Below are 288,358 nucleotides of genomic sequence, written 5' to 3'. Positions count from 1 at the left end.
TCAATATCCGACGCGGTCATGCTAAAATTCACCGAGATCAGGCGATCGTTGAGCTATTTAACAAAACACTCGCTGAGCGATTATTCGGATATCAGTACGCGAGGGAATTTATCAGTGACGAGCGATCTCAGGAGTGGGTATCGAGATTACCTCGGGTAATTAACGCGATAAATAATGAAATAACTCGAACAATAAAAATGAAACCGGCCGTCGCTATTGCAAAAGCAACTATGCCAACGCGGCGAGATTTCTCAATACAGCCTGTATTAGGTAGTATCATAGTTAGATATTTATATAAACAAGGCGAAGCTGAAGGGGGCCGAAAAAGAGCAACAGATCCAATCTGGAGCGTAACTTCACATAAAATATCCGCTGTGACAAGGTCATCTGGAAGGCCCGCTATGTACACGTTAGATCCATTTGCTCCTCAACGCGGATTCACCAAAGAAGAATTAAAAATAATTTCCGCCGATACTCAATTTCCACCAAAATCACTTAAGTAAAATTCGTCCCAACTGAGACAATTTTCTAACTCTAGATACAGCTAAATAAACTAAATTTGACCACATAATTCTATCATCGACAATCCAAACTTGACTTTCTATAGTTAATCCTTGAGATGAATGTATCGTTGTTGCATAACCCAATTTCCACGGAGATTTTTCCACGTTCAGCATATCATTAACGAAATCAATATTAACATTAACGATATCAGTCAACACCAAATTCTTTTTTTCTCCACAAACAATTACGTCAATATTTTGTTTTCGAGTATCTGCTGGCCTATAACATAACGGTACTGGCAATGTTGGAAATTTCTCACGATGCAACTTAAATAATTTTACCTGAAGATCGTCACGAATTATTTTTCTGCTAGCGACGATTAAATGATCGGGACGCCATAAATTAAGAAAATCACTCATTGGTGTCTCGTTAATTATTTTCTCATGACCATACATTGAATTTCATCAGGTTATAATCGAATTAATTTCTTAAATTCTGTCAATAATTTATCCTTGGATCTATAATCGGCGTCAATTTCTTCATAATAATCAACAAAATTCTTAAGCCAGTTATGCGGTGATTCACCTTCGATCGGATTTGGTTGACCATGGTCTCCACACATTATCACGGCGGTATTTTTCTGCGATAACCACGTTAGAAATAATTTCAACGTGGACAAATTTATTGTGCAAACTTCGTCGATAACTATGATTTTATTTATATATTTATCGCCCATCCACACAGGATCCCATGTACCACCGCTGCATTTGAAATAACTGTGATAAGTACAAGATTTAACTCCGCGTTGTTTCGTTTCTCGTGCTAATGTATGCGTTGGCGTCAACACAATTGTATCTGAATTCGAAAACAATTTTATCACTCTTGAAGTTTTACCACTGCCGCCGGGTCCGTTCAAATACACAAATTTATGCCTTGAAATTGGATCGCTCACGGAAACTTCCGTAGATATTTCTTCGATATCTCCGTGGTGAAATTCATCACGATCCTCGACATCTGCGTCTTCACAATAATCAAGAATATCTTCATCTTTCTTTCTCCAGTTGCCCCATGGACCATCTTCGGTAAGATATTTTTCCACCAAAGACAGATATTTACCATCGATGTAGAACGAATCTGTCGCTACTCGTACTGCAATATCAGAGAATTTATTTATCATCGAAAGTAAATTAATACTTACATAAGCGAGCATTTATGATCTTAAATGTGTATATTGAGGAGATTCTCCATCAAGATAATTAACTACGGTACCTAACTTTGTTCCATCGACGAAAATATTTTCTCTGCCACAAAATACACCTCTCGATGTTGTATCATTGAGAATAAAATCTAATTCCGCATCGTTCATGAATAACCTAGCATGACGTTGTTTATGATCAACGGAGCCACCTTGAGTAAATTTACCTATTATTTTTCTTCCTATATCTTTGGCGTTATCACAATCCGTTGGCAACCACACATTAGTTTGTTTTTTATACGAAATAATTGCCTCGCTGACTGTTAATCGCGTCAACATCGCCGAGTGCAGCATATATTGCAACAGCGCTATGTGGACCCAACGTCGTTGTGAGAAATGTCTGCCGAACCAAATATAGCAGATTTTATGTAAATTATCTGCAAATTTAAACGATGTAACGCGTGCGAATCCCGTCAAAGGAAAATTCGGTAATGGTCCATTTATCGCAACTCGCGTCATTTCACTGCAGGGGTGCCCGTATTTAGTGAAATATTCAGCAGCGTCGCCATATCCTAGAAAACTTCCTGGATAACACGCGGACATATCAATGGATATCATATTTGTAAAATCGTATTTAGTATTCCATAATTCTCCGTGACCATATTCAACGCAACTCATTTGGGTATCTTTGAGAAATTCGCATCGTACTTGCTTCCATGAATTTTTTTCTCTAGCGGCGTGAGCAGCAACCGACGGAATAGTGAAACAATTTGTTAATAATTGTTCTGGATTTGCTGAATATTTATACGCTAATTCGCTCATTGAGTCATGTAGAGATTTATTTCTGTAAATATCACCGCGCGGTAATACAAATTGATCGTATTTATCTTCGCTCGAGAATAACCAAACCGAAATTGGATCTGATTTACTTAATTCACTAATAAATTTAAATATGTCTTCCGTAAAGAATTTAACCGTGCGTTCTCGCGGAAATATCGTTACCGCGCTTGACCATGCATGAGAATTATGATCAACAATCATTATCGACGGTCCACGAGATTTATACGGAGAATCATATAAAATTTCACCCGATAGTGTTTTGACCGCGATGGGAAATTTTAACTTTCGTGATAACGCAGCTACGTCATTTATTGACGCACCATCAACAACCGTTCCTGCCCATGTATTTATCTTTGCTAATCTTAATTCAGTCAATCCCGATCCGCGTTTTGAATTTTTCATATGTTCTATCACGCGCTCGGCAACGCAATTTATTACTGAAGATTTCTTAATCGGGGGTAATTTTTTTACATCTGGATTATTATTTAGCAGATAAATTCCATAAACAACAGCGCTGACCGGATAAGCCTTAACATAATACGGTTTATCAATACCTAATAATAAGCCAGGCCGGCTATTTGCATCAAGAATAACATTGTTTTTTTGCCTCCGATTACAGGATCTCGCTTATCACGAATAATCCATACGCCATTTGGCGTTTGCACGATAAACTTTATTCCAAAGATAAACTTCTCCGAGGGGTGATTTTTTCTAATATAATCGATTATTTTCTTGGCTCGTTCATCGGTCATCGTATTATCGATCGAATTTGTTTTCCAAGTTGACCATGCATGAACCGCTCCGTCCTTGAAAAATTCGTCTTTGGCTTGATTAGCCTCGTAAATCTCATATTCAGCCTCATCAAGATCAAATAATTTCATTATATTTTAAACAAATATCTAAATAATAATGAATCAATGTAAATGGCTTCCGGTTGGCTCAACAAATTACTGCGATAAATCATGCAAAAAAGAATATTGTGGTGCTCACATGCAGGCGATTCGGTATGGCAGTTTAGGACCACAGCGTTGTATGAAATGTCAAGTTGGCACGCGAGGAAAAACTCGATTATGCCTGCGATGCGGTGGAAAGCGCTATCGAGAACTAAAGAGACATTATGATAAAAAGTCCGTCAATGACGTGATAACTTGCGAAGAGGATTATCGTAATAGATTTCAAACAAATTATGATTTAAACAATGAGAATATTGTATATGAATCAAATATTCAGGACTCATCCAATCATTAGTGGCTACGAAGCATCTCGAGATGGTATTGTCAGAAATTGCAAGACAAAAAAATCCGTCGGCGTCATCAGCAAATTTGGTTATTTTAAATTTACCGCCAACGAAGAGAAAAAAAATTATTTTAATCATCGATTCATTTATGAATGTTTTCACGGACTTATCAAAGATAAGCTTGTTGTTGATCATATTGACGGAGATATTTTGAATAATAAATTATCAAATCTTAGGGCGGTCACTCAAAGCGAAAATTGCAAATTCGGTTCAGGTGGTGGATACAGAATATCTAAGGCTGTTAAATCAACAAATTTAGAAACTAAGGAGGAGATGGTATTTCAATCAATGCACGCTGCTGGTAAATATTTTGGAATTAATTCAGCATCGGTTCGATGTGTTGCGGAAAAAAATAACTAATTCGGCGCATTCATATAAACTTGGCGTGTGGATCGAATTTTCTTACATTCCAGTAATACTTGACGATTAAATTTTATTCACAAAATAAATTTACTTACAAAAAAATGATTTTTTTTATTCTACTTAAAGATACAATATTTATAATATGAACGAAGAAAATATTAATAATATAATCGACGCTATCGAAGATTTGAAAAATAAAAACATAAATTTACATATAGATCTAGACATAGATAAAATTGTCTCTGAATATGAAATATTAGTTCAAAATAAACTCGATCACAGATAAGTCCTGCCGTCCGAATATAAATTTATGAAGAAAATTCAATCAGCGATGTATCAGTCGTTGGCATCCGTCAATGAGGCACAAATTAAGGATTTTGTTCCGCTATCTACGGCCTCGAAAGAATCAGATCAGAGTTGTCTGAAGAATACGAATCAAGGAAAGTTATTAACACCCGCGCTAGGCAACTAAAAAAATTAGTAAATGAAAATTAATTTATTTTACTGAAATTATTTATTTTTATTTTTTTGACAAATTTATTGATTTTGACTACCAACTAACCCCTCAAAAACAAGGAAAAAACAACAATTTTTTTTAAAAAATACAACAAAATTGCACAAATTTCTTGTTTTTGAGGGGTTAGTTGGTAGTCAAAATCAATAAATTTTTCATTTTACTAAATTAATTTATTTTATTTTGCAAATTATTTATTTACTGAAATTTTATTTATTTACTGAAATTTTTTTTTTTCTGAAATTGCACAATTTTCTTGATTTTTACTACCAACTGACCCGTCAAATTGTTGAAATTGCACAATTTTCTTGATTTTGACTACCAACTAACCCCTCAAATTGTTGAAATTGAACAATTTTCTTGATTTTGACTACCAACTAACCCGTCAATATACTGAAATTTCTTAAATTTACTTTATTTTACAAATTATTTATTTACTGAAAATATTTTATTTACTTTTATTTATTTAGTGAAATTTTATTTTTTTTACTGAAATTCAACAAATTTATTGATTTTAACTACCAACTGACCCGTCAAATTACTGAAATTGCACAAATTTATTGATTTTGACTACCAACTGACCCGTCAAATTACTGAAATTGTACAAATTTATTTTATTTCACAGATTATTTATTTACTGAAAATATTTTATTTATTTTTATTTATTTACTGAAATTTTATTATTTTTACTGAAATTGCATAAATTTATTGATTTTGAGTACCAACTGACCCGTCAAATTAAGAAAAATTACACAATTTTACTTTATTTTGACTACCAACTGACCCGTCAAATTATTAAAATTGTACAAATTTCTTGATTAATAATCTTCGATTCTAACTACCAACTAACCCTGAGAATTAAAAAAATAAATAAATTTGATTTTTTTGCCGTATTTTATCTATTTTTTGTGTCATTTTTTTCAAGGGACAAAGATGAAGATTTCACTAGTAGATTAATACTTAACGTTTCTCCGCGGATGTCAAGTAAACGTCCCTGTTGATCTGTTAGCTTGAAATTAATTCTCGATAATAATCGATTATGACATCGCAAGCAAAACAAATTGACCGGTTCTTTTATAATCAAGTATCCCGGAGAGACGTCCGGTGAAAACGAATATAAAACGAATCCTTGCTGCGCTCGTTCTGATACATCTGCGTCTACGTTATAACTACCGTCGATGATATCTGCGTGAAGATTAACCGCGACAACATTATTTATATTTACGATGCCCGGCGAAATATGCCTTCCCTGTCCATCTGGGTCATTGTCGTGTTTAAGTATCGACGCTGGTGGTAATTTGTTTCTCCATGCGTCGTGTAATTGCGGCAATAATTCATCAACTGCGTCGGTGACGGATTTTCTCATCTCAGGTACTTTATAGCCGGGGAATTTATAATTTGGCAGCGTTTCTTCGGTTATTTTGTATTTGTTCATGAATGCCATACTAAAATCGATCGCTCGTATTTTTTTTCGTTTTTCCTCCTCAAAATTTCGTCTTTGTGTTTCCTCGTCTAATTTTTGTCTCTCTATCGCGGGGTATAATACTTCTTCATCATACTTTCCTACTTTTCCTCCTTCTAACCATTTTTTATATCTTTCTTCTCTCTATTCTTTCTCTCTCTCTCTTTTTCTGCATCTACTTGTGTTTGTATAATTCTAACTACAACCTGAATTAGTCGCTGATTAATATATTCCATGTCAGATGCAAGCTGATTTAATATTTCTACGCGCGAAATAATTTTATCACATGATCCTAATATGTTAAAAATACACTCCCGAAAATATTGTCGTAGTAATTGTAGTTGCTTTTTATATTCTTGATTAATATCTTCAAATATTTTGGTGACATCCGGTATAGGTAATGAAAACAAGTCTCCGACCCATCTAAGAAAACCACCACCATTTAATTGTGATATATCCCATTCTCCACTACCATAAAAGTCAAATGAATATTCATCATCATCCATCGATATAATAGCCTCGAATGTGTGAGTTCTGAGGTTATTTAATTCTTCTCTGTATGTTGGAATAATTCCATGATAATTTCCTTTATCAGTGACGTAATCAGATTTTTTACGTTCTAGCGGAACTGGCGGTAATGGCGGCATATTTTCAGGCTAACCTAACACGGATCTAATCGAAGATTTATATACATCGACGATGTACGGTGATTTTAACTCAATCGTCGAAGTTAGCGTTGGCTCGTGTAAAGATATTTTTATGCCAGGTTCCTTATCGCCGGTTATATTCGCTATCTTGTAGATAAATTCTGTATTTATTTGTTCGATCTCGTAACTACCAGTTGGTAATCCAACGGTGATCCAGTCGGGAGTACCGTCAGGTTTAATTTTATTGGCGAAAACGAGCATATTATTTGATAATAATTCACCGAATGATTCTGATCTGATATTAGGCCAACTATAATAAACACGCAACTGTAATAGTGCAATTTCATTAACGGGAATTGGTATTGGAAAATTGATGTTAAATTCAGGTTTAGTCGAGTTTGCTGATATCATTGTTGTTGTTGGTGGTGTTGTATTTGTCACAATCTGAGATAACTCCGACATTATTAATATCGACAATCTTTAACATTAACGAAAATTCATAATCAGATATAATTCCGTCATTGAGACTTTCAGAGAGCAACGATGATAATTTCGAGTACGCGTTCGTTGCTATATTTAATTTATTCACGTACGAGGTTAACTTTGTGTTCGCGCACGAAGATATTTTTTTCGCGATGATACTAGCGACGCCGGCTATCGTCGTTGATACAGAAACAGCGATAGTTACAACGACCGGTGCCATCATTGTTACCGCGGACAATATTATTCCAACGCTAGCGATGACCGCTCTTGTCGTATACACAGCTACGTCTATGGCAACTAATCTGCGTTGATATTTTTTTACCTTTGCCGCGTATGCATCCACGGATAATTTCAGCGAATCTTGCCACGAACGAGCCTGATTGTATCTGTAGTCGCTCATTATTAATTTTGTGTCCATCTAAATGATGAAGGTATTTAGGCGATAAATTCTGCGCACCACCAGTAATCGGTTGACGCTGTTACGACCCTCTCTGGTGGTTCTAATTCGAGTACTTCTTCGGAGTCTTTCTCTAGCGGAATATTTAAAAATCTGAGATATCTATCGCTGGCATGTCGCCATTTGTACTTTTTAGATGTTATTCTGAATCTCACTTTGGATAGCACGTATATTTGATACAGGCCTGTAATTGGCGCTGTGTATGTAAACGTGTTATTTTCTGGCGTCCATGTTGCTGATCCCGACATTGTTCTGAATGTTAAATTCATAAATTGATTCGGCGTTGCTACTGGCGGAAATTTAATAAAACTCGTCTTAGTTATAATTCCAGGGATTAGCGCGCTGACTCCACCGAATAAATCAACGGTGGTTTTAATTTCAGTTATTTTCGTGTTAATTTTCGGCGATTTTTACGTTAAAATCACGAATTTCTCCGTCGTACAACGACAGATCAACCTTGTTACGCACCAAATAATTAATATTTGCTATCAATTTATTCAGCGTCGCAACGTCCTCGCTGACTTTCTTGATTGCATTAAATTCGTTTACGTGCGCGTCATACTCGGCTCGCTTGATTATATCAGTTATTTTAACATTGCTAGTTCTTAATTTACCATGTTGATCTTGAAAAATAACAACATCGTCGGGATCTATTCCTGCTATTGATAGGAGATTATTAAGATCGTCTTTGGTTGCGTATTTGGATAAATCAATATCAGTTACGCCCTTTTTAAATACAGATCTTCCATAAATGTCAACCATATTTATTAGACGTATATTCAAGTAATGTTTTGCGATATGGATCGATTGTATGTGAAATTGCTTCAAGGACGTTAATTGATTCTGGCCCACATATTGGTGGATCCGTCAGCGTCTGCGTAGGTAGCGTCGAGTAATAAACTGGAACATTTAACTTTGATGTGTATTTAAGAAATTCCTTCGGCGGTGCTAGTCCGTATGAGTCAAAATAAATAGCTTCACGCGGATTTATCGCGTAAGCGACCCAATGTGTTCCGGGACCAATACTTGAATCGAGATTTATTATTCCGGTCTCGTTGATATTTGGTTTATCAGGAAGTTGATCTCGCATAAACACGCCTCTGAAGAATTTTATTTTTTTACGCGCTGCTTCGTTAGATAAATCTAAATTTGACATCTTAGTTATGCTATTTTTAAGCCGCGTCCGTATTTCGGTCGTCCCAGGTAAACGCCGCTTCCGTATCTCGGACGTATCTGACTTGATATTGCCCGTGCGATTGCGGGCATGTGAGTTAGCATTTCTAAAGTTTTTGGATTCAGATTGCCGCCTTTTTTTTACCATATCGCCCTCCGGTTATTTTTTCTAGTAATTTACTAGCTCCGAATCCGGCCGCCTGTTAGTGCGCCTTTTAATAATAACGGAACAGCGGCGGCCAATAAAGGAAAAATTGCACCAACTTTGATCATATCTTTGATGGCGCCAGGGCTAAGATTAACGTGAACGCCTGAATTTGCCGATTTAGCCGCGATGAAACGTCCGTGTTGCGTCTTAGTTAATGACAATTTATTTGGCCCACCCTGAATTTGAGCGTTTTTTAACGTTAATTTTACCCCGCATTTTTTCGTCATCGACGATTGGAGTTTTTTTTACCTGACCCGGAGTCAGAGTCACACTAACATGATCGTATGGCATTCTATATTAATTCGTTTGATCTAAATTTAGATCACATTTTCTCCACTGGTGCGTCAATGACTCTCATTCGGCCGCTAACTCCTTCTAAAATCATAGTTCTGTCGCTAAGTATCACCGCAATTACTTTATGATTGATTACACCTGTGTCAATTCTAGCTTTGAAATATACATCGACAACGGACTGCTTTATCAAATCAAGATGTTCCAATGAAAAATAATAGATAGGGTAAAATTTATTAAAATCTAACTGCGATATTTGCAATCCCGTATCAATATTTTGATCTCGCCCCATATAACTCAGCAAGCGATGATATGCACGAGCCGTTGAATAATTTACAAAATCAACCGATATCTCCTCGGATGGTTCCTGCTGTCCGTTTATTCTCAATGATATGTTTGTCGCATGAATATGATCAAATATCATATGACTACGCTGCTGATGATATCTGTCAGCTCTTTGAAAAGCAATGAATATATGTCTTGGTGCAGAGACGCCTTGCTGGGGTGCAATACGCCAGGTAAAATCACCAACGAGACTAGTATTTATATTGTCAGTGGTTGTTGTTAGCCATGACATAATTGATTTACCACCCTGCTCCATGAATGATAGTAATTTCTGATCTTCGAACATAAATGGAGTTATCGCTGGTATCCACAACGTACATTTATTTAACACTACTTTACCAGCGTTAACGGCGTCAGCGGCTTCATTGATGGTACCATCGGGATTGGTAGCGCCCTCTCGCCAGATAGCGTCATTGCTGTTATCTTTCCTAGTGAAGACGATTGTATGTTTCGCTCCGAAAATTACTTTTCTACAATGTCTGCAAAATCCAAATATATGCGATAACGGAATTGCTCAAGAAAATCTCCTGCTACCACCCACCAACATAGCTTTTCGCGCGGCGAATCCTGGATTATAATTGCCGTTGATGGTTGTAACCACCGCCTCAACATCGGCTTTAGCGTCACCAGCATTATTTCTCGGTCGTCTGTGAACAAGATGAACGCTTTCAGGTGCGTTAGAATTATCCTTGGCAAGCATCATACTAGGGCCAGCCGATCTAGTAAAATCGTCTGAATATCTAGCTAGGCCAATAATTGTCGTGGCTAAATCAACATCGTTATTAATTGTCTCAATTTCTTTTCCATCTATCATATATTTGACGCTGCTGAATAACGCCATAATGCCGTTATTGACAAATCCGACCTTAAAATCAGGGGGGTAGCCGGTATTGTCCGTCTTCATTATAACAACAGTAAATTCAATAAACGCCTCAGATGGAAGAAAATATCTTGTTGTATCATGAACTTGAATTTCAACGCGACCAGATGCATTTGGTACTCCTGTATCATACGAATAAAATTGATAATCACGCACTGACATGTCCCTACTTACAGGTTCGTCCATATCGAATGCCTCGTTAGATGCCAAACATTTATTATAAATATTATCTTCTAAAACGAAGACCGCTGCCTAATATAAAACTCGAATTTGCTATTTCTTGACGCGCTATTTCCTTACCGACTTCCTGATTTACTAATTCCGTTAATTTCTTATTTGCCGCGCCGTTTATTATTTTACTAATATCGCCAGGCACAACTTCGGTGCTAGGTAATTTAACCGGCGCAGGTGGCGGTTTTTTCTTTCCTCGACCTACTAAATCTAATATTCTACTCTTGACAGCCTCGTAACCTTTACTAACTAAATCACCGACCTTAGAGAGAGCTGTTTCACCAATTTTTCCTATGGCTTTCATCGCAAGTTGTTTAGCGACGGGTCCAATTTTAGGGGCGATTCTCGTGACGAGACTTGTAACGATATCGCCTAATCCGTTGCCGTGAACGTACTTGTATACGGGCAATCGAGAATTCACTACGCGAACTTGCGCCGGTCTGCGTTGATGCTTGTGAACGATCATTATTTATTTACTATAATCTAATCGCTATGATCGTCGATGAATTCGTCGATGAGATTTCTATATACGTGTACATCTATGACGCCGCCACGAAATAATCGTTGACAAATATCTGAAGCTTCGTTGATTATTTCACGCGAGTTATTTCCGGCTCGTTTCCCTCCGATAAGTACTTCTAGTCGAGATACGTCGTTGACAACGCTATCAGGACAGATTGTATTATAACCTCGGCCGGTTTTAGGTTGGGAAAGGATTTTCCTTCTCATTTCGAGTATATTTTTTCTAAATTTTTTATATCCTATATTTTCAAGATCAACATTTTGATCCTTAGAAGCAAAATATAACGCAGGAATCCAGTCATCATCGCCAATACTTTGTCCTTTCTTCAAAAATTCATTTCTATGTTCATATCCGAGTATAGCAACATTTTCTAATTCTTTCGGATCTTTAATTCTTTCGAGAGCATTAGTATTAAAAAATTTAGCAGCCTGAACATTATGTATCGTCGAGTTATCCACTGGTAAATCAAATAAATCTTCTTCTTCTTCTTCTTCTTCTTCTTCTTCTTCTTCTTCTTCTCGCTGTTGCCGAGCTTCTTCTTCCTGCTGTTGCCGAGCTTCCCTCTCTCGTTGCTCCCGTTCTTCCCCTTCTCGTCGAGTTATTTTTTTTTCTAAAATCTACATAACCTGGATCCTTAGGAATGGCTCTTTGTTTCTTGGAAGCAAAATATACCGCTTGAGGCTAAGTTTTTTGGTCCACTTTGCCTAAAAATCCGGGTTTCATATATTCACTTCTTTTATCGTAACCAAATCTGGCGATGTTAATTAATTTATCTTCGTCCTTGAAAGTCTCGATAGCCTCTCTGGTAAAATAATCAGATGGGAAGGGTGGTGGTAACTGTGTAGACTGAGGCGGTGGTAACGATATTGTTTTTGATTGTGATGCATAATTATTTACCGCTTCAATGAAATTAATATAATCAGGATCATCACCTTTAACCGAGCTGATATTTCTGTATATACAATATATCCATCTTGCCCACTGTTCACGAGATACACCTTCGGCGTGTTCAGGTTTCATAACTTTTCTTCTTCGATTGACATCATAATTTTCCGCGGTAAATTTAACTTTTTCACCTAGCTTCATCGACTTTATATTTTCAACAACTTCGTCGGCGAATTTATCGGCTCGAGGAATTCCACCAGGAGCTCCTTCTTCTTGTTCTTCTTCCGCTTGCAGAGCTACTTCCCCAGTTGCTGGTTTAGGCACGGGTCGAGTTTGCTCCTCAATTTGTTTTAACACAGGAAGAATTCCCCGCTTTCTCACCTCAGGATCCTTAATATCTCCAAGCAAAACTTGTTCAGTCTTCTCAGTAACGGGCCTGAATAATTCCGTGGACAATTCGCCAAATCCGCGTTTTGCATCTTCGTATGCTCTTATTTTTCTCTTGAGAGATTCTCTCACAGGAAGATACGATTTTATTGCAGCTAATTTTTCTCGTGCTAATCTAGCAGAATGTGACTCTCCGACACTCATTATTATTTACATGTAAGTGATTTTAATTTATGACAATTTACACTGCTTTGTTTCAAAAACAATATGCCTATGCGCTGATGTTTTCCATATGCATGCAAGTCTATTAATGACCCTCTTAGCAGCCCTTAAAAGTGAAAATAAATGTCTCTATGGATTATTTTTTGTAGGGGCCATCGAATGGTGAAGAAGCAAAAAGTTTGTAGACCTTCCCTGCTGCTAACTTAGAAAAATTATGTCAGATCGTGAAACGATCGAAAACGAAAGTTACACTCGTTGATTTCAAGGATTTTATCAAGGTCATGGAAATGAAAGTGAAATTAGTATGTTAGTCCACAAAGACAAGGAAGGAGAATTATTATTTTTGGTGCTATTATCAGTAAAAATTATATTTTTTTTTTGAAATATGACGATTTGCACGATTTTGACTATATTTTTACTTTCAGAATTAACAAGTTTGATAGATTTTCAATAAACATTAAATTTCTTATAATATTTTACTGAAATCTGATTGAAAGCTTTGGTCTAGTCAGTCAGTAAAAGAAATATCCACCTTGACTATCAGGAGAACTATTTTTTTGGTACTGTTTTCTTGATAACACGCTTAGAATCCCTGAAAATCGTAGATGAAAAATTGAAAATTTTCACGATTTCACAAATAAATTAATATTTGCCGTCTCATTTCTCAAATCCAACAAGTGGCTGGATTGGTCAATTAGTTTGAAATTTATTCTTGATAACAGTGGATTATGACATCGTAGATAGACTGGATTGATCGGTTCTTGTACAATCAGAAACCCAGGTGGATCTTTCAGTGTGAATGAATAAAGAATAAATCCTTGCTGCGCTTGATTTGACATTGTTGTGTCCATGCTGTAACTTCCATCGATTACATCACACACAAGATTGACTGCGACCACTGGGGTTATATTTACGATTTCCGGGGATACGTGTCCTTGTGGACCAGTGTTGTGCCGGAGAACAGTTGCTGGTCGTAGAGTTTCTTTGTACTGTGGAAGTATATCGGGAAAGAGCTCATCGATTACATCATTGACTGATTTTTTTAACTCGGTTGCGTTATACCTGGGAAATTTATAATTCGATAGCGTAACTTCTGTTAATGAGTATGCAGTTAAAAATCGGTGTTTGTTGCCATCTAAATCATCAGGGAAATCAATTGTTGCCTGAATTACTCGCTGGTTAATATATTTCATGTCGGATACAAGCTGATTTAATATTTCAATGTGTTTAATGATTTAACTACGTGAAATTGTTATATCAAAAAGATGTTCTTGGAAACTTTGCCGTAGTCGCTCTAGTTGTTTTTTTGTTTTGTTCTTGTTTAATTTCATCGAAGTTTCCAATAATTTTTCTTAGGTCAATTGTCCTGGATTTAGTTCTTCGATGTATTCGTTCATAAATAAAACTCCAAACTGCATAGTTGATACCATCCCTACTCCAAAAACTAAATTCAATACCCAACATTGCACTTGCTATGTCAAGTAAATGTTGTTTGTAACGTGGGGTAACATCGTGGTATGATTTATTGTCCGTGGTATAATCAGACATTTTGGGTTCAGGTGGTATTGGTAGTGTCGGTGGTGGGATTTCAGGCCATCCTAACACTGTTCTGATCGAACTCAGATATATATCCTGGCGTAGTCGGGAGAGAGTTTATCTCGATTGCAAAAGACAGCATTGGTTCATGAGCTGTTATTGCTTTTTTGGATTCTTTTCCTGTGATAGTTGTTATTCGACGTTGTAATTCCTCATTGATTTATTCGATTTGATAGCATCCGGTTGGTATTCCAAAAAAGTTCCAATCGGGTGTACCATTGGGTCGTTTGTTATTTGCAAACACAAACGAATTATTTGGTGGTAATCCACCAAATGATTTTGATCTGATATTTGGCCAACTGTGATATACTTGCAACTGTGCTAGCGCGATCTCGCTTACCGGAATCGCAGTTGGAAAATTAATACTGAATTCAGGTTTGGTTGAGCTCACTGTTATCAGCATGATTCTTGCCGAGGTTGTGTTTGTGGCTATCTGCTGAAGTAGCTCTGCCATTATTTATTATCTTCGTTTTCAAACAGTTGTACGATTTCCATAATTACACTTAAGTCATCGTTGTATTGAAAAATAATTGGACACGATAGTGTTTCATCGATGACGGATTTTCTTAGCTCGGCTACGTTGCATCCTGGAAGTTTATAATCAGGCAGTGACACTTCTGTTATCTCTAATTCATCTTGAAACTTTTGTTTGTCATTGTCAGCACAATCGATTATTGCTCAAATTGCTCGCGAGTTAATATATTCCATGTCGTATGCAAGTTGATTTAATATTTCAATTTTCCTGACGACGCTGTAGTGATCGGAGGAACTCTTTCATAGCCACGCTAGCTGTGTTTTATGTTCTTGATTAATTTCATCGAAGATGTCCATAATTTGACGTACATTAAAAGATACAAAATTAATTATTCTTCCTTGTTTTCGTTCGGAAACAAAACCCCACTCTATATAGCTCTTGCTGCAGTTGAAGTTAAAATAACTACCCAACGTTGCTTTTTTTTATATCGAATAAAGATTGTATTTCAGGTTGACATCATGGTATGACTTTGTGCTTGTGATCTCAGGTTTGATAAATCTTACTGCTTTCGGAGCGGTCATTATTTATTTTCTTTTTTTTTCAAATTGTGGACTTCATCGTATGTCTTTGTCATTAACGCGAATTCGGAATCTGATATGGTTGTGTCGTCGAGGCTTGATGATAACAATGACGATAATTTTGAATATGCGCCTGTGGCTGTTTTTAATTTTACAAATGCGTCGTTGAGTTTTGTGCTTGTGCACGTGGTTATCTTTTTCGCGATAATATTAAAAACACCAGCGATTGCAGCCGATGTTGAAACGCATATTGTTACTGCTATTGCAGTTGTTACTGGTGTCAGCGCTGATAATACTACCCTGGTGGACGCAACTACCGCGGATACTGAATAAACTATAGCATCCAGCACGATTATACACAAATTTTAGTTTTTTACTTTTGTTGTATACTCGTGAATGATGGTTTTTAACTCTGACTGCCATTCGCGCACTTGATCGTATCTATATTGTTGTGCATCTAATGTTGTTGACGCTGTCGTTGACTTCGTCAGGGACATTTATTATTTTACGCAGTAACCAATTGAGGTGTTTCAGCTACAAATTCCAGACACCACCAGTAAGATATTACGCTTAATTTTTTATCAGCTGCTTCCAGTATAAATGTTTCTTCGGTTCCGCTATTTAATATGATAGTCACAACCCCGGAAAACTTGTACGTGGAATGTCGCCAGGGATATGTTGTAAATATCTCAAAATTTTGCAGCACTGAACACAGTCTATACACACCAGTAACTGTTGCGGTATGTTTGATAGTATTGTTCTGTGCTGACCATGTTGCAAATCCAGATGATACTGTGTATACTGTGTTGTTAATATGCCCAGGAGTAACTCTGGGTGTGATTTTAATCAGACTAATTTTATTAACAATCTCAGTAATTCCACTTATGACATCTTCGAGTGTTTTCTTGATCGTGTTAATCTTAGTTTTGATATCGGAAAGTTTTGCGTCAACGGTCAATGGGGTACCAAAGAATTCTTATGCGGTTTCATTAATTTTTCTAAAGTTTCTACGGAGATTTGTAAACACTTTATGTGAAAATTATACTCGGCCCACAATGTGGATAATTTACAGTCAATGGTGCTGTATTTAACGTCATACTCGGCCCGCAATGTGGATAATTTACCGTCAACGGTACTGTACTTAGAGTCTACATATTTTTTCATCGCGGCATCTTCGTCGGATGTTGGATCTCTTAACACTGTTATCTTGTTTCCTTTCATGCTGTTCACCTGTCATTATGTCACTGGTATTTTTTAAGCGATCAACCTTTTCATCTCGTCTCTGAGACTTGCAACTGATATACCTGAGTCTTTGATTCTTCCGCTATCAGTATACACAGGGATGTTATCCATGACCGCACCGAGTATTCGTCGAACTATGTCATTCCATTTGATATTGCTGGTTTTTAGCTTGCCATGCCGGTCTTGAAAAATAACAACCTCATTTGGGTCTATCCAGGACAACGATAAAAGATTATCAATTTCATCTTTGGTCGCATAGTTTGATAAATCTACATCATCGTTTTTTTTTACTTTTACTCGTGCTGAGAGATCTTCTGTAAATATCATCCATTATTCTTTAGGGATTGTTTAAAATGTTAAATTTATCTGCGGTATACTCGTGCACGACTTTGTGAAGTGGTTTGGTTGATTTTGATAACGCGTCAAGTACATTAATTACTTCAAGGCCACATATCGGAGGATCAGTTATTGTTTGTGTTGGTAGCGTCGAGTACCAAACTGGAAAGGGAGTACTTAATACGTATTTTAGAAATTCAACTGGCGGTGCTAACCCGTATGAATCAAAATAAACAATTCGACGTGGATCAATCGCCTAAGCAACCCAATGAGTTCCTGGACCATCGCTGTTATCAAGATTAATAATTCCAGTTTCGCTGATATTCGGTTGGCTCGGTAACTGATGTCGCATAAAAACACCTCTAAATTTTTTTATATTTAATTGTTTAGCAGCATCAAGTAAATCAAACTTTGACATCGGTGCGAGACGCGCTGCGTCTGTCGTTAAAAACGTGTTGGGTACCATGATGGTGGAATTCCTGGAAGTCTTAGACCTGCTCCGTATTGTTCCACTGGTAATCTTAGACAACCCGGCTGAGGCATATTTGACTTTTTGGATGCCTTGTTGGGTTTTTTGTGTGTCCGTGATGATCTTTTTTTTTAAGCTTTCCTTGTGTAAAATTCCCTTCCCAGTTGCTTTCTTTAATGCCATTCCAGCAGCGGTTCCAACAGCACCTAACGCGGCTGTTTTTGCGACAGCTGGTGCAGCAGCAGCAATTAATGCTGGTATTGCTGCGAGAAGTGGAAATATACCACCGGTTTTAATCATGTCTTTGATGGCACTTGGAGCGAAATCATGTTGAACTCCGGTGTTTGCTTGCTGAGCTTTATTGAAATGTTTTAGTTGAGTTTTAGTCACCGGTAACTTGTTTGGACCACCATTAGCAATTTGATCTCGCTTTAATGTTATTTTTACTATGCATGCGCTCGCGTTTTTTTATTGTAATTTTTTTCACCTGACTGGGAGTCAGAGTGACGTTAACGTGACTATATGAAATTTTTATAATAACACGGTTGGTCTAATTGTCTACATGTTTTCCACTGGGGCGTCAATGACTCATTCGCCCACCAACACCTTCAAGTAACATTGATTTGTTGCTGAGTATAACAGCAGTTGCTCTGTAATTAACACCACCTGAGTTTACGCAAGCTCGAAAATGTATATCAACAACAGATTGCTTAACTAAATCAAGATGTTCCAGCGAAAAGTAATAAACCGGATACAACGATGTAAAATCTAACTGCGATATTTGCAAACCAGTATCAATATTTTGATTACGTCCCATAAATGTCATCAAACGATGATATGCACGTGCCACCTAATTTTCTTCAAAGTTAAATAATATATCCTCGGATGGTTCTTGATGTCCGTTTATTCTTAAAGATACTTCAGAGACACCAGGTTTGTCAAATACCACTGGATTTCTTTCTTGATTGTTTAATCGTGTAGCATCTTGGAAAGCAACAAAGATATGTCTTGGTGCAGAAACACGTTGCTGTGATGATATATGCCACGTAAATACACCATCTACAGGATTTTGATTGCTATCGGTAGTTGTTGTTAGCCATGATAATACAGTTTTATCACCTTGATCCATAAAAGAAAGTAGCCGCTGTTCTTCAGTGAATGATGGAGTCATTACCGGCATCCACAATGAGAGTTTAAATAATATTACTTTACCATCAGCACCACCTTCTCGCCAGATAGCATCATTATCTTCTTTTCGATGAAGAACAATTGTATGTTTGGCTCCAAAAATGACCTTTCTGACATTTCTGCAAAATCCAAAGATGTGGGACAGTGGAATTGCACATGAAAATCTTCTACGATCACCTTTTAACATTAATTGACGTGTTCTAAATCCTAAGTTGTAATCTGGATTGCTATGAACCACCGGCCATACATCAGCGTCAGCGTTGTTGGCAAAGTTGTTTGGTCGTCTTACAATATCAGGCCTCCCATCGGGATGTTCAGAATTATCCTTGGCGAACATCATAGTCGGACCATCTATTATAATCATCTGAACATCTTGCCAGGCCTATAATTGTTGTTGCAACGTCAACATTATCTTCGATTGTCTCAATTTCTTTTCCATCAATCATATATATATATATATATATATATATATATATATATATATATATATATATATATATATATATATATATATAGCACATATATATAGCACTTTTGAATAACGCCATGATGCCATTATTAAGAAAGCCAATTCTGACATTAGCTCCGTATGGTGTATTAGCGAAACATTTGTTACAAGTTCACCTGTGACTTTAATAAATGCTTCAGCGGGCAAGAAATACCTACTTGTATCCTGAACTCGTAATTCAATTCATCCACGTTGATTTGGCGATACTGCTTCATAAGGATAATACTGATAATCAAGCACAGATTCATCCGTGAGTACTGGTGCATCCATGTCAAACGCTGGGTCAGATGTACGTTTAAACATTTTATTATAATTTGTTATCTTCTAAAACGAAGACCGCTTCCTGATATCAGACTTGTATTTATTTGTTCAACCCCTTGATTCATCAGCACTGCTAGTTTTTGATTTGCAGCTTGATTTACTACTTTACTGACATTTGCAGGCATCACTTCAGTGCTTGGTAATTTTACTGGTTGTGGCTGGACTGCTTTTGGTCTGCATATTAATCGTGCTAGTCTGTCCTTGATTGCCAGGAACGCTTTACTGGCAACATTACCAATAGCACCAGGAGCTTTATCACGAACAACATCAATAGCTTTCATTGATAATTGTTTTGCGATCGGTATTGCTTTGGGGGCTATCCTTCTGAATAAACCCTGAACAACATCACCGAATCCATCTCCGTAAGTTGCTTTATAGGTTGATAATCGCGAATTTATCACCCTAACCACTACAGGTGTACGATAAGCATTATGTATAATCATCTTATTTGTTATTCATGTATCTAATCGCGATAACAGCGGCTTCATTGGTTATTTCAGGAGAATTATTTCCAGCTCGTTTTACTCCTCTGAGAACTTCTAGCCATTGCACGTCATCGAGAATATTATGAGGACAAGTAACAAGACCAGTTCCCAAACCACTACCAGTAGCACCAAGCGCATTGTAAAATTCTTCCTCCTCAACACGAGGTGGAGCAAATGAAGTTTTTTTCGATGATAAAATATCTCCCGGTAACAGATATTTTTTTTATATCTTCAACTTTTTTTTACAAATTGGTCGTATTTTTCCCTGTATTTATTAGTGATTCTTTGTACATTTTCATATTCTCGAAATACAAAAGGAATCCATTTTTCTTCTGAAACATCAGCAGTGTTTGGATCTAATAATTTATCACGAACTTTATATCCGTAAGCGGCAATCTTTTCAGGATTCTTATGAAGTTGTATAATACCCTCTCTGGTAAATTGTGTTGGTGGTTTTGATTCTGGTGTAACAAGTTTCTTTACATCACTGACCTCCTTGCTAACTTTATCAATACTATCAAATATTTGCTGTATTTATTTTTGACGGGAGGAGGTTGAGCTGCAGCTATATCAGTTGGAAGTTCTCGTAAAATCTTCTTTTTTTTTTTTTAGTTCTCACTGCTATTTTTTCAGTTCCTTTTGCTATTTTTTCAGTCTGTTCAGCGGTTTGTTTTAATACTGGAAGAATACCCTTCTTCCTCTCCTCCTCATCCTTAATATCTCCCCATATATCTTTTTCAGTAACCGTTGTAATGGTTTAAATAACTGGTCTGTACCCGTAGCAAATTCAACTTGTGCTTCTTGACGTTCTTGAAGATTTTGTCTTACAGAATACGAACAGGAAGAAATTTTTTGACTGCTACTAGTTGCTCTCGAGCTAATCTAGTGGTATATGCTTCTCCGATGTTTGTCATCATTGATATAATAATGATTTAATTTATAGCAGCAGAGAGGGTGCTGCCTCCAACTTGACACCGACACGATCGCGTATTTTCCTGAGAATTTTTCGCGATCGGCGATAGACAGTATGTCAAATTTGAGTCTATTAAGTTCGGTGAACAGGGTTGTCTCACGCCGGATACTGAGAAAGCTTATTTTGCGAAATGGACAGTGAACCAATTAAAGGTTGTCCGCCCTCTCTGCTGCTTATGTCCAAAAGCTTAGAAATAGATAATATTGTAATAGGTCCCAGATGAAATCAAAGCACAAAGTATTGTGATAAAACTTCATGTAGCAACACAGTTTTGATTCAAAAAGATGCTTTATCACTGACTGTGCACAGCTTCTAACTTAAGGACAACTGTACCAAAGCGACACTGTTACAAAGAGCAACTAAAATACGTTCCAGTCAATAAACAAACCGCACCGGTGGCGTAGTGGTTAGAGCGTCCGCCTCGCATGCGGGAGGTCGTGGGTTCAATCCCCGGCCGAGTCACACCAGAGACTTGCAAAAATGGTACTAACAGCTGCCTCGCTTGGTGCTCATCATTAAGAGGTTAGTGTTAGGACTGGTCGGCCTGGTCTCAGGATAATGTGACTGGGTGGGACATCATGCTACATGTCTGCGGCGTGATGACCCAGTGCTAGACATCACTTTCAACTGCCACACTGCAGACATCTTAGCGATATGACTGAAAAATTGTTAAAGCTACGTTAAAAACCCAAGTCACACACACACCAGTCAATAAACAAACAATATGATTACACTGCCAGCAGGAGGGGGGGGTGTATGTGTTAAGAAAGGTGGGGACTAAATTATGAGTACTGACTTAATGTTAAATCCGATGTAAATATTAATCACCTAGATTTTCTGATAGTTACAGATAGACTTGGTACCTCTTTATGCAATTAAATGTGACCTCTGCTTTATGTTGGTGAAATAAATTATGTAAGATGGGTATGTTTTGATTCCTTTTTGTTTCCACCAATGGTATGCAAGGTGTTCAGACATCTAATGCAAAATGTTTCTTTTTCTTTCATTTGTTCAGTGATGCAATAAGGACAGTGGGCAATTTCAGAAGCATTACATCATCAAAGGTAAAAGGAAATGCTGCGTTACCAGATTACATTCGATTTTTTGGGTAAGTTGATCAAAATGACGAATGTTGATTTGGATGTTAAGATTTTTGTTTCTTGAACACACTGGATACTGCACACTTTCACTGCAATCATTCAGGTTCAGTTGTATGGATAACACTCAAATTTCATGTATTTGAAAGCAGTTAAAGCAAGTTATAGTCTGAATTTAGATTATGCAAGTTAGAGTCATCATTTGTCTCAATAGCAATATAATGAGCATTGTTGACAGCACTTTGACTTAGTTTACTTTTTTAACATCAATTTTTATAGTTTAAGCTGCTGAAAAAAATTAGTTCAGTGTTTCGGTGTTCAATGTTGCTTCATTACAAGGTATACATAAATGAGATACTTTTTGTCTCTATTATATAATCAAAAAATTAAACTAACATGAACAATCTACTACATTTTGCAGCATTTTATAGAGAAAATTGTGGTAGTTCTAATAAATGGATGATCTATTTTGAACATATACATTATTGTTATTGCAGAGGCTTCATTGTCTATCAATATTATTATAAATTAGTGCTACTTGCCTTTTAATAATAACTGTATATATTGGACACAATAAAATAATTACTTTTTCTGTACTAGAACTTATGGTGAAACATTTTGACGCCTAGGTCATATGTTCCAAGACTTAAAAAATGAAATAAATTTGTGTTTAATTTGTACCCCTATGTTGCATTAAAATTGATAAACAAAATGCTTATTTGATAATAAAATGAAAGAAATTAACATTGTAATGTTATCACTTATTCCTCTCTTTTTTTCATCATGAGCATTAAAGAAAATGTATCCACAAACTCCATATATGCAGCATAGACATCTATACTGTAGCATGTTTCACTTACATCATATTACACAATGTTTACTGACATGAACATAGAGGAACAAATCATGTTTGGTTGTATTCAGATGGTTTGAATGTCTTATCTGATTAAAAACAGGATCCAACAAAATCACATACAAGAGTGAAAAAGTGAAATGATTGCGTAAAGGTATGTGCCATTCACACATGACGCAGTGTTATGTGCAAAATAACCAAGATTGTATTATATCCAGTTCAATTATATGACAGTATCTTGCAAATAAAAATCATTATTTGTCATTTTGCCAGCAGGATGTTGAAGACAAAAGTTATTTTTTTATTGAAAAGCAAGTTGAACTTGGAAGCCGACTTTGGATACTTTTAAGCCGATTATTTTTTTAAAGGATATCAATAAAGAGGTTATTTTTTTCAAAGCAAGACGACTTTGGATTCTTTTAAGTGTGCTGATTTATATATATATATATATATATATATATATATATATATATATATATATATATATATATATACACACACACACACACACACTAAGTCGGCCCACACAGGGAAACTACTTTGCTTCCATTTGACCTGTAGTCACAGGAATTTTGGAAATAAATTGAAATAATGAAACAATTTTTAAAGTGACATAATATAGTACTTCATTCATGGACATCGATGATCCAGGGTCACCTAGATGATTTGGAGAAAATAAAATCATTTGATGAATTCATGAAGCCCAGAAGAGCAGATGATTTTGCAGACAATATGATCATTAACATGGATGAAATTCCAGTGTGCTTTGATCTCATTCCTGGATGGACTGTCAATAAGATGGTGGTTGAAAGTGTGAGAATTAGTATGACTGGTGCAGATCTTAAATAAAATGACTTTAGTCCATGCAGTTTCCGCTTAAGGAGATGTGTTGTATCCAACAATATATTTTCACTGTATGACAAAGCTAAAAAGATATTCATGCACTGAAAGAATGGATCATATGTGTGCAGGAGAAGGGTTGGGTTGTTGAGATGATGCTGCAATGGATTAAACAAAAGTACAGTTTTATATTTTTTAAAATAAAAATTTAAGTTGGAGTTTATTTTCCGACATGTAATTTTCAAATGATTTAAAACGTGCCCACAACTTAAGACTGGAAAAGAAACTATGTGTTCCAGAACATACAATGCACAAAAATGTACATTCAGAATTAATTTATGGTGTCTCAACATATACGGTAAATATGGTAGATATAAATATTTATGAATAACAAACTGTTGATTGAGTTGCATAGCTAAATGTAAGTGAAACTGTCATAATACTTCCATGCTCTTACATACAAATATTAATACTATTGTCACTATGAATTGTTTGCTAGTTACTTAAAGAGTAATATATTTATTTCTTGATCTTTATATTATTATTTGGCAGCATAAAATTGAATTTTCAACACGTTTGGATGCAGTTCACTAAGCTCTATAACTGTTACAAATTTAACCAAAATGTTTCCAAAAGTGAAGAAAACAAGTTGCTGCAATTATACTGCAATAACAAAATGTTTTTCCTTTTCTTGAAGAGATCCACACTAAAATCTATTAACATAACAATTCCTAATAGTAACATTTCATCTGAAATGTTAATTGCCATAACCTTTTAATTTATTATGATATTTTTAAAAGGAAAACTGTTCTGGAATGATTTGAAAAAAAATCTTCTAAATTGATTCATTCCCTCATAGAAATTCAGATAAAAAGAAAGTCATTTTCTGTTTGAATAAATAAAATAATTCTTACTTCGTTCACATTATTATCACTTGTCCATTCCTCCTTTCTGGGAAATACATATCAAATCTCTGTTATGGCTTTAACCGAGACAAGTAAATCCCAGTCAAGGGGTTACATTGGGGAGTCCAAACCCCAACGTAGATTATTTTTCTCACCCAATATTTTCCTTTAAAGTAATAGGAACTCTTCACTAGTGTAATATAGTTCATGTGCAAATGTTTACGTGTGGCTCATTAATACAAATATGTTAATGAGGGCTGTGGTGTGACCATTGCATCCAAAGTACACAGGTTATACGCATGAGCAAAGAAAAATAACAACATTAAACGTCACATAGTAATCAGGTATTATTACATTTAATATATGGATGTTATATGAAATTGACAATAAATAATTAATATTTATTACAAGAAACTTTCATTTTCATCAGTTTCAATTTTGAAAAGTTATATTGTAAATAATGAAACGATACTGGCTACTCAGCTCTACTGTAGTTATACTAAGTACAAGCTGTAACGAAGAGTAACATCTTGCTTTAGATTATTCATGGGTAATTAGAGATCTGTGTCACTATTGTATTTAACTCTCCTTTTCTTTGTAGGAGGTGAAACTGTTTGTGACATACTTATGTTGTCCTTAGTATTAACTGTAAAATTACCCCTACGTATAAAAGACCCTCCAAATACGGACCCTAGCTGATAAACATGGGCTAAAACTTTCAAGTTCACGGATTCTTTGAAAATGTATTCTTCTGTCTTGGAAATATTGCAAGTGATACAGTGAAAGTTGCTTATGGATTAATGATTTCTTCTGGCTGCTAAGTGCATTATTTGTCATTAAATATTGTAGGTTTATCTTTCAGATCCAGTGATGAATGTCATTCTCATGATTGAGAGGAACAAGGTTATGCTCCACTGAAATCCATGTACCTGCTACAGATTGCAGATTTACACAGAGAATGCGACATCTGCTATGTCTGTCAGAGCACAAGCAGAATTCGTCAGTCTTCAACAGCACAAATTTTCAAGAATGACCAGTTATTAGTAAACATGTTATTTGCATTGCTAATTCAATATACAGTAATACTGAAAGGGATGTACATTTCTGACCACACCTTCTGCTGTTTCCATGATTTCACTCTTATCAAAGCAGTACTGGTTTACTCATGTTATAATGTTGCTCTGTTGCAAGAGCAATTAATAGAGCTCCATTTTTCATTATTGTTTACCTTTCTTGTTTAGCAAAGGCATCTGCTCCAATTGTATTTTACATGATTGTGTTATTGAGTAATGGTTAAGATGTTGCTTATTATTTCAGCTTGGTAAAAAAAAGTAAGGAAAATGTTAAAAGCATATTAAGATTGCTTCTGATTGCTGATTAAACTTAAATGATGGCAGCCAGATTAATTGCTATTCCATTAAAACATACATGGGACGCAGGAAGGCACTTTCAAAGTGGGATACTCACCCATTGATGCAGTATTGAATTTTCTTATCATTTTAATATGAAATTTGTGAAATCAATGTACATATTTTTTTTTAAACTGCCTTTCCTGGGTGCTATGTATGTTTAAATGGAACAGCCCTAAAAGCAAAGCTTACAAATATGGAACATATAGTGAATAAGCTAAATTTCAAAGAGTCTTGGGGGTGGGGGGGTGGGAAGCTCCACTATTTAAATAATTAGATTATCATTTGTGCATGCTTTATATCTTGTACTTGTGTCAGTAATTGGCTTAAAGCACTAAATATGTATATATGTTCATAAATATATGAAACATGAACATACATCAAACCATGGGCAATAATTGTTATCCAAAGAGTATTCACATAAAATATTTTGATGGCTGTCTGGGTAGAAAGTAGTTGCCTATGCGCACGAAATGGTGGGTAGTGGATGTGTTCCACTTGTCAAGTAACAAAGTGAACAATATGTACATGCATGGTTGAATGTTGCCTTTGCAACAGTAAACCACTTTTGGGTACCATAAATTTCATTTATTGATTTTCTAGAAAAATGAGATCCAAATGACCAATGTTTCGTGGTGAAAATGTAGTCTGATGAATTTCCCAGAAAAAAGTTTCTTTTGATAACAAAAATCCATTGTGTATAAAACATGTACACTGTTGTTTCATAATTTACTTACCTAGTTAAACATGTTTGAAATGTATATATTTTCTATATTCAGTCCAAACACTGTCATTGAAATTTTCTAATCGTGACTGCAAGCCATTTGCAATTGCAAATTGTACAGTTCTTTAATATAAGCGTACAGTATACGTGTTAAGTATTTCGCCTGAACTTTTTAAATAATGGTACAATGTACCTCTGTCAACAAAAAACGTGGATGCAGATGAAAATTATTGAGGTACATTCCTTGTAAGTGTAAATTTACTTTTCAGTAAGTATACAGTATTTGGCTTTTAATTGCTTTATAGACTTTAAATCTCTACACAGTAATGTAGTGAAAGTTACACTGAGTGTTTGCAAATGAATAATTGAGGAATTAAGGTTAAAAAATTTATACCCAATATATGCAGAAGCTGTATTCCAATTTTGCCATTAGAAATATTTAGAATTGGCTTTTTGTCACAGCCACCATTATATGGCTTCCCTGGACACTATGAAAGGCTTTTTCCCGGCCTACAAATGCCTATCATGTCTGTCCTTTAGGTCTACAACAGTGATTTAAATGAATGGCAAGTTGTACTGCATTCTTCATAATTTGCTATTATTTCATTCAGTATATGCTTTAATAATGTTTTCAGGTAGATAAGATGCTGTACATAAAAGATATGCTGCTTTTCAAAAACTTTTTACCAGTCTCCCACCTCCATTGACCTCCATTTTGTCCCAAATGTTATTCAAGAATTTACACACCTGGACAGCCTCTGACGAGTGTATGAGTTATATTTTGATTTGTAAACACCATTAATTTCATTGTAACCATAATTAAAATTGATATGCTAAGAAGTTACATTTTTGGTGCTTGAGTTTTTGCATTTAAGTAAAGACTTGTTTCACATGTTAAGATGCCTTGTAATAAGTATTAAGGAAAGAAAAGAAAAAATGGCAATGTCTTTTTCATTGCATGATTTGAAATTCATTTTTTATTCAGATGTTGTGGTCTTTAATGTTTCTGTGTGAAAAAAACAAAATTAATAAAACGTTTAACATCATGCAATATTTCTTTTATTACTTGCATGTACATAAGACCATATTTAATAGGCCACACAATGTCATAATTCTAAGCATCCACAATATGTTTCTTCAAATAGAGAAATAATTGAATCAGAAGAAATTATTTTATTTGACTTATCTGTTTCCGTCCTAGATTGTATATCTACTGTCTTCTTATAATTACTTTCTCACAATTATCAAATGTATTTTTATCATCAAAATTAAAATCAGTATTAGTCCCTTTATATAGAGTGCACAGGCCAAGACATAAAATTAATAATGGGAAATGATAAATGATCCTTTCATTAAATTATTTTCCATTTCAGGAGATGTGTCTATGTGTGTGTGTGTATATATATATATCTTACAAGACTACTATTTTCTCAGACTGCTCTGGTGGTCTGGTTGCCCAGTGTCAGGGTAACATGACTGAGAGGGATATCATGCCACATGTCTGCATCGTGATGCCCCAGTGCTTGACACCACTATAAACAGGCCCTGGTGGCTGATTGCTGTAAGACATCACCATACTAGCTCTGGGTTTATACACTCTCATTAATATTGCTAACACGTAAGGCCCATAAAGCTACAGAAACCCGAATAACTCACAGAAACCCAGGTAACTCTGTCATTATATTCCATCTCTATTCAATTCCTACATTTGTATCTTAGGAATTATGGTAAATAATGGGTTCTGAATTATTGGAGTGAGATCCTCAGCTGATCTCTCTACCTTCTTGCATATCATTCTACCATTGTTTCTATTCCCCACCCCACCCCAACCGGCACTTCATAGAGTCTTTTGACAAAATAATTTCTTGCATTATGTTTGATTGGTAGTTGGCATGCATGACTATAAAAAAATTTCCCATGCTAAATTCACAGACAATAACAGAATTTGTTTCTTTCCCTCTCCAGTTCAGTATAGGTACAAATGTAGAAATGGCTAAAAGAACAGCACACTCCTTTCCCAACCCCACCCCTGAGTTGCAACTACGAAACCTTAACTGTCTACTTCTCCCAAGTGCGGGTCCTGTATTGAGGAAAATACGTTGTCTATTTCAACAGCTTCATACAATGTATATATGCTGTCTTACTTTCATGGCGAGAACAGGAGAATGACTGAAACATGAAGGCAATCAATATGCTAACAGACTTAAGATTGAGAAAATATTATTTGTTGACTTAGTGAATGACAATTACATTAATATCAGTCAAGTAGAACAAGCAATTGTGGTTATTTGTTAAGTGAAAGAGGCTTGAAGATTTATTCAACAAACTAAATGTTTCATAGAACTAATGCCATGTTTGTAACACTCAAGTTTGGTTTTACTTATATATATATATATATATATATATATATATATATATATATATATATATATATATATATATATATATATATATATATATAATGAATATTAAGTTCAGCTCCATGTGTGTTTTAATTGATGTAACACATCTAACAGAACAAAGTTGCCATAAACGTCCACATGATTCAGGGAAGACATATTCTTAAATATTTCTTACAGCATCTGCGTAAAACATTAATATTTAACTGAAACACATGCTGCCAAAGTTCAGTCCCATCAGTGTTTGCATTGACTTAAAGAGGAAGGCTTACATCTTTTCTTCAAAATACTTAATACACTTCATGGCGAGCTACCATTCTTCTAATAATGACATTAGTTGTTAAGCGGAGAAGAGGTTTTGAAAGGATACATAAATCATCTTCCAATAATAAAAATCTCTTTTAATCTAAATAGAAATTTAACATAAACAAGATGCCAATTAGTTCCTTTAAGATTTTGTTAAATAAACACCAAAAATTACATTGTACACAAAATAAGATAACAGTGTAACATGTAAAGGACACGTACAATGCAAAGCAGAAAGGTAAATAGTATGCACAAGTACTACTACTACTAATAATAATATAATAATAATTGAAATCCAAGTATTATTATAGTATGGATAAATGTACCAATGGAAAATACCACATACTGTGACAAAAATGCTTAAGAAAAGGAATACAGGTGAAAAATAGCTCAAGTTGATTCACTGCAGAAAAGGTGAGTTTTCTGAGCTTTCTTGAATCATGTTGCAGTTACATTATGATTAAGCTGAAGAGGCAGACTATTCCAGAAATTTGGGGCCTGGTAATCAAAAGGATGCTTTCCAATGTATTTTAATCTAACATTGGGAATAATGATGATATGAATACAGGAGATGAGTTCAAGTGTATGGAAAGTGTGTATACATGATGAACTCAGTAATGTACTTAGGGTTTAACATATAGAAAATGTTGTAACATAGAAGTCATTTTTTATTTAATCCTCGATATAACCAGAAGCCTGTGAAGGATGCCACGCATAGAAGATAAGTACTCACTGATAGGTTTTCATTGACAAAATAAGGAGCATTTAGCACCTTTTTGATATTTTTTTTAAAACTATGTACTAGTGTAAAAGCAGAGAGACTGGAATCGAAATAATCAAGTAGAGAATTTATAATGTAAAGATGCATCTTGAGGAGACGAATCCTGTGATAACATCGCTGATGAAAATCAATTGAGGCATTTGTGAGAAAATTGTGTTCTTGTGACTTAGGGTTAGGGTTACGGTTTTCCGGTAGTAACATATGAACAGATATACCATTTTTGATACCGTATTCACTGAAATACTTGTCTCATGGAGTCTGATAGATATGTATTTGGTTCATGAAAATTGGTCGAGTGGTTTATGAAAAAATTGAATTCTTGTGATTTCCCATATGTTTATATAGATTATGGTTAGGGTTACGGTTTTACTGGTATAATGTACGAATGGACCTGGCGATTTTAATGCGCTCTTTGTTGCATTACGTGTGTCATAGAGCCCGATAGATAGGTATTTCTTTCATGAAAATCGGTCAAGTGCTTTGGGAGAAAATTGGATTCTTGTGATTTCCCTTATGATCATCATAGGTTAGGGTTAGTGATGCAGTTTTATGGTGACACGTAAGAATGGACCAGGATATTTTTATGGTCTTTTCACTGTAATACGTGTCTCAGGGAGCGCGATATATAGGTATTTGGTTCATGAAAACCAAAATTAAATTTTTGTCATGTTCTGTTAGGATTTAGGGTTACCCATGAAGTAACTATTTTCTCAAGATCTTGGGAATTTTTCAAGCGGTTTGCTTTGCTTGTTCTGCCTTGGGTAAACCTATGTAAAGATGGTGCGTGTGTCTTTCTGCGACCTGCAGCACCCATTATAATGCAAAATGTGTTTGGTATTGTAGTGAGTAGACGGATCAACGGAGTTTTATGATACCTGTATCCAAAGACGGATCTTAAGGAGATAAATCTATTAATACTTTGATGATATAGAGAGCTTGATTTTTTGGCTAAGTTATAGCCTTTCCAATAAAATTTTGACTGCGTCGTTTTTAGATGAATTTAATCTTTTTCAGTGAATATTTTGGTAACCCTTTGAATTGCTTGCTGACATTGGCCCTACCAGATGAACCCGGTAAATACGCATGCTGAGACACCTAGCCTATGAAGGTAGCTTGAGGGCTTATGGAGTTACTTGGATTCGAGTGACAAAACAGACCCTGTACGACATAAATTGGAATCAAGCCCGTCTTCCAAACTAGTACCGTAAGACAGTCTGCTGGAAGTAAAATGGCCAAGTTGCCACATCAGTATTTTCTGATTATCTCGATACCGCCCTGGAAGTTTAACATGCGGTTTGCTTTGCTAGATCGGCCTTTGTGAGACAAATATAAAGATGGTTTGTCCGCCTGTCTTCGACCTACAATGCCCCCATAATGTAAAATGAGTGTTTGGTACTAAGGTAGCGGACGGATCATCAGAATTCTATAACTATGTCCAAAGATGCGTCTTCATGAAAGTAATCCAACAATACCTCATTGGTGAGAACCGTTTGATGCATTCGTTAGAAAATCGGATTCTTGTGACTTAGGGTTAAGGTTTAGTGTTAGGGTTATGTGCTTCTGGTAATAACTCAAGGACAATACGATTTGAATGCACTTTTTACAGCAATACGTGTCTCATGGAGTCCGAAAGATCGGAACTTGGTGCATGAAAATTGTCTTTAGTAGTTTGGGAGAAATTCGGATTCTTGTGATTTCCCATAGATGTAGCATAGGTTAGGGTTAGGGTTACAGTTTTCTGTTAATAGCCTACGAACGGATGGGGCGATCTGGATGCAGTTTTCACTACGATACATATCTCATGGAGCCTGATATATAGTTAGTTGCTTACGAAAATCAGTCCAGAGGTTGTGTAGGAAAATGGATTTTGTCATTTTGAGTTCGGGTTAGGGTTATCTGTGAAGTAACATCAATATTTTGGTAAGTCATGGGATTTTGTTATGTGGTTTGCTTTGCTAGATCAGCCTTGGTGAGGCCTAATTAAAAATGGTTCTTCTGTATGTCTGTACAGAGCCCCCTATAATTTGAAATGAGTGGCGCTGTTTTGGGCGGACGGATCAACGGAGTTCTACGATACACTTGTCCATTTTGTCATAAGAGGTTTCCTATGCTGGATAAAGGTAAATCTGTTATAATAGTTAATCATATGGAACTAACTTTTATCCCTGGTATCGATGACATGTCAAGTACTAGTCTTGCTTGGTGGTGTTCACACCAGTTACATGTATGCAATGTTTTTGTTTTATAAAATTTCAATTAATCTGCAGTTGATAATTCCTATTGAAAAATATGTAACATACAGATAATGACCATTAAATGTTATCTTCTGCTAACATCTTCAACACTCCCAGGACTAAGGAATACGATGTTGTCAAGAAATTGTTTGTATCGGTTACTTTAATATATGTATACATTATTGATCGGATGTTTATTGTATCGATATTAGTTATGAACAAATACAATTATTTCATTGAATAAATGTAAATAATTACTTATTGGAGGATTTGTAAATGATTAGTGTACAGGGGCTTAGACCTTGAGATTACCTGTTTGTTGAATTGAAAACTGTTGTCACAATGCGGCTAAGAAAAGTGACTGGCATTTATATGACGTGGAGGGGGTGTTGCAGTCGCTAATGAAGGATACAAGTACAGGATGGATGACAGTCATTTTCTGAACGTACGTGCTTGCGGTGTTTGTTTACGCACCTCATCACTTGTAAGGCGTGAACTGGTATTTACCTAGGTGCAACACAATTAGTGAAGAGTTGGTGTCAACTATGTTTTTCTGGGTCATACGGATAAAGAAAAATCCAAAACCAATGTGCACATACACTAGAACTAACAGGACATAGCATACAGTACACAGACGCTCAAAATGTAGATAACAGAAGAGCAGAGAGAGACAGTGTGAGAGACACAGAGCGAGCGAGAGACAGGGTGTGTGTGAGAGACAGCACGAGAGAGAGCGAGAGACAGCGAAAGAAAGCATGAGATGGAGCAAGAGATTGAGTGAAAAACAGCGAGCGAGAGACAGTTTGAGACAGGTGCAGAGAACGAGCGAGCGAGACGCAGAGCACGAGACAGAAAGTGAGAAAACGAGAGCGTGAGAGAGCAAGCGAGACAGAAAAGAGATATCAAACAAGAAAAGCAGAGAAAGCATAAGACAAAGTTATACAGGGAGAAGACGGATAGAAAGAGTAAGTGGGACAGAGCAAGAGGGAGAGAGGGATTGAACAAGAGACAGAGCAAGAGATAGAGAGCAAAACAGATAGAGAGAGAGAGAGAGAGCACGAGACATACAAATGGAGACAGAGTGAGAAAGAGACATATAGAATCTATGTTGGGGTTTGGACCGAGACAAGGAAATCCCAGTTAAGGGGTTACATTATTTGTCTCCCCACGAGGCTTGCCGAGGTGGATTTACTTGTCTCGGTCCATAACCCAACGTAGATTCTTTTTCTCACCCAATAATTTCCTTTAAAATAAAAAAGAGCTTCTCACTTTTGCAATATACATGAGGTGCATTAATGCAAACATGTTTATGAGGACTGTGGCGTGACTGTGTCATCTTAAGTACACAGTAGTTATGCAAGAGCCAAAACAAAACAAAAAAAAACAACAACATAAAACGTTGCATAGTATTGAAGTATTATTACATTTAATATATGGATGTTATATGAAATTAACAATAGCTAATATTTATTACAAGAGAATGTTTCATTTTCATCAGATCTGATTTAGAAAATTACGTTGTAGTAATAGAGGCTATGTGTCGATGGATAAATGATTCCTTCTGGCTGGTAAGTGCAATATTTGTCATTAAATATTGTAAGTATATTTTTGATTCAACTGGGGCACAATGGATATGCATAACAAAATTAGAATAAAGCATGTATGGCAACACATTTCTGGCTGTTACTAAGTTTTCTGTAGTTGTTAAGAGAGTTGGGAGGCTCTGAAGTGTATAGGTCTATAGTCTGTGCACAGATCAGTGTTTTCTGTCATATAGTTCATTTCACACAGCAATGAGAATTTTGTCCCATCTGTAGCACAGTAAATTTTCAGGTCTGTGTCATTAATTGTTGCAAACAGTATATTGTTTCACACGAAGTATCTAAAACTAGTTAGGTAGCTTTAGCTACATTTAATGACGCTGACCTGAAAATGTACTGAGCAATGCCTGCATATAGGATAAAATTTACTATGCTGTGTGGAACGAACTAGCATAATATCAAAAAGCTCAACATTGTATGCATGTGTATCTCTGTCTCTCTCTCAAAGTTTTTGTATGGTGTGTTCTCAAAGATGGATTGACATAAGTTACTATGTTTTTTGTTATATATTGTTGTTGTTTGATTTTAGAACAACTACATCAGGCACAGCAGCAGACAACAAGGGTTTCTTTTTTTAAAAGTAGTTCTGAGCGCATGGACACCTTGATTGAGACGACTGGTCTGAGATGACTAGACTGAGATAAGAAAAGTAAGGTTAGCAAAACAGCTAGATTTTTCTGTCACATGGGTGAGAAAAACAAATAATAGCTATTTGAAACTTTTATTATGTATTCTCAGCCACAAGAACAGCATAAAAGAATTTAGGAAACATTAGTAATTTTCACAGTGGTAACATCAATAGAGCGGTTCAAATACAAATATTGAAAATAAAGTTTTACAAATGTTCATCTCATGAACACGTTTGATGAGTTTCACTATAAAACAATACAATAGACGACAAATGATAATATGAAAAAGAAACATTAGTGGGTCAATATTTAAAGCGCAAATAGCTCTGGTCAATTTCATGTGGACATCATATAACAGCAAAATCAAGACCCATTTATTGATGTGATTGAAATGTAAATAAAAGTTTGGGGTTAACAAAAGAATTACTGACTAAATACCATGATGAAAGGAGGGGAAAAAAAAATTAATACTGTTTAGACTACCTGCAGTTTAAGGAGCCAAGCAGTGAGAACCATTAACTATGTCATCATGTCCAGTAGGAATTGACTTGCAGTCAATCTAGAATTAGTATTGGTAGAAAATAATAAATAAAAGAAAAACAAACTGTCCAATATACGGAAATATTCTTAACTGGAACAGCTATCAAATTTATTACATCAAAGAAATGAAAAGATTTCTGACTCCCTACTAAGTTTTTTTACTTATTAATACCACAGTTGTTGTGTCAGTTAACAATCATGAAAATAAATGAAGAAAAGACATTAAGTGTATGTGTGTATGTGTTTTAGATTTTTAACTCCTGATTAACAATTAATTTTTCAGTCATATTGCTATAATATCTGCAGTGTGAATTTGTAGTGTGATGTCAAGCACTGGGGCATCATGCCGCAGATATGTAGCATCATGCCCTACCCAGGCACATTATTCTGTCACCAGGCCAACCAGTCCTAACACTAACCTCTTAATTGTTGTTGTTGTTGTTTTGGGGCTTAACGCCATTTTTCAGCACACGATAGGCTATACATGGCGGCCAGTATTAATAGTGGAGGAAGAACCCGGGAAAACCCCGGAAAGAACCACCGACCCACGAGAAGCTACTGGCAAGCTTTCTCACATACCCACATTGGCTGAATCCTAGACTCGAACCGCCGCAGACAGAGGTGAGATGGCAGTGATCCGTAACGGAGAGCGCTTTAGACCACTCGGCCACTTGGGGCCCCTCTAACCTCTTAATACTAAGCGCCAAGTGAGGCAGCTGCTAGTACCATTTTTATAAGTCTCTGATATGACTTGGTCAAATGTCATTCATTCTTACCAGTATGTACAATACCAGTGCATTGTCTATTTACTGAAATGTATCAATTAGGGCTGAAAGCAGCCACACGTTTTGTAGATACAAACAATGGAAGCAGACAGTGCTGTTTTACACAAGAACAAATTTCACTGACTGGAGGATAGAGTTTACCCCAAGGAATCTGTTATTCTGAACCAATCAATTGATTCCTTGAAACCATTTTATGTGCGACTATGATGGCTTTTCCACAGAATGCATCTGGATGGATTGTTTTCTTATAAAGCCTGTGCAAGATGAAGAAAAGTTGAATAAAATGTTACAATTAAAAAAAACTTAAAACTAAACTGACTATAACATGGAATATGATAAATTAAGAAATGGAACTTCAAAGATTCTTGGCTGCAGAAGTTTCTGTGGCAAGATGCCCACAAAGATCGAACAATTGCAGCTTGTAATGCATGTAAGAGATGGCCCTGATACGAACGAAAACCAGCAGATTGTTTGCAGGACAGGTTATCACAAGGAAAGATGCACTGTTAACAAACCAAAAAGTGCAAAGCACAATACATGTCAATTAAAAAGTTTTAGTGAAAAGGTAAGATCTGATAAAGAAGATGTTGTGGGTGATTTAGATAGAGTGATCAATAAATACATTGTGAGTCAAATTGAGCTTTACAAGAATCTGTTTAACACAGCATATACTATGGCAAGGCTGAGAAAATCTTTTGCAGACAATAAAGTTTTTGTGAGGTACAAGTAAAAAACCTGTAAATCTGATGACCTACTGAAAAAGGTTGAGGATATAATATATAGAGCTAAATTCTTATCTGTCCCTTGAGATGCTACTATTGATTCTCCAGCAGTTAGAGACTGGGAATACATTCTTGTTAAAGTTGTAGATCCTAATAATAAAAGTACAAAACTAAGAGAAACTGAAATATCCGGTGTGTTTTAGCTGTCACAGATCTCAACTGCATGCATTTATATGGTGCAGCTTAATAAAAGTAAGCTTTTTAACAGTCCTGTCTTCCACTATTTGTTTTCACTATGAAAACAAAGACAAGAGGGTCATTTATATAGACAAGTCAACTTTTTAATTTACTTGACCACTGTCAACTTGACAAAAGTTCTGCACCCCTGTTCTCTCTCTGTGCCAATATTATTTCTGTATTGTATTTAGAAATACAATATAATACTATGTACTAGTGTTGAACTACTAGTTTGTGGGATGGATCCCATAACTATGTCTACCTTTGTATGGAAAATAATAATAAAGAAAACAAATATTAAGAAAACTATCAAATGGGCATACAAGGAAATGTGATGCTATTATCATTAAACAGTGATAATATTATCATTAAACAGTGACAAGAGTATTCTACTCTTCAATATGCAGAGTGTTAAAAACGTGAAAACTTCTATACTATACAGATAAGGAAGATATTATCACAATCACAAATAAATCTTACCTAAATCCAGAAATTTTCGGTTAACATAATAACTTTAGCAAGGGATCCTAATATGTGTACAAATACAATTTCAAATATAGGATGATAAGAAGGTATTTAATGTACACTGTATACAAAGTTTAAAAATGTTGCATTAACTAAAATTCCAAAAACAAAATTTGACGCATTTCCTTTAACTTCCAATTATTATTTCATATATAATAAACAGGTACTTCACTGCTGTCCACTTTTATTTTAAGTAATGTAAATATGAAAAGTCCCCCTCTACACGGAACAATTTGGAAAAGTGGATACATTGATAGCAGCATCCTCAAACAGTTGAAGCTGCTTATTTCTGAATCCATGAAATGGCACTCCATCAAGTGAGTGATAATTTTATGTTCAATGCAAATGGCTTTATGAGATTTTCCCAAATTGGTTGTAAACACAGTTCTTGCAATGGTAACTTCTGATAAATCACATTTTCTTTCACTACTGTATTGTTAACTGGTGGATGTAATGAGGTTTCCTGCAGTAAAGAATTGGACATGGGAGATACAACTTCTGTGTTGTCATCTTTGTTCAGTTTCCTCATAGAAGCTGTATCTTTGAAATAAATTCTGCAGTTTGCTACTCAGTTCCTGAGCATTGCATTTGCACAGCATTCATAAGTATTTGCGGTGATCTTCAATAGTGTATGGACACGGGTGGCATTTTGAAATATTCATCCCATAAATGCAAATACAGTTTGGATCACTATAGACAGAGAAATAATGTGAATTGTGTCTGTAACCAGCACATGTCTTATAACTTAATTTTAAAAATGTACAATGTGATGTAGTTATGTTCAGGGGAAAAAAAGTAGAAGTTTTCCTCATTCAAAAGTGGTGATGACTGCCATAACCCAAGGACACAAAAGAGCTGATATAGTACTCAAAGAAAAAACAATACCTGAGAACCTATACTGGAAAATGCAACCAATACAACATGATATCACATATTTCCAAGTTAAAAACACCAAATATATAATACATAAATTTTAATGCATTTAAGTTGCCAAGAAGAAAATTAACTGGGTTAAATTCTAAACAGTTATTTCAGAGTCTGGCATAAATGCTTAAGAAACATGCACATAATCTCCTCCATTTCCCTTATATGAGGAACATATCTGCACAGGTAATGGTTCTAAAGGAAGTCTTCCGCAGTGAATTTCACAGGACACTCAGAACAGCTGAATACCTACAATGAAAGAACAGTTTCAACAGTTATAATGTTACTGCAAAAGGAAAAGGACATAAATGTTAACCAAGCTGCATTGTTTTAAATAATAGTTTATTATTTACTATATTCCTAGAATAGTGATTGAAAAATTGATCACACCTAAAGATAAGAGTTTACCTTTACTGGTCAATTGTAAAAACAGTAGTCACAAAACAATATCGGATACAGAAATAAAGATCAAACTTTATATTTTCTACGTACCTTTGCAGGGGCAATTCTCTGGAATAATCTTTCATCTTTGGCTACTGGTTCATAAAGGCAGCATGAATGTGTTGATCCTAAAAAAATATTATATGATGGCAAGAAATGAAGGCAACCGGTAACGAAAAAAAATGTCAACATTAATATGGTCAGATGTAAAAGTTGCCTACAGCATCGTTTAGTGCATCCAAAATAAATTTATATTAACTACCTTTCTAATTACCACATTATCCTTAATTTAATTTTCATAACAGACATTACTTTCACAGTAGTTGCAACAATAAACTATAATACCCCAATTATCAAGTCTTTTATTCCATTATTGCTTCAAAAAGTATCTTTCTCATTGATACAATCATACCTTGACACTGAACAATTACCTTGTATATGTTATGAATAGCTGTTAAAGGAATATCAACACCAATATTCATTATTATCTCATACTGATCGAATCAGCATAAAAAAATATACAGCAGTGCACACATTTAAAAGGATATCTTTCTTTAAAAAAAAAAAAAAAAAACGAACAGAATGAAATTTCTCAAAGTATCAGCAAACCTGACACAAAAGAAAAAGACACCTGTTAAAAAAGAGACCATATAAACATGTCTCTGGTGGAATTATAAATGTCGAAATAAACATGTCTTTCAAGAAAAAACAACAACTGAAAACTAAGAAAATGCCAACAATATGACAAGGATGCACCCATGGGCTGTAATGGGTGAAATCTGGAGAATATTCATGTTGATCTATAAAAGAAATTAATTTTTAACAAATAGGCATACAAATGTACTTTCCATTATTATAAACATTTTGCAAATATATATGCAGTTTATGAACAAACTATAATATACAATGATATTACTGGCACCTTCAGTTTTCTCCTAGCAGAAATGAATAAGCCATTATCAATGTATGTTGGTATCTATATTCAGTATATAATCCATAAGCGTTAACAGTTCTCAAATGACTTAGTAATCATGTTGTAACAAAGTAGCTTCACAGCCATCGGTAAATTACTATCAGCCAACATTAGCATAATTTCTCATTATTTTCCTACTCAAGTAAAATCACAGGGACTTTCGCTGGCCATGGCTTTGGACCAATTTTTTTTTTGTTTTCTTTAAAATACAAAAACTGAGTTAATGTTAATATTGACAATATTAAAAACTTTTCCTAGGTACAAAGGCAATGGTGTAATGGTGGTGGAATTGAGGTTTTAATACCAATGTTGACACTTAAATGGTCGTATATGGTTGAGTCTTAATGATGGGGAAGTAAAATGGATACATCCTGGAAGCAGACCTGCCAACCCTAACAAGGTGTCAGTATCATAGTTGATTTTTTCCATAAGTTAGGTCAGTTTTCAGTAAGATGTAATAAAAAATAATTTTCTGCTATTGTCAATCTGGAAAATATGCATTTTAAAAGTACAGTAGTGTGATTCAAGGCTGGTGTACCAATGGAAAACATTGTGTTCAATAAAGTTAAAACTAAATCACAGAAAATTAATAAAATCATAAGTTTAACTATACCATAAAATATGGATCATGGAAGCTAGGTCATAGATAGAACTATTAGTGAACCAAAAACATATATCTGTTAGTTTCAAGGTGCATTTCTAATGACAATTATTGTAATATCTCACCAATGGCACTGTACATAAATGCAGATCAGTAGTTATTTTTGATAATTGTCCTAGAGGTAAAGCTTATTCTCATTCTTTAATGGAATGAAAAGAAAACTGTTCCTGCAAAAGTGATAAAATATAAAAAATTAAAATGTTTAAATAAGTAATTATTTTCATTGCAACAAAACCTTAAATATCATGTATGTTCCAGACAACAGTACATAAAGAAGTGGAAAACAAAATATATTCTGAACATTCAATTGTTCTCCATGAATTACTCATATGATAACCAAAATGGCCTTAAAAACGTAACAGTGAATACAAAACTGGGTATATAATAGGGGGGTTGGGTTATCATTCACCAATGGTCAGGTTTTCACAACTTAAACATAAAGAAATTCATGGTAAGTAACCAAAAACATGGTTAGGTTACCAGAAATAATTGTTTTTTTTATTTATGACTAATGCAGTAGTTGGTTTTGAAAGTTCCTCTTCCAGCTTCACATGCCACTGCTGAAATACATTTCTTCAATAGTGGTTAGCAACCAACAAAAATAACTTGTTGTCACTGTTACTATGCACAAGGTTATTTTAATGTTATGTTGTGAAATAAAGATGCATAAAAATGTAATTTCCATTATTATTACCATTTTGCAAATATGTAGTTTATGTAAAAAGTGTAAGATAGATTCATATTGCTGGCAATGTCAGTTTTCTACATACAGAAATGAATAGGCCATTCTCAGTCTATGTTCAGTACATAATCACTAACAGTTAACAATTCTCAGATGACTTAGTAATCATAATGTAGCAAAGTAGCTGTACAGATATCAGTAAATTACTATCAGCCAACAATAGCATCACTGATGATTATTCGATCAAGTAAAAATATCACACGGAAAAAGGGAAAAGACAAGAAAAATAAAAATATTAAACAGTAACAACTTTAACAAAGTATGTAAACTTAAGCTGCATTTACCCAGGTTCCAATAGGCTGCAATAATACACACACACACACACACACTGGAAAAAATTGAATCAAATACATAATCAGTGTGCACATTTGTTTTTGTATGAGTGAACAGATTCAGTTTTATCATCTACAAATATACATGCAGAATAGGTTAATATATGTTTCAACTAAGCTGCAGGATTAATCATAATCTCTATAATTGGAAAATATAGCAGGCATGGCCTTACATAATAGATTACATGTACAGTACCAAACCTTAATTTCTAAGATGGCCAAATATTGTAATTTTTAGGTTTCATGTAAATTTTGGGCAAAATATAAATCAATTATTAAAGCAGTAAACAACATTGTTTGAATATTTAATGTACAAATGAAGTAAAAATAAGAAACATTTAGGTTATAAATTATAAAATTAATTTAAAAGTACTCACAAAATTTTGAAACCCACTGGCTTTCATAAATACCCACAGGAACCCCAATATGATTTTTATACCTTTGTTAGAAATTGAAAATTACCATTGCATGAGTGTTGTATATATTCTTTTTAGTGGTTTTAAACTTTTGCAGGCCAGGCAAATGTTTTTTTAATTTAAAAAAAATATTGTTAGTAGTAACAATATAACAAATTTCATTTCTGATGCATGTACATTCTTAAAATGAATTGAAATAAAAAAGAAACTAATTTGGTTCATAATGAACACATTTTGTTATGACTGAATAATAAATAGTAATTTTAGAAATAATACCCATATAGAAGGTAGTGAACATACTGAGCTTTTGTACTGTGAATAAAGATCTGCCATACTTAATGATTTTATTATATGCTGATGAAAGGATAATTTAATGGTAAATTAACATGCACATTCTGACAAGCATAATTTTACTGTAAATTAACATGCACATTCTGAGATTACATTAACATTATAAAGTGGCATGATTTATATCATCATTTGTATCGTAACTGATAGATAGCAATTCAAGTCATCTCAGAAAGATGTTTATTTGTTTTATTGGATTTTTAATGAAGCTTTACCAGTTTATCAGTTACGTAACTATAAGGTTTCCTTGTCATAGTCTATAGCAGGAGTGCACAACCATTTTTGGCCAAGGGCCAGATTGCATTTTCTAAGACCACTTGAGGGCCACAAAGACATTTCTTTAATATTATTGCTGTTCACAGGCCAGATTTCTGTTTTGTTTTAATTTGTCCTGAGGGCTGGACAGAACAAGTTTATGGGCCAGATTCGCCCATCTGGCCAGGGGTTGTGCACCCATGGTCTACAGTGATGTCTAACACATGCCAAAGACATATTATATTAGTGCACAACTATTAGGCATTAGATAGCTATAGCAAAGAATGTTACTGCACAGATAAAGCTAGAGTATAATAATTTTGATCTATGAACAATAGATGTGTCAATGACTTTCACAATTTCTGGGTGGGTGTAGATATGACATGATCATATAAATAATGTTTCATACGAATAATTCCATGAAATCTTTGTGAAAACCCAGACACCATTCAAAAGTTGGAGCCTGGACAAGCCTGTGGTAGGCGTAACCTAACCTAGGACTCAGCCATGAAGTGGAACATGGATATCATAATTATAAAACATTATCAATATATATGTAAACAAATTTAAACAAATAAATCTGTACTTTAGTCAGTTTGGACTTTTTAAATAACAAGTAGGGGCACAACATTATGATTTAACATGGACATATTGCCGTAATGGAGATGCCATTCAAAGAAAAATTTAAAATGAACTAATTACCAAAGAACTTTAAAGAATATAGACTGATATGACTATGTGACCTTATTCATGTTAAAATCAAGTTTTAAGTAAAAACTATAATTTATGTTAATCACCTTATCCTTGTAATCCATCAAATTAAGTTTCTCTCTGGATGGAAACTGCTTTACTACATCTGCATAAGACATACAGGTATCGACAGGGTGGCACAGGTCCGAGGATAAAAAAACTTAAGCGCTATTTATCTGCACCATGTCCACACAAACAACAAATGAATCCAATACTGTTTTCAATACATATGCACCATTTTTGTTTACATGGAGTCCATCAAGTGCCAAATGCATACTTCGATCAAACAATGGGTTATAGTCAATAAAATGGCACTTATCACATTCTCTGCTTAAGCTCATAATGCCATCATTTAGTGCAGCACATCCTCTTTGTAAGTCTGGTAAAACAGTCGAGTTTCAATGCAAAGATTTAAAGTTAATGGTGGTTCGAGGCAGAATTCCAAACATCGACCAACAGTGTGGGATTCGTTTCCAGCAGCTGATGAATAAAGTCTCTGTAAGAACTGAAAGAAATGCACCAAAAGAGTTAACTAAAATGTGACTAATAAATCTGTGAAAATTTCAGAAAATCACCATGGTAACTGCTGGTATTTGGAAATATAAACAAAATGACCCAAACGTAGAAACATCTGCTACCAGGGTTAATTTGTTCAACTCTCAAGCTCTAAGCAAAAATAACTTTATCCCATTTTGACATCATATGGCAAGATTTAGGAACAATGCACACTATTACGTTTTGTTGTAGCAATGTAAAAATTGTATGCAATGGTACAAAGTTTCTCATAAAGCCATGTATATATTACCTAATTAATGTTACCCTCCTCCTGATGTTAAGCCTGTTTATTTGTGGTATTTGGTGGGTTGTTACTTAATAAACGTAGCTTGTTGGAAGCCGAGAATACCAAAATCGGTTAAAAGGATGACAAGAATCTTGAATGAAATGAAGCTACTGAAACACTTTCTTCAATATTTTTATGTTTTTATTCATTTTGTTAAAGAAACATACTTCAACTTAATCCAATTACGGCATTCCAAGCATAAATCACATTCCAGGCAAATGAAATGTAGGCCAACATAACTTGAAAACAGGTCCACATGCTTGTGGGAGAATTTGAATTTATTAGAAAAAGAGCATCAGAGTCTAAACAATCTCGCTAAAACATTATGACTTTAATTTGTAGAAAAGTGTTGATATTTCTGAAATCTGACTTCTCATTATGATGCTAGGTGACACCAAAACATGCTACACAAGCACCGTTAATTTGGCAGTAAGTTGTTGTAGGGTTTAACGCCATTTTTGAACACACGATAGGCTATACATGGCGGCCAGTATTAATGGTGGAGGAAGAACCCAGGAAAACCCCTGAAAGAACCACCGACTCACGAGAAGCTACTGGCAAGCTTTCTCACATATCCACATTAGCCAAATCCGAGACTCGAACCCACGCAGACAGAGGTGAGATGGCAGTGATCCATAACGAACAGTGCTTTAGACCACTCAGCCACTCGGGGCCCCTTTATTTGGCAGTAAGACCTCGACCCCAAAACATAACAATTAGGGTCAATGTCTTAGACTGTAGGACGACTAGTCAATATGGATGCTAAACATGCAAAAATATTCTTGAAAATTATGATGGTCTTATTCTAATTAGAGAGATTATTTGGAATTCATCACTAGCCAGTTCTACTCTGTAAAATAAATATAATAAATTAAATATACAAATTTATAATAGTTCTGCTGCAAATATTGGGCACAAATAATAACAAATGTTTCTAAAGTAAAATTGACAAGTAAAAATACCTAGTAAATATGTTCACATATTTTCCAACATCATTGGAACCTATGTATAGAATCAACAGGTCAGGTTTTTGGGCTCAGACAACATCTACCACTTTGGATTTAAAACTGGTGATATCTACAACCAATTTTGCACCAGGAATACACAACAGGAATAAGTTGGGAAGATTCAGAATACCAGAGTTGCTTCAAATTTGAATCACATGCAATGAAAATGATCCTCAACACTCTGGCAAGTATGCAGCAGCTATGTAAAATATACAATGAATATAAAATGAATATCAACTATTTAAAAGAAGTTGTTGTTGTTGTGGGGTTTAATGCCATATTTCAGCACACGTTAGGCTATGCATGGTGGCCAGTATTAATGGTGGAGGAAGAACCCGAGAAAATCCCGGGAAGAACCACTGACCCATAAGAAGCTACTGGCAAGCTTTCTCACATACCCATGTTAGCTGAATCCTAGACTCGAAGCCATGCAGAGGTGAGATGGCAGTGATCCATAATGGAGAGCACTTTAGACAACTCTGCCCCTTTAAAAGTAACTGTCTTTCTAAAAAGAAAATAGCAATGACATAAACATGAAATTATACGACCTTTTCACCCTATATCAAGTGTAATCAAAATGAAGTTAATCATAAACACTTCAGAAAACAAACTACTATCTTGGGGTACAAACGTGTCAACACTTATCAAATGAATATAACTAATAAAATACTTTCTAAAGTTTGATAATACAAACCCGTTTGTTCGTACCCCCCTACCGATTTAAATAATGAAAACCTTTAATTTGATAAAAAGTGCAAGGTACTTAGTCAATTCAGTCATTGATTTATAGTTTCTAACCTGACTTTCAGTAGAGTGGCCCTAACACCGTCATCTTACATGCGTTTCATGCTTAACGGAAGTTTTCAGTGCAATAGACGGACATGCTTGGATCCATTTCCAGTTTCTGGACAAGTCCATTTTTAGCAAAGGGGTGTATCACAACTACAAATGTACATACATAAGTCGTCTGCTTCCAATATTTATAATGTAGAATTAAGAAAAGGAAAATGACAACTACGCTTTTCGTGTGGATTTAACAAGCGGTTTAATTTCGATGTTCATGTATGCAGAGGATATAATTCCAAACTCTCAATGTTATGTAATTTACGCAATTATTCATCATTTGCCGAACAGGATGAACTACGTCATTATGTCGTCTGATGGAAATAAACTAGCCTATAGTGTATGCAACATGGCGCCATGTTAGTATAGAAAGTCCGTTAAGCATGAAACGGTGCAGGGGATGCCAGCATTAGTGCCATTCTGGTCACAGTCAGGTTAGAAATTATAAATCAATGATTCAACTTAGTTCTGTGCACTTTTTATCACATTAAACGTTCTTGTTTTTGAAATCGTTAGGGGGGTACAAACAAACGGGGATGTAGAGTCAGACTATAGTATATTTTTCACGCTAGCAATTCTAATAATACCTTAACTAGTAGTATGTGAATAAGCAAGCTAAACTTCTTACGAAGTAATCAAACCCTAAGACATATAACTGAACAAAAAACTTAGCAACGTAAGTATAATATCAAATAAATTCAGCCAATATTCACAAAAAGAGAAAATAAAGTCAAATTGATAAAAGAATGAAACGAAAATTCAAATTGGTCTAGCAGTTGGTATCGTGACTATGGTCTATACAAACTAGTTTGTTAAAATTTGAGCACTAAGATAAACTTTCAAATAAATCAAAGTATCAGCAGTTATAATTACCTGTATGTCTGATAATTTTTAAATATATATAAATGAAGAAAATTGTAACTAAGATACAGCAATTAATAATTGTTATTGCTCAAATCTGAAAGGTGTCCACACAAATTTTGGTTCAAGCGGAAGCAGGAAGTAGAATTGATGGTCTATGGGATTGTTTCCGAGAGAATGTATTGTACAACCAATCAAAGCCATTGTTTTTAACGGGTACATTTGCATATCTGAATATATGAATATTTAATGACTGGCAGGATTTCTCCGTTATCAGCCCTCTGAAGCCTAAGAAACTCATGCAGTACAGGGCAGAACTTGAAAAAAAAAAAAAAAATACACGCACATTTATTATTGTGGATAAAATAACTTTATGCTGATTGGAAAACATTGTTCTTGCTTATAAAATACGAAAAGAAACACCTTTGCTTTGCTGTCCAACTGTCGTCTGCAAAAGTCTCAGCTGTAAATACGCCCGTTGATTATGTTTCAGCGTGCTGACATCATACATCATAGATAACAGCACCCCCCTGTGTTTGTTTGGATTTACGCTAGCTGATTTACATTTTAACCTTAAATTGTAATGCTGTTTCGAGTCAGACCATTTACTTTCCATACATTTCATTTAATACCACATCATTTGGAATATGATCTGATCATTCCATTCTGTTCTTCAGACCATTTCAACTAATGCCAGATCATTTGGAATCTGAATACATCATTTTATTTTTTGGGTTAAATCATTTAGTTCTAGACTAAATAATTTCTTTTAATACTACGTCATTTGGAAGTAGATTTTATCAATCTGTTTTGTTCTTTAAATCATTTAATTTAATACCACATCATTTGGAATCTGAATTCATCATTTCATTTGTTGAGTTAAATCATTTCATTTCATATTACGTAATTTCATTTAAAGGTCACCGGCCATACTCCAACATTTTCCTATTTATATTCGATCTGTGTTACATGATTAAAAATAGTTATACTCGCACAAAAAGAACAAAAAATTATCAAGTCTAAAGAAGAAATAATAATTTAATTACTCAAAATAGAAGTATACAACGCTATTACTTCCCCTTAGTTACGATTTCCCACCTATAGAGGATGCAACCGGAAATGACGTACATTTATCCCTACAAGACGAAGTACATGCTTCTTGTTGTCAAAAAATAAAACACTATAAACTATGGATAGGGAATATTTAGATGAAACTAGTGAAAACTAATTTACTGTTCAGCCTTATATCGGTATGCGTGCACGAAGCACTAGATTTTGTCGCTTTCAAAACTGTTCCATTGTTTCAATTTATTTTCAAAATTCCCATTAATACAGGTAAAAAGAATCAATGCTGGCTTCCCTGCGTTGGCAGAGTTTATAAAAAAAAAAAAGATGAAAGAAATCGGCACACTTAAAGAATCCAAAGGAACCAAACTTGACTTCCTTTTGTCGACCGACTTCAGAAGAAAAAGTCGGCGCACTAAAAGGATACCAAAGTCAAGATTCCAGGGTTGGTTTGTATTGTAATAAAATAACCCATGTATCTGATATCCTGTCGGTAAGTTTAAACAATGAGCTTATTGCTCCCTGCTAGTTATGGTTATCACCCGGGCTTCTATTTTTTTGCCATATGTAATCATAATTTATGTTTGCAGGACAAATAGTATACACAGTAATAACTTCCTTTAATAATACTTTTGTAACCCATGCTAGCTAAAAGATTATCATTTGCACTCACATTAAATGTATTTTAAAATAATGATTTTTTTTATTTGCGAGATACCGACTTATAGTTAACCTGGATACAATACAATCTGGGTCAGTTTGCAATAAGTAACTTGTAATGCATAAATGGCAGGTGCTTTCAAGCAATTGGGTAATACTTTTGTCTCATTTGCAATTTTGTCATTTGACATAAGCGATACACACTACACTAAGGATGCATACGCAAGCCAGCATCCGCTACATGTACGAAGTTCCTGGATATATATTTTAAAAATAATTTTCGCATGACGAAAAAAGAAGGAATATATGATAACAGTGCAAGGTTCATTTCTTTCATTTTATTTTCAAACAAGTGTATGTTTATCAATTTATTCTGTAAAGTGAGTGTTTGTGTGTGAGTGGGGGGGCGCAAATTAAACACAAACTTATTTTCTTTCTAATTTGTACAGAATAATGGAGCAAATATCATTCGATGATATTGACCAGTAATGACAAGCTTTCAATGGACACGTGCAAACACTAAGACAACTTGAAAAATACAAACAATAAAATTAACTGGTAAGAGCTTCATATTGCAGCAACTAAATACTGACAAAATGCTCAACATTATTCTCTCTCTCTCATGTGTAATCTAGCATGTATTGTATGCAGCTGTGTTACAACGTGAAGCCATAAATTAAGTATATTTGTTATAATATCTCATGTACACTACCCTTAGCAAAATGTATACGTATTATGTAGAATATTATGCTACGTATTTTTATTTTATAAATGATTATTAATAATTTGACCGAAGACTTAAACTGAGAATGTCGTTGTGCAGATGCATATATATTTTAGCATAAAATGTATGTAAATATTTTTATTAGAACAAGCAAGATAGGTCAGTTTGTGTTTTCTCTCATAAATATGTGCGTTACAAAGTATGTTTATTTTCTTTCCAAGAATATCAAAATAGTTTAAATTAATTTTTTTCCACTAAAACGTATCTTACATAGCATTTACTCTTTTGTTGAAGAAAAAGAACGTACAAACTATTGTCCAAATTGTATTTCGAGTTGGGCCGAATTGTCTTTGGGCCAAATTCACTATAATAATGCATAAATGATACAACTTTCCTATCCCTCCCCTATTCGATCCCACAGATTAAATACACTTTTTTTCTGGTAAACTATAGCTTTTCGGAAAAAGAAAGAACACTTTTTCCCATCATCACTCTTTTGGTTACATCCGAATGCAACATAGTGCACCATATTTGCTGTACAAAAGCACGATCGTACGCTGTATCACATAGTCATTTACGTGGGGAAATTAAGCACTTGAATGGCTAGGTTGAATAGAAGGGTTAAATGTACGTCGTATCCGGTTTTGGCACGTGGAAACTACTGATTGTTTACAGAGATTGCCGAATAATTTTTTCATTTTATAAAGCAGAGATTTAAGTCTAATTAAACATATTTATGGTGTGCATACCAAACCAATGCGTATTGTTTATAATTATAATAATATCACACATTTGTACAATATAGGTGGCAGGTGACATTTAATAATATGTCATTTGGATTCAGTATTCATTATTCTCTTTTGTTGTTTAAATCATTTTAATACCAGATCATTTGGAATTTAAATTAATGATTTCATGTGTTAAATCATTTTATTTTAGACTACATCATTTTATTTAATAGCATTTGGAAGCAGAATTCATGATTCTGTTTTGTTCTTTAAATCATTTTATTTAACACCAGATCATTTCATTTAACGCCACATCATTTGGAATCTGAATTCATTATTTCATTTTTGGGGTTCAATCATTTAATTTCATGCTACATCATTTCATATCACACATCATTTGGAATCTGAATTCGTCATTCCGTTTGATGGGCTAAATTATTTCATTTCACACTAAATCATTTCATTTAATACCACGTCATTTGAAATCTAAATTCATCATTCGGTTTTGTTCGTTAAATCATTTCATGTGAAGCCACATCATTTGGAATCTGGATTTATCATTTCATTTGCTAGGTTAAATCATTTGATTTCATACTATAGTCTGATAATACAAACCCGTTTGTTTGTACCCCCTACCGATATAAATAATGGAAATCTTTAATGTGATAAAAAGTGCAAGGAACTTAGTCAATTCATTCACTGATTTATAGTTTCTAACCCGACTCTGAAAGTCCGTTAAGCATGAAATGATACAGGGGATGCCATCATTAGTGCCATTCTGGTCACAGTCAAGTTAGAAATTATAAATAAACGATTCAATTGACTTAGTTCTGTGCACTTTTTATCACATTAAACGTTCTCGTTATTGAAATCGGTAGGAGGGTACAAACAAACGGGGATATAGAGTCAGACTATAGATCATTTGATTAATGTAATTTTGGCGGCGACATAGCCCATTTTGATTTTGTTTAGGTGCTAAAACATAAATATCAGCGTCAGGTCTTACAGGTAGGACTATCGGCGACGGCTGCCAATATTGAACAACCCTACTGTATAGCACCTCAACAAAATCAAAATGTGCTATGTCTTACATGTAGGACTACCCTACTGTACAGATAGGTAGCACTAGGGACTTTTAATAAATACCCCATAACAAACTTAACTTAAAATAAATTTTTTGATCAAAATTCTTCTAAAAAATGAACAAACAACACACCTTGGTGGAAACACACATAAAACACTTCTTTTTTTTTTTTTTTTTTTACAAGTGTGTGTGTTTGTGTGAGTGTCGGTCCTTCCAACAACCAGTCTGCGATATGTGGTAAATAATAGCCTGGTTCCATGAATAATATATTAACCTATACGAATGTTGAAGTGCATACGAATCAGGGAACCAGACTAACATTTTATTTTACTTTGCATTTGGATGCATTGATCCTTTTCGTAGAACACCTGTAACAAGATGGGGGTAGTAAGTACCACGCGTGTTCAAAGCATTATCAGACCTATTAAGGGGCACAGCTATTCTCATTCAAATTCAAAATTGTGTTGTGTTTTTCACAGTGATTTGTTAGTCGGCAACAGACGTGTAGCCTATGTTCTTTGTGCAAATGTTCTAATGTGCCATCCATTTATCATCCATCCATTAGCTAGTTCAACGCAGTTTTCAAAATGTTAAAAAGCGTTTATTAGTCAAACATTTTTGGAAAGTTCATGTCTTGAGAAGTAAAAATCTGAAATCCTTTTTAAAATACAGGATTCTTTAAATTTTTAACGAATTTTTAAAGTTCGATCATGAAAACGTGTTGCCAAAATGTAGACTCGCTGGTGCACTGGATAAAAATTCCATTTGAATTCCATTTGTATGCATGACAATTTTAAAGGAAAGCAGTGAAGTTGTACACAAATTGTACACAAAGTCCAAAACACATTTAAATATCTAAATGTAGTGATAACAGGCCAAATTTAAAATGTCATGTCAGGTTAATAAATATGGTATTTTTAAGAAGGCCAAAGCATCAGAAATAACAAATTAGCAAAGAAAGTGTACTCCTTTTCATGGGTTTTGCTCAAAGCAAGTACTTTTCGCACAGAACCCTGAGATTGAATATATGTTCTGTTGTGCTTCTTCCAATCCGGAACCCGGCCTGTTCTTCAGCGATTATTTCTTCTGCTTGTGGTTTCAGTCTGTTCAAGATGATCTTCAGCATTACCTTACTAGCATGGCTGATCAAACTGATAGTTCTGTAATTTTGGCACAGCTGGAGATTGCCTTTTTTGGGAAGTGTTATAATCAGTGACTGGGTCCATTGTGTTGGCCATTCACCTGTCTGCCAGATCTTGTTGCAGATTTTTGTTAGTAGCTCTTTCACTGATTCTCCCCCATTCTTGATAAGGTCAGCTGGGATGTTGTCTACTCCAGCTGCCTTCCCATTCTTCAGTGCTCTTATTGCTGACTCCACCTCTTCTTTGAGAATGGGGAAGTCATCATCATTTGAGGAGTTTGGAACTTAAAGCACCTCTGGGTCTCCTGTGGACTGATGGTTGTAGAGTTCTTTGCAATACTCAGTCCATCTTTCTGCAATGTCACTCGATTCTGTGAGGCATTTTCCATTTTTGTCTTGAATGGTACTGACTCTTTGTTGTTTCTGTCTGGTGAGGTCTTTCACAATTTGGAATGTCTTTTTTGCTGTTATTCTTTATCAGACTGTTCTCCATTTCTGTGCACTTTTTGTCCAATCCAATTTTCTTCTGCTTTGCTCAAGTTTTTTCTGATATTCTTGTTTATTTCTTGGTACTTCAATGCCCCTGTTGTATGTCTGGTGTTTTTTAGTTCTCTTTGGGCATCACACAACTTCAGAATCTCTTCTGTAACCTAGGGTTTTTTCTTCGGGCGATGGAGACCAATGATGTCCTTGGCAGCTGCTGTCATGACTATGTTGAAGGTGTCTGTCATCTCATTGACATCACCATCCATCACAAGGAGTGGAGCAAATTTTCCTCCAATTGTGGCTTGGAATGACTTGCAGATGTTAGGGTCCTTCAGTTGTTCAAGGTTGAATTTGAGCCTGATGTTCTTTGGCTTGTTAATTTTCTTCAGCCTCACTCGGAAGTTCATAATCACGAGGTCATGATCACTCCCAACATCAGCACCTGGGAATGTCCTTGTTTTTGCTCTGTTGATGCCAGATCGGTAACGGTTTTGAACCAGTATGTAGTCGATCTGGTTGTGATGGATTCCATTTGGTGAGTGCCATGTCCAGCATCGTGAAGCTTTATGTTGTCCCAGGGTGTTGGCTAGTACCAAGTTGTTGTAGCTTGCGAACTCGAGCAGCCATCTCCCTCTTTCATTGGTAAGCTCATTGCAAGAAGGTCCACAATGTACTTCCCAGTCTTTTAGAGCATCTTTGCCAACTTTGGCATTCCAGTCTCCTTGGACGATGAGGATATCTTTCTTACTGACCATGTTTAGAATACCCTGTAGTTTGTTGTAAAACTCCTCTATTTCTTCATCAGTGGCGTAACATCACCAACCTCCGCTTTGCAGACGACATTGATGGGCTGGCAGGCAGTGAAGACGAGCTAGCCACCTTAGTGAAGAACCTAGATGAAACATCTTCCAGGTTTGACATGGAGATAAGCGCTGAGAAGACAAAACTGATGACAAATAGTGGCAAACAAATCTCAGCCAAGATTAAAGTCAGAGGACATGAACTGGAAACAGTGAGCCAGTTCAAATATCTTGGTTCCATAATCACTGAAGAGGGATCAAGAGCAGAAATTTTGTCAAGAGCAGCACAAACAATGGCAGCTATGCCAAAGCTGAGACCCATCTGGAGAGACAAGAATATCTGTCTGAAAACTAAAAATCAGACTATTGTGAGCTCTAGTCATCTCAGTCTTTTTGTACTCATGTGAGGCATGGACCCTGACAGCAGAATTACAACGAAGAATCCAGTCACTAGAAATGAGATGCTACAGAACCATCCTTGGCATCTCTTACATGGACCACATCACAAATGAAGAAGTGCGTAACACCATCAGGCGCGAAGTAGACCAATGTGAGGACCTCCTCACCACCGTCAGAAAGAGAAAGCTGAAATGGTATGGCCATGTCACTAGAGCCAACAGTCTATCCACAACAGTCCTGCAGGGCAGCGTCCAGGGTGGCAGAAGGAGAGGTAGACAGAGAAAAAAGTGGACTGACAACATCACAGAATGGACCAGGAAAAGTTTTGCGGAGACACAGGCATTGGCACATGATCGAGACAAGTGGAGGGAACTGGTCAGATGTTCAGCAGCACAGTGCCTCAATGACCACACTAGGTCATGAGACTGATGATGAAGTGCAAACAACTAATTTTATTGCCTGCAAAAAAAAAAGATTTCTCCAGAAAGTGAGCATTTTTTTTGTACAGTGTATATATTGAAAACAAATCCAGTAATGAAAAGTTTTTGGGGGTTAATCAGTGAAGCAGTCACTAAAGAATATAGTCCTACATGTGAGACCCGACGCTGATATTATGTTGTGGGTGTCAAGGTCTTACAGCCTAATTAACGGTGCTGTGTAGTGTGTTTTGATGTCGACTAACATAGTTACAAAAGTCAAATTTTCAGGAATATTTCAAACAACTGACAACAAAAATAACCGCTTTTCTACAAAGGAAAGTAATAATGTTTTAGTCAGACTTGACTTACTCTGATGTCTTTTCTCTAATAAATTCAAATTCTCACAAAAGAAATGGACCTATTTTCAAGTTTCGTTGGCCTACATTTCAATTGGCTGGAAAGCGATGAAAGCGAGGAATGCCGAAATTGGGTTAAGTTGAAATATTATTCTTTAACGAAATGAATAAAAATATATTATGCCTATTGGAACTGTAAGCAACGGTTCGTTTCATTCAAGAAACTTATCCCCAACATGTACCTACTTGAAATTCGGCATATTTCGACTACTGTCGCATTGCAACAAATTCAAATGTATGTCAACTGAACGTGCAAATAAATCTAAAAATATTGTTTATATGACTGAAAGTTTATATAAAATATTTTTTTTCTTCTAATATGTCCTGTGAAAAGTTAAATACAGTACTGTATATACTTTTTATTTTTAATAGTTTTTTTATTTTGCATTTTCTTTATTGCATAGTTGGATTGTGGTGACATTTTTTGTCATAACAGCCTGAGCTGTGAGTAACCATAAAAACTTAAAAAGTTTCTTGTAGATTATTACATGTTGGGTCGGGGGTCTTATTCTTCAAACAGAAAACAATCACATCTCATCTTTGAAGATACAAGTATAAATTTGTATTAATCTTTTTTACTATTACATTAATTTCATATCCAAAGGTATCAAGCAGGTTTTATACTATTTTGTAGCAGTAATAATAAAAACAAACTGTTGGTTACAGGTAGCAGTAGCAACAATATTTATATTCATTGAGTATATAGTTGCTACCAAAGGAGTCTGATGTTTTGTCAGTAAAGAACCTTACAATAAATCACCTTAATGTACTATAAATATATGTATATTTATTATACTGCTAAGGTGATTTCGTGTTTTGTCACAGATTTTGATGTACTTTATTGAATAATGTCAGACTGCTACCTCTAGCAGGTGCTCAAGGGAGAAAACTGACACATTTCCAGTTAAAGATGAGATGGAGGGTATGTTGTAATACAACCCTATTCCCAAGAAACAAAGATAAGTACTACAGTATTTTTGGCACATTCTATATGTCGATACATAAAAAACCTCTCCTGCATGAAACCCTCCATGATCCACACGTTTTGTGGATTTTTCATAAGAATATTCTCTGAGCCATATCAAATTCTAACCATTTATGTATAATTTAAAAGAAAAGCCAGATGGTTTCCTTTGCGCAGATTTTCACGTAAAATGTTCCTGCTGTTCATGAAATTATGCAATCAAAGTTAAGAGAATGGGAGCCCTGTAAAGAGGGGTACCCTTTCTGTACAAAAATAGCAAGATGGTGGCACTCGGCTAGACTGAAGAGCCCTCTAGTTATGTTGCTATTGCTACTAAATGTATTAGATGGTTGCCTAGGTATATAAGCACGTTTGTGGCAAGATCAATCAGAAACTGGACTGCTTCAGTGGCCTAGTGGTTAGAGCGTCCGCCTCGGAAAAGGGAGGTCATGGGTTCGATCCCCAGCCAAGTCATACCAAAGCCTTACAAAAATGGTACTAATAGCTGCCTTGCTTGGTGCTCAGCATTAAGAGGTTAGTGTTAGGACTGGTCAGCCTGGTGTCAGGAAAATGTGACTGGGTGAGGCATCATGCTACATGTCTGTGGCATTATGCCACAGTGCTAGACATCACTATAAACTGCCACACTGCAGACATCTTAGTGATATGACTGAAAAATTGCTAAAGCTACGTTAAATATCCAAATCATGCACACACACACACACACACACACATATACAAATTCTTTGAGTAGTAAACATTTTGCTTCTTTATAGTAATAGATATTTGGTATATTACTTACAGAAAAGTCTTGGACTCTCCAAAGCAAAGCAGAGGAAGATTAGCAAAACTAAAATCTCCAACAAAAGACAGACAAAACTTGCCAAACAGGAAAAACTTAGGGAGAAGAGGAAAAAGAAGCTCAGGCTCCTAAAACGACTGAAAGGGAAGGACAAATTAAATGATGCTGCAAGGGAGAGAACTCTTGGAAATACTCCTAAAATTCAAAGGGTTGAAGAGGAAATGCCACCTGATGAAGAAGACTATGAATATTATAGGACCCCTGGTCGAGATTACAGTTTTGCTTCGTCTGTAGAAACAAGGTTAAGATATACTGTAAACTACAATATGTTTGGAGAATTAATCTTAGCTTACTAAGCCATAAGGAGATGAGAGGTTGATGCATGGATCTGCATCCATCATGCCTGGTTCATCCCTTATTTCCAGCTTACTCAAAAATGCTGAATCAATGTTCTCCAAATTGATAGACAATCACAGCATCACACTTGTACCAATGATAATTACTGTCGAAATTAATGGGTTAAAGCTTACAATGAATTACAGATTGAATGAAAAAATATATTCTGGAGAGTATTGTAGTAGATGAAGCTACTAAATTTAAATATCTGAACAATTTTGGATTTACTCCAGGTTTAAAAAAAAATTAATAATAGTGGAAGAGAAAGAAGGCTAGCATCCATTGTGATAGGAATTTTTTTTCTGAATGTCACTAGACGTGCTCCAGCCAGAAATTTTCTTACAAAGCGATGATTAAGGGCATTTCTTTCCATAAAGAAATTTTTTCTGTGAGAAGGGACCTTTATTGTAAGTCACAAGATTTTAATGATCTTTAAGATACTGAAATAGAAATTTTCATTGTTATTTTCTTCTTCAATTACAATCTGTGTAGTGGAATTAATAAGAAAAAACCTTTTTCTCTGGATTACTATATGCTCAGTAATGACAAAATGTTAGAAATATTTATGAGATGGATTCATATGTTAATAAAAAAAAAAGTGCTAATGTTCTAGGTGATACCGTAATGTCAGTAAAGACTTAATGTCATATCACTGAATCACCAATATATCATATGACAGATTTTCACCATTTATTAACAAAGATGCTTAAGTTATGAATACTCAGGTGAGAAGTAAAACTGAAGATACACTTAAACACTTATAAGGGCTGTGCCAGTACATGGGACCCAGGAAAGGCACTTTTAAAATGGGGTACTCAACCATAGAAGCAATTTAGAATTTTCTAATCATTTTAATATGAATTCTCTGAAATCAAAGTACCAGGCAAATCTTTTTTTTAAAAACTGCCTTCCCTGGGTACCATGTATGTTTAAATGGAACACCCATAACCATTTCTACTTGTAATCAGCAGAATTTTTAATTGGGAAGTACAATAGTACATTTATGCTTGTGATCAACAGATTTTTTAATTAGGAGGTAGTAGTACACAGATATACCTAATAAAAACTGTTAGTAATTAAACTAGTGGGAATGCCTTTGCTCTTATAGTGAAGCTCGGGCAAGAACAGAGATCTGCCACTTGGGTTTGATCTGATTAGAATGTGGTTGGTAATGAATTAAGCAAATGATTCGTGTGTGGAAACAATTACAACAGCAATTTTGACTGGCAAGGCAAATGAAAAATGACGATGCTTATTTGGCATTTGTAGAAGTCAGATGTGTGCGCTGAAAGGGGTAGGGTGGGGCATCCCTTTGTTATTGTCAGGCTGCATCATTCACCACAAAACTAATTAAATATGCATTACTCTAAAGTTGTACAGTATCATTGCTGAGACCAAGTTTTGTAGAGTGAAGGATGTAAATGTAATGCAGTCAAAGCTTCACAATCTTTTCAGCAGTATAATTTCAAAATGTATATTGTGTTTTAAATAAAATTAGACATAATTAAAAAGAACATAAAGCCAAGTTTAGTCAGGCATTCAAGCGGCCCTACTTTCTTTACTTTTTTTTATTGGATTCTGTTATCTTTAGAATGAATACTAAACGTAATAGAGTAAATTTGTGCCTCTCTATTTTTGTTTGAGTAATTTATGCAGTTTTAATGTAGCATCAGGTGCTCTCATATAATGAATTTGCTTAAGCAGTCTGGGTTATCTATTTGTTCTGGTTTAAGAGTTGTAGAGGGAACATATCAGCATTGTCTGAACAATGGCTTCAAACTAAGGTTGGTTGTTGCTGTGTGGAACTTTTTTGTTCCCAGTAAATATGATGTCTGGACTGATGAAAAGATGAGTATAGTTGGTATGTCATTTATATGGTTCTGCTTTACTGCTTTGTCTAATTTTTACCTTTTCTCACTACTTAAAATAAGAGCCATAATGTATTCCCATTTTTGAAAGCTTGTTTTTTTTTTATTAAGTTTTTTAATTTTGTTTATACAGTCCCACCCACTTATATCGAGCTCACTTTTGTCGACCAGCTGCCTATTTTGACAAAAATTCAAAGTCCTGGTCCCTTATTACTACCAAACTTTTCATGCTTATGTTCACATCAAGATGAAAAATAAACGTTCATGTCGACAGCAGCCCTTGGTCCCAGCTTGAACAAATCCTTTGTTTTTTCATCATTTATGTCAACAAGCTACCAGTAGTTGCAACCCATACTTTGTTCAACAAATAGTTGAACTTGCTGCCATGCTTTAATTTTCCTGCCTAATCATTTATGTTGACCAGCTGCCAGTTGCCCATACTTTTTCAACAATTAGTTGATCTTGCCACCAGGCTTTAATGTCGCTGTTGGATAAAAAAAACAGGCTTTTGTTTGGTCCTTGATAAATTAAATTAAATATTATTGTAATTTTATGCATTGATTGTCAGAGATCTCGATAGGATTTTAAAACTAGGAGTCAAGGACTCCCATTTTGGTAAAAATAGGAGTCCCACCATCAAAAGTTGCAGTCCCTTCTTTCCTACAGAATCAACACAGACGTGAGTGCATCTGTTTTTAGATGGAGAGGTTTTCGTAATGTAATCACTCACTATAATATAGCTTCATTACAACAGTCCATTGACAGGATCGCAAGCTCATGGTTTATTTATTTGTATACGTACTTGTAGGAATTTTAGGCAAATAAATAGTATCTGATTTGCGGTCTTTTCCTGTATTTTCACAAAAACGTGTGAAGTCACAAAACAGCTTAGACTTTAAAGCGCATCTCGCGATTTCCACAACATAGCTTTGTCCCATATGTTTCTGACCCATATAATTTGCATTTTAAAGTTAAATCTTTAATAAAATAATACCTAGGCTTTGGTTTCAATGATTTGTATTTTATCTGAATATATTTGCCCCATGATTTAAGAAAACAGATGATCTAATAAACTGGTACATCCCAGACTTAGTGAAGTCCACCATTATTTCCCGTCCGGCTTATTGGTTCACTTATAGTTTCACACTAATTTTATGATGAAATAGTGTACAGTCAAACCCACTTATCTCGACCTCGGTTATCTCGACAACCCGCTTATGTCGAGCGTTTTGGTCTGGTCCCGAAAAAATTCTTCTTTGTTATGCTATTTTTTACCCGCTTATCTCGACCTCTGTTAAGTCGATAACCCGGTTATGTCGGGCATAAGTTTCGGTCCGAAGTAACATGTGGACCCGCTTAATTCGACGAAATGCAACTTTTTAACATCAATCTCACAGAAATTGTACAAGAAATAGTCAGCAAAAGCGATCGATTTTCAGGCACAATTTTGGTCCGTTACGGCAGTAGTCACTCGCATTGATGCCTGCGGGGTAAGTAGTCTACTCAACATTAACTTGCTTTAATAAATACTCTTTGTAACCCATGCTAGCGAAAGGAGTGTCATTTGCACTCACAGTCAATGTACATGTACATGTACATGTATTTTCAAAAACATTTATTGATCTTTATCTGCGAGATACTGTCATATATTAACCTGGATATAATACAATCTTGGTTATTTTGCACCTAACACCGCGTTATGCGTGAATGGCGGGTGCCTGAAAGCAATCGGTGGATGTTTCTCTCTCACTCTCTCGTTTGTGATTTTCTTTGATCCATTTTTCAATCTGATAACATATTCAAACCTCTGAGTACAACCAAACATGATTTGTTTTTCAATATTCACATCAATTATAAAAATGCGTCGTGTGTTATCTGACATAAGTGATGCACACTACAGTAATGGATGCATACGCTACATGTGATATAAGGAGTTCATAGATATATTTTTTCTTTAATAAATTACTTATGATGATAAAAAAGGAATAAATGATAACAACACCAGGTTAGTTCATTTCATTTTATTATCAATTAAGCGTTTTGTTTATTTTATTGTAACATGCAGTGGGAGGGGATTCCAGTAAACACCAGCAAGAGACAGGAGTAATGCTCAAGGACATTTTTAAAATTACCGGTTTTTATGAACCCGGATATCTCGGGACCTGGTTATGTCGACGATTTTTTTACACCCCCGACGTAATCGAGATAACCGGGTTTGACTGTATAAGAGGCAGTTAATATATATCCAGATCACCTATTCTGATCTTAAAACACAAGTTTGTATGTCTTATCATTAGAGGATAGCATGCAGGAAATTGATAGTTGCTACCTTACTCGGAAAAGGGTTAATGGTCAGTCAGCTATCAAAACATAATGCTTGTGAATGGGCAAGAGTTTGTTTGTCAACGTAATTGATATAAAAGCTAGGCCTAGCTACTGATGCCTTGACGAATACAATTTGCTACAACACTAGAACTAATCAGGCTAAAGCGAGGGGCATTAAAAAAAAAATGGTATGGTCAGTCAATGTACCGCTTAAATAATCACATGGCGAAGTCGTTTTCGCTTTCCTAACAGAAGAAGGCGAAGTTTACGTTTTCTGACGACTTGTCACCCACTTATGAATGGCATTTTGTCTAAGTCTCAACATGTCTTGATTCTGAGGTCACATGCACTACTTATTCCGGTACATTCAGAAATGAACACAATAACGAAAGCTAATGTTGTTTATTTAATGTACTTTTATAAATGACCACACGTGCATCTCTGGGTCTTTCTGCCTCTGAATTCAATCACTGTAAATATCAATGCATTTTCCCAGCCAGCCGCCAGCCTTTGAACTTGCCGCCCAGCTATTGCATCATGTTCTTTTTTATGTACTCTTATAAAATGGCAACATGTATGTATCAAGGGGTCTTTCAGTCACTGAATTCTGTCATTGTAAATATCAGCACAGCTAATTGATCAACACATTTTCCCACAAAGCAGGTGGCTGTAGCACGACTGGCAAGTCTTTGAATTTTGCCGCACACCTATTACATGCATATGGAGGACTCCTGCCTCAGTGATTTTCTGCATCCCAGATCAATAATTGGCATCCAGATACGCGTAATTAAGTGTTTCTGAGATCTCTGATTATGCTATAGATAATAATCTCAGTTAACATGTATTTATATTTTGAGAGAATTCATAACTTGTTATCTCTGGGATGTATTTTAAATGTATACCACTTGAGCTGACATTGTTACAATATTGTATTGTAAGAATCATTTTCTTTTAGTGCCTCATTAGCTTGTGTCAATGTATACAATATTATGCCTTCATTAATCATATCAGCCGCATATCTCTTGTTCGCTTTTATGTGCTTTTCACGATGACTTCTGTAACTAAATACATGTACTGTTTAAACCAACTTGTTGACAGGTTTTCATTTCTCTGTGAATAGCCCCATCCCCATGGTAGCCTCAATAAGATGCTAACAGACTGACCAAAATCTAGGCCAATTTAAGTACATGTACTTGAAACATGTAAATAATAACTAGGTTGCCATCTGCTAATGCCAACATTGAATATTGTAGTGAATGTTTTTAATATCAGGATGTGACCGATGCAATATTTTATTGTGCATTTTATTACACAAAGGTAACCAAAATGTAATTTGTCAATATACAAGTGTATTTCACACTGGTTTTGTCTTCATGTACTCAAAATTTCCATTGTTTCTTTTCTCAAAGTGTAAATGCTACTCACTGACGATAGGTCACCCCTCATTGATGAATTTAACTTGTATCTTTTTTCAGACACCCCCCCCATATTATCTCGATATCTGCCTATGTCGACAATATTTCCTCAGGCCCGAGGATGTCAGCATAAATGGGTAGGACTGTAGTAAAACTTACATTTTATATTAAACTGTTAACATTGGTCATTGTTAATCATGAAATGTAAGTACATTATGTTCTGAAAGATGCAGTAGTTCTTTGACACTAATACTTTTGAACAGGAGAAACAGAGATGGCAGGTGTGACTGTGAATGATTTCAAAATTAAACTCAATAATTTCACATTTCAGTCTAATAGATGAGCAAGACACACCCAAGAGCAAGTCCAAAAAGAGGAAAAATGATTTTCAAGAGGAGAACGAATATGAGAGGTTACCTAGGAAACTGTTGGCAAGGGTACCTAAGCAGATGAAAATGTTACTTCCTATAAAGACGCGTACAGGCATCATTCCTCAGATGATTGAGCATGAGGAAGAAGAAGGTAAACAAAGAATGAAACCATTCTTCTTACTGAATTGACAACTATGTTGCTTCTTAAATGTGTGGATGAGGAAGAGTCCTATTTCTTCTACAGAAGATCATTGTTAGGTCTTTAAAACTCGGGTTTGTTGCAGCCATGAAATCAATGAAAATTGTTACCCAGTAAAAATGATGAATTCTTAGTTGCGTTCTTTAATGGGTGGAATGATTGGTTTAGTTTAGTTTAGGTGTTTTATGTCACAGCAGCATTAGTGGGTTATTTAGTGCTGAGGCAATTGCAGTAAAATGCCTCGCTGAAGGATGCCATGGTAACCAGCCTGGGCTGATCCAGTGGTAGGATTTGAACCAGCACCCTTTATCGGTTGCAAGTTCAGCGTTCAGCATGCTGAACACAGCGATGCCATGACTCTTGCCTCTAGTAATTGTCTTTTGCAACATATGGAAGACCACATAAACCTCATGCTTTTGCCCATTGTTTTGGACACAGTTTTTTTCTCTGCACAATTTGTTTATATTCCCTAATTTTTAGTACTGTCATGGTCATTAATTTCATTTTTGACCCTAATATTTGGTCACAATAAGTTCAGTAAGAGTTGAAAACAATCCCAATGTGTGGTGCCTATAAAGGGCTGTAACTAGTTGCCATTATCAGATTGGATGGAAATGAAGACTGATATACCAATGTCACTACAGAGGTGACTGTATTCTGTATATGAAGAGGGCACACAGAAATCACTAGCAATAGATATTACTATCTCATTCTCTTACTTTTTCTTTTACAGAGGTAGAGAAGACAGAGGATATCCCAAATGGAGATGCCACAGAGTCACATGATGAAGGAAATGACCAATTACAGTCTGAGCCTGTTCCCCTGCCTGCCTTGAGTAGTTTACAGCTGTTTGCATTAAGGAGCAAAAAACTCCAAGAGAGGAAGATAAAAATAGCCAATTTTTCCAATTCTGTAATTCAGAATCCAGAAGAAAATGTAAGTTCATTTCTAGATATATTCATCCTGCAAAACCTTTTATCATTCAGAAAAACACAATATGTGATAGTATAGATATGCTTAACCCTTAAAGTGCTATATTGTTTTGCAGCACAAAATCCCTCAGTGCTGAATTGTTTGAGAGAAAAAAGGAAGAAAACTGCACAGTTTTTAAACTGCATGCATTTCAATAAATATACACAATAGATACACAAACCCTATATGAAAAATGATGGTTGATGTATAAACTTTAAGATTAGCATCAAGGTACATGCGCAAGTTCAACATATTTGCATGTACAGGTGCAAATACAGGTAAAATTATAAGTTTTGACTGTATTTCATCTGTATTTTTGCTTGTTTTTTAATGAAAAAGCTCCAGTATATCTAAGAAATGTTATATTCTTTTGTAGTTCAACCATGTACATGTACATGTTATGTCTGTCACAATGTTATATCTAAATTGTGAAAATCACAGGTAAAGAAAAGGTAACAGTTTTGTAAACATGCAATCCATGAATGTCAGAGGTAAATTTAGACCCCAGAGTCAGTAGTAAATGTTCATGAAAATTTTTAACTTGTTTATTCTGATATGTTTCATGTCGACTTGTGCACTTAAAGAGTCACCCATTGTGTTTATTACCTGTTCAGGTATTATTCTAGCTCATCTGAACTACTACATTCACTCTGTTGGTAATTTACACGCGTGTGGAATAACCTGAAACAATCAGGTACACAAAGTGCCACTTGGCATGTCTCACATCTGAAAGATGTTTGCTTTCTTTTGAATCCCTCACGGTCCTTTCTTCTCTTATTACAAGCAACACAATCACATGCAGGGTGTGCTCGTTTAGCTCCAGGTGTAGCTTGAGTAAATTCAGGGAAATGCCTCCCAATGAGGCGTTCAGGATGCTCACCAGCAAATTTTTGTCCTCTCCTAGTAGGTTCTGACACATCTCCTGCTTCCAGAACCAATGACTTCACTATTGAGACTTGGAAATCATGGTGACTTAGTTTCTTCTGCACAGGTGAGAATTTCAGGTACAACTGATAGGCATTTACAATACATACATTCAGTAGATGAAAAAATAGTTTTCTCCACCATTTCTTGGATTTCCTTACTACATGATTGTACTGGTTGAATTGGTCACTTCTACTCCTCCCATGTTTTTCACATAATCCACAATACATGTGGGTTTCATCACAGGTGTGTTTGTAGCAAAATTTGTTTTATTGATCACTGCTACCTTAGCTTCATGAAAACTTGAGATCGTTTGTCATGATATTTCACCAGTAGCAAATTGTCCTTTCTGCAAAAAATACACTCACCCTGGTTTGGTTTTTTTTTTTAACCTTCATTGCCTCTGCAAGACCTACCCTATTTGTTCGCAAGGTTCCACATGCAGAGGTATTTAGCAACTCAAGTTCGTTAAAACGTTCAGGTGATGAATAATAGTTAGCCATATATACTCTGTGTCCTTTATTCAAAAGACTAGACTTGCAAAGCAAACCAATCACAATTTTTGTTGTTTTACTCAGCTCATCAGTGTTTAGTTCTAGTCCTTCACAATAATTGTCAAGGTCTCCACCAGTTTTACCAGCATAAATGTGGTAGCCAATACAATATCCACTGCTTGCCTCGCACACCTGGAACAGCTTTTTGCCAAACTCGTTAGGTTTGGCAGGGTTATAAACTCGAAATTTCAGACGACCTTTCCAAGGGCAGGTAGCTTCATCAAAACTGAGGTTCATATCTGGTGGATAAACCTCAGCAAATGCTTCAGTTTTTTCAGTCATTGGGCGGATCTTGTGTAAAGTGTCACCTTGATTGTTCTCGTCTGCCAGGTGTAAATTGCTTAAAATAGCTAGAAATCTATCCCTACTCATTTTTTTGCTGAAGTATGGGGATGATATCACATCATCAGTAGCCCAGTGTGAATCGAGATCAGATTTATGTACCAAACCCATTGCTATAATCAATGAGAAAAAGAGTTTTAGCTGCTCAGGTGTGACAGGCTGCCATTTTTTCATGCGACTGTTCTCCTTCAAGTCTGCCCCATGAACTCTCTGATCTGCATAACAATTTGTTTGATCTACTGTCAAATGCAATAACTCATCATCAAAAAAAAGTCTTAAGTAGTCGATAGATTCACTATTTGCCATTTCAGCATTTAATTTTGAAGTACCAGTGAATGGGGGTTTGACAGGCATGCCATCTTTTCTCGTCCAGCCAGCATGTACATCCGACTCCAGTTCCACGTCGATTCCTGGCTCAAAATCACTCATGGGTATTTCCATCAACTCTTCGCCAGCTCCAATAATTTCATCCTCCTCAAATCCTTCAAAATCATTGTTGCTATCACTATCAGAATTCAGTATTTGTTGATAGGAATCACCATTGATTCATATTCAGCATCAGCCATTTTAATTTTTTTCAGGTACCACGTGCTCAAAAGCGAGTATTTGTAAAACTTCTTTGCTCAATGTTTAGTAAAGTACAACAGAATGCTAGTTCTGGGACTTTATAAACCAATCAAATATAGTTTTACAAGCAGTCATGGCAAATTGAAGTAATAGGACACGTACTTTGTTGCCTACCTGGAAAACAACTTAAGTCACGACAAGCACTACGAGACCTCGAACATCAGCGCGATTATTGTCGCAACTAGCACTTTAAGGGTTAAGTGGTTGAGAAATGTGATTGTGGAACACTTTATGTGTCTTAAGTTGTCTAAACCATACTACAGTAAGACCTGATCATATAACACTTTAAAATAGGCCAGAGGAAGAGCTTTTCTTATTACATTATTGCATTCAGTCTTTTCATCAACAAAAATTATGATGAAAATTCCTCCATTTTATCTAGCTACGTAACATTATGTTCTGAAAATGAACCACATAATGTTATGTATATCATTATTTTATGTTTAATGTTTGTGCATGAGTGTGTGTTATTTGGGTATTTGATGTAGCTTTAAAAAAAATTTAGTTGTATCACTATGATCTCTGCAGTGTGGCAGTTTACAGTAATGTCTAGAACTGGGGCATCATGCTGCAGACATGTAGAATGATGTCCCATCCAGTAATATTATCATGACACCAGGCCGACCAGTTCTAACACAAGCCTCTTAATGCTGATTGCCTAGCGAGGCAGCTGTTAGTACCATTTTTATAAGTCTTTGGTTCAAACCTGTGACCTGCATCCAAGGTGGATGCTCCAACCACTAGGCCACCTGAGCAGTCTGTCCATGTCTGTGGGTTGATCTTTAAGATAATATTTGTAAAGATGTTTACTTAACCTTTTGACCTTAGAAGGTTCTAGAAAGAGAACTTATTTATGAATGTGGTGGGAAAATGACCTACATCCTAGTCATCTTATTTGTGTCTTGGTATTTATATCAGCTGTGATCAACAAAATTACCATTGGTCTAGTGGATAGAGCGTCTGCCTTGGATGCGGGAGGTAATGGGTTTGATCCCCGGCCGAGCCATACCAAAGACTTACAAAAATGGTACTAACAGCTGCCTTGCTTGGCCTCAGCATTAAGAGGTTAATAATAATAATAATAATGAGGACTTTGTATAGCGCCTAATCTTTAGAAGCTCTAAGCCCTTTACAACATTAGACAACACCTATAATATAAAAAGCATATAATAATATTATTACAAAAACAAACACCATGAAATTAAAAAAACATTAGAAAATAAAAAACATGCTGAGAATATTTCGGTTAGGAAACATTATTAGGTCTTTAAGTTTGTTCTTGCAGTTGAAATAAGTGAGTTTTGAGAGCCCTCTTGAATGTGATCATTGTGTCTTTGTGTCTAAGTTCAGTGGGCAATTCATTCCACGATGCTGGACCCTGGTATGCAAAAGAAGGCTGTCCATATGACTTTGTTTTCATGGTGGGAATAATGAGTATATGATTGTCAGAAGAGGAGCGTAAGTATCTTGCTGGTGTGTACACATGGGTGAGGTCGGATAGGTATGTTGGACTAGAGTCCGACAGTGAAACGTAGCACAGAGAACAAATTTTGTGTTTGATTCTGGATTGAATGGATAGCCAGTATAGGGTACAGAGCAGTGGGGAGGTGTGCTCTGATCGTGGTACTCTAAGTATGATCCGAGCAGCTGTGTTTTGAACTTTTTGAAGTTTCTGGAGTAGATATTGAGATGAACCAGACAGAATTGAGTTACAATAGTCCAGTCTTGAAAGTACTAATGAACACACAAGTGTTTTAGTGGCATCAACTGAAAGATATTTGCGAATTGAGCTGATACGTCTCAGCTGAAGCTAAGCAGCCTTGCATACGTTCATGACATGTTGGTGCAGTGTGAGAGTACTGTCCAGAGTAACACCTAGGTTTCGTACTGATTGTGTGAATTTAATGTTGGCGTTGCTGATATTTATTGTTTGAGGTAAAGGATGTGAATCAGAAAGTCTTTTTGTTGTGATCAGAATGGCCTCAGTTTTATCATCATTCATCTGTAGCTTGTTACATGTCATCCATGATTTCACATCAGAAATGCACCTCTCTACACCTTGGATGGTAGCATCAACTTCAGTTGGGTGGCTAGATTTGTATATTTGGGTCTCATCACTGTACAATTTGTGAGACACTGGATGATGATCAATGACACTTGAGAGCGGCTGAGTGTACAGAATGAAGAGAACAGGTCCAAGAACAGACCTCTGTGGAACACCACAACATAGATCAACTGGGCTGGAGTGTATTACATTTGCAGATACAATTTGTGTCCTGTTGACCAAGTAGGACTTGAACCACAGTAAGGCTGTATCATGAATGCCAAATACATGCTGGAGACGGTGAAGTAATCATGGTCTGTTGTGTCAAATGCTGCAGACAAATCAAGGAGGGTGAGGACTGTAATCTTTCTGCTATCCAACACAGAGAGAATGTCATTAACTGCATTTAGAAGAGTAGTTTCAGTACTGTGGCAAGGGTGATATGCAGATTGTACATTGCTAAAAAGACTGTTTGAATTTAGATGAGATAAAAGCTGGGATAGAACAACCTTGTCTAAGATTTTTGATATGAATGGGAGATTAGAAACTGGGCTGTAGTTCTTTAAATCATTATTGTCTAGTGTTGGTTTCTTCAGCAGAGGCTTTACAATGGCAGTTTTGAAAAATGATGGGAATTCCCCGGATGAGAGAAAGGTATTAATAACATCAGTTAGTGAAGGTAATACTGGATCTAAGCACTCAAGCAGCAGTGATGTTGGAATTGGATCAAGTTCACATGACTTTGATGAACTCTTCATCGTGATTTTACGTACGAAATCTATAGAGACAGGTTCAAATGCTGCTAATGGTTGCTGCTTAAATTCTGTATCCCAATTGTATGGTGATGACGAGTCAATTGAAATTGTGGTGTCAAGCTTATCTCTAATGGTTTGTACTTTGTCATGGAAGAAATTTTCAAACATGTCTGGAAGGTCGACTGGAGAGAAGGTAGTTGGAAGTGGTGTTGATTTGTTCCTTGACATTAGCTTGTTAGTAATCTTGAAGAGCTCTTTGCAGCTGAAACTTTCCATGATCTTAGTAGTGTAGTGGGCTGATTTCGCTGCATGGACTATATTTGTGACATTCTTCTTAGCGACTTCATAGATTTGCTTATGAATAGTGAGTCTGGTGGAAGGCCAGAGCCTCTCAGCTTTACGGCGGTCTCTTTTAGCAGTGCGAAGCTGGTCCCTAACACTGTAATACCATGGAGAACACTTTTGAATTGATACTCTGCATTGGTAGCTGGGACATGTTTGTCAAGTAATGAATGCAGACAGCTATCGAGTTGTTCTGCTGTATGAGGTAAGCAAGTTGTTAGGTTAGCTTGGATGTCGTGCATTAGTTTGGTTCTATTTATCATACGGAGGTTTCTCTTAGTAGCAGATAATGGTGGAGGGTTAGGGACTGATATGTCAAGATGGCATATAATGCAGAGGTGATCTGATGCAAGGTCATGGGATACCAGGGAGGACCGTAGAATGTTTTCATCAGGTCTATGAAGAATCCAGTCTAAAATGTGACCATGTTTATGGGTGGGTTGGTGAACTGACTGTTTGAGGTTAGTGTTAGGACTGGTTGGCCTGGTGTCAGGATAATGTGACTGGTTGGGACATCATATTACATGTCTGCGGCATGATGCCTCAGTGCTTGACATCACTATAAACTGTCACACTGCAGACACCGTAGCAATATGACTGAAAATTGTTAAAGCTACGTTGCATATCCAAAACACACACACACAAACACATGAACAAAATTATTTATTCCTATTTTAATATCAGTCTTTGTGGAATCGCTTTCAGTTGCTTGAGAGGAATTATTTATTCAAAATATTCATTGGAATCACACAGTGCTCATTGTCAAAAATAACTATTTGGGGATTATTGTGATTTCATTCAAGGACATTTTAGGATCATTGTGATACATCAAGACTGTTGGTACATCAAACTATTCATGTCTGTTGGTACATAAGCTCATTCAAGTTTGGAATTCATTCAGAATACACTGTAGTTTTGGACTTGTAATAGAACTTTAGGATTATTTGGAATTTAATTCACAATACTATAAGTTCATCTTAACGTTTCATTTCAGAAGTTTGAGAATTAAATTATTTGTTGAATTTTACCAAACTTGCTGGTTTTACTTTTTCTTTTACTTTGTTTTAGTTCAGAGAGTTGTAAGAAAAACAGATGGATATTAAACCAAGTCCATTACATTTTGGAACATATTTTTAGCTGGTAAATGCTCTGCATAAAATCTGATAATAAAATGTCCTTTAAGACTTTGCTCCAAACAACTATTGCAAACTTCTTAAATAGTTCCTGTGTGTGCAAAAATCAGATAATTTGCATAACCACCTCTTTACCTACATTGTATGGAATAGAGGACTGTAAAGTATCATTGTTTACATTCTATTGAGATTGGCAGTAGACATCTTCAGTAGACTTATTTGTTCAAACATATTGCAAAAGATCTATTGATTGATGATGTTCCTGTACAAAAACTGGCCCAGCTAATATAAAATGTATCCCCCCTTGTTTTTATTTGATGAAAATGTCAGAATACCTACTGTGTGTGAAAATCCTGGACTTTACACTATTCCCATGTACATTGTAAAATACTGTAGACTTGTGCTGACATGCAGATGTCAAACCACCTGGAGAATTGGTATGTTAGATGTCTTGACAAAGTAGTTAAGAGTGTAAACAGAAATCCTGTAGTGATACTGTTGATATCACTGTACACACAATCAGTTTTGAACTTGCTCAGTAGCAACGCTGTTTAAACAAATAAGCTTTTAAGTTTTGTTTTAAATAAAAGTTCTTGATTGGTTTTGTTTTAAACATATTTCATTGCATATATTGTGAAAGCAAAAAGGTTCTGCAAAATTTCTTCCAACTTTGAATAGCAGTGCTCATAACATAAACAATCCAGATAATTGTATGCATACAAAGAAAATTGAAATCATATTTGAATGGCTGTAAGAAATATGGTGATTTAATGCAGTTGTCACTTGAGGTGTGAGATTATAAAGGAATACAGAAAGGTGAGGCCCCATGTGAAAATAGGTCACACTCAAATTTTTAAATATATTAAAATTATACGAACAGTTCTTATAATATTGAACTTTATACTGGCATTCCTTAGCAAGTAATAGGAATCATATTAGATTTGTTGTAAAATAGCTTCAAATACATGTAAATCCATATGTATGTGTGTGTTCGTATGAACATATGTTCATGGATATATGCATAGGTATTCATGCATGTACATTGATACACATACATACACACATGTAATGGCCTTGGGTGGCCAAGTGATCTAAGGCGCTTTCCTTTAATGTTAACTAACATCTCATCTGCACCCACATGAGTTTGCATCTCTGTTCCAACCAATGTGGGTATGTGGTGTAGCTTCCGTTGGGTTGATGGTTCTTCAGGGAACTCTGCTGTATGTACTGGCCGCTTTGTACTTAATGCCTATCATGCGCTGAAAAACTACTTGCAAGCAGCAGAGAGGGTGAACAGACCACTTAAGGGAGTGGTCACCCTTGTGTTTGACCAAAAAAAAATAGTGACCCTTCATAGAGGTCAATACCACGTCTACGATTATTGTTTGTCCCAAACAGAATTGTAGACGCCCCCTCTCTGCTGCTATCAGTCTTGGGAATCATCATCTGAATCATGGGAACCTTCATCTGAATCATGGGAATTTGTTCTATGTTTCAAGTAATATTCAAGTTCTGATGGTGGTTTTTCTATTTTTGGATTTATGTTCTTTCTGTGTTTATAATATATCATCAAACTTCTGTATCGATCTCCACCGCAATTTTTACAAATCTGATATAATCCTCTAACGCCATTGTTACATCCAACACAACTTCGTGGACCAGCATGAGGATTTTTCTTTATAAGATAATTATGTTTCTTGCAATATTCTCCACGGCATTTTTTATTACAATTGTTAGTGGTTCCTTGATGTAACCACGCACAGTTGTTCATTATATTAATGATATCTTTTTAATTAAATTTAATTTTATCATCACCCCTCTCTGCTGCTCATCAGAAACGTTAAAAGATTTTATCAAGACCCACACGATATCTTGTTCTTGGATCATGTAAATTTATTGTTATAAATCCATGTGGGGTAGCTTGCGCTCGTGAGAAGAAATTTTTGAATTTAATTATATCCATGTCACCACCACACCAAGTTTGATGAATATTTCGCAACGTGTGTGTGTCTACGCCATTAAACACAACTAAAATGTTGCAGTAGTCTCTGATCACCTTCGGAATTTGTGTATATCGTTGAGTAACATAGATCACGTCTGTATTTTTATGTCTACCTCGGGAAAATATTCTGGCTGGATTTGATTGTTTATCTAGCATCACATCGTCGTATACAACTAAATTATTAATAAATCCGTGTATGGAATCTACGGATGGTGCTTCATTAATATCGGTTATAAACTCTATAACATCATTATCTTCATCCAGTAATCGCGCGTTTTCATTGAAATCTTTAAGTACATCATAACATCGTTGATCATCAACGGATGGTGCTACTAAATATAATTTATCCCATTTCAACCATCTCATTATCAGATTAAGTAATAACTGCGTCTTACCCGATCCAGATGGTCCTATGATAATCATTCTGATGGAGTTCGGTAGCGCAGGATGGTGTTTAACTGGCTCTCGTTTTCTTGTTGCTGAGAAATCAATTATATCCATATATGTTATAACATGAATCTATATTGTTTACGCTGTAAAGTTAAAACTCCAACCACTGATTTAGCTACGGTTATAACAAAAAATAAAAAAATAGCGTACGGTGGAAAATGTTCTATATGCGGTAGAAAGAAATTTTCATTTTTACCTAATAAGCGCGGTGGTGATATTGCTAATTTGATGTCAAAGTTTCCAGGTGCTCCATGGGCTAAATACAGTGGAGAAAAACATCTACCGGGATATAATTATTGCGGTCCTGGTACCAGACTTGATATCAGGCTCGATAATCAAGATCAACCAAAACCAGGCGAGGAACCAATAAACGCTATTGATCGAGCTTGTCATGTTCATGATGTAGCTTATAAGAGTAAAAATCTACAAGATAGGCATATTGCAGATGTGAAATTAATTCATGCATTAAATTCTGTAAAAAATAAAAATATTAGAGAATCATTAGCTAATTGGTTAGTAAGATCCTCGATGAAAGGTAAATTAGCGCTAGGGGCTGGTAATTAATAATGGAATTAATTTATTATTCACCAGTTGGATACTGGAAGGGTAAATCAGCAATTGGTAAACTCGCTGATGCAGCAGCGGTTAAACATTCTACTGCTAAAGCGTGGTTATCCAAACAAGCAATATGGCAAATTTATCTACCACGTCCTAAACAAATTCAGTACGCGTATTTCGATGTCAGTGTTCCTAATGAAGTTCATCAAGCTGATATTCTGTTTTTACCGCATGATACTGTGCGTGGAAAAATGTACAAATACGCGCTAACCGTAGTTGATGTTGCAAGTAGATATAAAGCAGAGCCGCTATCAGCGAAAACATCATCTGAAGTAGCCGATGCGTTTGAACGAATTTATCAACGAGGACTCGGACCACAAGGTGGTCTGCGATGGCCACAGCTAGTACAGGTTAATCCTGGTAAGGAATTTCTTGGTCCAGTATCATCGTTGATGAAACAACATAATACCAAAATACGACGAGGTCATACTGCAATTCATCGCGATCAAGCAATTGTTGAGTGATTTAATCGAACACTTGCTGAGCGGTTATTTGGATATCAATACGCGAGGGAATTTATTCAGGATAAAAGATCTCGCAAATGGGTGGCAAGATTACCAAGCGTGATAGCTGCATTAAATAATGAAATCACATGAACAACCAACATGAAACCCATTAGCGCGGTCACAAAAAAAAATATACCAACACAACGAAAAGATGTTGGAAAACAAAAAATATTAGGTGATGTCACAGTCAGATATTTATATGAGCCTGGTGAACTTGAAGGTGGTAAACGAAGAGCAACTGATCCTATTTGGAGTGTTACCACACACAAAATATCTACCGTGACAAGATCCACTGGGAGAAACGTAGGCGTTTCCAGGCCTGCAATCTACAGATTAGATTCGGCCGCTCCTCAACGTGGATTTACACGTGAACAACTACAAATAATTCCCGCGGATACACAACTACCACCAAAATCACTTCAGTGATTTCGATCACTTAACTAGCACTGGCGCCTCTACGTTGATTACACTCAAGACAGGTCAACATGGTATTTTCTCGTGTATGACCGCGACTATTATCTTTTCTATCTACGGTAAATTGTCTTGAATCATTACTCGAATATCGCCATAACATTATACAATTACAACTGGCGCAATGATTGTTCTGCTGCTGTTTTAACTCAATAATAAATTCAACATCAAGATCAAAGTCGTGTTTATTTTTTTTGTCAGATTGTTTGTATCCGATTAATTTTTTTCTTTATATATCATCATCGATGATGTTAAATTTATCAACGATTTCAGGAATTATAATTCTACGTAATTGAGATATATTTCTGACCCTCGATACCGCTAAATAAACTAAATTTGACCACTCGATGCGATCGTCTGCAATCCAGACTCGTGTATCAGAAATAGTTAATCCCTGAGACGAGTGGATTGTCATAGCGTATCCCAACACCCATGGAGATTTGTCAGCGCGTAATGCATCTTCGACCACACCGATATCAACGGTGACAATATCATTTAATACGAGATTTTGTTTCCTTGACTCTGTCAAGGGTCCTGGAATATCAACATTAATATTCTGTTTTCGTGTATCTGATGGTCTATAACACAACGGTACGGGTAATTCTGAATATTTTTCTTTATGCAGCTGAAATAACTGCTGTTGTAAAGCGTCTCTGATTATTTTTCTACTTGCTACGATCAAATCGGTGGGTCTCCATAATTTTAAAAAATCACTCATTGAGGTCTCTGAGATCACTCCACGTATTATTTCACACTGAATTTTGTTTGATTGTAATCTGATTAATTTTTTAAACTCCCTCAAATTTGCATCAAGAGCTCTATGATCATCATCTATTTCTTCATAATAATCAACGAAATTTTTTAACCAATCATGTGGAGATGGTCCAACAAAAGGCGGCGGTTGACCATGATCGCCACACATTATTATAGCGGTATTTTTCGTCAACAACCAATCAAGAAACTTTTTTAATGTATCCAATGAGACCGTGCATATCTCATCCCAAATAATTATTTTAGGTATATATTTTTCTCACATCCGTTCAGGAGTCCATGTATCTCCGCGCCACCGAAAGAAACTATGATACGTACACGATTGTACTTGCCGCTGTTTCATCTCACGTGCAAGTCTATGTGTGGGTGTCAGCACGATTATATCTGAATTTCTAAAAACATTAATCGTTCGAGTTCTTTTGCCGCATCCACCAGGTCCATTGAGATATACTGTCTTATATCTGGTTATTGGATCACTCAACGATGGTGCTTTCGACATTTCTGATATTTTATTACCCTTACGATAAAAATCTCTCATTGTAACATCTGCTGATTCTGTGTAATTGTGTAATAGTTCCTTTTTTATTCTCCACGAACCCCATCGTTCATCGTTACTTGTAAATTTCATAACAGGTTCTAAATATTTACTTGAAATATAAAACGAATCTGTTGCGACTCTGACTGCGGTCTCAGGAAATCTATTAATCATCGATAATAAATTTATAGAAACATAAGCCAGCATGGAAGATCTTAGATGAGTATATTGCGGGGAGACGTCATTTATGTAACTAACGATCGTACCCAATTTTGTTCCGTCGGATAAATAAACACTTTCTCGATTTACAAATATATTTTTCGCCGTTGTGTCAGCGATTATAAAATCGTACTCGGCATCATCTAAAATTAATCGTGCGTGATGTCTTTTATAATCATATGCACCACCTTGAGTAAATTTACCTATAATTTTTCTACCGAGATCTTTTGCGGTTTTGAGTTTATTAGGAATATCATCTTCGGAAACATCAGGACATTTTTCCTTAAACTCGCTAATAACTTCAGAATCTGACATGGGCAACCAAACATTGGTCTGTGCATGATATGATATAATTGCCTCACTGACCACCAACGATGTCAGTATCGCACAATCTAGCATATATCGTAACAAAACTATAGGTGCCCAACGTTTTTCACAAAAATGTCTACCAAACCAAACATAACAAATCTTGTGAAGATTTTCATTAAACTCGAACGATTCAATACAGGCGAATCCAGTCAGATCAAAATCAGGTAATGGTCCATTAATTGCCACTTGCGTCATCTCGTTTGTAGGGTGACCAAATCTTTCAAAGTACACAGAACAATCTCCGTATCCCAGAAAACTTCCTGGATAACATGCAACCATATCAACCGAAATAACATCATTGTAATTATATTTGGTATTCCATAATCCGCCATGTCCATATTCGACGCAACTTTCGCGTACGTTCTCGAGTAAATCAAATTGTGTTGGTTTCCATGAATTTCTTTCTCTGGCGAAATGAGCCGCAACAGATGGAACGGTAAAACAATTAGTTAGTAATTTGTCAGTATTTTCCGCGTGCTTGCACTGTAAAAACGTCGCGAGATTTTTCATCTCGTCATGGAGGGATTCTGTGCGATATATTTCACCGTTTGGTTTGACAAACTGATCAAATTCACCTTCTTCATTACTTTTAAATAACCATACCGATACATGATCGTTTTTACTTATTTCGTTGATAAAATCAAACATATCTGTGGGGTAAAATCTAACAGTTCGATCACGTGGAAATATTGTTACTGCGTTAGTCCATGTGTGTGCGTTATGATCGATAATATTTATTGGAGCTCCCTTCGATTTATATTTCGATTGGTACAGTACTTCTCCCGTTATTGTCGGTACGGTTATTGGAAATTTTAATATTTTTCCTAACTCAGCAACATCTTTTATTGTAGCACCGGTATCCTTAACTGAATCAGCCCACGAGTTTATTTTTTCACGCCTTAAATCAGTTAATCCATTTCCACGCATTGCGTTTGTAAAGTGTTCTATTACTCGTTCGGCTACACAATTTAACCTTGAAAATTTCATCGGCGCTAGTTTATCAGCGTTGGGTTTTTTATTTATCTCATAGATTCCATAAATAACCGCTGTTACAGGATACGCTCGCTCATAATACGGTTTGTCAATACCCGTCAGTAGACCCGGTCTGGAATTTTTACTTAATATGACAGTTTTATTATTGCCAAGGACAGGATCATATTTGTCACGGATAATCCAACTACCTGTTTCTGTTAATACAATAAATTTTACTCTGAAGAAATATTTTTGATTGCCCTCGTATTCAGCGATCTAGTTAATGATAGTTGCCGCTCGCTTGTCGTTCATTGTGGCGTCCGTGACTTTGTCGACACTGACTTTGCCAGTGTTGCGTATAATCTTGAACGTTGACCATGTATGAGATGCACCATCCGTGTAAAATTCTTTCTTGGCGTCGTGAATTTTCGAGATCAAACTTTTATTTTTCGGATCAACCAAATCTCGCACTGGCAAGTCAGAAGATAATCTGTCGAGGTTGAATTTATATTTAACAGGCCTAGTTTGGGATAATCTCTCAAACTCGTTCATATAATTAAAACAAATATTTAAAATAAAAAATATTATATATATATATATATATATATATATATATATATATATATATATATATATATATATATATATATATATATATACAATGTCTCAATGCAGATGGTTGATGATCGGCTCAGTAAATCGATGCAACAAATCCTGCAGAAAGGAATTTTGTTGGATGCACTTACAAAACATACGACGAGGAAGTCTAGGACCAATATCATGTCTGCGGTGTGGTATTGGAGTCTGAGGAAAAACAGAATTATGTGGAAAGTGCGGCGGAAAACGGTTCAGAGAACTTAAAAGATATTATGACATAAAAAATAATAGCTGTGAAAACGCTATAAAATCCGTGGGGGATTATATATCAAGATTTCAGACAAACAATGATTTAAACAAATCATATTATTATAATGGAGCAAAATATATTTGTCCCACATCCTGTCATAACAAACTATGAATCAAATATTAATGGTATCATCAGACACTGCAAGTTGAAGAGACAAGTTGGTTATATTACTAATGTTGGTTATCTAATGTTTACTGCTGGGAAGAGAAAACATTATCTATGTCATAGATTTACGTATGAATGTCATAATGGGATGATCAAAGACGTTTTTGTTATTGATCATATTGACGGGGATACTCAAAATAACTCCCTACACAACCTTCGTGTTGTCACTCGAAGCGTGAACTCTGCAATCGGAAAGAGGGCGGTAATTTCCACAAACACAGAAACTGGTGAAGAAATAATATTGCGTTCAATATCTTCTGCTGCGAAATATTTTGATATTCACCCGCAATCAGTACAAAGAGTGGCAGAAAATATATATAAAACCGCTTTCTCGAAAAAATATAAACAGAAAATTACCTTTCAGTATCAATAATTATCATCACCACATTATTAACTATCATCACCACATTGAATTAATTTTTTTAATTTATGTCATAGTATGTCCTCCATACACTACTGAATTTTGATTATATAAAAGGGAGATTACTTTGTAATATATAGTTTTCTTCGTAGATTTTTGATTTTTTATGATCGTAATTAGTCAGTTTAACTAATTACATCGTAATTAATTACTCGTAGAAGTATTATTTATGGTTTTTAAATATTTCCCATCATACAACATTACGAGAAATCATGATAATGTTATTGATCCGCAAGGAAGCTGTAATACAGGTACAGAACAGAAACCGTTGTCATGGTAATCGATCTGCAGGTGTGTTCATGCCACTGTTATTATTGATTCGCAGTCTGCTTAGGAAAAACGCTGTTTTATATTCAGAAACTGTTGTTATTCAGAAACCGCTGTTTTATATTCAGAAACTGTTATTATTCAGAAACTGTTATTATTCAGAAACTGTTGTTATAAATACAGAAACTGTTATTATTCAGAAACCGCTGTTTTAGTGTAAATATTGGTTCCTTAGCTATATAGCTTAACTATATATTAACTTCCGAAATATATGTTCGTAACAAGGTTTGATAGCTCAATCAGTATGGTATTGGACTGTGACGCTCGCGGTCCAGGATCGAACCCCCATGGCTGACAATTTGTCGGTGGTGTGCGCATAATTGCGATTTTTATAATAATGGGGGAACCGCAAAACCCCCCGCTCAGCAAAATTCAACCACAATATTGACTTGTGGTTGATACATATTTTCGTATCACCCACTGGATTAATTATTGTGGGTGGGATTTTTGCTGAGCGTACATGTTTGTACTGTCCTTAGTTAAGTTATATGTTTGTGCCGTCCGTGCATAATCTGAGCTCGCTAATACACTCGATAGGGGCTCTTCATTCATAATCTGAGCTCGCTAATACACTCGATAGGGGCTCTTCATTCATTGTATATAACCATTTCATTGTATATATGTTATGTGTATATCCTCTAAACTTGGTAGATTGCGGTGGCAAGCTACGAGTTTAATGAGGATTGTGCTGTCCTTAGTTAGTTATATGTTATGTGTATATCCTCTAAACTTGGTAGATTGCGGTGGCAAGCTACGAGTTTAATGAGGATTGTGCTGTCCTTGTGCCGTCCTTAGTTAGTTATATGTTATGTGTATATCCTCTAAACTTGGTAGATTGCGGTGGCAAGCTACGAGTTTAATGAGGATTGTGCCGTCCTCCCTCTTGGGCCTTCTAGACCGTTGTTTGGGGGGTTAGGGGCTCTCGTAGAGGGAATATTTGCCTAATGAACTTGGTAGATTGCGGTGGCAAGCTACGAGTTCTTGGTTGTGCCGTCCTTGAAACATCCCGACGAACTCGCTAAACACTCGATAGGGGTTCTAGGGATATTTTTTTTTATTTTAAAGATTTATATATTATATAATGAACCATGAAAATATCAATGATGTAATTGTTGCTATTAAAAAATTGAAAAAAGATGGAATTAATATATCCTTTAAACTTAATCCTGAAAAAATAGTTTCTGACTTTGAGATTTTACAAGAACGTAAAACCCAGGGGACACACACACTATCATCTGAATACAAGCTCATGAAGCGGATTCAGGCGGCAATGTTTCAGTCGCTAGCTACCGTAGAAGATGATCATGTGAAGGAGTTCGTTCCTCTCTCTGCCGCCATAGAAAGAATTAAATCGTTATTATCCCACGAGTATGAGGCAAAGAAAACGATTAGTACTCGTATAAGACAATTAAGAAAAATTATGTCAGAAAGTAACCCCGTCCAAAGTAGTAATTTTGAAGATGACTGAGATCTTTGATCAGAAATATTATTCTGAATTTGATGGGTTAGTTGGTACTTAGATTCATGCAATTTGCAATTTTGATGGGCTACTTGGTACTCAGATTTATTATTTATTTCTGAATTAATTTATTTATTTACTGAATTAATTTGTTTTTTTTACTGAAATTTAACAAAATTGTACAAATTTCTTAATTTTGACTACCATTTACCCCATCAAATTTACAAAATTGTACAAATTTCTTAATTTGAGTACCATTTACCCCATCAAAAACATAAAATTGTACAAATTTCTTAATTTTGACTACCATTTACCCCATCAAAAACATAAAATTGTACAAATTTCTTAATTTTACAAATTATTTATTTCTGAATTAACTTATTTATTTACTGAATTATTATTTATTTATAACTCTGATGGGTGAGTTGGTACTCAGATTTATGCAATTTGCAATTTTGATGGGTGAGTTGGTACTCAGATTTATGTGAAAATGATCAAATTTTCAGAAAAAAATAAAACATTTTAAAAAAGATGAATTACCTCATCAGATATATTTATTCGACTTTGATGCAGGAGTGTACCGGAGTTCATCTAACTGTTCTTGTGTTAATAAGAAATCCTCGTTTCCGTGTTCATCAATGGCTAAATTGTTCTGTTTTGTGAAAACGCGCGTTTTCAAGTGTATAAAAACCCTCACGTGCTGGTACATTACTGGATCTTTAAAATCAAAGATCTACGATAAAAGTCTTACGACTTTACATACAGATTTATTACAAGTTCTTCTTCACGTATGTCAATTAAGCGATTAAGGTGGTCTGTGAGCTTAAAATTGATTCGTGTTAACATATTATTGTGACACCGCAAATACACAGGATTAGTTGGTTCTTGCACGATTAAACTTCCAGGGGGAACTTGTGGTGTGAATGTGTACAGGATGTATCCTTGTTGAGCTTGATTTGATCTTCCGAGATCTATTTGATAGCTGCCATCGATTACGTCACAAACCAGATTGACCGCGAACGTCGGTGTTATATTAACGATTCCCGGAGATATGTGTCTTCCGCCGCCATGTGGATCATTATCATATCTAAGAACGGTTGCTGGTGGAATTAATTTTCTCCATGCATCGAGTATTTTAGGAATAAACTCATCAATGACATCATTGACGGATTTTCTTAACTCGGTTACACTATACCCGGGAAATTTAAAATTTGGTACATCGGCTTCTGTTAATTTATACTTTTCTAACCATTCATCTGCACCAACTTGTTTAAATGATTTTAAACGAAGCATCGCTTGAACTATTCGGTTATTAAAATATTCCATATCTGATATAAGCTGATTTAATATTTCCACACGCGTGATGATTTTTTCACGTGATGACGCTGATATGTCAAAAATATGTTCGTTAAAATATTGATTTAGTTGATCTAGTTGTTTTTTACATTCTTGATTGATTTCCTGAAAATATTCAATAATATAACTTCGATGAAGACCCAAAACATTTCCTGTTTCCCCCGGATTTCTAAAAGTCCATGCCTCCACACTACCGACAAAGATGAAACTGCTAAACATTGATTTATTTTTTAAAATACGTAGTTTTCCCCCGTATGATGGATTAATTTCATGATATGATTGCCTATCCGTGACATAATCAGACTTTTTCGGTTCTGGTGGTATCGGTGTTATCGGTGGTGATATTTCAGGCCATCCAAGCACGGATCTTATCGTGGACTGATAAATATCAACGGCATAATCAGGCGAGTTTATTTCAATCGTCAAGGACAGGGTGGGTTCATGAACATTAATTGATATTTTTGCTTCTTTTCCCGTTATTGATTTTATTCTACGTTGAAATTCCTCACTGATCTCTTCAATCTCGTAACTGCCAGTTGGTATTCCAACAACAACCCAGTCAGGTGTTCCATCGGGTTTGTTGTTGTTAGCAAATACAAGCGAATTATTTGCTGGTGTACCATTAAATGATTTTGATCTGATATTTGGCCAGCTGTAATATACTCGTAATTGCGCTAGTGCTATTTCTTTTACTGGAATTGCAGTAGGAAAATTAACACTAAATTCAGGATTAATTGAACTTACCGAGATCATCGTTATCTTTGGCGGAGTTGTGTTGGTCACGATCTGCTGGAGTAATTCTGTCATTATTGATACTTGTATCTTTAATACCGATACCTTCGTCGTATATTTTGGTTATCATTGAAAATTCGAAATCAGATATAATTCCATCACTGAGACTCGCTGATAACAACGAGGATAATTTCGAGTATGCTACCGTCGTTGTGTGTAATTTTATTTTGTAATCGGATAATTTTTCGTTCGTGCAAGTACATATTTTTTTTGCGATGATATTAAGCACACCTGCAATAGTTGTTGCTGCTGAAATACAAATAGTTACAGCTACTGGTGCCATCGTTGTCAACGCTGATAATATGACACCGGTTCCAGCAACAACAGCGGATACTGAATAAACAATCACATCAATGATAACCAATCGTCGTCGATATTTTTTTACTTTTACTATATATTGATCAACTTGATCTTTTAGCGCCGCCTGCCATTCACGCGCTTGATTGTATCTGTATTGTGCACCGTCCATATATATTTTTATGCAGTAACCAATTGAGGTGTTTCAGCTACAAATTCCAAACACCACCAGAAGGATGTTGCGGTTAATTTCTTATCAGCTGCTTCCAGAATAAATATTTCTTCGGTTATGTTATTTAATATAACAGATACAACCCCGGAAAACCTGTCAGTGGAATGACGCCATGGAAACGTTGTAAATATTTCAAATTTTGCAGCACTAAACACAGACAGCCTGTACACGCCAGTGACTGTTGCGGTATATTTGATAGTATTATTTTGCTGTGACCATGTTGCAAATCCCGATGATACCGTGCATACGATGTTTGTGATGTGCCCGGGAGTTATTCCAGCTGGAATTTTAATCAGACTGGTTTTATTGATAATCTCAGGAATTCCCGCTATGATGTCTTGCTGTGTTTGTTTGATCGTGTCTAGGTTAGTTTTGATATCAACGAGTTTCATGTCAATGACTGGAGGAGTGCCAAAGAACTTATCAATGGAATCATCGGTTTTTTGAAAATTTCTTCGAAGCCTTAAAAAACCGGTTACGTGAACATCATATTCGGCCTGTAACGTGGATAATTTACCGTCTACGGTGCCATAGTTGACGTCGACGTATTTTTTTGTTGCTGCGTCTTTGTCAGATGTTGGATCTCTTAAAACTACTATTTTATTTCCGTTCATGCTGAGTTCACCCATCATTGTGTCACCGGTGTTTCTCACGCGATTAGCGACACTTTTTGCAATTTCATCTCTGATGGTTTTAAGTGACATACTTGAATCTCTGATTCTACCACCGTCAGTAAACACGGGAATATTATCCGTAACTGCACCGAGTACTCGCCGGACTATATCATTCCATTTGATATTGCTGGTTTTTAGTTTACCATATCGATCCTGAAAAATAACAACTTCATCTGGGTCAACTCCAGCCAGGTTCATGATATCAGCGAGGTCATCCTTAGTCACATACTTCGACAGATCAACGTCGCCGGGCTTTTTCTTAACGCGTGAAGAAGATCTTCCGTAAATATCAACCATTATAATAAGACCCGTTGTTTAAAACGCCTTACGCGCAACAAATCGGTTGCTTGTATAATCGTGCACGACTTTATGTGGCGGCCTGGATGATTTTGATATAGCGTCGAGTACATTAATTACTTCATGGCCGCATATTGGCGGATCTGTCATTGTTTGTGTGGGTAGCGTTGAATACCAAACTTTACAACCAGAGGTTGTTGCGTGAAGTGGTGCGACATACTTGATAAATTCAACAGGTGGAGCTAACCCGTATGAATCAAAATAAACGATTCCACGTGGATCAACCGCGTATGATACCCAATGAGTACCAGGTCCAGAACGTTCATCGAGATTAATAATACCTGTTTCGAGTTTGTTTGGTTGTTTCGGTAATTGATCTCGCATAAAAACACCTCTAAAGGCAGATATTTTTAATTTTTTAGCAGCATTAAGTAAATCAAAATTTGATGCTGGAACGTCTAACGAAGTGATCCTGGAAGCCTTAGGCCTCTCCCCCAACGAGATCCTGGCAATCTTAAGCCGCGTCCCTTTTTTTTGTATCCTTGCCCTGTTGCTTTCTTTAGTGCCATTCCAGCAGCTGTTCCAACAGCACCTAACGCGGCTGCTTTTGCTACGGCTGGAGCAGCTGCAGCTATTAATGCCGGAATGGCTGCAAGAAGTGGAAATATACCACCCGTTTTAACCATGTCTTTGATGGCGCTCGGGGAGAGATGGAATTGAACTCCAGTTTTTGATTCTAGGGCTTTATTGAAATGTTTAATCTGATTATTTGTCAGCGATAATTTGTTTGGACCACCACTAATATGATCTCGTTTTAGTGATATTTTAGTTCCGCATTTGTTGGCGGTTTTTGATTGAAGCTTTTTTACCTGACCGGGGGTCAGAGTAACATTAACATGACTATACGACATTTTTTATATAAATAATATTTTTTCTGAATAATTAAAGATTTTCCACTGGTGCATCAACGACCCTCATTCGACCACTGCCACCTTCAAGTAACATGGCTTTGTCGCTAAGTATGACCGCGATCGCTCTGTAAAAGGCACCAGCACCTGGTGGGTTAGTAACATGAGCTCGAAAGTGTATATCAACAACAGATTGTTTGGATAAATCAAGATGTTCTAGTGAAAAATAATAAATCGGATATAGACCTGTAAAATCTAATTGTGATATTTGCAAACCGGTATCTATATTTTGATCACGTCCCATGAATGACATTAAACGATGATATGCGCGCACTACATGATTTTGTGCATAATTTAGTTGTATATTTTCTGTTGGTTCTTGATGTCCATTTATCCGTAAGGAAACTTCATTAACTCCAAGGTTATCAAATATCATATGTGAAAGTTCTTGATTATTTATCCGGTCAATATTTTGCAGTGCAATAAAAATATGTCGTGGTGCAGAAACACCCTGTTGTGATGCTATATGCCATGTAAATAAACCATTAATATTGCTTTGAGCAGCATCTGTGGTTACTGTTAACCATGATAGCAATGATTTACCGCCTTGATCCATAAAAGATAGTAATTTTTGTTCCTCAGTAATAGATGGAGTTATTACTGGCATCCACAATGAAAGTTTTGATATATTTACTTTACCATCAGCAACACCAGCACCTCACCAGATTGCATCATTATCATCACCTTTTCTTACGAGCACAATTGTGTGTTTAGCTCCAAAGATAACTTTTCTAACATTTCTGCAAAATCCAAAGATGTGAGATAATGGAATTGCACACGAAAAATTTTTATTATCTCCCGACAGCGCTGCTCGGCGTGTTGCAAATCCCAAGTTGTAATTCGTACTAACACTTTTTATAATATCAAAAGCAGCACCCGGTCTGTCTTCGTGTTCAAAATCAACCGGTTGTGGATTAGATGCAGTAACTTGAGGTGTCTGTAACTTAATATACTGAACATGATCAGCGTGGTTAGTAATATCCTTAGCAAACATCATTGTTGGACCAGCCGATCTTGTAAAGTCGTCAGAATATCTCGCTAGACCAATTATTGTTGTAGCAACGTCGACATCATTCTGAATTGATTCAATATTTTTTCCATCAATCATGTATGTGGCGCCACTAAATAATGCCATGATCCCGTTGTTGACAAAACCAACACGTAAATTAGCAGCATATGGCGTATTAGCTACAACATTCGTTACAAGTCTACCTTCTACTTCAATAAACGCTTCAGCGGCAAGAAATATCTACTTGTATCATGAACCTGTAATTCGATTCTCCCCCGCTGATTTGGTAGTCTTGCGTCATAAGAATAAAATTGATAATCACGTATAGATTCATACTTAAGGACAGGTGCCTCCATATCAAATGCTGGGTCTGATTCGCGCCTGAACATTTTTATTATAGTTACCATTTTTCAAATGATGATCATCGTCGACGAAGACCGCTTTCTGCTATTAAATTTGCTGTTATATTTTTTTCCGCTTCTTCAGATATCGCCGCTAGTTTTTGATTTGCAGCCTGATTTATTATTTTACTTACGTCTGCGGGCATCACCTCAGTACTTGCCAGTTTCACTGGTGGTTGTTGTTTTCATCGCAATAATCATGCTAGTCTTTCCTTGATCGCCGAGAACGCCTTACCAGCAACATTGACAATTGCACCAGGAGCTTTATCACGAACAATATCAATAGCCTTCATCGATAATTGTTTTGCTACAGGTGCTACTTTTGGAGCTATCCTTGTAAATAATCCCTGAATAACATCACCAAGTCCATCTCCGTAAATAACACTATAGATTGGTAATCGTGAGTTTACCGCTCTGACCTGTGCGGGTTTGCGATGATTATTATGCACAATCATCTTATTTTATTTACCATTTATCTAATCGCGGTGACTAATCATCAACAAGTTCATCAATAAGTTCTCAGTAAACGCCGATATCCATGATACCACCTTGAAATAGTCGCCGACAAATATCAGCTGCTTCATTAATTATTTCTGGTGAATTATTTCCGGCACGTTTTCCTCCTATGAGAACTTCTAACCGTGACACGTCATTGATGATATTATCAGGACATAAACCAGATCCTGTTTTAGGTTCATCTTGAGGTGATTTAAATACTGGTGGTTGCATTACCGGAGTAAGTACTTCAGTGGTGGCCGGGGGTGAGTCACTTCCTCGAAATCCATGTGGTGAATCTATCGGTGTAAATGTTATATCAGGTGCAGAAATTTTACATAAAGATGAAGAAATTTTCTTCGAGGAGGGTGATTTAAGTGACTCTTTAGCCCTTTTAATTTCCGACTTCAACCTTTGCTGCGGCGAAGAAGATTGCTGTTCTATTTGTTGCAGAGGTGGAGGAAGCTGATACTGGGAGAGCCCTCCCTGTTCTGGTTGTTTCAGTCTCTCTCTGTAAAGTCTTTCTACTTCTTCATTAAGTCTTTCAAATTCTGAACCTCTAGCTTGTTTTTTATTGTAATATACGTGATATATCCATTTAATGAAATTATCATCACCTGTTTTTTCATAAAAGGGTTTTAAAAAATTAGATTTATTAGATATATTATCTAATATTATCTTAGGTAATTTCTCTCTTTTAGTTTTTCTAATTTCCTCAACAACTCCTTCGTTAAATCTTGCAATTAATTTTAAGCTCTCTCCTGCTGATTTGGATTTAGATGCAAGTTTTTTTCTCACATCGGCGACTTCAGTACGAAGTTCTCCAATACCTTCAAGTATTTCCTCACCAACAGGTGGAGGTTGAGCTGCAGCTATGTCAGTTGGAAGGTCTCGTAAAATCTTCTTTGCCTGTTTAGTTCTTCTTGCTATTTTTTCTGATACCGGAAGAAGATCTTCTTTGATGACAGTTGTAACTTTCTCAGTAGCTGCAGTGACGGGTTTAAATAGTTTTTTAGTTTCTTCTTCATACTCAACTTGTGCTTCTTGCTGCGCTTGTAGATTTTTTCTAAATGAGTCTCTGACAGGAAGAAATTTTTTAATTGCTTGTAATCGTTCTCGTGCTGTTCTTGCAGTATGAGATTCTGGATGTATCATTTTATTATAACATAATAATTTAATTAATATCAGCAGAAGAGGAGCAGCAGAGAGGGGGCGTCTACAATTCTGTTTGGGACAAGCAATAATCGTAGACGTGGTATTGACCTCTATGAAGGGTCACTATTTTTTTTTGGTCAAGCACAAGGGTGACCACTCCCTTAAGTGGTCTGTTCACCCTCTCTGCTGCTTTGCATCTGTATTTAAAAGAACACTTTGCCTTTTTAATGATAAATAATCATACAAACTGTTTAGAATGTCTCCACTTACTGCATATTCACTAAGTTTGTGTAACAATCCTATGTACAAACATAATCAAATTCTTTAGAAATGTCACCCCAAAAAATGTACTCATATATGTTATGCATTTGATAATACAAATCATTCCCAAATAACTAAGAATGGATATAATTAATGATATACCGTTGGTAAAAATTTATCTCCCTTCTTGAAAATTTGGTATTACTTGTGCAGTTTCCCATATTGTAGGATACTTTCATTTCAAAATCTATGAAATGGACATTCAAAGGGTTTAATAATAGAATTTGAGAATCCCCTTTGCAGTTTATGACTGATAAGATCTTGCCCTGCCGTCTTGTCAAGCGACATTGACAGAATGATCACATCGATCTCTTTTTCTGATTTGTACATGGTCAAAAGCTTTATCACAGTGATAAAATAGTGATAGTCATTCAGAAAGTTTTCTTTCCTAATATCCTCAGGTATCAATTTGTTTGAACCATTATCTTACTCAAGTGGCAGGAGAGGGACCGAATTTAACTTTATTCCTTAAAACATAAATTGAACAATCATCGAGTATTGTTTCGCATTTGTTGAAGTCAAGTTTAAGTTTTGGTTCTTTCTTTCCTTTTTATGATTATACAGATCATCTTTTAATTGTTTATAAATTTTGCCATTTATCATGACTTGTTCATCCTTAGCATGACTTAGTTCTATCTTATTTTCTGCAGAACTTTTGTACATTGATGTCATATCAAGGTTGATCATGTGGAAACACAGTAGTGTTTTTATGTGGTATGTAAGTTAAAGCTATGTACAATAATTTCTCTGTAAATGATTCAGTATGATCATCAATGTTTTGTTTACTATTGAGAAATAGCTCCCAAGAATAATTCTCAATTTCAGCTATTGAAGTATCAAAGTCCACATGATCATACGACCAAATCTTAAAACTATTAAGTTTTTTAATCTGAAAATCCACTTCAGCAAAAGTTCCATAATGGTCTGACATCTCCTGTCCAAACAGAAGACCACAGCTTTCCTTAATATTGGTTGAATTATAGATTAATATTAGGTCTGATAGAGGTGATTTTACTTCTGTAACTCTGACCGGTTGATGAATAATGTTTATATATTATTGAACAGCGTTATTTTACCTTGAAACTTTAGTGTGCACCTTATTTCTTTATAATGGCTGCTATTCTCAAAACTGGCAGTGTGCAGTATTCACTTTCTTTTATCTGTGCATCTTAGCTATAATGCTTCTTTCAACATGACCGCACCAGTGGCCTAAGTGATTAGAGCATATGCCTTAGGTTGCAGGTTTGAACCACAGTCAAGTCATACCAGATACTTATAAAAATGGTACTGTCAGCCTGGTGTCAGGTTAATGTTACTGTGTGGAACATGATACAGTATGATGCCCCAGTGCTAAACATCATAGTGAGGTGACTGAAAAATTGTTAAAGCTATGTTAAAATCCAAATCACACACACCTTATTTCAACATTACTATTGAGAACAAACTTGCAGCATGAATTCATCTTGGGATAAAGAAATGTCCACACCAAAAATTGGTCATTGTGGTCTTCTTTCTTAGGATTTCTCACCTTTGACCAGACTTTAATACTAATGACTTTTTACCTATTGACATTAAAGTTATAAAGTGATTTCATCTTAAGACATGGATGCGCACACCAAGACTGTCTCATTGACCTACTTCTTAGTGCTTACTAGTTCCGATTCGTTCATCTGAAGCAGCAGTATTGTTTGTATGTCTGTTTGAAGAATTTGTGTTTCTTTCTGTTTTTATTCATTCATGTATTTATTTATATTTATTTATTTTTAAAAATTTATTTATAAATAAATGTATTTATTTATGTTTTGCAGACAAAGAAGTTAAAGGAACTGGTTGGCATGTTGGAGGAGAGCGATCCAGATGTATATGTGACAGTACGCAAATTAGCGATGGTGTCATTGATGGAAATATTTAAAGACATTGTCCCTGGTTACAAAATTAGGCTGCTTACAGACCAGGAAAAACAGCAGAAGGTACAGTTTCATGTTAGGCATTGTGCATGCCATTGGTTAAGACACTGATTTATGCTTTAAACCCTATATTCAATCCATGCTGCTAATATGTGTGATTTTATCATCATCCACTGCTTGAGCATGAGTTTCCTTGATCTCATGTTCCCACCTGCATTCAGCACTGTGGAGAGCATGGTTCATCATTTCAAGAACAGCACCCATTGTATTATTTATCAAGACCAGTAGCCATTGTGTTATTTATCTAGACCAGTACCCATTGTGTTATTTATCTAGACCAGTACCCAATATGTTATTTATCTAGACCAGTACCCATTGTGCCATTTATTAAGACCAGCACCCATTGTATTATTTATCAAGACCAGTACCCATTGTGTTATTTATCTAGACCAGCACCCATTGTATTATTTATCAAGACCAGTACCCATTATGTTATTTATCTAAACCAGTACCCATTGTGCCATTTATTAAGACCAGCACCCATTGTATTATTTATCAAGACCAGTACCCTTTGTGTTATTTATCACGACCAGTACTTATCGTGTTACTTATCAAGACCAGTACCCATCATGTTATTTATAAAGACCAGTGTCCATTGTGTTTATCAAAACCTATACCCATTGTGCTAGTTACCAACAGAATTTTGAAAGTAATGAACAAAAGTTATGAGAAACTCCAATAATTTATTCAAAACTCTTCAAGACAGGTAACCAGATGATGTGGCTACAACATCATTAATGGTCCAGAATTTACTTTGTAGTTATACGTTACAAAATTCAATTAGTAGAGAGGGTCAAAAATATTGTCATGTATATTTAATTTGTGTTGTTTGTTTGCTTTTCTCCTTGATTAATGTATGTATATCTGTATTTTGTACTTGACCTTTGCCCAAAATTAAGTTAATGGTGTACCTGACCAGAGACATTTATTTTGTAAACAACATCATACATAGCTGATATTTCTCAATGAGTATAGATTAAATATTCAGATCATTATCAATGGAAATAAACACGTTCTGTGTGAATATAGGATATTAGTTTTTTACTTGGATATTTCTTAACTTGTTGAGGATTTTAAATGATTTAGGAAGGAAACTGGATCCATTATTGTGTCTTAGCTTTTTATATAATGTTGTTCACTTCAAAAGCTATTCATTCTTGCCTTAATATATGAAGCAGAATTTGTTTTATTTTTGGGTTGATTTTTATTCATTCACATTATTTATTGAAATTACAAACTGCTCAATAATATTCTTGGATTAAAACAAATTTAGAAATATGGTGAATTCAGACAAGGACATTTTGGGTTATATTATTGTAGAACATCAAATGACTGTCAACACATCACCATATTCCACATTCGAGACTACAGGCACATCAGCACATTCATTATCAGAATTTATTTTGATTATCATTGGAAATCAGTTGGAACATCATACAAATATATTTGTAACAGGGCATTTATGACTATTTTTGATTTTATACACAATACTGTAAGTTCTTCTCAAATTTACGCTTTGTATTCTAGGGAAATAAATTATTCGTTGAATGTTACAATACTAGTTATTTCTTGTTCTGTTACTTTTTTAAGACCATCAACTTGTAACAACAAGCATTTAATTCTGAATCTATTTTCCAACAGTTCTCCACTCTGTGTTTAATTAAATGGCAAACAAATATTTTATTGCAAGTAAAATGCCTTATTTCATTTGCATTAACCAATGTAGCTTTCTCGTGGGTTGGTGGTTTTTCCCATGGTCATGGCAACTGCTTCCACCACTGAATAATCTGGCCACCATATATAGCCTGTCATATGCTGCAAAATGGCAATAAACTCAGTTATAAAAAATACAATTATCATTGCATTGAACTTTTACTTAAAGTTAAAATTTAACTTTTCTTATGACAGTGTTTAAAAAGTTAATATGGAAAATATTTTCCAAGGAAATATGTTGATAATTCCTTTCTCTTGCTTATAATTTTGTTTTGAGAAACTACATTGCACTAAAGCTAATGTACCCATTTACATTTGTTTGATTTGTAGCAAAATAAATTTTATTGAACTGAGTGTTTATTTTTCAGATGAAAAAGGAAACAAAAACACTACAGGAGTATGAAGACTCTTTCCTCAGAAATTATAAAAAGTACCTGGAGTTTTTAGAAAGTGTTGCTAAAGGTAAATCTTACTGAATTTTTGTCATATCATTGATAAATTTGCACAAGGGCTGGATATCAGCTTCTTATTACTTTTAGTCACATTGTCTGTTCATCCGTATGTTTGGCTTTTTGAAAACACAATTGTACAGCCAAATTAGTTTTGAGCAGCCACCTTGGAAGGGATGAGCCCTTGTGACATGGTGGTCTAGGACACTCGCCTTTACAGATCTTTGATATCTTATCTCTGTCCTTGAATGTGTAAGTCTTGTACTGTATAATACCATTGCTCACCATATGATTTTTTACAACTTTTAGAACTGATGAAAGTTAAACACTACTTATTGTTATTTTCATATGATATCCATCGATTAAATATGATGTTACAGTAATAATATCAAATGTTTTTATATTTCTATTTTCTGATGCATAGAATTTGTGTACTTAGGGACAACAGGTTACGCCATTGCTGTTACTAACATATTCTAATGCATGGTATTTAGAAAACAATAGCACATGTCTTTATATGCTCTTTGTGCAATGCTTCCAACACATAACAGTTATAACTTTCTTCTTGAGTATGAGACCTGATGACCATTATATAAAGTGAGGGGCATTAATAATAGGTGATTAGTACTGGATTTAATTGTCTTGGTGCAAACCCTAACATAGAGTCTATTATTCTCAACCCTGTTAGATTTGTATATCAGAGTCAGTATTTGTTACATTATTTTTTAAATTTGGGTGTAAATTAATGATGTGTATTCATTTTATGAGTTTACATACCTTATTGTAATTAAAAATGTAAGTTGATTCATTTATATTATTTTGTTTTATAAAGTAAAACCTCTCTTGAAAGACCACTACATTGAGAAACTACCTGTCTTGCATGTTGGAAGATCATGAATTATGGGAGAATGTTTTGTCTCTGAAGACAGGTTCTTTTGAAATGTACACTATTTTTTTCTTACAGAAAATGCTGCAGCAGTATTCATGTATAATTTAAATATATTCAACTTTAATGTAGTTTTTACTAAACCTGACATTGCTGTTTGCTTCTTCAGCTCTGTAGCAATCCCTTAAGATGAAAAATAAATACATTCACCATTTGCTTACAGGTTGGAAGAAACCAAAAGAAAAGTACCACAGAGAGAAATATAAGTCTTACATTCATATTCCAGCAAAAGCAGAGAAGGTGATGTTTCATTTTTTCTTCTTCTTTTTCTCAGCTGTCTTGCTCCACTGTTTTTGAACAAACCACCATCACGTGATACTTGCCAGTCAACCCGTTTTTATGCTATGATGGACCCTCATTAATTGCTTTAAATGATCACTCCTTGGCTCTCCACACTACATTGTGCTCTAGACTAAATGAACTGGGACTACATTCATCATTACCTAAATGTAAACAGAAGCAAAAAAATAAACGTTTCAAAGCTGGCTGGCATAGAACAGGCAGAAGAATTCCAGTTATCTCCCTTATTTCAGCTCAACAATTTAAAAAAAATTTGACCATTAATTTAGATAACCTAATTCAAATCCCTAATTATTCATCATCCTCTGTGTCAACTATCCAAGAGATACCTCTGCGTATTGCATTATTCAATGCCCAATCAGTAGTACCACCGGAAAAGCGCACAGAAATAGTTAATTTTATCAACGACCAGAATATTGACATCTTTTTCCTGACAGAAACATGGCTAAAAACATCAGGCAATGAGCCCAAGTGTGCGGATCTAACACCCACTGGTTACTCCATCAAGTCGATCCCCGTAACTCTCGTGGAGGTGGAATTGCTGTCATCACAAAAAACTCCATGATCAAACGTCTTAGCCACACCACAACATTCATTTTCGACCACACATCGTTTGAACTAGTACAAACCACACTCACAATGGAGCAAAGGTCATTCCATTTTTTCTGCCTATACCGCCCTCCTTCTAGTATAAAAAAACCAGCTGGCTGAATCTCTCTTTTTGGATCAGTTTCTGAATCTCCTGAAGTATGGAAATTCGATAGGTGGCAACCTGATTATTCTTGGAGATTTCATCTTTCACTTTGTCTGTCCCGGAAACCCAAACACTTCAAAACTCATAGATTCCATTAATGTTTTCAACCTCAAACAGTCAGTTAACCAACCCACCCATAAACATGGTCACATTTTAGACGGATTCTTCATAGACCTAATGGTAAAATTCTACGGTCCTCCCTCGTATCCCTTGACCTTGCATCAGATCACCTCTGCATTATATGCCATCTTGACGTATAAGTCCCTAACCCTCCACCTCTATCTGCTACTAAGAGAAATCTCCGTATGATAAATAGACCCAAACTAATGCACAACATCCAAGCAAACCTAACAACTTGCTTACCTCATACAGCAGAACAACTCGATAACTGCCTGTGTTCATTGCTCGACAAACATGCCCCAGCTACCAAGTGCAGAGTATCAATTCAAAAGTGTTCTCCATGGTATTACAGTGTTAGGGACCAGCTTCGCACTGCTAAAAGAGACCGCCGTAAAGCTGAGAGGCTTTGGCTTTCCACCAGACTCACTATTCATAAGCAGATCTATGAAGTCGCTAAGAAAAATGTCACAAATATAGTTCATGCAGTGAAATCAGCCCACTACACTACTAAGATCATGGAAAGTTTCAGCTGCAAAGAGCTCTTCGAGATTACCAACAAGCTAATGTCAAGGAACAAATCAACACCACTTCCAACTACCTTCTCTCCAGCCACCCTTCCAGACAGGTTTGCAAATTTCTTCCATGACAAAGTACGAACCGTTAGAGATGAGCTTGACACCACAATTTCAATTGACTCATCGTCACCATACAGTTGGGATACAGAATTTGAGCAGCAACCATTAGCAGCATTTGAACCTGTCTCTATGGATTTTGTACGTACAATCGTGATGAAGAGTGCACCAAAGTCATGTGAACTTGATCCAATTCCAACATCACTGCTGCTTGAATGCTTAGATCCAGTATTGCCTTCACTAACTGATGTTATTAATACCTCTCTCATCTGGGGAATTCCCATCATTTTTCAAAACTGCCATTGTAAAGCCCCTGCTGAAGAAACCAACACTAGACCATAACAATTTAAGGAACTACCACCAAGTTTCTAATCTCCCTTTCAGATTCGGCTAATGTGGGTATGTGAGAAAGCTTGCCAGTAGCTTCTCGTGGGTCGGTGGTTCTTTCCAGGGGTTTTCCTGGTTCTTCCTCCACCATTAATACTGGCTGCCATGTATAGCCTATTGTGTGCTGAAAAATGGCGTTCAACCCTACAACAACAACCTACTTGGTCAACAGGACACAAATTGTATGTGCAAATGGAATACACTCCAGCCAGTTGATCTATGTTGTGGTGTTCCACAGGGGTCTGTTCTTCTATTTTCATTTTATACACTCAGTCGCTCTCAAGTTTCGCAGATCATCATCCATTGTCTCACCAATTGTATGCTGATGACACCCAAATACAAAAATCTAGCCACCCAACTGAAGTTGATGCTACCAACCAAGGTGTAGAGAGGTGCATTTCTGATGTGAAGTCTTGGATGACATGTAACAAGCTGCAGATGAATGATGATAAAACTGAAGCCATTCTGATCACAACAAAAAGACTTTCTCATCCACATCCTTTATCTCAAGCAATAAATATCAACAACACCAACATTAAATTCACACAATCAGTACGAAACCTAGGTGTTACTCTGGACAGTACTCTCACATTGCACCAACATGTCATGAACATATGCAAGGCTGCCTATCTTGAGCTGAGACGCATTAGCTCAATTTGCAAATATCTTTCAGTTGATGCCACTAAAACACTTGTGTGCTCATTAGTACTTTCAAGACTGGACTATTGTAACTCAATTCTGTCTGGTTCATCTCAGTATCTACTCCAGAAACTTCAAAAGGTTCAAAACACAGTGGCTTGGATCATACCTAGAGTACCACGATCAGAGCACACCTCCCTGCTGCTTTTAGTTTTAGTTAAACCAGCAATCTGGCCAGTCTGATTTGTCAAGCAGAGAGCACATGTCAATGTGGTAGTCACGCGATGCAACAAAACTCCAGAAGTTGTTCTCGGAATATGTCAATATGGAGAATTTTGTGTTCTTTAATTCTTAATTTTTATTACAAGCGTATACGACTTTCATTTAATATTTTTTATTTTTTTTCTCTACAACATTTGAAAATGGGGGTTGTTAGATTTGTGTACATATGCTAGCAATGCAAATCGCGAGCACCAGGTCACGTTTAATCAACGATGTAGTTTTATCTTCTCTTTCAGCAGATTAAAGACGTTACCATTTTAATACTCACAAATTCCGAGAAAATAAGTAATTTTCATATAAATTTCATGCATGTATCACTCGATCTAACAATGTTTAAAGTTTCTAGGCTATCCACTAGTGGCTACACTTTGCCACCACCATGTTGGCCTCATGTGATGCTAGACTGGTTTTCATACCTTCCATGTAAGGGCTGTTCCAGTAAAACATATATCCCCCCGGGGACGGCACTTCAAAAGAACTTCTGTAGTAGGTTGTGTTTCAAACTATTTTGATTCTGACAGCGGAAGGTTGGTTAGGAAAATCACTTCTGTTGTGGGTTGTGCTAACAAAATGAGAAATCGCTGGTGGGGTTGTCAGAAAGAAGAAATAAAAAACGAATATATATTTTAAATTGCATCTACCCCCCTCCTAGCGGTCTAACGTGAATAAAACATTGGGTCAGAAAATGATACCAGTACACGCGAGTGCATGTAATTTGTACGAATTCACATACTATTAAAGCAGTGATACGCGTTCAGCAAATTACATCAATGCCGCGGATATAAAAAAAAACGTGCGCAGTATGCAATTTTTATTAAACTTTTAACTTTAACTTTAAAAGTGCATTTCACGATGTAATTCACACTGCCACAGCTGTCTCACAGCGCTTGATGCGACATCCAGATATCTGGATACTTCAGTTCGACATGAATGGCTGTTAAACTAAATTTGATTCGTTCATTGGCCCTGGAACAGGCAATTTATGGAGTTTTAGCCTTACTTTCATCATGGAAGTTTTAGAAATATGTGTTTCCAATAAGGGCCACACAGGAAACCAAAATGGTTGAATCACAACACGGTTTGTCTTCAGATGACGTTATCAGTCGGCAAATACTGGCTGGTGATAGCTATGATGACAATGAATTTCATGTATATCGGTCTGTTGGACATTGGAAAAATGTCACTGGAAATACCAGTGTGTGATTTTGAGCCCAAAATTGATGTTGAGTGCGAGTCCGATGTACGTGTTGGATGGACAATATGCGGGTTATATTTATTAAATATACCCATGTCTAAACAAGCAGACTATGGGAATGTTGGACTTAAAACCCTAATACAGCATTATGGAAGAGATAAATCTGGCATAAGAGGCAGCAAAACACTGATTCAAGGAAGTGAATCTTTGGCAGGGTTCATGTTAGTGAAAACTGACAGAGGTATCGGAAACGCTTATAATCACGCGTTTTTGGATGCCAATTTTTTTTTATTTAGGTGGGCAGTAAAATTCAAAGACTTGCCAGTCCTGCTTCAGTCACCTGCATAGTGGGAAAATGTGTTGATCAGTTAGCTATAATGATAATTACAATGACAGAATTTAGTGGTTGCATGCCCCCCCCCCCTTTCGTCACCATTATAAGAGTTCTGAGTACATCAAAAGAACATGCTGCAATAGCAAGATCAAAGGCTTTGACTAGCAGCTGGGTGGGAAAATCTACTGATATGTTCAGTGCTTGAATTCAGAGGCAGAAATACCCAGAGATGTACATGTGGTCATTTATAACAGTGCATCAAATAAACAACTTTAGCTTTCATTATTATTATTGGGGGCCCCGAATGGCCGAGTGGTCTAAAGCGCTCACCGTTACGGATCACTGCCATCTCACCTCTGTCTGCGTCGGTTCGAGTCTCGGATTCGGCTAATGTGGTTATGTGAGAAAGCTTGCCAGTAGCTTCTCGTGGGTCGGTGGTTCTTTCCGGAGTTTTCCGGGTTCTTCCTCCACCATTAATACTGGCCGCCAGGTATAGCCTATCTTGTGCTGAAAAATGGTGTTAAACACTACAACAACAACAACTACAACAACTTTCATTATTGTGTTCATTTCCGAGTGCAGTGCACATGACCTCGGAATTATGACATGTTGAGACATAGACTTGAATGAGTATTTTGGTGTTCAACGGCAAACAGACTAAGATTGTGAGATTCAGGAGATGGCTAAAGTTGCTAGAACTGATAGTTTGGAAGGGACATTAGCCAAGTTTAAGCAAGTGTGTGATGCCTAGCTTAGTGCTTTGAATAAGACCTTCCTTGGATCGAAAAAATTCAGACTCACTCTGATGGACAAGGAAGAGCTATGTCAGTGTTATAAAGAATGTAGAAATTAAACTCTATGGCAACCACTAGTTCTTATAATTGGCATAGTTTTCTGCGAGGGAACTGCAACTTTTCCTGATGGAACTCATATTGTTACCAAAATGGGAGCCATGGACTCTTAGTTTTAGAATCCTAACGAGACCTCTGGTTCAGAACTTTTCTTTTTGGGACAGAGATATCCAAGAGAAAATACCCATGGGGCCATACATGTGAGATGTTGAAAATTGCACAACCATAAAGAACAATAACTTGTTCAAGCTAGTTATGCATATGCATTTCAGACAGCAGGGAATGAAAGGAGTTCACAGCACAGGATAATATTTGTACACGGAGGAGGAGGATCATATTAAATTCAGATACAGTTAACAGATTAATGTTCATAGGGAACATCAGAGAATCCCCATACAACATAATTAAGTGTGTGTAGATCTCAAGTTGGCAGAACCACTGGGCAACAAAAGAATAAAAAGACAGACTTTTGTATCATGCAGATGTATGACCAAATGATGTACATGCTCTCTATGTGCAAAAATTAAATGACATTAAACATAAGAGACTGACTGATCTGTGTAAACTCAAAGCAAGATGGATAAAACTTGTCCTGTTTGTGTTCGGTTCTTCCTATGTATATTTTGATCATGGTGGTATTTTCTGCAGACCTTTTGGCACTTAGTTCCAAGCCATCATTTGGTATTTGTATTGCAAAATGGATAACTATAAAAGTCTATTATCTAGTACAATACATTTTTAAGCAGTATCATTAACTGATGATGAAAATGATGAAAAAATACTTGATGTCATTCTGATGTATGGATTCTTTACTACACTACTAATCTGTTCATCCTGATTCTTTTTTTTTTTTTACCATCTCCTTTAGTCTTACTGGTACCAGTGCTTTTAATAAAATTGTAACTTCTATTTTCTTGCAATCTAAATATTTGTAATGATGTGTTATTGTCAAACAGTAAAATGTGCTTAGTGTTGTAAAATCTAAAACTATTAATTAGCAAGGGACTAAAGTAAAAAGTGGACAGAAATTATTGCCATATTACAGTGCTGTTAGAAACAACAGAATAGTCGTACAAGATGTATTTTGCACAAAGTTGTAGAACTAGCGCTCGTATTGTCACCATATATTCTACTTAAATAATTATATCATTATTTCTGTATATTCCTATCAGTATTTTCCCAGTGGTAGTAATTTTCTGATCTGATGTTGTTCATTTCTTGTGCAATTTTTACACATCAAGAATTCTCACTGTATCATTAAAAAACAATGTAATCTGTACCAAATTGAGTTGTTTGAAAACAAATTAATTTTTTTAACCCAAAAACCACTGAAGCTACGAGTTCTTGCATTAAAGTCTCACATTAAATAACATTTGAAGTAGCCACGATAGTAGTTTAGGATGCAACTGTACCAATTTCACCTTTGGTATATCCAAATCTTAAATGTGATGGAGGAACATAGCTCCAAAATAAACACATCAATTTTCGAACCTGTTCATTGACTATGAATCAAGTATCCGAGTGCAACTGAATTGCTAGAAATTTTTTAATTCTTTTGACAACATCATAATTAGCTGTCAAATATGGAGTAAGCCTATAGTCTTTATGCCATCCCAACCAAGACCCTATCACAGCCATGTGACCATGCCCAATGACATCACAGTAATAATCGCTATAGAACTAGAGATGACATGTCTTTGAGAATTTTGATTTCAGTAGAGCTGTAACAGAGTGGAACAGTAAGAAAGAGTGACAGATATTTAAGTGTTAGGGAGATATTTAACAACAGCTATTCCCACCACCACCACTTCCTCATTGGAGAGCACACACACACAAACTTGGAGTAAATCCTGAAATCCTGGCAGCATCCCTGCAGAGGAGATAATTTGACTATCAATTTTATTGGTCTCTGGTTATCCCATGGTATTTCATTACTTGAACATTATCTTACAGTGTGTCGATTCAGCATGGTCGAAGATAAAATAGAATATATATGTGTTTGACTGTCCCTGGTTGGTTGATAATGAAAGTAAGATTTTAGTTTTAAAAAATCTTTTGAGATCTTGTCCTACTTGTAACTGAAAAAAGTGAGGGACATTGTTTTAATAACATAATTTCCATCCCTTTACAGACCCGAATTTGGACGACTCATTATTGAAATCAGCAGCTGATTCTTTGGTGCAGTATTTAAAGCACACATTTCAAATTTGTATAGATCCAGAAAATGGTGCGGCTGTTATGTTTTTTTTTTCGTTACAAAAGCTGTCGTCATAGATGTGTCTGTACTGATATAAATTTGATAATGAGCACTCAAAATTTTAAGTTACTGAATTTTAATATCGTGGTGTTTGCACAAATTTACAGTGGGAACTGAATTAGTGCCGAGACCTGAACTCTTGAGTTTTGTGCAGAAATATGGAATCCAAGCAGAATACATAAGCAGAATACATCCAGAAATGTAGAGGTTTTCAATCTTGGATTTAGTCTCCCCATTGTGTTTCACACTGATATGCATATTCACAGAACATTTGTATAGTAGTAGGAAAAGTAAGTGAGAAATTTAGATACATATCATAAACAAGACGAACAGTATGTGGGGGGAGAAGATCATAAGAACAGGCTGGAATGGAGAAGTATAATAAAAACAATAATGAGTAGAAGTATTCCTCTTTTTTTATGTGTGCAACATTATTTTCTTAGCTTCAGTAAGAAATTTCATCAAAAGGAAGACAAAAAAGGGTGTACAGTTAAGTAAACCAGTATGAATTTAGCTACTTAAAAGATGTATCAAATTGACTTTAACCTTCTGGTCTGTTTTGTCCATTCAGGTGATATGTCCACTGAATCAGTATGGTTGGAAAAAATATTTGGCAAAGTTAAAAAATTAAAAATCTTTTGGCAGATTATGATTATACTCTATGTGAATAATTTTATTTCTTGGTTTGTTGATTGTGGTTGTTGCTCAATTCAAATGCATCATTGAAAAACATTGATACATTCTCATACTTTGTTACAAATATTTATTACAGATGCATATCATCAGATATTGGTGAATATAGCTTGAATAAGTTATAACAGTTCTAGTTGGAACAATGAACATTTTTGAGAGAAAATTTAAGTGAGCTAAAATGTAAACTTTTCGGCAGTGTGGGATGCAGGATTGCTCAAGACTTTTCCATCTCATATGCTCACAATGAAAATTCCATTTGCACCAACTGATGATGACTTTTAGGTAACTGTCAGAAAGGCATAATTGACGATATTCTAAGGTCTACAAAAATTACTAGAGTCAAAAGTTATAAACTCGTACAGCTGTGGCAAAAATGATTGACTAGTACCTTTGCTGCTGTTGCCACAGTTGATTAGTTGGTTGATTCAGTGTGGTTTGATTTGGGGTTTTTTGGTGATTTTTTTTACAATATATTAGGTGGAGGAAGAACCCCGACCACCAACCTAAATTGGTTGATCTGTGACACAAACTCACTCTGTGAGATGTTTAAGTGATGTAAAAGCAAGCACCTTAGTACACCTGGGCACATGGAGCCCGTTGATTTGATGTTTATCTCCAACAGCTGAAGTCATTTAGACATGAGATCTCGGGGTTTCATTAGATCATTATGGCCTTTACACCATTTTCAGATGAAGAGAATCTATATATGGCAGCCAGTTTTACTGCTGAAGAAAATCCAAGTCCTTTTGAGACACCAAACACCACTTATGTAGAACCACTGACCTTCCACAAGTAACTGGCAACATTCTCATTAGCACATTGGAGGCAAGTAATCACATGACAAGCATCTTGTACCACTGCCATGGAAGCCCCTCAGTTCTGTATCACAAGACAAGCATCTTATACCACTCTGCCATGAAAGCCCCTCAGGCCATAGGTATAAGTTTCATATGAAAGACTAGAAGTGGGAGATAGAACCTGTGACAACTGGATTGAAAGTGCAGAATGTTACTGCTAGGCCATCAGTGATGATTATGATGCTGTTGACAATACAGTTAACTGCAATGACATTGATTTTATGAGTGCTCTGGAAAAAATGATTCCTTGACTTTCATCCATTTTTTTAAATCTATGATATAAAAATGTTTGACTTGATATGTTTTTTTATAAGTTTATATTAGTCTTGCAACAAGGTGTAAAAATAAGACATCGGTAACTGAAAAAGATGTTCTTACAAGAAATGATATGGTGTAAAAGTAGACAAATGATGCAACATCACTTCCACAGGCATCATTGATTTTTTTTTCTGACAAATCATATAAGTTTACCAAAACATTTATTGAAAAAAATAATAACAATGAATCATAGAATCTGACCAGACATTTAAAGCAATACAAGATTTAACTATTATTCTAATCAAAAGCAGCATGCCAGAGAACAAAGAAAAATAGCAAGACATATTGATCACTTTAGGAAACACAGAGTTTAGTAAGGATACAAATTCATGATTTCTGTATTAGAATAGAAATATCTATTATAAAATCTGTATTCATGGATGTTAAATTAGTAGGTATTAAGGGACTGATCAATGACATCTACAAATAATAAACCACCATGAAAATCTGTGATTTCACAGTATCAGAGACATACTTGGCTGACAGACAAACAAACAAAAGGACAAAAGACTGATTATAATGAATGAATACAAATAAAAATATGCAGTAGATTATATGATGTATATGAATTCAGTAGATTACCTCCAGCCAGCTGTCATTTAAATCGCTTCTGTCTCCAACCCAATATTAAAATTGCTTCTACCGCCCACTAACCCATAGCCAGAAATTATGTTAAAAAATATACTTCTGTAGGGGGCAGTGTTTCTCGATTAAAACATCTGACGGTGGATCATAATTTTTTTAAATTGCTTCTGTTGTGGGTTGGTTGAATTTGAAAGTGCCTTCCCCCCGGGGGGTATATGTTTTACTGGAACAGCCCTAAGGAAAGATATGGATATCGAGCTGGCTTTGAAAATAAAAGTATACTAAATGAATCTTATCCACTGGGCATTTTGATTGACTCGGCATATATGTTTATTGCAAGCAACCAAATGATCCATACTGCACACTCCAAATATTCTGGTTAGAACTCGATAAATTTAACTCACAATCAGTTTAGTTACTACTCAAGTATGTGATTGTTTCAGATGTCAAGTGGTGGCAGAAAATTCCTGGGTTTATCCTGACTTTCATCAATATTTGCGAAATTCAATGACTTTTCATGTCAGGAAAAAAATGATAATTTCTCCTGATTTTTTCCTGATAGCATGGGAATCCTGAATTCAAAACTTATGTTTTGGTTCGATATTCTACCTTCTCTCATGACAAAGAGTTTAGTAAAGAAGGTCTGGACAGATTTCATCATGCAAATGTAATGACATGAAAAGGCATGTGAACCATTCCATTCTGACAATGACAGTGCAGTGACTTCACTGAGATGACGCATCAAACATTATCGATGTGGGTTACATGGAAGTGAATTTTTCAACAGTCTTCTTTATTTTTCATTTGTATTCTTACAGTTTTCAGACACCAAAATAGTTTGCTACAAAAAGTTTCATGCTTTGTAAGTATAAGACATTGTTATCAAAGAATTTAATTTATATATGTTTTCAGACACAATTGTAATTCTCAGATGATGCCATAAGTGCGAAAGACTAAAACCTTTTGTTGGAAAGTGTAGGAATGGTCACCTACCAAAGGAAATAGCAAGACAAATTGTTGAATTCTGAAAAAATGGGAGAACCATATTTCACTAGCCATTAAGGGTTGCCAAAACCGATACAAAGCATACCATTTTTTAAAACTGCTATTACTTTCTTATGACTAAATCATAAAAAGACATATCTGTATTTATTAAAAGAGAACACTGTTCAAGTCAAATCGTCATTTTTTCAATTTTGTTTAACATATTCAGTGTAGATTATACTAAAACTTGCACCTGGTAACACAGGGACTGCAAATCTAGGGATCAAGTTTCAATGGATAATAACTTAATTTAACAAAAAAACATAATCATACAATAAACTGATTCTTATTTTTTGTCTTTAATATATTATTATGAATTTATAAGCATTCTGATGTAATTACATTTTCAATTAGTCTTACAAAAGTTTCTGTACAGGATCAAACAAACCTGGTCCAGATTATTGGGTCTGTTAATAATATTCGGAACTCTTTCATCTCATCTACTCAATTACATTTAAAAAGTCCAAACGCAAAAGCCATACAGACCCAGATCTGTCATCTTATAATGTGCCAGAAGATCTGGGTCTATGCAAATTTTTAGCAGTAATCTGTAGAAAAAACAAATGAGACCCTGATTTTCTGGTGCAATATGTGATGGCAGATAGCAGAGCAGAGTCTGTGTTCTTTTGTGGTTGTTCTTGACTTGTGAGTACATAAAGTACTAACAAAATACACTACAGCTTCTATGTGTTTGTGTGTGTATATATTGTAATAACCTGCATTTAGGGAGTGAGGTATGCATGCGGTAAACACAATTCATACAAGCCGTCCAATTCGGTATAGATTTTTTTTTTTTAAAATTATAAATCTGTGCATTAGCAGTGAATTGCTCAAATGAGTTGACATTACTATTTTCTAGGATCCTGTGTTTTGTTTACTTGTCGATTAATAGTTAGCTGGTATAGTCTACGTGTTTTTGTGATAGCGAAAATAGGGAGTATCATGCCGGCGGCTGGCATCCTTGATAATTCGATTAATGGCTATTTCTAGTTAACAGCTTAAGACTGTACACTACATACTCAATGTGTTTATAGTCCCTGGGGTTTCGTTTGTATACGTCATTGCATTTAAGTTTGTTTTTCCTCTTCTTTGTTTATTTGGTACATATAACTGTTGACTACCCTTTCATACGGTCTACCTCGGTAATATTGTAAGAGTGCATAACACGGTTTCCGAACCATTGCTATAGCGACAGACTAACACGGTATGTGCCGCGAAATACAAAACTGAATTTTTTTTTTTTCTTCTTTTTCTATTTTTACTTATGGCAATTCATTCGCAATGTAGTAATGTGTAAAATATCCCGCTGGTAATTTCCATAAACAATCACTGTGAAAATTTACTAAATATATACATTCAATACTAGCGCCTGATGGTTTGAACATTCCAACAAGGATTGTGGGTTTTGTGGGTTTTGTGGGTTTTGTGGGTATTGTGGGTTTTGTGGGTATTGTGGGTTTTGTGGGCGTTGTGGGTTTTGTGGGCGTTGTGGGTTTTGTGGGTATTGTGGGTTTTGTGGGTATTGTGGGTTTTGTCAGGAGTATATAAGGCTTTGTGGGCTGCTGGAGAGAGTCAGTCAGCTAGCAGCCATCAAACTAGGTACATCACAGTTATTGTGAGTTTTATTTTTTTTATTTTTTTTTTTATTTTGTTTTGTTTAGTTTATTAGAGAATTATGTAACTTTAGGCAATATTTTGGACAGTAAATATTTTTATAAAGTTTATTTAAGTGCAAATCAATTTTTATTTAAGTTATTTTTTTTTTATTTTTAATTCCTTTCTCTCTTCCAACTTATACACATTCTAGTCATTTAAAATTTATTTTACAAGCAACATAGATATTGTTTTATCATTTGTGATTTGAAATTCAGTTATATGGTCAAGTGAGTGTTGTCCTCACAGACCAGTACTTTTATTCATTTCTTTATTTATTTTCTTTATTTAATTAGTTTTATGAAGCTAAAGACATACAGAAAAGTTTTGCTACATTACAAATATATAATTCCTTTTTCTTAAATTATAGGTCCAACAAAGTTCTTAGGGAAATAAAATGTCTAAGTCATTGTGAGTGTTTTCCTCACCGACTTGACATTCTAACTTCAATTCAACAATACTTGATTATTCTAGCAATCTATAAAACACAAGTTATTTGTCTATTTTATAATTTACTAGTTGTCTAAGTCATTGTGAGTGTTTTCCTCACCGACTTGACATTCTAAATTCAATTCAACAATACTTGATTATGCTGGCAATCTAAACAATGTAAGTTATGTTTCTATTTTATAATGTATTAGTTGTCAAAGTCATTGTGAGTGTTTTCCTCACTGACTTGATATCCAATTTACTTCCATTCATACCAATACACTTCAAATAAGTATTACGCGAAGGTTGAAGTGTAAAGTCAAGCAAGTGTTTTCCTTGCAGATTTTTACATTTCACGATTACAATCAAATCATAGTTTCTCTTCTGTAGTAACCTTTAATGCAACTAAATTCACATATGGTAACTCTAATATAATCTTTACTCATCAGAAGAAATAATATAATGAACTAATAGCATAGTGCTAATGTGTATCCTGACCTTGCATGAAATTATCATATACCATACAGTACCTTCAAACAATGATAATATTTTGGCTTAGGACAAAACAACAAGACTGTCATGGTCATGAACTGGCTTTATTCGCTGTTTCTTAATAAATGAATCATCTTGTGTTATGGTTGAAAAGAAATCAAGAGTTCGAGTTTACTCCATTCTCCCCCTCCTCAGTCAGCTGATAAGAAGCATACTCATCCCTGGTGCGATACTCCAAGATAGTATTATCAGGACCTAGCTTGGCCGTTACAATATATATATATAGAGAGAGAGAGAGAGACACACACACACACACACACATACACACACGGAAATTTAGAATAAAGATTTGCCCTAATATTTATTTTCATATTTTATTCATTGACAAATCTGAGTCATCGTTAAGCAGACTTTGATGGATGATACAGGACGGCAGCAAAAGTACAAAAAAGTCTGTTTTCTAAGACTAAAGTTAAGTGAGAAGTGATCTCCTCATGGACAGAAGGATTGACTCCAAATTTTATCAATCCTCAGTTACTAAAGGGGTAGATGTGCATGCTCAAAGGACTAACTATGACAAGGGTTTGGAACAGTGTCCATCTCATGATCCATTTCATATTATCAAGGAAATCTTTTAACTCACAAATTTGGTTTCTTCTCCACAATACATTAGGAGAATAGGTAGGCAGCAGAGGGAGTTACATTTGATTGATTTGTGAATATGGCTGAGTAACATATGATAATAATAATGAGGACTTTGTATAGCGCCTAATCTTTAGAAGCTCTAAGCACTTTACAACATTAGACAACATCTATAAAATAAAAAACATATAATGATATGATTACAAAAACAAACACCATGAAATTAGAAAACATCAAAAAACATGTTGAGAATATTTAAGGTAGGAAACATTAATAGGTCTTTAAGTTTGTTCTTGCCGTTGAAATAAGTGAGTTTTGAGAGCACTCTTGAATGGGATCACTGTGTCTTTGTGTCTAAGTTCTGTGGGCAATTCATTCCACGTTGCTGGGCCCTGGTATGCAAAAGAACACTGTCCATATGACTTTGTTTTCATAGTGGGAATAATGAGTATACGATTGTCAGAAGAGGAGCATAAGTATCTTGCTGGTGTGTACACATGGGTGAGGTCGGATAGGTATGTTGTTCTAGAGTCCAACAGTGAAAGGTAGCACAGAGAACCAATTTTGTGTTTGATTCTGGATTGAATGGATAGCCAGTGTAGGGTACAGAGCAGCAGGGAGGTGTGTTCTGATCGTGGTACTCTAAGTATGATCCGAACAGCTGTGTTTTGAACTTTTTTAGTTTCTGGAGTAGATATTGATGTGAACCAGACAGAATTGAGTTACAATAGTCCAGTCTTGAAAGTACTAATGAACACACAGGTGTTTTAGTGGCATTTTTTAATGGAGCTGATGTGTCTCAGCTCAAGATATGCAGCCTTACATATGTTTATGACATGTTGGTGCAGTGTGAGGGTACTGAGAGGGTACTGTCCAGAGTAACACCTAGGTTTTGTGCTGACTGTGTGAATTTAATGTTGTCGTTGCTGATATTTATTGTTTGAGGTAAAGGATGTGAATGAGAATGTATTTGTGTTGTGATCAGAATGGCCTCGGTTTTATCATCATTCATCTACAGCTTGTTACATGTCATCCATGATTTCACATCAGAAATGCACTTCACTACACCTTGAATGGTAGCATCAACTTCAGTTGGGTGGCTAGATTTGTATATTTGGGTGTCATCAGCATACAGTTGGTGAGACACTGCATGATCTATGACACTTCAGAGCGACTGAGTGTATAGAATGAAAAGAACAGGTCCAAGAACAGACACCTGTGGAACACCACAACATAGATTAACTGGGCTGGAGTGTATTCCATTTGCAGACACAATTTGCGTCCGGTTGACTGACCAAGTAGGACTTGAACCACAGTAAGGCTGTATCATGAATGCAAAATACATGCTGGAGACAGTGAAGTAATATATCATGGTCTATTATGTCAAATGCTGCAGACAAATCAAGGAGGGTGTGGACTGTAATCTTTCCACTATCCAAAGCAGAGAGAATGTCATTAACTACTTTTAGAAGAGTAGTTTCAGTACTGGGTCAAGTTACATCTTGTCTTTCGGGTGGCCGAGTGGTCTAAAGCACTTTCCATTACAGATCACTGCCATCTCACCTCTGTCTGTGTGGGTTCGAGTCTCAGATTCAGTCAATGTGGGTATGTGAGAAAGCTTGCCAGGAGCTTCTCGAGGGTTGGTGGTTCTTTCCTGGGATTTCCCGGGTTCTTCCTCCACCATTAATACTGGCCGCCATGTATAGCATATCATGTGCTGATAAATGATGTTAAACCCTACAACAACAACAACATCTTGTCTTTTAGCAGATTAATGACATAATGATTATAATACTTGCCATATCTGAGAAAATGAATCATTTACCTATTGATTTCATGTAGATACGAGTCGACATAACAGAAGTTTACATTTTTTAGGCCCGCTGGTATGTTACTACCGCACGGTGGTGGCAAATTCCAAATTTTTCAATACGCAGTTGCAATGTCCCCACACCCCAACATAAATGTCCAAATATGACAAATGGGGTGGGAAAATTCTGAGGAAATTCAGATTAAAAAACAGACTGCTATTCGTTTTAAACCAAATTTTTAGTCCAAATTGTTGAATCTCAGAACTGAAATGAGGAATTGTTGTCTCTTGTATTATATATTAAAAAACAATATGAGCCCCTGTATCAATACAGGTTTGGGGACTGGTTTAACTAATTACAAGAAGACAAGTTGATTCTACAGAAAATTCAGTTCTTGTTTATACAGCAGTATATAATTTTGAAGGTCTTTTGTCAAAATTTAAATCAACCCTTTTGAAAATGGTTTTTAAATGATGGAGTTTTCAACCAGATCATCTTAAGGAGATTATATTGTTTGAAAAATCTTGTTTGGGATTTTATTGGCACAGATAAATTCAGAGTTAAACTCTTTTCGTTACAAAACAAGATTCAAATTATTTGGTTTTATTGTTTTTTTCATATACTGTAATAGGAAATGTTACTTTCTATGAGATGCATATATATATATATATATATATATATATATATATATATATATATATATATATATATATATATATATATATATTGCTGTAGAATTCTTTAGAATTCAAGGTTTAAAAGGAAACAAAACATAATTTATGTTCCTTATGTTGTTCCCACTTAGCAACATAATGCAGCAAAATAAAGTTAGAATTTTATTCTGTACCTTTAAATGACTTTACATGCCAGTTTATAGGAATATAATCAAACTTGTTTCGTGTGATACATTTTGTGTTTTTTTTAACATGATATCTTTTCTGACTTCAATGTTTTTGGAGAGCCTTGGAAGAGAAACCGCTTTAGATTTAGAAATTTTCATGCTTTGTAAGTATAAGACATTGCTATCAAAGAATTTAATTTATATATATATGTTTTCAGACACAATTGTAATTCTCAGATGCATGTTTTATACTCTAAAGTGTTCTTAAATTCCATTCAGTAATGGTCATATGCGAACATTGAAAAAAATAATTTCATCCTCGAAAAACCCTGGAAATGACCTGGAAATTTACCTTTAGAAAAGCGTGGGAACCATGTGAATTATCCATTGCACATTGCCAGATGGTGGCCACCTTCAGATTTATATTTCATAGTGTCTGATAAGTCACTTATGAAACATAGCTAATTTAAAACAATGTGAACAATTGTTATTTATGTTTAAATGTTGTTAAAATTATTCTTGATTGAATTAAAACATTTTATACTTGTTTATCATGATATTTACCCAAGTTTTTTGGCAATATTTGCTTTTTTGTGTGGCATTTTAAGGTCATATGTACAAGGTACATTATAGCTTTTATTATACCCCTAGTTTGAACATTCATTTTACTGTGACTGCTGCCAGCTTGATGTATTAAACCTTCATGTAACTTAGGATATTCCAAATATAATTTGAACCTCCCCACGAAAAAATAGGTCACTTTGACCTCTTTTTATTTTACACAAATTACTTTCATGAACTTGGACTGTTTCTTGCATCATTCAGACCCAGTGGGGAATGCAGGTAACAGTAACCTACTTATGTTACATTACAGGTTAATCCACGTGTAAAAGATTAATCTATCAGATCTCCAGCTTTAGATTTGCTCTATTCATGGAACTTGATAGTTGTTTTCTTTTCATCATTCTGAACCACCCCAGCTTAAGATAGGTCACAGTGACATGCCTACAGATGTAACAGGTAATTACAAACAATACTCCCAGTGATTAAATATAGTAAACAATGAATGTGTTTGCATGAAAGTTGGACATACAATCTGGACCGGATAAGATTATCAGTGTCTCAATCACTAAATAAACATTTTATTTCTGTTTTGATTGGATGTATTTAGTAGCTACACAATCTCATTGACTTGATCACAGTTAGCCCAGAAAACCCTTGATCACTGAAACAGATTGTCAAGACCCATAGAATATTCAGAGTAATATTTAACCATTGTCTTAAACTACCAATTTTAAAAAATGATTCAACTGGTCTCTTTCAGTTTTGAGCTGTGTATATTCCACTGTATTTTAACTCTAAACTCATACTGAATCACTTGGTCTTTTTCAGTTTTGAGCTATGTAGCTTTCACTCTGTTTTATCATGAAATCTTAGAAAGACGTATTTTGAAAGATTGTAACTTTTCTTTTAAAAGACCATTTCTTTAATAGCATAAATAGTACAGGTCTGAAGTTATTCTATTATACTTTTCTAGCTTTTATATTGCCTTGCCTTGACAGAAGCTTGCCTTGGCAATCCCTTTGCTGCTTGCATGCATGTCCATACATCCATACTCTGTACAACCATGCGTATCTTAGATTAACCTCAGTATAAATGTTTTATTTTACTTGGCTAAAAAAAAAAAAAAAAGGCAAGCTCAACAAAAATGTCTCTTTTTTTCCTCCAGAGTCTAAAGGAGATTAGTGTGAGATGTCTGTCTGCAATGTTGGTGAACCATCCCCACTTCAACTTCAGGAATAATCTCATCACTTTCCTTGTACCCTTCATGAATGATCATAATCCTAAGGTAACATAGACAATACAAGGTTCATACACTTGTTCTGGTGTAAACATTCGCCAATGGACTGTCTTGATAAAGGGGCGATTTTCAGCCCCCAGTTTGTGAACAGTTTTTTTAAAATACATTTCAGGATCATGTTGATATGTCTTTCAGCATACAAAACCATTTTTTGTACAACAGTTTTTTTAAAGATTTATATTTCATGCAAAAACCACAACCATAAAACAAGGGTGGGTCTATTGATTATGCAAAATACATGTTCAGTTAAGAAAGTTCAAGTAAGATTTTAGTGCAGATTTGCCTTGCAAAGAAATTTCTCCTTCAAATACATTACCCAATCACATTACATTAGGAATATTAGCCTGTTACCTCGTGAATCCAGCCCTACTTGAAAAAGAAAACTATCTTATCATGTTTATTATACATAGACTAAGGGTAGTAACTCTTGCCCATTACCTCCCCTTGATACCACCAGGTATCACCAGTGTTTAGCTTCACTCCTGTACAGAGCACACATTGTACATTTATCCAGTTTTCATAGATTGTTACTTCAGATACATTGCCAGATCATGATGCATGAGGAGTATATTCATTGCCTTGCAGATCCAGCCTTCCCAAGCAATAAATCCATTAGAACTGACTTTGGCCTATGTAGCAAAAATGTTGCTAAACTGTTGTCTGCTTGCTTGAAAAGGAAGTCAGACAGGATTAGTCACCCTTTTTAGATATATGAATTGACACTTCATGCTCTGTATTCCTCAGTTATTGCTTCTGCTCATACTGTTGTGCATGCTTCTTATGAGGGCCTCACACAGTATCACTCCGAATGTACCTTTCTAATCTTGTTGTGAGGAAAGTGTTGGAGCTTCTTCAATGCAGGTATGCTAAATGTATTATCTACCTTCTTGGACTCCTTTCATTTCAGATGAATAATTTATCAGCTTATTTATTAACTTCATCGTATAATTGTTGTGACACAGATATTACCTTTCCAGTGGTGACTGGTAGTTGCATCAATGTTAAAGTTTTGGTATGCCAGACACAGGGTCAGGGATCGTCCTGGGCTTCGCCAATGTCGCAGATTGCGATTTTTTTCCCTTATTGGCAACAAAAATATCCCATCTGGCGATTTTTTTGGTGACATACTTTTTGGTTATTTAATTTGTACATACAATCATGGATTTGGACTGGATAAATTAAAAGGAAGAATGAAAGGAAGCCACAAACTTGACTAAGCAATGCATTGGAATCAATCTGTTACACAAACGATCCTTTGTTCGTATTTACGACCCCCATCTTTACAGTGCATTGTTACATCATAATCTGCTTATGCTGACATCTGGGCTGAGTACTGTATGCTGCGATAGTCAATCATGCTACCGCACTATACCTACAACTGACCGACTTCTGAAGACGCGAATAGAACAGATACAATTAATTGTATGGCTAATCCTTCTATGTTTTTTTTTTTTTTTACATATACCAATACAATAGTTTCGCTGAACTTTTATAGAAAACTGATAACGTTTGAAGTACCCACTGTGTATAAATACAAAGCAAATGGAAAAAATCTCAATCACAATTATATCTGTCGCCAGTGCAGCATTTTACTCATTGATCTTTTCCTTTTGCCATCAATTCCTGTTACGGCTGCAGAGACTTAAACTCCGCAACAAGAAATAGCACAAAAAAAAACCAGTTTTGCATAATTAATAATTATTTATTTCTCAAAATACAGGAGTGAAAGAATCCCTAAATTGGGTGTGGATTTATGCTTATATATACGGTCCAATATTGCCAGGTGTTGACTCGTGTAAGTTTCATTCGTGGGAATGGAGATCCTATTTTGCTTGTCGAGAAAATTTATACAGCATTCAGTGATCATTCTTGGGATTTAGGAAGCAATTCACTACAAGCTTTGTGAAGCTAGCCTTAAAGGGGTGGGGTGTGGGGTGGGGCTGCTGAGAGACTACTGGTGTCACCTGTCAGCACTGTAGACTGTGAACGTGGATTCAGTAAGATGAACCTCATAAAAACTGACATCAGAAATAAACTCTGCATCTCATCTCTCGAGAATTTAATGAGAATCAGCATGTACAGATGTGAAAAATTAGACTTTGAAACTGCATTCAACAAGTGGGCAGTCCTAAAATCGCGACAGACCTTCATGTAACACTTTGTAACATTTTGTTAATGCTTGTTTTAATTAAAGTATTAACTAACCCATCTTTTGTAATTTTCATTACCTGTTACATTAATAGACTAAATTAACACTTGAAAAAATGTACACTACTTGTTTTGGCGACACTTTTTGAAAACTGGCGACAAAATATTGAAGTTGGCTGTTTTTTTGGCGACAGCTTTTTAAAAGCCAGGACCATCCCTGCAGGGCCATAAATTATTGCATAATGTAAGACACTTGGTTCCATGGAACACATGCTTTAATATTCTACATTTTTCTATACCTTCATAGTACACCACTCCCTTGATAACTCGCGAACCCGCTTATAACACGGTGTCAGGCATGGATCCCATTTTTTAAACCTGAAAATTCCCCAAAAATGTATCCCTATTTGTTGAACTTGAAGAAAATCTTGATCAAAATTGGTAATGGAAACTTTGATGTATCGCTCATTTTACCGTTGAAAACGGTAGATAGGACCTGGAAATCATACAATTTTTTACCTTTTCTTTCCAAACGACATTCCTAATGCACCACAATTAACGTTATGTAAGGAAATTTCGATCAATGACAATGTCACTTATGCCGAGTGGAGGCAGTACTTTAATAAATAAATACAAATTAAATAATTTTTTATTAATTGAAATTTGTGTTCTAGTTCCATCTTTTAGTTCCTTTTAAGTGTACTCGTCATAAATGCAATGTGTCCTCTTGTAAACATAAAATGTGTCAATCTAGCATTTCTCTGAGAACCCAATTAAGTGCCGACCATGTTTTGATAACTGACTTGTGGAAGTATTTGTTGTATTATTGCACTGAATTAAAAGCTGGCCTCCTTTGTATTATCACGTTAATTATGTCTTTTGAATCAAAAAAAGGAGGTGGAATAAAAGAAGAGTTAAAAAGTACAAAAATCGGACTAACTTAAAATCTAGCGGCCTCTGTCGTATGTCGGGTGAACTCGTTTCATTTCATCAGTCCAACACTGTAATAAATGTTATTGTGTACGTAACAGAAACTACCTTAAATTAACCAACTCTTTCATAACCGTGATCAAAGATAACAAGGCAGCAAAGCGAAAAGAATACTTCATAAAATAAAGATTTCGCAGATACGGACCATTGTGGGCAAGCGGATTTCAGAGAATTCTTGAATTGGCATTTAGAGATATCCTTTGGGATGATAAGAAATTTCATTATTACTTCCAATGAAATCACGACATTAACATTGTACTAATTGAACAATAAAAAATTGAGTTTTGATGTAGACGTGTCACGAAATAAATGTCGTGTGTTTTTGAAAAAAAGGAATCTTGTTTGGTGGTGTATCAGCAGTTAGTCTAGTTCCCAAATTGTGGACTACCGATTTGGTAAGATACTAATAAACACCAGACTCATCAAGAAAACAAAAAGCAGTGACGTAATACACAGATTTTTCACGTACATGTGATGGTTGTTCAAACCAGTTGGAACGATCTTTCATATGTTGGATATTTTGAAAAGAAAATGTTATTTAAACAGAATATTGAACAGCTTCATTAGAAAAAGCGCATTATTAAAAATTATTATCGACGTGATTGTAAAATGAGGATTCAGTCATTAAACAGCCCAGTTCCCTACTACCGCTTCCCCCCCCCACGGTTTTCTCGATGTCAAAGCGATTTATTTTTCCATTTTTATAGGTCCCTTGGTAACTCACGCCTTGCTTATAGTGCGATCTATGTTTGTGGACCCCGTTGTGCGTGAGTTATCGAGGGAGAGGTGTATTGAATTTCAATTACACTGACTTTCATGTGATTATTTTTGTTTCTTTTGGTTTCTGTAGATATCTGATGTTGTTTGTGAGGCCGTCAAACAAGTATTTAGAACAGACAAACTTGGGGAGGCAACTTTAGAGGTAACCAGCAATAATCAAGATTATAAGTAAATTGCAGTTTAATACAATGATACTTGTGTTAAAGGACACTTCTGTATACAGAATGCACATTACCCCTTGAAAATATTTTAAAAATTTTTACTTACACAAGTCCTGTAAATATTTGGCATGTTTTTAATTACATATGTCAATCTGCTGTTTCTCTGACATAATTCTTTTTTTCTTCTTTTTTTGTGAAGCCTGTTGATGGTTATTAGAGTGAAATAGCATATAAAACCACATGTTTATATGAAATTGGGTAAAAAGCTTTCATTGCATTATCAATGGACAGGAATATTCCTAACCATTTCTTTCAGTGGATGCTCATTTACTTGGGATTTCTTACATCCAGCATAGGGTTACAAGACATCAAAGCATTTTGAAAAGAACTATAGAATGTAAAAGAAAGAACACTAGTACTCTGAATTTGTTTAGTTTTGTGGCTGTGAGTTTGGTGCGGTTGGGGCAAATAATTACATTTCTGTTGACATTCCATTGATAATATAATGCAGCAAAGATTCTTTTTGGTTGCTTATTTGAATTTTTTGTTTTTAGCAACCATAAGATCCATTCTGTTTTTACCAGACAAATACAAGCGAGTTCATAGTATATTGCTATTCTTTTTTGTAGCTGGTGAAGTGTATTGGGAACATGATTAAGGCCCAAGGATTCTCTGTCCAGACAAAGGTAAGCTATATAAGTTTAGTACAACAAACTTATCTATTGTCCACACACTTTTCTAGTTAGCAGGTTTTAAGGCAGAAGGGAATAAAAGGATCTACAGTCCTCACTCTTTTCTAGTTGGGAGGTTGCAAAATTTGGGAATAAAATGATCTACAGTCCTCTCACTTGTATTTTCAGGATGTTGTAAGATGGGGGAATAAAATGATCTACAGACCTCACACTTGTATAGTCAGGAGGTTGTAAGACAGGTGAATAAACTGATTTACAGTCCTCACACTTGTATAGTCAGGAGGTTGTAAGACAGGTGTGAATAAACTGATTTACAGTTCTTACACTTTTCTAGTCGGGAGGTTGTAAGCTGGGGGAATAAAATGATCTACTGTCCCTACTCATTTGTAGCCAGCAGATTGTACGACAGAGGGGAATAAAATGATGTTTTATCCACATACTTTTCTAGTCTGCATGTTATCAAATTCGCAAAAGAAATTGTCCATGTTTGAGAAGAAAAGTTCAGTGTGACACAGCTATCGAGATCACATTGGTTTTCTGCAACAGAAAGCCCATGTGTTAGATTCATGGCAGATTGTAATTGCTGAATATTTCCATGGGTCAAGTATACTTTTTATTGAATTGAGAACTGTTATTGAAATAATTATAACTTTATAAGAATCTTATTTTTCATTATTTAATAAAAGACACAAACACATCATTTTACAACTATACCCTATGTAACACCTAGGTTAAAAAGGATGTCAATTCAGTTATGTCATAATGTAGTGATCACATCATTCAGAGTTGCACATGGATTTCACAAAGATGATGACCTTAAGGATACCAACCTATCAACATCTATTTTTTCTCTCAGGTATTGGACACATTTCTCAGCTTAAAAATCAAGGAGATTAACATGACCCAGCCAGGAGAGAAAACAGAGGCTCAGAAGAAGAAAGACACGCAGAAAAACTTGTCAAGAAGGGAAAAAAGAGTAAGTTGTGAACACTTTTCTTTCAATGTTGTTGTGAACAACATTAATTAAGCATTTGCAAATAGAAAGTTTCGTAAAACAAGAAGCCTCCACAATTAATTCTTATTGTCCTAACTGTACAGCATGTGACCTTTGTGGTGAGTAGGTGTTAATTGTTAATAAGACAACTGATGACAGGCCTTTGACAGGTTTATTTGGAAATAAATGGCACCTGTCTCTAACAATTAACCATCAGAAGGACTTCATTCAAAGCTTGATGGACATTACAAAATTATAGCACCCACTGTTGTTTGCATGATAATTACAGGAAACCATTACAGTCTTACTGCTTGGCAAATAATAAAATAATCAAAACTATGTATTCTCAAACCATTCTCAAAAGTAGGATTGTCATATTTTTATGCATGTCACCAATTTCATGATGACGAGATGAAAATTGTTAAATGGAGAAATTTAGTGTTGACAGATCCATAAGTTTTTAGTATAGATAAATCATTGCAGTCTAGCTTTGATTCTCTCTCTCACTCAGACCGCTCCAGTGGCCTAGTGGTTAGGGCATCCACCTCGGATGCGGGAGGTCGTGGGTTCCATCCCTGGCCAAGTCATACCAAAGACATACACAAATCATACTAACAACTGCCTCACTTGGTGCTCATCATTAAGAAGTTAGTGTTAGGACTGGTCGGCCTGGTGTCAGGATAATGTGACTGGGTGGGACATCATGCAACATGTCTGCGGCATGATGCCCCAGTGCTAGACATCACTATATACTGTCACACTGCAGACATTGTAGCGATATGACTGAAAAATTGTTAAAGCTACATTAAAGACCCAGATCACACACACACACACTCTCTCACACTTAAAAAAAATTAGATATTTCCAAACCTATTTCTACCTGTCTTTTATCTGTCTACATACATGTACATATTTGCTTTTGCTCTTCTAATGATATCTGCATTCTGACTTTTTCTAATGTCTATTTGTATTATTTGCCTGTACATTTTGATGACTTTATGGTCATGTAGATTTAAGGTGCCAACAAGGATGAGAACAAAAGTTTAAATAAATATGAATTTTCCTTTCAAATAACATGTAGTTTATTGTATCTTATTGTTTTACTCATTTTGGGGTATTATGTTTGAGGCAAGCTGAAATTTTCCAAGGGCAAGTTCAACTTTCCAATCAATTTGCCCTTTAAATTGTTAAAATCCATATATATATATATAAGGAAGAAAGCCTTGTATATTTTCAGAATTTAGATTGAAGGTTTATTTTGGAATAAAAATAGATTAAAATAATAGCAAAAACAATGAAAACAGAAACTATCAATAATAATAATAAAAATAATACTAACAATAAATGGATTTGGTATACAGTGCTTGTTTACAAATTTGACAATTTAACCTCCATTCAGAGATTACCTGTGTTAAAAAGTCAGTTTGGCATGTTCCCTTTGGTGACCTCTTAAGACTGGTTTGATTGTATTTTACTACTTTCACTTAACTAGAAGGTTCGCTTGCCATGGCATCAAGGTATCTTGGGTCAAAAAATCGAAGTTGTTGACTCAGAAAGACAAGTAAAATCTTGAAGTTTTTTATTCAGAAAGACAAAAAAAGTTTCAACAAACTGAATGCAGAATTTTATGCCATTGCCAAAATTTGGATTGCTTGAAATTAAAATGTGTAACCAAGTGAAGAAAACTCTTATATTTTGAAAAACAAAGAAGAGAATACTAAGCTTATGAATTTCAGACATTTTTGGGGTTGCAGTGCATGCCACTTGAGAAGGCACTTTAGGGGTCTGTGTTAATGGTATATATCATGCCTGAATTAGCAAAACTTGAGACCTAGTTATCACTTGCTAATGATGATGGCTGGAGTTAAGATATTGATTTAAATATTTGGGTTAAGTTCTCGAAAGTATATAACATTCATCATTATCGCAACATTTGCTCCTCTGCAGAACCCTTGTATTTCCATAAAAGATTGCATCATGTTATTTTAATAGCATAGAGAATTAAGAATTCTACTGTTTTCCACAGCACAAGAAGGAAATACAGTTGTTAGAGGTAGAACTATTGGAGACCAAGGCAACAGAGGACCAAAAGAGAAAACTGAAACTTGTAAGAGATACCTACTTTTCCTCTTTACCTATCTCCTTTGTCACAGAATGAGGTTTGTAATGGAATATTTTTTTTTTTAGTGAAATGTGTATGTCCCCACTAGGGGAATATTGTTTTGCTACTGTCAGTCTAAAATCTAAAGTCGGTATATCTGCACATCTGTAACAAATCCATTTTAGCTCCATAGTACAGCAACTATTGAAGTTAGAACCATGAAATTTTACTCTAATAACATTTTCAGGTCATTATAAGCAAAAATCACTAAACGGGGACAGATGAAAGTTTGCTGGGTATATTGGTATTTATATTTAAATTGACCTGATTAGATTTTTAGGCTATTATAGCAATTTTTCATATTTTTAATGCATTTTTTAATTGTTTTGGCTTTTAATTGGTTCTTAAAACAAATTTGTTAGCTCTGTTGATCAGATACCACTTCAGGTATAGTTTAAGGATGTTTGTATTTATATGTAAATAAGATTTTCGTAACATTATAGCAGTATTTGTACCCCATTTTATATAGAAAATGGGCAGTAATAAATTGGGCCTATTCATCTTCTATCCTTCCATCTATCTCACTTATTTTTCTACAGATAAAATCACTTGCGTATCATTGGACTTGAAGCAAATTTGCTAGATATTAATGGTAATCATTTAGTAAAGTTATAGCTTCTTATTATCAGACCCGCCCAGTTTCTTTAGTACACAGTGAATCCCTTAATTTCTTTTTATTTAAAGCAGATTTAGATGACATTAATGTGACCTTGGCTGGGTCATCGTTCTGTGTCATAATTTAGTACTAGGTTGTCAGATTTACCACTTTCATTTCTGCAGAATAACTCCTTTAGTTTTGTATTTCATCCAGATATGCAGGATAACTCCCTTAGTTTTGTATTTCATCCAGATATGCAAGATAACTCCCTTAGTTTTGTATTTCATCCAAATATGCAGGATAACTCCCTTAGTTTTGTATTTCATCCAGATATGCAGGATAACTCCCATAGTTTTGTATTTCATCCAGACATGCAGGATAACTCCCTTAGTTTTGTATTTCATCCAGATATGCAAGATAACTCCCTTAGTTTTGTATTTCATCCAGATATGCAGGATAACTCCCTTAGTTTTGTATTTCATCCAGATTTGATACACAGTTTGATATTGTTGAGATCTTGGATGAGTTTGATTGTCAGCATTGTTAAGTGGTGTTATAACTCTAATGGTCAGTCACAGCCATTCATCCCAGTATACCCAGTCCCACTTTTCAGACTTAATATCTGACACCCAGTCATATCTTGTTGAGTCTGTCACCCAGTCATATCTTGTTTAGGCTGAGCTTGGTTATGGATGCCCAGTATAACCAACACCAGATTTGATGAAACTTTCTCGGTCACTTTCAGCTTTGTTTATCATTTCCAGCACCCATTTGAGTCATGACCTTCAGAGGTTCCCTTGTCATCCCACTCGTATAAGTTTGTAGACACTTGCTCACAAGCACCACCTTCTCTACTCATTGTTGCTTAGGTACATGTTCATCATGCAACATCGTCTTTTAGCAGAGTTGTGGCTGCATATTAACAGTCTCACAAACTTTCATTTAGCACAATAACTGCCTTGGTATGTAGCTTTATGACACCTTGGCTTAATTTGATTTTTCTGCTTTTGATCTGCAGCAATTATCAGAGTTTTGGACCTGCACACTTTTGTTCCCACACAGTAATTTCCCTTGTTATTGTATTTCATTTTTTTTTTTTGTCTGTTTGTTATGCATCTCAGAATTGATACAAATTCAGTAGAATTTATCAGATTCCTTTGTTGTCATTTAGTGGTGGTATAACCAGTGAATATTTGACACACATAAATGTTAATTTTGATGAGATCTCACTTGGGTTCCATTGTCATGTTCTGTGTCATCAGAAATGTCATCCGTGACAAATGTACTTTCATTAATTTACTGTGTTGTCTTTGTCAACTAGGCCTTCTACAAAACTATTCTCCCCCACTTTCAACAAAGTTTGGAGACATCAGTTTGTGAAAATGTTAAACATTTGCTACATTTTAAAAGGTGTTGGTCTGAAGTGGATTCATCAGTGCTTTACAAACAAAAATATAGTTATATAGAGTGGTTCAAATTTGTATTTGAGGAACTTAAAAGTTTTGTCTGATCAGTAAGGCTACACTATGTTGTATGTGTGTGGCATATAATTACAACAGCAACTAGTCTGTACACATTTTAAGAAGGGATTTTATTTGATGACAGCAAAAAGATAATATTTAGATTGAATTCATATTGTATGATAGTATCATAAACCTTTATATCTTTTTTAAATATCAGTATCTAAGAATGTTTTCTTGATAAACATAGATTTTAGAACATATCTTTTAATTCTCAGTGTTAGAAAATTTGCAAATTTTTATTGTCTAACCACAGTCATTTCATTTGAAACAACCAATCTTAGATTTGGAATTGGGCAGGTGATATGGAAAAGAAGATGATGTCCACAGTAGTTTCATAAACTCTTGAGGATATTCTTTTGTCGGATGAAGGAAACTGAAGCTTTATCAGTCACACATAATCACATCTGCTACTGCATTTAATGTGGACATAACTAGCCATGGAACAGCACAACATTAACTCAAACCAAGACTTGGTCCAGTTCAGCATGTTTAAAAGCTACTGACAGGTAGCTGCTTTCAAGAAGATTACTGTTTAACTGGGGTTGTTTCAAAGGATTTGATGTAGTAGATTGATACAAGAGGAATCAAATGTTCTGTCAAGATATAAAAGTTATTCCATAGATTTATAAACCTACTAAAATAACAAATTTCTACTTGTTTAACAGTCCAGCTGATACTTGCATGAGTACAGTTTCTCATGGCAGCAGCAAGCAATGTCAGAAATAAGTAGCAGAGAATAATTTCTGGTTTAAATTCCACCCATTACTTAATAAATATACATAAAGCAGCATACAGATTTTAATTTAATTGAGATTTTCAATACAGTATCTGCTTGACCTTGGTGAAACCCAAGCTGTTGTATTATTTCAGATGCATCTGCACATGACTGACTCCATTGGCTTATTCACTGTTAATGTTTGTTGCCATCGATAAATTTTTAGTAATTCCAGCCTGTTTTAATTCATTTTGCCCAATTCCTTTGGCTTAGGGTTAAATGGGATAAAACAGCATATAGTTGTTATTATTATTTGCTGGATGTTTATCATTATGTACTTTCATATGACAGTTTTATGAGGACACAATTACTAAAATAAGAATATTCTACGTTCATTTAAGGGGCCCCGAGTGGCCGAGTGGTCTAAAGCGCTCTCTGTTACGGATCACTGCCATCTCACCTCTGTCTGCGTGGGTTCGAGTCTCGAATTCGGTCAATGTGGGTATGTGAGAAAGCTTGCCAGTAGTTTCTCGGGGGTCGGTGGTTCTTTCTGAGGATTTCCTAGGTTCTTCCTCCACCGTTAATACTGGCTGCCATGTATAGCCTATCGTGTGCTGAAAAATGGCGTTAAACAACAACAACAACAACATTCATTTAAAATATCTCACCATTAACTACATTCCCTCACTATAAATCACTTCAGTATAAAGCAGTCCAATTTATAAGGACAGTATGGTCACAGATCATATGTTATTATTTATTAGTAATATTGTGTATTAATTACGTCAATGTAAGGTGAGCTCACCTAGTGGACAGTCCATTTGTATGGCTTCCAAGAACAGCATTATTGTGAGGGTGTTCTGTATTTGCATTGCAAACATTTGTGTGAAAAGGTCGGTTTTTTCTACATGTATATTAATTTGTAATTATAGAGTCTTTTGTACAATATCTTAAAAGGACCCACAAAAGTTTTTCTTAGTTTTTAAAAAAAAATATTTTTTTTTCATTCCAGCACACAGATATCATTCAGACAGTGTTTCTCACCTACTTCAGAATTTTAAAGAAAGCTCAACAGTCCATTCTACTGCCTTCTGTATTAGAGGGTCTTGCAAAGTAAGTTTTTTACTCACCTGACTGTCCACCTGTCAGAATGTTTTATTTTTAAGTTGTTAAGAACACTATACCTGTTTCAGCCACAAAATTTGATAGAGAGCATTAGGGCATGAAATATTTTGGGAGGGGTTTGTTTTCAGATGATGCCAATCCACCTTTAAAGAACTTATTGAATGGCTCTTTCCAAAACAAACTGCTGATTGACCCAGAATAATGTTCACTGTTATAAAAATAGAAACACTTATAAATGACTTCATTAAACAGAATTTCATTGAAGACGTCATGGCCGTAGACATTTCTTAAAATGATGTTGCTTTGTCATCTAATATGGCAGCTGTTACTAAACCTTAAAACCTTGAAATGACTGGTCAAAAACTACTTGACAGATTTAGACAAAATTTTGTGAAATCATCTTTGCATAAAGGCCTTTTAGATGAATGATGATGATTCACTTCAGAATTTGGCCATCATTATTAAGTTAATGATTCTTCACAGAATCTTCCTAACAGTATTTGTCCAAAATTAATAGAATGCGTCATGGCATGGAACCTTTCAAGCTTGTGTACATGATGCCAAAGCACCACTAAAAAATGGTTGCCTTTAAAGAAGACAATGTAAAACCTGTAAATAACATCTTCTCAGAATGCACTCAATATATGGTGATTATATTTGACAGAAATATTTCTAGCATGAAATCTTTTAAATTTATACAAATTAAGCTGATGTACCATCCAGTGAAGTGACTGTTGCTAAAAAAATAGAACAATTTTAAAATGGTTGTCTCTTTCTCTCTTCAGTATAAACAGCAGAATTTATATAACCAAATATGGCAGAAACATTATTGTGATGCTGATCTGTTGTCAAATTTGGATTTGTTGTCAGTCACGTGAATGATCTGTTGTCAGATTTGGATTTGTTGTCAGTCACATGAATGATCTGTTGTCAAATTTGGATTTGTTGTCAGTCACATGAATGATCTGTTGTCAGATTTGGATTTGTTGTCAGTCACATGAATGATCTGTTGTCAGATTTGGATTTGTTGTCAGTGACATGAATGATCTGTTGTCAAATTTGGATTTGTCAGTCACGTGAATGATCTGTTGTCAAATTTGGATTTGTTGTCAGTCACATGAATGATCTGTTGTCAGATTTGGATTTGTTGTCAGTGACATGAATGATCTGTTGTCAGATTTGGATTTGTTGTCAGTCACATGAATGATCTGTTGTCAAATTTGGTGATCTGTTGTCAAATTTAGATTTGTTGTCAGTCACATGAATGATCTGTTGTCAAATTTGGATTTGTTGTCAGTCACGTGAATGATCTGTTGTCAAATTTGGATTTGTTGTCAGTCACGTGAATGATCTGTTGTCAGATTTGGATTTGTTGTCAGTCACATGAATGATCTGTTGTCAGATTTGGATTTGTTGTCAGTCACATGAATGATCTGTTGTCAAATTTGGATTTGTTGTCAGTCACATGAATGATCTGTTGTCAGATTTGGATTTGTTTTCAGTCATATGAATGATCTGTTTCACCTCTTGTTTTAATAATCGTTACATAGCATGCCAACATTAAAACTGAAATGCCACATTTTTAGCATGAAGAAAAAAATCACATAATAAAACATGCATACCAGTATAATTTTGTCCAATGTAATTAACTCTCACCAGTTAATCTTAAGTCACCCTGTCCTGTTGTTCCGTTCAATCCATCACATTCATCTGTTCCCAATACTTGCTTGCATAGCCGACCTTGTATTCTTCTCAGTTACAAGTTATGGTGATGACTCTCTTTTGGATAAGAATTTTGAATTTAATCTATACTCTTAATTCAATTTAATCTATACTCTTAATTCAATTTAATCTATACTCTTAATTCAGTTTCAGTATTAACTATCCTGTCAACGTTGAATTTATAGCTTGTTCTCTTTTGACAGCCACAGTAAAGATTAATTTATCAATATTTTTTTTCAGATTTGCACATCTTATCAATGTTGAATTCTTCAATGATTTGTTCAGAGTGTTCAACCAGTTGATTGACTCAGGGGTGAGTATACTCACAGATGTATGCTTCGTGTGTTTTAGTTAACTATATGTGGAATGTTCAAGACTGTTCTTGATATTAAAGAAATTTTTACCGTAACCGAAAACCGAAAAAGGCAGCAAAATTACAGAGTGAATTTATTTTAAGAATTTTGTCCTTGTCAGTTTGGTCATATAGCATTCACCTACCTCCCCTCCCCCTGCAGTTTGCACTCCTACCAATTTTAAACACAAAAATCAGCATGGATATGACAATTTCACAAAGCACAGTCATTTCATTCATCAGTTTATAATTTCTAACCTAACACAGAGTCTCTAACACTCATCATGTTCCCATTTTCTAACCTCTGTTGTCATCATGGAGTCTCTAACACTGTCATCTTATTCCCAATTCTAACCTTATTGTCATCAGGGAGTTTCTTATTTCCTTGTCTAACTTGATTGTCATCGGGGAGTATCTAACACTGTCATCCCCATTTCTAACATGATTGTCAATTTCTTACTTGATTGTCATCAGGGAGTATCTAACTCTGTCGTCTTATTTCCTTGTCTAACTTGATTGTCATCAGGGAGTATCTAACACTGTCATCCCATTTCTAACATGATTGTCAATTTCTAACTTGATTGTCATCAGTGAGTACCTAACACTGTCATCCCATTTCTAACTTGATTGTGAATTTCTAATTTGATTGTCATCAGGGAGTATCTGACATTGTCATCTTATTTCCTTGTCTAACTTGATTGTCATCAGGGAGTATCTAACAGTCATCCCATTTCTAACATGATTGTCAATGTCTAACTTCATTGTCATCGGGGAGTATCTAACACTGTCATCCCATTTCCAACTTCATTGTCATCAGGGAGTATCTAACATTGCCATCTTGTTCCCTTTTCTGACTAAAGAATGTAAGGAGTAGAGGTGCTTCACTGGTTAGCATGCTATATTCCTGACTGGAAGGTGCTGGTTCAGATCCTATCATCAGACCAGCTTGGGTCAACTGCTTTTGTGTGTCCTTAGATAAGGCACTTTACATTATAAATGGCTTGTGTTGGTTTACTGTAAAGCACCAAACCAAATCAAAACAAACAAGAGTTTCTTTACTAACATAACCATTGTTTTTGTGTAGGTGAGCTTATTTTTTTCAGACAACAGGAGTGATTAATTTCATCATCTATGATTAGATCCAAATAATTCCATAACGTTCCATAACTTTTGGAACATATGTACATAAAAGTTACATATCACGCCCTTTTTATCTTGTTAAGCTTTTCATAACAATATTAAAACTAGACATTGTAAATATTGGCTGCAGACAACACAGATTTTACCTTCCATATATGTGTAGTCTAAGAAATATCACCCATTTACTAAATATGGAGTTTTCCAGAAACTGGAAAAGAACATTGAGCAGGCTGTTTTTTTATACTGAAAACTTCCATTTGGTTTCAGACATGAAGAAGATGACTGTGTTAGGGAACCCCTGGTGACGGGTTAGAAATTTTAAATTAATGAAGTTTTGTGCATTTTTTTTATCCTTGATGCGTTTTGTTTTCAAAATTGCAATGGGTGTAAGCTGCCATGGGAAGTTAGGCAATATTGTAGTGTACTCCCAATAGCCCTCAAGTCTAGATCTAAGATTTTTTAATAGTAGCTGGATTCTGCATACCTGATTGATATGTCATTGATTCAGTGACCAATTTAGTACTATATCAATTTACGGGTGTGATTCTCCTTGACTTGCAAAACATGAATAGCATACTGTATGCAAAAAGCAATGCAGATACCTTACAACATATACCATGTTAAGACAATAAGAAATGTTGACAGCCTTAACTGAATTATTAATACTCTTTGTGATGTCATTATCAGCAAAGAGACACTGAATGGTCTGACCAATCAGCAAAGACACACTGAATGGTCTGACCAATCAGCATAGAGACACTAAGTGGTCTGACCAATCAGCATAGAGACACTGAATGGTCTAATCAGCATAGAGACACTGAATGGTCTGACCAATCAGCATAGATACACTGAATGGTCTGACCAATCAGCTTAAATGTATCAGATGTGATCAGATTTGATTTATAATGTTTTCAAGAATTATCCCAGGTGATAAATGGCTCAAGGTCAGATCAAAGATCATGGTCATGATTTTGATTTTTTGGGAAGGCAATATAGCATGTAAATTTGGCAAATATTTCCATTATGTTTTACATCATGTTTGCATATCACCATGCAAACCAAATGGTGATATGTTTTATATGTGTGCATATCACCATGCAAACCAAACGATGATATGTTTTATATCATGTGTACATATCACGATGCAAACCAAATGGTGATATGTTTTACATCATGTGTGCATATCACCATGCAAACCAAATGGTGATATGCTTTATATCATGTGTGCCATATCACCATAGAAACCAAATCAGGGATGGTCCTAGCTTTTAAAAAGTAGTCGCCCAAAAAATCGCCAACCTCATTATTTTGTTGCCAATTTTCAAAAAATGTTGCCAGAACAAGTAGTGAATATTTTTCCAAGTCTGTTAATGTAGTAGGCAATGAAAAGTCTATTAATGTAATAGGTAATGAAAATTGCAAAAGATGGGATAGTTATTTCTTTATTAACAACAAGCAATACAGCTATAATATTACAAAATGAATCATTACATGACTGTTTTGCACTATTAAAATGTTTTAGAATGTCACATGATGATCTGTCGCAATTTGTTGAATGCATACGATGTGTGCATATCTACTTTAGGGTCTGAGACTTGGGTGGCGCCCTGAAATGGAAATAATCATAAATTTTTTATCTCATAAATATTTCATTTATAATTATACATGTTCTGATTTTTTTTATATATATATATATATATATATATATATATATATATATATATATATACACATTGAATATTACAGTTAACAAGCTATAATATAATATTCTCAATACCTGTGTGATACACAACTGGTGCAGCTTTGGAATAATTGTGGTGGTAATAAGCCACAAAGAAAGTGTACCTGATGGCACTGATAATGACATTAATACTTTTACTAATAGCAGCGATCTACACTACTTCCATGGTCTTTGCATCCCACATCACCATTAGTGCATAGGTATGACTGTTGTCACCTGAAAAAAATGCATTATCAAATGTAAAATATCTACTTTCCTGACATCTACAGTATCTCACTCATTTTTTAAATAGAAACATCAGATATATAGCAAATCTATATTGTGTATATTATTTTCCAAATAATAGTTTTGTAAGGAACTTTAGTTATTGACATGTTAATTATAAAAAGCTATGATCGTACTTTGCAATGTAAGATAAATGTCACATAATTCGACCATCAATTTCATGCATTCAGTAATTAAATCCCCTCCCCGCCCCCGTTATGGCTAGCGTCACAAAGTACATCTCTGTCAACTAGGAGTTTCTGAAATTTATTCTGCAGCGCTTTACATGCTTTGCTTCTAGTGAATTGCTTTCTAAATCCCAAGAATAATCACAGAGTGCTGTAGAATTTTTCTCAACAAGCAAATGTGATCTCCATTCCCACCAAGGAAACTTACACGAGTCAACACCTGGTATTATTGTACCATATATATATATAAATTCACACCCATTTTAGGGATTTTTAAATGTAGCAAAAGAGGGCATGGTATATTTGTCAATCAATGGCAAATGCTTTCACTCACTGTAGAACAGGCGGTTTCTTTGAAGTATGTTGAATAGGCTTAAGTCTAACCTTCAGCTATTGTATAGAATTTGATATGGGGATACGTTGGGGGGCGGCAAATAAGGCACTCCACAGGGAGAAATGGCGTGTCCTTTTTGAAAATTTCACGTGTATTGGAAAAAGTTGAGAATACTTAGTGAAAATGATGCTTAAATATGCCTCAAAAAAATTCCCACTGGTAAGTCCCAATCTGCTGTTTTCAGATTCAATCTCCCGACTTGGCTTTTGAGAAGAAATTTTTTTTTTTGTTGCATGACACACTAGAATAACTTTACTGTATGGTACGGTATTAACTAAATTTATTCAATGACTATTTGAATTCTTTTGGAGATCAATTAATTCTTTATGTACATTTGAAACTATAACACAGAAGAGGCATTTTTCGTTCATTGGAACGTATTCGGATTTCTTGCAACTATTGGAATTTATAGGACTTTTAGGAACTGGGAATTCATTCACCATGCTGTAAGTTAATTTTATTCTTTCGTTCTTGTATTTTGAGAAATAAATTATTTTTAATTATGCAAAACTTGTTTGTTTTCCTATTTCTTGTTGCATAGTTTAAGTCTGTGCAGTCGTAACACGGGATTGACGGCAAAAGGAAAAGATCAATGAGCAAAATTAGCATATATTACTTACCCCGCATGGATTCATGTTTGGTGACACACTCCTTCTTCAAAATATGACAGCCAGTTGTAAATGAATTGACGACTTGTGCCTTGATACATATGTCACAGAACATCTCCTTTTTGTGTCTTATGTCAGCCACAGACACCCAAGTTTCCAGCTGTCTAGAAATTTTCAGGAACTTTTGACCCGTTCATCATGATGTGGTGTTGCACTTGAAGCATTACTACGATCACTACATGTAGATGATGTTGGACTGCAAGTTTTAATATCAGGTTCAGTGACTGTGTTGTCTGATAAATTTGCACAAAATCCAAATGCTGTTAATTTTTTTAACTTAATGTTAGGATGAGATGATGAACATGCAACGTCTAACTTACGTTTACCCATGTTAATGTTGCAGTGTTGACAGTTTATAATTGTGATTGAGATTTTTTCCATTTGCTTAGTATTTATACACAGCAATCGGTACTTCAAAGGTAATCAGTTTTCTCTGAAGTTTCAGCAAAACTATTTTATTGGTATATTTTTTTAAAAAAACAGAAGGATTAGCTGTTCAATTAATTGTAGCTGTTTCTGTACCAGTCTTCAGAGGTCGGTCAATTGTAGGTAGAGTCCGGTAGCATGATTGAGTGTATCACAGCATACAGTACTCGAGCCAGATGTCAACATAAGCGGATTATGATGTAACAATGCACTGTAAAGATGGGTTTGTCAATATGAACAAAGGATTTGTTTATGTAACAGATTCCAGTGCATTATTTAGCCAAGTTTGTGGCTTGTTTTCGTTGTCCCTTTGAATTTCTTCACTCCAAATCCATGATTGAATGTACTAATTAAAAAGTCAAAAAGGCTGTTGCCCAAAATATTGCCAAATGGAATATTTTGTCACCAATAAGGAAAAAAAAGCACAATTTGTGACATTGGCGAAGCCCAGGACGATCACTGCAAATGATGAAATAATTAATTTAGTACATAGTGCACCCATAATTAAACTGAGTGTTCCCAAGCAAATTATATTTGACACATGCTGTTACTTTTCCAGTTAATTTGTGCATGACCCAGAACCTCTTCTGCTATAAAGATCAAAATATATAAGACACAATAAGAAACTAAACAATCATCTGCACACAGTACATGTTAACAGCAAATCTCTAGCTGTGAGCAATTCAGTTTTTAGTCGGCAATACCTAGTTTTCACCAAACAGTCAAACTATATGATCTGATTGGAGTTTGATGGTATGACTGCTTGAGCTATGAATAACAGGATTTAATGTTACAGTAAGCTCAGCTCTACATGTCAGATGGTATCCATGTCTATAGCTTAATGAATTTTCATGTGAATGACCAAAATGTAGATAAAATTACATACTTTTTTATGCTTCCCTGGTGATTTCATCATAATTGCATCCATATACATGTACTTAAATCATGTCAGAATGTTCTTCTCACAGTTAAGTGATTTTAAAAAAATTGAAATATTGGTTTTATTGCTTATTAGACAAATCATATCATAGACATTAATTTAGAAATTTTTAGAAAATTAGAATATGCAGCCTATATTTGTCTCCTATAACCACACAGCTTGTGTTAAAAAAATGGACATTTCCTGAACCCCATGACCAGCATGGTGGATTACATGTGCACAGACCACTCTTTTTAGCAAGAATCAGATGAGTGATGCTACTCTATATTCATAAAAATAGTGTTGAATGTGTTCAGTGATTTCAGTAAATTTAGGTATGCATGAAACTACAGATGCAGAACTGAAGAAAGGGTAATTTAAATTTGGTTTTGGGATGAAATGCAGCTTCAGAGTGTTTGACAGTTGTGTAACACTTATTCTGAATGATTTGCAGGCAAAACATTTTGTGCTAAAACCTTGTTAATTTTCTTATTATTACTGCCATTCTTCAGGATTTGCCCTACCGAGAATCTCTTCATTGTATACAGACAGCTTTCACCATACTCTCTGGCCAGGGATCTGTTTTCAAGATTGACCCAATAAAGTTCTACAAACACCTATACAAGCGCATGTTTCATGTTCATGCAGGTATGTGGTGTTTAAGATTTTGTAATTTACATAAATCAGACAGGCAGTGTTTGTGGTTTTTGTTTAATACTTGTATGGTTCACATGTTGACATGCTGTTATCTTTGAGGTATAAAAAACTGAAACATTGACTTGTCTGATGGAAGGCTACTTAAAGTGTTGAAACCAGGGCTTAGTCTGTGAGAGGAGATTTGTTAAGTAACTCTTGTATCACTGCATCATCCAGGCTTCCAGATAGGTCTGGTAAACATAGAATATAATGGGTCTAACAGCACATGAGCACAACCTTGGCTACATAGTGCAAAGTTTAGATATCTTAAAAAGTAAGAAGAATCCTTAAAATGCAGAGTTACATTTTTTAGATTAACCAGTTTGTTTTAAAACGTTAAGACCTTTTCATTAGGAATACCATCACAGGACACATTTTAGAGTATACAGGTTGCTTCCATTACTCCCCCATCGTGAGATGATAAGAGCGTATCAAGCCTATTCTACATCCCCATGACAACAGGAGGGATGATTTAAGATGAAACATATTATCATATAAATACTCCTTTATGCAATGAGTGCAACTGCAAACTGCATAGACCCAGATCAACTGTTGAATAATGTACTGGCAGATTGGGGTTTATGAACTTTTTCCCTGATTGTCCTTGGCATTATGCAATGTCAGAACCTGGTCTTTGTTGTTTGCAGTTGGACTCAATCTGTAAATGAGACTCCAAGATCTAAAAATTACAACATAATTTTAAAAAAACAAGCAGCTTTATCTCAGCATTTGTCCATCCATTTATTTCCTTATCATTTGTCCTGTTATTCCTTTCCTCACCAGCTGCTCCGGTGTCCTAAGTGGTTAGAGTGTCTGCCTCAGATGTGGGAGGTCCTGGGTTTGAACCCTGGCCAAATCATACCAAAGATTTATAAAAATTTCATTAGCAGCTGCCTCTCTTGGCGCTCAGCATTAAGAGGTTAGTGTTAGGACTGGTATGCCTGGTGCCAGAATAATGTGATTGGGTGTGGCATGATGCCACATGTCTGTGGCATGATGCCTCAGTGCTAGACATAACTATAAACTGCCATACTGCAGACTTCATAGTGATATGACTGAAAAGTTTTTAAAACTACCTTAAAAATCCATATCACACACACACCTTTCCTCACCTTGAAAGAGATGTATTTAAATTAATATTTTTGTGTACATTCACGACCATGTTAATGTTTTGGAACTGCAGTTTCTGAAACTGAACTGGAGGTCATTTTGGTGTAAGTGTATTTCAGTACACCAGACTGATAATTGGTGTAACTTATGGAACAGTATTATTGATTGCCTTTGTGAAAAAGTCGTGTTCGGATTGGCAGTTCTGCTTCAAGACTGATTTAAGTCACTCAGATTTCAAGGTTTGAGTCTGAAAATTCTTACTTACAATGCCAGCGTCTGAATAGTCAGTTTTATTTTAGGTTATAGTAAAACGGGCTTGTATTGCATCTGGTTGGTCACTTATTTAAGCAAAGTTTGTGTCAGCAAAGTACTTCTGTATTGATGTTATAAATTTTAAGTAAAGTAAATGTACAACAGGCATTTTTTATTAATCATTCTTTGCATCATTAACAGTATAAGAATTCTAAATAAAAATTAATATCAGTTCTCATCTATGTTTCTAGGTACAACAAGTGACGATGTACCCATCATGCTGGACTGTCTTCATGTGATGGTCACCAGACATAAACGGCAGGTCTGTATTAAGGATCTTTACAGCTTTTCATATTAATGCATATGTAACACACACACAGACACGTACACACACACACCTGCAAATCGCACATACCTAGATTAGCCATTATTGCATTGGAAGATCCATGTCTGTGCTGTTGACTTGCAATCATAAGTGTAAAGAACAAGTACACTGGCTTGATATTCTCAAAACATTTTAGGCAAAGAAAAGTCCAGAAAGTGTGACAGTTTATAATTTAAATCTGAATTGGCGTAGAATCACAAAAGTTTAACGCTAATCCATCTACTAGAGTTCCCAATTTAACAATCTAAGTGCTCCCTGGGTATTTTATCTGATTATGGGTTTTTGAAATTGCATTTCATGTTTGATACAACAGCAGATCTGTGTCCTCACAAATCACAGTTGATTGCATGTAATACACATGCAAATAAAATTACTGTTGTAACATAAAAATAATAGAACTTTCCAAATTTTCTTAACGTCAGCATTGTACTTGAACGAATATTTCAAATATGTCACAAAATATTAGATGTTGAGGTTATGAGCTTCAACTCCAGTTTTGAGCTCAGCACATTTTGAGAATACAGTGCCTGGTCCAGGATGTCCTGTGAAATGGCCACCCACCCACTGGTCCATTGCCAGCTAATGTTGTGGCAAACTGGGGTAAAAAATGATTATCCAGGATTGTCAGTAGGTATGTACCAGGATTTCTTGATCAATACATATCAGTATGGTCAATTGGTACATACCAGTATGGTCAGTTGGTACATACCATTATGGTTAAATGGTATATACCAGTATGGTCAATTGGTACTTACCAGTATGGTCATTTGGGGTGAAAAGGTTAAGAATATGCATTTTATTTTTCATACCAGGTCTCACAACAGCGTATTCTGGCCTTCCTGAAAAGGTTATGTACCCTGGTACTACAGCAGACTTCTAGTGGAGCTGCAGGTCTCCTCCCTGTTGTAAGGAGTATTCTCATGGTATGTTTTGTCTGTCTGTATGTCTGTGTAAATAAGTCTTTCTGCCCATGTACCTGTCATACAAAAAGTTTAGGAGAATGTTGAATATGGTTAATCTATATGGATCAGCAGTGTTTGGTGTTGTCATAATTATTGACAGCATACATTATTTGTGACTGCCTTTAGAGCTCATGGTTAATTTATTTTTTTATAGTGAAGTTTGTGGTACTTTCAAGCATGGCACAAATTTGGAATTAGCAGGTGTACCAATGACCCTGTTTGGAATTTCATAAATCCCCAAATAGTGCCCATTGCAGAATTTTATCCACTGAAAAAAGTTTACTCATACCTTGCAGTGATTCACAACTAGTAATGGGCCCACACATGTAAAGATTTCTAGTTACCTGCTGGCAGTGATTGTTGAACAATAGACTTTCATCACCTGATTGTAGTTCATGGATAGAAATGAAAAATGATATGTAAGAGTTGGAGATATGAAAATCTGAATGTTTCACGGTTCCCATGCTATGAGTTAATTGGAAATAAGTTGGGAGAAAAAAAATGAGCTTTTTCCCAACTGGGGAAAGCCAGATAATTTTGCAAGTATAAATCAGAGTTGAGGAAAAACTGAGAATTTTCATTTGCTACTTGATTGCTAAAAAAATAAGTAGCTGTAATTAAACTTAGTGAGTTAAATTTATTGAGGTCTTACCAAAATCTTCGGAGGTTGTGGAACTCAGTCAGCTGAGGTACATTTGCTTTATGGATTATTCAGGTGCTTTCCTTAAACATATTTGAAAGGTCTATCCAAGGAATCAGGTGATCGTACTTGTCAGGTAGACTGGTTACACCATAATTGGCTTCATATCAATATATTTATTTATATAGATTGTATAATGACCACTCTAGCATCATATTGTGCCAGCATATTATCTGTCACTTGAGATAACAGTGAGTTTAAGAAAATAATAAAACTTATCTTCCTCAGTTAACCTTTTGATATGTATAGTTAACAAATATTTGTCATAAAATCTTTGCTTGTTACTTCATAGTTTTGGTTGTTCATGCTGCAAACTACATCATCATTATTATTAAACATTATCATCAGTAGTAACCTTTAATAAACTCCCACCCCTAACATACCATTCAGGTGAAATAATTGCTAAGACAATGTTTAGTTCAGAAGGCTGTATGCATATTTCACAATGATTGCATTAATATGCAGTCCATAGTTGGATTATGTTGAAACTATATGTTGGGGTAGTGCTACAGTGTAAAAATTTACCCTGATAAGCAAGATAGGTAAACAAGCCAGCCAGCACCACCACCACCACCACCCAGATGTTGGGGTACCAACCAGACATAAGTATATTTTTTGTAATACAACAGTATATAATTTTTAAAGGTTCTTTGTCAACTTTAAAACAACCCTTTTCTTCTCTCAGTATGTTACCCAATCATAATACCGTAGGAGAACTACTACTTTGCAAATCCAGCTCTCCCAGATACTACTTTTAGCCAAACTGATTTAAAAGTTTTCTGCCAAACTTGATATTGATCACCCGTTAGGTGTAAGTATTGGCAGCAAAATACTTGAACCTGTCAGTTACTATTTCTGCTCATGCTAAGAAGCACACTCTCGTCATGAGAGACCTCGCAAAAGCCAGAATCTTTGTTAAGATATACCATGACAAGTTGGAGGAGTATTTCACTTCTAAGGTATACTCCGTCAATATTTCCAACTTTTTCTTTTCCTATACCAACAATGTTCTGTGTTTACAATTTGCTAACACTTTGATGTCATCACACATTTATGTACTTGCATGGGGAGCCTAATCGACTTCACATTAAGTTCAGGCTATAATTATTTTGTGTACATGCAAGTGTCTGGTGCTTATAACAATTTCTGATATGTGTAATTCCATTATGAACAGGTACATATCAGCGACTTGACATTCCAAGGCATTTGTAATATCGGGGTGCCAACTTGAATGATTTTACTTGTGTATTACCTGTGTAATTGCCTCATAATGTATATTGTTACTCTACTTTGCAAGTATAACAATGCCTCAGTTCCATTTTAGGTGAAGGTTTTTGTGTGTGATATAGACACTTATGTACCTTTCTGTATTGCTTTCACTCTGGTCAGACAAGTACAGGCAGGCTTTCTATACACTGTCTACTCAGTCACGTGTTGCTCATGCATGTTTCTCTAGGCAACTCTTGGGTGATGTTTATCTGCATAAGCATTCTATCATATTTAAAGAGCACGTAGTCACTCACACAGGTAGCCTATGCGGCTTCACAAGATAAGCAAGGCTAAAATATTTATATGTGTGCATGTCATTATGGCATTAAGAAACTCCTTATATATGTATAATTCCGTCATTACTGGTACATACAGGTGAATTTTCTTTACCTAGCATCATTAGCCTTGGAATGCCATGCTTCATTGATTCTACCTGTACTTGCCGTCCTTGACCGTCCTACAGGTAGCATTGTCATTAAAATTGTCTGCTATCACTGTTTTCCAGGTAACCATCATTTGGTATAGCTCTGCACCCACTCTGTATTCAAATAACACAGGTGCAGGCCCACAGGTTTATACTTCTCCCTGCAGGTGGTATTGTCATTTTATTTTACCTGTATGCTTCATTGATTTATTAGACTGTCTGTTATCAATTTTCAGGTCAGTTGTTTAAGATTTATTTTTGCAGCAACATTGCATTCTCAAGACAAGTGCAGGAGTATAGTTTAATATGTTTTGCTTGATTTATCATACAGATTAGAACTAAGGACTGAAACACACAACTTAGGACAAAGATATCACCAGTCTGTATGCTGACCTTCGCTCAGTTGGAGAATTTCTGGCAGACAAGGCAGATAAGTCAACCCTTACCCTTCAGCCACAAAGCATGGGAAATAGACATGCTTCGAAACAGCTCCAGCCCCAGTAACTCAGCATTATTGGCAACTCCTATCTACCTTGCCTCCTTGGGGTTTGACTACATTCCTTTTGCAGAAAAGTGAGGGAAAGAGCTAAATAAACAGCTAAGTTCTCTCTCACTCTACTGACATACAGACTGGTTATGTGTATCAGACATCACATAACCTGTCCCATCTTGTCAATCCTGATGATATCCTACCCACACTGATGGCCTATTTACATTGTGACCAGCCTAGGCCAGATACTTGGCATAATGAAGGGCCAAAACAGCAGTATGACAGGTTCAATCACTAACAGTCAGGCTTCCAGTATGTTGAACCCAACTTTTGCAGACATGTACAGAAATCAGTCTAACCCACATACACCTCGACACTCATCCAGCATGATGCCAAAATTAGTTCCTCGCCTCAGGCACCCAAGAAGACTTTGCTTGTTCTCAAGTTTCAATGGATGTTGCTTCTCTATTTCTCTACACTCTGCCATGAGAAGAGACTCTTTACTCAGCAATTATTGAGAAGTCACAGTTTCTAATTCAGGAAATTCAACTAGTTTAGTGAATAACGACCTCTTCACTCTTAGAAGCTAAGTCTCGCGCATTCCAGGAGAACTTAACCTCACCTCAGGCAACCAGTCTGATGTTGGTTCTGTTGTCATCAATCATAGCTTATCTGCTTTCACGGGAAGATTCAGCCATTTGAGCCTCCACTGGGGACATTTTCTCCTGTGAAGCCTGGAATTCTGCCCTCCTCCATCAACAACCTGGACCAGAGCCCCAGCATCTGTTGATCTTATAATAAAATGGAAGAGTCCAACTTTAATTACTTCCATAGTCTGTGAGAGTTACAGACATTCTGACCTGCCTTCATTATCAGGTCAGCGGCCAGTTCGACCTTGGCCATACACCAGTATTCATTTGGAAATCCCAGCAGTTGACAGTGATATCACCACTCTGGGAATGACAAAGCCACACTCCATATGTATTGATCAGATGGCCTTTGATGACACTCTGCAGTTGTTGTTGTTGTAGGGTTAACGCCATTTTTCAGCACACGATAGGCTATACATGGCGGCCAGTATTTATGGTGGAGGAAGAAACTGGGAAATCCCCAGAAAGAACCACTGACCCTCGAGAAGCTACTGGCAAGCTTTGTCACATACCCACATTGGCTGACAATCTGCAGTTAGTGCACAATATGGTTTCCATGGCTTCGATGTTGGGATTCTTCTCTATGGCTATCTTCCAGCATGTGAAACAGCTTATCTCTCTTGAATGCCATCCGGCTTCTCATCACCAAGGAAAAATCTGATTTAGTACCATCTCAGCAATTTGTTATCCTATGTATGGAGTTAAATATACAGGCAACATAGCTCTTATCCCTCCCTCAAGATCGGGCAATGAAAATCAGAACCATGTTGGCTTCATTACTTTTGAGGAAATTATATCCACATGGGAATTCCTAAACCTGCTAGGCTTGCTCAATGCAACAGCAAACATACATCTGCATAACAATATTCTGGAGATTATGGCCATTATGAGAGTCGGTCACTGGTGGCAAGAATATTTAAATGGCAAGAGAGTTCTCATTCTGTCCAACAACTCTGCAGTGGTGACTTATCTCAAACAACAGGGAGGAACCAAGTCCACAGACACTTGTGTCCTGATATGGGACTTTATAAAGTGTTAGTGTCACCAACAAATCATTTACAAGTTCACAGTATCCTGGGTTGCCTAACATAATAGCCAAGTCTTTGTACCAGAACAATTAACTAAGACAAACAGAATGGTCTCCTCACCCCTTGGTTTTCTTGCAGATATGTACCAGATGGTACTGACCATTGGTGGACCTGTTTGTGACCAGGTGGAATACCAAGCTTCCAACTTTGTATCTCCTGTCCGAGACTCAGAAGCCTATCAGTTGATGCTCTGTCAATAGATTGGAAAGGCCTGGATGCATACACCTACCACCCAACACCTCAAATCCTAAAGTAGTATGGATAGCATGAGAATCAGACTCGCCTTATCCGAATTGCACCACTCAGTTGGGAGAAGTCTTGGGTCAGTGATTTCATCAATTTTGTACTGGAAACTCCTTGGAAAATTTGGATTTTCCCTCATCTATTCAAACAGCCATGACATCTTTTGTTTCATTCCTTCCCAGAGCTACTGAACCTGCACATCTGGATCATATTAAACAGGCCCTCAGAAATAAACAGTTCTCACAACCAGTCGTGAAGAGAAATGCTCTGACAAGAAGGCCCTCCATTATGAAAGCATATGATGGCAAATTGCACGTTTTTGCCTAGTGGTGCACAAATGAACACATCTTACCTCTCCAGGCATATATATACCACAAACAGCTAACTTCTACTCTACGATGAGAGAAAGTTTGCACCGAGTATGATAAAAGGTTACTGCTCCAAGATCACTAACACCTTTTATCACCACGAAAGAGAGGATCTCAGACAAAGCAAGGACTTTCCTTTCTGTTCTGTAACTTTCAAGCCATTCGAGATTTGGGAATGAAACTTGGTTTACACATTCGTAATCATTAGATAGTGTGTTGTGAACCATCTTGGGGTTCCTTTGTTCAATTTCAAGGTCAGGTATACTTGTACTTCATCTTTAGAAGCTATATTGCATACTGCATTGGGTATACTATATGGAAGGTTAAGGTCATGGCTCATTATTTTTAATTTTCCATAAATTGTTATTCTGCACCATACTATTGATCTGTTTGAGATTTAAGGGATGTAACTTGATGTAATTCTGTATTATCAAAAGAAGGTATTATATGTACCACATTGTGGATTATATCTTCAAGGTCAGTGTATTGGCTTAATATTTAAAAATTTCTGGCACACTTTTATTTCCATTCCATAGCTTTAGAACCATTTGAGGTTAGGAATGAAACTTAGTGTATTTGGCAGGTATATAAAAGGGGGTCCTATATTCAAGGTCAAGTTTATAGGCAAATATTTGAAGTTTCAGGATCATGTTCTCATTTCCTCTATAACTTGTGAGACGTTTAAGATAAATGAATGAAATTTGATATACTTGTATATTGTCAACAAAAGATACGTTGTATTCAGCATTTTGGTCCTTTCTTGTAGGTCAGGGTTACATGTGTACATTTCATTCTTGGTTTTGTTTCTGCTTTATATTATAAAAGCTATCTGAGATTCATAGATAAACAATGATACATTTATAATTCTTTGAGATTTTATCTTCAAAGTCACTTTCATGGTGCAATTTCTTCCCTTTTTTGCACTTTTATTCTCATTCCTTTTGAGATGGAGACATGAAACTTGGTTACTTTCCATGCCTGACCAGTAACTCTACAGCTCTGTTACAATGGTCAGTCAAATTTCATGATGTACCTTTGGTGACCTCACCGCAGTAGTGAGGGGACAAAATAAATTCACTGAATTTATTGTTGGACAGAGTGAGCTTCAGAATGTTAACCTCAGTTATGCACCGAATGAAACATGGAAAGGGTTACAGATCTGCTTGGGATCCCACTCTTTTCCAATACCTTGTCTAATAATACTGATTTATATCGCATATCAGTGATTTGATTTGAACAATCAATCCTGATGCTGATTATAATACTGAAACACAGCTTGGCAATTGACATTGTTTTACGTTATATAAACTTTACCATAAATAACCCAATCCGTGAAAAGATGGTAATTTCTGCTTTTTCAAGTTCATTTAATAAATTTTAAAGGTATCAGATCTATTTTTTCATTACTGTTATTTTTTACAGACAAATATTCCAGTAAAACCTGTCATTTATGACCTAAATCATCATGCATGGATTGATTTTTTATTGTATGAATGTTCTGTTGTGACCAATCAACTGCTAAGCATGACTAGCAGCCATGTTTTTTTTGGGGGGGTAGGCAGAATATGTGTTGTAATACTGATATCTATGAGCACATGACAAAACTACATATCAACAGTTCTGACCTCTATTGAATCATTTGTAACCATAGTAATAAACTACATATAAATAGTTCTGACCTTTATTGAATCATTTGTAACCATAGTAATAAAGTACATATCAACAGTACTGACCTTTATTGAATCATCTGTAACCATAGTAATTGAGGAAGGTCTGCATTCAAAGTGCAGATTGTATTTACCATCTGTACTCAGTTATAAGTTGGGTCCTACTTCTACACACACCTAGATCTGCTGGTGCATTATGCACCAGCAGATCTGTGTCTTTGCAGTTTGTTAGGAGTAAGGAGCAGAACAAACAACATAGACCCTGATCTAATCTGTGGGTATATTATGCGATGACAAATTAAGATCTTGTTGTTAGCAGTTTGACTTTACTTATTAGCATGTATATATGGTAACCCATATGCAGAAACAAAAACAAAAAGAAACAATAAAGAGTTGAATCCAGCAGCTGGTTTTCTTAAACCTACAAGTACTGTTGTATACTACTGACTCCAAAGCAGACTAAAGTACATCACTCACTACCATTGTAGTGCTGAAGTCAAGTAAAAACTGAGTGCGCTTAACCATTCCTATACAGATGTTCATATTGTTTCCTTATTTGTTGTGAAAACCCAGCACAGTGCCTATACAGATGTTCATATTGTTTCCTTATTTGTTGTGAAAACCCAGCACAGTGCCTATACAGATGTTCATATTGTTTCCTTATTTGTTGTGAAAACCCAGCACAGTGCCTATACAGATGTTCATATTGTTTCCTTATTTGTTGTGAAAACCCAGCCTATAATGAATGCCTATAATGTAATAATGAGTAAAAAGATAAATCTTTTCACTGACCGTTCACTATTATTGGTGTATTTAGTTAATACATTACCAGTAATGGGTAAATGATGCCTTTTGTCTCCTGATAAGGTACCAACTCTTTTCAGGTGACTTAAGTCTATTGTCATTGTAGAACTTTATATTGTTTGTTGCTTTGATGATTTTTACACTATTTGTAGTCACTGATAATTTGAGTCTAACTGCTGTCTGCATGGACCCAGATTTGTTTTTGTACAATGCACTGGCAGACTGGGTTTATGCATTTTGTTCAGAGCAATCAGTAGAACAAACCGCAAGAACCCAGAGCTGCTGGTGCATTATGCAGTGGCAGATTGTTGTTTGCACTTGGACTTTTGTTACAAGTGGGTATATACAGTGGTTACTAAAACGTACCAGTAAACATCACACTGTCTTTACACCAGTTAGACTGTTCCTGTGGCCTAGTGGTTAGAACATTCACCTCAAATGTTGGAGGTCGCATGTTGGAACTCTAGCTGAGTCATACCAAAGACTTATAAAAATGGTACCAACAGCTCCTTTGCTGGGTGCTCAGCATTAAGTGGTTAGTGTTAGGACTGGTCAGCCTGGTGTCAGGATAATGTGACTGGGTGGGACATGATGCTACATGTCTGTGGCATGCATGATGCCTCATTGCTAGACATCACTAAATTGCCACACTGCAGACATCATAGTGATATGAGTGAAAAATTGTTGAAGCTATATTAAAAATCCAACAAAAATCCAACACACACACTCTCTCACACACACCAGTTAGACTGGCAGGATATTAGTGCACTGATTCAGTCCATTTGTGTTTGAATAAGGCCTTTGAATTTTGTCACTGAATAAATTAATTGGTTGTTTCTCAATGAACTAATTCTGTCTTATTTAAATTGGTATGTTATGTTACATATTTCCCCAAGGCCTGATTAAAACTGCTACCAATGTTATTACAACTATCATTGCTTTGTTACAAATGTGAATGTTAGGTATTTGTCTTTATTGAACTTAATTTAAGATTAATATGTGTAATGCTTTAACAAGGATTGTGATGAAAGAATAAAATGCATGTGCAGTAATTATGGGTAATTTTTGGTTTTAAACTAAGTTTAAACAGAGTTGAATTTTGACTTTGAAAACTGCCCTACGTCCTCTTTTGTGATTTTGATCTTAATCTTTTTCGTGCTGCATCATAAAAACATGGTTGTACCATTGAGCATCAGCTTTTACAAAAAGTTTTGTTGATAAGCAATGTAACTGTATTAACTTATAAAAGGTATTGGTTTGGTTTTCAAAAGATTCAACAGTTGTAATCATTATTTGTTCTTCGGAAGTAAACTAAATTGGTGACTTTCATTTTGTCAATTTGGTATCAGATAGGTATATTCATGTTGATTTCTGCTGTTAAATTTCGGTTTGATTAAATTGAAGCAGGGGAATTTTGCTTCAGTTTTTAAACCTTTGCAGAAAAATATTAATCAAATTTCATGCCTACATTGGTTTAATGTTTTCTAAGACAAATTATTCCGTATTTAGTTCACACTTTCCTTAGATAAACAAACCTGTCAGCACCCATGGGAAAAGGGCAAAGTGAACTTTGTAGACAGGTGGCATCTGAAGTCAAGTTAATTTTTCAGACTTGGTTCATTACAAATGCATGTAGTATGCACAGAATAGCATTAGTAGTATCAGTAGTAGAAGATTATTATTATTATCATCATTATTATTATTATTATTATTATTATTATTATTATTGTCATTAGTAGTAGTAGTATTATGATATCAAGATACATTTATTTAGTGTAGCTATTTAGCAAAACCAAAAGAAAATAATAAAATAAAAAGTTACATACAAAATTCGCGTATCCTCACTCTGATTTATCACTGATTCTCCTATCATTGTCACGTGCTGAAGTTTTGATCAGTTTTTTTTTATATATCAGTTCCATAATTTGCATCCAAACTTTACCTATGATTAGGATACACAGGACTGATATTTTGTTAGGCCAGCTGGTATAATTAGGCAGGTTTTCAACAATTGATGCATTTAACAGTTGCTCAAACTCACAAGATCAAAAGACAGTCAGAATTTATGAGTGACCTTTGATAATTAGAGTGAAAAGAACCTTTCTGCAGAAATCATTTCCTGTAATATACCTTTATATATACCTTGCCTTTGCTTATTAAACAAAGAAGTTTACTTTGCATACTTGGAGCAGTCACTGCTGATATGCTTCAGTGACCACTGAAGGCAGGATGAAACCACTGCTTGGTTAAGAAACAAATGGCGGATGACTGCAGAAGACAAATGACCACTGATTACATGACATTTTTATAGGAAATTTCCTTTGGGAGGGTGAAATTAGAATGGCTGTTTTAATAAATGACAGCTGAACTCCAGTGACCATTAGGATAGGTTTGATTGTAGTCACAATTGGATGAACAAAACCTGGATGCTTGATTTTTCACTCAGATTTTTAAATTTCATCCTGTAAAATCTGGGGGTCCCAAACTGTACTTGCATGTTCTAAAATAGTTCTAACTAAGCCTTTGAAAGCTAATTCTTTGACATTTTGTGGGCATGATGACAAGTTACGTCTTATTTGACATAAATTATGATTTTGCTTTTGTGCATACAATTCTTAAATTTAAAGGTTCCATTTCTGGTAATTGTGACCCCTAAATATTTTTTATTTGATTGAGATTTTATAAAGCAGTACTTTCCAGTGAATATGACATACTGATTTTATGGCATTTCTTTCCTGTCATTTGCATTATGTTGCATTTTTTAAGTTGGACTTGTATGCCACATTTTTGCACCCATCTTCCTTGTTTATTTATGTCATTGTTTAATATCCGAGTGGGTTTTGGTTGATCTGCATCATACTTAGTAATTGGCAAAGAGGCATATATATATACTGTGCTTTGAGGTTCTTTCAAAGATATATTGGACCAACCCGATTTGGAAACATTATTCTTGAAAACATACAAAGAGTATATCACACATAGACTTCTGTCCACTATTAAATAAAGAAATAACTTACTCTCCGACGATTCATGGGAGGCACAGTCATCAAACAAAAATGGTTAGTAGGTCACATTTATCTAAATGCTTAGCCCAGTCATCAATAACAGAACACCATTGTGTTTCACAGCTGTGTAATTTACAGAATGCTTGTTGTTTGTCAGATATGATAGGAAAATTATCCAAGTACTTTATGATGTCAGAATAGATAATATGTTCAGGCACGTACTGGTGAGTGAGACTTGACAGTAATTATCATTACTTGATCACATTTTTGTTAGCACTGGTTACTGACCAATTGTTTGGGCTTTTGCACAGGTCCCAAGATTGTTGCATACGGTGTATAAACACGGGTACCAACTCCTATGACAGTTCCTTATATATTTTTGTATGTTTATCACCAGGGCCACAAGCTTTTCAGGTATTTAAACCATGTAGGAACTTTTGAACCAAGCACATGAATAATCTGCTAATAACTATTATTTAGTTTTGGTATTTTTGGAAGTATACACAGTGAAGCAATTTCAATAGAGGGGGAGATGGGAGGACACCTATCTTGAGAGACTGCTTTTTATTGGCAGAATGAGTGGTCTCAAAAGACAGGTTTTACTGTATAGTGTTTTCTAGCAGTGGTATGTATGGATGAAGGTGGACATATGGATGAGCACAATACTAGCTATGTTGTTCCAGCTGAAAGATTAATCCTGAAAATGTACAAGTAAATAATTGCAAAAAAAGATAAAACCTTCTAAATATAAATAACATAGTATTAAAAGATAAAACCTTCTAAATATAAATAACATAGTATTAAAAGATAAAAGGTAAGATTTTAAACTTTTGTTAAAGGTATATAAAATCAGAAAGATTAAGGTAGACAAGCAAAATCCATAAAAAGATGGTCACAATTTGTTATATTAAATATATTCTATCAAAAATACAAAATATTGCAATGATGGTCCATCAACCAGAAATATCTTAATTGAGTTCTCATACGAATAAAACTTTTATCTCAGAAGGTGGAAGTTGCTGGACTTGACAAGAATTTGTTATGTTGTCAGTGGACACTGCAAGATAAGCACTCTGGTCAAGGTTCACCTGTTAGGTGGAAAGGTATACACCCTGATCAAGATTCACCTGTCAGATGGCAGGGCACACACCTTGGTCAAGGTTCATCTTTCAGATGAAAAGATAGACACCCTAGTCAAGGTTCACCTGTTAAGTGGAAGGGTATACACCCTTGCGAAGATTCACCTATAAGGTAGATAGGTAGACACCCTGGTCAAGGTTCACCTGTCAGGTGAGAAGGTATACACTCTGGTCAAGGTTCACCTGTCAGGAAGAATCCATGAGCATGCATAATCTAACACAGTGGTTGAAAGGCAGAACCTGTTTGATTAGGCAAATACATTACCTCAAAGTATCCATTTTCAAACCTTCCACTTTACTTCCTTTCATTTTGTATACTGTATATAAGTAGTTGGAACATTTTCCTATAACATTATGATTTTGTTTATGTTTATATCTAAATTCATTTTATTGTTACTTATTTCAAGGGGAGGGTGTTCAGTATGAACTGTTATTACTTTTTCACAAAAGAGACTTAGAGTGGTGCGTTTATTATTGTTATTATCATCATTATTATTATTATTATTATTATTATCATTATTATTATTATTTAGGTAAGTTCGAAGCAGCTGAAATAACTGTTAATCTTTTACCAGTGTTGTGACATTTTGATTGCATTAGGATTTATTTTATGCTGGCCAATTGCTATCATCTTTACAGTTTTTTTTTCTTCAGACATACAACTACTGTGATATTTTGTTTGACAATGAGGCACAGGGGAATGGAGTGTATCTACCAGAACTAGATGATCCAGAACACTGCAATGCTCAAAACACCATGCTTTGGGAGTTGTCCTATTTAAATGTAAGAGCTGAATGAACCTTGTTGATTAAATAGACCTCTCTTGAGGCTTAATGAGATCTACATTATAAGGGGGTCAGGTAAAAAGCTAAGTTTTTTTACTGTCATGCCACAATGATGCTTTCCCAGCAAATGGAAAAATGATTTCATTGGCTGATGACAGGAGTATACATCTTGCATCACAGGATGATATAACATTGTCTTTGTACATAGGTATTTATCTGGAAAGTGTTTGAGATAGAGAGACACAACCTCACTTCAGAGTTTTACTCAGGTACCCTCTGTCATTGACTCAGATGGATGGAATATTTTGTACAGTGGAGTTTTCACTTGAGAGTCTTGTTGAAGAAGACTTCTCCAACAAAATGCATAATTTCATAATGTTCTGATGTTTTTTTTATCGAAGAGTCTCACATTTGACAAGCATAGAATCACCAAGTTCAGTCTAGCTTGAAGATTTGAGGACATTAATGGTGGTTTTACTGTTGAAAACTTTGAATTACCAGTGACTTTTCAGCAGAGACATTAATTTGCTACAGTTCAATAACAATTAACATCTTCAAACACAAGACTAGAATTCATTTCTAAGAAAAGTTGAAAAAAATATTTGATGAAAATCACAGAAATTGTCATTCTTTGTGGCTCATGACATTTTATGGCATCAAAATTTCTGACGGTATATTTTGATATTTGACCAGTCAGAAAGCATCTTAAGATTTTCAGATGTTAGAATCCAATCAATCGATTTACAGCATTCTTTGGCCAATTAGGATAGATAAATTTACCATTTGTCATTCCTTTTAATTCATAGTAAATAAAATTACCATATATTTACAGCATTCTTTTGCCAATTAGGACAGTTAAATTTACCATTTGTCATTCCTATTAATTCATAGTAGATAAAATTACCATATATTTACAGCATTCTTTTGGCCAATTAGGACAGTTAAATTTACCATTTGTCATTCCTATTAATTCATAGTAAATAACATTACCATATAGTTACAGCAGGTCATTGTTTTAGTATCAGGTCACAAGTTATGCTCAGCAACTTGCTATGTCCATGAGTTTGTCAGAATTTTAGCCAGAGTGCAATCAAGCAGCTGTGCTGATGTGTGAATAACAATAATGATAATGAGAAGAAGATGATGAAGAAGATTAATAATAATAAGAAGAAGAAGATGAAGATAATGATGATGAAGAAGATTAATAATAATAATAATAATAATAATAATAATGATAATAATTTATTGTAGAGGTACAACTCTTGTTACTAAACATATGCTAATCTCTGAGACCCTCAAGGGTGTACAGTACAGTATTCTATAGATTTACAAACTATATAAAGAAATTTTTTTTTTTTGATTGATATCACACATTCAAATATTTTTTCACTTAAAACTTATATAATGTACATTCATATTCATTATTGTTTCATGTTTATAACTGATTAATGCATACACACCTGAACAAAAGAGAAACTTAGCCCATTTAGCGAGAGATTATGTGCTTAGTTAGTTGAAACATCTATGCATCAGTGTACCCCAAACCCCACCCACCTAAAGCTTCAACTCCCAGGGATGGATCAGAATTCTTTCATCACTTGTGCACATATACCAATCACTTCCAATTAGATCCAGAATTTGAAGTCTCAGTTGTGAATGGTGGAAGAGTTGTACAACCCATAGAATGGTACATTTGCAGGGTGGGTAGGATAACATGATCCCTCTCTTTTGTCAAAATTTGCAAGGTAATTAAAACAGTGACAGATATTTAATTAACTGATTTGTTATTTAGTACATGATTATTTTTGTGGACATAGAAACAAAAATAGGGAATAACATTAGTTGGATATTGAGATAAGAAGATTAACTAGATTGTCAAACTTATTTGATTAGTTTGGTTCACTGAATTGTATTTATCGTTTGAATCTGGAACATATCTGATATCACAAAAATGCCAGCAACTTGGTAGAAACAGTCATTTATTCTTCTAAATGATTACAAGATGCCAGCAACCCTATAACAACTGTTTTTATTCCACTGAATAATTACAAGATACCAACAACCCAATAACAACTGTTATTTATTCCTCTGAATAATTACAAGATGCCAGCAACCCTGTAACAACTGTTTTTATTCCACTGAATAATTACAAGATACCAACAACCCAATAACAACTGTTATTTATTACTCTGAATAATTACAAGATGCCAAAAACCCTGTAACAACTGTTTTTATTCCACTGAATAGTTACAGGATACCAACAACCCAATAACAACTGTTATTTATTCCTCTGAATAATTACAAGATGCCAACAATCCAGTAATAACTGTTATTTATTCCACGGAATGATTACAAGATGCCAGCAGCTCAGTAGCAACTGTTACTTGTTGCACTGAATAATTACAAGATGCCAAACAAGTTGATAACAACTGTCATTTATTCCTCTGAATGATCTGTCTTCTAATAGTCACAGATAATAATGTATGTATAACCTGCATTGTCAAGTGACTTAAACTTTACATATGTTTGTTGAGACTTTGCAGTGGTACATATTTAGTGGAAGTAATACCAAATGTGCAGCTCTACCATTTTAGTCCGTGTGATTTGTATAGAGATTCTGCTGTGGTACATACGTAGTGGAAGTAATGCCAAATGTACAGCTCCACCATTTTAGTCCATGTGATTTGTATAGAGATTCTGCTGTTGTACATATGTAGTGGAAGTAATGCCAAATGTACAGCTCCACCATTTTAGTCCGTGTGATTTGTATAGAGATTCTGCTGTGGTACATATGTAGTGGAAGTAATGCCAAATGTACAGCTCCACCATTTTAGTCTGTGTGATTTGTATAGAGATTCTGCTGTTGTACATACGTAGTGGAAGTAATGCCAAATGTACAGCTCCACCATTTTAGTCCGTGTGATTTGTATAGAGATTCTGCTGTTTTACATACGTAGTGGAAGTAATGTCAAATGTACAGCTTCACCATTTTAGTCCGTGTGATTTGTAGAGATTCTGCTGTTGTACATATGTAGTGGAAGTAATGCCAAATGTACAGCTCCACCATTTTAGTCCGTGTGATTTGTATATAGATTCTGCTGTGGTACATATGTAGTGGAAGTAATGCCAAATGTACAGCTCCACCATTTTAGTCCGTGTGATTTGTATAGAGATTCTGCTCTTGTACATATGTAGTGGAAGTAATGCCAAATGTACAGCTCCACCATTTTAGTCCGTGTGATTTGTATAGAGATTCTGCTGTTTTACGTACGTAGTGGAAGTAATGCCAAATGTACAGCTCCACCATTTTAGTCCATGTGATTTGTATCTGCTGTTGTACATATGTAGTGGAAGTAATGCCAAATGTACAGCTCCACCATTTTAGTCCGTGTGATTTGTATAGAGATTCTGCTGTTGTACATACGTAGTGGAAGTAATGCCAAATGAACAGCTCCACCATTTTAGTCTGTGTGATTTGTATAGAGATTCTGCTGTGGTACATGCGTAGTGGAAGTAATGCCAAATGCACAGCTCATCATGACTGAGTCAGCCTGATTTGACCTCATTAAAATATAGAATACAGTTATGGAAAAATCAGTGGTCAGCATGCCCAAACTAATGAATTTTGTTTCTGGAGAACTCATCTCTAAGATTCTAAACCCCAGTCTATAATAGGATGGGTACAAGTCTTATTTCTTGGAAAAACAGTACCATGAGACATGTTCCCAATCAGTTGATGCCAGAATTAGAGGCCAGATTTTCAAGAATATCTCATGCAGTTGGAAGTCTATTTTTACATTGTTGTTCCAGTTAAGTCTAATTGTTCAGTTGTACTAGGTACATTTTACATGTAATCACTTCTCACCTTCATTTTATTTTAGCATCATTACCACCCGGTCATACGAAAGTTTGGAAGTCACATAAGCCGAAGAGCTCCAAGCACAGGAGAAGGACAACTTTCAGCAGATCTTTCACGCAAGTAGGGGAGAAATTAAAATTCTCTAAAGGATTAAAATTTTATATTGTAAAGTTTCCTCACTTAAAACAGTACTGTTTTTACTCTAACTCTTGGAATATTTAAACATACGCGTTTTTTATGTCCAAAAAACTTATAACAGTGAAATTTGTCAGCAAAACGGGGTAAAATTTAAAATTTTGTAGATAAATCTACAGTTACTTTCATTACTGTATTTTTGTTTTGTACTATGAGAAAAAAATTCTTTATTACTGAACAATTTCTAGCATAATAGAGCATCTAACTCATTATAAGAGAATAATTAACATGTATGCTCATGTTTAAATCAAACCCAACTAAACAACATAGACTCTGATCTGCTGTCTCATAATGCACCTTCAGACCAGGCTCTGTATTAATTGTTCTACTGATATATGTCACTTTGTACAGTGACTTAAATTTCTAGAAAGGTAGCGGGACCTAATGTTCTTTTTCCTGTTATATTCTGATTTTAATTTGAATTTAACTTTATTTGGATTAGATTTGTGATATAAACTTACCTCTGTTTTGTAAAGCTCTCATTCAGGTAATTTTTACAGACATTCTTGTGGTATGGCCCTGCATCTGGATTGTCTTACATATCAACCATCAGCATTTACTGTTTTAAATTTCTTTTCAGAAGCCACTGGGCAGATTTCAACCATATGTTGCCATTGAGAATCCTAGCATTTTATCTTAGAAATGATGCCAATTCACTGTCAAATACGGCTATGATTACTGAAGTAAAATTAACAAACTTGAAACAACTTCTTAAAATCCAAGCAAAATACATTTGACCAAATTTGTCAGAAAGCATCTTTGGCACAAAAGGCTTTCAAATGCATGCAGATAAAGTTCATATGCCACCACTGACACAGAATAAAAAAAATCTTGAAACAACAACTTCAAAATCACTGAACAGGATTTCACCAAATTTGACAGAATGAATTCTGACATCTAGATAACTATTTTTCCAAATGTGAAAGCCATTTGGGCAAGTGAAAGTATTGTCAAAAATTGTCATGTTAAACATTGAATGGAATTCAGTGTATTTTCCAGTGACAAACATTTGGTTATTAAATTATCCCTATGTTTACCTACAGTAAGGTGCCATTTAGTTTTGTAGTTGAGTTTTAGGTGATTGCTATCAATAAGAGCCATCACTGATCCTCATGGTCAGGAGTGGTCAGCTGTTAGAAAGATGATGGACAACAAAACTATGTTAAAAAAAGAAATGATCTTGTTTGTTTTATTTGCTGATATTAAATGGATGAAATAAGTTTCTGAACTTGTGTGATACTTTCCATTAGCTGAACTAATGGTGGCTTACAAATATTTTGTAAAATTAGATCTCAATCTCGATCTCTCTCTCGCTGTGCGGGGCCCCGAGTGGCCGAGTGGTCTAAAGCGCTCTCCATTATGGATCACTACCATCTCACCTCTGTCTGCTTGGGTTTGAGTCTCGGATTCGGCCAATGTGGGTATGTGAGAATGCTTGCCAGTAGCTTTCCGAGGGTGGGTGGTTCTTTCTGGGGATTTCCTGGGTTCTTCCTCCACCATTAATACTGGCCGACATGTATTTCATCGTGCTGAAAAATGGCATTAAACCCTACAACAACAACAACAAAAATTCTCTCTCTCTCTCTCTCTCTCTCTCTCTCTCTCTCTCTCTATATATATATATATATATATATATATATATATATATATATATATATATATATATATATATATATATATATATATAAAGTTACTGAAAAATAATGATTATGACAGTCTTGGGGGCAACTGCAATAATTTACTGGACAACCAGAAAAATCTGCTGGACAACCAGATTTTCAAAGCTGGTTGCCCAGGAACAACCATAGATTTTTGTAGTTATTCCACCTTAGTTGTAGGGCCTTCAATTTATAAAAATGATGCTGACTGCCATCAAGTATGGCAACCATTACTAAAAATAGAAAAACTTTACAACTGAATCGTCTTAAAAACTCTGTGTGGGTGTGGGTGGGTGTATGTGTTTTGGATTTTCAAAGCTGGTTGCCCAGGGTCGACCACAGAGTTTTGTAGTTTTCTACCTTAGTTGTAGGGCTTTCAGATTTGTGCAGATGATGCTGATTTGCCATCAAAGTATGGCAACTGTTTCTAAAATTAGAATAACATTACAATGAAATCTTCTTCAAAACAAGTCAACAAAATTGGACTAAATTTGACATAAAGCATCTTTGCCAAAATGACTTCCAAATTTGTACAATAGATGTAAATATGCCATGAAAATTTACTTTTACTAGAAACAGAAAAATCGTTTAATAAGGTTTATTTATAAAAAAGATAAATCCACAGAATTTGATTAACATTGACAGAAAGCACCATGGCATAAAAGCACTTTGATCTTGGACTAATGCTGCAGATTTGCCTTAATATATGGATGAAAAACTCAAATGGCATATTTGCAAGCATGGAAATGTAGAACAGGCCAGATGCATTCTTTTGAATGTTGCATTAGGCCACCAGTGGAGGTAGGAACCACTGTGGCTCAGCAGTTAGCATGTCATACTCACATCCAAAAGGATGTAGTATGGAATCTTTCCGTCAAATTGACTGAGGTCAGCTACCATGATGTGTCCTTGGTCTCTGGGTGGGGAACTTTACTCCAACTGCCCTGGCACTAAATAACCTGCTTACCATGCTTTGCTGTGAAACACCAAACCAACTAAAAATAGCATATGCAGTCATCAGCATTGCAAGAAAATATTTTTTTTGGTTAACTGATCATGCATTGGCTATTAGACAGATCTGGCAGGTGAGTGATCTCAGGTCAGCTTGGGCCTCTTGTTGAAAATTTGGGAATTTCTACCAGTATACACAATTTTGTCCTCCTTAATTGTAATATTTTTCCTTGGATTTATATCCTTTATCATTATAAAAAAAAAAAAAATAGAATCTGAGGTTAGTTTGTGAATAACTTGTATTCTTTCTTTCAACATGCTCACAGGGAACCAAAGATGATGTATCATGACATTCTTCAAAATGAAGGAGAAATTTTTCCATCTAGTCTTCCAATGAAATCCAAGAAGAAATCCAAGGCAAGTGAACATTTTTATGTAAACTGTCTCATCAACTTGGCTAGACCAGTTATAAGTATGCAGCAAAACCTAATCTGGGTAACCTCCAGTCATTTACAACCACATCTGTCATGCACAAATCAGTATTATTACATTAACACACTGTTTAGAGTGACCACCTGCAAGTTGTGACTAGTATCTAAATATTGGGCAAAATATTTATTTTGACACTGTTGTAAATGACTTAATCACAGAAAGAAATATAAATAATCTTGACCTTTATTAATCCTTTGTAACCACCATTGCTGTGTTGAGTCTGCAAGCAGAGTGCAAATTGTTCCAAACTTAGAGTGATAAAATAATTAAGGGTAAAAGTTTAGTCTCGTTTCTGGTTACAGGTTTTATTAGATTTATAAGGTAAAATTGTATGGGTAAAGCTGTAAAACAGACTCATGTATTTCTTACAAACACCATTATAGTGCCATAGTCATCAAAGTCCCTCTTATAATTAACCATTCTACCTTAAAGGATTAGAACTTCTGGATGCATATAGTCACTGCAGAGGTTGGTATTGTTTGCTTCTTTGTTGTGAAAACCAGCATAATGCTAATAATGTCTTTACAGTGTCACACTTACTGAAGTCACAGGTGTACATGTAGTGTTAAACATGACACATTAGCTGGGCAGCAAGTTCAGAGACTTACAATCCTACTTAAACCAGCTGCTGAGTGACAAAATTAGTTGATCGATTGATCATTTTGATTGTGCTGATATTTACAGTGACTGAATTCAGTGGCAGAAAGGCCCTCAGATGTACATGTGGTTGTTATAAGAATACATCAAAAGAACAATCTTAGATTTCATTTTGGTGCTCTATACATACACATTGGAAAATGTAACACCCCCAGGGGCATTAATTTGGAAATGTATGGTAAGTATGTCTATTTAGGGCCATTCCAAGTTTGGCACCACAAACTCAGAGAAAAAAAATACCACAATCAACTTACCCCTGGCCATCACCTTTATTATGTGCCCCTTATGATGGCCCTGTGTCAGTTAAGTATGAAAAATATAACTGGAGTAGGGCATGTTGGCTCTGACATCAGTTAAGTATGAAAAATATAACTGGAATAGGGCATGTTGGCCCTGACATCAGATTTCACAGTTTTAGCATCATTAATCAAAATCTTATTTCAGGAGCAGTAATATCATAGAAACATTTGATTCAAACTTTACAACCATCAAATGTTATTTATTTTATAACTTGTAAAGGAAATACTTCAGACAGACTCATCAACAAGTATCCAGACATAGAAGCAAACATTGATTTAACTGTATTGATCCAACATTTTAATCTCATGTCTCCACACACTTAAATAATGGCTACCACAATTTACAAGAATTTTCATTTAAGGTAATTTATACTGTTAATTCAGAAATGGAACATCTGTCAAAAAAACATACTGAACTTTCAGTATGGATACAATCTGTCAGTAAATTTACAGTTTTATTAGATACAAACTTGATTGATAAATTTATTGTATTTGGCCACTTCTGTTGTTATTCATGTGGGTCAAAAACCCATTCTCAGTAATTGAATTGATTGGACCGAACCCATTTAAAAATATTTTCCCTACATTCTCTTGGGGTATTTCTGCTTCTCAGCTGTAACCTATACAATGCAGCTGGGGTGGGGTGGGGGGTTCTACATAAAATTTTATTGTCATATTTACGTGATAAAACATGCAAAAATGTATTTCGTGATACACCTCTCCCTCAATAACTTGAGCACAATGGGGTCCACAAACATAGACCACACTATGGTGCGAGTTACTGAGGGACCTCTAAAAATTTAAAAGATCAGCTTAGACATCGAGAAAAATGCAGGGGGTGGGTAGGGAACTAGGGTGTTTAATGACTGAATCCTTATTTTATAATCACATCAATAATAATTGTTAATAACATGCTTTTTCTAATGAATTTTTTTGTTTTTCTGTATAAATAACATTTATTTTCAAAATTTCCAACATGTGAATGAATGTTCCAACTGGTTTCAAGAACCATCGGATGTATGTGAAAACATGTATTACGTCACTGCTTTCTGTGTTGTAGATTAGTCTGGTTCTCAGAGTCATATTTAATAGTATAATGCCAAGTTGGGAGTCAAAGTAGCAGGGAACTAGACTATCAGTACACGACCAAACAAGATTTCTTTTTTTTTCAAAAACCAGTGACATTTATTTCATGAGACAATTGCCTATGTCAAAACTCATTTTTGTATTGTTCAATTAGTACAATATTTATGTTGTAATTTCACTTTCCCATAATAGTCTGTCTCTGTGAAACCAAGCCCTTTATTTTACGAAGTATTCATTTCACTTGGATGCCTAGCTATCTTTGATCACATATATAAATGAGTCCGTTAATTGAAGGTAGTTTAATTATGTTACACAATGACATTTACAACAATGTTCACTTGATCAACTGAAGTGAGTTCACCCGACATACGACCTAGGCTGGTAGAATTTGCATGCCTCTTAACTTTTCTTTCATTCCACCTCCTTTATTTGATTCAGAAGACATAATTAGCATGATAATACAAAGGAGGCCAGCTTTTAATTCAGTGTAACAATACAACAAATACTTCCCCAAGTCAGCATACATGCCATCCATTACGCTTTTGGTGTAATCATTACGCTTTTTTCCACTAAATTATGCCTTACGCGTAACTTTATTTGGATTATGCATTTTCAGTATACCCCCCTCCAAAAAAAATTATTTGTTTTCTCATTTATATTAACATCCCATTAATTCCACAGACCATATTCTAGAAAAGATGGCTTCTATGTAACTATGACATAAGAGTATGCTTGTCCGAAAACTTCCATGAACTTTCCTAACAGTTATGTTCTATTTATAGCAGTTACCCTATTTCCAAGAAACGTGCTGGTTTCTACTTTTGACCTCGGTTTCTATTTGTAGCAGCGGTATGGCTTACTTAGGAGAGAACAGACTGGTTTTCTAACTTGTGATCTTTGCTCACAGATTCTTTGTTCCAATTCATATGTGGTACAGAACCATTCTGTAGGTATTTGGCGCTAAAAGTCAAGTCAGATTTATTCTAACCGATGCGTGTTAGAGCAAAAATATTTTTCAGGTAATTTCACAGATGGATTAGGAAAAGACAAGAAACCAATTCAGAGATGAATACTTGAATTACACAATACAGCATTACATTCTAGGGCAGCTTCACGCCCCTTGCAGGATACCTGGAAAGGATTTTAATATTGGTCATGGTGGTAAAACAAAGAAACCTTGAATTAACTCATTTTACTAACTCCACTACTTAGGTAACTTCTTTTTTACAGCAGAACTTAATTGTGGACATAAATTTTATAAATGCAGAGGCATTATCTACCAAGTTCTTAATAGAACACAGACTACCCCTAGCGGTAGGAGACTACATTGGTCCTTTGGTCAAACGGATGTTTCCCAATTCCAAACTGGCAGAAAATATGCATGTGCAAGAACAAAATCATCTATTATTCTTAGGTGTTTAGCAGCAGATATTTCACTTAAAATTGCAGAAGCCATGAAAATTGGGCCGTTTAGTATTGCAACAGACAGGAGTAGTGATTATGACAAAATGTTGTACCTGGTCAGTGTAAGAGACTTTGACAATGAAAAGGGAAAAGTCAGAGGGCTCTTCTTTCAATATCAGAATTAACAGTCGATTCCAATGGAGAAAACATTTCTTTATTTGCTTGATAATGCTTTGAATAAACATAAGTTTGCAGAACTGTATGGGGTTTTATGCTGATAATGCATCAGTGATTGGAATTCATGAAGGAGTTGCATTATATATTTTGAAAAATGTCTCCATCATTGTACATATCAGGTTGTCTCTGTCATATGATGCACCATGCTGCAGGAAAGGCTGCTGATAAATTAGGAGGAGAACTTGTGAAGTATCAAGTTGGCACTCTACCTGACAATGTACTTCATGTGAAAAGAGTTGATTTTTTTCATCTTATTTCCCAGCTAAAAGACCCAGTAACTGTAAGATATAAATTTCCTCTTCTTTTTCAGGTTATGAAAGGAATATTAGTTCTTTACCATTCTAATGCTGACTGTGAGAGATGTTTCAGTATTGTTAACAAAAATAAAACTGAATTCAGATCCAGGCTCTGTAACCCAGCACTTAGTGCTCTACTGGTGTGCAAAACATTCATAATCTCAGCTGGTACAAAGTGTTTTGAAATGTAATATGAGAGTCTGTTGCTTTTTAAAGCTCAAAGTGTTATATACGAAAACTTGAAGCAGTAATTGATGTTAAAAGTCCAGAGGGATAAATAAATCATTTTGTACGTATGCTCATTGAATTTGTTTTATGTTATATGTGGATTACTCTTTTTCTGCTCGGATTACTCATTTTGTCCACTTGGATTACACTTTTTCCTCACCAGGGGTTGGCATGTATGAGTCAGTTATCAAAACATGGTCAGCACTTAATTAGGTTCTCAAAGAAATGCTTGCATACATAGCTATTACGTTTCATTTTATATTTAAATACACATTGCATTTTTGATGATTACACTTAATAGGATCTAAAAGATAAAATTTGTTTAAAAAATTTAACTTAAAAAATTTTATTTAATTGGCTTTTAAATATTAATGTACTGCCTATACTAGGCGTAAGTGACATTTTCATTTGATCGAAATTTCCTTGAATATCTTTAATTACAGTGTACTAAGAATGGTTGTTTGGAAACAAAATGTAACCTATTATATAACTTCTTATTAAAAGTTGATAATTTCAGAATGTTGATTAAAATTTCCAGGTCCTGTCAATCATTTTTGACCATAAAATGGGCGATATATAACGTTTCAGTTAAAGCTGTACCGATGTCACTTTTTGCCAATTATGCAGATACCGCGTATAGCCAATTATTAAAATTGCCAATACCGATTATGAGACCGATTATTTCATTATTATTTGTTTTATAACAATGACTGGTTCAGAAACATAAACCTATTAGTGCAATGCAAACAGGTATTTTGCCGTGTGAGTTATAACAAGGTTGTTTATGCGGCAAGTGAATTTGAACTTTTATACAAAAAGAAACAGAAACCGGATAAGAAGTACATTGCTATTTATAGAAAACAGCGATCACACAAAAAATAAACTTGAAAAACTTTAAAACTAACACTGATGAAACTTATGGTTTGCCAATTCAAGATATTAATGAATGAAGATGTATTAAGTTAGTCTTTGAACTTATGTTTAATGATGCAGGTCGCAATTACTAGATTTCAATAAATGACTACAGAATATTAATAACAATAGCCCAATAATAATTAAAATTAATAATACGCATGCCTTAAGACTAAAGTTAGATGTCACTGTACGCTGGCTGCAGCTAATACTGAAAGCCTAGTTGAGGTACGTTGTGTTTAAGCAACAGTAATATTTCTCCGTTCTCACCAAGTAACAATCCAGGGTGATCCAAAAAAATCTAGCCTGCATCACTTAACAGCTGCTTGCTTGGAACTCTTGAAGCTGGTGCAGACAAATAGCATCTAGCTAATTTAGCCAAGATGGGGAACTGAAATCTTTGAGTATTCCACCAGCCATATATGTCATCTTCATGTGGCAACATAGGGTTGGTCAGATACAATTCAAGCATTGCATCAATGGCGTCATCCACGTGGGTTTTTTGTTGATGGTACAGACAGGTTCATCACAGGCCATAGAAAACAAACCCCAGAGACGCGACGTTGGTGGTCCAGTGGCATTTGTTTCAGTTGCAGTTTTTTCTTTTTTTGGTCTGTTGTTCCTCCTGCTTGTCAGCATTCTGCTCCAAGCCATTCTTTGGATCTAATCACAATTTATTCTACGCTGAATAGGCAATGTTTGAATCATGGATCCAGGATGGTGGCCAAGACAAGCTTGTTGTTGCCGGCAATGTCAACAAAGCATGTGTTTAGTGATGTCAACATATCACGGTGCATTGTCTGAATACCTTAACTTGCTTCATGCTCTCGAGCCAGCAACATTAGGAGCATTTTCAGCATAGGAAGAATGATGGATACTGGTGTTTGACTATCACTTACTTCCTTGGTAATGTCCATGAATGGGCCTAACATGTCGACAATACTGTTAATCAAGACCCACTGTTGGGCTGTTAGGCTAGGCAGGTCATAGAGATTAGCGTAAGCCCACTAGACTTGTTTTGTTCATATAACAAAGCCAACATATTGTATGTAGACTTCCAGCAGTCTGGACATCCTGGATGAGTTTCTTATGGGCAGTGCCTAATTTTCCTGCTGCTCTTCGAGCTGCTGTTTTGCCAGGAGGGAGTGCCGGAACTTGCTGACTATGGATCGCGAGATCGCCAAAACATCTTTGACAGCTTGTTGTGACAGAATGCCATCACCGACAACAAGCTGTGGTGTGTGTGAACACAGCTAATGCCGTCAATTTCAGCCTGATGCATTGCTTTAACTATGTTTGCACCTCCGTCACACAGAAGAACATGGATATGAGTTTTGGAAATGTTGTATTCCTCACATAATTTGTCAAGTTTCTAGCCAAATATTTTCCTGTGTGTGATTCATCAAGAGGCATTGCTGCTAAAATCACCTGTTTCCACTGAAAGTCTTCCATCAGCCAGTGTTCCGTAAGACTCAAGGCTATCCGATGGACGGGTCTGACCATGCATCAGAGGTCAAACTAAAGTCAGATTGGGCAGAAACTAAATCACGCACCTTGCTTTGTATTGCCTTATGCATGTCAGGTATTAAAGATGTGGAAAAGTACTTCCGACTTGGCATTTTATAGCGTGGTTCTGCCTTGGCCATCAGACGTCGAAATCCAATGTCTTCAACAACGGAAAATGATTGAACATCTACTGCCATGAGCTCTGCAATAGCTTTGTGCCAACAAATAGCTCTCGGATTGTCAAATGCAAATGGCTAGTCAGAGTACAAGGATTTGCCTCAGCTTCTGAGGTTAACTGTGCAGCATCCTTTTTTTTTTTATCTGCCAGAAACAGGCCATGTTCTACGATGTGCTTGCAGCACAAGTGCTGGACAAGAATTGATGTCTTATAGATTTTAGAATCCTTTCCACCTCTGGAAATGCATGCTTTGCAAAGTATGCAGATTTGCTTTGTACTGAATTTACATTGAAGTAATTCCAGACTAAGCTTGAGAGTTTCAAGTTTGACATTATGCATTGGCTTGGTAGTATATTTAATAGTGGACAATCGCCAGTCAATATTAATAACCCAATCGATTCGCGCTCTTGAAACAATGTTTTGAATCAAGTAAGTTACTACTAAGTTGTCCATGTGGCTGGAGGGATGCATGCACCATGCTGCAAGTCGCATGCTGAAGCAGCTTAGCTGCTGGGGTATCCAGGGGTAATGTTGCTGGTGCTGGTATGCCAATATCAGTGCTGCATAATATTTGTATGTCAGCATTCAGCTGCTTCAGCATGCAACCACTATTTTGATTAGCAGCATTGCAGGACAGGCTAAATAATAGATTAACTATAGTGAGTCATAGTTTCATAGTAGTTGGAAATTTTGCTAGCTATCTAATCTGCCTAGCTATCTGCTAATGTGTATGCTGGAAATTCAGCAGCCACACGAGGCCTCATTTGCTGGTTGGCAGCTGTGATTGGGATGAGTGCGTGAATGGTATTGATAATTTATTGTGTGCAGACAATCAGTGGTAGTTTACAGCAGGTGTGGTAAAAAGTATTTACTTTTAAGAATATATTGTCTTTCAATTAACCCCCAAATCAAATATTTATTCCTTAATTTCCACTATTTAATTCTGATTTAAAATTCATGCCATGTCAAGATGAATGTTATGATTAAATTTATATTTTGGAAATTTTTTGTTTACATTGGCACCAATTATTTCTGTTGATACCGATTATACTGATTGTTTTCATAATCGGCCCAATTAAGAGTATGGCTGATTATTCGGTACAGCTTCAGTTTCAGTTACCAATTTTGATCACAATTTTCAAGAAATAGGGATCAATTTTTGGGGTATTTTCTGGTTTTATAAAATGGGATCCATGCCTGACTGCATTATAAGTGGGTTCGCGAGTTATCAGGGCACAAGTTATTGAGGGAGTGGGTGTGTGGAAATATTAAAATAAACCCATTGCTTATCCATATGTCTCAAACATATACTCGGAACCTGGTTTAGTTGGGTTGAGTGCAGTAAAAGTATTTTGCTTACATGGATTTTGGTCATTTCTATATTTTGGTGGCAACTTTCTTTATACATACAGCAGCCTGGTCATTTCTTTTTCCCCACTGATGCACATATAATCAAAATTGCCTTACCGATAACATTGGAATTTAAATTTTATAATTTTATTTATTATTCGTAGGAAAGTGACAGGAATACCAGTACAAAGTATTGTGCAGTTTATAATTGTACCATCTCTATGGTGCATCTTTTGAACTATTTATTAGTCAGTTAATTATTTTTTATAATAATAAAAATTAATTTAATTATTTTTAATTTTAAAATCCAATCTTCAGAAATTTTGCAATCCTAATAAATTTGCAAAATAATCTTACAATTGGACATACTTCAAAATTATTTTTGAAATGGAACAATTTGAATACTGTCAGACGTATCTGAAAGGTTCTGATTATAGATTATTTTATATTCTTCATTGATAAATTCATAACATGTAATTATGTTTTAGTTTCTTTGTATATGTTGCATCAATAAATAAGAATATGTATCTGCCTAAACTGCTTCCGTTTGCAGGTATAGTTTTACTTTCACTGTGAATGAAACCTCAGCTCACTGGATGCAGTATTATTTTGGCAAAAGAGCTGATATTATTAATGCTGAATTGTAGGACTCAAGGTTTTTAGAATATCCTGTGTGCTGCTGTTGGTGATGATGTTGGCCTGGAGGAAGTTAGTTCTTGTCTCATGTTGAGGGACCAAAGCATCAGGACCAATGGGTCTGCAGCGAACAAGGGGGCTCTTGAGGGATCCTTCAGCAGACTGGGAGGGTGGGCCATGCATGATGGCTCCTTGATCATTGACAGAGTTGTGGGACTGGAAATACTTTGTGGTTGTTCACTGGATGCCATCTGTTATATGTTCCAGGATTTTTTGGTCAATTTATCAGTATCACAGTTTGAGAGAAAATCATGTGTTTGTATGTGCCTGTGTGTGTGTGTTTGTGCACATCCTAATTGCAGATCAAATTATTATCCGTATTTGTACAAATTTCATACTTTTATACACCCTCGGTGAATAATCACATAGTAATAGTTGTTCAAAGTTTAGGATATCTTGATATAAAATGTTCAAAGTTTAGAATATCTTGATATAAAATGTTCAAAGTTTAGGATATCTTGATATACCATAGAAGTCGGATACAACCGCAAATTGCACAGACCATGATTTGCTGTTGCAAAATGCACCAACACATTGGGGTATATGCAGTTTGTTGGGAGTAATCACTAGAACAAACAACATGGACCATGATATACCAGCTCATTATGCAGTTGGCTCCAACTTAAAAGCAAGTATATTGGTATTCATTGCCTATATTGTACCACTCTGGTTGCCTGAGTGGTTAGAGCATCTGCCTTGGATGCTAGAGGTCGTGGGTTTGGACCCTGGCTGAGTCATACCAAAGACTTATAAAAAACGTACTAACAGATGCCTCGCCAGGCACTCAGCATTAAGAGGTTAGTGTTAGGACAGGTCAGCCTGGTGTCAGGATAATGCGCCTGGGTGGGACCTGATGCTACATGTCTGCTGCATGATGCCTCAGTGCTAGACATCACTATAAACTGCCACACAATAGAGATTGTAGAGATATGACTGAAAAGTTTTTTAGAGCGATGTTAAAAATACAAATCACAGACACACACATGCCTACATTTTCATTTTCACTTGTCAAAGTTTTTTTTATATCTTTATTTCTAAAACTTCAAAATCAGATAGGGAAACGCAATGAACTTTGAGCCATTAACCTGGCATCTTCAGGTTGTTTTCAGTATTTTTATTTTAAACCATTATTATTATTATTATTATTATTAAAAGTAAAAAGTCAGAATGACCTTATGTTTTTCAGAATAAATCAGAGGGATTTCTTCAGGAAGAATTGAAGACCTGGTGTACAGCAGTCCTTTCCTCAGTTCCAGATGTGCCACACAATGTGCTGACAGAACACCCAGACATAACCTAGCATGCAGGCACATTTGAAGTGACACACAGTGTACTGACAGTCTTCCCAGATATTATCTTGATTGTAAACACATCTGATTTGTGTCACACATGGTATCGATAGTCTAGCCAGATAATACCTATCACATAGGCATATTCTGTGGACTATGTTGTGTACTGTCTAGCCAGATAATACCTATCACATAGACACATTCTGTGGACTTTGTCATGTACTGTCTAGCCAGATAATACCCATCACATAGACACATTCATTGGACTAAGTCATATGCTGTCTAGCCAGATAATACCTATCACATAGGCATATTCTGTGGACTATGTTGTGTACTGTCTAGCCAGATAATACCTATCACATAGACACATTCTGTGGACTTTGTCATGTACTGTCTAGCCAGATAATACCCATCACATAGACACATTCATTGGACTAAGTCATATGCTGTCTAGCCAGATAATACCTATCACATAGGCATATTCTGTGGACTATGTTGTGTACTGTCTAGCCAGATAATACCTATCACATAGACACATTCTGTGGACTTTGTCATGTACTGTCTAGCCAGATAATACCCATCACATAGACACATTCATTGGACTAAGTCATATGCTGTCTAGCCAGATAATACCTATCACATAGACACATTTGATGGACTATGTTGTGTACTGTCTAGCCAGATATTACATGCAGAAGCAATGTAACTATATGTACATAGTTTTAATACTATTAAAATTTATTTTTAAAAAATTCATGTAATATATTTCTTATTATTTAAGCTTGCTTGTAGATACACAAGATCGTGTCTATGTTTGTGTGTGGTTTTACCTTTAATGTTTTTGTTTTTAAGTTGACATGGTCTGTTTTTCAGATTGCCTTTAAACTTGATCTCAGGCATGTACATTGTATGACATAAATGGCCATGTTGTACAACAGGTGTTTTATTCACATACTTTGATTCTTTAATCTGTGACTAAGATTCTCTCTGAAAATTTGTTTATCTGGTTAGAACATTTTGGATCCATGTAGATAAATTTAAATGCAATGAATTTGGTGGACAAAGAGATGGTACATAATTTTGCAGAATTCTATCTATCTGTCTATCTATCTATCAATCTGTCTGTCTGTATGAGCTGTACATAGGTGGCACATATTTTATGAGACTGCATAATTATCAAAATTTTAATTCCATTTATTCTATTTGTGGAGTGTTTGGTCAAGCGGGAAAGTCCATTTAGTCTACTTGTGGATTGTTTGATCAGGCCTTGCCATCGTTTTAGCCTAGTTGTTGATTGTTTGATCAGGCCTTGCCATCGTTTTAGCCTAGTTGTTGATTGATTGGTTAGGCCTGAAATTTCACTAACATAATTTGAGTGTAGGCTCCAACAATCTGATTAGATGGAATTTTAAGTCAGACTTGTTCTCAAATTACTTAAGTCAAGACTTACTGTATATACTCACAAGTTTAGTGGATCTATAAACAGCATAGACCCTGCATTATGTGCCAGCAGATCTGGGTCTATGCAATTTGCAGTTGGACTCTGCTTATAAACAGGCATATATGGATGCAGAATTAGTGCTAGAATCTATACTGTCAAAACTTTTTAGGTACAAAATTGATACTGAAGCACAGCTGTCAAACCCTAACAGTAATTCAGCACTTTATAGGACACCTGAAATAATGAAACTCCAAGGAAGTTCTGTGAAGTTCATTGATTCTGAATTTATTTATAGAAAAAATTACACATCTTCAAGTTTTTTAAAAAAACTTTGAGAATAAAGGGCCAGAGTTTATTAATGCTTGCATGGTATGAGATGATTTAGAGTAATTCCTGCCCACCCCATTCCTCAATTGAATATTCACTTACAAAGAAAAGTGTCAAGATGAAATGTGCTATCAAAGCAGACCCAGTATGTCCATTAAGAATATGTGTATTAGTAGTCTGATACCCTGCCTTCATCACTATGTTAGCAAAGAAGGTAGGCTACTAGACCATAAATTGTTAATTAATATGGTGGAAGGACCATGGGTTAATTCCATTGGGAAGAACAAGATATTTATAATTTACATTACAAATCAAGTCTTTTGATTAATAGCACAGCTGTACTGACGCTGGCAAGTGAAAATGTATGACTTGCCGTTCTGAAGAAGTATATAGCTACCACATGGACATTCAGAATTGCCTATAACATATCAGAAATATTTCCCAGTATGCATTTACCTTTCTGATGCAGATATCAAGGTTTGAATTTGAATTTACAGTTGTCCTTGTTTTCTAAATATGATGTGCAGTCGGGGCTAAATTTTCTCAAACTACAGTGCAGAAATGAAATATGAATTCTTCATCAATTCCTAACTTTGTTTATTTCTGGCTCTTTTGTTTTTAATGGGGATTTCTAGGTTTTACAGCATTTGAGATGGATGTGTGTTGTATAGTGCTTCAGACACATTTGTTGCATGAGGTTTGTATTCATATGTCATAAGGTGCAGTGTATCATTTTATGGTCACATCTCTTTGCTTGTTAATGTTTGGATTCGCATACAGTAATCTGAGTTATGCTGCGATACCTTCATCAAACTGTATGTGGGTTGCCCAGTACAGGACAAAGAAGTCTGTCAGTTGGGGGGGTCAAAGGTCAAAAGGTCACTGACATGTGAAAGCAGGTCATTTTTCATACAATAAGTTCTTCTTCATATACCTTGATCAAGCGTTGTAGAACACAAGGAATAGTTTGATTTTGTGGGTCAGAAGTCTGACCAGCCAAAAGCAAATTGATTTCCATACTGTATCAAAAGCTCTGCTTCCTATGCCTTCACCAAACTTTGTGAAAAAGTTACTCAGTAAAAGAAAGAAAATCTATTGATTTTTTGTCAAGAAGTCAAAAGTTAAAGACACAAGCCAACCAGAGCAAAATGGTTTCCATGCAAAATCTTATTTGTTAAAAATTATATATCTTCATGAAACATTGCACATGGTTGCTCTATATCATGTAAAAAAACTAATTGATTTTGAAGTCTAAAAACAAAGTTCACTGATCAACCATGTACTCCATAACTGATCTTGCTGTGTCTTTAATAGTAATTCATTTGAAATTGTCCACCAAGAAGCATCATTTCTATTTGTCAGATTCAGTTTGAACAGAAATTACTTAATTTCTTGCTAATACACTCACACAAACTTATGAAACTATTTTTTGAAACATTGATACATGCTAATTGATTTTTGATGCAACAAAATACATTAATCAGAAATTGGGAGTTCTGTAAAGAAACTTGTATTTAGGCATGAAAAATACTTTACCTGAAATTCATTGTTATTGTTGTTTTGGGTTTAACACCATATCTCAGCACAAGATAGGCTATTTATGGTGAACAGTATAAGTGGTGGAAAACCCCAGTAAGAACCACTGACCCATGGGAAGCTACTGGAAGCTTTCTCACATTTCCACATTGGCTGAACCTGAGAATTGAACCCACGCAGACAGATGAAATGGCAGTGATAGGTAACGGCAAGAGCTTTAGACCACTAGGCCACTGAAATGTGCATATCAAAATTATTGACCTTTGTACTTGACATCAACAATTGAGTAGGTGTCTTGGCAATGGAGTGGGACAGGCATGGATGAAAGAGTGAAGGCGACTTAGCGCAATTTTCCTCCTCATGTCACTATTTCCCTCCCTTCCACTTGATATCATCAAGTCCTATGGTGATGGGCGAACAGCAATGCAGCAGGTGTGGATACACTAGGAGCTGTAGCTGCAAACTCTACACAGGCAGGTCAGGGCATTGGGTCATTTTTTACTGGACTGAAGTAGTAGTGGAACTTGGAAACTCCCTGGGTGACTGAGCAGCCCTTTTTGCCTGGGAACTTGACCATGGTTCATAACCTAGAAACTGTTAAGATCCCCATCCTAGAACTACATACATATATGCATGCATACAGACACAGACACAGACACACACACACACACACACACATATATATATATACCCTTAATGGACACAGGGGAATTTATGCTCTTATACATCCAATACACTTCCTGAGTCATGCCATCCAAGTTGGCCACTTGCTTGTGTCCCATAACTTGAAAAATGTTAAAATTCCAACAAGATGACCATATATACAGTGGCTGGATATGAAAGAGAAATAAGTATTTATATTATTAACAAATGTTCCCCATATCAGGCCTCACAGCTTGCCATGTAGATTAGAAGCATGGTGATATTCTATGTCATATGTACGTATGTATGTATGTTTTCTATGCTGTGTTTTTTTCATACCTAATTCTAGGTATTTTCCTGTATCTCAATTTGGATTACAATGAATTGATGGTTACCCAAGCAATCATCTGAGTAACAACTCCAAGTGACACTGTCCACATGCATCTTGAAGACAATATGGAATCAATGTGTATGGTTACTTGTGTAATTTTGTACAAAATCTTCCAATATTATTCTGCATGGAAGGTTTACTGAAACTAGCCTATTGGCTGGATGATATTTTGTAAATTTTGTCAGAACTAGAGAGTGTATTTATTCTTCTTGAAGGTAAAGGTCACATATTAAGGTTACATTTACTTAAAGTGTGTTGTTTGTCATTCTGAATCTGATTAAAGTATGAAAATTGGTAAACGTTTACACATGTAAAACAAGGGTGTCAAATTTGCCACTTTCATGGTTTCCATTTGAATGGCAAAGGTGGACATTTGTTTGGAGCTTTAATTGCAGACATGGTACAGCGTTACATCATGACTTGATGTTGTCATTGTCACTTTCATAGACCGATCTGTAAATGTCTTATCACTAACGCCAGCTCTCAGGTCTTGGGTCAGTATCGGGTTTTGTGTGTCCAAACTATCACACAGAAGCTGTTGTTAAAAATCACAGAATAAAATGTTTCCCCCCTGTAAAATCATAGTTTAAGGCTTTATCATGTATCTGTCATGTGTTTCAATAGCATGGTCATATCAGCAAGTTCAAACTCACATGTGAAGCTTACTCACTTTTTATTTAGGATTATAACTTGAAAGTTTTTTAAGGTAGTGGAATTAAACTCGTGTTTAACTCATACCTCTCAAATGTCATTTATTTTTCTTGATATTTTGTCATCAGTGTTTTGATCATATATCAGCATTATCTATTTTTGTGCCAAGACTGTAGCTCTCATTCTCAAGAATAGTGAGATGAAGCTTCCTACGTTCAATCATCATGACCAAAGGTCATGTCACTGAACATGCTTTTATTAGCTGAGTCATACCAAAGTTGTTGTTGTAGGGTTTAACGCCATTTTTCAGCACACGATAGGCTATACATGGCGGCCAGTATTAATGGCGGAGGAAGAACCCGGAAAGAACCACCGACCCACGAGAAGCTACTGGCAAGCTTTCTCACATACACACACAGGCTGAATCCGAGACTTGAACCCACACAGACAGAGGTGAGATGGCAGTGATCTGTAATGGAGAGTGCCTTAGACCACTCGGCCACTCGAGGCCCCTTCATACCAAAGACTTATAAAAAAAAGGGTGCTAACAGATGCCTTGCTTGGCGCTCAGCATTAAGAGGTTAGTGTTAGGACTGGTCGGCCTGGTGTAAGGATAATGTGACTGGGTGGAACATGATGCCCCAGTGCTAGACATCACTATAAACTGCCACACTGCAGACATTGTAGCGATTTAACTGAAAAATTTTTAAAGCTACTTTAAAAAAATAAATATATCAAATCATCCAATTTTAATGGAGAATGTCATTTTTCATAGTTGGGCTGTAGTTCAGAAGCTGTTTAAGTAATGAAAATAAAATATTTTGGCTGGTGTGTCTTGTACCACTATCAAGATCTTGTCAGCAAAGTTAAATATAATAATAATAATAATGAGGACTTTGTATAACACCTAATCTTTAGAAGCTCTAAGCGTTTTACAACATTAGACAACACCTATAAGATAAAAAAACATATGATTACAAAAACAAACACCATGAAATTAGAAAACATTAAAAAAACATGCTGAGAATATTTAAGGTAGGAATCGTTAGGTCTTTAAGTTTGTTCTTGCAGTCGAAATAAGTGAGTTTTGAGAGCCCTCTTGAATGTGATCACTGTGTCTTTGTGTCTAAGTTCAGTGGCCAATTCATCCCACGTTGCTGGGCCCTGATATGCAAAAGAACACTGTCCATATGACTTTGTTTTCATAGTGGGAATAATGAGTATACAATTGTCTGAAGAGGAGCGTAAGTATCTTGCTGATGTGTACACATGGGTGAGGTCAGACAGGTATGTTGGACTAGAGTCCGACAGTGAAACATAGCACAGAGAACAAATTTTTTGTTTGATTCTGGATCGAATGGATAGCCAGTATAGGGTACAGAGCAGCAGGGAGGTGTGCTCTGATCGTGGTACTCTGAGTATGATCCGAGCAGCTGTGTTTTGAACTTTTTGAAGTCTCTGGAGTAGATATTGAGATGAACCAGACAGAATTGAGTTACAATAGTCCAGTCTTGAAAGTACTAATGAACACACAAGTGTTTTAGTGGCATCAGCTGAAAGATATTTGCGAATTGAGCTGATGCGTCTCAGCTCAAGATATGCAGCCTTGCATATGTTCATGACATGTTGGTGCAATGTGAGAGTACTGTCCAGAGTAACACCTAGGTTTCGTACTGATTGTGTGAATTTAATGTTGGCGTTGCTGATATTTATTGTTTGAGGTAAAGGATGTGAATCAGAAAGTCTTTGTGTTGTGATCAAAATGGCCTCAGTTTGATCATTCATCTGCAGCTTGTTACATGTCATCCATGATTTCACATCAGAAATGCACCTCTCTACACCTTGGATAGTAGCATCAACTTCAGTTGGGTGGCTAGATTTGTATATTTGGGTGTCATCAGCGTACAATTGGTGAGACACTGGATGATGATCTATGACACTTGAGAGCAACTGAGTGTACAGAATGAAGAGAACAGGTGCAAGAACATACCCCTGTGGAACACTACAACATGGACCAACTGTGCTGGAGTGTATTCCATTTGCAGATACAATTTGTGCCCTGTTGACCAAGTAGGACTTGAACCACAGTAAGGCTGTATCATGAATGCCAAATACATGCTGGAGACGGTGAAGTAATATATCATGGTCTATTGTGTCAAATGCTGCAGACAAATCAAGGAGGGTAAGGACTGTAATCTTTCCGCTATCCAATGCAGAGAGAATGTCATTAACTACTTTTAGAAGAGTAGTTTCAGTACTGTGGCAAGGGCGATATGCAGATTGTACATTGCTAAAAAGACTGTTTGAATTTAGATGAGATACAAGCTGGGATAGAACAACCTTTTCTAAGATTTTTGATATGAATGGGAGATTAGAAACTGGGCGGTAGTTCTTTAAATCGTTATGGTCTAGTGTTGGTTTCTTCAGCAGAGGCTTTACAATGGCAGTTTTGAAATATGATGGGAATTCCCAGGATGAGAGAGAGGTATTAATAACATGAGTTAGTGAAGGCAATACTGGATCTAAGCACTCAAGCAGCAGTGATGTTGGAATTGGATCAAGTTCACATGACTGGTGCACTCTTCATCACGATTGTACGTACGAAATCCATAGAGACAGGTTCAAATGCTGATAATGGTTGCCGCTCAAATTCTGTATCCCAACTGTATGGTGACGACGAGTCAGTTGAACTTGTGGTGTCAAGCTTATCTCTGATGGTTTGTACCTTGTCACGGAAGAAATTTGCAAACATGTCCGGAAGGTCGACTGGAGAAAAGGTAGTTGGAAGTGGTGTTGATTTGTTCCTTGACATTAGCTTGTTAGTAATCTCGAAGAACTCTTTGCAGCTGGAACTTTCCATGATCTTAGTAGTGTAGTGGGCTGATTTCGCTGCATGGACTATATTTGTGACATTCTTCTTAGCGACTTCATAGATTTGCTTATGAATAGTGAATCTGGTGGAAAGCCAGAGCCTCTCAGCTTTACGGCGGTCTCTTTTAGCAGTGCGAAGCTGGTCCCTAAGACTGCTATACCATGGAGAACACTTTTGAATTGATACTCTGCACTTGGTAGCTGGGGCATGTTTGTCAAATGAACGCAGACAGTTATCGAGTTGTTCTGCATTAAACCCTATAGCAACAAGATCATTGGTAGGGATAAGGGCACGAGACAGACATGTAATATGCTATGTGGCACTTGTGGTATTTAAAGTCTGAAGATTGCGCCACATCACACTTCACCAAAATTGCAGACTGTCAGAGGTTTATTGAACGTGTTCTTACCATCAACCCATGTAAAACTGATGTGAAATTTTGGTTGCCCTAAATATGTACATCCTGGTCACCTTTGTAGTGGAATTTTCATAAATTTTCTATGTATGCAGCTCAAGCGGTATGGGTTTAATAATGTTTGAAAGAGAAGAGCCTGAACACATGCTGCTTTTCTGAAGAATCGCTTTGAAAATAACCGTCCATGAGTTAAATATGACACAGATGTTTGTTCCAAAGAACTCTTCGCATGAATATAGTTGTGAAATGAACTAATAGAAGAGAGTGAGAAGCAACAAGCTTTGTATAAATTTTAATTTATTTCCCAAGAATGCGAAGTGAAAATGTAAACAAAATGGAACTTACGGTATTGCAAATTAAATCCCAAATAGTCATAAAATTCAGTACACAAGTCCTAATAATTGAAGTTCTGAATAAACTTTAGTGAAAATCCAACGTTTGAAGTGTTGATGTGCCCGTGGTGGCCCGTGTAGTGTTGATGTGCCAACAGGCTTGTTGGATCACAATAATACAATCCAAGAATATATCTTTATTTGAAATTTCACGATAAATTCAAGTTTCTATTTCCAAGAATGTTATTTTTGAAGAACACTTTGCATTTCCAGTGAATAAATAATTGGAATAAATAAAATTTCAGCCCAAATGAAATACTGAACACAACACTAATACAACTGACTCTGCCTCAATATCTTATAGCACGGATAATTAATTTCTAAAAAAGATTATATAGTCCTCTACCTGGCCTTGGGTCACAATTAGTATTTTTTTAAAAGCAAATATTGCCAAATGGAAACTTTCTTTCTGGAAGGTTCATCATGTTTACAAAATGAAATCTTATTTGTAATTAGAAATCTATTACTAAAATTATAATATAAAATGTAGTAAACATCCGGTAGCCCCGGCATTTCATGAGGAATTTCCAAAGTTCTAGAATCAAATTGAGATAAACATGTTTAGGAAACCAAAATCATTGATTCAGGTCAGGTAGAAAAATGAACTTCATTTTGGATATGGTCAAGTCCAACATACAATGTTACATTGTCAATAGGAAATAATGAAATAATTTTTTAAAAAAAACAAACTTACAAACAAATTAATATACATAACATTATTATCGTTGTTGGATGTACTTTAGGATAATGGTGAACATGTTGACAAGGACTTTTGAGCGTAGAATGTTCTTGAAGAGAACTTACGAACCACATTCGATCATCATATTTGTGTCTTAGATTTTTACACAAGGTTCTGAAAAACAAATATTTTTATTAATCTCTTAATACCAGTCTTTGGGAATCAAAGATCAGAGATTTTTTTGTTGTTTTCAGATATAATTTGAGATAAACCATTTATTTAGATTATTCTTTGAAATTACAACTGCTTTTTTTTAATTTGTGACTAAAACATTACATTGGGATTATTGTGAATTGATTTAAAGACATGAATTATATCACTGTGATACATCAAGATTGTTGGTACATCGACACATTCAAGACTTGGTAATCAGCACAGATAAGGCTTGGAGTTGATTCGAAACATTGTATACTTTTGGACTTGTTATAGAACATTTTGGGGGCCCCGAGTGGCCGAGTGGTCTAAAGCGCTCTCCGTTACGGATCACTGCCATCTCACCCCTGTCTGCATGGGTTCGAGTCTCGGATTCGGCTAATGTGGGTATGTGAGAAATCTTGCCAGAAGCTTCTCGTGGGTCGATGGTTCTTTCCGGGGTTTTCCCGGCTTCTTCCTCCACCATTAATACTGGCCGCCATGTATAGCCTATCGTGTGTTGAAAAATGTAAACCGTACAACAACAATAGAACATTTAGGATTTAGTTCAAACTAGATATGTTCCTTTCCACTTTGTCAATAAATTACTTGTTGTTTACAAAACTTGTTGGTTTCGCTTCTTCCCGTTACTTAATTTAAGGCATAGATTCGTTGTAATACTAATAATAGTAATATTTATTATCTTCTGTCCTGAATGAAATCATGAAGTGACAGAAAGTTTATAGGAGTTTTACATTTTCTGCAATAGCGGTATCTATGGAGAACTATAAACGTTTTGCTAAGAGACCATCCGTTTATTTGGCTGGTCGGAGGACAGCTTGAAGTTTCTTTCAAACCAGATTTGTGTCCTATTACCTAAAGATAAATCATTATTTTCAACTAATTTAATGGATATAATAAGTTTTTTTGACCTACTCAGAGCGAGAATTTTTTTTCAAGCAATTTTAGACAGGAAATTTGTAGAATTGGGGTTGAATATCCCAGCCCACACCCTCTTCTGAAAATTAAATGGGCAGTCCACGAGTTTTATGCAACCAGGAGAAAGAACTCTAATCCTAGTTTAACCTGAAAATTACTATTATTAAAAAATATTTTTACTTTTGTTTCAGTGTTAATATAGTAAGCCATGCATGGGTCTTTTAAAGAATGTTTAATTAACCCCATTAAAATTCTCTCCATTTCTTGAAAATTAGAATTGCGACCAGTTCAAGATATTTGCTTTTACACTTTCTTGTCAATACGCTGGCGGTATATGGAATTAACTTTGTCCTTATATATGTGTTGGTTCATATGTCTTAAATGTGATGTGATGTGATTTTGGATTTTTAACGTAGCTTTAGCAATTTTTCAGTCATATCGCTACGATGTCTGCAATGTCGGACGATACTTCCTACAATCCTTAACGACATGGCCTTGTCTGTTGCAGCCGTAACACACCAGCTCACCTTTCCTTCCTGTGATATACTTCTCTGCCCCCTGAGTCTTCCCCGACCCGCGGAAATGTTCTCGGCTGCGATTTCCGGCCCCTGGCCTTCCACCATTCTGACCACTCCGTCTTTGGGGTACCACCTCAGTGGTCTTTCTATGCTCGCCGATGCCAGGTCAGTCCCTGCCACCCCAGATGGTTGGACGCGAGTGTGCGCTTTCATAGCGCTCGGCCATCACGCTCTTATCGAAGGTTGAGAATTCACGCTCCGCTAAGAACACTATTAAGTTTTTTCTGTATGTACTTAAGACGTGCTCTTTCAAAATTTCCTCGCGTATGCCTTCGTACGTTAGCGTGGTACCAGTCATCCATTTATCAAAAATCACTCATACTTGGCTATGGAATTGCGCACGCGTTTCGGTAGCTATCATCGAACCGCTCCGATGGCTTAGTGATTAGAGCGTTCGCCTCGGATGCGGGAGGTCGTGGGTTCGATTGTCCGACATTGCAGACATCGTAGCGATATGACTGAAAAATTGCTAAAGCTACGTTAAAAATCCAAAATCACATCACATCACATTTAAGACATATGAACCAACACATATCTTAGGACAAAGTTAAGTCATACCAAAGACTTACAGAAATGGTACTCACAGCTGCCTCGCTTGGCGCTCAGCATTAAGAGGTTAGTGTTAGGACTGGTTGGCCTGGTGTCAGGATAATGTGACTGGGTGGGACATCACTATAAACTGTTACACTGCAGACATCGTAGTGATATGACTGAACACTTGTTAAAGTTACGTTAAAAAAATCCAAATCCAAATCACAGCTCTCATCGACGATTCTCCGAAACGTTTCCGCCGACAGCTTATAATGCCGTAGTAGCGTTTTCTTCAGAGCGTCGTAGTCGCCTACCACGATCGGTGTCATTCTGGTAGACGTCTTTCGCGGCTCCCTGTAAGAATGCCGAAATATTGACAGTCCACTGGTATTTGGGTAGCTTGTAAACCAGTGCCAACTTTTCGAACTGCGTCAAAAAGTTGTCAGTGATTTCGTCCTTGCGTTGAACATGGACATGGTCATCTGTATTGGTCGTCTGTCTCCAGATCGCCTACTGGTGGGTCCTGAACGTTCATTCAGGTTTTCGCTCCTTCTGGACTCTGCGTCGATCCCCAGCCTCTCCATGGCTAACATATATTCGCGTTTTCTAGATTTGTCTTCGGTCTGCAATCTGGCTAGTTCGAGCTTTCGTTCACGCTCAGCTACCTGTCTTTCACTCGCTCGCGCTCAGCTGCTTGTCTGTCTTTCAATCGCGTCGCGGCTAGTTGCTCCTTGTATTCTCTCACATTCCACTCAACAAATTCAGTTAACTGGGCCCCTTCTTCCCAATTCGTCCTTACGAATCAACTTAAATTCCCTCACTGATTTTCTGTCGCCATCCTGGTCTACTTGTACGGTGACAAAATAATTGTCCTTTACCTACACTTAAGTTCTACTGCCCTACTCGAAAATAGCCCCACACGTATTTATCATACTCAATTAAAGCAGACTATCCCTGCACCAACAATTAATAAACGGGCAGTACACAGCTGCAATGTCTCCCCTAATTCAGCATAATGCTTACACACTCAAGGCGTAATTACTACTGCGGGGTTGGCCTGAATATCTGTTCTCTCAAGGGAATACAAAGGTAATTCTTCAATTTACTTCACAAATTTAGAATACGACCCGAACCGCAAGGAATTTGCCTCAATCTCTTACAATATTTTCATCACAATATGAAAAGAAATGGTATGAAAATTGCATGCACAGTATCTAAAATAAAATAAGCAGACAATGATTCGATTCACTCTGATAGCTATTTGTTAACATGAGATAATTATTCTATTATATATTTGCTGAGACTCATTACTCAGGTAAAGTATTCTGATCCCTAGACGAGCGCCCACCGTGCTACTGGTGGTGGTGTTGTGAGGTTACATAAACAACTGGGATAATACATTACATTAGGAAGATCCACTTCTTTTTGGAATAAATCTTTCACCGAATTTCAAACACAAATATATTTATATAAATAGCCGATCTGTTTAAATGATAGAATTGGTTCATCATATAATCGAGTAAATGGTCGAAGTCATTGCCTTGTACAATTTCATAACCCGCTTATTCCAGTCCACTCCAACTTCACTATGGTGGTTCCTCTAGGTCTTTTCGCTTTTTCCCTTTTCTAACCTCCCTACTGTCTCGCCTCTTTTCGGCCCTCAAACTTTATGTGGGTAGGTGGATACTTAAGTACTTGGATAAGTAGGTACGTGGATACGTCCGGGGAGCTATTTCCCCTTGTGCTTTCAAGCTTTGTTCGCTTCTATTGTGTCCGTCGACTTTCCAGACATCCGGTCCCTTTGACAAATGTTTTACGAGAGAATTTCTTGCAAATTCAGTCACGGAGTCCCTTATATTTTCACTCTTGCAGGAAAATTGCAGACTGACTAGATTTTTCCGGTGAGGGCAATTTAACCCCAAGAAATTTAGTATAGGAACCACGCACCTTATTTAGCGTAACCAATCAGGACTAAATATATCTACCGCTGTTATAACTTGGCGGAAACCTTGCGGTCAGCCTGATTTCTAGATTTTCAAGCAACTGATTCTGAAAAAACTCAGCTCTAACAGTTCTGACATAAAATCGAAGTTAACCTTCCCTTTTCTAGTCGTCCGACGGTTGAGTAAACGAAGGCTTAATTAAGAATCACCTCCTCTCCCGACATAGACATTATAAATCATTGCAGTATAGAGATTTAACAAGCACATACCCCCCTAAAACTAATTAATTGTTCTCTGGCCCAAATTAATATGTTCTTCATAGATCGACAGAAAATTACATCCTCACAGATGCAAAACCTGCCCTCGTGATCAGGGTTATAAAAAAAAATGTATCCGTCATAAAAAAATTAAACGTCTCAAATAATTCAAAACTGCTGGATTCAAATGGAATTTCTGGAATGACAACCCTATATTGCAGTCGTTTTTGCAAATTGCTAAATTGTTGTTACGTGATATGCATAGAAGCAAGAAATATTTAACAACAGGCAATATACACGTGATTTGAATACCTGTGTTCCTATAAAACAGTATGGTAAATTTAAGAGCCACGTTTCTTCAGTATGTCTTTTAGATGCATTTGTTGTCAATGTTGGATGTCGGGCCTAATCCCAAGATGTGGGTTACAAAACTTTATCCCTGAAAAAGAAGTCAAATGTCTGTAACAGTTTGTAAAAACTGGTTGACCCGACTGGCATCTCTGGATTGACAATCTGATATCGCAGTCTTACGTGCAAAATCTAACGTATTGTACAGAGGCTCTGTGCGTACTTAAAACATTAGAATTTTCATTTTATGATCCATGTTCTTACAAATATATTTTGATAAACACGGGAATTATGGGCAGCCGACACCACATCATTTGGAATCTGGATTTATCATTTCATTTGCTAGGTTAAATCATTTGATTTCATACTACATCATTTGATTAATGTAATTTTGGCGGCGACGGCTGCCCATAGGGAATCAAATTTTATCAATAAATCTATGAAAATGTCAAGATGTTTGATGCTCTGGTACCACTCAAACCCACCCACCCAAAAAAGCAAACAACCATACACATCCATACACACATTATCCATTGCAATTGTCCTACTTTCCCGACTGCATTATATGCCGTAGAGCCACTGAACTACAATATAACACGTGAAAATCGAGCCTTCAGACACTAGTCATCGTGACAGGCCTTCACCTGCTACCTTCTGTTTTTTTACTGTTGGTATGAAATACGTGACCGGTGTGGTTTGTATCTATTAAAATCTATGGCCATACTTTGACCAGGCCAACACCTCACCAATGACAATATATGGAAATAATTTATACATTAATTTATTGTACAACTTGGGTCCTAAACGTAAAAGAATTACTATGGTAATATGGTCATTCCGCCTTTGGCAGTCGATTGAGACACTTGGGTCAAACTCTAAAACTCTCTTTCTATAGTGGTGGTGCAGTACATAGTTTCCATATGGACTTCAGGCGATCTGAAAAAAGGCCAGGGAAATGGTCCTCATTTTAGAAATTTGTGTGTAATTTGTGTTTGCGACGTAATCATCACCAGAGAATGTTATAACTCGACAACATTGAAGCGTAAGTTTGACATTTCATTTAAATTATATTGATTAGGATACTAAGTTTACGAATTGGTCATTACGATACATTTCTCACTTGGATGTTTTAAGCAAATTACTTTGCATGAATACTGGATGCATAACATTGTATATTTTTGTTCAGTGGACAAATAACATAGTAACTATTCTAATACAACGTCACGCTGTCAGGTCAATCTGGCTGAAATAGAACAGTTTGCAATTAATCAACAGATGCCAGTTCGTAGTAGATTACTGAGTATAATTTTATCAATCTGTTTTTGAGTTTTGTGCACAATTTTCTCTACTTTCTATATTATGCTATACAACTTAGATGACACTTTAATTTGTCCCGACTAAATACACCTTTAATTCTACCCAGAGGCGTAGCTATGATATTTTGCGCCCGGGGACGAACTATAAAATTGGCGCCCCAGCCCCCTCCCCGTTTAATCACATTTTTGAATATTACCCTTGTTTACTTATTATAATGTAACGTTGTAAGCCTCATTTTGGCGCCCCTGTACCTTGGCGCCCGGGGACATATGTACCCCCTCCCCCCCCCCCCCCCCATATACGCCTCTGATTCTACCTACAGACCCTGAAGAATTTGTATACCCCAAAATTGCAATTAACAGTTACAGCTGTCCTAATTGCGACCAATAGTCATATATAGGACGGGTATGTCATATTTTATCTGTTATTTTATTCGTTTCCTTCATCGTCTGTGGTTTATCCTTTATCATTTATGGCTGGCCTTATTCCAGTTGCATTTCAGAGCGGTATGTTTTCGTCTACGTGTACCAAATTCACTTTATATATGGGAACATGACGTATCTATTTAATTCCATCAAGCGATCATATACAAATCAATGGAGGGCCATACGTTGTTAAGCAACATTAAATCTTCCTTGATAAAGTATACATCTAACTTTCGAACTAGTATCTAAATGTCTTTTAATTTGGATCTTTGTATTTACTCTCTCTCTCTCTCTCTCTCTCTCTCTCTCAGGCATTGAATATCGATACTACATAATTACCCTTCATGAGACTGTAAGGCTGTAACGTGCATTTCAGTGGTTTTAGGTATAAAATGTATAGTAACTATGTATTCTTTGTATTCTGATATCACCAAAGTTCTAGACTTTGTGAAATTTTGGTATTGAACGACAATTACTTAAAGCTATAAGAATATACAATTTCATGGTGAGAAAATAAAAATGAAAAGTATGCATGCGCATATGATATAGGGTAGAGCTTTGTCTCATCTTGAATGGTCAATTAGTATATTTATAAGCATAAAAAAACTCCCAGATTATTACCATATTAGATGATGGTTAACTTTGTTATTCGAAAAAAAATACATTAATGTTGTTTTTTTTTAAATATATGTATGCATCTGTAATTTAGCTGAATTTTAGGATATACTTGAGATAATTAACATTTTAAATGGCTTTTCCAAGTTTCTAGGCTACTACACATGTAGATGACCTGATTAAATATACAATCCATTGTGTAAATTGTTAATTTTGTTCACTTATTTGAGGCGAGTCATACGTACTATACAAAGACGTCATCGTTCTAAAAGGCTATCAATTTGTGCTATCTCTCAGTAAGGCTATGTTTGTATATATGTGCATATATATATATATATATATATATATATATATATATATATATATATATATATATATATATATATATATATATGTGTGTGTGTGTGTGTGTGTGTGTGTGTGTGTGTGTGTGAGAGAGAGAGAGAGAGAGAAAGAGAGAGAGAGAGAGAGAGAAAAAGGGAGAACTACTTAACCTAGCTAATATTCCGGCGATGATTCAGAGCAGGGTAATCCAACATGCGTTCTTGTTTGGGCTAAGATATATCAGACAGTATTGTTAGTGTGTGTGTGTGTGTGTGTGTGTGTGTGACTTAGATTTGTAACGTACCTTTAACAATTTTTGACTCATATCGCTACGATGTCTGCATTATAGCAGTTCATACTGATCTCAGCACTGGGACATTATGCCGCAGACATATAGCATCATGTACCACCTGAAACCAGGCCGACCAGTCCTAAAAGTAACCTCTTAATGCTAAACGCACAGTCAGGCAGCTGCTAGTACCATTTTTATTAGTCTTTGATATGACTCGGACGGGATTCGAACCCGGGATCTTCGATACCGAGGCGGACGCTCTAACCACTTATGCCACCGGAAAGGTCGACATGCATACATACATACATACATACAGACATACATGCATACATACGTACGTATGTGCGTACGTGCGAGCGTCCGTACACACATACATCCATACATACAAACATACATACATACATACATACATACATGTATACATACATACATACATACATACATACATACATACATACATGCACGCACGCACGCACGCACGCACACACACACACACACACACACACATACATACATACATACATACATACATACATGCGTAGGTACATACGTACGGACTACTCCGGTGACCTAGTGGTTAGAGCATGCCTTGGATGCGGGAAGTCGTGGGTTCGATCCCGGCCGAGTCATGCCAAAGACTTATAAAAATGGTACTAACAGCTGTATCTCGCTTGGCGCTCAACATTAAGAGGTTAGTGTTAGGACTGGTCGACCTGGTGTCAGGATAATGTGACTAGGTGGGACATCATGCTACATGTCTGGAGCATGATGCCCAGTGCTAGACATTACTATAAACTGCTACACTGCAGACATCGTAGCGATATGACTGAAAAATTGTTATAGCTACGTTAAAAATCCAAATCACACACACACACATACGTACGTACATGCGTGCGATTGTACATACGTACATACGCGTAGGACCTGTCGCTTAATGTATTTAGGGCATATTGTGTTTTATATCTGTTTTGCACAAATTATAATTTATGTTAAAGTGTGCGAACAGGAATGATGGCATATGGATCATTTTAAAAAATTGAGTTTTGGCGCACCTTTCATATTTAGAAAGAAAAAATATTGTGTGTGTGTGCCTGTGCCTGTGCTCGCGCGCGCGTGTGTGTGTGTGTAGCAACATGATGAAAGCATATGCTTGCTAATTCAGAAATAAATCTGAGTTATGAAAATTACATTTTTATAAATCATCTTAATCAAAATACTAAATACTGAGGTATCCATTTATTATCTATCCTTTAAGTACTGCGAAACACGGTGCGTTTGTACATTAACCATGACCCGATCCCTGGTCTTATGATAGACGGGTCTGCTAGTGGATGTCTTTGTTGTCGATGAATGTAAGCTGCTATGTATTGCTGATTTAGTGGTCTGTTTTATAATTAAAGAAGTCTTGTTTCAGAGCTTTACGGAATGATCATGATGATTATTTTAAGTGTGTGTGTGTGTGTGTGTGTGTGTGTGTGTGTGATTTGGATTTTTTAACATAGCTTTAACAATTTTGCAGTCATATCGCTACAATGTCTGAGGTGTGACAGTTTATAGTGATGTCTAGCACTGGGTCATCCTGCCGCAGACACGTAGCATGATGTCCCACCCTGCCACACTATTCTGACACCAGGCCGACCAGTCCTAACACTACCCCGTTAATGCTAAACGTTAAGCGAGGCAGCTGCTAGCACAGCTTTAAAAAGAAATAAGTCTCTGGTGTGACTTGGCCAGGGTTCTAACCCTCGACCTCCCGCATCCTTTGCGGACGCTCTAAAAACTTAGGCTACCGGAGCGGCTACGTGCGCAAGAATAAAACGATGGTCAAATTTCATGTCACAAGTGACCGCACGTGGGGGGGGGGGGCGGGGGAAGGGACCTTTTTTTAGAGGATGGGGTCCTGACCCGCCCCCCTATCCAGCTCTGTTTAGTGACTGCCTGATTGAGCGTGGCGTTTCGCAAATTTTTATTTATTTATTTATAGAAAGTAATGACAAATTGCAGCAGAAGCTCTACACAAATAACCCAGCAATATAAAGAAAATAATTACTAAACAAACAGAACAATGATAATAATAAATAACCTGACGATAAATTTACTGATACACTACATTAGTACCTATTGTACCATTTAACTCGCCCCTTTGTAAGCCATTTGTGGTCAACACCAATATTTACCGTCTTTACACACACACACACACACACACACACACACACACATAAAATGTAGAAAGCTGTAAGTATTCAGCTGAGAACATTGTTCTGTTGAAAGTAAAATATTTTAAGCAATTTGAATAATTTGTGTAGAAAATATTTTACTTTTCCAGTGACATAAATAAGACATTAATTTTGCTCATTCGTAGAACAGTGCTAACGCTTCCACACGCTTCCACACATTCAGAATTAACAAACTCGTATTCATTTCACAGTATGAAAGCTAAACTATTTCCCATCATCAAGGCCAATTATGGTATTAAATAGAGTAAAACAAAATGAAATGATACACATTATGTATGTACAGTTAGAGAGAGAGAGATAGATGTCCTCGTATGATTACTTAAAACTGTGATGATCCAATTACAATTTTGATATGAATGGGATGTAGAATTTCTCCCGTTTTCTTGCTAACATCGACCAGTGTAATTTGGTTCAGACGACAAATAATAAATAAGCCGAGAGCTTAAATTCTTATCAAAAAGGTGAATTGTTCCTTCTAAGGTATTACTGCGCAAACCATTCGTTATTATTATTATTGTTATTGTTGCTGTTGCTGTTGTTGTTGATTAATTGATGAAAACAACACTATCCATGATCATACTTTTAAGCTGCAGGTTGAAAGGAGCTAAACAAGCATAAATTTAATGTTTTGAAATATACACAAACATCCACCAAAACAAGGACTATTATGACAAATATCACCTGTATTAATTACCACAGTTTGCAGAAGGTATACATATCGTCAACAGGAACTCTTAGATGACACCATAGCTGGACTAGCTTATTAGAAATCTAACGTTTTTAAAAATCTCTACGTAACTACCCCCCCCCCATGTTGTAACATTTTCACCCTAGTCATTATCATACGGTAACGTCTCATTAGAGCGCAAACCACTAGAGCTTATCCCACTAGAGCGCAAAAAAATATTTTTGTCCTGCTAGAGCTAATCTTATTAAGGCGCATCCCATTAGAGCGCGAAGAACTAGTATCGCTAGAGCACGAACTAATCAAAAGAATCTTGAAGAAACAAAGTATTTATTATTCTCGTTCGGGGGATTGATCATTGATCTTTGCATTTTATTATTTTACGATGTGTCGTACTCATACTGTCCCTGGCGCTGGTTTCTTTGTTTTCCTTCCCGGTATATTTCTTTATGACATATACTTCCTTCTTCTGACACTAGGTCTTGCGACTGGTTTCTATAACATGGTCTCTAAATTATAGTGATCTTGACCAAGGATCAATCTATTACAGTATTGTGTTTGTGTTATATATGTATCTTTTTTGTTTTATTCATGTAATATCGTGTTTGTGCTAGGAATGACCACTTTATATATTTTAATTTGCATTACATTTTTTATCTAGTTGTTTATTGCGTACAAAAAAGAATAAACCGGTGTAAGGTATAATAGTTGTATAAAATTATGTGTACTGATGGTTCTCTGGTTTCTGTCTAGTAATTATTTTCTAACAGTGACGAGACCGCCGTTTTTGTACATATTATAATATATATATATATATATATATATATATATATATATATATATATATATATATATATATATATAACATCAAACGTGATGGCAATTCAATCTTGTTGAACTTAATTTTTTTCTCCGCGCCCTATTGGGAATGCGCTAGTGAGATTTGTTCGCGCCCTAATGGGATTAGCCCTAATGAGAATTTTTTTTTTCTTCAGCGCCTCACTGAGCGGCGCTCAAATGGGATGCGCTCTAGTGAGACCAAACCTATCATACATACGTAACAGGTGTGGTACGAAAATCGTGTTGATTTAATGAAAGCAAAATTTCATATACGTATAAATACTAACTTGTCCTAAATCATGAACTTGAAACATAGTCCTAGAGTACACATTTCAACACCCTAAAGCCCCACCTAGAGTCAAAATGTGCTTTATTCTTTATTAAACATCACATCGCTAAATAAATAGCATTATTAGTACCAAATATCACACACACGATTAATGACAGATCTGGACATAAACAACTTACCCCATAACCAAGGACGCCAAGCTGATCTTTATTGTTCAAATAGTTGAGCTAAAAAGGAATACATTCCTAATTATATGAAATAAGATAATCCGTCTTCATGTCTAATCTGAACTGGTTCACTCGCATTGGCCGCTGTATGGTGAGCTTCCTGCGGGGCCAAACTTCAGTAGGCCTACTGTACATTTATTTATCTATCTATTCTGGAACATTTTAAGTCTGTAGTTTGCAAAGACCTATTCTATTTTAATTTTCAAATAAATTACTTCAATCTAACATTAAACTTACTCTCTGCCGGGATGATATAGATTTAAGAACATTCACAGAGCCTGTTGTAATATTTAAGCTTCGTCAAGAATATGCAGTCACCTAATTTGTGGACTTCTGCTACAAATTATTCCTAGATCTCACGCTGGATCCGAGATATAAATTTGTACGTAAATCCGTCTATGAACCATCTATTGACATTTTGTCTAAATTTAAACAAATGCTGGGAAATGCCGATCGCTCCTTGGACTCGTTTCATATACAAAGGGTTGGGGTTGGTAAAGCTATACAAGTAGGTACGTAATGTTATAAACATCGTATGCTACTAATTATGCGGATGTGACCCAACGCGTAATGACGTCATGACCACACAACAACAACAACAACAACAACAAAAGCCAGTGTGGACAGTGTCTTAAACCCAATGGACAAACTTTAGTACATGGTTCCTGAGTTTTCAGTATGTCCAGTTAATGAAGACGATGTTCCCAGGGCGAAATTACCGTAGATCCGAATGGAAACTCACTGTTATGAAAGGGTGATTACAATGCCATCTCCATACAAGTGAAAAACGGAAGATATTTATATTTATTATTTCAGTAAGTTTTTAGGTTTATGTAATAAAATACACCAAAGGGTCACTATATTGGAGCGCAGTACACTTCTTATGGTCAAACTGTCAGACATTTAATACAGCTTTTTTTCTATCTAATAAATGGCATAAATAAACTCTGTGTTTGAGATGAATTCAAGCTATAAAATTTTGATTAACATGGACGGGCACACCAACGTTTATCTTCATATTTTTTCTTTGGTATCTTGGTAAAAGAAAATTGCATAGTGTCCGTCATGAATCAATGGTAAATTATTACAATTATTGCTGGAATAGAAATTACCAAAAAAAAAATCAGTCGGGAAATAATGATACCTTCATATCTGCCTGCGTCAGTATTAGGTTTATGGCTAGAAAATCTAAATATATGAAAGTTCAGAGGAATGTAAAGATGTAATCCTATGCATAGATATTTCTAAATATTCCACCAATGACGTGTACTCTTTAAATACATAGACTGGCTGACTGATTTGCCTTTTCATGCCAATTTTGACACATGCAATCTTCTTAATATCTGAAAAGGTTAATACATGAAAAGTGTTTAATCGCGCATATAGACAAAATTTCAAATAGTTTTCAGGAATTCCTCCACCAAGGCTATATAAATTTAATTATAACTATCTGCCTTAGGATTTTCAATTTTTGTTTCATCGAAATAACTATTATTGATATTGTCATTAATAATCTAATTCATTGAGTGTTTGATTTCACAGGTCCGTCTTATAATTAAAATTACAATTAATGGGCGATCACACATAAATAGGTGCATATCACTTTAAAAAAGTAGACGTTAGGAATAAAAGTAATGAAAGAATGACGATCAAATGAACGAATGAGCAATACATGAATATAAGTAAATATAAACAAGTAGGAGAATTGCGAAATACACGAATTTACACACAAATGAGAATAAATAAGAAGATAAGAAGGGGCTATAACATTTCGCACAACGCAATTTACAATTTTGCTGAAAGCCGGAATGGAAATGGAAGATGCAAATACAACAATGAACAGAGGCTATTATTGAATGGAGGTTTGTATTTATAGGTTACTGCATTTGTATGGGAAAATATGAACGAGTTTTGGGATGGAATACTACACGACCTTGGGAGTGCAGTATATCCTTTCGACAAAACGAGTTCATATTTTCCCATACAAAGTCAGTAACCTTTTTATTATATGCTCATTTTTTATTCTACCTAAGGTTTAATTATATAATTACACTACAAGAAACAACGTAAATGAATGTATGCCGCATTCCAAACTAAATACACAAGCGCATATTCATCATTACACAAATCAACATTATTACTGCGCACATAACTCCGCCCAGATAAATTTGAACTTGGTCGCGCACTCGACATAACTTTCGAAAGAAAATAGCGTGTTTAGTTAAAATTTAAATTTTGAGTCATATTGTGAATGAATGTGCATTGCAACAACTTTACCATTTGATCTGGAATGAATAGATTTTGGTATTTTTCTCGATTCATGGAAATTTCGTGATTATTGACTGGATTTGTATGTGACGATTCCACATGAAATACATGAGATTTAATAAGCTAGGGAGAAGCGTGTTGACATCTGCAAATGTGTTTCTGTTTCTGTCATTGAATGTTTGAAATCATAATGTGGGGAAAATATGAAGTCTTTCAATTGCAATTATCAAAAAGACGTTATGGAATTTAATGCTTATTTCATTATGAGTGCAGTAACGAGGATGCAATTGCACTTTTCATCGAAATTACAGCACACTTTCGAAATGTGTAATCCAGATTGAAAACCTATGACATGGCTCATGTAATTCGGATTTGCAGAATTAAGAAAATACATTTTGAGGAAATTCAGGATATAAAACTGTAAGTATATTTTATTTTGCCATTCTTATCACCAGCTAAAGAAGAGAGTATATGACTTGTCACTTGTGTGTTACTTGTAAGGACATTATCTTGCGTCTGTTATATAATGTAGCTAGCCTAAATCCGTCACATTGTATCAACGCGGAATGTGCCAAAGCAGCTGGTATGTGGCAGTCCACGAAACATCTGTTTTAGTTCATTCAGAAACAAATTTAAACAACCACAACGTAAAGAGCCTCTTACGAGAGTATACATGATTTGTGTACAAAATCAAAAGTGCTGGCGTCTGCGTCCATTGTTTGTTTACAATAGAATTTAGTTCCTTTATGCACGTGAATGCTATATGTATATTATCGCGCGAGTTCAGTATCGGGTAATATTGAACGATTCTGACAATGTAAAGTTAACGGGGGGGGGGGGGGGAATGGGCATATAATAATTACTGTTTCTATGAGACTAAACAACAAAATTCTTCATAGGATATAAATCAATAATATCCGCAAATCAGAGGATTTAAAGGCTGTAAAATAAGTCTTTATTTGTTTTATTTACTAAATATGGTTGTTATGTTATCGTTAGTGTTATTTTGAACACACTGAATATGAGCATGACAACAAGGTTCATATAGTATAAGGTATAGTTCTGCGTGAGCATCATAGTGTGTACACTCCAGTTTTGTTCTGGGTGTCCGAAAGCAATATGGCAGTGCACGTTCGTTATTGTGGGTAAGTGATATCAATTATGTCAATTTCTATTTATTATATATTTATATAAAAAAAATCTAACTAAGAATGAGTCAGAATTTTACGGACAAATCCCAAACGTAGGAAAAATGATACTGTCGATTTCTGATTCCGCATTACCACACTCTTAAGCGAAGCTGAAACTACTATGCCCACGAGGTTTATGGGTTACAACTGAACAATCGTGAATAACTATTCTCTAGCCTCAGTTGACATACAAATGGAAATGAGAATCATTCTCGTTAACAAATCTGTATAATCAAGTTTTAAAAATTTATTAAAACCCGCTGTTAATAACGGTCACAATAATGCTGTCATTTCACCTGCGTGCCAAATCCCCATCGGAGCATCTCACAATATACCGCCAGAAACAGTTCCAACGCAAAAATTAAGGACTGCACAATATCTTTTTCGATATATTTACACAGTTGCATGCAACTAAAATTTGTTATACCTGTCAGTGGCAGAATTAAGTTTCAGACTTCAAGCACAACCACAAACGACTCATGGCACAAAATGTTTTTTGGTAAATTAAACCAAAAAGCCATCTGTACACTTTGGAATATGTTGATTACCACAAAACTAGTTACATGTCATTTAAATAAGGCCGACTAATTCAGCTATACTTACTGATATTCTACAATAGTACCTTCTATGCTGTTTTAAATGGCCCGTTGTAACCCACCAAGTTTACTTAGTCAACACCAACTTTGTTACACGCAAGGGGTCTCATACGGAGTGAATCAAGCACTCGCATGAGCCTGGCTTTAAAAGCCATGTTTGCCATATTTCCATGGACCTCAAGACAACAGTTGTTGTCAACTGAAGGGTTCGTAAAAGCACAAACACTACAGCAATTTACTCTAATCATCTAATTACCACACATCACGAACTCTAATTTTTTTCACATTTGCATGTTTGTTTCGTGTTTCACATTTGCATGATTAAAGTATTAGTACTTCACGCCATTAAATACGAAATACAACCCAAATACAAAGAATTATTCCTATCTCGAATTACAGGGTCAGACCGGAGAGGTGCCAAGACCCCCCCCCCCGGCTAAGAAAAATCGTACACACATAAACGTGCAGTCACTTATCATTTGAAGTTTGACCATCGTTTTATTCTTGCGTAAGTTTATTGGGTATTATGCACACTTTGAGTAAATAAAAAGAAATGAGGAATAGTTTGGACTGGCCCTAACAAAGAATAGTTGATATTTATTCGGAATTAAGAATTGTATTATTCAAGCCATGAAAGCTATGCACCTTCTTAAGAAAAAAAATGCTAAGTCTTAATTTGCCCGTTGACTGTCAGCTTAAACGTTCTAAAAATTAGATATGAAGGAACGTGTTCATTTAGACTTTCTAAAATAATACGCTTGAAGTTTTCAAAAAATCCACCCTCGCATACGCTTGTGGAGAGCTTGGTAGACCCCTCTACATTTACAAATAACAAGCAGACTGTTTGGCTATTGGGTAAATTTCATTAATGGTAAACATAAATATACTTTTATCTACGTATCTGAGGCTATTGCAGAATTATGATAATAGTATAGGAAGATAGAAAGCAACCATAACGTCTTATCGGAAGCTGGGATTCAATTTATTCTGGTTAAAAAAATATTTCCAATAAATTCTCTTTCGGTACAATTTTGGAGGATATATATATATATATATATATATATATATATATATATATATATATATATATAAGAGAGAGAGAGAGAGAGAGAGAGAGAGAGAGAGAGAGAGACAGACAGACAGACAGACAGACAGACAGAGAGGGAGGGGTGAAAGAGATAAACTAGCACATTAATGGTAGAAAAAATGATATAAGTAGTGAATGGGGGCACCTTATTGACTAGTGATGGGAATCGGTCAGAAATTCATAATCTATAATCGGTTCCACTTAACCAACTGATAATCGATTACTAAGAGCAAATTTTAATTTTTGTTTGTTATTCAGTTATATCTTTGATCAATAGTTCAAGATGTTAGTAAATGTACAGGAGTAATCTCTTTTAATGACATGTATACTTTAACCTGATAATAATATTACATTTTTGTCTATTGTGTTGTGTGTTATTTTTGTTCTACATCTTTGTTAAATGAACGCAACTTTTTATGGCTGATAAGTCATATGCAACTGAAATACTGCTACAATCCCCCAAAATCCTTTCATTCATATGTGATGTGTTTATAATTTTAAGTGTAGAAGGACATGGTTTTCTTGTTTGTCATTGTTTACAAATATTACAAATAATGTTGCATTTAAAACTGAAACAAATCATCAAAATGTGTTTAAATTTATTAATTCAACTATTTAACAACTTGATCATGTAATAATGGCTATATGCTCCAAACTATGAAATTTTGCACCTATGAAGTATCATACGGTTTTATATTTGTAGTTGTAAAGGGAATTAATACATTTCAGGTCAACTTTAGTGGCTGGGAGTTTTACTAACCTTTGTGCTGTGCATACAACTAAAAAGTAGTCTCCCTTTACACATAATCGATTATGGAGTTTCACAATCGATTATCTTATTGGTTCGCTCAACCAACTGATGATCGATTATAATCGATAATCGGAACAACACTACTATTGACAATGGGACTTCTGTGTTAAATTTGGTCCTTTGCACTCTGGGAACAATGGGAGTTTAACATGGGGAAATTAATGGGCCACTTTAGAGACAATGTGACTTTGACGTTAAAAAATGGGTATTTCAGAACTGGCGACAATGGGAATTGAACGTGGGAATTCAATGGGATACTTTAGCGCCAAGGAGACATTACTGTTAAAAATGGGTATATAAAAATTGGCGACAATGGGGATTAACATGGGGAAATTTAACTTGGAGTGAATGGGGAATTGAACATAGCGACATGGGATTGGGAGACCCTAGGGCAGAGGTAGGCAAACTTTCCAGTGCAAGTGCCGCATACACAAATTTACACATTGTCGCGGGCCGCATAGTTCATTAAGTAAAATAATTAATATTTGAAATAGCAAAAACGAAAGGTTTTTCTAAATAACATCTAATTAATTTTCAGTTGTTAATATGTCGTTAATATTTGAAAACTTAAACTTCAAAAGAAGCACATTTATTTGATAAACAGATTAACATAAACAGAGTCAGTGCGAATGATGACTTGTTCCTAGGCCGCATGAAAACCCTTGGCGGGCCGCATGAAAGCCCTTGGCGGCCCGCATGCGGCCCGCGGGCCGTAGTTTGCCCACCCCTGCCCTAGGGGCAATGGGGACTTCTATGTTAAAATAGGGTCCCGACACTTTGGCTTCAAGGGAAATTTAACATGGGGAATTTTAACATGCGCGGGCCTGTTTAGTGTCAAGGGATTGGCACTGTATAGCGACAAAGGAAAATGGAACAAAGCGACAAGGGATTGGGACCGTATAGGGTCAAAGCGGAATTGAACATAGGGGATGTATAGCGACAATGGAAATCCCAATAAAAAAGGTCGTAGACAACTCTGTCGACAAATGGAATTTAACATAAGGAAATATTAGGCATGTCTAGCGACACAAATATTGAACCTGTCTAGCGACAAAAAATATTTATCCTCAAGGGGAATTGAACATAGGGAAGTACGGCGACGACAGGTTGGGGCTGTATTGAGACAATAGGAATGGAACAGGTGGGGTGACGTCACGGTACTGGACATAGGCAACAATGTTGCAAGTGGCTGACCTTAATTGGGTAAAACAGTGACAGCGGAAAAAAATCTATAACGCATGACGGGGCGGGACATATAACTTTATAGACATAGAATCAACTACCTAACAAGCCATAGCGATGAAAGTGTTAATCTAAACTAAATTTTTGTATAAAACACCACACTCATACTATCAAAATCCGCGTTATTTACTGTCAATATATTGTGAAGAAGGAACTATTTTATCTATAAAACACACCATTACCTACAATCACCTCAGCAAAAGAGTTAGTGCAGTCAACATTCACACAAAACAAACACACTGAGCATGAACAAGGGATTTTTGTTAAGTGAAAGAAACAAACATACAAACACATACAAACGTACGCGCGCACACGAACAAAATACAAACAAACAAAATGCAAACACCGCACAAACGAACGCATGCATAAAAACACATACATACTCACACATACTTTTTTGTTAAGGGATGAGCTTTTTGTTAAGGGAAAGAAACAAACACTAACACATACAAGCTTACGCGCGCAACAAACAAAATACACAAATGAAAAGAACACACACAAACGAATGCGTACATACAAAAACACATAAATGCACACACACACTATTTTATGTGTTTAGGGACAAGTGTTTTGTTAAGGAAAAAACAAACACACACACAAAAACGTAAGCTCACACAGACACACACACAAACCAACACACAAACACTATTTTTGTGTTTAGGGACAAGTCTTTTGTGTTAAGGAAAAAACATACACACACAAAGACAAACACACACACACACACACACAAGTAGTAGATAATACCCATTTTCTGGCTCAAAGTATACTATCATCTTCGTATTAAGTGTAATTTGCAAATTTAAGGCTTCTGTCCCACATTTTTAAACGATTTATAAAAATATCACAATTTTTATTTTTCCGAGCTTCTATCATATATATATTAGATTTTTTATGTCTAATTATGATAAAAATAATTGTCATATTAGAGAGTTGGTTATTATTATAAAAAATGAATCATAACAACACACCAGTAGAAGAACAAATTCAAATATTAAGAGAACGTACGGCAAGAATAAGAGAAGAAGAACAAAAAAGAGGTGATAGAGTTCGAATAAGGAGAGAACGCGCGGGAAGAAGAAGAGAAGAAGAAATGAACATGGAACGCGAGGAAGAAGAAAGAAGAAGAGAAGAAGAAGAAATAAGAAGAATATACAAATAGAATATCAAATAAGATATTGTGATGAAATCGACGAGTATAAATCTGATGATGACGATGATAGACTCGAATATGATTATCATACGTATTTGCGACGAAGGGCTGATTTACATGCCAAAGAAGAAGAGTGGCGACAGCGTTCTATTGAGTAAAATAAAATCTGTGAAGAAACCTTTTCGGCCTTGTCTGAGCTAAACTAATTTCACCTACTTCTTAAAAAAATGAATAAATATTTTGTTTCATATTTTTTTATTTTTTTATAGTTTTTATAAAACTTCCTGTTGATGTAAGAAATATTTCATTATCATGATGATATAAAGAAATCTTTACTCGTCCACTTACCCTACGATGACATTTGAATAAATCTTTACTCGTCCATTTACCCTACGATGACATTCGAATAAATCTTTACTCGTCCACTTACCCTGTGATGACATTCGAATAATTCTTTCATTGCCACTCTTCAGAGAGGATACCTACTTCCTACAGCTAATACTTTTGATTTATAAAGATCAATAGTTAATTTGGTATATTTTTGTTGGCTTATCGGGTTATGAAAATTATCATACCATGACATCAACTCATCACTCAATTGTCCATGTAGTTGAAGTATATGCTTTCGTCGGATTTTATTAATGATAGTTTTATTTTATCAAATTTTACAAAACATATACCAGAAACATCATTGTCAAATTCAAATATTAATGGCTGACCATTAATTGTTAATATTTTATATTTTACTGCTGCTTCCATTTGATACAATTAAAATTTCAAAAATTATTTGTATATTTTAGATAAAATTATTAGTCGAAAAAGATAATATCAAGTATATCAAAATCTTTGGTTACATTTTTACAATAACCAAGTGCAAACGGATCTATTCCATTTTCACAATAACGTTTGTCATCAAAATTACTTAAACCTCGTTTTGTTATAACATCTGTTTCAAGTTTATGATGATTTGTTCGAATAGTCATTGCTCTTATAAAACTAACCCCACCATCAAGCGCATATTTAAAATCGTCGAATCCAACACATTTTTTAACATAATCGCGAGGCAAACCTTTTGCATTTTTTGAAACTTTATTATTGTCCAATACTACTGAATACATTTTACTGCGCAGTCCAATAAAATATTTTATAATCATCGAATTTGTTTCATTCTTAAACTTACCAATAATCTTTTCATTTGTATCATCATGAAATTTACTATTGCGAGGACAATCGGAAAGATCAAACAGATGTTTGTTATCATAATATCTTTATATTCATCATCACTCTCTACTTCATAAACAAGTGAGTCGGTATCAGTAAATAATAATCTACCCGATGGCCACTTATTTGTAACAAAATTATAAGGGAAATCGTACATGAGCCACTTTGATAAATCCAACACATCAGCTTCAACTTAGATCGGTTTATTATGCTTTAAATTCGTTTTTCGTCGTTGTATAGCAACAAGATTTTCATTAAATATTTTCATAATGACAAAATCATCATCCGACACAAGTTTGTTTCGCGCTTTCTAATATTTTCTGTTGTTTGTCCGAAAACCGAGATAATCATTAACTTAAAGAAAAAGTTTCAAAATCAGTTTTAGTGAGGCTCTTTTTAAAGTATTAAAGTTAATATAATCTCTCATCCACAGTGATTGATTAAATTTTAACACACGGTGAACTTTTCTCAGCACAAGACCAGCATCTGTTGCTTGTTTAAGAATTTTATAATGCAAAACATAATTTGATACCAGTTTTTTAGAACAGAATTTTGTTTTCCTGATGCCATTGCTTATTGTTGACGAGATAATAAACTATAATCGATTATTATTGATTCTGCAGAAGATGGGTAATTGTTATGTAAATCATGTAATGTAATAGGGTAGTCGAGATCAACTTCAACAAAATATGAAACGTCAGCTGGGTTTTAATATTTCTGATAAAAATTGATCTAATGTGATCCAACAAAATCCGCCAAATGGCATTGGATTTGACATTCCATAACCGTATACATTATTTGTCTCATAATACATCACATATTTGGAGGGAATATTTGGATTATATTCTTTCATGTACTTGTTATTTGCTTCGGACTACTTTTTGTTATTACGCTAATACCACCCCGAATACCTTTCTCAATAAATTAAACATATCAACTTAGGTCAATAATTCCAACTCAACTTTAATGAACTTTAGAAGGGCATCCCACGATAATCCTGACTCAGAATAATACCAGCATGGATCAAATCCTTAATTGTTATAGCTAACCTTTCTAAAGTCTCAAATACATCAGCAAGTAACAAAACGTCGGTTTTTATGTATACATCATGTATAAATCATGATAATCACCATATGTTTTACAATAGAATTATTTCCAAATAATTTTAGTAAACTCGTATTCATCGTCGGTTATATTTTCATTTTTTAACTGTGAATAAAATTTATCTTTATCCGGCAAGGAAGTGTCATTAAATTTATCCCAATTGTCAAGGTATTCGTACCGAAATATATTTTTTGTTAACAAGTTTGATTATTACCAAAACAATCTTGCAGATTATTATATTCATTACAGTCCTGTTGTACAATTGCTTCTAGCAAGTGAAAAAGAGTTGTCGAATTAAAATTTGTTAGAATGATTTGTTTAACAAATCGATAACTATCATCATATCCCTCAAAAGCGGTAACTATTTTTGTTGCCGACAAACCGCTTTGCGGTTTGCCAATAAGGCTACTTTTTACAATATCACGTAATTTTAACATTGTTATATTATATTTGATTATGTGTTTAATTACACGTATTTTGAAAAACAATTAAACAAATAAATTACTTATAAGAATAATGACACGAAATGCAAATGAACAAGAATACTATTACGTACATCCCAACTATAATTTATACTCGGTCAATTTGTTGGGATCAGTGATACACATCAAGCAAGAAAAATCATTTGGCAAAAAAAAAACACCCAAATGTTTCGAAAAGATTTTATTTATACATTGTTTTGTGGAGAAATTCCAGAAGGACAGCGCATATATCATGTTAATGGTGCCATCACTGATGATAACATTGAAGACTTATCTTTACGAGATGAATTTCAACCTCATCTCGTGTTTGACTGCTATGAAGCATCTGATAGGGGAATTATTCGACGCATAAAAACTAAAAAGTATTGGATAATTTACAAAACACGGGATATCGTATGATAAGAGTACGAGGAAAACAAAGAGATCAAGTTGTTTATCAATCGCATATATTTGTTTACAAGGTTTTCAACGGGTCAGTTGCACCAGCTTTTGTTATTGATCACATCAACGGTGTTAAAATCGACAACCAGTTAGAAAATATTGATCTTGTCACGTCCAAACAAAATAACAAACAAGGACTAGGTAGTAGTGTTAATTTTAAATTTCCGGCTAAACGTATTATTTCATATAATACTGAAACAGGTGAAACCTTAACATTTAAATCAATTTCAGCTGCTGTAAAACATTTTAAAACAAGTTCATCATCGGTTAAGTTTCTTTCAGATGGTATTAGAAAATCAACTATATCACAATTAACATTTGATAAAATAATCTTCAAATATGATGATAATTCAACATTGTTAAAAAAATTGCTCATTCTTTTTTTGTCAAACAATTATGTGCGTAAAGTATAACATCATCGTTTGTATATTTTACTGACATAATAGGATTATGTTTTAACATTTCTTTTTCATCATATGTCAATATAATTTTATCATCATCGCCGTGCATTATAATAATGTCAATAAAATCAAAATCATAACCTAGCAAACATTTTTTAACAGCTTCCTCAAGATCATTTATGACCAGCTGGTGATATTTTATTTTTCTCTCATTTTAACTAATATTAGATTTTAAAAAATATTATAATATGAATGTGCTTGAAAGATTGACCTCTTTATGCAACACTCTTGACAAAGTTAAGGATGACAGTGTTGATGAGGAGGAAATTAGACGCGAAACTCCTAACCTTAACAAAATTTGGAGGATGATTAGTAGAACGGTTCAAATTAGACTACGTTAAGGATGACGAAATAAATCCCGTTGTTGATTTTAAAAAATGTTATGGAAGACCAACAACGAGTCTGTATGTTAAATATCATAACCAAAAAAATTTAAAATTTAATTTTACCGTGGAAGAGAATCAATCATTATGGCACTTGTTAAGACCATTTTCAAACGTTAATATTTATACCTTAACTTCCTTGACACCGTCAAGGCAAAATAATATAAAATTCATTTTAATTTTGTAAAAAAATGATGAATATTTTTGATTATGGTTGAAAATATTTTACTTCGTTGTGTAAGCCTGTAAAGTGCAAATCAATACTACGAAAGTCTATGTTTTCGGTACATATTTTCGTTTGCTAGTATTGGATTTTTTATTCCCTCGTTTGGTGATATGGTAAGAGAATTTTGTTTTGTGTTGTACTCATCAACTATTTGCGGAAGATCGTCAATATATTTGTTAGTGTTCTCAGCTGTCGTATATTTGTAGATTTTTTGTTTAATGTACGATTAAATCGTTCGACGAAAAACACATTTTCCTTCGTTTCCGGTAACACATTTTTATGTTATTTTTCTCCAAGAATTTTTCAAATTTTTTTTTATCAAAAAATTCTGCGCCATGATCAGTTCAAATATTATTAGGTTTTCTTTCGTATTTAACAATAATTGTTTTCGTGCATCAGTTATGACTCTCCTGTTTTATCTTTGACAGGCACACTAAAAGCGTATTTGCTAAAACCATCAATAACGTTAAACAAATTTTTTTGGAGCGCCATCAGCGGCGAGATTTGAAAGATCCACTTAATCTATCGCCCAAAGATGATCAACAGCATTTGCTACAACCTTTCTCGCTGAAACGTTTTTTAGGCCGATGTAGTTCAGTTGCAAGCGACTCGAACTCTTTACCGTGACGTGAAATATCACATTGAGACTCTCCGAGGTCTAGTTTATATTTTGTTCCAATTAATCCTTGAACAAGGTTTCTGTCAAATCGGTTTCGAATATTTGTCGGTTTCATATCATGAAGTTCGTTTAACATTATTTTATCACAATCAAAATTTGAGGTGGGGGTTTATTTTAAGTGAAACTGTATTTTATCTAGAAATCGATGTCGCCAAATTTTTAATTTGTACGCATATTTCTTTTGTTGTGTACTTTGTTGTCATTATTTTATTTGCTATACAATATTGAAACTCATTTATACTTGTATAGTCATTTTCATTTTATCGCGTCAATTGTCAAAAACCTATCGCTAGAAACCAAAGCATATACATTAAATGCTACAGCTGCGCCTAATGTCCAAGAAACTTCAATATCTGCGGTTGATCCGATAAGACGTTTGGAGTGCTTTGATACATCAAAGTAAAATATTGGGTAGAGTACCCGAAACTCTTCAACATATATTTGATATCCACTCTCCGCACCCTGATATTTTTCCATTGCTTCCATAAGATACATATACGCCCGTGTAAAGTTTTTTTTATCTCGTCATCGGGAAAGTTACACTCGATTACAAGTTCGGGATACTGTTTCAAATGTATTCTAGCAAATATTCATCTAACATCAACATTATCAAATATTGCATTATTTTGCTCTTGATGATTACGTTTATTTTGTCGCTGAAACACAACAAACAAATCGGCACTTGTTCTCTTGGCGCTGTTGTAATACGCCAAGTGTAGTCTGTTGCATTATGAATAGCTGTTTGATATATTTTATGCTGTTGGAAATAAATGTTTTGTGTATTCTTCCAACATCGCCTTAATTTGTAATGTCCTTGTCACTGATGTAACAGCTCGCGGCATCCACAGAGCAAGTTTTGAAACCTGAAATTGTCCTTCGGCTACTCCCGCTCTGTGTATTACAATCATTTTTTTCTGTACGATCTAAAATAAGTGTATGATTAATCCACGAAATACTTGGTTATAATTGCGACAGAATCCGAAGATCTTGCTCAACAGTAGCATCATTGTTATTTGGCGAGATTCTGTTGCAAAACGCTTTTCGTTTAGCACATCCCTCGTTATAATTTGCGTTACGTCTGTTGAGAAATCCGTTTACCAAATTTAACATACTACACCATCTTGAGCTGCAAACGTCAATTTTTGCTTTCCTATCAAGTTTATGTACTATTTGTTCACCTTTCGGCGATAATAATTTCTTTGTTGTTGTTATCATCGCCCTTTTAGTGTCGGACTTTGGAACAACATCATAAATTGCCATAACTATTTCATTATTTGTCAGTGTATCACTTCGTGACGGGTTTTTAATCTTGTCGCGATCGTTTGTCCGGTGGCAGTTCCAGCGCAGATGCTGCGCCTGCAGCAAAAGCTTTTGACGCGTCAATAGCGATTGGAGCGACTCTATTAGCGATTCCTGGTATGTTTTCAACTACTTTTGTAAAAATATCTCCCAAACATCCCCCTACGATTTTTCTTCGATAAATTTTTCTTCAATGTGAAGTATTGTTCATTGTTTTTATTAAACATCTCTTGATAAAATCAAAGGTTGATAAAAATCATTGCGCCTATGACATTGCGCGTAGGTGTAAGTAGTAGGTGACGACCACGTTGTTAAGATCAAGTTGCCGCCTTGACTGACCCGTTGTTAAGATCAAGTTGCCACCCTGACTGATCCGTAAGTTGCATTGTTACACTTGATATATGAGTTTCAAGATTAACGGGATAATACATTATTTGTCTAGGATTAAATTGCATTAATGATCCCCGTGGAACGTCTGATGAAAACTATAAATTGTCTGCCCCCGACTATCCCGTGTACAATAAGAACCTGATGCAATCGAGCAGTTGATCAAAATTGTATTAACCTGCGTTATATTAACTTCAGCACTTCCGTCGTAGTATACTGTTTGTTCGGTGAGTGATCCATATTGTTGATTATTAAAACCAAGCAGTGAGGCAATACTTGTTGTTACGAAAAGTTAACCAACAAATTATTTTTTAACGTAAGTCTTGCTCGTAGTGTGTTATAATTTGGCGTTAACTCAGAATTGTCCCCGACAGCAGAGCCGTTTGCACTCGCTTTCGTTATTAACTAGTTGATTACTTTGTTAAGATCGGTAACGTTATACGCATGTGGAATTTTAACAGTTACTTGCGGTGATGCTCCCTGAAAAACATAAAATCATCATTGACGTTTGCTTTTACATTTGCCATGGCAGTACATGCTGTTGCAGAAGTGAATCCTATTTCATACTGTAAATCAGGATCAAGATGTATTGGTGGATGATAATTAACAGAAACATTTGCGCTACCATTTGCACTCGACAACGTCGAGGAGGTAGAATCAAGTAGTAGTGTTGTTGATGACATTTTTATTCATAACTGCTACATTAAAATAAGATCGTTGTCTAAATTCTGGTATTCATCTGATGTTATTAATACATTTGCACGAACATGATCTAATATATCAACAATGTCACTATCGATTTCTGTGCTAACATTTCCTGCTTCATTTGACGATATTAATAACATTAGTCAATGAACCATTTCCAAGTTTGAGGTAAATACTCGAACTCCTGGTCCTGTTAGCACTTTTGGTAAAACGTTTTATCGATTATTTTCGTTTGTAAAAAATGTCTTTGAAAGCTCCAACCTTTAAAAAATTTGGGTTTATTTCGAGTTTCTCGTGCTGTTTTAATAAATACTCCAGCAATAATTCCTTCTCTTATAGTATCAATTTTATTTGTTAATTCTTTTTCTTCACTTTCTTCTTTTCAATTTTGTATTTCAGTATCAAATCAACATCATTCCACATAACATTTATTTCATTATCTATACCTATTAATTCATTATATTTTTCAGAAGGCCATTTCATAATATTATTAAGGTCATTGTCAGCAATATTAATTTTATTTAAATTTCATGTTTCAGCAGATGACGCTTCAGATAATCTTTTCATTTTGTAGTGCAAATGGATTATTGATTAATCTATCAAACTCAGTTTGCCTCGCAACTGGATCAGCAATGTTTGCTACAAGCGTCTCGGAACTGTTTTGTTTTCTTCTTTCGAGCTTCCACTATACAGCCCTAATACACCATTTTCTTTCAATTTTTTAAGCTCTTTCTCGGATAATGTTGATATTTCAGGTTCCTTGCCAAGCACAGCTTCTGTCACAGGTTTAAATATTTTGGTGGTTTCTTCTTATGCAGCACGTTGTCCTTGACGGGCCCCTTCTACTTTTTTCTTAAACGCCGTTTGAGATTAGACAAATTTTTTCATCAGCTCGTTATTTTTCTGTAATCAGTTATTTTTCATTAGTATTACTAAGGCGCATATAGAAATCAAAGATAATTTGTGATACAACAACGAAACATTTTAGCCAGGTCCGGTGCAAGTTTGTTAAACAGAAAAAAATGTATTTATCCTTGGTAGCTTTATAATATAATTCAACAAGTTTATCTTTACTTATTTCACTATATTGATCGTTTGCAATATTTCTCACATCAATATTATCAAGTCCCGGAAATAAAATAAAGCAACAGGTGTTTCTTCGTATAAATCGATCAACGTTATAAAATCCCTGTGCAGGATAAACCGCATTAAATTTCTGTTACGTGATAATGAAAAATAGGATTTAATTTTGTTCATTTCATCTTTGTTTAGCGGAATATCATGAAAATACAATTATATTTTGCTCGATCGAATCAAGTTTGTTTACTAGAATAAGATCCTCTGGTTGTTTGATATTAAAAACATCTTCACAACTCCAAATTCATCTCGAAGAGTATCGTTAAAATTTTTCAGTAACTCATACTTATCTTGTTGCAGATTTATTGTGTAGATGTAAACTCTATCGTAGCTGAAATTATCGTTTAACAACAAATTCATTACACAATTAATTTTGCGAGATCCTCTTCATCCAACAATAAGGTAATGACAATCGGGAAGTTCATTGTTGTGTTGATGTCTGATTAATTTTTCAGTATCAAAGTTTAATATTGAAATTATATATAATTAGTTCCTACACGAAATTTGGAACTACAATATAATCGGAGTTTGATATAACAACAACTACATCAAGTGGCCAAGTTGATTTATCAAATTATCTGTTAAACAAATCGGGCGACTCAATGACGGTTAATCTATCAATGTCAAATTATAGAGTAATTATTTTGGAAACTGATTATCTACCAATAAATTGTATTCACACTCAAGCTGAAAGTTTTCAACAAGAAAATCTGTAGATGATAGCATACTTTGTAAAACCGGGGGAACAGTTACCGGTAACATTACTATTTCGGGTAATACAATTATTGGTTTTGAAGAAAAGTTCCCCCTAGCGTTGCTAGGAGCAAATGTGAGCCAAACAGTAAGTTATAGTCAAATTTATTCTGTTTACAATGCGGTTGTTAAAAATGCCGGCGACACAATGTATGGAAACCTAGTGATGACAAATAATGCGATCAGTTACGCACAACTACGTGGATCACTTATGCCGTACTTACGTTTTTCGGGCGGATGAATAACAGGTTCGATTGATATTCTGTGGTAGGTTAATTTATAATACTCAAATTGGTAACACAACGCTAGCAAATGATGATTGGTTAACCAACGTAAGATTTTTAAAAACAATTTTGTCAAGTTAACTGGGGATACGATGACCGATACGTTAAATATTGAAACTAATAAAATAACATCACCATACACTTTAACTTTAGACTCATATCTAGCAAATAAAAACTACAAAAAGACAACGCCGACTCCATATTTCAAAATGAAATTTTAATAACAAGAGCAACTTATTTACCACTTACATGTGGAACAATTACAGGAATGATCGATATGGGCGCTAACCGAATAACATCGTCGTATACTCCAGTTTATTCATCAGTTTTAGCTAATAAAGCTGATGTAGACTCATTACCTGCAGGTGCAGTAACACGAACAAAAAATAACGTTGGTTTTATACCACAACTAGTTCATTCGACAAATAACAGATTAGGATTTGAAGCAACTGCATCAGCGCATTATCCCGGAAATTATCCTCATTTTCCTTTTTCGTTTACAAGCCAAATATTGGCAGGCCCGGAATGGACAACTAATGGGGAAACAACACATTTTTGGATAAAAATAAAGTGCCCGTATTCGTTGCCGTGTGGCAGTTTTAGCTACGTGGAAGATTAAACTCTGGCATTGGTCGAATATACAACTGGCGTTTGGAAGGATAAAATGATAATACAAATTGGACTACGTTGTATAGTACATCAAATGCTTATATTTCAGTGCCGCAATATTTTAAAATTTCACCATTAAATGCAACAAAATACTTATATTTCCGAATTTATGTTAATGCTGCAGAAAGTCCTTATCCCGGACTAACAGCATTTCAGTTATTTACGCTAGACGATCAAGTCTAGACGATCCGGTGTAACAGTTATGTAACAGTTGTATAATTAAAATGTCAGACCCAGCAATTATAATAGTAGCCAAAGAATGTTATGCTAATATTTTTAACCCAAACAAATATGTATCCGATCCTACAGACAATGGAAAAAATTATATTAAAAACGCAAACAAATTAATTATGATTCAATGAATAAAACCGATGATAATGGGTGGTCGGAGAAAAGTTAATTTTATTCGTGTCACGTATATGCGCGGTCCGCAATTGCGGGAGGCAATACAAAAATTGATTTGATAAGTATGTACTGTTATCCCGAGAATTGCAAGGACGAACAAGACCAAGTTGAAAAATACTTTAAAAATATTACTCGAGTTTAGCAAAGAAAATATTGATAAAGTCAAATTTAATGACAAAAAAGCTTATGGCGAAAGAAAATTGGAAGAGAGTAGAGAGTAGAAAAGGAGGTTCTCATAATCGGCTTAAAATATTGTCCAACAAAAAAGTCCGAACTACGAAAAATAAAAAACTAGTTTCTCAAAACCGGAAGGTTTTAAACATATTAGGATGTACTACCATGATAAACAAACATTGTAGAAGTTGTTGGAAATATATCGAAAGACGCCGAACTTTTTTTTAAATGCGTATATAAATGCAGTTCGTGCATTGATATATTAAGCAAAACTATGGTTTTGATCCTGTCATTGTAAACAAATCACTAAAGATAATTGAAAACTTTAGCGCTGAAATTTACAATTTGATGGTGACGAACGAGAAATGTTTTTCAATGAATTTTAATCATTAAATTTACCTTATAAAAATGATTCGCCATGTGATATTAGCAAAGCTGACGATGTTCCATTACCCACACTAGAAGCATCTCGCGAGTTTTCGTTGTTAAGACACTATAGTTTTTTAAAATAAATTTTATACAAAACCTTACGAAAAATTATTGAAAAAATTTGATGAATTTTCATGTGGATATTATCAGAAATAAAAACAGACTTTTATATGAAATGTTATTAAATTTTTATAAACATTGGAATTTGTTATGCAACATCTTGTTCTCAACATTTTTAACATATGAGATATAGTGTTGGTGCTTGGTTATATTGATAAGTTAGAAAACGATTGCAAGGATTTTATAAATTAATCACTTGATCTTTTAATAGATTTCAAATTTAATTCGTTGGTTATTAAAAATGAGGTGTTAACAGATGAACGATATAAGGATACTTCAACGGTTGTCTATGACAAGTACATAAATTTTATAGCTGATGAGGCTAATACAGATTTTTGTAAAGATCTTGATAGTTTTGTTGGAACTAGTACTTTCAAAGTTGTATAAACAACAAATATAACAATGAAAAAATAAATCTTTGATTTCATTCATTTCTCAGAGATATTCAAGAATCTGATCTTAATGCGTATTTACCATTGCTCTTAACGAGCTCTGGTATAGTTTCTAGCGGAGTCATGTGAAACCCATTTGTGTTGATTATCACAGGAATCAGTGTTAGTTTGACAACAGTGTTAAAACGGATTGAACCAAAAATTAAAGAACAAATAATTCTTGTAAAATAGCAATTATAATATATAAAAAATTGTTGGGCCATATTAGATCATATTTAAGCAGTGCTAAATGTGACATGAACGATTTAATCTATGAGTTTCACACAACTTGTGAGTGTTCTTACAGATATTTTACAAATGCGAATAAGTAGGTATGAAAAGCGATATAAAAAATGTTAAGAAACCAAAGGCGTTAGTGAATAATTAGCTTATCTCGGACAAGGCCGACATTTTTTTCTTCATACATTTCATTATATTCTCTAGAACTCTGTCGCCATTCTTCTTCTTCAGCATGAAAATTAGCCCTTCTTCGCAAATACGTATAATAATCATATTTGAGTCAATCATCGTTATCATCTGATTCATACTCGTCGATTTCATCACGATATCTTGTCTGATATTCTATTTAAACTATTTTTCTTATTTCTTCTTCTTCTCTTCTTTCTTCTTCCTCACGTTCCATAATCATTTCTTCTTCTCTTCTTCTTTCCGCACGTTCTCTCATTATTCGAACTCTATCATCTTCTCTTCCTTGTTCTTCTTCTCTTATTCTTGCCGTACGTTCTCTTAATATTTGAATGTTTTCTTCTACTGGTGTGTTGTTATGATTCATTTTTTATAATAATAACCAAATCTCTAATAAGAAAATTATTTTTTTATCATAATTAGACATAAAAAAATCTAATATTTTTATGATAGAAGTGTTACATATTTTTGATTTCATTTATATTTGATCTAATTTGTGTTTAACTTTATTTGATTGTTTGTGGTTTTTGGAATCTTTTTATTTTCTTTACATGTCCATGTAATGTAATTTTGATTACTAGGAATTTGATATTTTCCAGAAAATTCAGTTTGATCTGAATGTTTCCATAAATACCTAATGATAGAAACACTTGTTTCTATTTTTTTTTACGTAGTTCCTGGCCTTGATTGAGGGTCAAGTAAACAACTCTTTCTAGGAGTAAAACGACGGGTTCTTATCAAGGACATACAGGAGCTATGGGACTTTTACATGTAAATATGATCACGTCATCTTCTATTTCGCAATTAGGCATTTCCGAAATTGCGAAATACTTAGTATTAATAGTGCTGTTTTGAGAGAGAGAGAGAGAGAGAGAGAGAGAGAGAGAGAGAGAGATAGTCCGGGCTTTTGATGTCAAGTTGTTTTCTTCTGTTGTGACCAATACTCAATTTGTGAGTTTTTGAGTTATATGTTAATTCTTTTTCGGATTACGTGGACTCTAAAAGATTAATTCGTTTCACTGGAAATATTGTATTCATACAGAACCCTTGAACAGGGAATTTTCTTGAAAATTTTATTTGGATTTCCAAGACCGGATGATTAATTATTACGTTTGTACAATGAACTGTAGACGTCAACACAGTACAGGCTACATCATACGTCATCGCCTTTCATCATGGATTCTTTGTCGGGACTCTAACATGGAATCATCAGAACATTTCAATATTAGGACTTCAAAGATTTTATTCGTGGATTATTGTATTAATTTTTATTTTGATTCTGGAAACCGTAAGTTATCATATATTTCATTTATACAGTATTTTGTTTTACAGGAAAATAAATTATTTATTATATTTTTAAAAGCTTGTTGTTTTCACTCTTTCTTGTGTTACTGTTTATTCGAGCCTAAAGACGTAACAGAAGAAAAATAAAAATTTTGATATTTTTACATATCATTTAAAAATCTGGGATAGGAGCCTTAACTTTGCAAATTACACTTAATATGAAGATGATAGTATGCTTTGAGTGATTTGAACCAGAAACCTGGGTAGTATCTGCTACTACTACTACTACACACACACACACAAACACAAATACTCCGAGCTTCCGCTGAACCGAGCGGGAGATCTCGTAGTTGATTACACATTAAGTTATTTATAAATTTGAGTAGTCAGCTGAGCTAGTATATGTGATCCGTTATGCTTTAGAATATTTGTGTATTTAGAGACATATGATTAGGTACGCTATAGCTATGCGGATTAAAAATTTTGCGTAGCTTTATTGTTCCTACAATGTCTCTAAATGTGTCTCTATAATGTCCTGTTTTATATGTCCCTAATTTTTATTTGTATGGTGTCGCTAAGGTGTCGTTAAGTAAGTAAGACGAAGACATATGTTCGAGAGGCTCTGAGATTTGGCTGAACCGAGCATGATATCTCGTAGTTATGTATAGATGGGTTATTGACAAATTTGATTAGTTTGCTACATTTTATATCCATTTGATTTGTATGTAGATGTGTTGTCTCTATAGTGTCCCTGAAGTGTAGCTAATTATGCTAGTTGTATGTCCCTATTTCTATGTCCCTATATTTCATGGTCAGTTTGTACTGGAGACTAAGCGACTGACCTAAATACGCACTACTTTAAGTAGGCAGGTAAAATGAATTTGATAGGGACAAAGAGGGTTTTAAAGGGAAAAACAAAGACCAATACTCTCTCTCTCTCTCTCTCCAAACGTTATTTGTTAGCTTCGAATGTAAACGAAGAAGATAAAATTTCACAAAAAAGACTATCCCTTACACCGCAAAAAGTATATCTGTCACATTAATTTAACTATTTAATACCCCCTTAGCACACTATCCCAGAATTCTTTTTTTTTAATCTCAGAATGTAACGAAGAATACGAAATCTCACAAAAAGACCATCCTTCACACCACAAAAATATTATCCATCACACCACTATGCTATGCAAGATATCATACTCACTGTCCAAAATACTTTGTGTTTGCTTAGAATGTAAGAGAAGGAGAAGAAATCTCACAAAATATCTATCCCTTACACCACAAAATACTATACATTACACCCACTATACCATCCATTAAATCCTACACCCTATTCAAACGCCTTGTGTTAGCTTAAAATGAAAGAGAAGGAGATCAAATGTCACAGAATAGACTATCTCTTACACTATCTAACATAATATGTGGAAAATACACTAGTGCCTATTTATAGGCACAACTTGTAGAAAATTCGTATGGAAAAACCCAGTATATATTTATAGCCTCAACGTGTGTGACGATCCTGTTTCAAAACCCTAGCATCTATTTAGGGGGCGCTCACCAGTAAATATGTACTTTTGAGAGAGTGACGTACGTAAGGTGAAGTAGTTCGCATTTAAAACATGCACAATGGAGAGAATGTTGGCATACCTCTATGCTACATTATTGTAGTGTGGATGATATTTCTTTGGATATTGTACTTTTGGAAATTTTACATGATTTAAGCACATGCTAACTAAAATGACTGCTCCCTTGTGTTAAAAAATCAGCATGAATTAGTCTAAAGTACACTATACATAGCAGCTATTAAAATAGGGAAAATGAATTTTGCCAGACTAGACAATACCAGCTTCTGAAAGTGCAATGAATGAATTACCAAATATGTAAAACGTAAAAAAAGTTATCGGCTCTTTTTTATACAATTTACCTCTGAAGTTCAGGAAGTGAAAATGACCAAGTAGAGCTAGCACTTTTTTGAAAGGTGCACATCTGAAGTAAGGCCAAGCTGTATACTCTATAACCCATAGTACACCCATCAATCATGCACCAAAATAAAGGGAATTAAAGGTTCTTTGAATTATACCTAAGATATACAAGGTCTTTTTTAAATAGCCAGTATAACAAGTGAGGAAAGCTGGGGAAATTCTTTTTCTTTAAAATCCTAACCTATGCAAAATACGAAACTGTAGAGCGCCACCTTATAGCTACAACATGTGGAATGTCCTATGGAAAACCCCAACTCTATATTTATAGCCTCAAAATTTCTAGCTTCAGTGACGTCACTGTACTGTACACTAGGAGAAAAATGGAAACTGTGTTGCAAGTGGCTGACTTGAATACGCGCTACTGTAGGTAGGTAGGTAGATGAAATGAATTTGATAGTGATAAAGGGAGTTTTATAAGGACAAACAAAGACCAACACACACACACACACACACACACACACACACACACACACCAAACGTCATGTGTTAGCTTAGAATGCAAATGAATAAGATGAAATTTCACAAAATAGAATATCCCTTACACCATAAAGATACTATTGATTACATCCACTATACCATCCATTATATCATACTCACTATACAAACGCCCTCTTGTAGCTTAAAATGTAAAAGAAGGAGATAAAATCTCACAAATTATACTATCCTTTACACTAAAAAAATAATATTCATCACACCATCTATATCATCCATCACCCCACACGCGAGTCGAACTGTTAGCTCAAATATGTCAGTGATTCCGAAGACGACATGAGTGAGGCTACAAAACCATGAGAGTCCTGATTCAGCCCCAAAGAAATTCGTTCATCTCCCTAAAAGTATTGTCACATTTGAGAGACTCAAAAACGCACTTACAGAAAATTGAAAACGAAGGCTTACACCAACAATGTGAAATGTAAAGAGTTCATGAAGTGTGTAAAACTTAGTCAAATTAAAGTTTATAATCAAGATGAACAATGATACCTTTTCAAGGAGAAAGTCGACACCAAGCGACAATAGCGATCCGTGTCACACAGTATTTTCCAAATGTGTTAGTAGAAGTTTGTGATAGCGATCTTGAAGAGGATATGATTACCTCATATTCAACACTTTTTTTTTTCACTGCAGAGAGAAAGACTGAGAAGTTGAGAGAGACAAAATTTAGGTAAATTTGACAAGATGACGCAATCAACAAGACCATTGAAGAAAGAAATTCGTTTGGTGCCTCATGAAGATTATGTTTTACAACCTAGCAGCCCAAAAGTGACTTGAAGGAAAAAATTGAGAACGATGACATACACCTACGCGGAGAAATAAAACGGTCTAAATCAATGGTTAATATGTCTTTGTATGTAATGTTCAGATGAAATTTTGGTACAAACGAAAGCTAACACACACACATACATTACACGTATAACTGCATTGGGTGACAGTAGAACGGGGAACAGAGATTTGAGAGATGGACAGACAGACTTAACGTTTCATTGCAGAGAGAAAGAAAGAACCGAAAAAGACGAAAATGTAGGACACCATTTTTTGGTTCTTTTATTTTTTAAAGTTATTTCAGGACAATGATAATTAAGACAACGATATATTCTATGTGAGAAATGTTCATAGATAATTGTTTTTATACTACCATAATATTTGTTGAATATCCCAATTTAGGATATGTCATACTTGGCAGCACACGCTACAAACAATGTGGCAAAGTTTCCAGCAAAACTAAGGACATCACCAAAACAAAGCCTGGTTCTACTGCACTCTTAAGGAACTGAGAGAAAAGAAAAAAAAAGACAAACATTATTACATTTTTTGAACGCATTTTTTGGTTTTAGAATGAGAGTTTACCATAGCGAGGGTCTTAGAGTGCAGTGAAACTCGTGTTATTGTTGAAAAGCCCTGTGTTTACTTTCTTTCTGTAAAACGGTGGATCTAATGTTAGAATTTTTTCCCGTGATATATGGCAGTGCCAAATAGGATACCTGATGTGTGCAAGTTCAAGTAAATTCAAGATTTTATAGAATTCCACGATATACTTATGGAAAGAAAACGCTCTAAAATTTTTAGGGGGTGTAAGTGTTTGGGGAAAAAAAATTACAGGACAAACGGAACAGTTCACATAATTATGATACATGTAACTACTGATCACATTTTTGGAGAGGTTTCCGAAAACAGTAACAGATACCATTAGGATTTCAATCAAACTTATTACGGAGGAGAGAGAGAGAGAGAGAGAGAGAGAGAGAGACTATGAGACTATGCTATTCCTACTTTTAAAAAATATCACGACACTTACGTTTGTTGTAAGGTGGTAAGTTAAATATAGGTTGGGTTTGCATAGGGTCAATAGGAATGATGACGTCACGGAACAGGACATTGGGCAACAAATTTGAAAGTGGCTGACCTCAATCGGGCCAAACAGTGACAGCGGGGGCAAAAAAATGCTATAACGCTTGGCGGGGCGGGAACGAACTTCCGCGCGGTACTGACCAACAAACACAAACATCGCCTAACGGGGCGGGCATCCGTACCGTTCATACAAACAAAAAAAAAAAATATCGCCTGGCGGGGCGGGGCATAAAACTTTATAGACACAGACAAATTAACAAATGCACCAACATAACTCAAACGGAGGAATGATGGCGTCACGGCACTGGACACTGGCAACAATTTTGCAAGTGGCTGACCTAAATCGGGTGGAACAGTGACAGCGAAAAAAATATAACGCCTAGCTGGGCGGGTCATACAACTTCATCTAACACATGACGAAGTGGGACATATAACTTTAGATAACGTATTGCGGAGCGGGACATAACTTTATATAACGACTGGCAGAGCGGGACATATAACTTTATCGACATAGACAAAGAAACAAACAAGCAAGCAAACAAGTTCACAAACATGGAAAGAGAGTAAATCTTTTCGAGGCAATGGAGTGGTCCTGACAATGGCCTTTGGGTTTCTTCTTCTTTTCTAATTTCTTCTTCTCCTCCACCAATTTATGTTTTTGTACTAGATTCTTCTTTTTCTTCTCCTCCTTTTCATTCTCCTCTCTCACTTCCTCTTCTTGTTTCCTCTTCTCATTTTCATCTTCTTTTCCCAATTTGTCGCTCCATTGTCTCATTCTCTCTTTATCCTCTTTATCAACTCTCTAAGTCTTTCCTTCGTCTTCTTCAAATACTTTATTTCCATTTTTAACCCGTGAAGGATATAAGCTCCATACTATAATCTCATCATAAATTCTTCCACAATGCCTAGGTCATCTACTGCCTCTTGCAATGTCTTCATTTTATCCATTGTGTTAGAAGCCATCTTCTTAGATTATTCAATGTTGAATGGTGCGAATGACGAACGCTCCACTTTATAAGTCTAAATCACGGAGTATGCGTGTATGTGTATTTTTTTCCTTAGCAAAAACACTTGTCCTTAAATACAAAAAATAGTGTTTGTGTGTGTATGTGTTTTTCTTTTTTGTGTGCCTGTGTGCGCGCGTATGTGTGTGTGTGTGTGTGTGTTTTCTTAACAATAAACATTTGTCCCTAAACACAAAAAATAGTGTGTATATGTATGTTTTTGTACGCACGCATTCGCTTGTGTGCGCGCGTACGTTTGTGTCTTTTTGTGTTTGTTTCTTTCTTTAACAAAAAGCTTATCCCTTAAGAAAAAATTGTATGTGTGTATGTATGTGTTTTTGTATGCACGCGTTCGTTTGTGTGTGATTTTGTTTGTGTGTGCGCGTACGTTTGTATGTGTTTGTGTTTCTTTCTTTCCCTTAACAAAAAAAACCCCCTTGTTCCTGCTCAATAAATGGTTGTGTGAATGTGGAGTAGTGTGACTATATCCACTTTTTTGCTGAGGCGATTGTAGGTAATGGTGTGTACTGTAGATAAAAAAAAATTCCTTCTTCACAATGTATTTATAGTAAATAACGTGGATTTTGTTAGTATGAGTGTTGTTTTGTAAAAAAAAAATTATTTTAGATTAGCACTCTCATCACTATGGATTGTTTGGCAGGTGATTCTATGTCTATAAAGTTATATGTCCCGCCCCACCAGGTGTTCTAGATATTTTTACGCTGTCACTCTTTTGCCCGATTGACGTCAACCACTTGCAACATTTTTGCCAATGTCAGTGCCTTGACGTCACCCCACCTGTTCCATTCCTATTGTCCTTATACAGTCCCAATCCATTGTCGCTACACGTTCCTATGTTCAGTTCCCCTTGACGCTAACAGACCCAAAATATTTTGTCGCCAGACAGGCCCAATATTTCCCCATGTTAAATTCCCTTTGTCGACAGTTGCCCACGACATTTTTGACTGGGATTTACATTGTCGCTATACATCCCATATGTTTAATTCCCTTTTGACCCTATACAGTCGCAATCCCTTGACGCTAAACAGGCCCACGCATGTTAAAATTTCCCATGTTAAATTCCCCTTGACGCCAAAGTGCCGGGACCCTTTTTTAACATAGAAATCCCCATTGTCCTTAGAGTGTCCAAATCCCTTGTCGCTATGTTCAATTCCCCATTCAGTCCATGTTAAATTTCCCCATGTTAAATCCCCATTGTCGCCAATTTTGATATACCCATTTATAACTCTAAGGTCCCATTGTCGCTAAAATGGCCCATTAAATTCCCAGGTTCAATTCCCATTGTCGCCAATTTTGAAATATCAATTTTTTAACGTTAAAGTCCCATTGTCCCTAACGTGGCCCATTAAGTTCCTCATGTTAAATTCCCATTGTCTCCAGAGTGCAAACGACCAAATTTAATATAGAAGTCCCATTGTCCCGAGGGTGCCCCCATTCAGTACTGACATACCTATTTCCTTTCAATAAAATAGATAGGTAATAGATAGGAACACAATTCGGAGAAAAGGGAAAATGTTTTCTTAGAAGAGACTGCTTGCGTATGTAATTTTCAGTCTATGCAGTCTTCGAACATGAGTGCGCATGCGTATACCGGTTATTTTAGAAAACAAGTGGAAATCTGAACATGAAAATAAATAATGTATGCATACTATGATCGGTCCAATGGTCTACGTACGAAAGAGCACGTGAACAAAGAACGCTAATTATAGGGTTGATGCGGAAATTCCCCTTCTATTTTTATTCTCAAGTTCTGATGTACAGGCAAGGTATAAAGCGGCATCACTGCAGTCCGAGTGGTCACTCGCATAGTTTTTCTTGAAAATCTTAGTGAAAAAAAGGAATAACGAAAAAAAATTAAGGTAAGCATATATTCATGTTCATTAAAGACTAAAAGAAAACAAACGACTTCTATTGGAAAAGATTTTGCAATCAGTGAAAAATGAATGAATGAATGAATTTATTGACTAACTTAAATTTTAATGTATTAAAGCAATACTAATTAGATACAAATTGAAGACTGCATCAATGGCCGTTCAAATCATTAAAATAGTGAATTTTTTTTAGAAAAACTTCCATTCAAAAGTATCATTTTCGTAGAAAGAAAGATAACTTTCATTAATTATTGTCTGGTCATTCTTTCCCCTAAAAACGTGTGCCCTGGCTGTAAATGTACAAATTGAGGCGATTTATTCAAAAAACACGTTTGTTCAAATAGGTCTCTGCTCGGAAAAATCGCCCGTCTTCATGAAGATTGTTCTTTATTAACAAAAATGTTATATCAAGAATAATGACACATATTAAAAATTCCACTGTTAACAAAGAAAGTCAGAAAAATAAAACTATTTATTGCAGTGCTTGCATCGGCCTGTAAAGCCACTATTTTTCTTTAAGAAAGTGACATTCTTCAGTAAGATTACGTTTTTTTTTTTCATCAAGAGCAATGTTCACACTTCTTTGGACATATACTGACGCCTTTTGTCGTAAACAAAGTAACATTCTTTCTGAATAATGCATTTTTCTTTTCGTGAGAAAGTTGCATCAGCGTATTCACATAACGTTTTCGTGAACAAAATTATAATTTTCATGAAGATTATTTTTTATTACTTCATGAAAAAGTAACTTTATTCATAAATACGTTTGCTGTGATCTTTCCATGCATTAATAACAGTTCATCTTGAAGATTGTATTCTTTCTTAAGGGATATATATATATATATATATATATATATATATATATATATATATATATATATATATATATATATATTGTATAAATGATATGCATTATCATAACAAATTTATATGTATTACGAAAATCAAATAGATACAAAAGATTCATGAGTCTCCAATGCAAACTGAATCAGTGAAATAATAATGCAGAGACAATCATACTTAAAATTATATATTTATAAAGGATATACTACATATCCATTCATTTATTACAATTTTTATACAACTTTATACAATGCCTTGGTATTAAGGCCATTGGGATACAAAGTATGTAACCTATGAATTCAGTAACTTTCTTTAATCAGTCTATTCATCTCTCCGTGCACAAAATTGACTGGCATGAAAGAAAAATCGCACAAAGTGTGATTATTTGTATCAAAATGTATTGAAACATTGCAGGAGAAACGAGGATCCATAAATATTTTTTTACATGAAAGCGATAATTATCCATTCCCTTAAAAACTTGTTGAAGTGTTTGTCCAACATATTACATGTTACATTGTTTTTACAGGTTATCAAATAAATCACACAAGTTGGTACTCAGTCAGTGTTATAACGTAGAGAAATTTCTTCTTTTGTATTGGTACTACTAAAAAAAAGTACTTTCTCTAACATTTGTATATTGGGAGTACCTATGTCTGTTACATTTAGATGGTGAAAAACATCTTTTTTTATTTTCTGTCAGTTTAGTTCTAATAAAAGTCTTGCAAATTCTTAGATCTTCAAGAAAAAGGAAAGTAGCTTGACTTTGTAAGGTGTTTTTACGCTGTTTTTATTTGAAAAGTTCAAGAGACAACATTTATTAATTACACGGCACAAATAGTGCCAAGCAACGTTCGTCTCCGACACCAGTAATGCCATAAAAAGGCAGATATATACTGCTAGCTCCAACCTATACATGTGTTTTACATCTATTGTGCATATAATAGATCACATCACGGAAGATATCACTAGCTGAATAACTTGGAAAGTTTATATCACAGTATGTCTTAGGTGCATGAATCAATGGCGCCCGCATAAATGTTTCCAGGAAGGGGGTGGGGGTAGCAAACAAGTAGTGGTCAACTATTAAGTTTCACAGATGAAACCCAAAACATGTTTAAAGATGAAATCCCTGGGTGGGGGAGGGAGAGGGGTGGGAGGCAAGTTATGTGCGGGCGTCTGTGGCATGAAAATCAGTTTGATGAATGGAACGTGTAACGCATTCACCAAGTTTCACTTCTATCAACGTTAATAATACGAGTTCTTCGGCGCACGTGGGCAGCAGACACATATATGTGACTTAAATTATCGTGCAGTTGTCAAATCTTGCAACACGGAAGATTTCATCAACTGAATAACTAGGAACGTTTGTATTCTAGGCCCATCTGATGGTGTTTTAACTGTTTCTGGCCGGATATTATGAGAGGTTCCGATTGGTACTTGGCCCGGAAATAACATCATTATATTGGCAGTTATTTCCAGCGGGATTGAACAAATTATTGGAACTTGATGGTACAGATTTATCAAAGAGTACGCTATTCATTTCCATTTATATGTAAAGTGAGACTAAGGCATAGATAATTACGCTTATTCATTTGTAACAAAGAAACTTCCAGGAAGAAGTAGTTACAGCCTCATTTGAGAGTATTATAATACGGAATCAGAAAAGGACAATATTGTTTTTCTACTTGTGGGATGTGAGGGTACAATTCAGGTCCATTCTCGGGTAGAAAATTGATAAGAATATAGTAAAGAAATGTATCTCCAACAAAGAATTGCGAATTATGCATAGATAGTTTTCCTTAGCTTTCTTCGTGACTGTTTGAATATGTTGGTTGACAATTAGTTTAAACGGTTGACAACCCTGAAAGCTGGACACATAGAATGATTAGATGGCAACATTTGCTCTGGCGATAAGTCAAGCGATGAAATGCTAAACAATATAAGACGCGTCAATATTCAATGAGTACGAAATCTGTCCTGCTTCTTTTCATCATTTTATTTGCTATTTATTTTATTCTAGCGGATATTCTGTCACAAAATCGTCACATTTATTGTATTTTGCGTTAACGGTTTCCTCAAGAATGATTGGATATTCTTCGGATCACAGCTTATAATTCTAAAAATAAAACAAGCCTAGCAAGGGGAAAACCCACATTGTTTCTAATTTTGGCTGCGTGATCAAACTGTGTAGTTCCTAACCCTTTTCATTTTTACACGTTTGACGATATAAATTTAAGTACAAATGGTAGATTTTCGCTTTATGAATGAAATAGGAAGGACACCTTATGCATTGTATTTTGATAAGTATATTTGCTGTTCAATACTCATGTCATTCTTTTCATTGATGTTTCACACTGCATTATAAAGCTATACATTGTAAATATTCTTTATCACAATCTAACAGATTTGATGTTGTCATTCGAATCTCATCTCCCTGCATATACAATAGGTATATGTGTGAATTTCAGTATCAAATAGAATTGATTTTCCTTTTAGAATCTCACCTCATTGCATTTAAAGACGGGGTATGTGTAAATTTCAGTATCACAATTTTGATTCCTTAAACACTTTCCTAAATTACTCGGAGGTGGGATAGCTATATACGTCAAAAGAAACATGATTTTGATTTATGGCGCTAGAATACATTTGGGTAGAAATAACTTTCAACAGGAAGAAAGTACTGACTGAAGTGCTATACAGATCACCAAACAGTAAATGATCTATTTAAGATCGTATTGAATTATGCATCGAGAGAGCCCAGATCACTAAACGAGACTACCTAGTTCTTATGGGGGGGGGGGGGTAATGAAACTTTTCTTGTACCTACAAACGAAATACTTTAACTTCGCCACTCTTTTAACCATCAGCAAATTATACAAGAAACGACACATTTTACAGAGTATTAAGAGACTTTGATAGATGTGATATTGGTGTCAAACCCCAAATTTGTATCTAATACTGGTGTGCTTGATCCATTTCATTCTAACGGACTTAGATACAATTGCCCGGTAAATGCCACCTTACAATATACTACCCCGAAATTCGAGTGTTTTAAGAGATTGATATGGTTTTATGATAAAGGAGCAGATATTTTATTAAATTCACTTCTGCGGAATGTTCTATGGGGTGACATATTTGAAAAGAACGATATTAATGACATCGTTGCTAAATTGTCAAGTCTACCTTGTGATGCAATACGTAAACTGTGCCCCCCCCGAAAAAAAAAATTCTATACGTGTTAAAGACCCACCCCGTATGCCTTACGATCGAGCAAAACGTATACAAAACTCACTACACAACATCAAAACGAAATAAAATTATTACTGAAATACGTCAATCTAAATATTTCCACAATCAGCGGTTGACTGACAAAATTAAAAATCGCTCAGGTATTTCTAATGAGTGGTGGAAACTTGTTAAAGACATCCAAGTCCACGAAGAAATTTTGTGGTTCAACGATTACGAACGGGCTAATGGAACAGATGATTGGTGAGGGAAAGCTAAAATATTTAACGATTTCTTTTGCGAACAGTCAAGAATACAAATTGATAATACGACACAATGTCAACTTGCTGAAATATACATACATCAATTGCCGTGCACTGCTATCTCTTGCATAAACATTAGCAAAGACGACGTATACAGCGTTATTATTGGTTTAAATCAATCCAAGGTGCGTGTTCCAGACTTACTGCATACCAAGTTACTTAAGACAATTTCATGTTCTGTTAAGTATCCACTGTGTCAGAGCTTTAACATTTCTCTTAATACCTCAAGATTTCTAGATTATTGGAAACTAGCAAATGTCCCAGTATATACCAAAGATGTAGAACATCTATTTCAAACTATCGCCAATATTACTCTTTTGACTTCTGTGCAAGGTGTTTGAAAGATGTGTCTTCAATTTTTTTAAAAATTTTTTGTTCAACATAATCTGATTTTACCTAATCAGTCAGGCTTTACATCCGGTGACTTTACAACAAATCAGTTATTAGATATTAATAATACGATTTGTTTAGCTCTAGACCATGGAAAGGAAGTTAGAACTGTGTCCTTTAACATTAGCAAAGCGTTTGATCGTGTTTGGAATTATAAATTACTTGTTAAACGTGAGAAGATCGGCGTTTGAGGTATTTATTGTCGTGGTTAGAGCATTACTTGTCATTAAGAAAACAAAGTGTTGTCATGAATTCCCGAATCTTGGATTTTCAGTCTATAAAGGCAAGATTCCCTCAAGGACCGATTCTTGGACCATTATTATTTGATGTATATATGAATGATATTGTAAATGATATACAATCATCACTAGGACTATTTGCAGATGATACTACACTATATATAATCGTTGAAAATCCAAATGATGCTGGCTGAATCCTAAACTCTGACACTCAAAAATTACAGGAATGGTCCCGTTTTTGGCTAGTGACCTTTAACCCAGACAAGAGAGAATCAGTGATCATAAAATGAAAGGCAAAATTCAAATAACCATCATAATGTGTAGATGTCCATTAAAAATATTAAATAAACATTCCAACATAAATACTTAGGCCTTGTGATACCGCATGGCAAGCTCATGTCAACACTTGTCTGAAAAGGCTTGGGCGAAAGTTAATATTTTGCAAAATCTGAAATATGGATTAGATAGCTTGTCCTTGGAAGATTTTGTATAATCTATTTTACTTCCATGTTTGACTATGCTTATTGTGCCTGGGATAATTATAATATGCAAGAAAAAGAATCACTGGAAAAATAGATTTGGAGATTATGAGAATAGTAACTGGCGTTACCATGAGTATGGTTCGGGCATTATGATATGAGGAAACCGGGTGGGAATTAGCCCGAGTCATCGACACGATAAGCATAAATTAATTTAGTTTTTTAAAATGCGCCATGGTTTTGCTCCAAATTATTTACAAGATAATATTCAGCCTCTTGTAGTTAACAATGGTACTTACAACACTCGATCATCGAATACTATTCGACCTCATTTATGCCGAACGACACTTTCTCAAAAATCATTTCTGCCCTCAACATTTCAACTTTTGAACACGTTGCCGATTGAAATAATTAGTAACCCATCCGTTCAAAATTTTATAACTTACCTGAATCGGAAAATTCGTTCGTATTATTTTGTTTGTGATCGAGTGGATCAAGTTCAGCATACGCGATTGAGAACCAAATGCAGTAGCTTAAATAATGATTTATTCCTAAATCATATTTCTACATATAGGTACTGCACATGCGGACAAGTAGAAAGAAACAGCTGAACACCTTATGTTATAATGTCAAAATTTTTCAACTCTGAACATTTTGTTCTCTACACATTACCGACTCGACTTACAATTAAGATATTATCTGTATATCCGATGTATTCTGCTGAAATTAATAGGCAAATATTTATGGCAGTGTAAACCATCATAAAATTATCAAAACGCTTTTAAAGTTAAAACAAATGTCATAACCACACACGTATGTTCAATCCTTAATGCCATTAAATGATCTTTGAAACAAATACATATACTAGAAATGATCAAGTATACTTTCATACATGATTTATCTACTGTAAATCGATAGACAATTGTTGATTGTTAAAATTTCTCTATAATAGGCGAAACAGTTTTTAACAAGCTTTCAGCTTTCAACTGAATCCCCATCTTGACTGTATTGTTATAAATTATACATTAAAATGTTTTCTTGACAAAAATATTATTCAAACAAAAAAAATAAATACGATGTGTTTTTGATAACGTGCATATTTGTTTTTGGTAATTGCTTCTGAAACTGAACTAGCTGCAGAGTAATGGTTGCAGTTACAGGATAGTTATTTGATATTGCACTGGCTATAAACTAATATTAAGTCGTAATAAAATATTTCCGCCCAGAAAAGCAGCCAGCTTGCGAAGTAGATCCATCGTGAAAATGTAAGATTCTGTCAAGCCTGAAACTTTGGTTATATTGACCTACTTTTGGCACGGTTACTTAATTTCAATTTGGGCTGAATTTGTTGATATGTACCAATCACTTGTCGCATGTATATACGTCAAGAATGATAAGCATTTATTTTCACACAATTTGTTTACATTTTTTGAATGCTGTTTTTTGATCATATAATAGTTATTCTAGCAAATTCATGTGCGGATGGGTATTTTCAGACCATCTCCTGCAAAGGTGACACATCCGTATAGCGAATGTTCTTAATTTGTCCCCACCATCAACTTCTACTTGAGGTGAGTGTTTACCGAGACTCGTCTTATACAAGGATTTTTGTGTCTGATCATATATTTGTAATTAAAGGTGGAATAATATAATTAGGATTCAATATTTGCCTTCAATCACACTATTTAAACGGTAGTACATTTGTCTACTGTCATAAGTCACTGTAAGAAAGATTTACTACCCTGGCGGAGTGTTACATGGTGTAGTGCAAACGAACGTTGCTTGGTGTAGTGTAAACAAAGGTTATAAATATGGGTGTCATGAACACAGTGAAGTCTTCCTTAGACCGGCATCTGGTCCTGTGTAATTACAATTTATACTGTGTTTCTATTTTGCAAATTAGCTTCCAAAGGTGGTAGATGTTATAATTTTGGAAACAGAAATTAATTTAAAGCACCTATATTTGAAAATATACATTCAATTCTGCAATATAAATATTTTGTAAATTTCTGTATTAAGGAAAATCAGGGTCAGATATATAATAAGACAGAGTACTTATATATAAGGTTAATAGGCCTCCAGGAAAACGCTATTTCAGCACATTTATATGACTGTATAATTTTATCATAACATAAATGGTCATCCATTTCACGTGAAAATTCTATTTATTTTAGTGCATTTGCTATAGGGACTTTCATATTACGCTTGCGAATATTCTCGAATTTTTCTAGTGCATTGTTTGTGATAACTATTGTTATTAAATACATGTTACTGAGACCGTTGGATAGTATGAAATGTCATGAAACAAAGGGAATATAATAAGAAAACATGTTGATTATCCCACATTAAAGTATATATTGACAGAAATAACATATTAAGACTTGAATAAATACATTACTTTTCTCACCTAGAGTTTCTGATGTCCATATACTTGGATAGATATAGATTGTCTTGGCATATAAGGAGTTAATGTAACAACCATAATTTCTACGTCTTTTATCCGACGACGTTCATTATACCAGTGTTACTTAAATCCAAATGCAGGAAATGATTCTAAATCTCAGTAAAATTAAACCTAGGTGATGACGTTAGAATATTAAGTGTTTAAAGAACAGGTAGCTGTAAATATACAAGTCAACAATGTGCTGAAAGTTAAAATTTCACACAAACGTTCAAACAGAATCGTACTGACCTCTTTGTAGTCTTGTCTTGAGTAATTTTCACTGAGATGTATCAAACATGTCAAATCTCATGAGCGTGTGTGAAATGGGTTTAAGATATTCAGTGTGAAATTGAAGTATAACTGTCATAAACAAAGATAATCGAGCATTGGGTTACATTGACCTAGTTTGGTATATTTAATTATTTTTGTTTCGAATACACCATGCCAGTTTTTATGAGTTTAGGTGAAATTGTGTTGAAGACCTTAAGGGTCTAATGCATGAGCAGCTGAAAATAAAAGTCACTCAAGTGTAAAAATTCGATCACAATGTCATTCATTTGGTATGACTGATTTACTAGAATGTATTCTTATGCCGAATTTAAAGTGAAGGTGAAATAGGGTCCAAGATATTGAGGATATGATCTTACAGTTTAAACTGAAGTAGTCACCATGTGTGAAACTATTTTTAGTATGGTTGAAATACTTAAAAATTTTGATGTATCCACATACCAATTTTTAAGGGTGTAGGAGAAATAGGCTACAAGGTATTTATGATGTAACAAACAAACTGCTGAAAAAATTACCTAAGCCTAAAATCTGTTACATTGACACAGTGCCAAATTACCAAATAGGCAGAGTAAGCACCGGCCTATGTGCCCCACACCTTTTAGCGGCCCGCGAAAACGATCAAAATAATATTGATAAAACGTATTAGGAGATAATTTGCAAGGGGTGGTGGCAAGATTTCGACTGCCTAAGGGTCTCCACAGGGTATAATTCGGCACTGCATTGACATAGTTTTGTATGATTCATTTATATTTGTTCAGCTGTCTCCAATTGACAATTTTCATCAATGTAAATGTAACAGGCTCAAATAATATTAAGTTTGTAGCTAACAAATGGCCGGAGACGCATGTGTTACAGTAGCATGAAAATTGGGTCACATGGACCTAGTTTTCGTATGTTTTAGTAACTCTGGTCAATATGTATTCACATGAAATTTTATTTGGTGTAAATAAAATAGGGTTAAATTGTTGGTATCACGAACCGGTAGCTGAAAAATTAAAGTAACTCAATCGTTTGCCTGACTAAAACAATACTTTGGCAATAGGGAATAGATTTGTCGATTCGCAGAATAAACTTCATTCGAACTGTCACAATGATTTGAAGAGGTGTTCCTTAAACCTTTGTCGCTCAGGCAGTTGATTCTAAAACCGACATGCTGGCGGTGTGAAATTTATTCCATTTCCAAACCTCCTCGAAGCCAAATGCGTGAGGTTGATCAGCTGATCAAATAAAACTAGCTGAAGGAAACTACCATCTGATGTATATGCAAACAGTCCAGTCAAAGCAGCAGTCATATACCAAAAAAAAAAAAAAAAAAAAATCTTCAAAAGTGCATTTTTGACCTGATCAGCTAGGCTATTTATACTCAATAGGCCTATAACGTTGTCTCCTCGGGTTTTATTGCTAATCTCGTAGGAGGACTACAATTTGAATTTTTTTAAATATATTGATATATATATCAATATATCGAGCCCCCAGTCAGCAATGATGACGGTCTAGGTGGATAATATACAAAAAAATAAAATGTGAGGAATAACAAGTTAATAGATCTAAATATTCAAACAACACAAGTAAATTTCCACAATTTCTCAATTCGGTCGACCTATTTAATCTGCCAATTTCATCATTTGCTGTGCAACGTGAGAGTGTTTCCACCTGTCCCTGCTACTTTAATCCTTTTCCTTGACTGGTACTCCAGTATCCCTTCCGTCCCTGGACTGTGTCCTTCACCCTTCCACTTCCGTTCTACGGTCTGTCTTCAAACTTCTGATACCGTTATTCTATCCGGTCCCGTGACCTCTATAACCACTTATCCTTACTTCGTCACCTTTGGGTGGCACTCGGTCCAACCCGAACAACTCCAAAACGGTACCGAAAGCTTCTCTGTAAATAATAAGGGACGTATAGTCTAGTCTCCCCTTCGACCTAGATAATCCCACACCCTCACACAACCTTTTATCAGCAAAATGGCGATTAAAATCATTAGGTCACGCATCGAAATAACATCGAAATATTCCATACAAGCTTGAACGATAAAATTAGGGTAATAATACAACAACGGTATTAACGACTCCTGATACATACATCCACAAATTCCGTGACACGAGTACACACTTTTAATTCTCGATATAGTAACTACCAACATCACAACAATCAGACGCATTCCTTACCTTACAAATCATAAGAAGTACACACAATGTTCAAATACAAATATGCAGATACTTCACGATGTGTTCACAATGCCAACATGCCTAACTCTGTATAGTTCACAACTATGTATTCAAATTCAAAATTAAAACAACTGTAAGTTCTAACATTACTCATTAATAAATGCAGTAATTCAATACGACGCACACAGCAGCAAATTACACAATTAAGTCCGATTACAGGCTAACAGTCTACGTATTTCAATCTTGTATACTACCAATTTCTCTAGAGAACGTTACGATAGCTAAATAACTCAAATACGTAGGTGAGATTAACTCTAATTAAGGTAACTTCTACATACCAACATAATTCTAGTAATCAATTTCTACATACTACATATAAACTTACAACTCTCAGTTAGTATTGTTCAAATAATTCGGAAGAAGAATTCTTACCTTTAAGAAGCTTTTCAAGTGTGAAATGCCGCCTTCCCTTTTTCGAATGCCGTGCATTCGGAGTATGCCTATTAGAATTGACTCCATAACTTACTAGACCTCTGCACTGGTCAAAATCCTGGCGAGTACTGAAGTGATCATCATCATCATCATCATCATTTAAATTATAGACGTTTTCGCCCATACGGGCATGTACGTCTGACTGACGTGATCGTAAAATGACCTGTATAATACGGGTCTGCTTCGGACAGGTGCCCCACCCATATTTCCCGAACGCGGCCCTGATTTGATACTGGGGTCTCTTTGAACTGTAGTCTGCCTAGTTTCTCACGCGCATGACAAATTTCTTGAGGGGATGCTGGAGTTCAAGTACGCATTGTTTTTGGTCAGAACCAAATAGGCATCATGAGAAGTCGTTGAGTGAAAACCGTATATATATATATATAACAATCAATCCGGCACGAATAGTGACAAGAACATTTACAAGATGGCGGCCGTTTCTGAGCAGCAAAACTTGAAAATGTCAATATATTCACAGAACACAGTGTCAAAGAACGGTCCTACATGAGCTCTTGAAAGCGTTCATTTACATACTATAACATGTCTATTTATTTCACACTGGGGTTTTTTCCCTTCTTTTTTTAAAACCACGACATTTCTGACATTAAACATTAGTTTGCCACGATGATAAAAATTCGAATCAAACTCGGTATGTATTAATAGGATATCAAGTATTTGGGCAGGTATATTGAATGCGTGACGTGTGTTTGCTGCATTTCTTGTTATATTTAGATCCCGGAAGGTTTTTCCCTGTCTATTTTAAGTAAGTCCATGCCAAGTCGTCACTGCTGCTATCCTGATTTTCCATTCATTATCTGTCTTGTATGTATCTGAAACCGCTGGTGTATGTTTCCTGCAAAGGTTGTTATATTTAGTTCCATGCAAGTTTTTCCATGTGATCTATTTTAAGACCATGTCAAGTGGTCGCTACTGTTATCGTCGTCCTCATTGGTAAGATAATTACATTTCGCTATTTGATATGTATCGAATACGAATCGGACTGACATTTCTAATTTGAAAATGGGAAATGACAGTTTGAAAAGGTATTTATTTTCTTTATTCATACTCACCTGCTTGTCATTGTCTTTCAAATACTCATCTTACTTGTGAAATAAATTTGACTCACTGTTGAATTAAGTGGTTTATTGGCTGATAAATAAAAAAGCACAACAGCCATAGAGAAGAAATTGATATCGGTCTATTATGTTCAATCACAGCTGGAAAAAAGTCGTTAAAATAATCGGGAATCAGATTCTGCATAAAATACTGGAACTTAACGCATTTCGAATCAACTTTGTTTAAAGTGGAAAATAACAAGAAATAAAGCTATGATTACAGTATTTATGCATGCCAATTTCAATGGTTTAACATCCATTTTAATTTTTGGCAAAATATTAATCAAAATTTGAAGAAGTGTTTCGTGGTTATTGCATACTTTTGTTTTTACAAAATGTTTGCCAAAACAGGAAACTAAACTTAGTATATAAAAGAGATTAACGCAAGCAAGAAAAAGTAGTGTAAATCACCCACATTTGTGTAACTCAAGCATCATGAAGTTAAATATTTATTTCTTTACATAAAAGTTTAATTACTTTTCAGGGCAATGCGAAAAAAGTGGAGAAAATTTGTTTAGTTTCCCAATAAATTAAAAATGCAAATCTCGTTTTATTAAAATCCTTATTAAAGGTGTTAATTTCTCTCTCTCTCTCTCTCTCTCTCTCTCTCTCTCTCTCTCTTACATTTTTAAAGTTCACAGGATCATTGATGCATGTCTGGGTTCTTTAATTCACAACTTTTCGGCTGAAAAATTTAAATTGCACAAAAAGTCTGTATTTTGTCTATTATTTAATTTTGTTGTTTTAATTACTGCTTTTCATGTCTGATAAATTTTACATAACATTAAAGAAGAAAAAACCAAATCGAAAATCTTTTTTGGTGATACATTACACATCCGTATGGATTTTAGGATAATGCTCATAAAATATAAAAATAGAACTAGTCATGATAATAATTACCGGTTGTAATGAATGAATTTATTCTTATGTTTTACTTTCTTGAAGCTGATCCTATCATCCTTTCTATTAGTACTGCATTTTAAAAATGTGAATTCTTACATGATTAGCACAACCACTTTTGTTTTTATGCAACAACTGCTTGTAGAGAGACATTATCATTTTATCCTCTCCGTCCGTCCGTACTTCGTCGACTCTCTGTCCCGAGAAACATGTAAGTAGGTTTGCTCTAAAACCACTCAACATAGACAAATGCAGTTTGGTTGGCATGTTCGTATCCATACGTAAAATGACTTGATTAAATTTTCGAGCCATCGCGACAGAAGTTTATTGTCCCTCGTTAATTTAAAACTATTTTGCACTTTTGGGATTTAAACTTTCCTTGACAAATTCTGTTTAGCAAAGTTAACCACAAAGGACTTGAGTTAGACAAGTAACATTTGATTGGCATTTGATTGGCATAGTCATATTTATATGTAAATGACCTGGTGAGATTTGTCAGCTCATTGAAGAATTTTTTCAATTTTTCTAAACATTTTAAGCATTTTTGTACTTTATGTGTACAAAAATACATTGTTAACACAAAAAAAATCCCAAACCACTTGATGTAGACAAAAGAAATGTAATGGTCATATGTGGATGACCTAATCTGGGATTTCAAGCGATGACTGCGCTGTTTCGTCTTTTTTAAATACACATTTTGAAATATTTTGGACTTCGTTTGACAACAACCTTGTTGGTAGGTTGAAACAAAAACCATACGAGATCAACAAATGAAATTTAATATGCCTGTTTTATGCAAATTTGCTCGATCTTGTTAGATTCCTATGCCACTGTAGCAAGTTTTCACATTTTTTCAATTGTTGACATCTCAGGACTTCGACCTTTATGAGCTGCAGTAGTGACATAAGCGTTTTACAAACACAACTATAGTTTGTTCCTACTTTCCTTGTGTTCTTATTCTTCTTCTTATTGTACTATACCAACTACCACCACCACTAATGCTACTACTACTACTTTTGTTGCTACCACCACCAGCTATAATCTATTACTTTTACCAATGCAATCATGGTGTTGCTACAACTACTACTTATAATGTAGTGCTTTTACAAATGCACTACTGCTGTAGTTGCTAACAGTACTACTTATAACCAGCTGATGTTATCAATGACTACTGCTGTTGCTAACAGTACTACTTATAACCAGCTGATGTTATCAATGACTACTGCTGTTGCTAACAGTACTACTTATAACCAACTGATGTTATCAATGACTACTGCTGTTGCTAACAGTACTACTTATAACCAGCTGATGTTATCAATGACTACTGCTGTTGCTAACAGTACTACTTATAACCAGCTGATGTTATCAATGACTAATGCTGTTGCTAACAGTACTACTTATAACCAACTGATGTTATCAATGACTACTGCTGTTGCTAACAGTACTACTTATAACCAACTGATGTTATCAGTGACTACTGCTGTTGCTACCACTACTACTTATACTCTGATGCTTCTACCAAAGCATTACGGTTGTTGCCAACACTGCCACTTATAATTTCCTGTTTTTATCAATGCACTATTGTTGTTGGTACCACTAATACTTGCAATCAACAGGTTTTACTGTTTTGAATATTTGATTTAATTTAATTGTTTGCAAGTCTTACAATCTTTTTATTTTTAATTTCATTACACGTCAAAGTAGTTTAATTTTGTTTACTAGGAATTTGATATTTTTCAAAAATTAGTTTGACCTGACTGTTAGTTGTAAACACTGAACTTTGTATCTTATGCTGACCTAGTTCCTGACCTTGATTGAGAATCAGGTAAACAACTTTTTTAAAATCCATTTTTAAGGTGTGAATGATAATAGTGAAATCGAGGCTGACTGGGACTACGTGCCTTTAGACGTAAATACTTCTACGCTGTTCTCGAAATTCTGGAGAGTTGACCCTCATCCGGGAATCTGTTTTGCGTCTCAAGTTACTGTATAACCTTTGTCTATAGAGAAATTATTCAGTCGGGCTTCTAAACACGTGGGCGAAAAGGCGTTCCTTTTGTTGTGATCAGTTTGAAGTTATATTTTAATTTTTATTCAAATTATTTGGATTCTAAAAGATTTCTTTTTCCTGGAAATATTTCCTGGAAGATTATTTCTTTCTCCTGGAAATATTTGAGTGCTCATACAGAATTCTTAGACAAAGACATTTATTTAAATTTTTTTCGGAATTCAAACACCGGAATATTATTTTCTGTGGTTGACAAAGAACTTTAAACCTCGCGCTATACTGACTACAGTATACGTCATCACCTTCCATTTTGGATTTTTCGTCGGGACTCGAACTTGAATTCATTAGAACATTTCATTACTAGGACTTCTAAATTTAATGCGTGGATTATTATTGGATTATTTCTGAGTTTGATTTCTTAAAACCGTAAGTTCATATTTTTTACTTTTACACTTGTTTTTCCAGGGAAATAAATTATTTGTTACATTTTTCAAAGCTTGTTGTTTTCACTCTTCTTTTGTTACTGTTTATTAGAGCCTAAACACGTAACATACGATTACCATGCAGTGCAGCAGCAGAGAGGGTGAACAGACCACTTAAGGGAGTGGTCACCCTTGTGTTTGTACCAAAAAAAATAGTGACCACTCATAGAGGTCAATACCACGTCTACGATTATTGTTTGTCCCAAACAGAATTGTAGACGCCCCCTCTCTGCTGCTCATCAGAAACGTTAAAAGATTTTATCAAGACCCACACGATATCTTGTTCTTGGATCATGTAAATTTATTGTTATAAATCCATGCGGAGTAGCTTGCGCTCGTGAGAAGAAATTTTTGAATTTAATTATATCCATATCACCACCACACCAAGTTTGATGAATATTTCTAAGTGTGTGTGTGTCTACGCCATTAAACACAACTAAAATGTTGCAGTTGTCTCTGATCAATTTCGGAATTTGCGTATATCGTTGAGTAACATAGATCACGTCTGTATTTTTATGTCTCCCTCGGGAAAATATTCTGGCTGGATTTGATTGTTTATCTAGCATCACATCGTCGTATACAACTAAATTATTGATAAATCCGTCTATGGAATCTACGGATGGTGCTTCATCAATATCAGTTATAAACTCTATAACATCATTACCTTCATCCAGTAATCGTGCGTTTTCATTGAAATCTTTAAGTACATCATAACATCGTTGATCATCAGCGGATGGTGCTACTAAATACAATTTATCCCATTTCAACCATCTCATTATCAGATTAAGTAATAATTGCGTCTTACCCGATCCAGATGGTCCTATGATAATCATTCTGATGGAATTTGGTAACGCAGGGTGGTGTTTAACTGGCTCTCGTTTTCTTGTTGCTGAGAAATCAATTATATCCATATATTTTATAACATGAATTTATATTGTTTACGCTGTAAAGTTAAAACTCCAACTACTGATTTAGCTACGGTTACAACAAAAAATAAAAAAATAGCGTACGGTGGAAAATGTTCTATATGCGGTAGAAAGAAATTTTCGTTTTTACCTAATAAGCGCGGTGGTGATATTGCTAATTTGATGTCAAAGTTTCCAGGTGCTCAATGGGCTAAATACAGTGGAGAAAAACATCTACCGGGATATAATTATTGCGGTCCTGGTACCAGACTTGATATCAGGCTCGATAATCAAGATCAACCAAAACCAGGCGAGGAACCAATAAACGCTATTGATCGAGCTTGTCATGCTCTTGATGTAGCTTATAAAAGTCAAAATCTACAAGATAGACATATTGCAGATGTGAAATTAATTCATACATTAAATTCTATAAAAAATAAAAATATTAGAGAATCATTAGCTAATTGGTTAGTAAGATCCTCGATGAAAGGTAAATTAGCGCTTGGGGCTGGTAATTAATAATGGAATCGATTTATTATTCACCAAGAGGATACTGGAGAGGCAAAGTAGCAATTGGTAAACTTGCTGATGCAGCAGCGGTTAAACATTCTACTGCTAAAACGTGGTTATCCAAACAAGCAATATGGCAAATTTATCTACCACGTCCTAAACGAATTCAGTACGCGTATTTCGATGTCAGTGTTCCTAATGAAGTTCATCAAGCTGATATTCTGTTTTTACCGCATGATACTGTGCGTGGAAAAACATACAAATACGCGTTAACCGTAGTTGATGTTGCAAGTAGATATAAAGAAGCAGAGCCGCTATCAGCGAAAACATCATCTAAAGTAGCCGATGCGTTTGAACGAATTTATCAACGAGGACTCGGACCACAAGGTGGTCTGCGATGGCCACAGCTACTACAGGTTGATCCTGGTAAGGAATTTCTTGGTCCAGTATCATCGTTGATGAAACAACATAATACCAAAATACGACGAGGTCATACTGCAATTCATCGTGATCGAGCAATTGTTGAGCGATTTAATCGAACACTTGCTGAGCGGTTATTTGGATATCAATACGCGAGGGAATTTATTCAGGATAAAAGATCTCGCGAATGGGTTGCAAGATTACCAAGCGTGATAGCTGCATTAAATAATGAGATTACACGAACAACCAACATGAAACCCATTAATGCAATTACAAAAAAATATACCAACACAACGAAAAGATGTTGAAAAACAAAAAATATTGGGTGATGTTACAGTTAGATATTTATATGAGCCTGGTGAACTTGAAGGTGGTAAACGAAGAGCGACTGATCCTATTTGGAGTGTTACCACACACAAAATATCCACCGTGACAAGATCCTCAGGTAGACCTGCAATCTACAGATTAGATTCGGCTGCTCCTCAGCGTGGATTTACACGTGAACAACTACAAATAATTCCCGCGGATACACAACTACCGCCAAAATCACTTCATGATTTCGATCACTTAACTAGCACCAGCGCCTCTACGTCGATTACACTCAAGACAGGTCAACATGGTATTTTCTCGTGTATGACCGCGACTATTATCTTTTCTATCTGCGGTAAATTGTCTTGAATTATTACTCGAATATCGCCATAACATTATACAATTGCAACTGGCGCAATGATTGTTCTGCTGCTGTTTTAACTCAATAATAAATTCAACATCAAGATCAAAGTCGCGTTTATTTTTTTTGTCAGATTGTTTGTATCCGATTAATTTTTTTCTTATTATATCATCATCGATGATGTTAAATTTATCAACGATTTCAGGAATTATAATTCTACGTAATTGAGATATATTTCTGACCCTCGATACCGCTAAATAAACTAAATTTGACCACTCGATGCGATCGTCTACAATCCAGACTCGTGTATCAGAAATAGTTAATCCCTGAGACGAGTGGATCGTCATAGCGTATCCCAACACCCATGGAGATTTGTCAGCGTTTATTGCATCTTCGACCACACTGATATCAACAGCGACAATATCATTTAATACGAGATTTTGATTCTCAGTCTGTCCTGGAATATCAACATTAATATTCTGTTTTCGTGTATCTGATGGTCTATAACACAACGGTACGGGCAATTCTGAGTATTTTTCTTTATGTAGTTGAAATAACTGTTGTTGTAAAGCGTCTCTGATTATTTTTCTACTTGCTACGATCAAATCGGTGGGTCTCCATAAATTTAAAAAATCACTCATTGATGTCTCTGAGATCACTCCACGTATTATTTCACACTGAATTTTGTTTGATTGTAATCTGATTAATTTTTTAAATTCCTTCAAATTTGCATCAAGAGCTCTATGATCATCATCTATTTCTTCATAATAATCAACGAAATTTTTTAACCAATCATGTGGAGATGGTCCAATAAAAGGCGGCGGTTGACCATGATCGCCACACATTATTATAGCGGTATTTTTCGTCAACAACCAATCAAGAAACATTTTTAATGTATCCAATGACACCGTACATATCTCGTCCCAAATAATTATGTTAGGTATATATTTTTCTCCCATCCGTTCAGGAGTCCATGTATCTCCGCGCCACCGAAAGAAACTATGATACGTACACGATTGTACTTGCCGCTGTTTCATCTCACGTGCAAGTCTATGCGTGGGTGTCAGCACGATTATATCTGAATTTCTAAAAACATTAATCGCTCGAGTTGTTTTGCCGCATCCACCAGGTCCATTGAGATATACTGTCTTATATCTAGTTATTAGATCACTCAACGATGGTGCTTTCGACATTTCTGATATTTTATTACCCTTACGATAAAAATCTCTCATTGGAACATCTGCTGATTCTGCATAATTGTGTAATAATTCCTTTTTTATTCTCCACGAACCCCATCGTTCATCATTACTTGCAAATTTCATAACAAGTTCTAAATATTTACTTCAAATATAAAATGAGTCTGTTGCGACTCTGACTGCGGTTTCAGGAAATCTATTAATCATCGATAATAAATTTATGGAAACATAAGCCAACATGGAAGATCTTAGATGAGTATATTGTGGGGAGACGTCATTTATGTAACTAACGATCGTACCCAATTTTGTTCCGTCGGATAAATAAACACTTTCTCGATTTACAAATATATTTTTCGCTGTTGTGTCAGCGATTATAAAATCGTACTCGGCATCATCCAGAATTAATCGTGCGTGATGTCTTTTATAATCATATGCACCACCTTGAGTAAATTTACCTATAATTTTTCTACCGAGATCTTTTGCGGTTTTGAGTTTATTAGGAATATCATCTTCGGAAATATCCTTAAACTCGCTAATAACTTCAGAATCTGACATGGGCAACCAAACTTTGGTCTGTGCATGATATGATATAATCGCCTCACTGACCACCAACGATGTCAGTATCATACAATCATAGCATATATCGTAATAAAACTATGGGTGCCCAACGTTTTTCACAAAAATGTCTACCAAACCAAACATAACAAATCTTGTGAAGATTTTCGTTAAACTCGAATGATTCAATACAGGCGAATCCAGTCAGATCAAAATCAGGTAATGGTCCATTAATTGCCACTCGCGTCATCTCGTTTGTTGGGTGACCAAATCTTTCAAAGTGCACAGAACAATCTCCGTATCCCAGAAAACTTCCTGGATAACATGCAACCATATCAACCGAAATAACATCATTGTAATTATATTTTGGTATTCCATAATCCGCCATGTCCATATTCGACGCAACTTGCGCGTACGTCCTCGAGTAAATCAAATCGTGTTGGTTTCCATGAATTTCTTTCTCTAGCGAAATGAGCCGCAACAGATGGAACGGTAAAACAATTAGTTAGTAATTTGTCAGTATTTTCCGCGTGTTTGCACTCTAAAAACTTTTCCGCGAGATTTTTCATCTCGTCATGGAGGGATTCTGTGCGATATATTTCACCGTTTGGTCTGACAAACTGATCAAATTCACCTTCTTCATTACTTTTAAATAACCATACCGATACAGGATCGTTTTTACTTATTTCTTTAATAAAATCAAACATACCTCCGGAGTAAAATCTAACAGTTCGATCACGTGGAAATATTTTTACTGCGTTAGTCCATGCGTGCGTGTTATGATCGATAATATTTATTGGAGATCCTTTCGATTTATATTTAGATTCGTACAGAATTTCTCCCGTTATTGTCGCTACGGTTATTGGAAATTTTAATAGTTTTCCTAGTTCAGCAACATCTTTTATTGTAGCACCAGTATCCTTAACTGAATCAGCCCATGAGTTTATTTTTTCACGCCTTAAATCAGTTAATCCATTTCCACGCATCGCGTTTGTAAAGTGTTCTATTACTCGTTCGGCTACACAATTTAACCTTGAAAATTTCATCGGCGCTAGTTTATCAACGTTGGTTTTTTATTTATCTTATAGATTCCATAAATAACCGCTGTTACAGGATACGCTCGCTCATAATACGGTTTGTCAATACCCGTCAGTAGACCCGGTCTGGAATTTTTACTTAATATGACAGTTTTATTATTGCCAAGGACAGGATCATATTTGTCACGGATAATTCAACTACCTGTTTCTGTTAATACAATAAATTTTACTCTGAAGAAATATTTTTGATTGCCCTCGTATTCAGCGATGTAGTTAATGATAGTTGCCGCTCGCTTGTCGTTCATTGTGGCGTCCGTGACTTTGTCAGCTTTCTTGACTCCGTCAAGGCGTATGATCTTGAACGTTGACCATGTATGAGATGCACCATCCGTGTAAAATTCCTTCTTGGCGTCGTGAATTTTCGAGATCAGACTTTTATTTTTCGGATCAACCAAATCTCGCACTGGTAAGTCTGGAGATAATCTGTCGAGGTTGAATTTATATTTAACAGGCCTAGTTTGGGATAATCTCTCAAATTCGTTCATATAATTAAAACAAATATTTAAAATAAAAAATATTATATATACAATGTCTCAATGCAGATGGTTGATGATCGGCTCAGTAAATCGATGCAACAAATCCTGCAGAAAGGAATTTTGTTGGATGCACTTACAAAACATACGACGAGGAAGTCTAGGACCAATACCATGTCTGCGGTGTGGTATTGGAGTCCGAGGAAAAACAGGATTATGTGGAAAGTGCGGCGGAAAACGGTTCAGAGAACTTAAAAGATATTATGACAAAAAAAAATAATAGCGGTGAAAACGCTATAAAATCCGTGGAGGATTATATATCAAGATTTCAGACAAACAATGATTTAAACAAATAATATTATTATAATGGAGCAAAATAAATTTGTCCCACATCCAGTCATAACAAACTATGAATCAAATATTAATGGTATCATCAGACACTGCAAGTTGAAGAGACCGGTTGGTAATGTTACTAATGCTGGTTATCTGATGTTTACTGTTAGGAAGAAACATTATTATTGTCATCGTTTCATCTACGAATGTTTCTTTGGAGTGATCAAAGATGGTTTTGTTATTGATCATATTGACGGGAATCCTCAAAATAACTCCCTATCCAATTTACAAGCTATCACGCAAAGCGAGAACTCTGCACGTGGTAATACAGGAAGATGTAAGACAGTTTCCAGAAGGGCGGTAAAATCTACAAACACAGAAACTGGTGAAGAAATAATATTTCGTTCGATGCATTCAGCTGCTAAATATTTTGATTTTGACTCGCGTGTGGTAAAATACGTCGCAGAAAATATAACCAGATCTACTTTCTCGAAAAAATATAAACAGAAAATTACCTTTCAGTATTGTTAACGAGATAAACTATCAAAACCATTTATTATTTGAGGGACCCAGTACTGTCTGATTGCATACTACTGAATTTTTGATTATATAAAAGGGAGATTACTTTGTAATATATAGTTTTCTTCGTAGATTTTTGATTTTTTATGATCGTAATTAGTCAGTTTAACTAATTACATCGTAATTAATTACTCGTAGAAGTATTATTTATGGTTTTTAAATATTTCCCATCATACAACATTACGAGAAATCATGATAATGTTATTGATCCGCAAGGAAGCTGTAATACAGGTACAGAACAGAAACCGTTGTCATGGTATAAATCGATCTGCAGGTGTGTTCATGCCACTGTTATTATTGATTCGCAGTCTGCTTAGGAAAAACGCTGTTTTATATTCAGAAACCGCTGTTTTAGTGTAAATATTGGTTCCTTGGCTATATATTAACTTCCGAAACATATGTTCGTAACAAGGTTTGATAGCTCAATCAGTATGGTATTGGATCGAATCCCCATGGCTGACAATTTGTCGGTGGTGCGCATAATTGCGATTTTTATAATAATGGGGGAACCGCAAAACCCCCCGCTCAGCAAAATTCAACCACAATATTGACTGGTGGTTGATATATTTTCGTATCACCCACTGGATTAATTATTGTGGGTGGGATTTTTGCTGAGCGTATATGTTTGTACTGTCCTTAGTTAAGTTATATGTTTGTGCCGTCCAATGCATAATCTGAGCTCGCTAATACACTCGATAGGGGCTCTTCATTCATTGTATATGTTGTGCTGTCCTTGAAACATCCCGACGAACTCGCTAAAGACTCGATAGGGGTTCTAGGGATAATTTTTTTTTATTTTAAAGATTTATATATTATATAATGAACCATGAAAATATCAATGATGTAATTGTTGCTATTAAAAAATTGAAAAAAGATGGAATTAATATATCCGATGAACTAAATCCTGAAAAAATAGTTTCTGACTTTGAGATTTTACAAGAACGTAAAAACCAGGGAACACACACACTATCATCTGAATACAAGCTCATGAAACGGATTCAGGCGGCAATGTTTCAGTCGCTAGCTACCGTAGAAGATGATCATGTGAAGGAGTTCGTTCCTCTCTCTGCCGCCGTAGAAAGAATTAAATCGTTATTATCCCACGAGTACGAGGCAAAGAAAACAATTAGTACTCGCATAAGACAATTAAGAAAAATTATGTCAGGGAGTAACTTCGTTACTGGTGAAACGATCCAGAGTAACTTCGTTACTGGTGATAATGAAAATGAAAGTTTTGGTAACTGGGGTCCCTGTCAACGCTGACCACGTGTGGGCTAGAATTAAATTTTCAGAAAAAAAAATATTTTTTTTTGCAAGGTTGATTAGTTTGTACCAAACACAAATTTGTACTAGTAATAAAATATTTTTTTATTTATTTATTTTTTTCTGAAAATTTGAGTCTGAAATCCTCGTGTATAAAAACCCTCACTTGCTGGTATTAAGATTTCACATACAGATTTATCACAAGTTCTTCTCCACGTATGTCAATTAAGTGATTAAGGTGGTCTGTGAGCTTAAAATTTATTCGTGTTAACATATTATTGTGACACCGTAGATACACAGGATTAGTTGGTTCTTGCACGATTAAACTTCCAGGGGAAACTTGTGGTGTGAACGTGTATAGGATGTATCCTTGTTGAGCCTGATTTGATCTTCCGAGATCTATTTGATAGCTGCCATCGATTACGTCACAAACTAGATTAACCGCGATCGTCGACGTTATATTAACGATTCCCGGAGATACGTGTCTCCCGCCGCCATGTGGATCATTATCATATCTGAGAACAAACTCCGGTGGAGTTATTTTTTTCCATGCATCGGTTATTTTAGGAAAGTTTTCATTGATAAGATCCTTGAGTGATTTTGTCAAGTCGTTGGTGGCAAATCCTGGTAGTATAAAATCTGATAAATCCGCTTCAGTTATTTTATAATGATCAAGATAGGTTTGTCTAGTACTTTTACCCGTCTTAAGCGGAAGAACACTTTCATTTATGACATCAATAAAATATCGATTAACGTATTTAAGATCTAATATAATTTGATTCAGATGTTGTATTGTTTCAATAATTTTTTCTTTCAGATTGTTATTAGGATACTCCAGGATATAATTTTTAAACAACTGTGTTAATGTCGTTAATGTGTTTGTAAACTCGGCCTTAATTTCGTCGGATATAATCCTGACATATTCCTCACCAACAGTTGTGGTTGAAGCTGTCACATCAACAACAACAAAATGAGGAAATACTGGTGTGACAAGTTTTCCACCAGCAGCAGCAACAGAATCTCTCCATGCTGGATACTGGCGAGAAAATCGATATCCTGGAACTGTTATAAGTTTTGCTTCATCCGAGAGAAATTCACCTAACTTCGGTTCTGATGGTCCATGATATTCTGGCATGATATCAGGCCAACCTAGTACGGATCTTATCGTGGATTGATAAATATCAACGACGTAATCGGGAGAATGTATTTCAACCGTCGAGGACAGGGTCGGTTCATGAACATTAATTGATATTTTTGCTTCTTTTCCGGTTATTGATTTTATTCTACGTTGAAATTCCTCATTGATCTCTTCAATCTCGTAACTGCCAGTTGGTATTCCAACAACAACCCAGTCAGGTGTTCCATTGGGTTTGTTGTTGTTAGCAAATACAAGCGAATTATTTGCTGGTGTACCATTAAATGATTTTGATCTGATATTTGGCCAGCTGTAATATACTCGTAATTTCGCTAGTGCTATTTCTTTTACTGGAATTGCAGTAGGAAAATTAACACTAAATTCAGGATTAGACGAACTTACCGAGATCATCGTTATCTTTGGCGGAGTTGTGTTGGTCACGATCTGCTGGAGCAATTCTGTCATTATTAATACTTGTATCTTTAATACCGATACCTTCGTCGTATATTTTGGTCATCATTGAAAATTCGAAATCAGATATAATTCAATCACTGAGACTCGCTGATAACAACGAGGATAATTTCGAGTATGCTACCGTCGCTGTATGTAATTTTATTTTGTAATCGGATAATTTTTCGTTCGTGCAGGTACATATTTTTTTTTTGATGATATTAAGCACACCTGCAATAGTTGTTGCTGCTGAAATACAAATAGTTACAGCTACTGGTGCCATCATTGTCATCGCTGATAATATGACACCGGTTCCAGCAACAACAGCGGATACTGAATAAACAATCACATCAACGATAACCAATCGTCGTCGATATTTTTTTACTTTTACTGTATATTGATCGACTTGATCTTTTAGCGCCGCCTGCCATTCACGTGCTTGATTGTACCTGTATTGTGCACCGTCCATATATTTTTATGCAGTAACCAATTGAGGTGTTTCAGCTACAAATTCCAAACACCACCAGTAAGATGTTGTGATTAATTTCTCATCAGCTGCTTCCAGGATAAAAATTTCTTCGGTTCCGCTATTTAATATGACAGATACAACCCCGGAAAACCTGTCTGTGGAATGACGCCATGGAAACGTTGCAAATATTTCAAATTTTGCAGCACTAAACACAGACGGCCTGTACACGCCAGTGACTGTTGAGGTATATTTGATAGTATTATTTTGTTTGGACCATGTTCCAAATCCCGATGATACCGTGCATACGATGTTTGTGATATGTCCGGGAGTTAATTTTAATCAGACTGGTTTTATTGACAATCTCAGGAATTCCCGCTACGATGTTTTGCTGTGTTTGTTTGATCGTGTCTAGGTTCGTTTTGATATCAACGAGTTTTATATCAATGGTGTGCGGAGTGCCAAAGAATTTATCAATGGATTCGTCGGTTTTTTGAAAATTTCTTCGAAGTCTTGTAAACGCACCCACGTGAACGTCATACTCGGCCCGCAGCGTGGATAGTTTTCCATCCACGTTGTCGACGTATTTTTTTGTTGCTGCGTCTTCGTCAGATGTTGGATCTCTTAAAACTACTATTTTATTTCCGTTCATGCTGAGTTCACCCGTCATTGTGTCACCGGTGTTTTTCACACGATTAGCAACGTTTCTTGCAATTTCATTTCTAATTGTTGCTAATGATACACTTGAATCTCTGATTTTGCCGCCATCAGTAAACACGGGAATATTATCCGTAACTGCACCAAGTACTCGTCGAACTATATCATTCCATTTGATATTGCTCGTTTTTAGTTTACCATATCGATCTTGAAAAGTAACAACCTCATCTGGGTCAACTCCAGCCAGGTTCATGATATCAGCCAGGTCATCTTTAGTCGCGTACTTTGACAAATCAACATCGCCGGGTTTTTTCTTAACGCGTGAAGGTCTTCTTCCGTAGATGTCAACCATTATATAAGATCCTTCGGATCTAAGATCTGTTTAAAACGCTTTACGCGCAACGAATTGGTTACTTGTATAATCATGCACAACTTTATGTGGTGGTTTGGATGATTTTGATATAGCGTCGAGTACATTAATTACTTCACGGCCGCATATTGGCGGATCTGTCATTGTTTGTGTGGGTAGCGTTGAATACCAAACTTTGGTTGTTGCGTGAAGTGGTGCAACATACTTGATAAATTCAACAGGTGGGGCTCACCCGTACGAATCAAAATAAACGATTCCACGTGGATCAACCGCGTATGCGGTCCAATGAGTACCGGGTCCGGAACGTTCGTCAAGATTAATAATACCTGTTTCGAGTTTGTTTGGTTGTTTCGGTAATTGATCTCGCATAAAAACACCTCTAAAGGCTTTTATTTTTAATTTTTTAGCAGCATCAAGTAAATCAAAATTTGATGCTGGAACGTCTAACGAAGTGATCCAGGAAGCCTTAGGCCTCTCCCCCAACGAGATCCTGGCAATCTTAGACCGCGTCCCTTTTTTTTGCTATATCGTCCACCAGTAATTTTATCAAAAATTTTTTTACCCGCTGCTCCAGCAGCACCTAACGCGACTGCTTTTGCTACGGCTGGAGCAGCAGATGCGGCTATCGCAGGTAACGCAGCTGCTTTTGCTGCAAGTAGTGCTGGTATTGCAGCTAATAGTGGGAAAAATCCACCTATTTTAATCATGTTTTTGATGGCGCTCGGAGAAAGATGTATTTGAACTCCAGTTTTTAATTCCAGAGCTTTATTGAAATGTTTAATCTGATTATTTGTCAACGATAATTTGTTTGGACCACCACTAATCTGATCTCTTTTTAGTGATATTTTAGTTCCGCATTTGTTGGCGGTTTTTGATTGAAGCTTCTTGATCTGACCGGGGGTCAGAGTAACATTAACATGACTATACGACGTTTTTATATAAATAATATTTTTTCTGAATAATTAAAGATTTTCCACTGGTGCGTCAACGACTCTCATTCGACCACTACCACCTTCAAGTAACATGGCTTTATCACTAAGTATGACCGCAATTGCTCTGTAGAAGCCGCGAACAAGTGGTGGACCAGGTATATCAGGAGGAGGGTTAGTAACATGAGCTCGAAAGTGCATATCAACGACAGATTGCTTGGATAAATCAAGATGCTCCAGCGAAAAATAATAAATCGGATATAGACCTGTAAAATCTAGTTGTGATATTTGCAAACCGGTATCTATATTTTGATCACGTCCCATAAATGACATCACGCGCTACATGATTTTGATCAAAATTGAACAATATATCCTCAGCCGGTTCTTGATGTCCATTTATCCGCAAGGAAACTTCATTAACTCCAAGGTTATCAAATATCATATGTGAACGTTCTTGATTATTCGTCCGAGCATTATCTTGCAGCGCAATAAAAATATGTCGTGGCGCAGAAACACCCTGTTGTGATGCTATATTCCATGTAAATAAACCATTAATATTGCTTTGAACAGCATCTGTGGTTACTGTTAACCATGATATCAATGATTTACCGCCTTGATCCATGAAAGATAGTAATTTTTGTTTTTCAGTGATAGATGGTGTCATTACTGGCATCCACAATGTGAGTTTTGATATATTTACTTTACCTTCAGCAACACCAGCACCTCGCCAGATTGCATCATTATCATTATTTTTTCTTACAAGTACAACTGTGTGTTTAGCTCCAAAGATTACCTTTCTAACATTTCTGCAAAATCCAAAGATGTGAGATAATGGAATTGCACATGAAAAATTTCTATTTTCTCCTGACAACGCTGCTCGGCGTGTTGCAAATCCTAGGTTGTAATCGCACTAACACTTTTTATAATATCAAAAGCAGCACCCGGTCTGTCTATGTGTTCAAAATCAACCGGTTGTGGATTAACAGCAGTATCTTGTGGTGTCCGTAACTTAATATACTGAACATGATCAGCGTTGTCAGTAATATCCTTGGCAAACATCATTGTTGGACCGGCTGATCTTGTAAAGTCGTCAGAATATCTCGCTAGACCAATTATTGTTGTAGCAACATCAACATCCTTCTGAATCGATTCAATATTTTTTCCATCAATCATGTATGTGGCGCTATCAAACAGTGCCATAATTCCGTTGTTAACAAAACCAACACGCAAATTGGCAGCATATGGCGTATTAGCCACAACATTCGTTACAAGTCTACCTTCTACCTCAATAAACGCCTCAGCGGGTAAAAAATATCTACTTGCATCGTGAACCTGTAATTCGATTCTCCCCCGATCATTTGGTTGTCTTGCGTCATAGGAATAAAATTGATAATCACGCACCGATTCATCTTTGAGGACCGGTGTATCCATGTCAAATGCTGGGTCGGATATACGTTTAAACATTTTATTATAATTATCATTTTTCCAAATGATGATCGTCGTCGACGAAAACCGCTTCCTGCTATTAAATTTGCTGTTATATTTTTTCCGCTTCTTCAGATAATTCCGCTAGTTTTTGATTTGCAGCTTGATTTATTATTTTGCTGACATCTGCAGGCATCACCTCAGTACTTGGTAATTTTACTGGTGGTTGTTGTTTTCGTCGCAGTAATCGTGCTAGTCTTTCTTTGATCGCCGAGAACGCCTTACTAGCAACATTGACAATTGCACCAGGAGCTTTTTCACGAACAACCTCAATAGCCTTCATACCTAATTGTTTTGCAATCGGTATTGCTTTTGGAGCCATCCTTCTAAATAGACCCTGAATAACATCACCAAGTCCATCTCCGTAAATAACCCTATGGATTGGTAATCGTGAGTTTACCGCTCTGACCTGCACAGGTTTGCGATGATTATTATGTATTATCATCTTATTTTTATTTACCATTTATCTAACAACTAGTCATCAACAAGTTCATCGATAAGTTATCGGTAAACTCCGATATCCATGATGCCGCCACGAAATAATCGCTGGCAAATATCAGCTGCTTCATTAATTATTTCTGGTGAATTATTTCCGGCACGTTTTCCTCCTATGAGAACTTCTAACCGTGACACGTCATTGATGATATTATCAGGACATACAAAATTATTTCCCAAACCACTGCCAGTAGCACCTGGTGCATCGTAAAATTCTTCTTCTGGAGATTGCGGTCGAGGAGGTTGTTGCTGCGGTGGTGGAGTTTGTTTTTTCTGTTGCTGCGGTGGCGGAGTTTGTTTCTGTTGCTGCGGTGGTGAAGAAGAAGGTTGTATTTGTTGTTGCGGTTTTTGTAGTTGTTCAAAATATGAATCTATTGCATTAATAAAATTAATATATCTAATATCACTATTTCTAGCTTGGTCAACATTCTAATGTATACGATATATCCACTTAAACCAATTATCACGACCTATAATATCATCGGCATACTCGGCTTTTAAAATTTCTTTTCGATGATCATAACTCTGTACGGCATATTTAACTAATTTATCAATTTTTTCAATTTTCTTTATGCAATTAAGATGTCGTTCATTAAATTTATCTTTTATATGAACCTTTTCCCTTGCTTCTCCTGTTTCTGTTTCTGTTTCTAATACATGATCTTTCATCTCACCTATTTCAGCACGAATTTTACCAATACCCTCAAGTATTTCTTCACCAGCAGGTGGAGGCTGAGCCGGAGCTATATCAGTTGGAAGATCTCGTAAAATCTTCTTTGTCTGTTTAGTTCTTCTTGCTATTTTTTCAGTCTGCGCTGCAGTTTGTTTTGATACCGGAAGAAGATCTTCTTTGATGACTGCAGTGATGGGCTTAAACAGTTTTTTAGTTCCTTCTTCGTACTCAACTTGTGCTTCTTGCTGCGCTTGTAGATTTTTTCTAAATGAATCTCTGACAGGAAGAAATTTTTTAATTGCTTCTAATCGTTCTCGTGCTGTTCTTGCAGTATGAGATTCTGGATATATCATTTTATTATAACATAATGATTTAATTAATATCAGCAGAAGGGGTGTAAATTTAATTAAAAAGATATCATTAATATAATGAACAACTGTGCGTGGTTACGTCAAGGAACAACAGATAAATGTAATAAAAAATGCCGTGGAGAATATTGCAAGAAACATAATTATCTTATAAAGAAAAACCTTCATGCTGGTCCACGAAGTTGTGTTGGTTGTAACAACGGCGTTAGAGGATTATATCAGATTTGCAAAAATTGCGGTGGAGATCGATACAGAAGTTTGATGAACTATTATAAACACAGAAAGAACATAAATCCAAAATTAGAAAAACCACCATCAGAACTTGAATATTTCTTGAAACATAGAACAAATAAAGATGAAACAGATGAAGATGAAACAGATGAAGATTCCCATAATTCAGATGAAAAGAAAAATATTCATCAAACTTAAAATTTATTTTACAACATGGATAGCAGCAGAGAGGGGGCGTCTACAATTCTGTTTAGGACAAACAATAATCGTAGACGTGGTATTGGCCTCTATGAGTGGTCACTATTTTTTTTTGGTACAAACACAAGGGTGACCACTCCCTTAAGTGGTCTGTTCACCCTCTCTGCTGCTAGTGCTGTTGCTGCTACAACTACTACTGATGATCTACTGTTTTTACCAATGACTACTGTTATTACATAGCTACTACTTCTAACGTAGTCCTTTGGTCCAATGACGACTGTTGTTGTTACACTACTACCTATAATCTGCTGCTTTTACCAATGACTTCTGTTGTTGCTACCACTACAGGTTATAATATGCTGCTTTTACCAATGACTTCTGTTGTTGCTACCACTACAGGTTAAAATCTCCTGTTTGTATTAATGCACTACTGCTACAGATTTGCTGTCCTTTGAACAGGTGCTACAGCTACTACCACCACTTGTCTCTGCCTTTACCAATACACTACAGTTGTATAGTTAGGTACTCCAATACACAAAATCGGGCCCAGCAGAGAAGACTAACATAAATTATAAAACACAATGATCAGCATATTACATTCATAACTTACATAAAACCCTTTTCATATTTAATACGTGAAATAACGTAATAGTACGTAATAGCTTAGGATCATGGTGATGAGGACGAAAAAAAAAACGACGATAATAATAATAATGTTATGATAATTAATATTCATAAGAAATGTGCTACTTGAGTTTTCGTGTTTTCTGCTATTATTATTATTATTATTAGTAGTAGTAGTAGTAGTAGTTTTATTATTATTGTCATTAGTGAAACACTACGCATAACGTTTCTGTTTAAATTTACACACAGCTGTAGCGGTTGCAGTTTTACAACTGATATGCTGTAATGACTAGAGCAGGATGCAATGCCTTGCCTTTTACGCTTTCTTTGGTTTCGTTGTTCTCAAAAATCTTTATCTAACATTTTTCAGGTCTTTCAATAAAATTATGTGTACTGTTGAATTTAATGAGTACAGGAATATGCATCAGCCTTTAAACAGGTAATTATGACCTAGTTTACATGTATATTGATCACAAAGGCAGATCACGGTGACCTAGTTTTCATAGACAATACTAGCTCACTGTACCTTCGAAGCTAAGATTCCCTTTGATGCTCATTCACTTTTTTATTGTCCTTTACAGTAGTTGTCAGTGAACTTGTTTGATCCATCGATGCTTCTGAGCATAAATGAAGTGGACGACTATAGACAAAAACGAAATTCGGTGTACAGTATCCGACTTTAACTTTACCAGCATGAAAATGGGTCGCACTGTGTTCTATGAAACCCTTGAACACCCTCATACTCTCTGTAATAAACAGAAATCACTTTATCCCAATTACTTTCAGAATTAAAATAAAAATAAAAATTTAAGTTTTCCTATAAACTGAGTGTTCTATGTGCTACTGACAAAATGTTATTGTTACCGGAACAAATGTAGAATGGTGTCATAACAAAAATTTACTTCTGTGAAGTGCGTCAAAATGTATGACGAAATTAAAGACAACGGTTCGAATGGTTGAAAGCAAGCCAAGAAGAATATGAGGGATTATATCATTGTCATTTGTTATCTATACTATGCTAAAATAACTAATGTTTCTAAAGTAATGAGAGGTATCAATATGAAAGGAGCATATTTCTGAAAAGGTGAATGTACGTGATCAGTTCCTTGACACTGAAGAGTTCATGATATTTTCTATATGGTAGATTAATACCGTAATACTATGAGATTCAGTTTAAGCTATCAAACTCAAAAAATTTCAGTGTGACAAATGATCTGTATACAAATTGGTTAGAGACCATGTATATATCTGTGCTGCCATTATTGATTTCTACACAAAATAAATGCGTGATGAGCACACCTGTTAGCCAAACAAACCATAGCGGTTATTTTTATCACATCCTGGGAAAATCCCGTTCGATAAATATATAAATCTTCTCCGTTGCATTGTATTATAAATAAGAAGCTCTTTTAACTGCGCCATTATTCACGCATTGCAAATGAACCACAAGAGGATACTTTTTTCCAGGTGGTTGATCTTGATATTTATTTGTCCGAAATTTTGTTGGAGCGAGGCCGTTTGAAGGTAAGACACGAATTTTAGAATTTTGTAACAAATACAGAATGTCATTCATCGATTATGTGGAAATATTCAATCTAGTACTTACAGATTTTAGCTTGCCTTTACGATGTGGGGAAGAGCTATTGGACTTCACATGCGTTGGCGTCCCCATAAACATGTAGATATGTACAGCCTCGTATTTCATTGTTACATTATCTTTCTAGAGAAAAGTTCACGGTGGGTTCTCAGCACCTACCCGCGGGAAGGGAGCCAAGAAGTGGTGTGTGTGTGTGTGTGTGTGTGGTAACTTTCTACATACATGTATATTATTTACATGTTCGTAGTCGAGTTTATTTTGAATTTAAGCTTATAATCATATAGACGTTTCACGTACTGTTATACCTAAAATCATAATACACGGGATGCATGTTGATAACATCAAAAAGTAGGTCACTGTTACTCGCATTTCACGCTTCACTGACATAAGTTACATTTTGTTTTAGTTTATTTTTCGGGGACGTTTCGTGATAAATTCATCAAGCTATATATTTGTATGCATCTTTATTAGTATCACACTCTTGAATAAAAGAGGTTACAGTGACCGACAGTTCCCATTTTACTGGCTTAGGTTAAGATTTTGCGTGAAAGTCAAGAAACTTTGTGGCTGGATGCATCTTGATTAATATACCTTAACTGCACAAAAAGGTCATTATGCTTCAGTGAGTTTGGTTAAAATCTGTTCTGAACTTCTTTTGTTAGACACTGTTCATACCAGAATCATGAAACTTAATAGCACACATCAGTGCTAGTACCACACCCCTGTAATAAAAGAAGGTCAGCGTGAGCTACATTTCATCTTTTACTGGATCGGTTTAGTTTTTGCATTTAGCTCATTACCAAATAAGTTTGGGGTGGGGGTTGCATCCTCTCTCTCTATATATATACTATTCTTCCTAGAATTATTAAACTTGGTGAGAAGCTGCATTCTGGTAAGTATTGGAATTTTGTATATTAAGTTACTTTTTTGTTGACTATTAATGTTAGAGTCGTGAAACTGGAGGTCTAGATACATATATGTTAGTGCTACACCCGTATATCCAAAAAGAGGTCACAGTTACCTACATTGTATGCTTTACTAACATAATTCAAGTATTTGTGTTTAATGCTATAATTGGAATTTTATAAGTGATACGTATCCTCTCTAGTTGTAATTTACATTTATACATTTTTCTGTTTCATAAAGGTTGTACTTAGTTTATTTTGTTTGTTATTTTGTTGTTGTTTTGTTTTGAAAAGAGGGCAATTTTGTAGATAGACCATTTACCCTGCCCAAAAATCCATTACATCTTTTTCCATTGTTAGTTTTACTTATATTATTCAAGGGCAGTGAAATTAGGATTTAGCATATGTGGACAATTATTCGTAATCCAAAACTGTAAAGTATTTCAAAAGAGGAAGGTTTATTACATCCCTAAAATAAATATTTTCCTAAGTATAAAGTGAAACTATCACTAGGTCCGGAAAAATGGCATTATGTCGAATACACACATACATACACACATACATACACATCACATACACACATACATACACACATGCACACACATACACACATACATAAGTGAATAATAGTGTAAGATGACTACACTTTGAACTGGGTATTATGCACTGACAGACTGAGTTCTATCATTGGCTCCATATCAGTTTATCATTTTTAATAAACATGTCACCAGGACATTTACTGACAGTTTTAGGATAAAATAAGAATTAGAGACATAATCTCAACACCATTAAATGCTTTAATTGACTATTTTGGATCTATTTTTTTCTTCTTCTATCTTGTTTAATCAGGTCGATTCTATTTATTTTAAAAAATAAAAGTAACAAAATGAAATTTTTAATTTTATACTAGATTGAAAAGATTTTGGCAGGCAGTTAAAGAAAAAAATCTTGGCCTATTACAAGTTCACCAGATGCTGTAATGTTTAAAATTTAGAAGAAAATGCATTAATTGCATTCTGACAAGGGGGAGCCGCTGTGAATAAGTGGTTAGAGTACCGCCCTCGTATGCTGAAGGCTGAGGATTCGAATCGTGATTAGATCTGGCGATTCACCTTTAAATATAACCACAGTAAATAAAAAAGAAAAGTTACTGTTACTAAAAATGGAAGAAACTTTAGGGGTCTCAAACACGCGGCCTGCCAAGAGTATCATGTGGCCCGCAAAATGATTGTTATCTCTCAAGACAACTTCTGACGTCAAAGGTGGTGCGGCCCTCAGGCCATCGAAAATGCCCTCATGCGGCCCTCAGAATGGTTTGAGTTTGAGACCCCTGCTTTAGAACCTTCAAAACCGGTTGAATAGAGTTTAACGAAACTTGACAAAACGAAACTTGGCAAAACGAACCCTGGCATGAAGACCTTTCAGAGTTATACAAAAGATCCACAATTAACTATGGCTGCTGTGCCAAAAATAGCAAAATCTTTAAATAGCTTCTCCAAAACCGCTGATTATAATTTGACCAAACCTGGCAGAAAGCTTCCTAGCTTGAAACCTTTCAAGTTTATACGAATAATACTGATCCACTATCAGTTATATCTGCTATCATTAAAACTGGAAAATCCTATTAAACAACTTTTTGACAAAAAACTGCTCAACAGAACTTAACAAAATCTTGGCAGACAGCATGAAGAGCTTCAAGTCTATACAACTGATGCTGGTCAGCTTTCAGAAATGACCACCGTTATTCAAAATAGGAAAACCTTTCCTCCAAAATCACAGAACAGAATTTGATAATACTTTAGAGAAAGCATTCCGGCATGAAATAAAACCTTTAAATGTTTACAAATGATGCCATCTGCCATCAAATATGACTAACTGCTAAAAATAGAAGAAAACCGCAAAAGACATCTTCTCCAAAAATTTTGAATAGAATTTAACTAAACTTGACGGAAAGCACTAGAGCACAAGGTTCTTTTAGTTTTTGTGCAAATGATGCCAATCCACCATTAACTATGGATAACACTACTAAAAATAAAAATCTTTAAACTTCTTGTTTTTCCAGAACCACTGAATAGTTTTATACCAACCTTAATAAAGAAAAACATCCTGTCATCAAGTCCTTTCAAATTTGAACAAATAGCGCTGAATCGTCTTCAAATGTGGCAATTGTTGTAAAATACAAAAAAAGTATTTAAGCGACTAATTTTAAAAAAAAAACCCACAGAAAATCAGCAAACATACTTTAAAGAAAACATTCTAGCATAAAGGGTTTCCAATTTGTACAGTTAATGCAAACCTACCTTAAAAATAGGAAACATTTACGCAATTGTATCGTAAAAACAATTTCTTAATAAAATTGGATCAATTTCTACACAAAACGTCATGGCACAGGTTTTTCGATATTGGACATATTATGCTGATGTGCTATCAAATATGGATTAAAACACAAATTCTAGAGAAACCGCAAAAACACGTTTTCATAAAATATGCAATCAACAGCAGTAAATATAGTATTGGCCTATTAATACAATACCCATCCCCCATAAAAGCATTATTCTTTTAAAATATCAACTTTTTTAGTTGAATATTCTGTAAATTTTATTGTCAAATTTACAAATATACAATGCTGTATAGTCATTTCCTTGGGCAGCCCACCAATCCTCACTTCCTAAATTCTAGAAAGCATTCTCTTCTATGATGTACACAAAATGCAGGCTTAGCAAAAATGTGGCATGTTGATGGTTGAGACGTTTCTATATTACTGCACGAATTGCCGTGGTGCCTTTATTACTGCATGACTTCAGATGACAACAGCTTTACCGATTACTGCCATCTCACCTGTCTACATGGGTTCGAGCCTTGGGCTCGGCCAGTGTGGTCATGTTAGACAGCTTGCCAGTAGCTTCCCGTGGGTCGGTGGTTCTTACTGGAGTTTTCCCGGGTTCTTCTACCACCTGTTATTCTGGCCGCCATGCATGGCCTATCATGCGCTGAAAGATGTTAAGCCCAAAACAACAACAATAACAAATGAGACCAGCATAAGATATGCGTGATAAATAATAAATAACTGATAATAAGTACCTAGATTATATTGTTATAATTTGCAAATAGGTAAAAATAGTTAATCATCTGCGACTAGAATAAGCAGTTTAATTATTTTTTCTTGTTTTCAAAACTTCACTAAATATTAACAAAGTGGCGATTACTCATCCGTAGCAGCAGTGACCATTATAATTTAAACAGATGAACACTACCGTATCAGGACACCTGTGCATGTTTCCATGTAACATATAGGTGTTGTCAAAATTGTTTTGCACTGTTTTTAACTTTGTAATTTTATGGTGAAGTATTAGAAACTAAGAAATAATAATTGCTTGTTTAAGGACAGTAGATTAAATATTTTACCTGTTGTAATTACAATGATGTGGTCTACATACTGCAGTCAGTTAATGCATTGTTTCTGATGTGCTCATTTAAAGTCACTGGCCAAATACATGCTATGCTAACCAAGAAGGATACATAAATGTTAATGTATATCTATGGTAGTACTGTCATAAAATTTTTGTTTAAAATGTTGGATGCATTCGAAAACACAAATATCTTAGACTTTTCCTTTGCATCATTTATCGAGGTTAAAAATTTCTTAGAAAAGATCTCGATGCACCATCCCTGCTAAGTAAGCGCCCCTGCTGTTTGGCGATCCGCCATTAAATTTTGGATATTATCCCTACGTCAACCAACTCGGAGGTCACGTCTGTATGTTGAGAGTGACAAATTAGTTCCAAACACGTGGCCCAACTACTTCGTTTATTTTCTTCATTTGCGTAGGTCAGCCTGGTAAATCTCTTGATTTGTGATTTAAATTAAACTCAACTCATGGTTAAAAAAACCCAACAAAACAACGCATTAACATGTGTACACTTGCCCATGCTTTATTGAAACACTTTCGTTGTCAGTTCTTTCGAATGTGCGTTTTTGTACAGTGCTATGCTCTTCACTTTCCTTTGTAAATAAATCTTGCATACAGTCCCCAACAACATAATGTTTAAATTAAAAGGGATCGGTTTTGAGGGGGAAAAAACATTGGAATTTCGCAGTTTTGGTAAAGGTCAAATAGTTTGCTATGTCGCACTTGCCTTCGTACAGGAGCAAGCTTGTTTGTAATTTTTTTAATTTATGTAAATCTGACTGCCTTTACAATGATGATTATGTGATATTTGAAATCTATGCAATGGAAAATCATTGTCAAGACGAAACAAATTTATTGATTACTTCATGAGCGAATTCGATTTAGTCTCTCAGTCAGTCGAATATAGTTTCAAAATAGCCATCGGCTTGAAAATCCCATTTTCTATTTTCAGACACTATAAAGTGCTTGTAACGTTCTCTCATTTCTTGGAATTTGATTGCTTCAGTTTCAACGCATTTTACAGGGAAAATAAAGTATTGCAACGAGCAGCGAAAATCAAGGTAAATCTCTTAAATTTTTCATTTCCTCAATGTTCCTTGGGTTCTATATATTTTATTGGACTAACTTTTAACTGATAACAACCCCGAAAGCAGACCGCTCCTGTGGCCTAGTGGTTAGAACGTCCGCTTCGGATGCGGGAGGTCGTGGGTTCAATCCCTGGCCAAGTCATACCAAAGACTTACAAAAATGGTACTAACAAGCTGCCTCGCTTGGTGCTCAGCATTAATAGGTTAGTGTTAGGACTGGTCGCCCTGGTGTCTTGGATAATGTGACTGGGTCGGACATCATGCTAGATATCTGCGACATGATGTCCCAGTGCTAGGTATCACTATAAACTGCCACACTGTAGACATCGTAGCGATATGACTCAAAAACTGTTAAAGCTACGTTAAAAATCCAAATCACAGACACACACACACACACACACACACACACACAGAGAGAGAGAGAGAGAGAGAGAGAGAGAGAGAGAGAGAGAAAGATGTACAGATGGCTAACTCTGCACTGGTGATAGGTCAATCTGAAGCAGAATTGAAACCGAGTGGGTTTTGGATTAAATTAATAACGCAAACACAAATGTGATGGACGATGGAAATTTATAAAATGAATTAATAAAAATGTGTACACAAACATTCACAAATGGAAAAACGAAAATATGATTCATGTAATCTTACGTATAGAAAGTGAGATTCAAATAACCTCAAGGACTGCAAATGCCTTTCAAATAATACTATGCAATGTAAGAGATTCACATAATCTCACGTATGGAATACGATTAAGATTCACATAATCTCCTAGATTATGCAATGAAAGCGAGATTTCACATAATCTCCTATAATACAAATAAGATTCAAAATAATCTCATGCAATTGAAAATGTACTCAATTGAAACATCAGTTGGAACAAACATATGCCTCTTGACACTTGTACAGTCGTATGATTCATAAACTGATAAACCGCACAGTTTCACCGAGTCCTTGGGTTGGCCCACACTTATCGGCCGCTCACACCCTTCACGGATCCACCACATGTACAAACATACGTATACACATACGTACAGACAGCATACAGCACCCTTGTAATCAAGTCTGCGTCTACATTCGTGGCTCCACCACGTGTACAGACACGTATACACATACGTATAGACAGCACGCAGCCCTAAACAGCTGGAGTCGGTCCTACACACTACACAGCTACAGTCATCCCTAAACTGCTCTGATGCTGTTATAGGGTTTAACACCATTTTTCAGCACGCGATAGGCTATACATGGCGGCCAGTATTAATGGTGGAGGAAGAACCCAGGAAATCCTCGGAAAGAACCACCGACCCTCGAGAAGCTACTGGTAAGCTTTCTCACATACCCACATTGGCCGATTCCGAGACTCGAACCCACGCAGACAGGTGAGATGGCAGTGATCTGTAACGGAGAGCGCTTTAGACCACTCGGCCACTCGGGGCCCCAAACTGCCCTGAACAACTTCAGACAGCTCTACACACCCCTAAACAACTTCAGTCAGCTCTAACCTGCCCTGAACAGATACAATAAAACCAAACTGGTCATAATAATGGGTTCTGAAAAATATCTTTAGATACATGTTAATAAATTAAACTCTAATAGCAACTTGTAATTTAAAGTTAACAACGTTTCAAATCTGCCTAGTAATAAATGCATCATTAGACGATATGACATTAAAACCTGAATAAGCTTCACATATAAAATAAAATATGAATTTAACACTTACCCCTATGGCTGGAGAACACAATGGAGAACGTTCACTCCTTGACAAGATCCAAAACGACCAGTGTCGATTAGAAATGGAGTCTACCTTAAATCCATAGGAGAGTGAGTAATAGCCAGGGTAAAATATCCGTGCATATCGTGGTTTTAATGTCCTCGTCGCAAGTAATTTTCGACGAGATACATGCTAGTACAGTGGCTTACCTGGAAAAAGAATTATTCACCCTAGGTAACGTTGTACGCATGTACAACGAAACATGGTCAAATCGTTCTAAGGCAAAACCAAATTATTTCTTGCCTTATTCTGTGACACAATCGATAAGATGACATGCTTTATTAGAAGATATACCACTATTGACAGATACATATATTCATTACACCGAGATCCACTGACAGCATACACAAGCCAACACTCAATGAAAATTATTTGTTAAAAACAATATTCTGACAACAAATCTAACTGATATTCTGGAACATTTTAATTCGCATAGATTCTTTCCGGACGTTTAATCTAAAATAGTTTAAGCTAAGTGAAAAACCCATTCCTTTCTATTGCTGGCTGGGGATGGGGTGGGGCGGGCAACGTTTACCCTGCTTTTTTTACACGAATCTACGATGTAATTGTAAATATGCATTGTAAATTTCGTCTAAATATGTTTCAGTAGTTTCATGCCTATAATGGAAAATACACTTTATTCCTTAAGTATATTCGCAGTGCAATAATCACTGCATGTACTTTCAAATTATTTGCATGCGTTGTACACACCGTAAGACCTTTGAAGTGTTTTTGCCTAAGAAAGGCATTGTAAGTATTCTTAGTTACATCAAATCTACAGCCTGTCTATGTAACTTATATTATCTTCTGGGAGACAGCTTTCTAAAATAGTACTCTTTTTCGTTAAAAATATTCAATAAACATTCGATGCAAAGTCAAATACGTTGGCAGCTTTAATTTTCACCTATTATGCTGTAAAAGTACATGACCCCGCCGGTGAAGATTGTACAAGTCCGCGGTTCCTTGGAACGTCTAATATGCCATATCATTCATGAATGGCAGTTAACGATTGATCCTAATGACGGGAGCGTGAAATTCTCTGAATTTTCATTGTTAGTCAGTACTACGAAACCAAAAAAAATTACATATAAATAAAACAACTAATGCACTGCAAGTCATTTCGAGTTGTAAAGATAAGGTAAACAAAGGGTCTACTTGATACATTTAATTGGTTTGGGTGATTCGCCTTCGGCGGAGTGCACACAATATTTTGAGACAAAAAGGGTTGAGAATATTCCGATTGTGACTTTCTCTCCTTCAAGTGCCAGGTAAACAAAAGTAGTTCCAAATATAGTTCTCAACGGCAGCGAATTGCATCTGAGGTTTTTTCTTAGCCTTAACGGAAAAGGTTGAGCGTTGTTTAGACTCGAGTTTATGAAATGGCGCAAAATTAGGAACGAGGAATATTAGAGGTACGCTGTATTACCGTTATAGCGGTTTAGCGCGGAAATTATATCCGGTGGTACGTATCACGGTATTGTTTTTCACTGTACCGGTACTTCGGTAGTTTCCGTCAGTGAGGAATATATAGAAGTTCACTATTAGTCTTGTTATGAATTTAATGATACTAACAGATTGTCTTCATTTTTCATGACAAAATGAATCTAAAATCATTCATTTTTTAATTTTTTTTTATTAATATAGCAAATATGATTATACTTATGAACCTTTAATCATATCTTGGATAATTGTCAAATATGTCAACATGGGGGCTAAATGGGATGTTGTGAAAGATATTCAAGACCAAATTCAACTTTTGGAAAAATGTAGGATTAAGATAAGAAATAAAATGTATTTTTTTATTTGTACTAGTTTATGTTAATGTGTTAAGTACACGTGTTCCTTTGTAAGAGTGAGAATCTGATTTTCAGAAGGCGCAGTTGCTTTGTGTCTGAATTTTACATAAGTTCTCATGTCCAATAGATATTTTCTTGTTTGTTGAGTCGGTGTGTGTTTTGTTTACTGGCTCTCTCTCTCTCTCTCTCTCTCTCTGATAATTATCTTGGCCCGGGCGTTAATCTTTCCCTGTCTATTATATATCAACAGTGTGTAGCTAATAAATTATAGGTTTCAGTGTCAACAGTTCCTATTTTTATCAACAAGATTTACAATGTCAGCACAGTGTCTGTTACAACGTGACGGCTTTAGTGTAAGCTTAATCATCCCACTTTAGGTACAGTTTTTAGATAACAAATTTGATAACAATTACCAAAGATATAGCACATTCATCTATTATTAAATTAAAATATTGGTCCCTAATATAATTGCATTTACCGTGGTACTATTCGCAGTATATTCTAAAGCAATGCGGTGTATCACGGTACACACTTTTTCATCGTAGCCAGTTCAAGGTAGTATGTAGGTCATACGAAGGCCTATCATCTTCAACATCTGAGTTATGCTTTGTGCACTCTGCTTTGATTTTTGCCGATATTATCCTTTGGAGAAGTTTTTAGAAGTTCATCCTTCAATTTAACACTACACCGGCATGTATTTAATTCTTGCATCATTTGTTTGCGGAAACTCAAATATTTGATCGCTGTTGTAATCAATATCATCACTGTTGAAGGGCTGATTTATCGGCCTAGCATTTGATCTACTGTATTATTATGATATTCTGTCGCATCCTTCGGTCTTACTTTCTGTTCGAAGTAAGATCAAAAGTTATCTAGCTCATTTTTATCAAGTCGTGCACATTTTTCATCCACTGAAACCACTCTCTCTGACGTGTCGTTTGTAACTTTACTTAATTTACTTTTCACCAGCCTTTGAACGCCATTCGCATTCATCATCAGTTTGAACAAACTTTCTGGACATTACTGGAGAATCAATCATGTAATTAGTTGGAGGCAGAGACAAATGAAGCACTCCAAATCCAATGCTATCAAAGTCAGCTTTTCTTATTTAAGTATATACTTTTCAACTGCTTGCAATAAAGTAATGTCGTCTTTAAAATCACTCCATTGAGAAATTCAAATTCGAAATCCTCGATAAAATTCGAGATCTGGATCACAGTTGAAGAGGGGATCCGCACCAACACGTATTCTGAGCCTCGGGTTCCAATTCAAACGTAAACAGGCACATTTCTGGAATGCTCCTATATTGATCATGAGATTAAGTTAACTTATTTTGTTCAATTTTCGCGTCAGTACATCTCATGAGGCTAGGACCTTTAACATATATTTGTCAAGCGAGTTACATCATTTTAGGATTGTTTTCAAAAGGCAGAGTAAAGGCCCCATCGCCTGTATCATTCTCTTCCAATATGACTTTACCTATACTTGTGCTACATAGATATTGTTTAATGTTTCAGATGAAACATAAGAAAGTTATTACTTTTTTTCAAAAGCGAAATTACTTATATATCTGTGATGATGATGAAGTTCCTGCAAAAGCTGTTGTCAGCGTGCATTTTCATATCACATTATTATGACTGTTTCATAAATGTATGCAATTTCTGATCATGAAAGATAATTTTCACACGGTTATACCGTTCATCAGTGTAAATAGGTCAGCAAATGATTGGCATGAACATAGGTCGAGTGTAAACTTCAATTGTTTGATATATTTAGTATTGTGTGGGTTTCCCCCTATGTTCTATTTTAGTTAAATCGTTGCGGAAATTATCATCATCGTTACTGGTAAGATCTTTCAGTTAATTTTCATTTTTATTTTGATGCAAGAATTACGATTTAGAAACGGATTACTTTGTGTATTTTATATACATAACTTAATTGTGAAAGAAATCTGATTACAGTTATAATTATATACAGTTGTGATGAAGAGCGTCCCAAAGTCGTCTGAGCTCGATCCGATTCCGACATCACTGCTGCCTAAGTGCATAGGTTCAATCTTGCCCTCACAAACCGATGTTATCACGCTCTCGTCCGGGGAATCCCACACAATTTTCAAAAGTGCCATTGTAGTGCCTCTTTTAAAGAAACACACGTTTGACCATAATGACTTAAATTACTACCGCCCTATTTCTAATCACCAGTTTATCTGAAAAACTTCGAGAAAGTTGTTCTGTGTCTGCTAGTATATCATCTGAATTCGAATAGTCTTTTTAGCAATGCACAGCTGCATATCGCCCTCACAATACTGAAACTGTCCTTCTGAAAATAGTTAATGACCGTCTTTCTGCTTTGGATAGCAGAAAGATTACAGTCCCCACCCTCCTTGTTTTGTCTAGGCATAGGACTCAACATGATATATTACTTCACCGTCTCCAGCATGTGTTTGGTATTCACGATACAGCCTTACTGTGGTTCAAGCCCTATTTAGTCAACAGGACGCAAACTGTGTCCGTAAATAGAAAGCATTCTAGCCCAGTTGATATTTGTTTTAACGTTCTACAAGGCTCTGTTCTCGGCCCTGTTCTCTTCACTCTAACACTCCGCTGCTCTTAAGTATCATAGATCAACATCCGGTGTCTCACAAAATCTGTTCTCCTTGCTATATTTCGTTGACTGGCTCCGGTCCCATACACCTATCTGACCTCGCCTATGTGTATACCCCAACTAAAAACTTACGTTCCTCTTCCGACACTCGTATTCTCATTGGTCCCACTGTTAAAACGATGGCATACGGGCATCGTTCTTTATCGTACTAAGGCCCAGATACCTGGAACGAATTGCCCATTGATCTTAGACATTAGGACACCGTGGTCTCATTCAAGTGTGCTCTTAAATCTCACCTATTACGACTACATGAAGAGACTTAAAAACTTAATAATGTTTACTTCCTTAATTATTGTCAGCGTGTTTTTATTTTGTATTTTCATGGTGTTTGTTTTTGTAATATTATCATTGTATACATTTTTATTTGTCATCTAATATTGTAAAACTCTTAGAGCTTCTAAAGACTGTGTGATGTACAAAGCCTATATTATTATTATTATTATTATTAAGTGATTAATTGATTGATTGATCGAATAAATAAGAGGTTGAAAAAGGCAAAATGGAAGACAGTCATAGGATAGAAAATTAAAATAAATTAACTATGTGAATCAAATCGAAATAAGGAGAAAAGTATACAACATCCATGATCCATGCCAGCCCTCTGAAAAATGGCGGTAAACCCAGAACAACATGAGCGAATTAGAAATTGAATACAGGTATCGATATATACCCATGCTGATTTCACGCTTCAGCCGATCGGGATTTTTGTAAATATTAAGTAAAGCAACCAGATTTGTCATTTCAATTATTTCTATTAGTTTTATACAGAAATGGAACTGAGCATTTAAAAGGTGATGTTAACTTTTGTTTAAATAACCATTGGTCTTGTAATGTACAGATACACCATTTTCTCTCTGTTTCTCTCTCTCTCTCTCTGATTTCATTTTGTTTGTGTTTTCTTTTATCTTGCACAATGATTCCTTATACAGTATTATTTTGAATGTTCTTGACTCGTATACAACACGTCCGAATATATTGAAAACTAACAGAAGCATACTTTTCAATCAAAATTATGAGCAAATTAGAAACTGATTTCACACTTCAGAGCGTCTATTTTAGCCTATATACGAGTTTATGTTCATTAAAGTTTTGCTCTATTCCATATCGAAGAGATTTAAACTTGTCTTTCAATATAATTGACCAGTGGTGCACTGAAATGTTAAGATAAGTTTTATTAGTTATTATGGTAATGTCAATCAGCATCATTGCCGAATACAACACGACTCTTTCATGTTTCATTTTCACTGTCTACCCGTCCACTTTTTAGCTACTGGTCGAACGTGAGCATATAAACATTTGATTTCAGACGACACATGACTCTTTGACCAAAGGGATAAGAGAATCTTAGAGTTCTTTAATGAATATCTCAACTGATCGCTTGGAAATATTTAATTCTTCAAACAGTGTTCTTTATTTTGTAAAAATTAAATTTTGTATTTTGACAACAACAACAAAAATATTTCAGTGGTAAAAGTAATAACGTATAACGTTTTTCTTTCCTTTTATACTGAGAACAGTATACACGTTTAGTAGAAGTAATATCTAAATTAGTTTGTTCCAATGTAAACTCGAAATTGTTAAGTCTGTTATAATTTTTCCCATTTTATTGTGTACATCCAAATTTTGATCAAAATATACCACTTTCTACCGTTGTAATTTCTACCTTTTTCCCTCTATAGCACCACCATTAATAAGTTGTATTTATACTTAACAACGTATGTCTAGCATTAGGCCTGAGTTGACGATGGATTTCTGTTATGTTGTTCTCCTGCCAAATCTTACTGTTGCTATTGTTTAAATTTGCGTGCTAATTTCTCCTCTGCGTCCCAAATTCATCTGCTCTATCCTAAACAAATAAATAAGTAAATTTCCGCTTCTTTGTGCTCATCTGTCTCCGATTCATTTGTTCCATCCATCCAACACATGGATACGTGGTGTGCTATTTACAGTAGTAAAATATATAGACCTAATACAATCAAACTTTAAAGGTACTTGTGTTGTCACTGTATAATAGTAATAACAGAAGTATTACAGGCATGTTGCAGAGAGTTAATGATATTTTATTTGTGCAGCTAACACTGCTTTGCTAATGCTTCTAATCCGTACTTCACTCAAAACCTGACTGTCGTATTTTCGAAACATTCACGCAGGAGTCCATCAAATTCAGTATGGACAATTTACCAACATGTAAAGCAGTGGTGAAAACGCCCAAAACAACCACCCGCAAAAGGGAGAGGGGGCGCCAGAATATCTTACTACGCCACTGATCTAACTTCTTCGATAACCAAGGACCGCTTCGGTGGCCAAGTGGTTAGAGCGTCCGCCTCGGATGCAGGAGGTCGTGGGTTCGATCCCCGACCGAGTCATATCAAAGACTTACAAAAATGATACTAACAGCTGCCTCGCTTGGCGCTCAGTATTAAGAGGTTAGTGTTAGGACTGGTCGGCCTGGTGTCCGGATAATGTGACTGGGTGGGACATCATGCTACATGTCTACGGCATGATGCCCCAGTGCTAGACATCACTATAAACTGTCGCACTGCAGACAGCATAGCGATATGACTGAAAAATTGTTAAATCTACTTTAAAATTCCAAATCTGTCTGTCTCTCTCTCTCTCTCTCACACACACACACACACACACACACACACACACACACACACACGATAACCAAGGTTCCGATGTGATAACCCGGATTATCATATGAGAACCTTGGCTAGCGAAGATGCTTATCTAATGATTTATTATTATTATTATTATTATTATGATGATGATGATGATGATGATATTAGTAGTAATAGTAGTATTAGTAGTGTGTGTGTGATTTGGATTTTTAATATAGGTTTAACACTTTTTCAGTCATAGTATCGCTACGATGTTTGTAGTGTGACAGTTTATAGTGATGTCTAGCACTGGGGCATCATGCCGTAGGCATGCAGCATCATGTCCCACCCAGTCACATTATTCTGATACGGAGCCGACCAGTCCTAGTACTGACCTCTTAATGCTGAACGCCTAGTTAGGCAGCTGCTAGTACCAACTTTATAAATCTTTGGTATAACTCGAACCTGCGACCTCTCGCATCCGAGGCAAGACGCTCTAACCACTAGGACACAGGTGCGGTCAGTACTAGTAGGAGTATTTGTAGTTTATTACATTAACCGTCAGTTTAAGAAAAAAGCACAGATTTAATATTTGAGTTGAAAAGTTGACACGAGAAGTATTTTTTACGCCGAAACCTGTACACTTACGACGCTTTCGATACAAATTTACAGACGCGTTTAAAAGATATCGAATACAATGTTTAGAATTAATGGCTGTTCACTTTAAATTTAATCACCACTTTATTCTTATAACAAATCGTCAACAAATGTAACTCACGTCAATATACTTGAGCTGGAATATATTTACATAACATATCCCCGGTAAAGGAGGACTATGGGTAATCAAATTAATTTATCTTGTTACACGCATGCTCATCGATCACTGATAGTATCTATTTGAACTCCTCATCTGTGTCAGGGTGACCTGAGTGGAATGAAGATTGTTAACAAGGGCATCTTTTATCTTGCATTTCACGTACGAATACGTTTGCATTTACACCTAGTTTTGGTAACACGCTGGAGTTTGTTAAGGTTTAAAAATAGAACGGGAATGATAACTGCTCAAAAATTTCGATAAACTGGCCTGACCGTTCGTTTGAATTTTAGTCAGTTTGACCTTTAATAGGAAGGAGTGTCTTCGGGTGTGCTCACCTTTGAACTTTCTAGGAGAAATAATATAAACGTAAACAATACTATTTATGACATCCCAAAAGAATTTACAAGGTGAGTAAAAAAAACAAACATGCAGTCTATTTTGTTTAGATCTTACTGCGTACTGTGTTGGATACAGCAATTGCTATGTCACAGTACGCAGTAGTGGCAAACTCCTCAAAATAAATTTAAAAAAAAAAACACGTAAGCGTAAGCAACATTATTTATGACATCGTGTCATTTCACACTTCATGCTAACTATGTTCCAATATCCGTACTGAATATTTAGCACCCCCTTCACCCCTTTTTTGTTCTCTGCTCTGTTGTTTTCTTTTGTTAAGACCACATTTTTTACATAGAGAAATAAAGGATGTATATGTGTATTAACATGGTTTAAAAGTACACGACATCCATTGTATAATTAAATGTATAAACTACCAGGCAAAAAATAATAATGAAAGATGATTAATTTGAAATGTTATGGCTATTCCCAAGGCTGATAAATAATGTCCTACAAACTTTGCATTCTTGTACCTCATAGATATGGTTTAACTAAACCTTCAGAAACATTTTCCTCAAAATAAGCTTCGTATTATGTCATCCATGTATCACGTTTTTCAGTGAGGATTACATAAATTTCTAAGATGAAGGTAAATATCATTCATATTATGAAGTTTTGTTTTTGCATCATGGTGGTTCCCACAGTCATGGAGAATCCTGGAATTTTTTGTGTGGCAAATAATGGAAAAGTCATGGAAAATGCCCCCAACCATGCAGACAAGTGTTAATGTGGGCGGATCGGCAATCTGTAAGGAAGAGGATAAAGCCATCTTGATCAAAAAGCTGATTATGTTGATAACTGTTAAAATTTCCTGTATAAATATACAACTTTCCAGCCTTTTCGTCGTAAATATTAAATAATTTAGTGATTGAAAATCAGAAATTTGTCACGGAGAAGTTATGGGGGAAAAAAATTCAAATTTGTGTAGGAACTCAGACATATGATTTGCCGCGAATGTATCACTCATTCACTCATCCAGAATTTGTTAACGTTACAACATGCTCGACCTCAAATAAACTGTTGCAATATATATATATATATATATATATATATATATATATATATATATATATATATATATATATATATATATATATAAACAACACCAACAAGTTGAATGTGTGACCGGTTTCGCTTTAATGCTTCATCAGACTGAATTCAAACTGAATTCAATATCATTGCTTACATCATTAAATATGTTGTTTCTAAGTGATCAGTGAAATAAACAATATGACATAAACAAGATAACGTCATAGCTTACATTTTTTACCTAATTGTCTTATTCTTTAACAAATAATTGACATGGAGATATGCATATACAGCACAGATTAATGGTATTTTAATACATAAAAATCAATAAAGCTGGATCTTAAAGATACATTTATCTCTATTGATAACTATCTCTAAAATTTATGACTAAATAGAGATAAACAGTTTTATCAATATTTTTATTATGTATCATACACACTTATGAAAGATATAGAAAATAAATAAATAAATTTAAAATATATCTTGATATATTCTTGACAAATTTGTCAAGAATATATCAAGATATAATATATTATTATTATTTTTTAAAAATTTATTTATTTATTTTCTATTTCTTTAATAAGTGTGTATTTTACATAATAAAAACATTGATAAAACTGTTTATCTCTAGTTGGTCATAAATTATATATATAAATATATATATATATATATATATATATATATATATATATATATATATATATATATATATATATATATATATATATGGCTTAAACCAAGAAGACTAGAAAAAAAAACAACCATGCACTAATGAAGTTATAAAATAAAATTATAAAATTATTTTTTGCAGCCGACACATTTTCTTTTAAATAATTCTCTAAATTTGCTTAATAGCCTATGACTAATATAACAATGAAATATCCGGGATATATTTTACGCTTACATAAATTTACATAAAATAACAGATGTCGTTATGGCTTATCAATTTCTAGGTCAATACAAATATTTTCCAGTATCAACAACAAGTTGAAATAAACTAGTTGAAACATAATAAAGTTAAAAGGTTGAATTCCTGTAGAAACAGCCATGTAAAGTTTCGCAAACATAACCGTTTTTCTGTTTTATTTGTTTGTCTTGTCTATGTTTTGTATTTGCCTTTGAAAAAGACTCATTAAAGAGTCGAAAGCTCGCAGGCTAGCTAGATACTAGTTTCGCACCGTTAGTTGTCATTTTATTGCATTTATCTTAATCAATCCCTGATCCCTGGCTGGATCCAGGGCGCTTGAAAAGATTGTTATTCGCCATATGATTTGTATTCTGTGTGTGTGTGTGTGTGTGTGTGTGTGTGTGTGTGTGTGTGTGTTCAAGATACATTTTAACATTATCGTATAGAATCTCCTTTCGAAAACGAGGACATAATTTGTATATACAATGCTGTCGGGCATTTCTGCGCACTTAAGGTTTCCGTCTCCAATACTGAAACAAAACGTATACCGAATTCGACTGATTGACGAAAATAAAATACTGCAATGCTTGCCATTTCAAAAGAGGCAATTGCCAACCCCGTGTTTTCATGACTCGCGATATGTCGGCCTAATTAGGTCAGGTTTATAGCAAGTTTGACAAAAATCAACGTAACAATGCCAATAAATGGCAAGAGATATTAAGGAAACTAAACCGATCTTGTAATTTTTTATATAGTAAAGTTCAACATTTTATAAAAATTAAGCTATTATGATGAAGAGAAACAACAATGAATGTAATGTAATGTGTTTACAACGTCTTGTTCATGGAGAAAAATTACTAAAGAATTTAGAAACCGACTATACGCAGGGGAATTTCTTGAGAATCACGTTCTAGCGACAAGTTGACACGTTGGGTATAGCAGACGGTATTGAACGTGTGGGACAACTTCTTGCGAAATTGGAAACTTGGATTAAGATGCAAAATTTTTGTAAGGTATACATTTCCATCTTTTATATAATGTATGTATTTGTATGATTTTAAAAGATACATAGAAAATAGGATTTTCTGGGTTACAGGTTTAAGAAGGTCATGGAGTGGGTCTTCATACTGACATTTAGAAATCACATTTTCATATGCATTTTGAGTCGAAATGTGGGATATTTTTGTACACTTTATGAATATCACTTTTCTCAATTAAAGTATGATCATTCTTTCTTGATACAAAATGTATTTTTTACCCAAAAATAACCCGTGATCCAATGTTTACAGAAATTACGTATCGTTGCGCAGAATTACCCGACGCGCAGAATTGGCCGACATGGTGGGCAAATAAAGGTCACTTTCTAACAACATTGTCTTTTAAAATAGTAACCATAATGATCCCCAAAATGTCTGATATCCATCACTAAGTACCATGTTAAGCATTATAATTGTTATAAATCATGTTATTACAAAGTTGCTGATATTGTGTTTGAAAATCGAAAAACAGCTAATGAAACTCGTACATTTTTTTCAAAAACTTGTTCTTTTTGCTTTCTATTTAGCTTCAGTGCTAAAAATTAGCAGTTGCTAGCCCGACGTTAGATAGATTACCTGTTGCATGCTTTATAATTACTTTTCTAAACAGGCGACCAAACAGCCAAACAGTTTAAATATACTGTCGACATGTATCACATGGTTAGAAATAATCATTCCTATTGGTGCAAGGTAAGCCATGTTTGGGTGGCAACACACTATTCGTCATGGCGGAATGAGCAAGTGCATATTATATGAAATCTCACTATACAGCAGGCCTAGTAGAGGGTAAATATGACTCAATAATAACATGTTTCATGTTACTGTGAAACTTATAATTTATTTTGTTTAATAAATATGATGAAAGTAAAACGGTTTTATTGTATTATAATTTCAGAATAAAACAAGGACGTGAACACAGTGTGCCGTATCAGACGATCTGTTCGTTGAACTCCTCACGAGACGGTGAGTGATACCTCGTTTAATGGCGTCTTTATTGTGACAAATGTGACTGTTTCGTTATTTTCTGTTGTATTTTCATTTCTTTTCACTGTGATGTTAATTTTAGAATTGTATATTGAAATTCGAATTGAATATAACCGTTGCGCAGTTTATATTTCTGTATCTGTGTAGGTCTCTTGGTTTTTAGATAAAGATGTATTTCCTATCATTAAATACGCAAGTCAATCGAGCAATCACCAACTCAGCTTGATAGTGGAAGGCGAAGTTAAAGGTTCAAACGTATTACGTAGCCCTAAATAAAAAAATTTTGCAAGGAAAGGCAAAATAAAGCTCTTTCTTACTAGTTCTTATCCGTTATACAAATACAAACACGTGGACACAATCCTTATAGCCATAATAAACAAATCAGTTATATCTTAAAATTTGATGAAAAGTCTAAACGAAAAATCATGGTGCTCTAAATCCATCCAACATATTTTCTAAGTGAATATACTTTGGTTTGCAGATTTTACAAATTAACAAATTATGATGGAGAATGATAAGGAAGAAATAATAATAATAATAATAATAATAATAATAATAATAATAATAATAAATAAATAAATAAATAAGCTATTTGAGATATATGTCGTTAAATTAATAAATTGTGATAAAGAATAAGCAAGGAGGTTTGCGTGATAATAATAATACTACTACTAATAATTATAATAATTGGACGATACCGTTTGGCAAATCGATCCACTTCGATAATAATAGTAATAACAATACAGAGAAGGAGAATACCTGTATTACAGGGATACATTTCGTAAATCAAAAACAATGGAGCACGATATAATCCAACTACAAGAATCCAGATCGTTTCGTTCATGCATCCTTTTCAGGCATCGTCAATATTACTGTTGCACAAAATACACTAATTTGCTTAATCCGTTTCTGAGTGTAAGAAAGAATCCGTTTAAAATAATTACGTTTGGTCCCAGTTCAATATCATATGGAGAACCAGTCTATGTTCCTACAAACTATAAATAGCAGCAGGTATTTCATCTATTAATAGCATTTCTTGGGTATTCTGCGGGATCTATATTAAAAACACATAATAGTTTGAGTTCTGGGCGCTGATGAAAATTTTCATTTAGGATGTCAAGTTTGGTAAGGATAAATATAGTTTCTTGTTCATTTTGAAAGGTCTCATCGAGGATGGAGTTGGTTTTGTGCATAATACGTGGTGTTACCACTACTGTATCGATGCTGTAAGACCCTTCAGAACGTGTACGAGTTAAAATGGCAGTATACTGCTCGCTTGGCATTAGTCATTATGCGAAAAGATGCCATCATCAGTGAAATATTTGCAGGGTAATTAATACATTAATCGGTTTGTGAAATGTACATTACCTGCTGGTCTGTCCAGAATTATATTATACTAGACTGGAATAATATAATCCTTCACTCGAGTGTTAGAAATTTACGTGTCATGAGGTTTGGCCGCGTGTTTTACTATAATAGCATTAAGGGATGATTTTTTTTTCTCTCAGAAATTTACAATAAATGAAAATTGAATGCTGTCTGCATAATTAGAATGTGCTGAGTTCGAAGATGAAGTCATCTTTTTCAAATAAATTCACCTTAAGCATTGAAACGCGTGTACAGTACATTATTTTTAATATTGCTCTTAGCAGAATCTTGACGTCACGTTATTTCAAGCAGAAATTTGCATATTTGTTACATACGGATAAATAGAAATGTTTTGTGAACATTCAGCTTCAAGAATAAATTCACTTTTTCCTTGTTTCAGGTGTTTATGAGGCCTTTTTTTGCCTTTTTTCTAAGCCACCCCCCCCCCCATTTTAACATGCAATATCATAATGAGTCATATACGTGTTGAAGTTATGTGTTTCTCTTGAAACCAGTAGTGTATATTCATTACTTTGTTCTTGAACCGCTCTGGTGGCCAAGTGGTTCGAGCGGATGGTGGGGTTCATGGGTTTGATCCCCAGCTGAGTCATACCAGTGACTTACAAAAATGGTACTAACAGCTGCCTCGCTTGGCATTCAGCATTAAGAGATTAGTGTTAGGACTGGTCAGCCTGGTGTCAGGATAATGTGACTGGGTGGGACATCATGCTACCTGTCTGGGGCATGATGCCCCAGTGCAAGACATCACTATAAACTGCTACACTGCAGACATTGTAGCAATATGATTGAAAAATTGTTGAGGTACATTAAAATTCCAAATCACACACACACACACACACACACACATTGTTCTTGCATATATATATATATATATATATATATTGATCAGAAATCACAATTTAGTAAACCATAATTACTATTTTAGAATTTAGTTATGATAGATAGAAAAATTCCTCAGTCAGCTTATCATATTGTACAGGTTCTCAGATAAATTTTTTTAACAGTAAATGTAAATGTCTGTGGTGTAAATTGTGTATGTTGCATAATAAAATTTTGGATATCCCAAATTTAAGATATTTTCTTAATAATTCTTAATGTAATTCTTAATAATCCTGACCAATTTCTGGGCCTCCCTTGGAAATATTTTTCTTTGTGCCATGAAATTCACCAAATTTACAAATCTAGAGCCACTTTTAAGCCAAAGGCCCATTTTATGCCATGATGCAGGGACTTAAATACATGTATATGCATAATATTATGTTGGCCCTATTTTTATTCTTAAATAAACATGACAATAAAAGTTTTTACATGTTTTTGTTACATTTCAGAGCACAAAAATGATTATTAATAAATTTAACAACAATACCATTATACACACATGAATTTTGGTGTATAGCATATGAAAAGCAAGAATGAATAAGAATGTTTCTTTATAATAATACAAAATACGGCTTAGTCCTTAAGAACAATGACACTTCATCAATATCTGCCTCATTTTTTTTCCCCGTCCATTTTTTAGATACCTCCTAAAATCAAAATTCTCAACACTGGGCCCATCAATAGAAATTCTCACTAAATTTATCAGAGTAGATATACCCAGAGAATTTCGTAAGTTTGTCTTGATCAGATTCTGGCAACTGAACCCCCTCTCACAGTCTGGAGTAGAAATGGGGCAACAAGTAACCTGGTAGCAGCCTCAGATGCAGCTGGATATAAATCCTTGTTTTTCAGACCTAGATTAGCCGTATTCTTTGTGCTTGATATAGACTTGTTTTATAAAATAAAGTTTTTAATTTTTTATTGATATAAGCAACTGGCCTCATTCAGTCAATGACTGGCATCCTTGTAGCAGCACCCTTTGTTATTTAGTTAAGTTTAGACCACAAAAACATACTACAGTGTATATAAGTAAATAATCCCTAAAACTCTAAGCAGTCCCAAGTGTGTTTCACACTCTGCAATAAACAAATATACAACACGAGCAAATGACAACTGAATCTTTTTGCCTGTTGAACAATAGAGTATAGTAAATTCCCCAGTCATTCCTTATTTCCTACTAATCACATTTAAAATTTTCCTTGTACAAATTTGTTGCTAGCAGCTTTAGCCAGTCAGTAAAAAAATAGCACCACTTTCAGTTTTTTTTCGCATTTGTTGCCAGTTGCAAAGCCTAGCAGAGGCCCTGAATTTTTAGCAATATTATACAGTTCATGGCATAGTGTTAAATGTGAAACGAGAGAGAAACGACTGCCACTGAATTTGTTGTCAAGAAATATTTATGATTATGTTTTGTTTTGCTTTTTTTTTAAATAGAGAAATGTTACAATTTTCTGTTCCTTATAATGACAATATTTGTTCAGATTGATATTCACAAGGAATGACACAAATTAGTTTTCATTTCTTAAAAATTATTAAAAATAGTTTAAATCTTACCTCATTTTTCGCCTTTACGTAACATGTAAAATTTAATTTATTATACCATTGTCTCCCAATAATAATCATAACTGGCACAGATGATCTCACATTTATGATATCTAGGTGATCACAGTCACAAACATAACTATCACTAGTTAGTATCACCTCTCATTCATCAAGTCGAGAGTCTAACCTCAAAAATACATTACACAAGAAAGTTGTCACTAAATTTTTATATATTTTTAGTTTAATGGATCACATCGTGTTTGTATAATCTGATTCCTTGGTATAAATGTCTGCATTTCATAAAATGAAGTTTTCATGTGCTTTTGATCACAATTTATTCGTATTATTGACACTGAGTACATTTTTTTACGTGTGCACATGCCGGGAATGGCGAATGTTCATGCTGGCATGGATGGCCCACAAACAAGATGTAATTCTGAGTTTTTTGCAAACATTTTGACACATTGTAGCATTATTTTCATAAAATGATCTCCAAAGTATTTACAAAAATATCAGTAGGTCATTGTATATATTCGTTTCTTTAGTTTACTGCATTTTGAAAAATTATGTTCTTTGTTATTTCTGCCAAATGCTGTACAAAAGGCCCAATGTCATATATGCTAAATATAGACACTTGACCTTTCAGTATATTTGGTTCTAATGTCGGCTTTTTTCATATGAAAGCAGAGAAAGTGCCAGAATGAATGAGGTTGCCATTTTGAGAAAATCTTGATATTGATTGCCAATGACCTCTAGTGATGCCCCTGGTTGCTAGTTTTATGGAACAGTCTGATCCCCAAATTCGAATTTGTTTAGTCCTACCATGTAATACATTGTTACTGACAATTATATTGCTTGGGTTGACATATTATTTCCAAAATGGTGTTTATAGTGTGTTTCTCAGTTGACTGACTGGAACTAGAGGCCAAATTTTGATGAATATCTTATACACTTGGTAGTCCAACAATGTAAGACATCGACCCCTTAGATTTATGTTTTGGTGGTTGATCACATCATTCATTCAGTGTAGAGATGAGGAAATAAATATACGGTAACACAAATTGGTTACAATGGTGGATCTTAGTGTCGATGAATCTTTTTTTATTTTTGTTTTTGTGCTTGGTTTTCTTAACAGAATGAAATAAGGCCCCCCCCCAATATATTTCTGGTTGACTTGACTGTTCTCACTTTGGTTGCTAACCATAGCTCTTTTTTTTCCTCCCCAGGGTAAAGTCCCTCTCCCCCCCCCCCCCCCCCCGTTTTAAAAAAAGACAAGCAATTCCTAAAACTGATTTATGCTAGTTTATCCCAGTACTTGAAGTGCTTATATCCATCGCTGTCCCTAATCTTGTTCAAAACAAAGGATTCCAACATAGCATTAATAATTGTAGTCTAGCATTAACAATTGTCATATTGAGATGATGTCTGCAGTGTGGCAGTTTATAGTGATGTCTAGCACTGGGGCATCATGCTGCAGATGTGTAGCATCATGTTCCACCCAGCCACAGACTCGTATTATCCTGACACCAGGCTGACCAATTCAAACACTAGCCTCTTAATGCTTATACATTTAGGTTACTCCAGAAACTGCTTATTTTGGTTTTAGGTGTTGCTAATTCATAGGTAAATTTTTAATTACTGATTTTTCTATTAGAATATTCACAAAAAGAGTATTATCATTAAAATGTTTTGTTATTTTTTTCAGCTCTAGCGTATAATATGTTCATTGCTGCTGCCATATAATTGATTCATTTTGTTAAAGAAAAATTAGTAAATTCTTATTGTATTTTTTCTTCAGTGCTAAACAACAAAGTGTAAAGAGACAAAGAGACCTGAACTCCAGGAAGTAAAACGTGAGCACATGTTTAATATTCTTCATTTCTTTCTTTTATGTAAGTTTTCTTTGTTGTTGTGGGGTTTATTGTAGAAACATGATTGGGTTTAACCGCATCTGTTTTGTTTATATGTATATATGTTATTTCAGTGATCAAATAAATAAATTAATACATAAATAAATCCAGTATTGAAAATTAAAAGACTTAGGTGCAAACATGTTTATTTCTCAAATAACAGTCTTGTTCTTTGGAAAGGGGGTGGAATAAATTCTCTTATGGGTTCACATTAATTCGAAGAATAATACATAAAGTTTGCTGAATTTTAAAATGTGCTTTTTTCATCAAAACTGTGCAAATTTGAGATAATCACTACATTAGTAAGTTTGTGAAGAATAATCTTGAATAATAATAATAATAATAATACCTGTGTGGTATTACAGGTGGTACATTTTATAGTGCATACCAAATGATCCAGCTACCAGTATATTTGGTCCACATAAATTCCCATTTTGTTTCGTCTTGTCTATTATTCTTCCTGGAATAGTTAGATTATCTCAAAGTGGTGGGCAATATGTGTACACAAATTCATTTATTTTTATTTCTGCATAAACTGCATATTATGTCATTTTAATTTACACAATAGCCACCTACCAAGGAAAACCATTGATTATGTTACTATTTGTCATCCTTGATTGCAAAAGGATGTCAGTAGTATTTGAATTTAAATGAGATATTAGCATTAGGGCAACACATGGTGAAAATCTGTACTCTCCCAGAGCAGTTCTTTTTTATTCAAATTATTCTTCATATATCTGGATGTATTACATATCAGTGATACTTTCAAGTGAAACACATTTCTAATTTTCCTCATATCATTAAACTGTATTGGACTTGTTCACTATCTGGATTAATACTGTCATGGAAGGAAGTAAAGGGACTTTCTAGTATATCGAACAGATCAAACCAGTACAAACTGATCTAAAGAATTGTACAGGGTGCTTTTAAGTGATCCCTTATTTGGTTGAAAACTTAGTCTTTATCCTTCGTGCAGTCGTCAAGTTTAGGAATGCCTTTTGCACGAAGTATACACTTAAATAATAATGTAATTGTATCACTTTTAAAGGTCACCTCATTAAATAATGGCATTTTTGTGCATGGGAGACAAGAAAAGTTAGTTCCTGATGTCACAAGAAACATGCCTTTAGCAGACAATCCTGTTTTATAGAAAAATGTATCAGTGGAAAAAGAATACATTGTCACTGCTAATATGCCACAGGACTTTAGTACATTTAGCTATCCTCCAAAAGGCATACAGTATAAAGATTAAAGATAAAGTGGGCAAAATTCAGCATTTTTGATCTAAACTGCACTCTTTTAGATGTCCTGTATTTCTCAACTGGAACATCATCATGTGATGCATCATAGAGCATAAAGATTGCCTCTTCAGGATTTTCAGTAGGATTTCATACGCTGGAGTCCAGGACTCACACCCTTGATAAAGATGGAGTCATGTATACAAAAATTGGAGTTCCAATCCTAAATCCTAAATCTGCCATCTCACCTCTGTCTGCATGGGTTCGAGTCTTGGGCTCGGCAAATGTGGATATGTGAGAAAGCTTGCCGGTAGCTTCTCGTGGGTCGGTGGTTCTTTCCGGGGTTTTCCCGGGTTCTTCCTCCACCATTAATACTGGCCGCCGTGTATAGCCTATCTTGTGCTGAAAATGGCGTTAAACCCTATAACAACAACTAAATCAGGATTCACTTTAAATATTATTTAACTATGAAATGTTGTAGTGGTATAAATTGTACTGCACAAAAGTAAACAATATAATGTTACTGACATTTATATTGTGTCAATAAATGAACTGAAATGAATAAACAATACTGGTAGTCAAATTATAATGAGACTTGAAAATTACAAAGGAGTTACCATTCACACTATTCCTATTAGGGGTCTTGGCATGTGGTTATCTGTGTACTTGGATTTTCCAATCTGGTCACCAGATTTGGTTCCATTATTATTTAACACCATTCGTTGTTTTAGGTTTGCCAGAAAAGCATTGTGGAATTTTCCATTCTGGATCTTGCCCACATTTAAGTTTTAGCTGTCAAACAATGACCTAGATCAAAAGGAGCTACAAATGTTTTAGAAATCACTTGAAACCTTGTACTTTATGGTTGAACTGTACAGTACATTAATATTGGGATGTAGCATTATACTAATGTAAATCAGATTAGGATATATAATATGATACATCAAAAATACGAGACATAAAACTTCCTGGTTAATAAAGATTGTTTACAATTAGTATCATTTTCTGACCTATGTATGATATACTTAATAAAATCATGTGCAATTGCATAATTTTAAATCCTCTTGGACGTTTGTCTGTTTTTTTGTTTGAAATTAAACTGGAAGTCTGTCACCATACTTTTTTATTTTGTATGCAGTTTCATGAAACTCTAGATTTCAAGGAAGTAAACCATTCAGAAGTTTTCCTGTCCCAATGGCTTCAACGTTCAAAGCATTTTAGCACGAAAACTCTAAAACCCAAACAGTCAGATTTATAGTCTTGTGAAATCATCAGGATATGTTGTACTTAGCTGCTAGATGTAAATTTCAACTTGCAGTGCTCCAAAAATACGATAGCCCCTTATCAAAGGTTAGTGTTATAATGAAGCTTTTATTTTGAAGAAAACGTTTTCAATAAGAGTTTTTTTTTAATTCAAGTATTTATTATAATGATGAAAGTCTGTATTTCTGTGAGCAAAAGGCTGTATTTCTGTTGTTGTTGTTCTAGGGTTTAACACCATTTTTCAGCACAAGATAGGCTATACATGGCGGCCAGTATAACTGGTGGAAAAAGAACCCTGGAAAACCCAGGGAATAACCACCAACCCACAAGAAGCTACTGGCAGGCTTTCCCACGTACCCATGCTAGCCTTGGAATTGAACCACTCAGACAGCGGTGAGATGGTAGTGATCTGGAACAGTGAGCGCTTTATACCACTCAGCCACTCAGGGCCCCCTGTATTTCTGTGAGCAAGAGGCTGTAATGATGAAATCCTGTATTAATGTTAGCAAGAGGCTGTAATGATTAAAGGCCATATTTTCGTGAGCAAGAGGTACCATATTTTATTCCCATAAAAGATAGAGAAAAAAATTAAGAGGAAATAATAAGATGAACATGTGCATGTTGTCTGTACTTTGCAATTGTGTCATATCTGAAACGTGTATTTTGAGCCACAAGTGAATTTTAATGTCATTCTGGCAGAGAGATTCCAAATGGGAGAGATGCTGACAAGAACCCCAGAACTTGTGGATGAACTGCTGTATTTCTGTGCGCTAGGAATATACTTTTTAACCCTTGGAAAGTTGAAGACAAATTCAGAAAATATCAAATACATGTACAGAAAGTACATGTCTATGTGCTGTTATCTGTTACAGCCTGTGAGGTATATTTTATGCAAGAAGCAAATTTGATAATGAATTTTAATGCCTTTATAGCATGGGAGCTTTACAAGTGAGGGAATTGGAACCTGATAATGCCGATATATACCAGCACAATCCACCAGCAAGAAGGCGTGGTCCAGAACAAAGCCAGAGGACACAGATTCACCGCAAGCAAGTTAAAAATGCATTTGGAGGTTGGAATTTCCAGGTTGATGACATGCAGCGTGCCCAGCGTTTTCTGATAATGGGATGCGAAGGAGGTACCTATACGGCTTCCGAACAGCAGCTAAAGCGAGAAAATGCAAAGAGCATTGATCGGTATGTACAGGTTTGACCTACATGGCTATTTTATGCAAACTCTTGTGTCACTTGTTTAGGCTCGAATAAACAGTAACACAAAAAAGAATGAAAACAACAAGCTTTGAAATATACAATAATTTATTTCCCTGGGAAAATTCTGTAAAAATGAAAAAATATGAACTTACGGTTTTATAGAATCAAATCAAAAAATAATCAGAGAATAAAATTTTAGTAGTCCTAATAACAAAATGTTATCCTGATTTCACTTTCGAATCCTGATGAAGAATCCAATATTGAAGACTGACGTATGCTGCAATCTGTAGTGATGAAGTCTACAGTTCCTTGTAGAAATAAAAATTATCACTCCGGTTTCTGATAGCTGAATAAATTTTTATAAAAAACTGTTCTTGTTCCACAATATTGCATGAATCCTTTTGAATCCAAGTAATTTGAAATAACTCCAAACCAAGTAATTTGAAATAACTCCAAACAGCACAAGATACAACTAACAGTTTAACAGTCCTGCTTCTACTGAGATTAATTCTCCAAAACATGGGTTATATGGACTTTCTAAAACGTAAACAAGGGTCACGTGATAATCTTCTAGAAGTTTGTAGAAGCAAACACTTGTTACAGATCATTGTGTCCCTGACGAAAACCAGTCATTTTTACTCTAAGAAATACAAATTCTGAAACAAGGTCAGGATTTAGATCAACACCTGGTGTTTATAAACAAACAGTCATGGTCAAACTATTTTGTGAAAAAAAGGTATCTCTAGTGAATAAATTTGCATTACAATATCATGTAATGAAAAATAAAAAATGTACAACTGACAGACAATTAAATTGAAATAAATATATATTAAATCAGATATAATTAAATCAAATATACATAACAAAACAAATAACTAATACAATAAGGTAGATAAAATAAAAGAATCCAGAGGAGACCACCAGACATGCACATCTTAGTACAGTGAGAAATACCTCTTTATAATGATTTTTATGAGAGCCAGAAAAGTGACATGAATTAGTGAGCCTTTAGTAATATGCGTGGGTGGGACGTGATGCTACATGTCTGTAGTATGATGTCCCAGTGCTAGACATCACTATAAACTGCCACACTGCAGACATCGCAGTGATATGACTGAAAAGTTGTTAAAGCTGCATTAAAAATCCAAATCACACGTACACTGATCATACCTTTGTTAAGCTATTACTGGAAATGCAGAACTTTTTTTTTACACCTCACCTAATGTTTTTAGTATCTGCAGAAATATAAACTAAATTTTGATTTGCCCATTTTAAAAAAAATATTGAGCCCTTGAAGGAACTGTCCTTCTTAAAACAATGGTAAAGATACATGAGAAGTAAATTGTTGAAAATAATGTTCCAAAACTTTTAAATTTCAACATTTTTGTTTCCTTCAGTTTGATTTCTGAGGGAAAAGGAAAAGAACTTGTGGAATTGATACGAGAAATAAGTGTGGAAGGGAGAGCTGCAAAGCAAGGACCTGTCATTTTTGCCTTGGCCATGTGTGCAAGATCAAATGATCAGGAAACCAAGAAAGCGGCTTATAACTGCCTGAATGAAGTCTGCAGAATTCCCACCCATCTGTTTATGTTTGTTAAGTATGCTGAAGGTGAGAGCAATGGGACCGGATGGGGAAGAGCACACAGAAGAGCCATCAACAACTGGTATGAAGAACTTGCAGAAGATAAACCAATGGTATTGTCTTTGCTCATCACAAAGTATAAAAAACGTGAAGATTGGTCACACAGAGACTTGCTCCGTCTGTCACACATCAAACCAAAAAAGGATTGTTTGAATGTCATAGTCAGGTTTGTTATCAAAGGATATGAGGCAGCAAAGAAGTTACAAGAAGACCTTGGAAATGATGCAAATTTGCAAAAAATCCTTGCTTTCTTGGAGGCAACTGAAAAAGCAAGAAAATGTACAGATGAGAAGTTGATGATACAACTGATTGAAGAGCACAGGCTTGTCCGTGAACATGTTCCAACCACACTCTTGAATTCTAAAGCAGTTTGGGAAGCCCTTTTGAAGAGGATGCCAATGACTGCAATGATCCGTAATCTTGGAAAGATGACATCCCTGGGTCTTCTTGATGCTGGATCGGAGTATGAGAAAGCAATTGTAGAAAGGCTGAACGAAGTAGAATCATTGAAGCAAGCCAGAGTTCACCCCTTCAATGTTCTTGTGGCTTTGAATCAGTATAAAAAGGGACATGGTGATAAGGGACACCTGAAATGGGATCCTAATGAAAAGGTGATGACTGGACTTGACAGTGCTTATTACTTGGCCTTTAAAGCTGTTGAACCGACTGGAAAGCGATACATGCTGGCTATAGATGTTAGTGGATCCATGAGCGTACCATGCATGGGGACACAAAGCCTCACATGCCGCGATGCTGCATCAGCCATGATGATGGTTACCCTTCGAACAGAAGAACATTGTGAGGTTGTTGCCTTCTCACATGAACTTCGCCATGTTCCAATTACAAAGGAAGATAACCTTAATGCGGTCATTGAGAAATCGTCCAAGATACCTTTTGGTGGTACTGACTGTGCTCTGCCCATGCTGTTTGCAATGGAAAAGCAAAAGAAGATTGATGTTTTCATTGTGTACACAGACAATGAGACGTGGTATGGGAAAGTCCATCCCTTCAAGGCCATTCAGGACTACAGAATGAAGACCGAGATCTACAATGCCAAGCTGATTGTGGTGGGCATGTCCTCAAATGGATTCACCATCGCTGATCCTGATGACCCCAACATGTTGGATATTGTTGGATTTGATTCGGGGGCCATTGAAGTCATGAATAAGTTCATTCTTGAAAAGGCTTAATCAACACAACAGCCACAAATTGGTATGGGGGAAATTGAAGAAAATGTGTGGAGAACATTTGATAAGCTCGTCTGCAAGGAAACTTGCAGGCATCAGTTTGTTTATATCTTGATCCTATATTGAATAATATACTTGCATGAATGTATACTAGGGTTTGTTATCTTTGCATTATGGTCAAATATTTTTGAACACAATAAAATATTGTGCAACCTTATTATGGTATGTGTTTGCTTTTGTTTGACTGAAAATTTCCAACAATTTATCCTTTTGGTTTTGTCCTAAAGTTATATATAAATTTTGTTTTAACCAGTGTCATACTTCTTGCATTATTTTTGGAATGTTAGTACATTCAGTTTTGTCATTCGAGATATAAACTGTTATGCAGTCCCTTTTATCTTTTGAAATCTTATGTTACAAACTATAACTTTGAATTTGTTAAATTTATTTCTTCTTGCAGCTGATCAGCATATTTAATCACTCTGGTAATTCTGGCGTTTAATACTTTGTAATCTTTAATTCATGCCCTTACTAGCCATTTTGTGTTGTCATCTTGCTAATTTTGTGTCTTTTTGTGGTTTAAAATTTATTTTCAATTTTTTAAAACTGTTTAAATATTTTCTTGTTATATACAATGTGACTGATTAATTTTGATTGTGTTTTTTATTGGAGAGTATAAAATGTTCTTCACACAGTATTTTTGACCAGTGAAAACAGATGAGATTCGTTACTACAGAAGTGTATTATGATAAAAATATCTTTACATTTGTAATTGTTTTATGTACATGTGTATATTAATTATATGTTGTCTTTTAAACAAACACAAAACCTATGATGAAGAGGGGCTCATGCATCACTCAGAAATCATGACTAGGAAATTTTAAGTACTTGTATATGTATTGATACCTTTATGGATTTCAGGTATCCATCTGTACCTGTCATGCAGACCTGCCAACCCTTAGGATTTTGTCTTACGAAAATGATCCTTGAAATCCTGATAATTTTCTTGTCCATGTTTGATTTGGATCTGGATTTTATTAGCTTTAGTGGAATTAGAGAACCAGACTAACTCTTCAGTATTGCCTCAGACACTTTAAACTGCACATAATGTTTCCACATGAAGCATGTGCATGATCAAATTGTTGATTATAGAATTTTTTAAAAGTTTTAATAATCAGTACAGAATAATAAAAGTGAATATTCAGACTTCTGAATAAAAGGAGGAAGGGACACAATTATGTTTATTGGACATCACATGTCTATTTGAATATGTCATGTGGCAGAAGATATATTTCATAATGTGAAATGAAGAAAGAAAAACCCAAGAATTACACTAGCTGAAAGGTAGCAACAAGCCATTGAGCTGCATAGGGTATGGAACTGAAGCTTGTGCAGCTGTACTAGAGGTAAATAAGGTGTATGTGCACTTTACAAACTTTTCAGATTAACATAATGTCTTCTGTTGATGCATCATTTTGGAATGCTGAACTTTTTAAATATGGTACACGTTTTCCAACTTGAGAAAAGCAGTACATGATATTTTGTTACACTTTACTGAAAGCAGGTCAAACTTGTGTGAAAAAATCTACTGCCTTACTAAGATGATCTTATTAGGGATGGCAAGTCTGTGTCATGAAAATAATTGTCTTTCAAGAAAAATAATAATTATTGATCTTTGGAAATGGTGATACCATGTTTGTATTATTCCAAATATACATTTTTTTCCTTGTTCCCACTACTTCTTCATCCTTATTATGATTATTATTATTATTCCTTAGTTGGGATAGTGTGGTTTCATTTCTGTCACTCAGGATTATAGGTTAGCTTTACAATCGTCCATATCAAAGGTAATGTGGATCATTGTATTATTTTGCTGATTGAATGCAATGCTTACACTGAATAACTGTAAAATTTGTGGACTGAAAATAATGGTGGACTGTTAATTGGGCTTTCATGATTAACACAGATGCTGTTACATCACTACACCATTGGATGGAAAAAGATACAAGCACTGTGGTTTGCTTGTGGTTTTGTAGGTTAAATACCATTTTTCAGAACATGATAGCCTAGGGATGGTGGCCAGTAAATCTATTGGAGGAAGAACCCAGGAAAACCAAGTGAAGAACTACCCACCCATGGCAAACTTTTGCACATGCCCACTTTGGCTGAGGCCAAGAAGTGAAACTAACTTGGATATGGGTGAGATGGCAATGACGGGTAAAGGTGAGTGCCTTTGACCACTCAACCTTCTGGGGCTCCCTATGAGAAATGTGAAGGGCAGTGATGACTTAAAGTGAATAATTCAACAATCAGTTTTTTCATGTTGTCAGATAGGAAAGTTGGAGTATTTTTCAATCTGTGAGATAATTTGAAAATATCATTGGTGTTGACAAATTTAAGTACAATAATTCTTGTCCGTAATCCATCTGTTTATATCTGCCATACATCAGATCTCAAGGATGAGAATCTTGATTGTGTTTTGTGGTGCTTGCCATAAGTCTTACAAAAATGACCCTTAAACTACTGCTTGTAAAGGTCATGGTTTGGAATAAAGCTTTCGAAAATGAATGAAAAGTAGAAAAAAGGTCTGGTGAAAAATAGTCTCATTGCTAGATATTATGCCCTTTTTCCCATATCAGGGGGCCTGTAGAGTGAGTGTGACATGCTTCATTGAGACAAATATAAAAGCCAGTTTGGTTTACAAAATTAACTTGCCTAAAAAGACCCTCCAGGGTTAGTAATTACATTAGATAATGACTGTAAATTGTAGCTTTAATTGTCCTCAGCAGTTTGACTTGTTAGAATTAAGGACAGGGGAATATGGTTAAAGATAAATCAGAGATATCTGCTGTGAAAAATTGAGTTTTTTTTTGTCAATTCTTTATGGAAGAATACTTAGCCAGTATGGAATAAAGAACAGATAACAAAATGGAATTGTTTGAAAGGAACAAAATATTATTTGACAGGAAAAATGATTGCCTCCAATACACACAAGGAATACAGAACGATCATTGTCTTTGTTGTTGGTAATATTTTGTATCGACCAGGGTGTGGACACACCTTCCCCATTGAATATTATACAGAGTTGGCTTATGCATATTAATAAATGAAGTAAAATATATTTGTACCAACTGCATCTGCCCTTGGAAAAATAAATGAATGCACTTTACAATACAACAACTTGCCCAAGGGCATGGGTGGGGTGGGGGGGACAAAATGTTCTGTTGACAAGCACAATTATTACAAATTTATAGCAAAGAAAAATATAAATGTTATCTAATAAATACAATAAAATATTGAAATAAAATACTATTTCAGCTTCCATTTATGTAAGCATTAGCACCACTGACTCACGGGAAGCTACTGGCATGCTTTTTCACATACCCACGGTGGCTGAGCCTGAGACTTAAACCCAGTGATTGGTGAAGGTGAGTACTTTAGACCACTTGGCCACCCAATGCTCAGAAAAGGGGTGTATTTGCTTTTAACTGTAAATTTATTGAGAACAATTACCTAAGATGCTTAAAATATCTATCTGTAAATACTGTGTGTACTGACCCCAAAATTAGCAATGGTGCAGTCACAAAACAAAAAAAGTTGTCTGAAATGGAGTGTGCATTATTTCTCCAACCCTTCTTTTCAACCTCACCCATTGTTTTTACTTCAGACTCTTTACATTGGCGTTTGGAGAGTACTTTGTCCACACATACCTGTTTATTTTGGCAAGCAATAGAGACTGCAGCAAGAGCTGTACAAACCTATTCATTTCTTATTGTCCAGAGTGGGATTTTCAGTCTCTCCCCTTGTATAACAGGAATTCTTGGATAGTAAGACTGCATTTTCATTTTACAATTTTTCTTCATTGTGGCTGTGGAAAAGATATTACTCTGCTAATATTAAAGTATGTAATCTTGGTGTGTCAATTTTCACCAGCAACACATGCAGAATTTTGTTTTGTTTTGTTTTTGTAAAAACCCAAAAATGTTAGATACAAAGAGCATTAGTTCCAGGTTCAAAGTGGTGTTCTATCTAGATTATTCACATAGAGGAGAATGGTAGAGTTAATGTAATGTTCCTTTACTACAATACTTGTATTTGAGGTTACAGAATTTACTTCAGTTCTTTTTCTTACTAGGCAGTTACTTAGTGAAACTTAAACAGTTTGCATTACTTTATGAAACTTATTTATTTTAATTTTTTTTATATCTTAAGAAAATAGGGATTGTATTCAAAATTTTATTTTTCTCAAAAGTCTTGGGTAACATTAGAAAGAAGCCTGCATGAGCCCTTGTTAGTGTCATTTGTTGGGGTATTTTCACTGGTCCGGTACAGTACCCCATACCAATTCATTTTGGTATTTGTATATGCTACAGTATCAAGAATTTGTTTAATTTGTATGTACCATGTAAATATTTTAATCTAAACAAGGTTTGTTTTTCTTGATTAAAAACAAAAAATTTACTTTGTGTCATTTGTGAACAAAAGAATATACCTTCCCTTTGTTGATAACCACTCTGTCTTATTTGCATGAATTTCATTAGGTGAAAGCTCAGAAAAATAAGTGCACATCAACCATCATAAACAAGAGTTACTAACTTTATTGTAAGCTCTTTGCTTTGGAGGTGCATTCTTTTGTTCTTAGAATGGTCAAACATCATAAAACATGTAAAAGATCCATGTTTAAGACCTGATAAAGTCTCTAAGTAAACAAGATAAAAAGACACCAAGCATGAATGATAGTAAGTTTATAGTTAGTAGATTATAATATTCTAGATGGGCATCATTGGTTGGTTGTTTTTAACAGTACAAAGTCTTTTAGCTCATTTTTTGGTGATGTGTCGATATTTAACGTTTAGAGACCATTTTTACTTTTCCTTAATTAGTACTGAATAAATGTATATAATTTTCATTAATCTTTACTGTGGATATTTTTTACAGCAATATTCTTTACAACAGTTGTAATCAGGAAAAACTAAATTTTTACAAGGTGAACATTTTTCTTTGTTTAATGAATACTTAAATTAGTGCAGTATTACATGCCTAAAACTGTTATCATGATTGTTTTGTTCAAAACATCAAGTGAATGAGGCTATGTATTTACTACAAGTCTCACTTTTATGCTGACTAAATATGGTACAGTTATGATTTGGTTGACTAATTGTTTTAAAGAGCACTTTTAGAACATTACTGGATGTAGCATTATTAATGGTCTCGGGACCAGTTTTGCTTTTCTTTAATTAGTACCGTCATTTTAGATGGATATAAATGTTGATAATTTCCATTAAACTTTTTACAAGATACAATAATGATAATCCTAGCTTTATTAAACTGAAAAACTAAAAGGTGATTATTGTGCAAGAAAATTGAAGCATTGATATCATATATATACATACATTTATATACACATTTTGTTTTGATCTGGCAGAAAGAACAATTTTTATATAGTATATGGCTCTACATTAAGACCATCAAGCTGAGATATATATTCATACCCGGGTCTGCATCAGACAATACAGCACCCTGTGCGAAACATACATTTGGACCCCCCCCCATGTATTCACACTTCAAAAACATGTAAGATGCGAAAAAATGAAAAGATTTTCATATGAAGAAAAAAACAAAGGTTTTGTTTTCATTGGAGCTCCCTTGTCTAATTTTTGCACTCCTTTTCTCTGATTTGCTGTCCCTCTGAAAATGGCTCCCTGTGCAAGAGCGCTGCATGTACATACCTATATATATATATATAATATATGCCATATAAAACAAGTTCTTTCCCCAGACTTGGCACAAAACATGAATTTGTGTACATTTATTACATAATTCACTTTGTACACCCTAATAGTAACAATCTAGGTGTGTAATGCACAGATATAGATTAAACATCTACCGGTATATTGAACGTCAAATCAGTTTGTAAGATTTTGATAGATTTGTCAAATTTGAATGAAGTGGACCAGGCAGAGTTCCATGAATCTCTTCATTCTAATCAGAAAATCCAGAATTTCATGCACTAAATATTCCTTTAAACTGGTTCTAAGACTGAAAGCTGCAGTTTTGTATATACTCATTTATGACTTGAGTTCAACAGCAAATTGTACAGACTCAGATCTGTCATTACATAATGCACTAATGCACTGGCAGATGTGTCTTTTTGCTGGTCTCAACTTGTACACAAGCACATGTGGAAGTGTTTTATATTACATATTGCAGTTTATGACCTTTTGATCCAACACATTATACAAGTACATGTCATTCTTCACTCTGGTGTACTTTTGAAATTTACTTTTAATATTTTAATATATAGTATAGGCTGTCTTTGTTTATATTCTGAGTGCAAAATAAACTTTCTTTCCGGAACGAAAAGTTGATTTTTAAAATTCCCATAACAAATTCTCTAAAATTGTTTACTGCCTGAACCATTCAGGCTTCTTTCCAGCAGTAGATCATTTCTTTTAAGCTTAAACTATACTACTGTTCCTTAACAACACAGTTGCAAGTGTTTATAGTATCTTATATACTTGTAAATTTGTTCATTCATTGTGGTATTTTATGGTCTACTGGTCATAGACTAAGAAGCTTATGTGATGGCCTTTTAATTCTGTCTGTTGGTCATCTAGAACCTGTTTGCACAAGTTGGTTGTCAGTACTCCTCCTAAACCACTGGGAGAAATGCTATGCAACTTGACAAACACATTCCTACCATAGTCTTGTAGGTCATACATTAAAAAAAATGGTGATCTGAGGCATCCAATATTGCTGCAATGGCAGTCATCTTGAAATCTTGTCACTACTACCTCGGAATGGATAATCATGACATGGGTGTTTAACATAACCTTTTTATGATGTTTTGTTTGTTGCAGGGCTGACATCTAGTATAGCCACCA

At 35.3% G+C, this 288,358-nt stretch overlaps 2 protein-coding genes and 1 pseudogene across 6 annotated transcripts; 2 read left to right on the top strand and 1 right to left on the bottom strand.

Annotated features, from left to right (window-relative positions):
- Positions 1-34,934: 34,934 nt before the first annotated feature.
- On the bottom strand, positions 34,935-47,679 carry LOC149795171 (uncharacterized; annotated as a pseudogene). Its single transcript, XR_016422041.1, has 5 exons — positions 47,669-47,679; positions 45,400-45,554; positions 43,555-43,899; positions 39,082-39,158; positions 34,935-38,838 (listed from the first exon to the last, which is right to left on the bottom strand). The product of XR_016422041.1 is annotated as an uncharacterized LOC149795171 (transcript).
- Positions 47,680-51,587: 3,908 nt separating this feature from the next.
- Positions 51,588-176,448, top strand: LOC149795170 (nucleolar complex protein 3 homolog). The gene is made up of 21 exons (XM_089964892.1): positions 51,588-51,707; positions 56,750-57,048; positions 63,083-63,273; positions 64,055-64,257; positions 91,012-91,173; positions 93,252-93,345; positions 94,442-94,518; positions 113,124-113,243; positions 117,244-117,315; positions 117,964-118,020; positions 118,883-119,002; positions 121,047-121,127; positions 125,030-125,130; positions 127,105-127,177; positions 133,469-133,604; positions 135,266-135,336; positions 136,212-136,322; positions 148,863-148,991; positions 152,875-152,972; positions 155,983-156,073; positions 166,184-176,448. Exons 1-21 carry the CDS (start codon positions 51,699-51,701, stop codon positions 166,295-166,297), a joined length of 2,409 nt encoding a protein of 802 aa, XP_089821018.1. The 5' UTR covers positions 51,588-51,698; the 3' UTR covers positions 166,298-176,448.
- Positions 176,449-249,602: 73,154 nt separating this feature from the next.
- On the top strand, positions 249,603-287,837 carry LOC149795169 (RNA-binding protein RO60-like). Of its 4 annotated transcripts, XM_089964889.1 has the most exons (6): positions 249,603-249,737; positions 255,077-255,185; positions 269,125-269,192; positions 274,822-274,876; positions 278,367-278,630; positions 280,043-287,837. In XM_089964889.1, the coding sequence occupies exons 5-6, from the start codon at positions 278,368-278,370 to the stop codon at positions 281,475-281,477; spliced, it is 1,698 nt and encodes a 565-aa protein (XP_089821015.1). In that variant the 5' UTR covers positions 249,603-249,737; positions 255,077-255,185; positions 269,125-269,192; positions 274,822-274,876; position 278,367; the 3' UTR covers positions 281,478-287,837. The 4 variants fall into 4 exon arrangements, with proteins under 4 accessions (XP_089821015.1, XP_089821017.1, XP_089821013.1 ...); XM_089964891.1 differs by lacking the exons at positions 249,603-249,737; positions 255,077-255,185 and adding an exon at positions 260,600-260,621; XM_089964887.1 differs by lacking the exons at positions 249,603-249,737; positions 255,077-255,185 and adding an exon at positions 268,907-269,015.
- The last annotated feature ends 521 nt before the right edge of the window (positions 287,838-288,358 follow it).

This window comes from Sinohyriopsis cumingii, chromosome 7 (assembly GCF_028554795.1).
Source record: "Sinohyriopsis cumingii isolate HCF-2022 chromosome 7, ASM2855479v2, whole genome shotgun sequence".
NCBI lineage: Eukaryota > Metazoa > Mollusca > Bivalvia > Unionida > Unionidae > Sinohyriopsis > Sinohyriopsis cumingii.
The sequence above is the reverse complement of the archived record's forward strand: the minus strand, read 5'-3'. Positions and strand labels throughout refer to the sequence as shown.

Coding starts and splice junctions, on each gene's coding strand:
- LOC149795169 (XM_089964889.1), top strand. CDS start 278,368: ATGGGAGCTTTACAAGTGAGGGAATTGGAACCTGATAATGCCGATATA. Junction 278,631..280,042: donor AATGCAAAGAGCATTGATCG/GTATGTACAGGT, acceptor TGTTTCCTTCAG/TTTGATTTCTGAGGGAAAAG.
- LOC149795170 (XM_089964892.1), top strand. Junction 121,128..125,029: donor AAAAGAGAAAACTGAAACTT/GTAAGAGATACC, acceptor TTTTCATTCCAG/CACACAGATATCATTCAGAC. Junction 152,973..155,982: donor TCAGCAGATCTTTCACGCAA/GTAGGGGAGAAA, acceptor ACATGCTCACAG/GGAACCAAAGATGATGTATC.